Source organism: Pristis pectinata, chromosome 13 (assembly GCF_009764475.1).
Source record: "Pristis pectinata isolate sPriPec2 chromosome 13, sPriPec2.1.pri, whole genome shotgun sequence".
In the NCBI taxonomy this organism is placed as follows: domain Eukaryota; kingdom Metazoa; phylum Chordata; class Chondrichthyes; order Rhinopristiformes; family Pristidae; genus Pristis; species Pristis pectinata.
The window spans coordinates 9,336,165-9,624,522 of NC_067417.1; the positions used below are offsets into that span (position 1 = coordinate 9,336,165).

At 43.7% G+C, this 288,358-nt stretch overlaps 2 protein-coding genes across 2 annotated transcripts in view; both read left to right on the forward strand.

The window, feature by feature from the left end:
* The first annotated feature begins 59,327 nt into the window (after positions 1 to 59,327).
* Positions 59,328 to 207,019, forward strand: LOC127577312 (synaptic vesicle membrane protein VAT-1 homolog-like). The gene is made up of 9 exons (XM_052028417.1): positions 59,328 to 59,654; positions 79,784 to 79,913; positions 86,935 to 87,150; positions 119,349 to 119,491; positions 120,424 to 120,527; positions 120,666 to 120,721; positions 128,359 to 128,553; positions 195,531 to 195,614; positions 206,232 to 207,019. The coding sequence occupies exons 1-9, from the start codon at positions 59,446 to 59,448 to the stop codon at positions 206,328 to 206,330; spliced, it is 1,236 nt and encodes a 411-aa protein (XP_051884377.1). The 5' UTR covers positions 59,328 to 59,445; the 3' UTR covers positions 206,331 to 207,019.
* Positions 207,020 to 286,528: 79,509 nt separating this feature from the next.
* The window catches only part of clec3a (C-type lectin domain family 3, member A), an 11,341-nt gene continuing 9,511 nt past the window's right edge, over positions 286,529 to 288,358 (forward strand). The window contains exon 1 of the mRNA XM_052028505.1: positions 286,529 to 286,732. Coding sequence (XP_051884465.1) covers positions 286,633 to 286,732 — 100 coding nt within the window. The 5' untranslated portion in view covers positions 286,529 to 286,632. The remainder of the gene's footprint in view (positions 286,733 to 288,358) is intronic.

Genomic DNA, 288,358 nt, shown 5'->3' on the forward strand with positions numbered 1-288,358 from the left:
TGTCTGTGAGTTAGAATGGCTTCAACAAAATAATGCATCAGATGGAAAATTTACCCAAGTAGCTGGTTTCCAAGGAAAATCATTCATCAAACGAGTTGCCCAGAGTACATTGCAGCAGTATGATTGCATCTTATAAGTAACCTTATTATACATTTGTGGGCTTCATATGTGTGGGAAGCATGTGTCTGAGTAAGCATCAGTATGAAAGAGCGGTATTTTTACAGCTCTAGCAACACTTTTTTTGATATTACTTCATTGTACAGTACATAGATTCTCCCTTTTTTGCATGTAATGTATTCTCCAGCATTGAATGCACTCAGTCTGTTTCCCAGAGTTGCGGAATCAAGAACTAGAGGACATAGGTTTAGAGTGAGAGGGAAGAGATTTAATAGGAACCTGAGGGTCAACTTTTTCACTCACTGGGTGGTCCGTATCTGGAATGAGCTGCCAGAGCAAGTGATTGAGGCAGGTACATTAACAACATTTAAAAGGCACTTGGACAGGTACATGGATAGGAAGGGTTTAGAGGGATATGGGCCAAATGTGGGCTAATGGGACTAGTTTAGGTGAAGGGTCTCGGCCCGAAACATCGACTGTTTATATCCCTCCCTGGATGCTGCCTGACCTGCTGAGCTCCTCCAGCATTTTTGTATTGCTCCAGATTCCAGCATCTGTGGAATTTTTTGTGTCTTAGTTTAGGTGGGTGTCTTGATCAGCATGGAACAGTTGGGCCAAAGGGCCTGTTTCCATGCTGTATGACGATATTTCATTGTCTCCCTCAGAGACCTTTGGTGCTCGCTCCGTGTCCTCTCCAGCCTCTCCTCCTTGGCACCCACAACTGACATCTGATTGCCTTGGGGACTATGTCTTGGGAACTATGTCTTTAGGACCTTGCACTCTCCTTTGACTTCTGCACAGCTGTAATAGGGCTGCTCCCATCAAGAACTACATAAGTCGCTCACTTAGGTGTTTAGGTGGTGATGCTGCCAACAGCAATATTTAAATGCACCAGAGATGGTTAAATCTAACTTCAGTTAAAGCTTATTTGACTCAGGATCAGCACTGCATTGTATCAGCAGTGTATTATTCCACTGTTTATACACTGCAATGATGGTGGGCAACTTATATTTGATACATAGAAGAAAAGGGTGAATGTATTGAAGTTGGCTGGGTAATGCCCTGATTTCCCCAGGTGCTCAACTATCATACGACACAGTTGGAGGACATTGAGTCCACAATGCCTGTGCCAGCCCCTTTGAAAGGCCCGCCCAATTACTTCTTCCGTCCTTTCCTCACGGCCCTGCAGATCTTTTTTTTTCCCTTTCAAATATACATTTGAAAGTCACTTTGAATCTGCTTCTGCCACTCTTTCAGGCCGTGCGTTACAGATCAAAGACATTGCTGCCTACAAAGAAAAGTTCACCCCTCCAGCTTTTGCTGACTAGCTCCAAAATATCCCCAGGTTACCACCTGTCCAGTCTAACCACTCTTATCAGAACCTTTCACTATTCCGAACACTGTTCTCAAAGTTGAGTTTATTGTCATATGCACAAGTACATGTGTGCACAGGTGCAATGAGAAACTCACCTGCAGCAGCATCACAGACACAGAGCATCATATAAGCAGCATTCACAAGAAAAACATAAACATAAATTATACACAATTTTTAGATGTAGATATTTATTACTCACATGTACATCGAAACACAGTGAAGTGCATCTTTTTGCGTTACTAATCTCCACTCGAAAGACAGTGAGGTGAGTTCGTACTAAATTCCAGTTCACAGGTGGGAATTCCGTCACCTCTGCATTGGGAAAACCAAACACAAATTGAATAATCGCTTTGTGGAGCACCTCCACTTAATCCAGAAGACTGATCCTGAGCTTCCAGTAGCCTGTTGTTTAATTCTTTGCCCCATTCCCTCCCAGACCTCTACCCTTGGCCTCAATGCACTGTGTAATGAATTGACATGTACGAACGGTATGCAAGACAAATTCTTCACTGTGCCTCGGTACAAGTGACAATAAACCAAAATCCACACTATTCCAATGAAGCACACGAGAGACCTGAGAAACAGTACTCTGTTTTACAATCTTCTGGACTCAAAATGGAGCTCAATAATTTTAGATTGCAACAGCTAGTCCCATTTTATCAGACTGCAGCTAGTTGGTAATAATTATATACCTTCCACTCAAACCTCCTTCTGATTTACCTGCAGTTTTGAACGCTATCACCACCACTTTTGCCTGTAGTCATTTATCTCTCTTGCCTGCCATCTGATCACACACCTTCCATTTTGTTTTATACTGCCCTTCCCACTTTTCAAACCTTGACTTGCTCAGAACCTTGTAATGTCTTTTTTCCAGTTCATATGATGTTTACAATCTGAAACATGAATTCAGTTTTTCCTTCAACCTCGACCTACGTTACAGATATTTTTTCATCTTATTTCACCACCTAATGAATCCGTACTTGTAGGAATAGTTGGCTTTGCAAATGCATTGCCTTGTTTATTGCAATGAAAAATAGCTGAACTTGTTTAAATTCCAAAGGGTCGGCCATTCAATCTTCTGGAGGAACTCAAGAGGCTTGAGCAGCATCTGTGGGAGGAAAGGAATTGTCAACGTTTCGGGGCATGTTTGTTGTTTCAGGTTCCAGCATCTGCAGTCTCTTTGTGTCAGCCATTCAATCTTATTAAATTCACTTCAGAAGCAGGTTTCAAGATAAGTCAAGGAAGCAGCATGGATTCTTACCTGCACCTAAGTGGATGGACAGAGAGAAGAAAAGAATTACCACATAGATCTGTAGCTTCCCTTGGGCAATAGCTTACAATCAGTAAAACCTACTCCATCTGAAAGAGTATTCTGTCAACAACTGAGAAGCAATGCATTTTAAATACCAAGAATACATTGCTCAGTACATTGTTTTTAAATCTTCAGAGTACTTCTATAATGTAGAGATATCCCTCATGGTTTTCTCGTGCTTTGCTATATTGAAATCCACTGAGGGGTGTGACAGCAGTAAAATTGGCAGTGTTCAGCCTGGTAATTGTGGCTCCAACTGTTTTTATGGTCTTGAGATGTTGTCACTGGTACAGAACCTCTTGGAAGTGCTGTAACAAAAGCATTGCAATTACTAAATTGCTGGTTGCTCTGTGAATTTCTTGCGCTCAAATGTGCATTAAGTACTCCACACATATTTTGCACAGAAATCTGTGTGGTGTGGAGTACTTAATACACATGAATAGAATTTGATGAAATGTCTTTTCTTTAAAACCAGAACACAAAATACCCACTACTCAGCAGGTCAGGTAGTATCTGTTACAAGAAAAACAGGTTGATGCCCATTCCTGATATGAAATATTACCTATCACAAAATCCACCCGACCTGCTGAGTGAACATAGAACAGTGCAGCACAGGAACAGGCCCTTCGGCCCACGATGACACAAGAAATTCTGCAGATGCTAGAATCTGGAGCAATGCACAAAGAGTGCTGGAGGAACTCAGCAGGTCAGGCAGCATCCATGGAGGGAAATAAACAGTCGACGTTTTGGGCCGAGACCCTTCATCAGGACTGGAAAGGAAGAAGGCAGAAGCCAGAATAAGAAGGTTGGGGGAGGGGGAGGAGTACACGCAGGCAGCTGATAGGCAAGTCCACGTGGCTGTGGAGTGCCGAACTAATTAAACTGGTGATTAAATGCATAACTAAACTAATTGCTTCTGCCCACACCATGTCCATATCCCTCCATTCTCTGCACATTCATGTGCCTATCTAAGAGCCTCTTAAATGCCTTTATTGTATCTGCCTCCACCACCACCCCTGGCAGCACATTCTGGGCACCTACCACTCACTCTGTGTTTAAAGAAAAACAACTTGCCCCATACACCTCCGCTGAACTTACCTCCTCTCACCTTAAATGAATGCCCTCTAGTATTTGATATTTTGACCCTGGGAAAAAGATATCGGCTGTCTAGCTATGCCTCTCATAATCTTATAAACTTCTATCAGGTCTCCCCTCAGCCTTCGTCGCTCCAGAGAAAACAACCCAAGTTTGTCCAACCTCTCCTTATAGCACATGCCCTCTAATCCAGGCAGGCAGCATCCTGGTGAACCTCTTCTGCACCCTCTCCAAAGCCTCCACATCCTTCCTATAATGGGGCAACCAGAATTCAATGCAGTACTCCAGATGTGGCCTAACTAGAGTTTTATAAAGCTGCAACGTCCTCAATCTCTGCTTAGCAGCTGACTGAAAGTCTGGAACTTGCTTGGTTCTCATCCCCATCAGCAGCTTTACTATATCTTGAGAATCTTAGAAGACATCTAAACTGTTTTCGACACTGAAATCTACATATTTATAACTTGTTTTTTTTCTGTGTCTCCTCAAAACACAGATCAATTTTGTTGTATACCAGATTTGACTGTACATGTCACACTGAAAATTTGGTCTTGGCTGTAACTTCTGGTGTGCTTATTCAAATAATGCATGGTACAAGTGACTCTCCTTCATTTGTTCAGTCTGATTAGGTCATCCCTGAGTGTGCTGAGACAGTATGTATGGTTGTATGATACACACTGACACTATATGCGGTTGTATCTCACCACAGCTACAGAGAGGGTTAGCATGAAGTCCTCAGCCGTGGACTTCACAAGGACATTGCCGGGACTTTCACAAGGATGTTACCAGGACTGGAAGGAAAGACTGGATAGGCTGGGGCTCTTTTCCCTGCAGTGTAGGAGGCTGAGGGGGTGACCTTCTAGAGGTTTATAAAATCATGAGGGGCATAGATAAGGTGGATGATCACAGTCCTTTACCCAGTGTAGGGGAGTCTAATTCTAAAGGACATGGGTTTGAGGTGAGAGGGGAAGGATTTAAAAGGGATCCGAGGGGCAACTTTTTTACACAGTGGGTGGTGGGTATGTGGAACAAGCTGCCAGAGGAGGTGGTACAGATGGGCACAATTACAATGTTTAAGCATTTAAACATTTGGACAGGTACATGGATACTAATGGTTTAGAGGGACATGGGCCAAGGCAGGCAAACGGAACTAGCTCAGATAGACAACTTGGTCGGCGTGGACACGTTGGACCAAAGGGCCTGTTGCCGTGCTGTCTAACTATGACTCTATGGAAATTACATTGCAATCCCATCATATATCATAAGGGCCATTTCCATGGTAGTTTCAAAGATGAGCGCGGTGGTGACTTTCCTTTTCTCAATATTACCCAATGGTAAAAACTCCACTAATGCAGCATCCTTGGGACTAGTGGCACCCACTGGCAGATTTTCTGGACTACTGGATGTTACTCCTATTAACACCCCAACCCACTTTTAAGTTACTTGCTTAGACAGTAGAATAATAATTTTTTAAGTGATCCAGGTGAGTTTAAGGAGAGTGCAGGACACAAAATCCATTGAGCTTAAAAGGAGCGTGTGAACAGGTTTTAAAAGAACAGAGTTTTGCAAGGAACTGCAGACAGTTGTGGACACAGCTCAGAACATCACAGAAATCAGCCTCCCCTCCATGGATTCTTTCTCCACTTCTCACTGCCTCGGGAGTAAAGCAGACAGCACAATCAAAGATCCCACCCACCCTGGACGTTCTCTCTTCTCCGCCCTTCCATCTGGCAGAACATACAAAAACCTGAAAGCATGTACCACCAGGCTCTAGGACAGCTTCTATTCCACTGTTATTGAATGGTTTCCTAGTACGATAAGATGGACTCTTGACTTCACAATCTACCTCGCTGTGACCTTGCACCTTACTGTCTACCTGCACTACACGTTCTCTGTAACTGTAACACTTTATTCTGCATTCGGTTATTGTCTTTTGCCTTGTACTACCTCAATGCACTGTTGTAATGAATTGATCTGTATGGACGGTATGCAAGACAAGTTTTTCACTGTACCTCAGTACATGTGACAATAGTAAACCAATTTACCAATTAAACGGAATGCTGGAAAGATAAACTCACTGGAGCCCTATTCCCATTTTTTATAAACTCACTGGGGGACCCATTCCCACTCTCCTTATAAACTCACTGGGGCCCTAAGGAACACAGTGAGTCGGATGTTGAATCCTCGGGATTTCTGAACAACCAGATAGTGGATTATCAGAGTTTTACTGCACAGATTATCTTTCATTAGCTGATAAGTAACTTGTGTAGATTTCAGTATTGAAAACAATTTAGATGTCTTTTAAAATTGAGGGGGATGAGAACCAAACAAGTTCCAGATTTTTAATGATGTTCACGGGATTGGACGGCTTGAGTTATAAGAAGGGCCTGGATAGGCTGGGGCTTTTTTTCCCTGGACTGCTATGTGTGGGATCTTGCTGCACACTTCAGCTGCTGCATTTCCTCCACTGCAATGGGGACTGCTCTTCAAAAGTACTTCAATGGCTGTAAAGCCCTGAGGAGAGTTGTAAAAGAACGAAAGGTGCAAGATAAATTCAATTCTTTCTTTCTTTGGCCACACAGGTTTATGCCCAGTATGTGTGTGTGTGCCACATGAACCTGGCCTGTCTCATCTCACACAGTCAGCCAAATCTTCAGTTCCTTTCTCCCTCAGCTATTCGCCTGAAATACTTCACTGCTGTTCACCTCAACTGCTCTATAAAGTAGTGATTCACATTAGAACATAGAACTTAGAACAGAACAGCACAGGAACAGGCCCTTTGGCCCACAAGGTTGTGCTGAACTAATTCCTCCAATCACCGTAAAATGATGCCCCGTCATGTTAGCCATTGTTGCCCTGGGAAAAAGTCTCTGACTGTCCACCTCGATCTATGCCTCTTATCATCTTGTGCACCTCTATCAAGTCACCTCTCATCCTCCTTCTCTCCAAAGAGAAAAGCCCTAGCTCGTTCAACCTATCCTCATGAGACAATAAGTCTAAATATGAAACAGTTGACTTATCTAAATGCAATGCTCCAGGTGTGGCCTAACCAGAGTTTTATAAAGCTGCAACATAGCTTCCTGACTCTTGCATTTCTCTGTACTTTAACTGCTGCAATGAGTGACAGCTGACCAAATTAAAATGATGGTCAGAAAATAGATAAGATCTCTTTATTAGTCACATGTACATTGAAACACACAGTGAAATGCATCTTTTGCGTAGAGTGTTCTGGGGGCAGCCCACAAGTGTTACCACACTTCCGGCGCCAACATAGCATGCCCACAACTTCCTAACCCATACGTCTTTGGAATGTGGGAGGAAACCGGAGCACCTGGAGGAAACCCACGCAGACGCAAGGAGAACGTACAAACTCCGTACAGACAGTGGCCGGAATTGAAACCTGGTCACTGGTGCTGTAATAACGTTAACAGTTATCTGAAAATAATTCCCTCAGCAACTGAAATAGAGATATATACCTGATACAGAGGTACAACATTATGGAGGGCATAGGTGGGGTATATAGAAGGAAACTTTTTCCCATAACAGAGGTGTCTAAAACTAGAGGGTATGGGTTTAGGGTAAGGAGTAAGAGGTTTAGAGTGAATCTGAGGGGGAAAAAAGTTCCCCAGAGGGTGATTGGTATCTGGAATGCACTGCCTGAGTGACTGGTGGAGGAGGCAGAGACTCTCACAACATCTAGATGACCACTTGAAAGTCAAAGTCAAAGTTGAGTTTATTGAGTATGCACACATATTCACAGATGCAATGAAAAACGTACTTGCAGCAGCATCACAGGAACATAGCATTAGAGACACAACCTTCACAAGAAAAACACAAATTGAATATAAATTGAACACAGGGCAGGCACGGTAGTGTAGCGGTTAGCATAATGTTATTACAGCGCCAGTAACCCGGGTTCAATTCCGGCCACTGTCTGCAAGGAGTTTGTACGTTCTCTCCGTGTCTGCATGGGTTTCCTCCAGGTGCTCCGGTTTCCTCCCACATTACAAAGACGTACAGGTTAGGAAGTTGTGGGCATGCTATGTTGGCGCTGGAAGTGTGGTAACACTTGTGGGCTGCCCCCAGAACACTCTACGCAAAAGGTGCATTTCACTGTGTGTTTCAATGTACATGTGACTAATAAAAGATATTTTATCTAAATTATACAAAATTATGCAAAAAAGAATACAATTAAAAAAAAAGTCCATTGTAGTGCAAAGTGGTCGTAGTGTTGTTATACTGAGATAGTGATCAGGGTTGTGCAGGTTGGTTCAAAAAACGAAGAGTTGAAGGGAAGTAGCTGTTCTTGAACCTGGTGGTGTGGGACTTCAGGCTTCTGTACCTCCTGCCCGATGGTAGCTGCAAGAAGATGGCATGGCCTGGATGGTGGGGATCTTTGATTGTAGATGTTGCCTTCTTGAGACAGCACCTCATGTAGGTAATACCAGTGGTGGGGAGGGATGTGCCAGTGATGTATTGGGCTGAGTCCACTACTCTCTGCAGCTTCTTACATTCCTGTCCATTTGAATTGCCGTCCCAGACCATGATGCAACCAGTCAGGATACTTTCAACAGTACATCTGTAGAAGTTTGTTAGAGTGTTTGGTAACATGCTGAACCTCCTTAACCTTCTGAGAAAATAAAGAGTTAGGGAAAGTATTAGGGAATTAGGAAAGAGAACTGAATGCTGGTCTTAACTGTTCACATCCTTAAATAAATAAAGAAAACTTCAAAAGTATTTCATTTACAATGATCTGCTAAAGCTCCTGAACCTTCTAAGAAAGTAAAGGCACTACATGCCTTACTTGGTGGCATTGAAGGTTATGGGCTGTGTTGGAGATGGGATTAATATGGGTGGTTGGTGGTCAGCATGGACTGTTTCTGTGCTGAATGACTATCAGTAAATCTCAAGATATAATCCTAAATTCAGAGCTAGGTAAAAGGAAAGGAAGACTTGGAGGGGCCACGTACCAAACCATTCATCATCCAAAAAAGAACTATGAAACATGAGACTGTGGACATTTCAGCCAATAATATTCAGGACGTGTGCTTATGCCCAGCCAAACCCATCAAGTGTATGATCCTGGTGTAGTTGTTCGATCTCTGCTCTTCAGAGACCCCTTCTGGCTTCTATTGTCTCTCCACACATCAAAATTCCTTCTTCCCTGGGCCCATTCCAGTTAATATCTGCACCCTCTTCAAGGCCTTGACATCCTTAATCTGTGGTGCCTAAAAATGGGCACAATCCTCCAGCAATTCACACAGTAATTTAAATGTTTGGCATAATCGCCTTGCTTCTGTACGTTATGCCTTGCAGGATCCTGTCTGCTTACTTTAAAACAGCCTTCTCAATATTTTTTCAGCTGAAGTTAATAAAGTTAATTAATCCTTTACCCTTTTTAAAATTGTGTCATTAAGCATTAAAGAGAGCTGTTCAGGGTTATGGAGGCTCAGTCACTGAGTGGATTTAGATGCAGAAGAGTTTTACCAGGACGCTGCCCGGATAAGAGGGCATGTGCTATAAGGAGAGGTTGGACAAACTTTGGTTGTTTTCTCTGGAGCGACGAAGGCTGAGGGGAGACCTGATAGAGGTTTATAAAATTATGAGATAGAGTAGACAGCTGGTATCTTTTTCGCAGTGTTGGAATGTCTAATACATGCATTTAAGGAGAGAGGGGGAAAGTTCAAAGGAGATGCGCGGGGCAAGTTTTTTACACAGAGTGGGGGGTGCACTGCCAGGGGTGGAGGTAGAGGAAGATACGACAGGGGCATTTAAGAGGCTTTTAGATAGGTGCAAGAATATGCAGAGAATGGAGGGATCTGGACCATGTGCAGGCAGAAGGGATTAGGTGTCATTAGCTTAATTAGCTTGGCACAACATTGTGGGCTGAAGGGCCTGTTCCTGTGCTGTACTGCTCTACGTTGTATAATTTTTATTATATTCATTCAAGGGATGTGGGATTTACAGGCATTCAATTGCCCGTCCCTAGTTGCCCTTGAGAAGGTGGTGGTGAGCTGCCTTCTTGAACCACTGAAGTCCTTGAGGTGTGGGTGTACCCACACTGCTGTTAGGGAGGGAGTTCCAGGGCTGTGGCCCAGTGACGGTGAAGGAACGGCGATAGATTTCCAAGTCAGGATGGTGTGTGGCTTGGAGGGAAACTTCCAGGGGGTGGTGTTCCCCATGCTTTTCCTGCCCTTGTCCTTCCAGCTGGTAGAGGTCTTGAGGTTGGAAGGTGCTGTCTAAGGAGTTTGGGTCAGTTGCTGCAGTACATCCTGTAGATGGTACAAACTGCTGCTTACTGTGCGTCAGTGGTGGAGTGAGTGAATGGTTGTGGATGGGGTGCCTCTCAAGTGAGCTGCTATGTCCTGTATGGTGTCGAGATAAATAAAAGCATAGAAAGTAGGAACAGGATCAGCCTGCTCACCATTCAAGGCCGACATGGCTGATCATCTGCTTCAGTTCCCTGTTCCTGCCTTCTCTCCACATTGAGAAATATTTCTTCAAGATCCATTCGTTGATGTTTTATTTGGATTTGGAAGGAACGAAGGGATGTTGAGTCAGTGCAGGCCAGTGGCACTGAGGTAAAAGCTCAGCTAGACTCTTAATGAATGGTGGAGCAGACATGCGGCTAGTTCTTTTGTTTCAAAGATGTTCCAAGGAATAAAGGACTTGAGATTTGCTGAGGCAGATCAAGGGAGGAGCGTAAGAGAGAGTGGAAATAAAGGGTCAAGGTCTAGTGTGAAAATAAAATGGAAATTGTTGGGATTCAGACTGGTTTTGTGTTGTCAACCTTTTTGAAGGTTCAGTTTGTAATTTTCCTTTACCACGCAGAGTATACGCTCCTGTGGAATAAATTATATTCATAATTTAAATCCCACACTGATGGAAAGCACCAGTTTGTGCTCAATTGATGTTCACCAGATCTGAAGATTAGAAATCTATTTGTTTGGGAAGCTGATTAAAATGCCAACATGTCGTAAATCCTGTTTGGAATGTTTTAGTTCATAGAATCAGAACAGTGGTGCTTCCACACTGAATGCTAAAGCAGTAACTCAGTAATCCATGAGCAATCACCTCCTCTTCACTGTTCCTTATTACATCTATCTTTCATTAACAACAACTGTAGTGTAAGGGTCCATAAGCAAAATGGAGTTGTCAGTTAAAAGTATCCAGGCTCAGGTTGTAGAAGTAAGTAAGTCATGAGGCCCTGAATCCTGTCACCCATGAGGCCTTGAAGTATGCAGCTGCAAGGACGTTAAAGTCAAAGTCAAAGTCAAGATTATTGTCAAAGGCACAAGTACATGTATACACAGGTGCATTGAAAAACTTGCAGCAGCATCACAGTCACATAGCATCTGTTACGAACCAGCAACAAAAGAAACACTCCGAGTCATGTGATAAGTGTTAAAAACTATTAATAATTGCTTATGATAATAAGAAAAATAAAAGTAAAGATGTTAGAATGTTAGAAGTAAAAATGTTAAACCTTGAACATTTGCCCCAAAACTAAACTCATCGTGTGTGTGTGTGGCAAAGTCCTAAACACCAAGTCCAGGAATGGTTCTTAGAGTTCAGTTCAGCAAGCCATAAGGTGAAACATGAGCAAAGGCTTCTGCAACAACTACCGTTGTCTGAAGATAAGACGTAGATGTAGAGAACATAGAGAGTAATTACGAAATCCAAATGTTCCACGATGGAACCCAAACGACACCTCAGTGTTTACTTGGTAGTGACTTCCTCACCCCGAAAAGCATCCGAATCGTGGCCGTCCACACAAATACCTCTTTCCCTCCACAGGTTAACAACCAAGTGAACTCCACCGGATTACTCCAAATAATCCATACGAGAATTGTAGTGACAGACACAGTTATTGTTTCTCATCCATCAATAGAGAAAACTAGCAGGCTGGTGTCTCTCTCTCTCTCTCTTTCTCTCTTTCTCTCTCTGACTGACTTCTTCAACCACGTCATTCCGTCCTTTATCTTCTGTTGACGTAAGCACGCACACACACACACACACACACACACACACACACACACACACACACACACACACACACACACACCACTATACTCTAAAAGGGACATTCACCAATAGTAACCTAGTCTGTAACACATCAGATACAGAACATTCACAAGATAAGCAGAAATTAGACATAAATTACACAAAGATTATACACGAAAGAACAATTAGAACAAAAAAGACCAAGTCAATCGTAGTGCAAGGTGATCATAGTTTTGCTATACTGAGGTAGTGATTAGGGTTATGCAAGAACTGAATGGTTGTAGGGAAGTAACTGTTCTTGAACCTGGTGGTGTGGGACTTCAGGCTTCTGTACCTCCTGTCCGATGGTAGCTGCGAGAAGATGGCATAGCCCGGACGGTGGGGATCTTTGATGATAGATCTTGCCTTCTTGAGGCAGCACCTCCTGTAGATACTCCTGATGGTGGGGAGGGATGTGCCCATGATGTATTGAGCTGCAGCTTCTTGTGTTCCTGCATATTCGAATTGCTGTACCAGCCCGTGATGCAGCCAGTCAGTACATCGGTTGAAGTTTTTTAGCGTGTTCAGTGACATCCTGAACCTCCTCTATCTTCTAAGCAAGTAAAGACGCTGGCGTGCCTTCCTTGTGATTGCGTCTATGTGCTGGGCCCAGGACAGGTCATCTGATATGTTAACGCCCAGGAATTTAAAGCTGCTGACTCTCTCTACCGCCAATCCTCCAATGTAGACTGGTGCATGTTCACCCTCCTTCCCCCTCCTGAAGTCAACAATCAGCTCTTTAGTTTTACTGACGTTGAGGTTGTTATTACCACACCACTCAACCAGGTGTCCTACCTCACTCCATTATGGGGGCTTCACAGTTGGTAGTTAGCAAGACATAGCAGTGAGATAAACTGAACTTGTTTTCCTGAAGGATTCACTGGGACTAGCACAGCCATTCTGTGGGATAAGTAATTCTATCTTTTGTTAGGGAGGAAGGTAGTTTGACATGTACCTGACAGTTGTTTGTAAGATGAGGGCAGAAGGGCGGACTTTTAGCAATGTAAGTGTAACCTGCTTGTGAGCTCATTGGATTTCTTCTTGGACCAGGATCAGTGCCAGGACCTCCGAGTTCTCCGAGCCAGCCGTTGATCATCACTATAGTGACCCCAGCAGGCAGAAGAGCATGAGACTCATTGCTTTATTAATATTCTTAGTGACTTATTGATTTATAAATCCCTTTCTGTGCTTCACTATATCTTAATAAATTTAGTACTTTGTAACCTCATACTGTTGAAGTGTTCTTTCTCCATCATCGATCCGAATCCTTGAAACAGTTCAGGCCCTTTGGCCCACAATGTTGTGCCGACATTTTATCCTGCTCTAATATTGATCTAACCCTTCCCTCCCACATAGCCCCCCATTTCTCTATCATTCATTTGTCTATCTAAGAGTCTCTTAAATTTATCTGCCCCCACAACCTCTGCTGGCAGTGCGTTCCACGCACCCACCACTCTCTGTGTAAAAACCTTACCCCTGACATCCCCCTTATACCTTCCTCCCATCACCTTAAAATTATGCCCCCTTTTGTTAGCCATTGTCGCTCTGGGAAAAAGTCTCTGACTGTCCACTCGATTCATGCCTCTTATCATCTTGTACACCTCTATCAAGTCACCGCTCATCTTCCTTCTCTCCAAAAAGAAAAGCCCTAGCTCAAAATGCAGATGCTATTTCCCAATTCAGTCTCAATATGGATATATTTGCCAGTATATATTGATACAGCAAATGTCTTTGCTTCTCTCTGGGTCCTGAGAGGCAGGTTGTGATGCAGTTTCCATTACATACTGTTAGAACAAGCTAAAGAATTTAAAGCAAGATTATGTCAGTGGGAAGGGGTTTGATTAGAAGAGGTAAATTAGAAATGATGAAAACTGCATCATTTAAATGACTGGGTGTGGGAAAGATGCTTCCTCTGGCTGTGGGCTTTGGAACCAGAAGTCACAGCCTCGGGTTACAGGACAAGAGATGAGGAGAAATATCTTTCCCCAGAAACCTATGGAATTCTCCACCACAGAAGGCAGTGGAACCCAAGATACTGAGTATATTTAAGGAGGAGGTAGATAGATTACTACCTACAAAAGGCATCAAGACATATGGGAAGAGTACAGCATTGTGATGGAGGATTATAATTAATGGTAGAATGGCCTACCCTTCTATGTTTGTGGCTTCTTGCCGGTTGTGAATTTTCTGCTCCTCAAAACCCACAATTCAGCGACCACGAGGAAAAAGTTTCATCCAGAAAGATCATGTTGCCCTTGCCATTTGAACACCCCCAACTGTGTTTTAAATGGTTCCATTGTTCATTTCTACTGGTCTGATTGGAAGTTTAATTGTTTGATTAAGTTTTCTGAATGACACACACATTTGTTCCTTCTTGCCTTCACATACATGCAGATACATGTATTCCCATGCTGTGGTGACACAAGTGTATTCTGACTCACCACACAATAATCTGGAGGAACTCAGTGTGGTCAGGCAGCATCTATGGAGGGAAACGGACAGTTGATGTTTCGGGTTGAGACCCTTCATCTGGACTGGTCTTATGCGGGCTGATACACTCAAGGGCTGGTGGGCCGCTCCTTATTAAAAAATCTGAATTTAAAAAATGCAATTAATGGCAAAGCGATAGACACCCTCCACTCCTTGTTTTTATTTATTTTTATTTGCTGTTGTTTATTTTGTCATTGTATTGTTCAATCATGGAAGGCATTGTCCTTAAAGAATTCCAGCATGGGTTAGTGTGCTTTAAGTGCCAGGGCCGATTTCTCATCCCAGTGGGTAACTTGGATGAACAATATGATAAATCTCCTTCACACCGTGTCCACACAGATGCAGGGCTACACTACTTTTGTTCTGCCTTAATCACACGTTAGCTGCAACATCAGAGGAATGTCCTGACCAGCCAATTTAGAGGACATTCAGAGAAGCCACTCAGATAAGTGTTCTCACCAACTAATTCAAGACGAATTGACTAAGAACTTGCTCAAAGAGGTAGCTTTTAAAAATGACAACACTGGAAATCACACTGAGAGAAAGATGGGTGTGGGGAGGGAATTCCAGAATGTAGATAACTAGATACATCCACTATCATAAACACTATACACACTTGTACACACTAACATACACATTTAAATGCTATACATACGTATATAGACACCAATGGACACCTTGACACACAAGATAGCACACATATGTACATGGACACACAAACATACATACACATGCTATAGGGAGAGGTTGGCTATAAGGAGAGGTTGGACAAACTTGGGTTGTTTTCTCTGGAGTGTCAGAGGCTTAGGGGAAACCTGATAGAGGGTCATAAGATTATGAGAGGCACATATAGGGTGGACAGTCAGAATCTTTGGAGACACATAAGACCAGTCCAGATGAAGGTTCTCAACCCGAAACTGTCCACTTCCCTCCATTGATGCTGCCTAGCCCACTGAGTTCCTCCAGATTATTGTGTGTTGAATCAGAATTTTTTCCAAGGGTAGAGATGTCAGGTTTAGAGGACATGCATTTAAGATGAGAGGGGAAAGATTAAAGATAATGCGTGGGGCAAGTTTTTTTACACAGAGAGTGGTAGATGCCTGGAACAGGCTGCCAGGGGAGTGGTGGAAGCAGATACGAGAGTGGCATTTAAAGGCTGTTAGATAGACACATGAATATTCAGGGAATGGTGAGATATGGATCATGTGTAGGCAGAAGAAAATTAGTTTAATTCGGCATCGTGTTCGGCACAGACGTTGTGTGCTGAAGGGCCTGTTTCTGTGCTGTACTGTTCTATACTCTATGTTCTATGTTATATGTTCTATATCGGAATACATGCAAATATACACACATACTCACCTTTGCAGATGCTCATACAATACACACAGACAAAGGAGTGTAGAATCCCTCACATATGCACAGAAAACAACAGATTTAACCTCTCACAGTGAATGCTGTAGTAACTTGGTCAAGAACACAGTGATTAGTCATAATCATATTTCTAAAACGAGTTAATCAAATTAATTCATGACATGATGATGAAGTCCATGCCATGCTTGAGTGGAGAGCTGAATCATCCAGCTAATCTTTGATACAAGGGTGGGTTCTGGAAATGAAAATGCTTGTGGTCTTTGGTTTGTATTCTCCCCCAGATCTGTGTCAGTTCAGTAAGACGTGTTGTTTTGCAGTGCAGACATGAGACCACCTTCAGAAATCCAGTTAATTGGCCACACAATTTAGTGGAATGCCTGAGTGACAATGTGGCCTCCTCTACACTGAAGAAACCAAACGCAGATGGGGTGATCGCTTTGCAGAGCACCAGTACTTAGTCTGCAGGAGTCACCCTGAGCTTCCTGTTCCCTCCATTTTAATTCACCATTCCACTCTGGCCTTTCCGGCAGGTACAATTGCAACGTTAAAGGACATTTAGGCAGGTACATGGATAGGAAAGGTTTAGAGGGATATGAGCCAAATGCAGGCAAACGGGACAAGCTGAGGTAGGAAATCTGGTTAGCATGGATGAGTTGGGCTGAAGGGTCTGTTTCTGTGTTGTATAACCATCTGGGAGCCTGCAGAGTTCAATATCGAATTTTCCAACATTCGATAACTTGGTCTGTTTTACCGTTTGTGTGAGAACTGGCCATTTTGCCCGTCATACTGGTTTCCCTTTCCTTTTTTTTGTATAGTCAGACAATGCAACCTTACACAGAATTTATAACATTGGCAACATTATTGTAACTGCCCATTATTTCACCCTGTCGGAGAAATTCCCTCTGTTCCTACCAAACCTTCTTTCCCACCTACACTTAACTTGTTTCTCTCTTCCTCAGTTCCGATGAAAAGGTCCCAGACCCAAAACATTAACTGGAGACACAAGAGACTACGGATGCTGGAATCTGGAGCAAAAACAAACTGCTGGAGGAACTCAGCGGGTCCAGACCCAGATGAAGTGTCCCGATGAAGGGTCTCGGCCTAAGATGTTGACTGTCCATTTCCCTCCGCAGATGCTGCCTGACCCGTTGAGTTCCTCCAGCAGTTTGTTCTTTTTGCTCCAAAACATTAGCTATTTCTCTTTCTATAGAGGCTGCCTGACCTGCTGAGGTTTTCTGGCATTTTCTGCTTTTAGTGCATTGATATAGCACCCTTTTCAAAGTTAGGAAATCAGAAAGCACATCATTGTAAATGAAATACTTTTGAAGCTTTCTTTATTTAAGGATGTGGGCAGCACTGTCAACACTGGCATTCAATTCTCATTCCTAATTCTCATGAAAAGGGGCTGCTTATGGACCACCTCCTGATGCCATTGGGCGAGGACTTAAATCCAAAAAGATGGAACCACAATACGTTTGCATGTCAAGGTTATGTGCAACTGGAACTTGATTGGAGCAGCATTCCCAATAATGTGTAGAAAATTGTCACATCAACAGCACAAGTTAAAGAATATGGTTTGCAAGCTTTCTATTTCATACCAGTATAAAGGTAAAATATGATAGTGTTCTCTGAGGAGGTGATCAGACAGATTGATGAGGGTAGTGCAGTAGATGTGGTCTACATGGATTTTAGTAAGGCATTTAACAAGGTTCCACATGGTAGGCTTCTTCAGAAGGTCAGAGGGCATGGGATCCAGGGAAGCTTGCCCGTGTGGATTCAGAATTGGCTTGCCTGTAGAAAGCAGAGGGTTGTGGTGGAGGGAGTGCACAGCCGGTGCCTCTTTCCCAGGGCACCAATGTTCAGTATAAGAGGCCATGGCTTTAAATTAATGGGTGGGAAGTTCAAGGGAGATATCAGAGGAAGGTATTTTACCCAGAGAGTGGTTGGCGCATGAAATGTACTGCCTGGGGCGGTGGTGGAGGCAGGTACATTGGTCAAATTCAAGAGATTACTAGATAAACATATGGAGGAATTTAAAATAGAGGGATATGTGGGAGGAAGGGGTTAGGTAGTCTTAGGCGAGGTTTAAAGGTCGGCACAATATTGTGGGCCGAAGGGCTTGTATTGTGCTGTACCGTTCTATGTTCTATGATCAATGGTAAAGCACAAATTTCCTTCCAAGGTGTAGGATATGACAAGGTCTGTCAGTCTTGTCTTATACTATTTTGAGATGTAGCCTCCAGAGACAAGAAAATATATTGCTTCCCAGCGTGTGAGTTTAGCCCTGGGTATTCTCCAGAGCGATTTAACTCAAGCGCGTCAAAATGTTATTAAACAGCCTCAGAAGGTGTTGGGTCAAGTGAATGGCTGTCATCTCTCAGGAGTTTGTACGTTCTTCCCGTGTCTGCGTGGGTTTCCTCCGGGTGCTCCGGTTTCCCCCACATTCCAAAGACGTACGGGTTAGGAAGTTGTGGGCGTGCTATGTTGGCGCCAGAAGCGTGGCGACACTTGCGGGCTGCCCCCAGAACACTCTACGCAAAAGATGCATTTCACTGTGTGTTTCAATGTACATGTGACTAATAAAGATATCTTATCTTATCTTATCAAAACTTCCCACCTGCTCACTGTAATTGTGGGCATAGTTGTGCTTTGTTTACAATTCCGGACCAGCGACCCCAGAGGAAAGTGACTTGATGTTCTCCACGAGACTGGCTACAGGAAATGTGAAGATGGAAGTGTCACGACTGTGGAGGAGGCTTGACCCAGAAGCAGAGCAGCAGAGATGATTTAGCAGTGAAGGATGACTTTAATAATAGACTGCAAAATAACAAGCCACAAGGGACCCGAAACAGGAGAGAACAGAAACTAAACACCGCAGGCAACAAGGTAACCTTAGGCAGGGAGAGTAAGACTGCAGGTGATGAGTCTGGAATGAGCAGCAGGTAAATCCTAGTGGCTGGGTGGAGGCCGGGGGATGCCTCCATGTGTAGGCTGGGAGGTGTCCATGGGAGTAGGCCTGACAGGAAGCTGCTGGACTGGAGCGGACTCCCACCACCCCTGCCTTGCCTGTCTTCCACGTGACCCGTCCTGCATCACAAGACCAAGGCTTAAAGCCATTAACTTGTTAAGCCAGAAACAGTCCCTCAATTTGAGGATGATCTCCACCGTGGATCACTGAGGAACCCGAAAGCGACTCACCAATCTGACTGTGGGTTGTCCACAGAAATTGTAGATGTTTCCACGTGAGCCAGAATGACTGGGACTTATTTTTCTTCTGCATTCCCACTTTCCAGTTTTGAAATTAAGACACTTCTTTTTTCTGCTTGATCGAAGTTTTGGTGTCTTTTGGGGATGGACTACTGATTCTTTGCAAGCTCCTTCTGGCTTGCAAAGTCCCTGTCTGTTTTCTTGATGCATGCCAACAATGTGTCTTTGGAGCATTTCCTTTGACCACCATGGGACCTCTTGCTGTGAAAGAGGTAAGATTATAAATTTGGGCAGTGGGGTATAGGTCATCAGCACACTATGTCCATTCCAGTGAAGTTAATGGCTGAGGAACACTGCCTCATTGCTGCTGGCAATTGGTTTGGTGAGAGCACAGATGTGAGTGCAACAACTACCCGTACCAAATGATGGCCATTAAATGCCATCCTTCCTTCATTGACCATGTCCTTGTGAGGATGCATAATTGCCTGGAAATTTGCCCTAATTGGCAGCACTAAATGCATTGCATTGGATAGTGGCAGCATGTTGTACTTTGCCTTCTGATACTCAAACCACTGAAGCCCACGGACATTTTGGGGATAGAATATAACACACTGTTATTATAAAGTATGCTTAGCACTACCACTGGGGATGAATTTCTAGGCAAGTGAGCATCTAATCTGGGCTGGAAGTTGCTCTGGAATTATCTATTGACTCTGGAATGGAGTACTGACTCTGGAATGGACTACTGACTCTGGAGTGAATTACTGATTCTGGAATGAACTACTGACTCTGGACAGGACCACTGATTCTGGAATGGACCACTGACTCTGGAATGGACTACTGACTCTGGAATGGACTACTGATTCTGGAATGGACTACTGATTCTGGAATGGACTACTGATTCTGGAATGGACTACTGACTGGAATAGATCACTGACTCTGGATTGACTACTGACTGTGGATTGAATTACTGACTGTGGAATAGACTACTGATTCTGGAATAGACTACTGACTTTCTGGTCGCAGTTCCTAAGATAAGGTAAGATAAGATAAGGTATCTTTATTAGTCACACGTACATCGAAACACACAGTGAAATACATCTTTGCGTAGAGTGTTCTGGGGGCAGCCCGCAAGTGTCGCCACGCTTCCGGCGCTAATATATCATGCCCACAACTTCCTAACCCGTACGTCTTTGGAATGTGGGAGGAAACCGGAGCACCTGGAAGAAACCCACGCAGACACGGGTAGAACATACAAACTCCTTACAGACAGTGGCCGGAATTGAACCCGGGTTGCTGGTGCTGTAATAGCGTTACGCTTACCGCTACTCTACTCCGCCTGCCCTAGACTACTTTTGGAGTCTTGGATAACTATGCTCCCCACTTGGGCTCTGCCTCATGGTCTCGGTGGGTAGTACTCTCACTTCTGACTCTGAATCTTGTGGATTTGACTTCCACTACAGTCTGAAACAAAAAAACTTAGACTGATATTTCATGGCAGTGCTGAAGAGGGTTGAACTGTTGGAAGTAATGACTTTCAGATAAGACATTCACCCCAGATATTTATGGTTTATGTACACAAATTGGCTCATCTTTTGCCAGTTACCACAGTGATTATAGTTCAAAAATGAAGTGACAGTCGGTCATGAATGCATAAAACCAACCCCTTCTCATTGGTGTACTGATTCATGGCACTAACTGTGCTCTGCTGCCTTATCCGTGAGGCCACTATTCATCTGTGAGCTCCTGTGTTGCAGTGTATTGCTTTCTCCTGTACTAACATGCCACTGAAACGTGCACATTTCAGCAAGACTCACTGCATGGTGGTCAGATGCAGAAACCCTCTTATCTATAGCAATACGCAAAAAGTACTGGAGGAACTCAGCAGGTCAGGCAGCATCCATGGAGGGAAATAAACAGTCGACGTTTCGGGCTGAGACCCTTCATCAGGACTGGAAAGGAAGAGGGCAGAAGCCAGAATGAGAAGGTGGGGGGAGGGGGAGGAGTACACGCAAGCAGGGGACAGGTGAGTTCAGGTGAGTTCAGGTGATAGGCGAGTCCAGGTGAGAGGGGGAAGGTAGTGGGTGGGGGAGGAGTAGAAGATGTAATAAGCTGAGAGGTGATAGGTAGAAGAGGCCGAGGGCTGAAGAAGAAGGAATCTGGTAGGAGGGGGCAGTGGACCCTGGAATAAAGGATGGGGGAGGGGAGGAGAGGAGATGGGCAGGTCATCAAGGTGGGGGAAGGGAACCATGGGAAAAAGGGAAGACAAAGGAGTGTGGGGGGGGGGGGGAGAAAAAGAGAGTGGGGGTTACCAGAAGTTAGAGAAATCGATATTAAGGCCATCAGGTTGGAGACTCCCAAGGTGGAACATGAGGTGTTGCTCTTCCAACCTGCGCCTGGCCTCAACGTAGCAGTAGAGGAGGCCGTGGACAGATATGTCAGTATGAGGGTGGGATGTGGAATTGAAGTGGGTGGCCACCGGGAGGTCCTGGCTGTTGCAGTGGATGGAGCGAAGGTTATCTATTTGCCTCTTATCTATATGTCTCCTTGCTCTGCCTCAGTCAAGATCAATTAGTAAGCACCAGTAATTTTACCTGCGACCCCACACACTTTACTAGAATTTCGGATACAACATCATTAACATAATGAAAGTTAGTTTACGGATTACTTGGTACTCGTTAATAGGTATACTTGAAGTAGTCAGTGCATGAAAATATTAACTTTGTAATGGTCAAGATATAGGGAGGAAATTCATTGTATAAAGTTCTGGTCACCCATTACAGGAAGGATGTGGAGGCTTTAGAAAAGGTACAAAGGTTTACCAGGATGCCGCCTGGATTTGAGGGTATGACCTAGAAGGAGAGGTTGGACAAATTTGGGTTATTTTCTCTGGAGTGGCAGAGGCCGAGGGGAGACCTGATAGAAGTTTATAAAATGATGAGAGGCAGAGATAGACCGTCAGAATCTTTCTCCCAGGGTAGAAATGTCAAATACTAGAGGACGTGCATTTTCAGGTGAGAGGGGGGAAAGTTTAAAGGAGATGTGCAGGGCAAGTTTTTTACACAGAGAGTGGTGGGTGCCTGGAACGGGCTGCCAGGAATGGTGGTGGAAACAGATACAATCGTGGCATTTAAGAGTCTGTTAGACAGGACTCATGTATGTGCAGGCAGAAGAGATTCAGTTTAATTTGGCATCATGTCCAGCACAGACATTGTGGGCTGGAAGGCCTGTTCCTGTGCTGTACTGTTCAATGTTCATGTTCTAACAAAAAAAGGAAGAACAAAATGATTAAGATGACATTCTATAATTTAATAGCTTCAACTGAAGGTTTTTGGGAAAGCTCCCATGTACCTGGGTAAGACCAGGATACATCCTCCCAGAGAAATGGAATGAGCATACCATGCTAGTTGGGATCCAGATAAAGGAAAGGGGCACACTAGCATCAAGATCCTTTACCCTGATCAGACAGTGGAGTCAATTAAATTGGTGCCAACAGTGTGTATTTATTTGTAACATTTGTCTAAACAGTATGTACCATGACTACTTGAGCAAAGCCAGAGATGAGAAAGGGTTACAGTGACATTACCTAAACAAGGAACAGTTGGTTGGGGTGCCTGTGCATTTGTGATTAGTTCATTAATGAGCTGAGATAATTAGAATAATAATGGACAGGGAGTACTTGCCAACCCCTAGAAATAACATATTTAATTTTGTGCGCAAAAGGTAATGCACCATTTTGTGCTTGTTGCTGTATTTATTATTACCAGTTATACTGTTCACTCTGTGAGCTTCACGCGAACAAAGAATTTCATTGCACCCTGGTGTATATGACAATAATCTAATCTGAATCTGAATCTGAATCTAAAAATCAGAGAGCTAACTGAAAGCTCTTTGAGGAGAACCCTTGATGTTAGCCTTGCCCTTAATGCTTTGATTAAGAAAAAGATTGAGAAGATTGCTGCCATCCACAGCCAAAACCGAGACCTCTTGGTGTTTACTGTTTAACGAACCAATCCATCGTGAGGAAATCATGATAGTTGTTCAGTGTCATACATCTGTTTTATGTTATTATTTTGCGATAATTACTGTCATTTCCTTATGGATCAATAAAACTGTTCTACTCCTAGATCCTTTGGGTAACTGTGCTGTCAGGAATATTAAAATCTTATACCTGCCACATGGAGGCATAGAGAGAAAAGGCACAGAAAGAGACCATTCTGCCCACCAAGTCCAGATCAATCACCCGCTACCCATTTACACTAATCATACATTAATCCCATTTTATTCTCCCCACATTCTAATCAACTCCCCACAGATTGTACCACTCACATACACTAGAAGGAAGCCATTCAGCCCATTGGGTCTGTGCTGGCTCTCATCAGAGAAATCCCATCGGTCCCATTTCCCGTTTTATTTCTCTCCCGCATTCCCGTCAACTCCCTCTGTCTCTCCTGCCATCCGCTTACACTAAGGTTAATTTACAGTGGCATTAATCTACAGCGTGTCATTGGGATGTAGAAGGAAACCAGAGCACCCAGGAGAAACCCACACAATCACAGGGAGGAGGTGTAAACTCCACCCAGGCAGCTTCCAAGGTCAGGACTGAGACAGTAGCACGATCTGCTGTGCCACTGTGTCACACTTTCATACAGCAGACGACACCAAATCTGGTCCAAAGAAGTTTTAGGGGTGACGTTATAGTGGTTTATAAAATCATGAGGGGCAGAGAACAGAATAACAGCATAGTTCCCTGAAAGTGACAGGTGGAAAAGGTGGTGAAGAAGGCATTTGGCATGTTTGCCTTCATCACTCATGGCATTAAGTGCAAGAGTTGGCCATCGTGTGACAGAACATAGAACATTACAGCACAGTACAGGCCCTTCAGCCCACGATGTTGTGCCGACATTTTATCCTGCTCTAAGATCTATCTAACCCTTCCGTCGCACGTAGCCCTCCATTTCTCTATCATTCATGTGTCTATCTAAGAGTCTTTTAAATGTCCCAATGTATCTGCCATGTCTCACCAACAAGAGGTTGGTGAGACTGGTCCTGGAATATTTTTGTGCATTTCTGGTCATCATATGATGTGATTAAGCTAGGGAGGTTGCGGAAAAAGATGACAAGGATGTTGCAGGGACTGCTTCTCCCTGGAGCGTAAGAGGCTGAGGGGTGACCTCATAGAGGTATATAAAATCACGAGGGGCATAGATAGGGTGAATGGTCACAGTACAAGATGATAAGAGGCATAGATTCGAGTGGATAGTCAGAGACTTTTCCCAGCTCGACAATGGCTAACACGAGGGGACATAATTTTAAGGTGATTGGAGGGAGGTATAAGGGGGATGTCAGTGGCAAGTTTCTTACACAGACAGTGGTGGGTGTGTGGAACGCACTGTCTGCAGAGGTTGTGGGGGCAGATATATTAGGGACATTTAAGAGACTCTTAGATAGGCACATGAGTGATAGAGAAATGGAGGGCTATGTGGGAGGGAAGGGTTAGATAGATCTTAGAGCAGGATAAAATGTCGGCACAACATCGTGGGCTGAAGGGCCTGTACTGTGCTGTAATGTTTCTATGTTCTGTTTTTCCGAGGGAGTCTTAAACTAGAGGGTATAGTAGTTTTTAAAGTGAGAGGGGAAAGATTTAAAGGGGACCTGAGGGGTAACTTTTTCACACAGAGAGTCGTGGGTACATGGAACAATCTGCCAGAGGCAGTGGTAGAGGCGGGTACAATTACAATGTTTAAAAGACATTTGGACAGGTACATGGATAGGAAAGGTTTAGATGGATATGGGCCAAATGCAGGCAAATGAGCTTGGGTAGGCAACATGGTCAGCATGAATGAGTTGGGCCAAAAGACATGTTTCTGTGCTGTATAACTCTATGACTCCCCAATGTCATGAATGAATTGGAGGAGGAATAAATACAGAGGTTTGGGGGAGAAATAGCTAGAATTTAGAGTCAAGGCTGTGGGAAGTTTGCCCTCAAGTGTTGAGGAGAAAGGGAATTTGGGAACACCGAGAGGACAGAACTGGAGGAGAGTTTCTGCCGGGTTGTGAGCCTTGGAGAAGTTGCAGAGATAGGAAGGGCTGGGAATATGGGCGAGTGAGAACCTCTGTTGAACAAACAAATCAATTATTGGAAATGTGTCCCATCTTTGCAGAAGATGAAATATGCTCATAAAGAAAAATAGAAGCGGCTAAATCTTCTCAACAGAAGCTCAATTCCAGCCGAAGTTAGAAATTGCTGCCATAAACATAGTTGCTTGTCCATAGACTTTCCAATATCTTGAACACTGAAACTAAAAGGAAATGCAATTTATCTTTTCGATGTGCATTGAAATACAACATTGTACTAAGTAATGCCTTTGAACAATTTACTTTCATCAGAGCAGCATTTTTATGAAAGATTTATTTATGTCTTTGGTGGTTAAATTATATTGGGTGCATTAACAGCCAGCGATTTAGGGTAACAATGCGAACCATTATTTGTAGCTTATTGTTAAAGTCAATGGTGCCCTACATTATCAAAATGAGAGTAGGTAGAGAGAGCCTTGGCTCACACTAGGGAGCAGCTTAGTTCTTGCAGGTGTCTGGTTTAAGCTCCCTTCTTGGAGGGGAGTGAAGTAAGATTATAAAAGTCATGATTCTCCCTATCTGTCAATGCCAAGATGACAGAAATATAATGAGCCAAGGAATAACATTGAAAATCTCTGCGGATTTAACTGCTACTTTTACCTCAACATTAGGTGTGAGAGATTCTTTGAAAAGTGACTTAATTTCTTTGGAAAGATATTCTTTTTGCTGGTACGTAATTTTGTCATTAGTGAGTTATCTATTTATGTTGTATGTGGTGTTAGAGTGCATTATTTTTTCTTCTGTTGATCGGTACAATAAGCATTATCACCTCAAGCATTATTCAAGCATAAACATCAAGCATTATTACTGACAGAATAAATACAGTGGATTCTCACTGAAAGCCACAAGTACTGCATGGAACATACTGCAGAGAGACAGTTAGTTCACCATAACAGGTCAATGCTGGTTTACAAAATACTTTAAAGCATTAAGGAGATTAAACAGGAATGCACAAAGAAACTCTTTCATCTGGCGGTGGAAAATGGAATGAGGGAACATAATGAGGTTTTCTATGTTTCTATAATCAAACTTAGTGGTAGGTGATTCGCAGTTAAAATCAGGAAGCAGTTCCTCACACAAAACAGAGGAGAGATATCTCTTCCAAAAGCCAATTGATGTTGTTAGGAGGGTGGGTGAGGGGTTGGGTATGTGGGGTGTGGGAGGTGTGAGGGCAGTTGAAGTTGAGGTTCATTGGGTTTTGTTAGGTGATGATAAACCAAGTGAGCAAAATGGAGTTTAGGTGTCAGTCAACTATGATCGAACTGAAAAGGGGGAAACAGCTGAGAGGCTGATTGGTTGGTCTCTACTTGCTCCCATGATTAGAAATGTGGGTGGTACTTTGTTGCAATGGAAGGAATTTTTTTGTGATATTAAGGGTGAGACATTTATTTTGAGGGAACTTCAGTTAGTGTCTATCGATGTCCGATCTCATGGGAATACAAAGAAGGAGACTTACTTAGCTTCTAATGCATGTTTATCACGTTGGAGGGTTTTTGATGTTTTGAGGGTTTTGCAGCAGATGTGTTTCTAAGAGATCAGAACAAAATGTGGTTTTGTATTTCAGTGACCGTTAAACCACAAGCAAATACATAAGAGTAGAGGTGTCCAGCATGAGATAAGGTGGCTTTAGTGTAATTTAGTTTTCCTATTCGACTTGTGCTCTGCTTTCAGTGTTTTACATTCAATATTATAACTGAAAGGAGAACAGAGTACACTTAGTACTTGCTATCCACCGCCTACCATTGAAACAGCTGGACGCAATCTCCCTGGCCCAACACTCATCTCTGGAGCATCTAGACAGTAAAGACACCCACAATAGGCGATTGTTGATTGACTACAGCTTCACCTTCAATACTATAATTCCAAGCAAGCTCACCATCAAACTCAGAGACCTGGGACTCAACACCTCCTTCTGCAACTGGAACCTTGACTTCCTGACCAACAGACCACAATCAGTAAGGATAGGCAGCAACACCTCCTGCAGGATTATTCTCAACACTGGTGCCCCACAAGGCTGCGTCCTCAGTCCCCTACTCTGCTCTCTATACACTCATGGCTGTGTGGACAGATTCTGCTCCAAATTCATCTACAAGTTTACAGATGATACCACCGTAGTAGGCCTTATCTCAAATAAAAATGAGTCAAAGTACAGGAAGGAGACAGAAAGCTTAGTGACATGGTGTCATGACAACAACCTTTCCCTCAATGTCAGCAAAACAAAAGAGCTGGTCATTGACTTCAGGAAAAGGGGCAGTGTACATGCACCTGTCTACATCAATGGTGCTGAGGTCAAGAGGGTTGAGAGCTTCAAGTTCCTAGGAGTGAACATCACCAATAGCCTGTCCTGGTCCAACCACGTAGATGCCACGGCCAAGAAAGCTCACCGGTGCCTCTACTTCCTCAGGAGGCTAAAGAAATTTGGCATGTCCCCTTTGACACTCACCAACTTTTATCGATGCAGCACAGAAAGTATCCTATCTAGATGCATCACAGCTTGTTACGGCAACTGCTCTGCCCGGGACTGCAAGAAACTGCAGAGAGTCGTGGACACAGCTCAGCACATCACGGAAACCAGCCTCCCCTCCATGGACTCTGTCTACACTTCTCGCTGCCTCAGTAAAGCAGCCAACATAATCAAAGACCCCACCCACTCTGGATGTTCTCTCTTCTCCCCCCTCCCATCAGGCTGAAGAAACAAAAGCCTGAAAGCGTGTACCACCAGGCTCAAGGACAGCTTCTATCCCGCTGTGAAAAGACTATTGAACGGTTCCCTTATACGATGAGATAGACTCTTGACCTCACAGTCTACTTCATTATGACTTTGCACCTTATTGTCTACCTGCACTGCACTTTATCTGTAGCTGTGACACTTTGCATTCTGTATTGTTTTACCCAGTACTATCTCAATGCACTGTGTAATAAATTGATCTGTACGAACGGTATGCAAGACAAGTTTTTCACTGTACCTCAGTACAAGTGACATAATAAACAAATTCCAATTCCATTTCCTATCCACATATCTGCATTCTCATGAGGTTGGTCCCAGGTTCCATTTTAAATTTTTTTCTCGCAAATATATCTATATACATGTACACATTGAGGAATCAATTATTTCTTATATAAGTACAATAGTCAGTTTTCAGGCTACTTGTGTCAAGTGGCTCCCTACTGAGCACTGTCCTAATAATAGAGTGGTCTTTGCCTGCACTGCTGCCCCTTGTGATTTCAAAACCAATCACTGCTTGTAACCTTTAATGGAAGTAGTTTGTTAGCCAATGCATTTCCTTTCAGGAGCAACAAACAATCTGCTGGAGGAACTCAGTGGGTCGAGCAGCATCTGTGGGAGGAAAGGAATTGTCGACGTTTCGGGTCAAAACCCTGCATCAGGACTGAGAGTGGAGGGGGGAGATGGCCAGTAGAAAGAGGAGGGGGGGGAGTGGTGTGATAGGAGCCCTAGACGATTGGTGGACTGAGGAGGGGTGTTGGATGAGAGGCAGGTAGTGCCAGGTAGGGGAAGTGAGCCGGGGTGGAGTTGGACGTCTTTCCTTCTAGGTACTTAAACATTAAAATATGTTGATTAAACCGTTAATTGTTTTGGAACATTGTTGGGCATATTTATGTTTATCTGGGGGAGTTATTGGACATTGGGGGGGGGCTTTAGCGGTGCTTGTGTTTTATTTATTATCTGTAGTAAGTCTGTGCCCTTATACATTGCAGATGAGGACTTAAAGTATTAGCTAACAAGTTCACCATCCGGAACATGCCTTCTTCTCATTACCACCATGAGGGAGAAGGTACAGGAGCCTGAAGACCCACACTCAATGTTTCAGGAACAGCTTCTTCCCCTCTGCCATCAGATTTCTGAACGGTCCACGAACCCATGAACTCTACCTCATTATTCCTCTTTTGCACAATTTTATTTATTTATTTTTTGGTAACTTATAGTAATTTTTACGTCTTACACTGTACTGCTGCCACAAGACAACAAATTTCATGACATACGTCAGTGATAGTAAACCTGATTCTGATTCTGAAGTTAAGTTCTAGTTCAGAGACTTGCAAAGTTTTGTTTAATTTGCTGTGTTACGGACAGATTCAGCAGGCATTTATAGTTCGACCACAAGTCTTGGGTACACTGGAGACAGTCTGATAATTCCCCCATCAATCACACACAGATCAGATCTCTGTAGGAAAACAGGACTGATTTTCTGCACACAAATTGTACCATACAACTACCTTCCACCAGCGTTTTTTTGCAGGGCAAATAGTTCTGCAATAAGTGTGATATATTTACCATAGTTTCTGTCTCGAGTTTGCAGATTGCTTATTGTGAGTTTGGATCTTGGGTTTGGAAATTCTGCTTTAGTCCATGAGTAAGTGGAGTGGGCATGCTATGTTGGCACTGGAAGCGTGGCGACACTTGCAGGCTGCCCCCAGCACACTCTACACAAAAGATGCTTTTCACTGTGTGTTTTGATGTACATGTGACTAATAAAGAAATCTTATCTTATTTTTCTTCTGTGTGTGAATTGAAACAAGTCCATCATAACTCCAGCACAACATCATGATGTAGGCACAGTAGTGTAGTGGTTAGTGTAACGCTTTACAGCGCCAGCGACCCAGGTACAATTCTGGCTGCTGTCTGTAAGGAGTTTGTACATTCTCCCCGTGTCTGCATGGGATTCCTCCGGGTGCTCCGGTTTCCTCCCACATTTGAAAGACATACGGGTTAGGAAGTTGTGGGCATGCTATGTTGGCGCCGGAAACATGGCGACACTTGCAGGCTTCCCCCAGAACACCACGCAAAAGATGCATTTCACTGTGTGTTTCCATGTACATGTGACTAATAAGGACTTATCTTATCTTACGATAAAATATAACACGTTGTCATTCTGGAGATGGTGAAGCTCTTTACTTTGCATTCATAAAGGGAGAGAATGTGAGTTCCGGCACTTTGCAGTGGCGTTAAAGTAGTATCTTCCCATTCCTTTTTGTATATCTTCCCTGTAAAATAAGAAATAGATGCAGGAGTCCGAATGACAAAGCAAAGGCGTTAGCGGTACTGCACACACAGACCATGTATGCCTAGGGAGATTCATTAGTCACTGATCAGCCCAATGCAATAAGTATCTACCCTTATTGACCTCCTGTCATCAAAAGCACAATGGATCCATTTAGCTCCCTCCTTATCTTCACTGGGATGATCCATTCGCTGCCGCATTAATGTATTTGTACCTTGCAATTCATCAGGCCTTTGTCCAGAAACATTTTAGTTCTCTGCTGTCTGTGACTCACAGAACATAGCCCACAGGGACTTTCAACGGGCAAAATAATGTGCCAATTACACACGGTAATCCTGACCTAATTTGGGTTGCGTTTAGAATCCGGTTGCAAACTCTTCCATCAATCTGCTATCAAGACAGGAACAAGGGAAAATGGAGTTGAGAGGGATGATTGGCTGTGACCTTGCTGAGTAGTGTGAGGGGCAGAATGGCCTACCCATAGAAAAACACCATCACAGAATCATTGTAGCATAGGTGTTGGCCATTGGGCCCATTAGATCCATGCAAGCTCCTTGTAAACTAACTCAGTCCCATTCCCCTGCTCTTTAAACCCAACGGATTATTCTCCCTCATGTGTTGGTCCAATGTCTTCTTAAAAACTCTGATTGACTCTATTTCCATCCCCGTTACAGATCATGGAGACACAAGAGACTGCAGATGCTGGAATCTGGAGCAACAAACTATCTGCTGGAGGAACTCAGTGGGTCGAGCAGCATCTGTGGAGGGAAAGGAACTGTTGAAGTTTCAGGTCGAAACCCTGCGTGAGGACAATCTCATCCTCCTACACCTGGCTTCACTGTCCCACCCAATGTAACCAGGCTCAAGGACAGCTTCTACCCCACTGTGATAAGACTATTGAACGGTTCCCTTATACGATGAGATGGACTCTGACCTCACCATCTACCTTGTTGTGACCTTGCACCTTATTGCACTGCACTTTCTCTGTAGCTGTGACACTTTACTCTGTACTGTTATTGTTTTTACCTGTACTACATCAATGCACTCTGTACTGACTCGATGTAACTGCCCTGTGTAATGAATTGACCTGTACGATCGGTTTGTAAGACAAGCTTTTCACTGTACCTCGGTACAAGTGACAATAATAAACCAATACCAATACCAATAGTTACTTGTAATTTTGGTAGGATTGGTTCAAGAGAAATATGGACTTGTGTAAATTACCCTAATCATTGAACATTCACATGAGATTTCATAACATACACTTGGTATTGGTATTGGTTTATTATTGCTACTTGGACCGAGGGACAGTGAAAAACTTGTCTTGCATACCGATCGTACAGATCAATTCATTACACAGTGCAGATGCATTGAGTTAGTACAGAGTGCATTGAGGTAGTACAGGTAAAAAACAGTAACAGAGTACAGAGAAAAGTGTTACAGCTACAGGGAAGGGCATTGCAGTAGACAGTAAAGTGCATGGTCAAACAAAGTAGATTGCAAGGTCAAAAGTCCATCTCATCATATAAGGGAACCGTTCAATAGTCTTATCACCATGGGATAGAAGCTGTCCTTGAGCCTGGTGGTATGTGCCCTCAGCCTCCTGTATCTTCTGCCTGATGGGAGAGGAGAGAAGAGAGAATGACCTGGGTGGGCGGGGTCTTTGATTATGCTGGCTGCTTCGCCGAGGCAGCGAGAGGTATAGACAGAGTCCATGGAGGACTTGAAATCAACCAGTTTAACATTTCATTCAGAGCGGAGATTATAAGAAGCATAGATAGAATAGATGAGCAGAATCTTTTTCCCATGGTACGGGTTTCAATATTAAAAGGGCAGAGGTTTAAGGTGAGAAGAAGGATTTTTAAAGGGGATTTGAGGAGAAAGTTTCTTTACACAGAGAGTGATAGATATCTGGAACGTGCTGCCAGAGGAGGTGGGGGAATCAGATATAATTACTATGCTTAAGAGGCATTTTGAAAAGCATGTCAATGGGGAAGGCATAGAAGGATGTGGTGATGTAGATGGGCAAAATAGCCAGCATGGACCTGATGGGCTGAAGAGCCCATTTCTGTGCTGTACGACTCTCTGACTTGCAGGGCAGTATTCCCTCAGTATCACACTGGAGCATCTGCCTCTTTCATGCACTGGGAATAAAGCTTCAATCTGTGACCTAATGAATGAGTCATTAACTGAGTCAAACTAGCCCTACAGCACTGTGGCATTGTGATGTGGTCCCTGGAACTGCTAATTAGCTGGAGAATGAAGAAAATTTGCAGTCATCGGGATTAAGTATTTTACAGTTCAAGTATAATCTTCTCCATCACAAATTAGAACCGTGTGTTCAACTAATTACAAGTATATCTTCCAGATTAATAAACCCCTTGAAATAACTCCCTGACAGTCGTAGAGCTAAAAGTATAGGAAGCGAGGCAGTTTCCAGATTCCATTATTGGATGCCAATTATTAAATTTGTCAGACAGTTGTTCCATCAGCCAAACATGATGTTACTTACTCATTGTGACACAAAGGAGAACATTCGGCCCATTGGGTCTCTGTCAGCTCCCAGAAGAACAACCCAATCAAGACCATCCCCCTCCTTATTTCCTGTTAACATTCTCTCACACACAAATACCCATCAACTCCCCTTTTGCCACTTAGGAATAACTTACAGTAGCCAACTTAGTTACCGTCAGAGTAAAAACAGAAAATGCTGCAAATGCTCAGCAGGTCAGGCCGCATCTGTGCGAAGAGAAACAATTTCATTCGATTTTCACAAGATTTTAGGTTTGCTACCATCACGTCTTTAGGATGTGGGATAAAATCAGATCACCCAGCAGAAATCCACAAAGTCACAGAGAGAACGTGCAAACTCAATTAAAGACTATTGAATGGTCTCCTAGTATGATAAGATGGACTCTTGACCTCACAGTCTATCTTGTTATGGCCTTGCACCTTATTGGTATTGGTATTGGTCTATTATTGTCACTTGTACAAGGGTACAGTGAAAAACTTGTCTTGCATACCGTTCGTACAGATTGATTCATTACACAGTGCAGATACATTGAGTTAGTGCAGAGGATATTGAAGTAGTACAGGTAAAAAACAGTAACAGTGTACAGAGTAGTGTCACAGCTACAGGGAAGTGCATTGCAGGTAGACAATAAGGTTCAAGGTCACAACAAGGTAGATTGTGAGGTCAGGGTCCATCTCATCGTATAAGGGAATTGTTCAATAGTCATCACAGTGGGATAGAAGCTGCCCTTGAGCCTGGTGGTATGTGCCCTTATTGTCTGCCTGCACTACACTTTGGTAAATTGGTTTATTATTATTTCATTTACTGAGGTACAGTGAAAAACTTTGTTTTGCATGCCACCCATACAGATCATTTCACCACATGTACATTAAGGTAGTACAAGGAAAAACAATAACAGAATGCAGAATAAAGTGTTACAGACCAAGTGCAGTGCAGGCAGACAATAAAGTGCAAGGGCCATCTTAGAGTCATAGGATTTAGATTTGAAAGAGTAGTATGATGAGAATAGAAGTGATGAATAGACCTACAGAGAGCAGCTTGCAATGAGCTGCCACGCTCCAGCACCATTGATCTCCCATTAATGTTAACGAAAGTTATAGGAAACAAACCACTTGTCACCATTTTGAATGTGGATTGCTGCCTTTCTCTGTGACTGTAACACTTTATTCAGCATTCTGTTATTGTCTTCCCTTGTACTACCTCAATGCACTGTTGTAATGAAATGATCTGTATAGATGGCATGCAAAACAAAGTTTTTCACTGTACCTTGGTACATGTGACAATAATAAAACAACTTACCAAACGGGGCGATCTGCATCTCTCCATCGCCAGTCACTTCATCTCCTCCTCCCACACTGTCAGTCCTCGGCCTCCTCCACTGCCAGGAGAATTCCAAGCGCAAACTGGAAGAACAGCACCTCAATTTCCGTCTATGTTGGCACTGGAAGCGTGGCGACGCTTGTGGGCTGCCCCCAGAACACTACGCAAAAGATTCATTTCACTGTGTGTTTCGATGTACATGTGACTAATAAAGATATCTTTGATCAGCACGGACAGGTTTGGCTGAAGGGCCTGTTTCCTGTATAACTCTATGACTCAAAGAAAATCTGAGAGTATGAAAAATGAGGACAACCAGCTTCTGACAGTTGTTGTGGCCACAGTTTTCATGTGACTGGGCAAACTTCAGAGTTTCAGAAATATGCAGTGTCAGAGAGTTTGTTAATACCACTGATAAAATTCACTTAAAGGTGGACGGGACTGAACGCTTACCTTTTTTAAAGGTGTTTTCTGGGCATCTTATGGGAAAGAACCACAACTTCATCTGTTCCATCAACCCCGATGTGAACCTCAACGCTGTTTCTATGGATATAACACTGGAGGACCACAGCTTCTGGGAAAACGGGCAAATTGGACAGCAATTGAATTCCTGCAAAGGTTATGCAAGTTGAGTCAATACTGACTGGAGTTTGGAGACGTGAAAAATATTGAAACATACAGATCCTAAGAGGCCTTTGCATCGGATGTTGGGGAGCCTCGAGGGATAGGGCACCATCTCAGAATAAGAGGGTTACTATTTAATTCAGAGATGAGGTGAAATTTCTTTTCTCAGAGGGTCTTGAGTCTTTGGAATTCTCTACCTTAGAAAACTCTGGAGGCTGGATCCCTGAACATATCAGGACTGACAGGAACAGTTTTTTGGTATGTGTCCCGTCCCAGACATTCTCTCTTCTCCCCTCTCCCATCGGGCAGAAGATACAAAAGCTTGAAAGCGCGTACCACCGGGCTCATGGACAGCTTCTATCCTGCCGTAATCAGACTTTTGAACGGGCCTCTCATACGCTAAAGATGAATTCTTGATCTCCCAATCTACCTCCCCTTGCACTTTACTTGTTTACCTGCTCTGCAGTTTCTCTGTAGCAGTCACACTATATTCTGCATTCTAATTTTCTTTTTACCACCTCAATGTACTTATGTATGGCCTGACCTGGCTGGATGGTGTGCGAAACAAAGTTTTTCACTGCATCTTGGTACAAGTGACAATAATAAACCAATACCAATACCTATGTAGGGGAGTCAGGGGCTGTGAGAACAAGCAGGCAGGTGGAGCTAAGGCTGAGATCCAAACACCTCATGAGCTGATTGAATGGTGAAGTGGGCTTGTGGACTTACACTGCCTCCCCTACTCAATTGTTTTGGTTAACTTTATATATGTGGGCTCTGAAGCTGTTTCCATTTTATTGACTGTAAGTACCTGAATTCAATGCACCTCAAAATGTGGGCCAATATTTGGTAAAGAAGGCATATGGCACACTTGCCTTTGTTAGTCGAGACACTGAGTTCAAGAGTCAGGTAGATATGTTGGCACTTTATAAAACTCCAGTTTGGTCACATCTGGAGCAATGCATTCGGTTCTGGTCACCCCATTACAGGAAGAATGTGGAGGCTTTGGAGAGGGTGCAGAAGAAGCTTTACCAGGATGCTGCCTGGATGAGAGGGCATGAGTAATGAGGAGAGGTTGGACAAACTTGGGTTGTTTTCTCTGGAGCGGCAGAAGCTGAGGCGAGACCTGGTCGAAGATTATAAAATTATGAGAGGCATAGATAGGGTAGACAGCTGGTCTCTTTTCTTAGGGTCGAAATGCTTAATACTCGAGGGCATGCATTTCAGAGGTTCTCAGATAGGGTTAGATGCACATGAATATGCAGACAATGGAGGGACATGGACCACGTGCAGGCAGAAGGGATTAGTTTAATTAGGTGCCATCAGTTTAATTAGTTGGCACAAATTTGTGGGCAAAGGGCCTGTTCCTGTACTGTACTAGAACATAGAACAGTACAGCACAGGACAGGCCCTTCGGCCCACGATTTTGTGCCGACCTATATAAACTTACTCCACGATCAATCTGACCCTTCCCTCCTACACAGCCCATAACCATTTTTCTTACATCCATGTGCCTATCTAAGAGTCTTTTAAATGTCCCTCTTGTTATCAGCCTCTACCACCACCCCTGGCAGTGCCTTCCAGGCACCCACCACTCTCTGTGTAAAAAACCGGCCTCTGTCATTTCCCCTAAACTTTCCTCCACTCACCCTAAACTGATGTCCTCTGGTATTGGCCACTGCCACCCTGGAAAAAAGGTGCTGGCTGTCCACTCTGTCTATGCCTCTCATAATCTTATACACCCCTATCAAGTCGCCTCTCATCCTCCATCACTGCAAAGAGAAAAGCCACTGGTCTATGTTTTATTAACGTTTTTCAGAACGTTATTTTTTGTGCCTTTATGCATGTAGGAAGTATTGACATACAAAGAAAGTAAATTATCTGTGATTTTTGATGAAGAGAAAATGCCCACTTTCTACTGGTTTGCTTGCAGTGTGATTAACTTTAGCACCAGATCAAAACAGTGCTCAACAGCACAAGGCAGCTTCTTGGCAGAAGTGAGAGACAATGAGACAGTGAAAAAAATCAAGGAATACAAAGGCTGAAACACAACCCAGATTATTCATCAGAATGATCGTGGTTCATACTGTGAAACTCGTGAATAATTCCCCCTCTCTTGACACGTCTGCCTTGTTGAACAGCGCCTTGGAATGAATCCTTATGGATGAGCCGACCCTTTTAAATTACAATAATTATTTGGTTCTTAAGTATATAATGTTACCTCAGAGGGGCTCTTACGAACCAATGATTATTGTCATTCTCAATGATAATATTGGCTATGTTATAGCAGATACTGCTTAAATACAGTGCTGCTAGCGTGTTTGATTTTATACTGAATGCTTGGAAAGTAGGATAACAGCATTTTGGCTGTGAATGAACAGAGATTGTTTAACTAGTAATACAAAGGTAATATTGTTATTTGTTTTTGGGATATGGAGTTGGCTAGCAAGGCCAGTATTTATTACTTACTGTTTGATATGACAATGTTGCCAGGATTTGAGGGCCTGAGTTATAGAGAGAGGTTGGGCAGGCTATGATTTTATTCCTTGGAATGTGAGAGACTGAGGGGTGATCTGATAGAGGTGTATAAAATCATGAGGGGCATAGATAGGGTGAATGCACACAGTCTTTTTTGCAGGGAAAGGGAACCAAAAACTAAAGGGCACTGGTTGATGGTGAGAGGGGAAAGATTTAAAATGGATTTGAGGGGCAGCTTCTTCACGCAGAGGGTGGTGCGTATATAGAACGAGTTGCCAAAGGAAGTGGCTGGGGCAGGTACATTAACAACATTTAAAAGACATTTGGACATGTACAGGGTTAGGGAAGGTTTCGAGGGATATGGGCCAAATACGGGGAAATGCGACTATCTTAGGTCCACCTAGGACAGCAGGAACAAGTTGGGCCGATGGCCTGTTTCTGTGCTGTATTACTCTATGATTCTGTACCCTGGAGAAAGTGGTAGTAAGCTTCCCTTTAACTTGCTGAAGCCTACACAGTGAAGGTGCTCCGTGATACTGTTGGTTGGAAGTTCAAGGAATTTAGCCAAGCAACAAAGAGGGAATGGCAATATACATTCACAATGCAACTCATATGAAGCTCTCATCCCTTTAAGTTACCCTCATCTTTGTTAGTACTAGATGTTGTATGTTTGGCTCTGGAAGCCTTAATGAATTGCTGCATTACATCTTGTCAGCAGAACACACTGCAGACACGTGTTGGAGAGAGTGGATCTTAAGATGATGCTTAGACTGCTCATGAAATGGACGGTTTTAGACTGGACGGTTCCGAATGTTACTGCAGCTGCACTCACCTGGACATGTGGAGAGTTTTCCAGCACGAGATCTCCTGATGACTGGCTTTGGGATCTTAGAGCCACTCACCACAGTACACGCAGCCTCTAACAGGAGTAATATAAGTTGGTTCAGGTGAGTTAGCTTGTATCCGAGGTAGATAATAGGAAACATATCCTTGTAACAGAGATAGTTAAGAGTAGAGGGCTTTGCTTGAGGGTAAAGTGTAAGAGGTTTAGAGAGGATCTGAGGAAGAAGTTTTTCACCCACAGGGTGGTTGGAACTCACTGCGTGAGGGGATGGTGGAGGCAGGAACTCTCATTATATTTAAGAAGTATCTAGATGAGCACTTGAATTGCCAAGGCATTGAATGCTACAGATCAAGTGCTGGTAAGAAGAATTATTATAGGTAGGCACATGATAAGATAAGGTAAGATTTCTTTATTAGTCACATGTATATCAAAGCACACAGTGAAATGCATCTTTTGCATAAAGTGTACTGGGGGCAGCCCGCAAGTGTCGCCACGCTTCTGGCGCCAACATAGCATGCCCACAACTTCCTAACCCGTAAGTCTTTGGAATGTGGGAGGAAACCGGGGAACCCGGAGGAAACCCATGCAGATACGGGGAGAACATACAAACTCCTTACAGATAGCGGCGGGAATTGAACCTGGGTTGCTGGCACTGTAATAGCGTTACGCTAACCGCTATACTACCGTGCCTGCCCAAAAGTCCTGCTGGCTAGGGCTATAATGCCTCCAGCTGGTCTTGCCACTGACTGTTTTCTGTGCTGCATGGCTTTATGACTCTCACTCTAGGATAGTCCTGGCTATAAATGATTAATCAACCCTATTTTTTTGATGTAGGAAAAAGGAAATGATTTGTCCAATACACTTCAATTCTTATTCTTTTTATATTTTACAGATTTACTGAGCATGAACCTTATAAACGAAGAATAAGAATATAAAATAATACAGCATAGGAACAGACCCTTTGGCCCATCATGTGTGCACTGACCACGATGCCAATGTATTCTAATCCCATCTGCCCGCACATGATCCATGTCCCTCTATTCCCTGCCTGTTCACGTGCCTGTCTATATGCCTCTTAAGTGTTGCTGTCGTATCTGCTTCCACCACCACCCCTGGCAACTTGTTCCAGGCACCCACCACTCTGTGTAAAAAACTTGCCTCGCACATCTCCTTTAAACTTTCCTTCTTATCTACCTTATCTATGGCTCTTATAATTTCATACATTCTATCATGCCACCCCTCAGCCTCTGACACTCCAGAGAAAACAATCCAAGATTGTCCAACCTCTCCTTATAGCTAGTACTCTCTAAACCAGGCAGCATCCTGCTGAACCTCCTCGGCACCAGCTCCAAAGCCTCCACATCCTTCCTGTAAAGCAGCGACCAGAACTGCACAAAATACTCCAAATGTGACCGAAACAAAGTTTTATAAAGCTGGCAAAATAATGTATTCTACGATGACAATGCCCAGCACTTTCATGATAATTGGATTTTCTACTTGAATACTCGTGAGAATCTGATAAGCAAAACATGGTTTTCTTTCAACTCAAATTTCCGATGGGAATCACTGTAGCTAATTAGAAATCCAATAACTATAGGGAATCAAATGAGTATAAAAAATTCAGTGTGTGCAAATATGTTCTGTAAGGGAATAAACACTGTACGGGATATTGAATTGTTATCGAACTTCCCTAAATTTGACAATTGGTGCCTTGATCAGGTTGGCAGGAGGAATTGGTTCCATTTGTAGTTGCCCCCAAAACATAGAACATAGAACATAGAACAGTACAGCACAATACAGGCCCTTCGGCCCATAATGTTGTGCTGACCTTTAAACCTCGCCTGACTATTTAACCCCTTCCTCCCACATGTCCCTCTATTTTAAATTCCTCCATATGTTTATCTAGCAATCTCTTGAATTTGACCAATGCATCTGCCTCCACCACCACCCCAGGCAGCGCATTCCATGTCCCAACCACTCTCTGGGTAAAAAACCTTCCTCTGATATCGCCCTTGAACTTCCCACCCATTACTTTAATGCCATGCCCTCTTGTATTAAACATTGGTGCGCTGGGAAAGAGGCGCTGGATGTCCACTCTACAAATGGCCAATGAGTGTCAATGCAATATTGAACCAAAGGGTCACCACAACCAATTGCTGCAGCAATACCGGAGGCTCTGTGGCACAGCCAGTAGCATTGCTGCCTCACAGCTTCAAACCCGGTTCAATCCTGACCTCCAGTGCTGTCTGTGTTGAGTTTGTACCTTTTCCCTGTGACTGCATGGGTTTCCCCTGGGGGGCTGTAGTTTCCACCAACATCCCAAAGGCGTGATTATTGGCTACTGTAAATTGTCTCTCAAGTGCGGATGAGTGGTAGAACCCGGGTAGTTGATGGGAATGGAGAAAGAATAAAACGGGATTACTTTAAACAAGTGCTGTAAAGTTAGCATGGACTCAGTGGGGCAAAGGGCCTGTTTCCATGCTGTATGACTCTAAGAATCTCTGTCTTCTCTTCCCCACCCACTTAAGCCCATTAGAATTAGACATAACTGGCTCTCAGCATTCACCTAAGGAAGTGGCAGAATTTTCCTTTAGATCCTAATAAAAACCACCAAAGTATCCTTGGCAATTAGTGCAAATAAGGACAACCAGCACCAATGAAAGAGAACTAATGAGTGATGGAGGATTTTGGCTTCCTAGTGTAGACCACTCTCTGGTACATTGCCCCGGTGCTTATTCTCCACTTGGTGAAGAGGAGCTTCTTCTGCGAGCAAGAAGATGAGAAGTAGGGTCAGGAATAGATCACCCCCCGTCCTGAGACTGTTTGACCATTCAGTAAGATTTTTTTCAACCTCACTTTCCTGCCCATTCCTGTACCCCATGATTTCCCTGGTCCCCACAAACCTATCAATCTCAATCTCAGATATTTTCAGTGGCTGAGCATCATTAAAACTCTCTAATCTTTCCCTTGCCCCAATATAGAGCCAACAATGAGTTGCTGACCAGATCGTTGGGAACGGTATCCCAGAACCCAGTGGTAGTCTGTGGTAGTCTAAATGGGTTCACAGCTTGTGGGTTAAGAATGGGAAAAGACATCAGCCAAGAATGCTCTCTGTAAAGGGTTTGTATGTTCTCTCCATGACTGCGTGGGTTTCCTCTGGTTGCTCCGGTTTCCTCCCACATTTGAAAGACGTACGTGTCAGTAGATTAACATGGGTGTAATTGGGCAGCACGGGCTCATTGGGCCAGAAAGGCCTGTTACCAGGCTGTATAAATAAAGTTTTAACTGCCGTCCGGTTACTCCTGCTGAGAATTTCATACTCCTGCTGAGAATTTCATACTCCGGGATTGGGCCAGATTCGACATCCCCTCTGATGGGATCATTTGTGCCCATTTCTGTACCATAGCACACACCTGTGAACAACTGTTCTCCAACCTGGAAAATATGGAGAAAATTGAGTTAAGATTAATCAGTTAATTGCTTCATTCAAAAGTGCAACACAAGTATAGAAGTAAATAGGTGTACAACATTGAATTAAAAGATGTCTTCCCAAGTATATTCCAGATTTCAGTGACTTTCCATTGCACAGGTGTAAACAAATTCCATTTTGCTTTTGTTGAGGTCACTGTTATTCATTTTCAGTATCTGGACATCACTAGCAAGGCCAGCATTTATTGTCCAACCCTAATTGCCCTTAAGAAGGAGTTCATTTGCCTTCTTGAAATGCTGCAGTCTCTCTGGTGTACTTGGCAGGGAGTTCCAGGATTTAGACCCAGCGATGATGAAATGGTATGTCTAGTTCACTTTCCTTTTTTAGCTGTTCCTTTAGACCCACCTCTTTGACTAAACATTTGTTCATTTCCCCCCATGTGGCTTGGCTTCATGTACAGTTAATGCTCTGGTCAAGCATTTGGGGGCATTTTGTCTTGTCAAGGCCTCACTATTACAAAGCAAAGAACAAGATGCTGGAGGAACTCCACGGGTCAGGCAATGGACAGTCAATGTTTCAGGAAGAGACCCTTCATCTGGACTGAAAGATAGAGGGGAGATGGCCAGTATAAAAAGGTGAAGGGGAAGGGGCGGGGCAAGAGCTGGCAAGTGATAGGTGGATCCAGGTGAGGACGGGGTGATAGGCAGATGGAGGAGGGATGAGTGGATATAGCGACAGAAGCTGGGAGGTGATGGGTGGAGGCAACAAAGGGCTGCAGATGTTGGAATCTGATGGGGGAGGAAGGTGGAGCATGGAACCAAATAAAGGAGGTAGGGTGGGCAGAGGGGAACAGTGGGGGAGGAGGACCAGTGGATGATTATCATTACGTTTTTGCTGTTGTTATCTCAAAAGAGCAAACTGAGGTCTCATTCCTGTATCATCTGAAGAGGGATCTTATCCAAGCAGCAGCACAGTGGCACTACTAATAGAGCCACTGCCTCACAGCTCAAGAGACCCAGGTTCAATCTTGCCCTCAGGTGCTGTCTGTGTGGAGTTTGTACAATCTCCTTGTGACTGCATGGATTTGATAAGATACCTTTATTAGTCACATGTACATCGAAACACACAGTGAAATACATCTTTTGCGCAGAGTGTTCTGGGGACAGCCCGCAAGTGTCGCCACGCTTCTGGCGCCAACTTCCCACATGCCCACAACTTCCTAACCCATACGTCTTTGGAATGTGGGAGGGAACCGGAGCACCCAGAGGAAACCCACACAGACACGGGGAGAACGTACAAACTTCTTACAGACAGTGGCCCGAATTGAACCCGGTTCGCTGGCGCTGTAAAGCGTTACACTAACCACTTAACTACCGTGCCTGCTCCAGAAGCTCCAGTTTCTTTCCACACCCCAAAAACGCTGTGAGGTTGTTTGGCCAGGTGGACATCATCTGCTTCTGGAAGGTCATCAACTCGGTGAAAGACGCCCTTTGGTCTGCCCAAAATTTGTTGGTCTCCCAGCACTGCGAGATGTCCGTAGAGGAATGCTGCCAACTCGCACATTCCAGGCTGCAGGAGTACCTGCTGAGGGACGCACTGAAGCTGGGTGCAGCCAACGCAAGGGCTCGGTGGGGAAGGACTAGAGTTTAGGGTTCTTCTGCCATTGGAGAGGGAATAGTGGAGTCAGGTGAGAAAGCCCCTTAAATATTGTAAATACAGGATTGGGGTAGCACCCCGAGGGAGCCACACGAGTGGCATCGGTGCTGTGGTTTTTATATAAGAAGGTAACATTAATGATTGATCCGTACACAAATGTAAAGGTTTGCACTGTTTTATTGTTATATATAGTTTGTTTTTTTATGATGAATAAAGTTTATTTTGGAATTAAAAAAAGTATTTGGCTACCGTAAGTTGCCCCTAGTGTGTAGGTGAGTGGTGGAAACTTGGGGGGGGGGGGGGGGTGGGTGAAGTTGGTGAGAATGTGGGGAGAATAAAAATAGGATTAGTGTAAATGGACGGTTGATGGTCAGTGTGGGCTTCGTGGGCCAAAGGGCCTGTTTCTGTGCTGATTCACTCTTTAACTCTTAGATTATTCAATTACACAAAGAAAGATTTAGGATTCTTTATGAGCACACTGCCTTGTCCAGCAATTATATCAGTGTAAACCCCTGGTAAACATAGTAGATTTGAAGGAATGGCTTTGATTTTGGTCTGATACCTCAAATGGTTCAGCAGGATGTAGGACAAATCAGAGGGGAACCTGCAGGTGGTTGTGTTCCTATTCACCCAATGCCCTTGTCCTTCTAGGCGGTGGAGGACGTGGGTTTGGGGGGGGGGGGGGGGGGGGTGCGGACAGGATAGTCTCGACAAGTACTTGCAGCACCCACGGCAGTCACTGTGCGCCAGTGGTTGAAGGAATGAATGTTTAATACAGCAGTCTTACTTTAAAAAATGGATGATAAAGAGCCAGTGAAAGGCTGACATTTAATTTCGAGTATCAAATCATAGCCATAAAAAATGGTGTAACCCACTTTCAGGTTGTCCAAACCTTGAGAAAAATAACAATCTAATTTATTGCTCTGATGTGTCCTGGTGTAGAGTTACAAGAGTGTTTAGTCGATAAATCCTGATGCGGATAAATTAAGAATGGGATTGGGCAGGTGGTGAGCAAGGTCTCATCACTGTTATAACTATCACAACAAGTCGAGGCATTTTTGTCAACACCTCTGAGACTGTGAACTTTGCCCTCAAGAGGATCAAAAGTGCTTGTGAACACCACTACTTTCTGTGATATATAAGTTATGTTAATTTAATTTTATGTTTACTTGTTTGTCCTTGTCATGTACTGTGCTGCTGCTGCAGAAACCTAATTTTCATGGCACTTATACCCTGTGTAAGTATGCCTGTGACAACAGTAAGCTTGAACTTGAACTAATTCACACACCATCTTGATGTGAGTCTATGTTGCCTTCCTTTATAGTCACTGGGTCAGAATTCTTCAATTTCCGACCCAATTGCACTGCTGGAGTGCCATTACTCATGGAATGTAGTCGCTCAAGAAAACAACTCAGATAAGATAAGATAAGATAAGATATCTTTATTAATCACATGTACATCTAAATATACAGTGAAATGCATCTTTTGCGTAGAGTGTTCTGGGGGCAGCCCGCAAGTGTCACCACATTTCCGGCGCCAACATAGCATGCCCACAACTTCCTAACCCATACTTCTTTGGAATGTGGGAGGAAACCGGAGCACCTGGAGGAAACCCACGCAGACACGGGGAGAATGTACAAACTCCTTACAGACAGCGGCCGGGATTGAACCCGGGTCACTGGTGCTGTAAAGCATCACCTTGTTCTCAAGTACAGCCATGGCTGGGTAATTAAATGTCAGCCTCATCAATTCCCTCAGCAATAAATGCCTTCTTTAAATTGCGCCAATAAGATCATCCACCTTCACCTGAGGGAACAGGCACATCCTTGCTTTGACACTTCATTTGAGGAACCTCCAACATTACCACACTTCCTCACAACTCCATTGGAATGTCAGCTGAGCTTTGAGGCTCAGGACTCCGGAGTAGGACTTGAACCCACAACCTTCTGACTCAGAAGCTTTCCATCAGCTGCAATTGCCACACAAGGACAGTGGGAGAGGTTTAGTGATCTCCTGATTTGTCATTACAAGCCATCCCGGGGTTATGAACACCCAACTTACGGACACTCTTCCATACGAACGAGCTCCCATAATATTATTAAATTCAAAAGTCTGACATACACACATACAGTACATACATTCCTATGAATGGCAGAACAAGGTTCCTCAGAACAATGGCAGGCACGGTAGTGTAGCTGTTAGCATAACGTTATTACAGTGCCAGCGACCCGGGTTCAATTCCGGCCGCTGTCTGTAAGGAGTTTGTACGTTCTCCCCATGTCTGCGTGGGTTTCCTCCAAGTGCTCTGGTTTCCTCCCACATTCCAAAGACGTACGGGTTAGGAAGTTATGGGCATGCTATGTTGGTGCCGGAAACGTGGCGACACTTGTGGGCTGCCCCCAGAACACTCTACGCAAAAGATATATTTCACTGTGTGTTTTGATGTACATGTGACTAATAAAATATCTTATCTTTCTCTCTCCTTTTTTAATAGTTGTTCTTTCTTATTAGTCTTATGTGCTTTTGATGCGATTCAGTACAACACTGCAGAGGTGTGGTTACCATATCGAGTGATTTTTGTGTATTTTCTGACTTATGGACCAAATCGTCTGTAAAAATGGAACCCGTTCATTACCCAGTGATGGTCTGTGCTCACCACAGAAACTTGAGTTCTGCAAGACGGTTTGATATTTTATCATTATGGTGAGAAATTTGAGCCATTTGTGAAATACTTACATTTAACCTTAATACTTTGTTGCTGAATCTATGTGAAATGCAATTCCAAGTGATGTGGCTGCTTTGGGTGGTTTCATCAAAGCAGTCGGCTTTGCACAGTAGATTAAAATTGCTTGAAGTATGTTTGGGGCCACTACAAGACATTACTTGGGTTTCGCGTTGTGTAGTAATTCAGATGTTTAAATTCAGTTACTGGAGCCTGAGATTGCACAAGAACGTTTGGCTGGCATTGTTGAGTGACAAGTGTCTCAGACACACATTTAAATCAATTACGGCCAGCATCTGACATAGAGTAACAAAGACTACAACTCCTCTAAACTGCACAACCTCTGTGATCACTAAGCTAAAAAAAAATTCAGTCGAATGATTGAAAATTAATTGGGGAGTGAAATGAATCTTTGGAGAAGTAATAGTTTTTTCTTAGCGCGACACTTGATTTTCTTTATATTGATGTCAACAGAAAAGAAAATCACTTGGTTTCACTGAAGGTCATTTTAATCCTTATAGATTCTACATTGCAGGTATGAATGATGATTATAACGTCCTTCCTAACCTCCATTTATCTATCCGTCTGTGTATTCAACCACCACTCTTTATCTCCAATGATCTGCCTACTTATTCATCCACTTAACTTTCCTCTATTTTTATCGGACTGTTGCCTACTTCTTTTACAGCTTGTCAGCTGTGATTACGTTACTGGCACTCATTCATCTGTCTCAGAGGTTTCTGGGTTCGCTCCAGAGATGTGTGGTTTGTTCGGTTAATTGGCCCCTGTAAATTACCCCAGTATGTAGCCAAGTGGTGGACTCTGGGAATATAGAGGGAATAGGTTACAGGGAAAATTAGTGGGGGAATGGGATTAGTCTGTGAGCTGGCATAAACTTGGTGGGCTGAATGGCCTCCTCCTGTCATCAGGAAATGTGGAAATAGACAAAATGTGACCACAAGGGCAGGTCAGAGGCTGGACCAATGACTCACTCCTTGACTTCGCAAAGCTTTCCCACCATCCACGAGGCACAGCCAGCAGTGCGTCAAAATACTTCCTGCTTACCTCAATGAGTACAGCTCTAATATCGCTCACGAAATTCGACACCATCCAGGACAAAGCAGCCCATTAAATTGACACCTCATCTGTTGCCCTAAACATTCATTCCCCCCACCACTGGCACCCATTTGCAGTCAATGTGTACCATTTACAAAATGTAATGCACTTACTAAGGCTCCTTTGACCCCACCTTCCAAACCCATGACCTCTGTCACCTAGAAGATCAAAAACAGCATGGCAAACACCAAAACCTCAAGTCGCTTCTTGTGAAACTTCTTGTTCATGCTCTTGTGAAACATCAACAGTGTCTCTCTCCACAGATGCTGCCTGACCTGCTGAGTTTTTCTGGCATCTTTTGTTTTAACAATAAGCCTGTGATTGGTAGAATTTAGAACAATAATGGAAAGCAAACCTGACAGGAATATATAACATTATGGGGCCATAGATAGGGTAGATAGAGTTTTTCCCCAAATACTAGAGGGCATAAGAGGGGATGTCAGGGGTAAGTTTTTTTTACACAGAGAGTGGTGGGTGTGTGGAATGCACTGCTGGCAGAGGTTGTGGGGGGAGATACATTAGGGACATTTAAGAGACTCTTAGATAGACACATGAATGATAGAGAAATGGGGGGCTATGTAGGAGGGAAGGGTTAGATAGATCTTAGGGCAGGATGAAATGTCAGCACAACATTGTGGGCTGAAGGGCCTGTACTGTGCTGTAGTGTTCTATGTTCTATGTTCTATAACTTTCAGGTGAGAGGGGCAAAGTTTAAAGGGAATGTGCGAGGCAAGTTTTTCAACACAGAGAGGGGTAGGTTCCTGGAAGGTGCTGCCAATGGAAGTGATTAAAGGAGATACAATAGCATTGTTTAAGAGGCATATGAATAGGGAATGGAGGGACATAGACGACATGGGGACAGATGAGATTAGTTAGATTGGCATCATGGTCAGTGCAGACATGGTGGGCCGAAGGGCCTGTTCCTGTGCTGTACTGTTCCATGTTCTATGTTCAAATTGGGTGAGAATGTAGGCTTTGAGGCTTAAGATCAGTGGTGATATTTATTGAACAGCAGAGCAAGCTCGATGGGCTGAATGGACTATTCCTGCAGCAACAAAACAAACTACTGGAAGAACTCAGTGGGTCAAGCAGCATCTATGCAGGCAAAGGGATGGTTAATGTTTTGGTCGAGGCCCCGGTCCCAGCATCTGCAGTCTCTAGTGTCTCCGCGCCACTCCAGCCCATGTTTCTTATCTTCAAATGGAAGTGAATAAAAGGAAAAATCTAACTATAAGGTCACATGGTTTGAAAGCTCTTTGTGTTGCTCATAGCTTGATGGTCTTTCAAACTAACAAGGGAAAGGGAATGATTTGATTTGCCAGACTCCTGAGCGTTAGTCACTAGGAGACAGGCATCTGCGCTTACGTTCAGGATCATCTCTAAATCATCGAAGACAGAGTAAAAAAATCAGCAGGCTACCAGACGGAGGAGTCTTATTTATGAAGCAGTTTAGCATTAGAAGTTGTCTGTAAAATCCCACAAATGCAAAGTGTTAGTTACCACAAAAATAAAAGTGTCAAAATACATAACATTTTTATTTCAAATTATTTATGTCTTTATAAAAAAATTGATATAGTGTATAGATATATTTGTAAAACACATTGTTTACCCATGATTAATTAAACAACTTGAGCTATTTCATCTTCTAAATGGCATACTGTGTAAAATAATCCAAAGGCATTGATATCCTGACAAATCAATTTGTGCGCTTGGAGATGTGAAAGGTGCCATCATTTAAACTGGCAAGACATTTGACGAGACATAATATCGCTGATGCTTGCTTCAGGATTTCAGGCACCTGAGGGAAAACACACGAGAGATAATTTCACACCCCGCCTGTGGAAAATCAAATCAAAAGATCGTTGATTCCAATAACTCAAGCCATATGAATTATCTTTTGTGGTATACTTTATAACTGACCCATGGCTCCGGGGTACCATGGAAACACACATACGTGGCAGCATAAAAATATCAGTTACTAGAGGCTGCTGCTAGGCACAACATCTAATTGCACATTTGCTTTCCTTCCTTATTTTAGATTTTCCATTCTTTTCAAAAAAGATTGACTATTTTCTCAATCCTAATCTTTTTCTTTGCATTCTCATTTACGTGGAAATTGGTTTAAAGCTTTAAAGGTTACTGGATGAAAATATTTAAGTTGGACAAAACTGGAATCTAAGCATAGAGTAAGGCCCTTTATCCCATTGTTCCATGTTGGTCAAAAGTCTCAAACATTCATGAAAGGAATTTGAAATCTTGTAATTATGATTAATATTCCAGTCTTCTGAATTACTAGCCCAGTTTAATAACTGTTGCATTGTCATATCAGAGCCCCGTAATGCATTCATTATAGATAAAAATGAACTGTCCTCATTAATGGATGATAAATCAAATAAATCAAAAACATCATGAAGCTTAAAGTGAAGTCATTACTTGGAGAGAGATATACCAGAGCATTACACAGAGCAAACCAGCTAGCCAGCCAGAATGGAAATCCGCAGTGTGGGATGTGATTGCCTCCGGATAGGGAATAATTTGCCAGGTTTTATTTTTCCTTGGCAGTGACTGCAGCTTTCTTTCTCTTGTGCTTTCATCTCTGCCAAGATTGGTATTGGTATTGGTTTATTATTGTCACTTGTACTGAGGTACAGTGAAAAACTTGTCTTGCATACCGATCGTACAGATCAATTCATTACACAGTGCAGTTACATTGAGTTAGTACAGAGTGCATTGACGTAGTACAGGTAAAAACAATAACAGCACAGAGTAAAGTGTCACAACTACAGAGAAAGTGCAGTGCAATAAGGTGCAAGGTCACAACAAGGTAGATCATGAGGTCAGAGTCCATCTCATCGTATAAGGGAACCATTTGATAGTCTTATCACAGTGGGGTAGAAGCTGTCCTTAAGTCTGGTGGTACGTGCCCTCGGGCTCCTGTATCTTCTACCCGATGGAAGAGGAGAGAAGAAAGAATGATCCGGGTAGGTGGGGTCTTTGATTATGCTGGCTGCTTCACCAAGGCAGCGAGAGGTAAAGACAGAGTGCAAGGAGGGGAGGCTGGTGTCTGTGATGCACTGGGCTGTGTCCACAACTCTCTGCAGTTTCTTGCGGTCCTGGGCAGAGCAGTTGCCGTACCAAGCCATGATGCATCCAGATAGGATGTTTTCTCTGGTGCATTGATAAAAGTCGGTGAGAGTCAAAGGGGACAAATTGAATTTCTTTAGCCTCCTGAGGAAGTAGAGGCACTGAGTAGATCAAGCCTGGATGGAGAGAGTTGTTACAAAGTGCTTACAGCACAGAAACAGGCCACTCAGTCCAATGGATCCATGCTGGTGCATATGGCCCTCCTCACAGATCCAGGATGTGGAAACAAGAGGAAGTCTTTCATCTCTTCTTGCCTGTTCTGCCATTCAGTGAGATGTGAATAGTGGTCTAACTCCATGTACCCACCTTTGGCTGATATCATAGAGTCATACAGCATGGAAACGAACCCAACTGGTCCACGCTGACCAAGGTTACTATCTGGGTTAGTCCTATTTGTCTGCGTTTGGCCCACGTCCCAGAAACCTTTCCTATCCATATAGGTGTTCAAGAACCCTTTAAATGTACCCACCTTAACTACTTCCTCTGGCAGCTCATTCCATATATGGACAACTCTCTGGGTGAAAAAGTTGCCTCTCAGGTTCCCATTAAATCTCTCCCCTCTCACCTTAAACCTATGCTCTCTAGTTCTTGATTTCCCAACCGTGGGAAAAAGACTGCACGCATTTACCCTATCTCTGTCCCAAATAATTTTATACAACTCTATAAGATCACCCCTCATTCTGCTACGCTCCAATAAAAAAGGTCCCAATCTGCTCAACTTCTCCCTATGACTTCCCTTAATTCCTGGCAATGTTCTTGTCAATCTCCTCTGCACTCTTTCCAGCTTAATGGCATCTTCCCTACAGCAGGGTGAGCAAAGTGAACACAGTGTTCCAAATGCAACTTCAGCAATGTCTTGTACATCAGTTAATCTAAAAAAATCATTGGTCTCAGATATAAAATTAAAAGATATCATGGCAACAAGATTAGAAGCAGGGATGTTTACTGATGAGGTGCACAATATTCAATTCCATTGACAGCTCCTCAGGAAATGGAGCAACCCGAGCCTGCATGAAGCAAGATTTAGAATTCAGGCAATGGTGTGTAACTGGCAAGTAATATTCATGCTGCAAAGTGCCAGGCAATAACCATCTCCAACAAGAGTGAGTGTAACCAACTATCCTTAACATTCAAATGGCATTACTATCATGGAGTCTCCCATCATTAATTTCCTGGGGAACACCATTGACCAAATACTGAACTCGACCAGCAGCAAAAATGCCGTGGCTACAAGAGCATTTTGGAGGTTGGATATCCTGCAGTAAATGACTGTCGTCCCAAAGCCTTTCCACCATCTTCAAAGCACATCAGGATGTGAAGAAATACTCTCCACTTGCTTGGGTGGGTGCAGTACCAACAACTTTCAAGAAACTTGACACCAAACAGGACAAAGCAGCCTGCTTGCTTGGCGTCCATCCACCACCCCAAGTATACATCCTCTCTACCACTGGCGCACACAGTGGCTGCAGTATGTACCACGTACAATATGCACTGTGGTTCCTTGCATAGGCTTCTCTGACACTACCTCCCAAACCTGTGACCTCCACCTCCAAGGAGGACAAGGGCAGCATGTGAATGCCCTGATCTGTGGATTCCATATCAAGTCAACCACCATCCTGATTTGGAAATGTATCACCACTGGGTCTAAATCCTGGAACTCCCTGCCCAACAGACCAGTGGAAGTATTTTCAACAGAAGGACTGCAGCAGTTCAAGAAGGTGGCTCATCTCAATTTCTCAGGGGCAATTAGGGATGGACAATAAATGCTGGCCCTACCGGTGATGCTTAGATCTTGGCAAATCAATCATCAAAAGTTAAAAAAGGTGCCATTTGCAGGAGAATTCCACAGTTTTTCAATTATTAATTGTAGAAAATTCCCACACCCTCCCCTTTCCCACACCAACCTGTCTCTCCTTGGCCTCCCCCACTACCAGAGTGAGGCCAAACGCAAAATTTGCTCCAGATCTCTTTCCGTTCTTCCAAAATTCAAAGAATATAGGGCTGGTTCACTCAGTCTCAGCTCAGATGGCAAAACCATCATTGGTATTGGTATTGGTATTGGTTTATTATTGTCACTTGTGCTGAGGTACAGTGAAAAACTTGTCTTGCGTACCCATCGTACAGGTCAATTCATTACACAGTGCAGTTACATTGGGTTAGTACAGAGTGCATTGATGTAACCAATCGAGTGAATCTTCCCAGTACTCCCTCGATTGCAAGTATATCTTTCTGTAGGGAGACCAACACCAAAGCCCTGTTTAATTACTGTTAGATATCTTAACTCTTGCTTTGAAATCTTATAATAATAAAGGCCAAAATACCATTTACCTTCTTAATCACTTCCTGCACCTGCAAATTGGCCTTCAGTGACATATGTAACAAGGACACCAAGGTCCCTTTGAACATGAAGATTATCTCTCACCATTTAAAAAGTAATCTGCTTTTCTGTTTTGCGCCAAAGTGAGTGACCACATAGACGCCATGGCCAAGAAAGCTCACCAGTGCCTCCACCTCCTCAGGAGGCTAAAGAAATTTGGCATGCCTCCTTTAACACTCACCAACTTTTATTGATGTACCATAGAAAGCATCCTATCTGGATGCATCACAGCTTTGCAACTGCTCTGCCCGGGACTGCAAGAAACTGCAGAGATTTGTGGACACGGCCCAACACATCATGGAAACCAGCCTCCCCTCCATGGACTCTTGTCTATACCTCTCACTGCCTTGGTGAAGTAGCCAGCATAATCAAAGACCCCACCTACCCGGGTCATTCTCTCTTCTCTCCTCTCCCATCAGGCAGAAGATACAAGAGCCTGAGTGCACATACCACCAGGCTAAAGGACAGCTTCTATCCCACTGTGATAAGACTATTGAATGGTTCCCTTAAACGATGAGATGCACTCTTGACTTCACAATCTACCTTATTATGACCTTGAACCTTATTGTCTACCTACACTGCACTTCTTCTGTAACTGTGACACTTTACTATGTACTCTGATATTGTTTTTACCCTGTACTACCTCAATGTACTGTGTAATGAATTGATCTGTACGATCGGTACGCAAGACAAGTTTTTCACTGTACCTCGGTACAAGTGACAATAATAAACCAATACCAATATTACCCTTGAGGTCCTGCTTTTCAGCTTCCTACCTAGCTCCCTACATTCCCTCCTCAGGACCTCATCTCTTTTCCTACCTATGTCATTGGTACCAATATGTACCACAACCTCTGGCTGTTCACCCTCCCCTTTCAGAATGCTGTGGACCTGATCTGAGACGTCCCAGACCCTGGCACCTGGGAGGCATCATACCATCCGGGAGTCTCTTTCAAGTCACAGAATCTCCTGTCTGCCCCCCCTTACTATTCCCCTATCGCTACCGCTCTCCTCTTCTCCCTCCTTCCCTTCTGCACCACACGACCTGGTTCAATGCCAGAGACCTGGTCACTGCAGCTTTCCCCTGGTAGGTCGTCCTCCCCAACAGTATCCAAAGCGGTATACCAATTATTGAGGGGAACGGCCACAGGGGTACTCTGCACTACCTGCCTATTCTCCATCCTTCTCCTGACAGTCACCCAGCTACCTGCCTCCTGAAGCTTCGGAGTGACTGCCTTGTCTCCCTGCAGCTCTTGTCTATGTACTCCTCAGTATCCCGTAGGAGCCGAAGGTCAACCAGCTGCAGCTCCAGTTCCCTAACACAGTCTGTAAGGAGCTGCAGCTGGATGCACCTCGTGCAGATGTAGTTATCAGGGAGACTGGAGCTCTCCCAGAACTCTCACATCTCACAAGATGAACACACCACTGACCCTGGAGCCAATCTAACTACTCTCGCCTGGCACTAAAGGAAAAGTCAAAGAAAGAAAGAAAGAAACTTACGAGAGACTCACCTTAGCCTCCGCCTCCTCCTGCCGAAGCCTCTTGAGCCAAAGCCTCAATCACCCCACTCTAATGCTGGTCCACTCACACAATGCTCACTCCCACAATGGCCGCTCTGCTTATACCTACCTTTCTTTTATCGGCTGCTGTTAATTAGCCAATCAACTATTAACAATTTGCAAACATGCCCAAACTGCATTTTATGTCACATTTTATGTTGAAGGCAGTTGGTGTGACATGACAACATGCACTTGCTGGTGAGGAAAGACCACTGAATAATTAAAATGTTCATGCAAACCCAATGCAGAGGAATAAATGAGAAGCATCACAATTTCAATAATCTGATCTAAACATAATACAGATTTAACTGAACAAAAATATCAATCTATAATTGTGTAATTTATTTTATATTTATCTCTGAAATGTGTTTCAAAGAATATTAATTCCTCAGTTTCTCTTCCCCAATTCCCGGAGGCCCCTGTATCACCCTCATTCCGGCACCTTTACCAAGGAGCATTGTGAGTGCTCAGACGACCGATATCTGATTGCAACAGGCCCTGCAGCTAAATCTGGCTCTCCCATTGTTGTCATTAACATGATGCATGGGTTGATGATTCACATTCAGGAGTAGAAGCCTTGGCACAATTGTGCTTCCTAAATCCTTGGATCCCTAGTCAATGCGAATGTTCCTGTTGCCTGTACTCAGTAAACACAGCACTGAACCAGAATATCCAAGCCCAGTACATGGCCTACTTCCAAAATTCACCTCTCCTGAAATAAATTTATATATCTGATTAGAATTCTGTACAACACTTTACTTCCAATTTGCTTTCATCCATTCAGAGACTTGCCTGTTTGGTCAAACCTGGAGTTGATGGCTCAGTTTCAAAGTGTTTTCTCCCTGTGTGAAACAGCGCCAAATTTTGTTTGATTTCCCACCTATCAAACAACTTAGGGATGTTTTATTACATTAAAGGAATGTATCACAGATTTTTGGGTGAGTTTAAATTTATGGGGTCTGGTCAAAAGGCCAGACAGGAGGGTATAGGAACAGGCAAATCTGGACGTAACAAAGGCAGTTGAGATTTCAGCAGCAGGGGAAGGACTTGGCACAATTCTGGAGGAATTTCAACAGAGAGGGTGAGGAAGAGTGTGTAGGAAACTTAAGAGTAAATAAAATAAAAGATCAAAGAATCTAAAAAGATGCAGGTGTCAGACCTGTGGCCCATTAGTCTTATCACAGTGAACGGTTCCCTTATACGTTGAGATGGACTCTTGACCTCACAATCTACCTCGTTGTGACCCTGCACCTTATTGTCTACCTGCAATGCACTTCCCCGTAGCTGTGACACTTTGTTATTGTTTTTTTACCTGTACTACCTCAATGCACTCTGCACTATCTCAATGTATCTGCACTGTCTAATGAGTTGATCTGTACGATTGGTATGCAAGACAAGTTTTTCACTGTACCTCAGGCAAGTGACAATAATAAACCAACACCAATACCAATACCAAGCTTGATCAGCTATGATCAGATTGAATGGCGGGGCATTCTTGAGGGGCCAGGTGGCCTGCTCCTGCTCCTGGTTTCTAGTGTTCATATGTGTCTTTCTGTGACAGGAGAATGAATAAAGTGTCTTGTTGCAGGGAGTCAACAGGAAGTCAATTGTCTCACACTGTAGAGCAAATGTTTAGTGTCAGCTCTGTCTCAGTTGTTGCATTTTATATTCAGAGTCAGAACTGTGTGGTTTCAAATCCCAGTCCAGAGATTTGCATGTAGATATCTCATCTGCCCTACACTGAAGGGGTGCTATGTTGTTGGTGATACTTTCTTTCAGATGTGTTGAATGGAGGCTCTGCCTGCTCACTCAGAAGATACCAGACCACTATTTCAAAGAAAAGAAGAGTTATTTTTTACTGATGTCAAGGTCAATATTTGTCCTTTAATCAACATTATTATAAAGACGACTCGGTCATTATAAGATTGTTCTTTGTGGGAACTTGGTGTATACAAGTTTCCTTTGATAACTTTATTCACTGTGGAGTTCTCTGGGATGAGCTGAACCTGTTGAAAGCATTATGTAAATGCAAGGCTTCCTTTCAAACGATTGATTAAATTTAGGACTGTTGAGAGTGAGCTAGGCTTCTTGCCAGTTCAAAGTGGGCATGTTGATGTTCATGGAATATATGGCATTTCATCCCAGAAGGTCCAAAATCACCGGAGGCTCCACTTCCTCAAACCCTGTTCCCCTGGGCCTTATTGAACATCCCCTCAAATGAATCCATTCTATCCAAATGTTTCACACATTTCCAACTCTATGAGATGAAGACCTCCCCCCTGAATTCTTTACTGGATTTATATCAGCTACTTCGTGTTTATTATTAATCACTTTACGTTTATGACTTTTAGTTCTGGATGCCCCTACAAGTGGAAGGATATTCTTGACATCCACTCAAGACTATTTGCAGCCTTAGTAATTTCTGTCAGGTCTTCTTAGTCCAGAGCAACCCAAGCCCTGTGGGGCATGGCTGCGTGTGTTGGGTTTGGGTCAGGTCAGCTGTATATTGTGCTAAAACATTCAGGTTGGGTTGGATTGGTTTGGGTCATGCTGTATCAGCCTAGCTCTGCACTTCCATCACATCAAGGTAATGTGCATTGTTTAACAGTATGGGTCCTCTGTTCCTGATCAATAACAATGAATGTCCTGCATGGCAAATTGTTTTATTTTGCTCTTCTGCAAATGTCTCCAGGTTCGGTTGCATCTGGTCAGGCCAGATATAAAAAAGATCTTAAGTCTTTGGACTTTGGTCATGGTTTGATTGGCCATGATTGGGTTTGGATCGGTGGTGATCGGATCAAGTTGATTTGGATTGGCTGGGGTTGGGTTGGGTTCAGGTTGGCATTTCGTGTGTGGTGCTCCAGATTCCAGCATCTGCAGAATCTCTTGTGTCTCTGGCATGCATTTATACATGGAGTTTTGTAACCTCATGATAGCTCACAGCTCTTTAAGTGTCAGTGGAATACCCTTGAAGTGTAGTTACTATGTAACAGAAAGGTCCCATGAACATGAATATCATAATGACTTGATAATTTACTTTATTGATGTTGTTTGGGGGATAAACATTGACATGAAACTTGGGGAAACTGCAATGATCACTGATGTCATACTGTGAGATCTTTTATACTTCCAAGATTGAAATCTCATCTGAAAGGTGGCATCTTTGAGAGTATATCAATCACTCAGTGCTGCAGTGGGAAGACTAGTCAAAGGTATGTACAGGACTGACACTGGATCCCAGTTTCGTGGCGGTGAGGCAAGAGTGTGTGAACACTAAGCTATCAGGGTTCGATTTTCAATTTGGATTTATTTAGCACTTTAACCGGCAAAACAAGAAAAAAAATCACAAGGTGGTTTGTGGGAGTATTATCAAACATAAAATTCTGTGTAAAGCTAGCTAAGTAGATAATCATAAGCTTGGTCAAAGAGGTGGGTTTTAATGAATGTGCTATACAAAGGGAGCATCCTATATGTTTATCGCCAGTGTGTGTTCTTGCAGAGAGAAAGAGAGGGGGGGGGAAGAGAGAGGGAGAGAGAGAGGGAGAGAGAGAGAGGGGGAGAGGGGGGGGGAAGAGAGAGGGAGAGAGAGAGGGAGAGAGAGAGAGGGGGAGAGGGAGAGCAAGAGAGGGGGAGAGAGAGAGGGGGAGAGAGGGGGAGAGAGAGAGAGAGAGAGAGAGAGAGAGAGAGAGTTAGGGAGTCTTTTCATTTCAACTCCTAGAAATTACAGCGTAGTTTTCTTAATTTGTTTTTCAGGCTGTGGTTATTGCTGGCAAGGCCATCTCTAATTGCCCTTTGAAGTTGGTCATGAGTTCCCTCTATGGAACTGTTGAAGTCCTTCGGGTGCTGTTGGTGAGGAAGGTACAGGATTTAGTTAATGAAGGAATGGTGACAATTTTCCAGTCCAGGACGGTGTATGATTTGCAGGGGAATCTGCAGGCGGTGGTGTTCCCACCCCACATTACAGTAGAGGATACAGGTTTGGGAGTAGCCTGGGCGAGTAACAGCTGTGCATTCCGAAGATGGTCCACACTACAGTCACTGTGCGCTGGTGGCGGAGGGGTGGTGGAGAGGGTGCCAATCAAGTGCGATGTTTGTCCCGGATAGCGTTGAAGCTTTAGTTATCCAGGCAAATAGTGAGTATTCAAGTCAAGTTTATCGCCATGTGCACAAGTACGGTGAGGTACAGGTAGAATGAAAAACTTGCTTGAACACCATCACAGGCACGTAGGTACAGACAACACACATAATATAAATTATACATAACTTATGCAGAAAATTAAATCATACAGTGAAACAAAAGACTGTGCAAAAGCAAGACCTTAGTACGAGAAATAACAGACACAACTGAAAAGTCCACAGTAGTGCAAGAAGTGGTCCGTAGTGTTCCGTTGCTGAGGTGGGGTTAGTGTTGTGCGGGTCGGTTCAAGAACCTGATGGTTGAAGGGAAGTAGCTGTTCCTGAACCTGGTGGTGTGGGACTTCAGGCTTCTGTACCTCCTGCCCGACGGTAGCAATGAGAAGAGGGCATGACCTGGATGGTGGGGATCTTTGATGATAGATGCCACCTTCTTGAGGCAGCACCTCCTGTAGATGCTGTCAATGGTGGGGAGGGCTGTGCCCATGATGGACTGGGCTGTGCTCACCACTCTCTGCAGCCTCTTGCAGTCCTGTGCATTGGAACTGCCATGTCAAACCAATATGCAACCAGTCAGGATACTTTCAACAGTGCACCTGTGGAAGTTAGAGTGTTTGGTGACATGCGGAATCTCTTTAAACTTCTAAGGAAGTAGATGCACTGACATGCCTTCTTTGTGATTGCATCTATGTGCTCCATGGTTGTGCCTTATAATTAGTGTATAGTCGTTCAAGTTCAAGTCTCAAAGTAAAAGTCGAGTTTATTGTCACATGCACAAGTACATGTGTGCACAGGTGCAATGAAAAACTTACTTGCAGCAGCATCACAGGCACAGAGCATCAGATAAGCAGCATTCACAAGAAAAACATAAATTAAACTTAAATTGTCAAGTTCACGTTTATTGTCATGGGTATACATACCCAGGGTATGAATGCCATGAAAATTAGCTTTTTGCAGCAGCACAGTACATTACAAAGATAAATTACATAAATTTTACACAATTTATACGTCAACATGACAATAGAACGACATTAGTGCAAATTGAGAGGATAGCCAGCCTCTTGCCACAGCTGATTTGTAGCTGGCCCACTTTATGTTGAATTATGATTCTCTGCTGCAATTCTGCGCTGTATAAAGATCACTTCTCACAACGACAGCAGAAGCTGCTGATCGCGTGTTATATCCCCCGCATTACGACCGATCTGCCTGCCTGCGCCAGCGCTGGATTTCAATCGAAGCCCAAGTTCAGGGTGGACTCACACCGTCTGCAGCAGAGACACAGACAGCAGCCTTCCCACCCCGCCCTCCACCCCTTGTGTTCTGGGCAATCTTCGCCACTCTGCTTATGGCTAACGAAGGGCTGGATAAGAGCGAGGAGACGGAGCACATGATTGAGAAGGATGCGAGCAAAGAGCGGGGCAGCGGGCTGGGAGACACTAAGGAGATCCGAGCCGTTATCCTGGCCGGCTTCGGGGGGCTGAACAAGCTGAGGGTGGCCAGGAAAGCGATGCCCGAACCTCAGGAGGGAGAGCTGAAGATCCGAGTCAAGGCCTGGTTAAGTAGCAGCTGCACTGTGTGTGTGTGTGTGTGTGCGCGCTCAGTGACAGCGTCCTGAACCGTTAGCATCTCGACATTTACACAGGGAGCATCCAATCCATTCACCATCAAACTGCACTCATACAAAGAGAACATCCAATTCGCTTACCGTCACAGAGAACGACCTATACATTGACCATGAGTCTGCGTTTATACATTTATCATGAGTCTGCACTTTTGCAAAGGGAACATCCTATACATTGACCACCAGTGTGTTCTTGCAGACAGCATGTTTCCTATACATTTACCATCTGTGATGATAGACAGCAACACTTTACACATTCACAATCTACCTGCATTCTACATCTCAAGGTTGTGTTTGCTTACAGACAGGCAGCATCTTAGACTTATTTCATAAAATCCACTGTAAAATTTTAGCCTCATATATATTTGTTACTGATATACTGTGTACTTGTCTCCATTCAGTCGCAATTACATCCAGTCTGTACCTATACCTGTTCATCAATCTACAGCACATTCTTGTAGATATCCAGAATGTGATATATTTCACATCTATATACTATTTGTGCATATGTATTCAGCAACATGTGCGTTTGCTTACGTGCTACATTATAGACTGTGCGATTGCTATACCGACCCTGTTAAGTGAAATAACAGGCTCTGTATATAAGAATTCTGCGTATAAGAACAAAACAGTTATTTAATTAGTTGTAAAACATTTTGCAGAGCGATTGTACTTTTAGTTGATATGATGCTGTTGAATGTTCATTTCTATAAACATAAATGCAAAGCTTAGATCCGTGTTAATATAAGTGATTCATTCGCTCTAATTGTATGTTTGTCACTTCCTTTATCAATTTTCTTGCTGTGTTTCTCTTGTTCTTTTGTGCTGTTTCTTAAACAAAATATACTGAGTCCTTGTTAACTGATGGAGTGATCAATTCAGATCCCAATCAGTGCACTGCCCTGTTTCAAACCCTGCAAGAGAGCCATCAGCAACCCCCTGGCCCGGATAAGACACCACACGATCAATAGATTCATTGCTGACTGGAAGGGAGGCTTTTTCACTTGGGGGTTGGGGGGGCGGTGCGGTGAGGAGGAAGGAAATCAGACAGGAAATTATTTGTGTTAATACACTTGGTGGCTTTACAGTGTTAAATTGTATTAAGAATTATTTCTGACAAGCAAGATTTGCGCTTTTGTATTGAGCGTTGCCAGTTAATTTAATTGAAATTCGGCTGCAGTTATGTTTTTTAAGCTTAGGGTAAGCTGTTGAAATTGTTTCAGAACAAATAATGGAAAAGGGGAAGGGAGAGGGAGGGAATGGTGCATGAGTTTGCAGTTTAGGATTAAACACAAGTTAAAGTGACAGGTGACTGTGTGAAACAGTTCTGTGTGTGAAAACATGGTGTGGTTTCGGGGGTTAAAGGAAAAAAAAATTGTGGTTTGCTAAGAGCGTGTGTGTGTTGATGTCAGTGTGCATGAGTGCGTTTGATTCTGTGTCTGTATGTGTCTGTTTATTTGTCACGTGTGTGCGTGTGTCTGGATTTATGTGTTCCCTTCATACTCCAAACATAATCAAGGCAGTACTGAGGAAGATCTGCATTGCCAGAGATCCCTTCATTGGAATGAGACATTGAAAGAGCAGACAGGTCTCAGCTCAACGGGATCATAAGATATAGGAGCAGAATTAGGCCACTCAGCCCATCGAGTCTGCTCCACCATTCAATCGTGGCTGATTTTTTACAACCCAATTCTCCTGCCTTCTCCCATAACTCTTAAACCCCTTTTACCAATCAAGAGCCTGTCAGTCTTTGCCTTAAATACACCCAATGATTTAGCCTCCACAGCTGCCTGTGGCAACGAATTCCACAGATTCACCATCCTCTGGCTGAAGAAATTCCTCCTCATCTCAGTTCTAAAGGGAAGTCCCTTTATTCTGAGGCTGTGCCCTTGGATCCTGGACTCTCCTACCGATGGAAACATCCTCTCCGTGTCCACTCTATACAGGCCTTACAGTAAAAGGGATGTAAAATAGATTGGTAACAGGGTTAAGAGTTATGGAGATAAGGCGGGAGAATGGGGTTGAAAAAAAATCAGCCATGATTGAATGGTGGAGCAGACTTGATGGGCCAAATGGCCTAATTCTGCTCCTATATCTTATGGTCTTAAGAGACTCCATGACACTATTCTGAAAATGAGAAGGATTTTATCTCCAGTGTCCTGGCCAGAATTTATCTTCCAATTAACATAATCAAAGTGTGTTTGTGCTGTCGTATGTGTAGTTAAACTGGGGCCTTTGCTGCTCATTTAGGTGAAAGAAAGTAATTTTTTTTGAAGACAGAGAGAGAAGTCCTCTCAGCATCTTGGCCAGTATTTATCCTGTGACCAAAATTAAATCAGATGATCTGACGTTCTTGCATGGCAGTTTGTGGGATCTTGCTGTACGTGAACAGGTTGTCAAGTCTCCTGCAACAGTGCACACAGTGCAAAGCTGGCCATTGGTATTGGTATTGGTTTATTATTGTCACTTGTACCGAGGTACAGTGAGAAGCTTGTCTTACAAACCGATCGTACGGGTCAATTCATTACACAGTGCAGTTACATTGAGTTAGTACAAGGTGCATTGATGTAGTACAGGTAAAACAGTAACAGTACAGAGTAAAGTGTCACAGCTACAGAGAAAGTGCAGTGCAATAAGGTGCAAGGTCACAACAAGGCAGATCGTGAGGTCATTGTCCATCTGATTGTATCAGGGAACCGTTCAATAGTCTTACCACAGTGGGGTAGAAGCTGTCCTTAAGTCTGGTGGAACGTGCCCTCAGGCACCTGTATCTTCTACCTGATGGAAGAGGAGAGAAGAGAGAATGTCTCGGGTGGGTGGGGTCTTTGATTATGCTGGCTGCTACACCAAGACAATGAGAGGTAAAGACAATGAGAGTCCAAGGAGGGGAGGCTGGTGTCCGTGATGCGCTGGGCTGTGTCCACAACTCTCTGCAGCTTCTTGCAGTCCTGGGCAGAGCAGTTGCCATACCAAGCCGTGATACATCCAGATAGGATACGTTCTATGGTGCATCGGTAAAAGTTGGTGAGAGTCAAAGGGGACAAACCAAATTTCTTTAGCCTCCTGAGGAAGTAGAGGCGCTGGTGAGCTTTCTTGGCCATGGCATCTACATGATTTGACCAGGACAGGCTGTTGGTGATGTTCACACCCAGGAACTTGAAGTTCTCAACCCTCTTGACCTCAGCACCATTGATGTAGACAGGTGCATGTACACTGCCCCCTTTCCTGAAGTCAATGACCAGCTCTTTTGTTGACATTGAGGGAAAGGTTATTGTCACGACACCATTCCACTAAGCTCTCTATCTCCTTCCTGTACTCCGACTCATCGCTGTTTGAGATACGGCCTACAACATTGGCACAATACTTAACTAAATCTGCTCCTTAAACTGCTATTAATCCAGCAATTAAAAGAAATATACTGAGCATGAGATTGATCAAGAGCATAGTATTGATGCTGGAAATCTGAAATATACACAAAAACTACAGGTAGTGGTCATGTATAGGCCAAACAGTGTCTGTGGAGGAACTTGAACAGTAAGGTGCACAAGGTGTAACTAAAACAGATGACTAAAAGCCTAGTCAAGTTGGTAAGCTTTCAGTGGGTTCTCAAAGGAACATAGTGGGGCAGAGAGGTTCAGGGAAGAACTCCAGAGCTTGGGGCAATGGTAGCTGAAGACACGGCCACCAGTACTTAAGCAATGAACATTGGGAGTGAGCGAGAGACCAGGATTGGAGGAGTGCAGAGATCTCGAAGGCTTACACTGGAGAAGATTGCCGAGATAGAGCGGCAAGACCATTGAAAGAGGAGAATTTTTAATTTGGTATGTCCTTCGATTGGGAGTCAGCAAACACAGGGATGATGAATGAACTAGATTGCTGCAAGTTAGGGTACGGGCAACCAAGTTTTGGATGTCCTCAAGAATATACAACATACATGATGGATGACTAGCGGGAAGAACTTTGGGATCACTAAGTCAAGAGATGAGAAGGCATGGTGAAGGGTCTCAGTAACAGTAGGGATAAATTTCAATCAACTATATCTAATAATTCTAGGAATTTGGAAAAGATTAGAGTCACAGATTGTTACAACGTTTAACGTATCATTTGACCCATGAATTCTGGCTAATGGTTTGCTCCAGTCCAACTCCCCTGTTCCCTCCCCTTATTTAATATTCCCCTCCTGTAAGCAACTATCTAATTCCTTCTAAATGAAATTTATCGCTACCCCTTCAGCAACAGCTTGCAGCAGGGAATTGCACATTTTAACCAACCACTGCGCTGCTTCCAATCTCTCTTTAATTCTTTTTGTAATTATCTTAAATCTCTGTCATTTCTGTACCATTTTCCTGACCAGTTGAATCGATTTACTGCTACTGACCCAGTCACAACCTTTCATATGTTTGGACATCTCTATCAAGTTTTTGCTTAACGTTCTCAACGCTAATGTGAAAAGAAATCTTTTTCTTTCCAACTGTAACATGGTGACACATTATATTGAATCAAAGGTGTGCCTTTTCTAGTGTTTTTTAGTCCTTGCTGTGGTCAATTAGCCCAAGGGCAGGGGTGGGAAAATAACATTGCTGATCTCGTGGGGACATAATTATTAACCATATTTTTCTAATTTCCCTATTTTTCATTAAAGCAAGAATACTTTTACATTTTGAATAGCACTGCAATCAGTTTGACAAATGCTTGTTTAAAGATAACAAGTAATGGACTCTATTTTGTTGGCTTCTGTGTTGATGCAAGCCTAGAGTGACAGCTGTAATAATGAGCCTGCATCATTCATGACTGTACAATGTGTGTTCAGAACTGACTGTAGGTTGGAGGCACACATTGTGTAAGATCTCAAGATCAAGACAGGAATAAGAGGCTATTGAGCCTATTCAAACATTCAGTTAAGACCATCAGTTAAGAATTAGGCCATTCGGCCCATCAAGTCTGCTCCACCATTCAATCATGGCTGCTTTTTTTTTCAACCCCACTCTCCCGTCTTCTCCCTGTAACCCTTAACCCCCTTACCGGTCAAGAACCTATCAAATTCTGCCTTAAATACACCCAGCGACTAGGCCTCCACAGCTGTCTGTGGCAACGAATTCCACAGGTTCACCACCCTCTGGCTGAAGAAATTCCTCCTCATCTCAGTTTTAAAGGGAAATCCCTTTATTCTGAGGCTGTGCCCCCAGATCCTCGACTCGCCTACTAATGGAAACATCCTCTCCACGTCCACTCTATCTAGGCCTTTCAGTATCCAGTAGGTTTCAATGAGATCACCCGTTGAGTTAGGAGATATGAGATTCCCAGTGAGATAGAACATGATAAGTCCATCTCTATTTACTAGCCTTTATTCCATATGCCTTGGCACCTTTAATAAAAATCTTTCTCAGTCTTGAAAGCTTCAGTTGATCAGTCACTTGGTGACTTTTTGAGGAAGATATTTCCTGACTTCTACAAGCTTTTGCATAAACCTTCCTTATTTCAGTCCTGACTGAAATTTTAAGATTTTGCCTGCTATAATTTTGGAATTTATTCTGTGGACTCATTGGATCAGGATTAGGACCAGGCCAGTTATCTCCTCCAGATCGCTCTGTTCAACCGTAGCAGCTTAAACCTGAATTTCCTTCATTTCTGTATTCTTTAGCACAGGTTAACCAACAAAAATCCATCAGCAAAAAACAAACTGCTGGAGGAATTCAGCAGGTTGAGCAGCAAAGGGACAGTCGACATTTTGCGTCATGACCTTGCATCAGGGCTGAGAGTGTAGAGGGAAGATAGCCAGTATAAAGAGGTGAGGGGAAGGGGTGAGGCAGGGGCTGGTAGGTGACAGGTGGATCCAGGAGAGGTGGGAGATGACGGGCAGATGGAGCCAGGTGTCTTCAAAAGTCCATTGGTTTGACATCTGGAATGTCTAGTTGAACTCCAGTGTCAGCTTGATTTTGGGAGAGGTAATTCCTGGTTTTCCTGCTCAACAATAAGCTGCACATTGGCATTTGCCAGTCTTAACATCGCAGAGTCCTAGCTTGGCACTGTACCAGCGAGAGAGAACAGGAAGAAGCTTCCATTTGTCCAGTATGAAGGTGGGAGGAAACAAAATGAAAGACTTGTATGTATATGTTGTATCCCATGATCATCTCAATGGAGGTGTGAAGTGTGACCACTCTTGTGCAGGCACGGTAGTGTAACGGTTAGCGTAACACTTTACAGCTCCAGCGACCTGGGTTCAATTCTGTCTATAAGGAGTTTGTACGTTCTCCCTGTGTCTGCGTGGGTTTCCTCCGGGTGCTCCGGTTTCCTCCCACATTTCAAAGATGTAGGGGTTAGGAAGTTGTGGGCACGCTATGTTGGCGGTGGAAGCATAGTGACACTTGCGGGCTGCCCCCAGAACACTCTACGCAAAAGATGCATTTCACTGTGTTTTAATGTACATGTGACAAATAAAGGTACCTTATCTATCTTATCTAATGTAGCAGGCTCCCAAGAAAACAATGAGATAAGGAGCAGATATTCTGTTTTGATGGTGTTGACTGTGAGATAAATGCTGGCTAGGACATTGGAACAGCAAATGCTGGAAATACTCATCAGGTCAGGCTGCATCTGTGGGAAGAGAAAAAGAGATAATGTTTCAGCTTGAAGCTCCTTTGCCAGGTCTGTTTCTCCTCCCACAGACGTGGCCTACTCTGCTAAGTATTTCTAGCATTTTCTGCTTTTATTTTAGATTTCTGTCATCTGCAGTTTTTTTGATTGTTTTCACTGGGGAAAACTCACTTGTTTTGCTTTGATTTGGGGTAATGCAATCTTCAGCATCCACCTGTGAAGCTACAGATCAACAATTCATCCAAACCTCTGACAGTGCAGCTTTCTCTCAGTACTGCACTGCATTGACAGTCTATTTCTGTGGTCAAATATCTGTAAAGGTATCGGTGTTGGCTTATTATTGTCACACGTACCGAGATATGGTGAACAGCTTGTTTGCGTACCATCCAAACAGAGTACATCAAGGTAGTAAAAAGAAAAGGGCAGCGTGGTAGCATAGCGGTTAGCGTAACACTATTGCAGCGCCAGCGATCGGGGTTCAATTCCTGCCGCTGTCTGTGAGGAGTTTGTACGTTCTCCCCGTGTCTGCGTGGGTTTTCTCCGAGTGCCCCGGTTTCCTCCCACGTTCCAAAGATGTGCGGGTTAGTAGGTTAACATGGGTGTAATTGGGTTGGTTGGGCCGGAAGGGCCTGTTACCGTGCTGTATAAATAAAAAAAAAGAAAAAAAACAGAATGCAGAATACGGTGTTGCAGTTACAGAGAAAGTGCTGTGCAGGTAGACAAATAAAGTGCAAGGGCCACAACGAGGTAGCTTGGGAGATCAGGAGTTCACCTTTTAGCAGATGAGAGACCTCAGACCTATACCATTTGAGTGGTATGAAAGGAGTCACAGATGTCACACTGTGGAGACACAAAACACTGCAGATGTTGGATGGAGCAGATAATCTGTTTTGGTGGTGTTGACTGAGAGATAAATCCTGGCTTGGTCACTGGGGGAAAATCTCAAATTAAAAACAGAAAATGCTGGAAATACTCAGCAGGTCAGGCTGCATCTGTGGGAAGAGTAACAGAGCTAATGTTTCGGGTTGAAGCTCCTTCATCAGCCCCGTTTCTCCTCCCACATCGATGTGGCCTATCCTGCTAAACATCTGCACCCCTGCAGCGTCTGCCATCTTCTGTGTCCCCATTTTACGACTCCACTGTGAAGTCCCTTCAAGGTAGGCTGAACTGTGCAGAGGTTTTCCTCCTCTCTTGCTGCCCCAGACGTCACGTTGTGTCTGACGTCATACTGAGAAAATGCTGTTTGGCCTCAAGAGGAGGGACTTGCCTGAAAACAATAAAGGGTAGAAAAAGAATCTAGAGATGATAAGAAACTGCAAATGCTGGAATTCTGCACTGCGAGCAGAACATACTGGAAAGACCCATTAGACCACTCAGCTTTGGAGAAGACGCAAGCCAGTATAATGTACTGTCTACACCAGCAATATCAACCTCTTTGGGAGGTTGAGGATTTCATCGCTCTGGCTGGGATCATCTGCTCAGCTAATCAGCTTGTACTGCCTCCTCCTCTCCTCCCAGTGACTCATTCGCCGCTTTACATAATTAAGCCCCAATTTCGTCTGTTTTTTTTGCAAATTTTCAGCTCTCTTCTCCCAGCTTATCATGGAATAAGAACACAGAACAGTCCAGCACTGGACAGGCCATTCGGCCCACGATGTTGTGCCGATCTTGATGCCAATTTATACTAAATGTCCTCCTCCTGTAATCATTCATATCCTTCCCTTCATATTCATGGTTCTATCTAAAAGCCTCTTAAACTCCACCAAAGTGCCTGCTTCTGCTACTACCCCTGGTAACCCACTCCAGGCACCTACCACTCTTTGCGTAAAAAAAAAACTTGGCCCTCACGTCGCCTTTAAACTCCCCACCCCCCAACCTGAAAAGCATGTCCTCTGGTGTTTGACATTTCTATCCTGGGGAAAAGATTCTGACTATGTCTACCCTGCCTATGCCTCTCATAGTTTTAAAAACCTCCATCAGAATAAAGAGGAGGCACTTCAGCCCTGTGAACCTGTAGTGAGGTTCATTTGGATCAAGGCTGATCCATACGCTAACTCAACATGGCTGCAATGGTTGCTTGTCCTTGATGCCCATGTGTTAGGCTGCTTCCTTTGGTCTCATCACTGGTTCCTAAACAAACTCAGCAGCAAAAATGGAGTAAATTTGGAGCATGAGGATCCAATGTATGTTGGAGTGTAATCTCTGTGAAAGTGGCTCCGTGGTATGAATGGGTCATCATTGATCTTACAAGTTAACATTTCTTTTTACCGTAACTTAGAGTCATACAGCGTGGAAGCAGGCCCTTCGGCCCACTAAGTCTATGCCAACCATCAAGCACCCATTGCTAATCCTTTATTTTTCCCATTTTCTTTTCCCCATATTCCCACGACTTCCCCAGCTTCCAACACTCACCTCCACACCAGAGGCAACTTATAGTGGCCAATTAACCAACCGACCTGCACACCTTTGGGATGTGAGAGGAAACCAAAGGACCTGGAGGAAGCCCTATTAAATCACAGGGAGAACGTGCAAACTCCACACAGACAGCGGTGGAGGTCAGGATTGAACCTGGGATCGCTGGAGCTGTGAGGCAACGGCTCTTCAGCCATGCCACTGTACCATGGCTTGCTCAATATTTTCTGTTTTCGTTTCAGTTTCTTTACCCTAACCACTCCATTAGAACCGTTTTTGGTGATTTGCTGAGCAAATCCCTCCGGCAGAGACCTCGCCTGGATTCAGTGCATCCCGATGATGTTCTTGGCTCCTTCCTCGGATTCTGCTGTAGTCAGGATCTCCATACCCAACCTCCTCCCCCCACCCCCCACTCCCCACCCCCCATGCCCAACTACTTCCTTCTGAAGTGCTCGACCCCTTCTACCACAGCTCCAGATGGAGCTTTCCTTGGGCACATTGGGGCCACCAAACTCAGGCTTGCCGCCTCCAATCTGCACCCACTCCACAATCCCTCCTCCTTCACCTCACCTTGGTCTGAGAGCCATCAACTAATCGGGCCTCACTGAAGAAATCAAAGGAGGAGGAGGCCATTTGGCCCCTAGTGCCTGCTGTGCCATTCAGTAACATCATGGATGATTTTTTTTACCTTAATATCGCTTTCCTGCACTAATGTCGTAAAAGTGTATTGAGCTGAATATCATCTGCGGCAGTTCCTTAGTATCAAGGATGACCTGCTTCCAGTCTGGTTTGTGGGCTCTGAGGTGGCCAGTGAGGCCAATGTAGGAACTACAGACTCTTCCACGGATGGGGCAGGTGGTTGCCTCCAGAGGGGGTTAGTGAGTAGTTTGTGAAGTGGAGCTGCTCTCCTTCCGTTGCTTATGAAGGGTTTCTCTGTGCTCCTGATGCCTTCTCCACTTTGGTCAGGGATCACGGAATCCCAGGAGTTAGTGGGGAATGTTGCACTTCCTCAAGGAAGTTTTGAGCACATCCTTGAATCTTTATCCTGGCCATCTTTTCATCTTCTTCCACGACAGAGTTGGGAAATTGAGTGTTTTGTGAGCCTGGTGTCAGGCAAGTGAACAACATGACCTGTCCAGCGTAAATGACTGAGGGTAACTAATATCTTAGTACTGGATACATTGGCCTGGGGAAGGATGCTGACAGTGTTTCATAAAACTCTTCTCTCTTCTCCCCTCTCCTATCGGGCAGAAGATACAAAAGCCAGAAAGCACGTACCACCAGACTCAAGGACAGCTTCTATCCCGCTGTTGTAAGACTATTGAATGGTTCCCTAGTACGATACGATGGACTCTTGACCTCACAATCTACCTCGTTATGACCTTGCACCTTATTGTCTCCTTGCACTGCACTTTCTCTGTAGCTGTGACACTCTAATTCTGCATTCTGTATTGTTTTACCTTGTACTACTTCAGTGCAGCGTGTAATGAATTGTTCTGTAAAGAATGGTATGCAAGTGTACAAGTGACAATAATAAACCAATCCCAATTCCAACATAGAACAGTACCAGGCAGGAACAGGTCCTTTGGTTCACGCTGTCTGCACTGACCATCATGCCAAATTAAGCTAAACCTATCTGCCTGCATGTGGTCTGTGTCCCTCCATTCACTGCATGTTCAAGTGCCTGTCTAAATGCCTCTTAAACACCAGTATCATGTCTGCTTCCACCTCCCCTTGGAAACACTTTCCAGGCACCTACCGCTCTCTGTGTGAAAATATTTACCTTGCACATCTCCTCAAAGGTCTTCTCAAAATCTAAAAGCACCATATTTACTGGTTTACCCTGATCTTTTCTACCAGTTACAACCTCTAAAGGATTTGTCAGATGTAATTTTGCTTCCACAAGTTCATGTTGACTCTCCTAGATCGTTAAGTGTTGGTTATTATTATCACCTTCTTAAAAGTTCCAACATTTTCTCAGCCACTAATGTCAGGTTAACCATTTGGTGGTTTCCTGTTTTTTTCTCTCTCTCTCTTCTCCCTTCAGTAATGGTTTACACTTGCTATCTTCCAGTCTGTAGGAACTGCTCTAGAATCTTTGGAATTTGGAAGATGATAGCCCAGATATCCACCAGCTCTGAAGCCAGCTCTTTCAAGTCCATGGGACGCAGTTTATTAGGCCCTGGGGTTTTGACTACTTTCAGTCCCATTAATTTCTCCAGTGCTAATTTCATTCATTTCCTCATTGTCTACAGAACTTTTGTTCTCCACTACTTCTGGTGTCGTCTCCAATGACACAGTATACTTAGTTTCTCTCCCATTTCCTTTTCTACTATATAATTTCTGCAGTGTTCGTCTGTAAGGGACCCACATTAACAAATCTTTTCCTTGTCATGTATCTGCACAAACTTTTACCGTCTGCCTTCATGTTTCTCAATAGATTACCCTTGCGTTCTATTTTCCAATGCTCTGTCAATTTCTTGTTATACCTTTGCTGAATTCTGAATTTTTTCCAACCTAATCTTTTTGACAACATTATAAGCTTTTTCCTTTGATCCAATGCTGTCTCTTGTTAGCCACCTCTAGATTATGTGTCCTGTCCCTAAACTTTTCTCCCCTTCCTCAAAAGATCCACTTTGGAAGGAAAAATAGATCAGATTCTTATTTAAATGGTGAAAGATTGCAGCATGCTGTTGTGCAGAGGGACTTGGGAGTGCTTGTGTATGAATCGCAAAAGGTTGGTTTGCAGGTGCAACAGGTTATCAAGAAGGCAAATGGAAAGTTGGCTTTCATTGCTAGAGGGGTTGAATTTAAGAGCTGGGAGGTTATGCTGCAACTGTACAGAGCACTGGTGAGGCCACACCCGGAGTACTGTGTACGGTTCTAGTCTTCTTACTTGAGGAAAGATCTCCTGGCTTTGGAGGCGGTGCAAAGGAGGTTCACCAGGTTGATTCCGGAGATTAGGGGGTTAGCCTATGAGGGAGTTAGCCTATGAGGAGAGATTGAGTCCCCTGGGACTATACTTGCTGGAATTCAGAAGAATGAGAGGGGATCTTATAGAAACATATAAAATTATGAAAAGGACAGATAAGATTGAGGTGGGAAGGTTGTTTCCACTGGTAGGTGAGACTAGAACTAGGGGACATAGCCTCAAGATTCGGGGGAATAGATTTAGGATGGAGATGAGGAGGAACTGCTTTTCCCAGAGAGTGGTGTATCTGTGGAATTCTCTGCCCGGGGAAGCAGTAGAGGCTACCTCATTAAATATATTTAAGACACAGTTGGATGGATTTTTTCGTGGTAGGGGAAAGGGCAGGTAGATGGAGTTGAGTCCATGGCCAGATCAGTCATGATCTTATTGAATGGCGGAGCAGGCTCGACGGGCCAGATGGCCTCCTCCTGCTCCTATTTTTTATGTTCTTATTTCTTATATCCTATTACTATGTGCTTGCCTTCATCGCCTTCCTGCAACCTCTTCCCCAGCTCAACACAGTGACCTCAGTGATGGCAATGTTAGATTACTCTGATCACTGATGTTGATGCATAGGTTGCCAAATTTCACTGCCACCAAGAGGCCTATACTGGAAATGTCAACCATTCTTTTTAACAGCTGCTATTGGTCCAGTACATCCAGCATTCTGCATTTCAGTTCCTGCATTAGGACCAGATGTTAATGTTCTATTTTAATAAATTTTAATCCTTCTAACTGGAGCTGAGCAGAAGTGATTCATTAAAAAAAATGCACGTGTTGAGAATCAAGAGGTAATAACCATTCGTGATTCACATCATTACTTTACAAATTAGATTCCTTACATTGCTAAGCATAGAACATAGAACACTGCAGCACAGTACAGGCCCTTTGGCCCACAATGTTGTGCCGACATTTTATCCTGCTCTAAGATCTATCTAACCCTTCCCTCCCACATACCCCCCTATTTTTCTATCATTAATGTGTCTGTCTAAGAGTCTCTTAAATGTCCCTAATGCATCTGCCCCCACAACCTCTGCCAGCAGTGCGTTCCACGCACCCACCACTCTCTGTGTAAAAAAAATTTAACCCTGACATCCCCCTCATACCTTCCTCCAATCACCTTAAAATTATGTCCCCTCGTGTTAGCCATTGTCCCCCTGGGCAAAAGTCCCTGACTATCCACTTGATCTATGCCTCTTATCATCTTGTCCACCTCCATCAAGTCCCCTCTCATCCTCCTTCTCTCCAAAGAGAAAAGCCCTAGCTCACTCAACCTATCCTCATAAGACATGCTCTCCAATCCAGGCAACATCCTGGTAAATCTCCTCTGCACTAGGACATTTTAACTTTACATCAACTGTTACTCGGCATGATACCAGGTAAGGAATGGAAGCCAGTTTTGCAGGGTCTAAAGAAAGTATTGTGAACTGTTGTGCTTTTTGTAGCAATGTAAATTCATGGTGGCTTCGCCATTAGTAGACTTGAAACCAACATATTGGTTACCTTTTCATTGGGATGTTCAGTGTGAAAATATCCTCAGGACGGTCAATCCATTAAATTCTGTGCTTGTTGATGTGAGACTTGAAGGTGTGGGAGAATCAAATAAATCCTTGAGTGAACGCAACAGATTCTTATAGGGAGTCTGGAGCTCTGGGTTAAGATGATGCACTGAATATAAGATGATGCATTTTGGCATTGGAAAGGAAGAACCAGGCAGGGTCTTGGTGCTAGATTCAGTAACTTGGTCTATGAGTCTGGTATCTACTGTATTGTTGAATGCTGGAATTTTAGGGTGAAGGAACATTTATTACCTCAGAGGGGTGTGAATCTTTGAATTCTTCATCATTGAGTATATTCAAGACTAGGTTCAATGGATTTATTTTCATTTATTTGATTATTAGTATCTTGGCCTTGTTGGCAAGACTGGCATTTCTTGTTATTGAGAAGGTGAGAGTGAGGAACCTTCTGATGAAGGTGCTCCTAAAGCACTGTGGGGTAGGGAGATTTTTTTTGTTCATTCAAGGGATGTGGTCTTCGTAGGCTGAGCCAGCATTTAATTGCCCATCCCTAATTACCCCTTGAGAAGGTGGTGGTGAGCTGCCTTCTTGAAGTGCAGCAGTCCTTGTGTGGGTGTACCCACAAAACTATTTGGGAGGGGGTTGCAGGATTAAGACCCATTGACCATGAAGGACCAGTGATATCTTTCTGAATCAGGGTGGAGTGTGACCTGAAAAGGATCTTGTAGTTAGTGGTGTTCCTATGCGCTCATTGCCCTTGTCTTTCTTGGTGGTCGAGGTCAAAGGTTTGGGAGTTGCTGCTGGAATTTTGAGCACTGTAGGAACTGAAGAATTATGGGATATGCTAGAAGATGGAGATGAGGTAGATGTTTAATCATGATATTGAACAGAAGTTTGAGGGGCCTTGTGACTATTTCTACTTCAGCGTGACTCATTGATGGGACCCGGAAGGGAAGATCTGTCACCGGAAACCAGGATTCATTCCACTTGATTTCAAGACATCTTACATCCAGGTCAATGTGGGTGGTAGTCTCAGCTTCACAAACATGGAGTGGCTCATTTCAGTGACCCTTGAATTCAACAATGTCAGCACCCAAATGGGAGATTTGAGGATTGGCTGTGTGCTTAATTGCTTTGTGCTTTGAGAAAATAGATTGTGTTCCTGGACAGAGACCGTATCCCATGTCACGCACCCCAGAACATGAATTATGTGCATTCCTCTGTCATTTTTAACAGAGTCTCAAAATGGTGATGGGATTTGGCATTTGTGTGTTGATCAAACTTGGAAGCACTTGACTTCAACTTCCTTTAATGCTTCCCAATGTGGTCCTTATATCTGAATGGACCACTCAATAACAGTGCCCAATTCTGAAATAAAAACAGAAAATGCTGGAAATGCTCAGCAGGTTAGGTAGCATCTGTGGAGAGAGAGAGAGGGGAAGTACCAGTGGATCTCACCGGGTGCAGGGCTTGCTCTGGGTCTCCTCTTTTCTTCTGTTGGAGAAAATGTATTGGCCTATTGGACAGTCAGAGACTTTTTCCCAGGGTGAAAATGGCTAACACAAGGGGACGTAATTTTAAGGTGATTGGAGGAAGGTATAAGGGGGACGTCAGAGGTAAGTTTTTTTACACAGAGAGTGGTGGGTGCGTGGAATGCACTGCCGGCAGAGGCTGTGGGGGCAGATACGTTAGGGACTTTTAAGAGACTCTTAGATAGCCCTCCATTTCTCCATCATTCACGTGGCTATGTGGGAGGGAAGGGTTAGATAGATCTTAGAGCAAGTTAAAATGTCGGCACAACATTGTGGGCCGAAGGGCCTGTACTGTGCTGTAATGTTCTATGTTCTATTTTCTGCAATCATTAGCAGATTCCTGATCCATTCCACACTCAGACAAAGTGAAGCACTATTTTCTCTGAGAACACCATACTGTTATGTGGTCTTGTAAGTCCTGTATTTTCACACTGCACCTACTCTGTACTTACCCATTTCCTTGCTAAAGGTCACAGTCCACTATCTCTCCAATCTCACACGGTCATAGCATGGAACCAGACCCTTTGACCCATTACGTTAATGCTGACCATCAAGCACCCATCTCCTCCACCTCTCTGCTCCATCTTGTGGCATTTTGGCTCTGGCTACCGCATTCCATTCATCCCTTGCTCTTTCTCTTAGTGATGACAGTACATTCAGCCTTTAGCAACTTGTAATGTGTTCTTTTTTCTCCAAATGCTGTTTTACAGGAACATCAAAACCAGTAATGGGACATTTTGGTCCTTTTAATCATGAAGCTTTCTTAATTTAACAATCTTGAAAAAATTAAGTGCATCCCTGGCTTCTTGAGGGATAGAGGCCCAGATTCCCATGATCCCTTGTGGAAAAAGGTCCTTGCCCTAAGAAGGCCTGGCTCGAGTTATAAGATTGCGCCCCCTTTTCTTGGATTTCCCTGCAGAGGAAATATTTTTCAATATCTTTTGTGCCAACTCCCTCAGCCTCTTTCTGCACCTTTGAAGACTACTTCAATGCTTTCTCGTTTGACCATTAGACGTCAGTATTCCAGTCACAGAATAAATCTACTTTACTGTGGAGAAAGAAGCCATCTGGCCCATCCATGTCCATTCTCCTAGCATGTTGTCTGTTGCAGTTCTTCCTTGACGCTGTCTTTCGATGCATGATGTTGTTTGCATTGATGGACCTTGTGAAAATAAGCTAGAAAAGGACTTTATAGAACAAAACCATGCAGATGGTATGTTTAATTCATATCTTCAATAATTAGGGAAAGGAAGTTCCCATTGTAGCTACCCAGAGCAGCACAGTGTTACAGCTAAAAGAGTTGCTGCCTCAACTGGGACTTTTTTCCCTGGAGTGTAGGAGGCTGAGAGTTGACCATATAGAAGTATATAAAATCATGAGGGGTGTGGACAAAGTGAGTGGTCATAGTCTTTTTCCCAGGATAGGGGAGTCTAAAACTAGAGGGCATCGGTTTAGGGTGAGAGGGAAAAGATTTAAAGGGGACTGGAGGGGAAACTTTTTCACACAGAGGGCCGTGGGTATATGGAATGAGCTGCCAGTGGAAGCTGTAGCGGCAGGTATAGTCAAAAGACATTTAGACATGTTAGTGGATGGAAAAGATTCAGAGGAATATGGGCCAAATGCAAGCGAATAGGACTGGCTCTGGTAGGCAACTTGGTTGGCATGGATGAGTTGGGCCGAAGGGCCTGTTTCCATGCTGTATATAACTCTGTGACTCAACTTGGGTTCAATCTGACCTCGACTGTTATCGGTGTGGAGTTTGCATGTTCTCCATATGACTCTGTAGGTTTCCTCCGGGTGCTCCGGTTTCCTCCCTCATCCCAAGATGTGCACATTAGTAGGTTATTTGGCCACTGCCAGTTGTTCCCAGTGTGTAAGTGAGTGGTAGAATCTGGGGGTGGGGGGGCGATGATGGAGTTGAATGAAATGTGGGGAGAATAAAATGGGATTAGTGTGGACAAATGCATGCTTGATGGTCAACACACACCAGATGGTCTGAAAGGCATGTTTCTGTACTGTATGACTCTATGCTGTATTATTAATGACTAGTCAGGTAAAACAGTTGAGGTTGTGGCAGGAAAGCAACCATAATTGCAGTATCTTTTCTGAAGATGTAACCTGTTCCTTGTCTCCATTTTAAATGAACAGGCGAAATGTCTGCTCTCTAGTGTGTTGGCAACATCAAACAGCCAGGGACACACAGCAACTTTCATTTCTATTTATACCACAGAGTTAGCTCAGAGAAGATGGTGGTTATGTCCAACCAAATTATATGGCAGAGGGTCTAACTGAATGGGTTTGTCTGAAATTGTCAGGAGAAGTTAGTGTCAGTGATATTATTTTAGAGAGGTTTAATATACTTGAACCAAATGCCCATATCATATTGTAAAGCAGTGGATTGACAGGTCTGGTCAAGTGAGAAGGATTTGCTTCGAGCTAGTTCGCCATTGGCTAGAGCTTATTCCCAGGCCCCTGCCAACTACTTGTCAATCTCAAAATAATGGCAAATATTGGTCAAAGTAATACCTTCACATTACCTTTATTTTCCTTATTTGAGTGTAGCAAATGAAAGAAAATTGTAAGTTTCAACCAAGGAATGCTTTAGACTTTCCTTATTTCAGGTAATCCAGTGGGTCAAGGGGAAGAGCCAGAAAAACCTGCCTATGCTACACATGGCAAAGTTTTCCAAGACCTTCCCTGCTCCCAGTACAGTTTTCGAAGGGTTGACCAGTTTAAGGAAAGTTGCTGGATGTATCTACATAATTATCTTATAAGTCAGCCACCACGTGCAAGAAAATTTTAACCATATCTTAGCAAACCTATGAAGGGTCTCGGCCTGAAACGTCGACTGTTTATTTCCCTCCATGGATGCTGCCTGACCTGCTGAGTTCCTCCAGCACTTTGTGTGTATTGCTCCAGATTCCAGCATCTGCAGAATTTATTGTGTCTCCGTCTTAACCAACCTAATAGTTTACATAATTATACCTTGAGATATCTTTTTTTCTTGCATATTCAGGGGTTCAATGAATAAATGCAATGCACGTTATGGACACAGTGTAAGAAAATCCTGGTGTGAAAGACAGAACAAGGTGTGAAAGTTTGCACTGTCCCCTTGGTTGGAGAGAGGCTGAGAATAATTGGATCAAAATGTGCAGACTTAATTTGTTTCTCATTTCAAAGCTGTACATTCTGTCCTCTGTTTGCTAATTCTGTTATGAATTTCAAGCCTATATTTGCATTGGAAATGATCCATGTAAATTTGTAATGCTGTGATTGTATCCTCCTTACCAACCATGCTGTTCTGGGTGTAATCCCAACAAACAAATTTAGTTGGAAACAGTTGACAAGTGTGAATAAATTGAACTTATATTGACGTTTTGTACACATCTTTATTATTTCAGATACCTTTAACTTTAAATGTCTCCCCATTTAAAAGCATTAAAGCAAAGGCTTTACCCAAAGTGTCTATCTTGTGCTACATTTTCCGGCCCCCAATTGGAAAGCAACTTCATTGGTTGATATGATTATCTGTCAAATAATCTTAATCAGTTGTGATATTTGTTGGAGCTAATGATTAGGTGTATAAAATCATGAGGGGCAAGGATACAGTAAATGCACTCAGTCTTTTTTCACAGGGTTGAGGAACCAAGAACTAGAGAGCATAGGTTTAAGGTGAGAGGGGAAAGAATTAATAGGAACCTGAGGGGCAACTTTTTTTTCACAGTACATATGTGGAATGAGTTTTCAGAGGAAGTGGTTGAGGCAGGTACAATAACAACTTAAAAGACAGGGAAATGGATTGGAAAGGTTTGAAAGGTTATTGGCCAAATGCTGGCAAATGGGACTAGCTTGGATGGGCACCTTGGTTGGCATGGACTAGTTGGGCTGAAGAGCTTGTTTCCGTGCTGTGTGACTCTCAGCAGTGAGACCAAGGGGTACAAGTACGTAGTTCCCTGAAAGTGGCTACACAGGTAGAGAAGGTGTTGAAGAAGGCATATGGCATGCCTGCCTTCATCAGCCGAGGCACTGTGTGGAGGAGTTGGGACGTCATGTTACTGTTGCGCTGATGGTTGGTTAGGCCACAGCTGGAGAATCGTATGCAGTTCTGGTTGCCACACCATGGGATGGATGTTGTTAAGTGAGGGAGGGTGCAGAAGAGATCCACAGGAATATTGCCTGGACTGGAATGCTTGAGTTGTAAGGAGACACTGGATAGGTTGGGACTGTTTTTCCTGGAGTGAAGGAGGCTGAGGGGTGACCTTATAGAGGCTTATAAAATTCTGAAAGGCATAGATAGGGCCTCAACTATGGCAGGGAATTCCAGAGGTTTACCGCTTCTGGGTGAAGAAATTTGTACTGATCTCATACCCTGAATCCTTAGGTTGTGATCCCATTCTCTGGATTTCCCCACCACCAGAAACATCTTTCCATCATCTAGTCTACTTCCAGTAACTGCTTTCTTTTCTCTTTCCCCTCTCGTCCTGATCTACCTGGCCCTGATCACCATTTCTTTCTCCCCTCCCTACCCTCTCCATCTGTCTGCAGCTCCCTGCATAATTTAAATCTTTAGTGCTAGCATCATTCTAGTGAATCTGTGGTGTCTCCTCCAAGAACAATACATCCTTCCTGAATTGGTTTGGCCAGAGTTCTATACAGCCATAAGTTCAGCCTGTTTGTATTCAGCTCCCTTGAGGTGAGGGCTAACTTTCCATTAGCGTTTTAAATTGCTTTTGGTACCTGCACATTAGCTTCTAGTGATTTCTGCGTCATTCAGTTAATTTGTTCAGTATCTCAACATTCAGAAAGTACTCTGATCTGTTTTCCCATGCATTGAACTCCATTCGTCTATTTCCCCCAACTGCCATCTATCAACGTCCCTTTGAAACTTCCTTCTTCAGTCGACACTATTTACTAATGTGGTGCCATCAGAAAACTTGGACAAATGCCTGTCTATTCCTTCATCCAATTGCTTAATAAACAAAACTCCGATTTTCAAAGTTGCCTCTATTCTAAATTGACCATTTATTTCTTTTCAGTGGCTTGAACTTCATTGACTTGATGGTTCGCCAAGGCAATATAGACAATCCACCAAAGACTCCTCTGGTTCCTGGCTTTGAATGCTCTGGCATTGTGGAGGGGTTGGGAGACGGTGCAAAAGGCTTTGAGGTTGGTATAGCACTTTATTCAGTGTTACTGTTGTTGAAGTTTGGATCTGCTTTCTCAAATTCCCAAATGCTCTCCCATCTCTACATAAACATATCATTCATCATTCCATTTTTATCTCTAGCATTCTCTCCACAGTATCTCAACATCCGGCAATTCCTTTATTCCCTCGTTCTTGCCTTTCTCTTTTGGGATTTAGACAAGCCTGATGTCTATCCAGCCATTTCTTTTTGAGTTAATTCATGTACTCTCCCATGCTTTGCAAATTAGTTGCTCTGCGTTGTGGACCCCAATGCTTCATCGTCATTTCGTGATGCAACAATGACTGTCTCCAGTGGAGCCACCAAGAATAATGTTGTGACCAACAAGATACTGAATGTCCGAAAATGGTGACCGAGACAGTGGCTGCAAAGGATTTAGTTTTTGGGATGTATTTGAATTACCAAAAAAGGCATTGTAATCCAAACCTTTCTGCCTCTGACATGTCCCAGAATTTCAGCTTGGTCACTAAAAATGGTAAAGTATCCCAAAAAGACTGTAGAAAATACAAGAAGGTAGTCTGATACAATGTTCTGCAACCAATTGGATTATCCATTGTGTAGTCTAAGACCAAAAAGAAACTGCAGATGCTGCAAGCTTGAAATAAAAACAGAGAATGCTGGAAGTACTCAGCAAGTCAGTAATCTAAAACATTAACTCAGTTCCTCACTCCACAGATGCTGCCTGACCAACTGAGTGCTTAGAGCATTTTCTGTTTCTATCTGCTGTGTAATCTTTGGTCAAACTTATAACCCAGATCTCATTTCCAACAAAGCCGACTAGTATATATTTGGAGAAAAGAGAGGACTCCAGGGCATTCCAGACTGATCAATGTAAACAGGTGCATTTCTGAGAGCATTTTGAAGCACTTCCAGTCACAATACAAGCTTCAGGTCAAGCAAGGCCAATACCAAATGCCTTGCCCCTTGTTGTCCTTATTGAACTGCCAATGAACCTCAGCAGCCCGCTTGTGTGGTGTTCACAACACAGGGCTGACCTCATTGGTGTGAGTGACCAGTCTTCACATGTGCTGGTGATCTCGGCCTGAAACTCGTATCCCCAAACTTCACTGGGTTGCTCTGGGATGGGAAAAAAAATTTGTCAAAATTAGTTGTAGCTCCTGAGTCCTCAGTCAATGTTGACAGAGGTCCGTACTCTGACATACACTTGCTCATGTACCACTGTAGTTAGTTGCGGATTTAAGAACTGAAAACGATGGGGCCAGCAAGAGTTGGCTGAACTGATGGTTTGTTGACGCTGTAATGTTAGCTTTGGATGCAAAAGTATCCCTTACTCCCTCTAACATCAACCTCCGTGGGAAAATATCTTGTACAGAGGATTGATGTAGCTCCTTGTGGAACTCCATTTTCTGGTAATTTACCTGTAGATCAGTGTTCCATTCACTCACCGAGCTGAGGATTTGTTGGCTATGTTGGTCCATGGATTTAATGCATTCCTGTACCAATCCGGTGTTAGTGAAATGGACGTGAGAATGGAGCTGTGAGTTTACACGTAATGTTTCATTGACGTACCTGTCGATGAAGGGGGAGGACTAATGTTTCTTGGCATCTATATGTTGAGTTACTGTTTCAATAACTGGCAGCTTAACGCTTTTAAGAATTAAGACACTATAGTTTGAGCATTTGGGACTTCCCTTGTATGTGATGCATGCTTCTGGAAAGTGTTATGGTCATGAGCTGTAATTCTTCTAATATGAGAGCCCAGTAGCATCACCCCACCCTCACCCAAACCAAATAAAGGCTAAGTGAGGATCTTAAGTTAAATTGTGGTCAGATATTAAAACAAAAAGGGAGTTATCAACTTTTGTTGAAAAATCATTCCGTGACCCCAGCTCACATGGAGACCAATTTTTCCACTGAAGTGTATTAAGCCCTCCAGTTGAGGTAACTTTCCAACTTCTCACCTTCCTCCAGGTGCTTCAGGTATTTTTCAACCTTTAGCGCAGAGTCCCCCTGCCGACCACACCTAAACCTCTCATTGCCCCCTCCCACACGCCATCAGATGAGCTGACTCTCCCCATTCACTCTCCACCCCCACCTTTCTCTGTTCTTCTTCTCATTCCCTCTTCTTTATTAAGATGAGATTTCTTTATTAGTCACACGTACATCGAAACACACAGTGAAATGCAACTTTTTTGCATGAGTGTTCTGGGGGCAGCCCGCGAGTGTCGCCACGCTTCTGGCGCCAACATAGCACGCCCACAACTTCCTAACCCGTACGCCTTTGGAATGTGGGAGGAAACCGGAGCACCCGGAGGAAACCCACGCAGACACGGGGAGAACGTACAAACTCCTTACAGACAGCGGCCGGAATTGAACCCGGGTCGCTGGTGCTGTAATAGCGTTACGCTAACCGCTAAAGCCTTTTACACCTTCATACCCTGCCATGAAGAAATATCTCAAAGCCAAATTTGACATTCGCTCACAGCTCCCAACAGAAAAGCAAATCCATATGAAGGGTCTTGATCTGAAACATCATACTTTGCTCTTTGCCCTTTGTCTTCTCTTTTGCCCTTATAATCCTCTCTTTTGTCCTTCCAGCTACTGAGCCCCACTCTGCCCCTTCACCTGACACTTCCTTCGCTGTTTTACCCACTCTCTCCCACCTTCCCCCTTCTTCACATCGGTACTTAAGATAAGATTTCTTTATTAGTCACATGTACATCGAAACACACAGTGAAATGCCTCTTTTATGTAGTGTTCGGGGGGCAGCCCACAAGGGTCACCACGCTTCCGGCGCCGACATAGCATGCCCACAACTTCCTAACCCGTACGTCTTTTTTTGGAATGTGGGAGGAAACTGGAGCACTTGGAGGAAACCCACACAGACACGGAGAATGTACAAACTTCTTACAGACAGTGGCGGGAATTGAACCCGAGTCGCTGGGGCTGGAAAGCGTTATGTCAACTGCTACACTACCGTGCCTGGCCTCTCCTTCACCTGCCTGTAATCATTCTCTTGCCACCTTCCGCTGGCCCCGGTGCACCTGGTGTCCCCAGGTGGCTGGAATCTGGAGTCACCGTGTAGCTGGCATTTTGCATTAGCCGCCCCATGCCACAGAGCATCAATTTGTATAGTTCACACAACATTAAGTACCTAACAAGCTTTCCACGTATGGGAATATTGTCAAATCAATATCTAATTCTCCTTAGAATGTCACAGAACAAAGCACAGCACAAGAACAGGTACTTCAGCCCACGATGTCTCTGCAGACCATGATCCCAATTTAAACTAATCCCACCTGCCTGCACACGATCCCTATCTCTCTATTCCCTGCCTGTTCATGTGCCTTTCTAAATACCTCTTATACTTTGTTATTGTTGATGCTTCCACCACCAACCCTGGCAACACATTCCAGGTACCGACCACTCTCTGTGTAAAAAAAATACTTAGCCCGCACATCTCCTTTAAACTTTCCCCCTCCCACCTTAAATCTATACCCTGTGTGCTTGTCAAACACAAAACCTATGTGTTTGACATTTCCACCCTGGGAAAACTTCTCTGACTATCTGCCCGATCTATGCTTGTCATTTTATATACTTCTGTCAATCGCCTCTCGGTCTTTGATGCTCCAGAGAAAACAATCCAAGTTTGTCCAACTTCTCCTTACAGCTAATACTCTCTAATCCAGGCAACGTCCTGGTGAACCTCTTCTGCACCCCATTACACATCCTTCCTGTAATGGGGCGACCAGAACTGCACACAATACTCCAGAGCTGGCCTAACCAAAGTTTTATAAAGCTGACAAAATAATGTATTCTCCAATGACAATACCCAGGACTTTCACAATAATCAAGTGACTTGCTAATTTTTATAATCAATGCTCTGACCAATGAAGGCAAGCATACCTTATGCCTTCTTTACCACTTTCACAGAGCTATGGACTTGTTTAACATTCTGGAACTTGCCTCCAGAAGAAGTGGTGGAATCAGATACAATCATTAAGTTTATTGACGTTTAGAAACTTAAATAGGCCGGGCATAGAAGGAATCGGACCTAATGCGGGCAAATGGGATTTGTGTAGATGGGCAAAACGGTCAGCATGGACATGATGGGCTGAAGGGCCCATTTTTGTGCTGTAAGTCTCTGACTCTGCGACTCACTTCAATAAGCAGTTTAGTCATGCAAATATTTATATGAAATTGTAGGCTAATAACCCCTTAGTGGTAGGCAAGCAACAAGAATGTGCATCGATAGGGTGTAGTACAACATTCTAAGGCCCTTCACAGACTGTAGTTAGACAATCAATGTGTCACTGAACCAATCGGGCAATAAAACTAAAATTAAAAACATGAAGATGTGCAATCAGTGAGAGCTGTTATTACGATCCGATAATAGTTTCCTTCTTGCACTGTTCCATACAATTGCTCAGAAGCCTTGATGACAGGCCCACAGCCTCCATGGAAGCCTTTGTTCCCCTCTCCTGGCTGAAGTTTTATTGAAGTTGGGAGGAGCTGGGTTATCAGCATCAGGGAATAGTTTGGAATGATTTTAAGGAAGGAATCTTCTGGGTTCTATCCCGTGTGTGTTGATCTTGGCCTCCTGAAGTCTAGCATTAGGATTGGCCTCCTCATTGGCTGGATGAGAGGGCATCAGCCACAAACGATGGTCTTTCCCAGTGACCGCTTCAGCCATTATACATGGACATGGACACCAGGTACAGAGGATAAGTCTGTGATCTGCTGTGTTGCCTTACCTGGTGGAATAGCCTGTCGTCACTCCACTCACTGCCTTAAGTGAGGTATGGCCACTGGGACAAGATATCGAATGGGACTAAAGAATTCCAGGAAATTGTTGGAATTTCCCGTCTTTTGACTAACATATTTTCTCAATGACTACATAAAGGCAACTTCGATGTAACAAAGTATTTTAAGGAGCAAAAACTAAACTGCTAGAGGAATTCAGCGGGTCATACTACCTGACCTGCTGAGTTTCTCCAGCAGTTTGTTTCTGGCTCCAGATTACAGCATCTGCAGTCTCTTGTGTCTCCAAAATACTTTAAGGACTGATACCAAATTTGTCCCCACTATGAAGTGTTAGGATGGATAACCGTACAATGACTAAAAGAACATAACCAAGGTAGATTTTCAGGAAATTTGTTTCACTGTTCAGTATGGTCTACACTACAGCAACTCTGCCAAAGTAACTCATTCGATTAGTTGTGGTTTCTGATAACAAGGTTCAGAATCCAAATAGGATTTATTATCACTGACATATGATGTGAAATTTGTTCTTTTGCTGCAGCAGTATACAGTGCAAAGACATAAAAATTACTAAACGTTACAAAATAAATAAGTAGTGCAAAAAAAAAAGGAATAATGAGGTTCGTGGACCGTTCAGAAATCTGATGGTGCAGGGGAAGAAGCTGTTCTTAAATCATTGAGTGTGAGTCTTCGGGCTCCTGTATCTCCTCGCCAATGGTAGTAACGAGAAGAGGGCATGTCCCGGATGGTGAGGGTCCTTAGTGATGGATGCCGCCTTCTTGAGGCACCGCCTCTTGAAGATGTCCTTGGTGGCGGGGAGGGTTGTGCCCGTGATGGAACTGGCTGAGTCTACAACCCTCTGCAACCTCTTGTGGGCCTGTGCATTGGAGCGTTCATACCAGGCAGTGGTGCACCCAGTCAGAAAGCTCTCCACCGCACACCTATAGAAATTTGTAAGCGTCTTTGGTGACATACCAAATCTCCTCAAACTCCTAATGAAGTAGAGCCGCTGGCATGCCTTCTTCGTGATTTCATCAATGTATTAAGCCCAGGATAGATCCTCTGAGATGTTGATGCCCAGGAACTTGAAGCTGCTCACCCTTTCCACCGCTGACATACCAAAACTCCTCAAACTTGAATCAATTGCTTCAGCTTGAATCAATAACTTTGTGAGGTGGTTGCTTTGACTCAGTGGTAACGTTGCCTCTGTGACAAAAATCCATATGTTCCCTATTGAGATTTGAGCACAAAATCTGGGCTGACGCAAGGCTGCCGCAGTCTCTGATTTTTGATGAGACTTTAAATATCTCCACTCTCATGTAACAGGTGGTACTTGAGAAGGATAGTGCTGTCCTCCTTGATGTCTTGAGCATTACTACAATCAGGGAGGAGGTACAGGAGCCTGAAGACCCACACTCAATGCTTCAGGAACAGCTTCTTCCCCTCCACCATTGGATTTCTGAATGGTCCATGAACCCATGAACACTACCTCGTTACTCCCCTTTTATTGCACTGTTTATTTATTTTTGTAATTTATAGTAATTTTATGTCTTTGCACTGTACCGCCACCGCAGAACAACAAATTTCACGACATATCAGTCAGTGATAATAACTCTGCTTCTGATTATTTCTCTTTCCGCCTGCGTCCAATCACAGTTCATTTGATCATTATCTCTTTGCTGCTTGTGCGAATATCCTATGTGCAATTTGATTGCCACATTTCCTACTTTACAACTTAATTGGGCTGAATAGTGGTTGAGAAAATTATAGATTCATAGAGTTATACAGCATGGAAACAGGCCCTTCGGTCCAACTCGTCCATGCCAACGAAGATTCTTGTCAACTCTAATCCCATTCACCTGCATTTGGCCCATATCCCTCTAAACCCTTCCCATCCGTGTACCTGTCCAAATTTCTTTTAAACGTTGCAATTGTACCTGCCTCTACTGGCAGCTCGTTCCATATACCCTCTACCCTCTGTGTGAACAACGTGCCCCTCAGATCTCTTTAGAGGTTCTATCTTAAAAGGTGCTGTATAAAATGGGTGTTTCTGTGTTGCCGTATATCATTGCCAATCCTTGTGCTCACTGAGGGTGGAATGTTGCGTCAGTAGGAGTCGGTGGAAACGAAAGGTAAATGTTTGAGGAGTGCGAGTAAGTGTGAAGAGATGCGGGCACGCTTGCGGTTCCATTGGAGGGTAACAGAGGTCTCGTGTTGCTGTCAGCTCTCCTGGTTGTTAACTCTTTTTCCCCTGTTTTCAGATCGGAGACAGGGTCATGGCCTTTGTCAATTACAGTGCCTGGGGCGAGGTGGTCTGCACTCCGATGGAGTTTGTCTTCAAGATCCCGGACGACATGGGGTTTGCGGAGGCAGCAGCCTTCCCCATGAACTTTGTGACTGCCTACATGATGTTGTTTGAGGTGGCGAACCTTCGGCAAGGAATGTCGGTGCTGGTGCATTCAGCTGGTGGAGGAGTGGTAATTATTTTCTATTTTATTTGCGCTCTTATCCCATTTGTGCTGCCATTCAATCCCTCGCTGTCTATGGTTCTGACTTGGCTTAGTAGTGTAAAATAGGATCAATCAATACAAATGCCCATTGTACTCCATTTGCAAATATCACTTCCGTCGCCCCAAATGTAGTGAACATCAGGAGGTAAGTGTATCTGGGAACTGCATTAAACCAAAAAGCCAGAAGCACTCCTGCAGAATCAAAACTGATTGGTGGGTACCGCGAGAGTATCTCCACATCTTGATTCTGGTCCCACAGAGAGTTGGAGTCACACAGCACAGAAACAGACCCTTTGACCAAACATGTCTGTGCCAACTGTTGCTCCCATTGACACATCCCACTTACCTGCATTTGCAGAAAGTGGCTGGAATATGGACGCACAACCTGAGGAGGTGGTGGAGGCAGAGACTCTCACAACACTTAAGAAGCATCTGGACAAGCACTTGAATGGAAAGCGACGGACCTGATGTCAAGGTCGGGTTTATTGTCCTATGCACAAGTACCTGTATGCACAGGTGCAGTGTGTCCATATGCCGACCATAAATTACATCACAGTTAATCCCTACATCCAGAGCAACCCTGGTGGGATAGCATCATGGTTTTGGTGGACTATAATGTAATGGCAGTAGGTCATGATAAAAGCTTAAGCTGAGGATTTGAGAATAAATATGAAGATGATGATGCCTACCTTGCTGAGAATTTCAAATATTTGTTTTTATTAGTATTTTGCTTTTTGTTTTTAAACCTTGGAGTTCAGATATCATTTGGACAACAGCATTTAATGCATCCTTCCAGAAATCTTGTACTTTTTTTTAGCCTTGTGAGCCTGTTACCTCAGTATAGAAACACTGACCACTTTGCACTACAATGGATTTTTTGTCATTCTGATGGTGTTCTTTCTTGTATAATTTTGTAAAATTTATGTTTAATTTGTGGTTTCCTTGTGAATTTTGTGTCTCTGATGCCATGTGCCTGTGATGCTGCTGCAAGTAAGTTTTTCATTTCACCTGTGCACACATGTACTTGTGCATAAGACAATAAACTGACTTTGACATCAGGTCCGTCGCTTTCCATTCAAGTGCTTGTCCAAATGCTTCTTAAACGTTGTGAGAGTCTCTGCCTCCACCACCCCCTCAGGTTGTGCATCCATATTCCAACCACTCTCCGTACCAGAAGTCAATAAGTCTAAACATGGCAGGACTCGTAGCAGTATGGAGGAACAGAGGGATCTTGGGCTCCACATCCCTCAAGGTTGCCGCGCAGGTCGATAGAGTTGTTAAGAAGGCGTATGGAGGGTTGGCCTTCACCGGTTGGGGTATTGAGTTCAAAAGCCACGAGGTGATGTTGCAGCTCTATAGAACTCAGGTTAGACCACACTTGGAGTATTGTGTTCAGTTCTGGTCACCTCATTATAGGAAGGATGTGGAAGCTTTAGAGAGGGTGCAGAGGAGATTTACCAGGATGCTGCCTGGATTGGAGAGCATGTCTTATGAGGATAGGGTTGAGTGAGTTCGGGCTATTCTCTTCGGAGAGAAGGAGGATGAGAGGTGACTTGATAGAGGTGTACAAGATGATAAGAGGCATAGATCGAGTGGACAGTCAGAGACTTTTTCCCAGGGTGACAATGGCTAACACGAGGGGGCATAATTTTAAGGTGATTGGAGAAAGATATAAGGGGGATGTCAGAAGTAAATTTTTTACACAGAAAGTGGTGGGTGTGTGGATCACACTGCCAGCAGAGGTTGTGGGGGCATTTCAGAGACTCTTAGATAGCCACATGAATGATAGAGAAATGGGAGGGAAGGGATAATATTTAGGAGGGAAGGGTTAGGTAGATATTAGAGCAGGATAAAATGTCGGCACAACATTGTGGGCCAAAGGGCCTGTGCTGTGCTGTAGTGTTCTGTGTTCTATGGTAAGTTGTTGAGCAGTGCATTGCATTTGATCTCTGAACTTGTCTTCCACCGAGGAAAATGACTTTCAGTGCTAGTTGCTGTGCGGCAGGTTATGTGTATCAAGAAATAATCCTCTCATGCATTCCTCCACCATGTTTATCTGTGCCATCTTTATAATGGATAGAAAACTGTGTGCAATGTAAATCACCAACAAGTTTTCTGAGTGTATGGAACTCTTTACTGGGAGAGCTAAAGGATGGTTGTTAACTCAAAGATGATTCCAGGGATGAAGACTTTCAATAATATTGGAGAGACTGGGAAAACTGGAATTGTACTCCTTAGAGCAGAGAAGCTTGATGGCTCATTAAATAAACATGTTTAAAACTGGAAGAGTATTTATATTTGCTCTTCTTATGACAAACTGTTTCCAGTGACAGCAGATAACTGGCAAAAGAACCTGAGGGGGAGATGAGAATTCTTTTTCCCTGCGGTGTGTTGATGTGGTCTGTATAGACTGGTGGAAACAGAGTTTAATATCAAAAGGGAATTGGACAAATGCTTGAATAGAAGATATTTGCAGATATTGGGAGAAAGAGCAGGGCCTGTGTGACCAGTTCGATAAGTCCTTCAAAGATCCAGGAGAAGCAAGATGGCTTGAATGGTTTCTTAAAATGCAAGAATCTAGTGCCTAGAAATGCATCTACAGTACACAGCAGTATGTTGCACTTTGCCTTAAATTATGTCCCAAAGGAGTCAATGGAATTGAAGTTAGCTGAATTTCAGAGGCAGACTGCACTGCACTTTGTACTCTCCAACAGAACCAAGCTGAATTGAAATACCATGAAGATATTTTATTCTTCAGATCATGCATTTAAAAATATGCAGCGTGAGAGGTTTGAATTTAAATTGGTAAATTGGTTTATTATTGTCACATGTACCAAGATACAGTGGAATAACTTTGTTTTGCATGCTATCCATACAGATCATTTCATTACAACAGTGCATTGAGGTAGTTCAAGGGAAAACAACAACAGAATGCAGTGTTACAGTTGTAGAGAAAGTACAATGCAGTCAGATAATAAGGTGCAAGGCCATAACAAGGTAGATTGTGAGGTCAAGATGCCTTGATCTTTCCTCGCTGCTGGTTTTGAAGCTCCAAACAGGTCACCTTACTATAGGAAGGATGTCGAGGCTTTAGAGAGGGTGCTGAGGAGGTTTACTAGGATGCTGCCTGGATTAGAGGGCATGTGCTATCAGGAGAGGCTGGACAAACTTGGGCTCTTTTCTCTGGAGCGATGGAGGCTGAGGCGAGATCTGTTGGAAGTGTATAAAATTATGAGGGGCATAGATAGGGTGGACAAGCAATATCTTTTTCCCATTACTGAGCGATCCAATACCAGAGGGCATGCATTTAAGGTGAGAGGGGGTAGGTTCAGAACAGACATGAGGGTTACGTTTTTTACTGAGAGAGTGGTGGATGCCTGGAATGCGTTGCCTGATAGGGTGGTGGAGGCAAATTCATTGGGGGCTTTTAAGAGGGGCTTGGATGGGCACATGAATGAGAGGAAAATGGAGGGATATGGGCGTTCTGTAGGCAGGAGGGATTAGCTATGTCGGCACAACATTGTAGGCCGAAGGGCCTGTTCTGTGCTGTACTGTTCTTTGTTCTATGTTCAAACTGAAGGTGGGGGGGATGGTATTAGTTCCTGGGCTGCTGTCATCCACAAGCAGTAAACTGACAGCTGCACAGAAAAGAGAACTGATAAAAGAAATGGAAACACCATATAGAATCACTTGAGTCTTCCACTGTGTGATTGACACATGAAGAGTGTTGTATTCTGTGTTTGGTGTTGCTCATCAGTCTGTGGTGTATAATACTGCCATTGCATGCTGATGTCCAACATTAAAATTACTTAAGCAGAAAAGGTGACCAATAGATGAAAAGAAAATCTCTGTTCATCAACCCATATCCCTTTGGTTCTATTTAATATTGATGGAGATAGATTTTCATCACAAACACAGACATTTCATGAGCAGGGGTTTACCTTTGACTTGCGTTTCCATTCTTGTTCCCAGCTTGGTCTCTGTATCATCCTATGTAAGTAACTCAGTTAAATCCCTTCTGGTTCACTTGGGTCCTCTGGGGAAGTAACCAACCCTGTTTGATCTGCTTGGAACACCAGTTCCACTCAAGTGTCATCGACTCTAAATTGCTGATTGAAATGCCCTAGCAACCCACTCAGTGTCAAGTAACGACAAGCCTTGTGAGCAACACCCACACTCTGAGAATGAATAATAATTTATTTTTAAGAAAAGACATGACAGAATAAAACATCTTTGCCTCCTTGTAGCCAGGCACTGACTTCTTTTATTTACTGGGTGATTGAGTGAGAGGCAGACGATACAACACGTACCGTCTGCTGACTGGCCGGGAGGAAGCTGTGCATGGTTTGGGATTGTGCCGAGGTTGACTTTGTTGACTTTGCTTTGTGTCCATCATTGTAAAGATCAATGACTTTGGATGGACGCCAGAAGCAGAAGATCACTTTTCACCCTCATTTATGATAATAGATGTTGGTGAGGCCCAACTGAAGTATTCAGTCTTGATCACCCTGCTGTAGGAAAAATGCCATTAAGCTGGAAAGAGTACAGAAAAGAATTACGAGAAAAAAAACTACTCTCTCTACACACACGACTGTGTGGCTAAGCACGGCTCAAATGCCACCTTCAAATTTACCGACAACAATACTCTTATTGGAGGAATCACAGGTGGCGATGAGACAGCTTACCCAAGCGAGATAGGTCACCTGGTTGAGTGGTGCTGCAACAACAACCTCTCGCTCAACGTCGGCAAAACTAAAGAGCTGATTGTTGACTTCAGGAAGGGGAAGGGGGGGGTGAACATGCGCCAGTCTACATTGGGGGATTGGCGGTAGAGAGAGTGAGCGGTTTTAAATTCCTGGGCGTTAACATATTGGATGATCTGTCCTGGGCCCAGCATATAGATGCAATCATAATGAAAGTGCAACAGTGTCTTTACTTTCTTGGGTGGTTAAGGAGGTTTGACTTCTCACCGAACACTCTAACAACTTCTACAGATATAGTGTTGAATGTATCCTGACTGGTTGCATCATGGCCTGGTACGGCAATTCAAATGCACAGGAATGTAAGAAGCTGCAGAGAGTAGTGGACTCTGCCCAAAACATCACAGGAACATCCCTCCCCGCCATCGGTAGTATCCAGAGGAGGTGCTGCCTCACAAAGATAACATCTATCATCAAAGATCCCCACCATCCAGGCCACGCCATCTTCTCACAGCTACCATCAGGCAGGAGCTACAGAAGCCTGAAGTCCCACACCACTAGGTTCAAGAACAGCTACTTCCCTTCAACCATTTGGTTCTTGAACCAACTTGCACAACCCTAATCACTACAGTTTAGCAACACTGTGATCACTTTGCACTAAAATTGACTTTATTTTTGTTCTAATTGTGTTCTTTGTCAAAATTGTGCATTATTTATGTTTTTCTTGTGAATGCTGCTTATGATGCCCTATGCCTGTGATGCTGCTGCAAGTAAGTTTTTCATTGCACCTGTGCTCACATGTACTTGTGCATATGACAATAATCTTGACTGACTTTGAGGATGTTGCCGGGACTTAAGGGACTGAGTTATAGGGAGAGATTGGGCAGGCTAGGACTTTATTCCTTGGAGTGTAGGAGACTGAGAGGTGACCTTATAGAGGTGTATAAGATCATGAGGGGTATAGATAGGGTGACTGCGCACAGGGTTGGGGAATCAAGAAATAGAGGGCATAGGTTTAAGGCGAGAGGGGAGAGATTTAATAGGAACCTGGGAGGCAACTTTTTCCACACGGGTTGGTACGTATATGGAATGAGCTGCCAGAGGCAGTGGCTGAGACAGGTACAAAAACAACATTTAAAATACATTTGGACAGGTATATGGATAGGAAAAACACTCTGATGCTGGAGGAACTCAGCAGGCCGGGCAGCATCCGTGGAGAAAAGCAGGTGGTCATACGAGAGAAACAAAGGACTGCAGATGCTGGAATCTAGATGAAAAACACTATGAAGCTGGAGGTTTAGAGGGATTGGGATCAAAAGCAGGTAAATGGGACTAGCTTAGATGGGCATCTTGGTCAGTATGGACAAGTTGTGCCTAGGGGCCTGTTTCCGTGCTGTGACTCTGTGACTATATATGGGGCAAGAACCCACTTAATCTGAGGAAGGATTGTTTGGTGCAGCATTGAGACAAAGCACAACTTTTGCCAAGCTGCTTGTTTGAAGGAAGACCCAAACCACAAAGCTCAAACCCAAACCTGCTGCATGATTTGCTCAGATCTGTATGTGACAGGCAACTTCTACAATTGAAAGGACAGCTTCACGTCTCCATCCTCAACTACCGGGATGATCCTTTGAAATCGTCAGATCAGTCTGGGATTTTTGAGTGGTCTCGAGGCTTTCAAAAATCCTCAGTTAATTTGTCTGAAGCTACCAAACCCGTTAGCTGGACAGATGATGCCTTACTCGGTAACAGCATAAAATGAAGACATAATAGATAACTGTAATATCGTTAAGCTAGGTCATTAATTGTTCATAGCCAAGATTTAATGCCTGGCACTCGTTGCTCATGAGAAGGTGCTGGTGACAGGCTTTATTGAACGACTGCAGTCTGTAGGCAGTCCCCAGGTTGGGACAGGGTTCTCTTCCTGAGAACTGCTCGTAATCTGAACTGTTTGCAAATCGAAAATGAACAACAGCAGTGCATAGGAGCAGATCACAGGAACGGCCGTGACACGCGCGGGAAGAGCAGCTGCCAGCCGGCCTCACTGACTCAGTGAGTGAGCGAGTGGGTCTGCTCAGTGCTCTCAGCTCTGCTTGGCTCCACCCAGCACCACCCCCCCCCCCCCCCCCGATTGTTGCGATTCGAGGGGGGTGGGGAGGGGAGGGAAGGCGCACGGAAATGCCCCATTCCCACCCAGCAGAAGACACCTGCAGCCCCGCAGCAGCTGGCAAATCCATCCCACCGGTCTCCCAAAAGCTGGCTCGTATGTGTGGGATGTCCATAAGTCGGGCATTTGTAACCTGGGGAGCACCTGTATGTGGTGAAAGTGCCCTCACAGTGCGTAATGTTTCAGTACAACTGAATGGTTTCTACCATCACTTCAGAGGGCAATTAAGAGTCAACCACAGTACCATGGCTCTGGGGTCACATGTAGGCCAGTGTTACGGACTCAGTGAAAGTCCCTTTAAGATAGAGAGTGTGTGTGTATGTGTATGTGGGGCGTGCTTACGTCAATAGAAGATAAAGGACGTAATGACGTTGTTGAAGAAGTTAGAAGGAGAGAGAGAGAGAGAAGGGAGAGAGACACCAACCTGCTAGTTTTCTCTATCGATGGATGAGAAACAATAACTGTGTCTGCCACTGAAATCCATGTATGGAAGTTGGAAGTAAACCGGTGGAGTTCACTTTGTTGCTGACCTGTAGAAGGAAACAGGTATTTGTATGTGGACGACCACGATTCGGATGCTTTTCGGGGTGAGGAAGTCACTACCGAGTAAACACTGGAGTGTCGTTTGGGTTCCATCGTGGAACATTTGGATTTCGTATTTACTCTCTCTATGTTTCTCTACGTCTACGTCTTATCTTCAGACAACGGTGGTTGTTGAAGAAGCCCTTGCTCACGTTTCACCTTATGGCTTGCGGAACTGAACTTTAAGAACCATTCCGGAACTGGGAGTTTTGGACTTTGCCACACACACACACACACGAAGAGTTTAGTTTTGGGGTTAACGTTCAAGGTTTAACATTTTTGAATTCTAACATACTAACATTTTTACTTTTATTTTACGTATTATCATAAGTAGTAATTAATAAAATAGTTCTTAACACTGAATCATGCTCAGTGTATTTCTTTTGTTGCTGGTTCGTGACAGCCAGAAGGGATAAACATTTCCTTCCCTAAAGGATATAAGATAAGGCATGTACATCGAAACACACAGTGAAATGCATCTTTTGCATAGAGCGTTCTGGGGGCAGCCCGCAAGTGTCGCCATGCTTCCAGTGCCAACATAGCATGCCCACAACTTCCTAACCCGTACGTCTTTGGAATGTGGGAGGAAACCGGAGCACCCGGAGGAAACCCACGCAGACACGGGGAGAACGTACAAACTCCTTACAGACAGCGGCCGGAATTGAACCCGAGTCGCTGGCGCTGTAAAGTGTTACGCTAACCGCTACACTGCCGTGCCTGCCTGTCAGTGAACTAGATGAGATTTTCCAACCATCTGGTTCTTGGTCACCACAATCATACTAGTTTGTTATCCAATGTATGTTTATTTAATTGAAATTAAATTTTACAGTTGCTATGAAGGAGTTTAAGGCCTCTAGCTGAGGTCAAGAGGTCAAAAGATCATGTGACCATGTATAAAGATAGAGTTATACAGCACAGAAACAGGCCCTTCGGCCCAACTCGTCCATGCCGACCAAGGTGTCTTCCTCAGCTGGTTCCACTTGCCTGCATTTGGCCCATTTCCCTCAAAACGTTTCTTGTCCATGTACCTGTCCAAGTGTCTTAAGTGTTGAAATTGTACCCGCCTCTACCACCTTCTCTGGCAGCTTGTTCCATATACCCACCACCCTCTGAGAAAGGGTATCAGAACTCTAAATTAGGATCCCACTAGCTTGAGCGGCCTGAGTAGCTGCCTGTTCTAATCATGCCTGAGCTCTGGCAGTAGCATGATATGGGTGATCTGTCTCCAAGTGTTCAGATAGCTGAACACTTAGCCTGACCACCACATTATTGGAACGACAGCTGAAATTATACCCCTGTCCTTATCTGCCAGAGGATCAAAATTCCATCTGCAGCGCCAGATATGACTCAGCCAGTGGGAATACTCTGAGCCTGGAGGTTGTGGGTTCGAACCCCTCTCCAGAAACTGAAACCATCTAATGCTTTCTCAGCAATGCACTTGAGGGGGAGCCGTTATTTGACCAGGCTCCATCTGTCCTGTCAGGTAGATGCAAAAGACTTGAGGGGTCCTTTTAAGATGAGATTTCTTTATTAGTCACATGTACGTCGAAACACACAGTGAAATGCACCTTTGATGTGAGCAGGGGACTTTTTCCCCAGTGTCCTGGCCAACATTTATCTCCTAACTGGCATTATTAAACAAGAGTAATTGCCTCAAAATTCATACTTGGTGGTGTTAAATCCTGTAAATGATCGGGTCAGCACAATGTGCAATGTTTGCAAAAAATCGGAATCAGGTTTATTATCGCTGACATATGTTGTGAAATTTGTTGTTTTGTGGCAGCAAGACATAAAGACATGAAAAAATTACCATAAGTTACAAAAATAAATAAACAATGCAAAAGAGGAATAGCGAGGTGGTGTTCATGGGTTCATGGACCGTTCAGAAATCTGATGGCGGAGGGGAAGAAGCTGTTCCTGAAACGTTGAGTGTGGTCACTGGAGTTAAAATTTGGAGGGACAGAACCACACTTTGATGCTGCTACCTCACAGGACTGTTACGACATAAAAGGAGACCATTCAGCCATGACTGCCGGTCAACAAAGAGCCACCCAGCTTGATCCCACTGTCCAGCACAGGATGTATAGCTCTCCAGGTTACATTGAGTGCAACTGACTAGAGATGAATTTTTGGTCAAGAATTTAGTTAGATTGTTCCCTACATTACAACGGTGGCTAGACTTCAGAAGTATTCTCTTGACTGTTAAGCACTTTGGGATATCCTGAAAAGGATTTGATGGTTGCTGTATAAATGCAAAGGATTTCAGTTATTCTTGGGATCTTTCTGTGCATAATTTGGCTGCCACATTTCCTGCAACATTAGAGCAGCTAATTTGGCAGTAAAACTATTTGGGACATCTTGAGATTTTGAAGGTCATTGTACAAATTCCTTAATGAATTAAAGTTCATGCATAAATGTGTGCAACTTTAATTTGTAATTAAAAAAAAATATAAAATGCTGGAAACACTCAGCCAGTCAGATGGCTTTTGTGAAAAGAGAAACAGAGTTAATGCTTCAGGTTGAAAACTCTTTGTCAGACCTGGGAAAGGCAGACGATAAGTTAGGCAGAGGGTGTGTTGGGGAGGGGTGGACAGGACAAAGAGAATATTGCAGAGGCCTGGGTTGCCGTGGTGATAAGCTATTGATGAAACCATCTGGTTGATAGGTCAGGGAGAGAGAACACATATAAAGGGGCATACAAACATTGTGAAATGCAGAGCTGTAAGAAATGCCTAACTGGACAGGGTTTCGACCCGAAACACCGACAATTCCTTTCCTATCACGGATGCAGCTCCACCCGCTGAGTTCCTCCAGCAGATTGCTTCCAGCATCTGCAGTCTCTTGTGTCTCCAGGTTATGCTCTTAGACGTTCTGATGGATGACCTGCAGCACAGCTGCCCAGTTCTGACACGGACTTTTGTTACTGTCAGACTCCCTGGTAACTCTGTCCCCTTGATTGCTTTCAGCTAATGTATTGGTATTGGTTTATTATTGTCACTTGTACGGAGGTACAGTGAAAAACTTGTCTTGCACACCGATCGTACAGGTCAATTCATTACACAGTGCAGTGACATTGAGTCAGTACAGAGTGCATTGAGGTAGTACAGGTAAAAACAATAACAGTACAGAGTAAAGTGTCACAGCTACAGAGGAAGTGAGGTGCAGGTAGACAATAAGGTGCAAGGGCACAACAAGGTAGATTGTGAGGCCAAGAGTCCATTTCATCGTATAAGAGAACCGTTCAATAGTCTTATCACCGTGAGATAGGAGCTGTCCTTGGTGGTATGTGCCCTCAGGCTACTGTATCTTCTGCTTGAAGGGAGAAGAGAGAAGAGAGAATGACCCGGGTGGGTGGGGTCTTTGATTATGCTGGCTGCTTCACCAAGGCAGCGAGAGGTAAAGACAGAGTCCATGGAGAGGAGGCTGACTTCCGTGATGCGCTGGGCTGCGTCCACAACTGTCTGCAGTTTCTTGCGGTCCTGGGCAGATCAGTTGTCATACCAAGCCGTGATGCATCCAGGTAGGATGCTTTCTATGGTGCATCCATAAAAGTTGGTGAGAGTCAAAGGGGACATACCGAATTTCTTTAGCCTTCTGAGGAAGTAGAGGTGCTAGTGAGCTTTCTTGGCCGTGGTGTCTACGTGATTTGACCAGGACAGTCTATTGGTGATGTTCACTCCTAGGAGCTTGAAGCTCTCAACCCTCTCGACCTCAGTACTTTTGATGTAGACAGGTGCATGTAGCAATAGTGGTGCATTAGTTGACAATGTCCCTGCACTAGAGAAAGGTGAATCAGGTAAGGATGACTATCTAATCACCACTGCTGGCTGATATGCATTCCGGCTGCTAACTTCCCTGGATCATATACGATCAAATGTTTTTCCATTTACCTCGAGTGTCTCAGTACTCCAGATAAACAGATCATTGTGAGCAACCCTTGAAAATTGTTCAAAAACTGTGTGCACTTCTTGAAATGGAAGCAGGTTGAAATCCCTTTGTGAAGACATTTGTTATGTGTACACTGACTTTAGAATGATCAAGGACAAATTCTGTGGCAAACTCTCTGCAAGTGGGCACAGATTGAAGATATTACTTTGTCGTAACTGACTGGTTTTCCATCATGCAATGAAATGAGACAGTTTTGCAAAAATTGTTCTCAGAATTTGTTCTGGAGGTAGAAGTATTGAAGAGGTGTGAGCAGATTTACAAGCATGGTCCCAGAAATGCAAGTTAAGGAAACTGCAGATGTTGGAAATGCTCAGCAGGCGGGCAGTATTTGTAGAAAAAGAAACAGAGTTAATGTTTCAGGTCTAAGATCCTGAGTCAGAACAAAAGGTCTCAGATCTCAAGCGTAGACCCAGAAACACAAGGTTGTAGGATGATTTGGCAACATCTGTTTTCTCTGGAAGTATCCAACATAGGTCCTTAAAGGTTTTGGTAGCCAGTTGCTGAAATGGAATAGAAGATGCTGGAAATGTTCAGCAGGTCAGGGAGCAGCTGTGGAGAGAGAAACCATTTCTAGTCTCTGATCTTTTGAGAAGCCGAACTTCTTCAAAATGGGTATTTCTGAAAGAGAAGCTGCAGTGAATCAAACAATACTCCCAAGCAAAAAAAAACTGCAGATGCTGAACACTTTGAATAAAAGCAAAAAATGCTGGAAGCAGTCAACACTTTGAATAAAAACAAAAAAGAGGGATGTGGAGAGATTTAGAGAGAAGCAGAGGTGGTGTTTCTGGTGATCGACCTTTTGTGGGGTTTCCATTGGCGGGGCAGAGTAAAACAAGCAGCTATCAATAAAAAGAGAGGTACAGAGAATTCCAATAGAGATTTCAGGGGTGGGGGAGAGGAACCTCTAGACCCTTGAGTGTGCTGAGAAGGTGGAACTTACTCTCTGAGGGTGAACCACACAGATGCATTTGAACAGACTCTTGATAAGCATTTGAAGAAGTAATGGAATGAGTGACGGACATATAGTTCTACAAGATGGGACAAGATCTTCATGCAGCACAAGCTGTGGTCTGGTTGGGTTAAACAGTCTTCCTTAAGCTGTATATTTTTTGATGGAGGAACTCTGGGGAAAAATTACAATCACCAGATAAATGGTACTGAGCAAACTGTTGGAGCTCAGGCTGATGAGCTGTGAGCTGATGGACTTCATCCGAAGGTCATAGAAGATGAAGCTTGTGAAGCACTTGATTTGTTGGTTTTAATTTTTGAAAATACCAGAGGTTTGGAGAAGGTCCCATTAAAATTGGAAAACAGCAACTACTTTATTCAAAAAGCTAGTTAGAAAGCAGGAAGCTGCAGCCCAAGTAGTTTAACATTCGTCAGAAGAAGTAAAATATTTGAAGCTATTACAGGTGTTCATTACAAAAGATAAGGTGCCCAGGCAAAGTCATGGTTTTGTAAAAGAGGAAGTCGCGTTTGACTGGTTGGCAAGAGCTATCGAGTGGTTCACCACAGGGATCAGTGCTGGGGTCACAGTTATTTACGGTTTATATAAATAACCTTGAATGAAGGCATCAGAAGTACAGTTGCTGAGGTAGGTAATGATACAAAGATGGGTAGAAAAGTACATAGTGAAGTCAAGTCAAGTTTATTGTCATTTGCACAAGTACAGTGAGGTACAGGTACAATGAAAAACTTGCTTGCAGCAGCATCACAGGCACGTAGTGATTTTATAAACCTCTAAGGTCACTCCTCAACTGCATATGCTCCAGGGATAAAAGTCCCAACCTATCCAGTCTCTCCTTATAACACAAGCCCTCCAGTCCTGGTAACATCCTTGTGAATCTCTTCTGCACCCTTTCCAGTTTAATGACATCCTTCCTGTAGCTGGGCATCCAGAAACACACACAACACTCCAAGCATGGTACGACTGGGTCATTAGGATCAGGAATAATTTACCAGCGCGAACTGTTGAAGCATGGTCAAATTACATTGAATCCACATCTCAGAAACAGGTCCTTTGGCCCGACTGGTTGATATTGACATTTGTACATAGAACGTAGAACATTACAGCACAGTACAGGCCCTTCGGCCCATGATGTTGTGCCGACATTTTATCCTGCTCTAATATCTTTCTAACCCTTCCCTCCCACATAGCCCTCCATTTCTCTATCATTCATGTGTCTATCTAAGAGTCTTAAATGTCCCTAATGTATCTGCCCCCACAACCTCTGCCGGCAGTGCGTTCCACGCATCCACCACTCTCTGTGTAAAAAACTTACCCCTGACATCCCCCTTATACCTTCCTCCAATCACCTTATATTTATGCCCCTATATTTGTACTTCACAGGGACCTCCTCCCACTTTTATTCATCCCACAGGTCTTCCATCCCTCTCTCCCTCATTTCTCCTTCCTAATCCAGGTTGCCCTTAAGTGTGCCTATGCTTTTTCCAATAACTGTTGCTTGTGGCAGCAGTTATTAATAAGAAAGTTTCTCCTGTACTTTCTACTGGATTTATCTTATTGGGAGAGATTTGTCCTACTTGTACTCATCTCCACACGCTCACTTCCATCAGCTTCAATTGAATTCGAACGAGGTTTGTGAGTACAAGGACTGGCTGATGTTGTTGTACACACTTTGCTCAAGTGCCTAAAGTTAAGTTTCACTCCATCTATTTCTAAGCCAGGGTAATGGTGTCATACGACTGGGATTTGGAAAGGTATTTGTACTGAAAAAAAATGAAGAAGATCTGAGGAAAGGTGGAGGAAGTATGTTTAGAAGGAGCCCCCACAAAAATTGGTGGAATTGTGGATAGTGCAGAAGGTTGTGAAAGGTTACAGCAGGATATAGATCAGTTGCAGATATGGGCAGGGAAATGGCAGATGGAGTTTAACCTGAGCAAATGTGAGGTGTTGCACTTTAGGAGGTCAAATGCAAGAGGAAAGTATACAGTTAATAGCAGGATCCTTAGGAGCACTGATGTATAGAAGGATCTTGGAGTCCAAGTCCATAGCTCCTTGAAGGTGGCAACATAAATAGCTAGGGTGCTAAAGAAGGCACGTGGCATACATGCCTTTGTCGGTTGGGGTATTGAGTGTAAGAGTCAGGAAGTCATGTTGCAGCTGTATAAAACTTTGGTTCGGCCTCATTTGACGTATTGTGTTCAGTTTTGGTTGCCGCGTTACAGGAAGGATGTGGAGGCTTTGGAGAGGGTGTAGAAGAAGTTCACCAGGATAAGATAAGATATCTTTGTTAGTCACATGTACATCGAAACACACAGTGAAATGCATCTTTTGCACAGAGTGTTCTGGGGGGCAGCCCGCAAGTGTTGCCACACTTCCGGCGCCAACATAGATGCTGCCTGGATTAGAGAGTATTGCTATAGGGACAGGTTGGACAAACTCGGGTCGTTTTTTCTGGAGCATTAAGAGGCTGAGGGGAGACCTGATAGAAGTTTATAGAATTATGAGAGGCACAGATAGAATAGACAGTCTTTTTCCCAAGATAGAAACGTCAAATCCTAAAAGACATTGCTTGAAGGTGAGAGGGAGAAAGTTTAAAGGAGATGTGTGGGGTAAGTTTTTTTTACACAGAGTGCGGTGTGTGCCTGGAACATGCTGCCAGGGGTGGTGGTGGAAGCAGAGACGATGGTGGCATTTAAGAGGAATTTAGACAGGCACATGAACATACAGGGAACGGAGGGATCTGGATTGTGTGCAGGCAGGTAGGCTTAGTTTAATTTGGCATCACGGTCAGCACTGGTTATGGGCCAAAGGGCTTGTTCCTATGCTGTACTGTTCTATGTTCTGTGTTTAGGCATTGGAGGGGCAGTGATTTATTTCCAAGTCAGGATTTTCTTGTCTAATCCTAAATGAACACAGTTGCCTCAAAATTTCTGTATTGAAACAAGTCACCTCCAGCTTTCAGTTGGAGATGCCAATCTGATTTCAAAACTCTGTTGCAGGATCCTTCCCGGGATGAATACTGCAGGAGAAAGGAAGTAAGGAGTGCTGGTGATCCCAGTTATTGGGGATCTCTGATGTAGTGTGAGCTCAGTCACAGAAAATTCCTATGAATGTGAGGCAGAGAAAGGATAACCACATCCTGTGGCTATGTGAGACTGATGCAGGCAGCTGATCCTAAAGCATGAGTGCACCAAGTGATCATGTCGTCAAGTGCTTTTTTGTGGTCAATCCTTCATGGTTATTTAAAGTTGTGGTTGGGCCCTTGTTCTCCTGGTGTCTTTGTTTGTAGCTTGCTTTTCATCCGACCTGTCAAAGCCAGCTGCTTCCCGGGCTTAATTTTCCTCCGCTCTGGTTCGACTGCTCTTTGTTTCACTGCCTCCTCATTCTTCTGCAGCATGTGGGCTTTGCTGGCAAGAGTGGCACTTAGTACCCAAGCTTGCTTGCCACAGGTGAAGGTGGAGGGATCTGCTGCCCTGAACCACAGAAACCCTGTGCCACAATGCCTCCACAAGTAGTCGGTTTCAAGGAACATCTTAAAGAAAGAGTGGAGTTTATTGTCATGTGCACAAGTACGATGAGGTAGGGTACAATGAAAAACTTGCTTGCTGCAGCATCACAGGCACGTAGGTACAGACAACACACACGGAATATCAATTATACATAAAATAATACTGTGCAGTGAAAAAAATGACTGTACAAAAACAAGGTCTTAGTACAAAAAAAGACAGACACAATCGAAGACCATGGAGGAACAGGTACCTGTTGAGTGGGGATTTTCAGGGTTTAGACCCAACATTGATGAAGGAATGCCAATTATATTTCTGTTTCCCTCTCTGTCTGCTTCATCATTACTGTGGCTCTCAGTAGCTGAGCTTCAACATGCCCTAATTAACTGAGAACACAGTGTTGTTTGCCACCTGCAAAGCTTTCATGCCAGGAAGCATCTTGTAATGGGGAATTGAAATCATATCGACGTCTTAATGGATATTTCTAATTGTAGGCTCTTGTGTGGAACTTAGGGGAAACTTGTTTATGCACCGTAATGTTGAGCCATACTCCATTAGTGTAGGACAGATACATCACATATGAGCCAATACCCCTCTTCTCTTTATACCGACTATCTCCCCTCTCCACTCTCAGTCCTGATGCAGGGTTTCGACCTGAAGCATCAACAATTCCTTTCCCCCCCCCACTGATGCTGCTCGACCCGCTGAGTTCCTCCAGCAGATTGTTTGTTGCTCCAGACTCTAGTCTCTTGGGTCTCCACATCATGTATGCTAATGAGTGCTGCCTCAGAGTTTTACCGCTCTCTTCTGTTAAGATATTCCTTAAAACCTACCAGCCCAAGGTCATTTTCTGTGTTTGAGTGATTGTCACTGACTATTCAGTGTGAGGGTTCTCAAGAGTCAAGTCCAGTCCACATCTGACATCCCTACACATGTACATTCAGGACAGTGTTGTGTAATTAGTTTATTATTGTCACGTACTGAGATACAGTGAAAAACTTTGTTGTGCATGCCATCCAGACAGATAATTTCAGACATAAGTACATCGAGATAGTACAAGGGGGAATGCAATAACAGAATGCAGACTATAGCTTTACAGATTAAGTGCAGTGCAGGTAGACAAGTCAGGTGCAAGGGTCATGACGAGGTAGACTGTGAGATCAAGAGTTCACCTTTATCACGAAAGAGGTCCATTCAAGAGGTTAGGAAGTTGTGGGCATGCTATGCTGGCGCCGGAAGCGTGGCAACACTTGCGGGCTGCCCCCAGAACGCTCTGCGCAAAAGATGCATTTCACTGTGTGTTTCGATGTACATGTGACTTATAAAGATAAAGTTAGAATCCGTCCTTGAGCCTGGTGGTGCGTGATTTCAAACTTTTGTATCTTCTGCCCGATGGAAGGGGGGAGAAGAGAGAATGTCTGGGGTGTGAGGGGTCTTTGATTATGTTGGCTGCCTTCCCAAACAGAAACAACGGGGGGATAAATTCATGCTTGATCACCAGCACTACATGTGTGCAAAGAACCTTGGCCCCTGGTTGCACAGATGCACAAATGTCTCACCCACCGAACATATCTCATTTGCCCCAATCAGGCTTCTTCCCCTTCTCATCACTCTGAGAACCATTGCAGTTCTTGGCTTCTGGTCACCTATCCTGTTGTCTATTTGTGAAGTTCAACATCAGATTTTGTCTGAGGTTTTGCTACATTATAGGTGTTCTGCAAAAGCAATCTGCTGCCCCGTTAGGTACATAGAACATAGAACATTACCGCACAGTACAGGCCCTTCAGCCCACAATGTTGTGCCGACATTTTATCCTGCTCTAATATCTATCTAACCCTTCCCTCCCACATAGCCCTCCATTTCCCTATCATTCATGTGTCTGTCTAAGGGCCTCTTAAATGTCCCTAATGTATCTGCCCCCACAACCTCTGCCGGCAGTGCGATCCACGCACCCACCACTCTCTGTGTAAAAAAACTTACCCCTGACATCCCCCTTATATCTTCCTCCAGTCACCTTAAAATTATGCCCCCACATTTTAGCCATTGTTGCCCTGGGAAAAAGTCTCTGACTGTCCACTCGATCTATGCCTCTTATCATCTTGTACACCTCTATCAAGTCACCTCTCATCCTCCTTCTCTCCAAAGAGAAAAGCCCCAGCTCACTCAACCTATCTTCATAAGACATGCCCTCCAGTCCAGGCAGCATCCAGGTAAATCTTCTCTGCACCCTCTCTAAAGCTTCCACATCCTTCCTATAATGAGGCGACCATAACTGAACACAATACTCCAAGTGTGGTCTAACCAGAGTTCTGTAGAGCTGCAACATTACCTCATGGCTCTTGAACTCAATCCCCCGACTAATGAAGGCCAACACACAGGATGGTAATGGGATGATGCTAACTGGGAACACCAGAGCATTGTATGCCAAGGAGGTTGCAGAGATCGGAGAGATCAGTTCCATGAGAAGACACACTTCTGTTTCACCTGCTTGGGGACTAAGTAACATCCATGACAGAACTCCATGAGGTTAGTAGATGAAAATAAACTCCAAACCACTGCTGTACCAAGCGGCTTGTGGGAGCCAAGGGGGAGCCTCAGGTGACCCTGTTTGAGGTTGAAGGGAGTTTAGCGAGCGCGACAGTATAGATCAAGACAGAGAGAGCAAGTTAATGTTTTAGGTCACTGACCATTGAAAAGCTGAATAAAAGGCTCTGATTGGCTGGTTTATTGAGATTAATTTGGATTAAAAATACTTAAAAATTGAAAATAAATTCTAAATCCTTAAAGAATGCAATAAATGATAATAAATCTCAGTGTCTCCAAATGTTCCAGGAGGTAAGAATTCAGGAGCTTGATAACCTCATTAAATTTCATCTCCGAAGCCAGGCAGCTCCAGCCTTGTGTCACGTCAGACATTTTATTATTCATTGCACGTCTGAATAGTCTGCTGGAAGTAGACATCCTCGCCTTGAATGCCCTGAGATCCAAAGAATGTAATTTTTCAATTTAATTTTGTTCTGCTGTGCTAGACAGAGGGTGTGAGTGAGAGAGAGAGAGAGAGGGAGGGAGAGAGAGAGAGAGAGAGAGAGAGAGAGAGAGAAAGAGATACAGATATAGAAGCAAGAAAATAAGCTGGGAGACGACAAGAAATGGGACAAAGAACAAAGAATGCCAAGTGACGCTGGGAGTGATCTTAGAAATAGGAGGCAGGGGATGAGATAGATGTGCCTGGGATGAGCTAGTGGGAGCTGCAATGTGTGATGATTACGGTTCCTGAAGGAGACCAGTGAAACAGAAATACAAGTACATCTGGAAGCTATGCTTACATTGCCTTTGTGGGCTGAATGGCCTTGAGCCCTCACTCTGTGCAATGCAAGTTGAGACACGTCATTGATAAAGTCAGTTATGCAAAGAGGTGTGTATGATGCAGGGAAATCATGATGGCGCACTGATATTAGAAGAAAAGCATTGCCTTCACAATTAAATTGCCTGCTGCAGAAACCCCATGGGCATTCTGCTTTGTAAAAACAGAATTGATGAAATGATTCATCCCGTGTTTCTGGATTTGATCCACCTTCTCTTTCATCAGCTTCATTTTCAGTCTGTGCAGTCTCTCTCTGCAGCTGCGGCTGTTGAATCCACTTGCAAATGAGAACCAAAACTCCTTGATTGTGTCTGGTACACCCGGACAGAAACTGCTTTGAAAGTCGCTCACTGAAACCCGCCAGACTTTTCTCTCTACCACCCACTTTTGCTTCTGCTTCTATTCCAGACCACCTCATATTTAATTGCTCAACTTTTTGTTCCCCTTCAGATTGAGTCAAAATAGAATTGCAGAACCATTTGGCCCATCATTTACCTGCTGGTACCTCACACAAAGGATGCATCTGATGCATTGCTTGGGGTGATTGTTTTCCTTACATTCATTTATTTTTTTGGGGGACTTGAGTGTCACTTGCAAAGCCATCATTTAGAGACATTTCCTTAAACACCTTTGAGGATGGGGTGGTGAACCTCTTTGGAACCCCTACACCATTAAATCAGCTGCTACAAAATCCCGTGGGCATTCCTCCTTGGAAAGAAAAAACTAATAATCCCATGTCTCTGGGTTTGATTCTCGTCCTCTTTCACTGGTTTCATTTTCAGGTTGTGTACTGCTCCCTCCATGACGTCAGGAGGGAGTTCCAGGATTTTGATGATCCCAGTGCCATCCTCCAGAGCTGGGGTCTCCTGGGGATTGGGTAGCCGATTCGGTATTGCTGCAGTGAGCATGAGCAGGAATGCCCGCGAGATGACGGAATGCCCCTACCAGCCCACCTCGCAACCGGTCGATGTACGAGCTGCTGGCTTTGAATGGGTGCAGCGACTGCATGTGGGCACGTGGCTCTCCGTGCACACACGTCTTTCAGTGTGTGGTGACCTGGTGCTTGCTCCAAAGCACCTGAAAGCCAAGGAATTACATTGCCAGAAACGTTGGGTTTCCACTGCGTGAAGTCATCACATTAGTCATACTTCAATGGAAGTATTTAGTTGACTAATTATCCCACTGCAAAAATAATTTGCAATGGGATAATTAGATCGTCAGCTAAATACTTCCATTGAAGATTTTAGTGAAGTGCTGGTGCTGAGAAGAAGGGAGGTGCAGTAGTGTAAGTATGATGTGCCACCTTTCCTTGTGATGCATTGCAGTATAACTTGCTGCACTATATCTTACTGCAGTGCACCTCATTACAATATAACTTATTCCAGTGTACCTCATTACAGTGCAACCCATTGCAGTTTTACCAATTATGATATAACACATTGTAGTGTAGCTCATTGCAGTACAACCCATTGCAGTGGAACCCATTGCAGAGTATTTCTTTGCTGTATCCCTCATTATAATATAACATATTGCAGTGGAATTCATTATTTACCACTGATTACTGAATTTAAATTGGGTATGAACTAGTCGCAGAAGTAGAACTGAATGCAAAGTTTCAAGTGCAGTCTTCTGGCAGTTTGGCTTCATTTGTTGGTGCCACGTGAGCACAGGGTCTTCAGTTGCTGGTGGTACACCCACCTGCACATTTGTCCCATTGAAACAGAGGGAGCTGAGTGAGTGAACATGAGCACAGCCAAGGCTGGTACTGGAGTGTGAATGGGAAAAGTCACCATTTAGAAGTACCTGGATGAGTCTTTGACTGTAACCTGCAAGGATGTGAACTAACAGCTGGGAAGTGGCAGTAAACCAATACAGGCACGGTAGTGTAGCGGTTAGTGTAATGCTATTACAGCGCCAGCAACCCGGGTTCAGTTCTGGCTGCTGTCTGTAAGGAGTCTGTACGTTCTCCCCGCGTCTGCGTGGGTTTCCTCCGGGTGCTCCGGTTTCCTCCCACATTCCAAAGACGTATGGGTTAGGAAGTTGTGGGCATGCTATGTTGGCGCCGGAAGTGTGGCGATACTTGCGGGCTGTCCCCAGAACACTCTACGCAAAAGGTGTATTTGACTGTGTTTCAGTGTACATGTGACTATTAAAGAAATCTTATCACTTTGACCTGAATGGACACAATTGCCTGGATGGCCTCTTCTATGCTGTAAATTTCAATGGTTCTGTATCTCCTCCACTGTCCTCACCTTTTGAGATCCATTGAATGTCATTGGTTACAAGAGCCATCAGGAGGGAATCAGGAACCTGGGACTCGGGGAATAGGTTAGCACATTTAAGACTGAGATTGAACACTTTCTCTCTGAGGATCATGAACCCCTGGTACTTGCTCCCCAGAGAACGGTAGAGACTGAATTCATTGAATAAGAGAAGGGTTGTGGGGAACAGGTAGGAAAGTGGATCTAAGGCCAAGATCAGATCAGCCACAGAGACACAAGAGACTGCAGAGGCTGGAATCTGGAACAACAAACAATCTACTGGAGGAACTCAGCAGGTCGAGCAGCAACTGTGGAGAGAAATGGACAGTTGACTTTTCAGGTTGAGGCCCTTTGTCTGGACAGTTGCAATGTAATTCATTTGCAGTGTGTCTCTGTGCTATGCCCCTCATTGTCTAGATGAAGGGTCTCGACCTGAAACGTCAACCGTCCATTTCCCTTCCCAGATGCTGCCTGACCTGCTGAGTTTCTCCACCATCTTGCTTGTTTCGTCAGATCAGTCATGTTGTGATGTGTAGTGTCTTGCCTTTTGATTGTTTCCAGGATGATTGCTCATTTTTTGAGGTTAAGTCCATACTTACGTGGGTTTGATTCCCTCCTATTTTCTTGTAGACACTAGTTATATGACTGTGCAAATGATGGCACAACCTGCAACTTTTCCAGCATCTTTAATGAAATGCAGCAGATGGGAATCCCTGCAAACAGTTCAGCAGGTACACTAAATGGATGCCTTCGGGAAAGTGACCAAGAAGCAGGATGTATTATTCATTCCACTTTCAACATGGCCTCAGCTCCACTTTCCAGCTTTTCTGTATAACCCTTGCCAAAAGTCTAAATATCTGCCTATCTCGGTTTTAAATATTTAAAATTATTTTATTAAACATTTAATGATTTGGTCTCCACAGTTCTCTGGGATACGGAATTCCAGATGTTCATAACCCTTTGGGAAATTAAATTCTTCCTCATCCCCATCTTATCCTTAGTTCTAGGATCCCTAACGGATGAAATATCTCTTGGCAGTCATTCTGTCAAGGCTGCTCAGAATCTTAGAGACACAAGAGACCGTAGATGCTGGAATCTGGAGCAACAAACAATCTGCTGGAGGAACTCAGCGGGTCGAACAGCGTCTGTGGGGGGGAAAGGAATTGTTGGCATTTCAGGTCGAAACTCTGCATCAGGTCCTGTCCCCCCCCCCCCCCCCACAGATGCTGCTCGACCCACTGAGTTCCTCCAGCAGATTGTTCATTCCCTCAGAATCTTATATGATAAAGATGACCCCTTGTCCTCTTAACAAAAGTGATCAGAGGCCAAACCTGCCTAATCTTTCCTCATAAGGCAACCCCCTTTCATCCCAGGAATCAAACCACCTCCAATACAAATGTATCCTTCTTTAATTAAGGAGTCACAGTACCTAGAGTGGTCTCACCAACTGCTGTACTGTTGTGGCAAGTTTTCAATTGATGGAACATGCAAAATGTTTTTCAAAGATAACTGGTTGTCTACTTGCAATTTTTTAATGTTTCTGCCTGGAGGTCCATAAAGATCCTTTATTGAGATGGTTATTTCCCAAAAAGTAAGCAATGCTTTGAAATAATGGAATTTCTACTGTGTATTATTTCATCCTGGAGTCTATCTGTCTGTGTACAGGATAACTGAAGTCTACACAATCTCTAAATTAGGATTGGGCAAGTAGTTCTTGGTATTAAAGCTCCTGAACATTATTTTAAAAATAGCTTCTCTCCTGTTATATTAGAATGTTTGAAAATTTCCAACTGAATGAGTGCTAATTTGCTTTGACATGTCAGTAAACAGAACTTGATGTTAGCTGGAGTTACATCAGCCAGCTGAATTGTATTGATATCTTGGTGGAAAACCTGGTGGAAGTGAGAACAGTTGCTTCATTCTCCATTGACACTGCCCAGGCTGCTGGGCATTTCCTACAGCTCTGATCTGCATTTAATATACAGGAGCCTGAGGGCACGTACCACCAGGCTCAAGGACAGCTTCTATCCCACAGTGATGAGACTATTGAACGATTCCCTTATCCGATGAGGTGGACTCTTGACCTCACAATCTACCTTGTTTGACCTTGCACCTTATTGTCTACCTGCAATGCATTTCCCTGTAGCTGTGACACTTTACTCTGTATTCTGTTGTTGTTTTTACCCTGTACTACCTCAGTGCACTGTGTAATGAATTGATCTGTATGAACGGTATGCAAGACAAGTTTTTTACTGTACCTCGGTACGAGTGACAATAATAAACCAATACCGATACTGTTTCAAAGCTTTTACATTTTTTCTCTTTATTTAACTGCCTTCATTAGTCTATCAACCAGATAACGTGACAGTCCTGGCCCCACCCTATCCGTCGTCGTGGCTATCCCTTGAGGTCGAGGATGATGGTCTTCGTTCCGTTGATCTATTTATGGGCTCTCAAGTGGCTTATGAGTCCAACCTTGGCTCTGAAAGTTCTTCCGCATTCAGGACAGGTAGTTCCAGATGGCAGATTGGGCTTTGGTCGTTGCTGCCTCTCTTTCCATTTTTTTCTCTTTTCCTCTAATTCTGCACATCTGTTGGCTTCGAAAGTTGCTGTTCCTTCTTGGATGATGGTTTGCCAGAGTTTCCTGTCCTTGGCATTGGTTTCCCAATTGTTGATGTCGATGTTACATTTCTTCATGTTGGCTTTTAAGACGTCTTTGAATCTCTTCTGTTGTCCGCCTCTTTTACATTTGCCTACTTTAAGCTGGGAGTAGAAGATTTGTTTCGGCAGTCGTTCGTCTTTCATCCGAACAACATGACCGCTCCATCTTAGTTGGTTCTTGATAACGTAGGCTTCAATGCTTGTTGTTTTTGCTTCATTTTGCATGCTGATGTTGGTTCTTCTATCTTCCCAGCTGATATTTAAGATATTTCGAAGACAGCGTTGATGGAACTTTTCAAGTGCCTTCAGATGTTGTCGGTATGTTGTCCAAGTTTCTGATGCATACAGGAGCATTGGGATCACCACTGCTTTGTACACTAACATTTTAGTGTCTGTTCGGATGTCACGATCATGATCACAGAAGTTCTCTTTGACCTAAACATTGCTCCCCACTCTCTCTGAAACTTAAAATTGACTTGTTTTCTCTCTTTCCTAGTTCTGATGAAGAGTCTTCAACTGAAGCATCAACTATTTCTCTTTCTGTCTGACCTACTGAATATTTCCTGCAATTTCTGTTTTTACATCAGGTTTCCAACATCTGCAGTTCTTTGATTTCCATTTACTGTTAGTACAGTTGGCATGCTGTTGCAGTACTTGTGCATTGAATTCTCAGCCACCGCAGGAAGGTGCACAGGGCAGGGTGAACAGGGAAAGTAGCTGGGTATCGCCTAAGCAATAAGATTAAATGAATTAGAAATAATCTTGCACAAGGGCTGATGAGGAAGAACTTAGAACAGTACAGCACAGGAACAGGTCCTTTGGTCCACAATGTTGTGGTGAACTAATGAAGCTGATGACATCCAATCCCTTCTGTCTGCACATGGTCTATATCCCTCCATTAGTAATTGGTTTATTATTGTCACATGTACCAAGATACAGTGAAAAGCTTTGCTTTGCATGTCATCTAGACAGATTATTCCAACATTAAGTACATTGGGATCAGGTTTATTGCCACTGATGTTAGATGGCATGAAATTTGTTGTTTTGCGACAGCAGTACAGTGCAAAGGTATAAAATTACTATAAGTTATAAAATAAGTAAATAGTGCAAAAAAAAGGAATAACGAGGTAGTGTTCATGGGTTCATGGACCGTTCAGAAATCTGATGACGGAGGGGAAGAAGCTGTTCCTAAATTGTGGGTCTTCAGGCTCCTGTACCTCCTCCCCGTTGGTAGTAACAAGAGGAGGGCGTGTTCCAGATGGTGTGAGTCCTTACTGGTGGCTGCCGCCGTCTTGAGGTATCGCCTCTTGAAGATGTCCTTGATGGTGGGGAGGGTTGTGCCTGTGATGGAGCTGGCTGAGTCTACAACCCTCTACAATCCGTTGCCTAAGAGTTGCTTAGAATGGGTGAATTCAATAACATTTGAAGATGGGAATAAAAAGAGGTAAACCATCTTTAGATAAAGAGGAAGAAAGGATCTGGAAAACAATTTTATTTTACTTTAAATTTTATATTTTCAAAATTTGAAGAAATGAGACTTAACACTTCTGAATGTTAATTTTCCATGCAATTAATTAACGCTTATCACAAGGTGACAATTGAAGTTGAGGGGATGGGTATCCTGCAGTGAGTGATTCACCACCTGGCACTAGAAGTCTTTTCCACCATCTACCAGGCTCAAGTGAGGAGTGAGATGGAATACTCTCCACCTTGCCTGGATGAGGTGTAGTTTCAACAACATTCGGGAAACTCAGCACCATCCTGGAGCAAGCCTGTTTGATTGACACCCATCCGCCACCGTATGTTAATTTCCCCCAACAAAGATGTACAAGATACATTCCAGTTACCCGACCAGGTTACTTCATCAGCGCCTCCCAAACCCATGACCTTCGCCATCAAGATGGACAAAGTCAACATGTGTATGAGAACATCTCTACATGGAGGTCCACCTCCAAGTCATGCACCATCCTGATTTTAAAAAGATGTTATCATTTCTTCAGCATTGTTGGGTCTAAGTCCTGGAATACCCCACCCTGTAGAGCTGTGGGAGCACCTTCATTAGAAAGAATGCAACAGTTCAAGGAGGTGCCTCATCACCACCCTCTCGAGGGGCAATTGGGTATGGGCAGTAAGACCATAGACCATAAGATATAGGAGCAGAATTAGGCCATTCAACCCATCGAGTCTGCTCCACCATTCAATCATGGCTGATATTTTTTCAATCCCACTCTCCCACCTTCTCCCTGTAACCCTTAACCCCCTTACCGATCAAGACCATATCAATCTCTAACTTAAGTACACTCAATGACTTGGCCTCCACAGCCCTCTGTGGCAATGAATTCCACAGATTCACCACCCTCTGGCTGAAGGAATTCCTCCTCATCTCAGTTTTAAAGGGACGTCCCTTTATTCTGAGGCTGTGCCCTCGGAATCTACTCTCCCACTATTAGAAATGTCCTCTCCATGTCCACTCTATCCAAACCTTTCAGTACCCAGTAGATTTCAATGAGATCCCTCCTCATCCTTCTGAAATGTCCTCTCCTCATCCTTCTGAAGTGTTGGCCTTCCTCTTGAAGCCGACATCCCCCAAATGAATGAAATATGATTAAAGAGTTACTAATTTTGCCAGCCCCAAATGTGGTGATAGGATTAATTTTTTCAACAACTGCACATCATTCACTGCATTGCAAGGGTGAGCCAGATGGAAAGATGTTCTTAGTGCAGTGAAGTGGTTCGAGTCAGACACCGTTGTTGGGTATCTATATTTTAACTGCATTCTGCCCCTTATGGGACAATTCAATTGAATAAATATGATTAGCCATACCATTAATTATAATGGCATGTTCTACAGAAGCCTGCAGACCAGGTGAACCAGGGAGAAACCAGAGAGTAGGGTTACTGTCCATCTGACTACTGCTGACTTCAGCTAGAGAGGGCACAGAAAAGATTCACAACAATGTTACTGGGACTGGAGGGCTCGAGTTGACTGGATAGGTTGGGACTGTTTTCCCTGAAGTGAAGGAGGCTGAGAGTTGACCTCATAGAGGGCTTATAAAATCATGAGGGGCAGAGATAAGGTGAATGGTCAGAGTCTTTTCCCTGGGGTAGGGGAGTCTGAAACTAGGGGGCATGGGGTTAAGGTGAGAGGGGAAAGATTTAAAGGGGACCTGAGGGGCAAGTCTTCACACAGGATTGTGGTGGGTATATTGAATGAGCTGCCAGAGGAAGTGGTACAATTACAACATTTAAAGAAACAGTTGGACAGGTACGTGGATAGGAAGGGTTTAGAGGCGTGTGGGCCAAAAGCAGGCTAATGGGACGAGCTCAGGAAGGCATCTTGGTCAGCATGGACGAGACGGATGGAAAGACCTGCTTCTGTGCTGTATGACTCTGTGACACACGGAGTGGGAAAGGATGCAGTATATTTTGGGTGGACTTTGGACTTTGATGGGAGTACTGGTGAGCTCCAATTACAATAACTTCCACTGGACACGGGAGATTGAGGGATCTGGATGTCCTAGTGCATGACTCACAGAAGGCTAGTATGCAGGTACAGCAAGTAATTAGGAAAGCTAACAGTGTAGTCATTTATTGTGAGGGGATTTGAATTCAAAAGAAGAGAGGTTATACTTTAGTTACATAGGGCATTGATGGCATGGCATATGGATTACTGTGTACAATATTGGTCTCCTTATTTAAGGAAGGATCTTAATGCATTGCAAGTACTTCAGAGAGGGTTTACTAGAGGAGAGGTTATGGAAGAACAGAGGGATCTTGGGGTCCAAGTCCATAGATCCCTCAAAGTTGCCATGCAAGTTGATAGGGTGGTTAAGAAGGCGTATGGTGTGCTGGCCTTCATTAGTGGAGGGATTGAGTTCAAGAGCTGCGGGATAATGTTGAGGCTCTATAAAACTCTGGTCAGACCACACTTAGAGTATTGTGTTCAGTTGTGGTCAGCTCATTATAAGAAGGGTGTGGAAGCTTTAGAGAGGGTGCAGAGGACATTTACCAGGATGCTGCTTGGATTAGAGAACATGTCTTATGAAGATAGGTTGAGAGAGATAGGGATTTTCCCATTGGAGCGACAGAGGATGAAGGGTGACTTGATAGGGGTGTATAAGATTATGAGAGGCATAGATAGAGTGGACAGCCAGCACCTTTTTCCCAGGGCGGCAATGGCCAATACATCAGTCATCAGTTTAATGTCAGAGGAGGAAAGTTTAGGGGAGATGTCAGAGGTAGATTTTTTACACAGAGAGTGGTGGGTGCATGGAACACCCTGCTGAGGGTGGTGGTAGAGGCTGATACAACATGAATATTTAAAAGACTCTTAGATAGACACATGGATGTAAGATAAATGGAGGGTTATGGGCTGTGTAGGGGGGAAGGGTTAGATTGGTCATGGAGTAGTATTTATTTAGGTCGGCACAACATTGTGGGCCAAAGGGCCCGTCCTGTGCTGTCCTGTTCTATGTTCTATGTCCTAGACTAAAATCTGGCTTCCCTTATGAGGAAGGGTTGGACGGACTAGTATTGTATCTGGCGAAGGGTCTTGACAGGTTGGAGGCGGAGAGGATGTTTCCTTTTGTGGGAAGATCTTAAAAATAACATGTCAGCCACTTCAGACAGAGGTGAGGTGAATTTATTTCTCTGAGAGGGTGAGATTCTTTGGAACTCTCTTCCTCAAAAGGCAGTGGAAGCATAATTTTTGAATATTATTAAGGTTGAGGTATTTAGATACTTCATAAAGGGGTGAAAGGGGACCTCAGGTAGACAAGAATGTAAGGTTGATGTTAAAGCTATGATATTAGTAAATGGCACAGCAGCAGACATAAGTGGTCAAGTGGCCTATTCTTGCTGCTAATTTTTTATGACCCTGGGAACTTCTAAGCAAGGCACTGTTCTTTATTCAGGTTCAATAACAAAGCACACCAGTATATGATGCTTGCACTGTGTTGCAACAGAGAAGCAGGTGAAGCAATGGGAATATAAGAAATGGGAGAAGGAGAATCCTCTGGAGCTTATTGAGGCAGTTCCTCCATTCAATAAGTTCGTGGCTAAACCGGTACATCCTCCACTTTATAGAATGCTGGGAAAGAGGCTGTCCAGCCCATTGAATCGTCACTGCCTGAAAAATCGCGTCCAGCTTAACCCCAGCATTTGGTCCATAACCTTGCAGTTGTACCTCCTGCCCCATCTGAGGGAGTGTGTGGTTCACACATTGACCTCATCGGTCACTTCCACACCAACAAAACTGGAGTGGAAGCAAGAAATCCTGAGGGACTGGCTAAGAAGGACAACTCACCTGATTAAAGAGTGAGGAAGTTTTCTTCCTCCACATCCACTTGAGTTCTAAACCACCTGCGTCTTGTTGATGACAAAATATTCCTCACTTCACTTTTAATCCTCCACCGGTTATTTTAAATTCTTGTTCCTGGCTCCTCTGTTAAGAGAAAGCAGTAGTTTCTACCCATTTTATCTCCGGCCCTGGGAACTTTATTCATGGATGTCCTGTCAACATGTCCGTGGTTTCCTTAGTTTCCGATATTTTGTCAGCTTCAGTCTCGATTGGAGGAGGAGAAGAGTAGGAGGAGGCTCCTGGGTGACCGAGCGCCCTGGTTCTTTGCCGTAGACAATGTGACTCAGTGTAACACTGGACCTCAACCGCAATGGAAAATAAACACACGAGCTGGTTCTTTCCGCTCCGAGCATCAACGTGTTGATGCTTCATTCTACAAACTGGAACCATTCCATTTGCTTTTGCTTTGAAGTGTATGTGAGGTTCTGCAAAAACAGAGTTTGACCTTCTCAAGAATTCGACCATTTTCTACACATGAAAATACTTGGTTGTGGTCATATTTGAACAATAAAGAATATTCAGAATAAAATGAATAAGTTGAGGAATCGGAAGTTAAAGCAAGAAAGGAGAAGTTGCAAATGAATGATAGACCAGTTACATGTGAAGGATGACAGACTTGTTAATGTTTTGAATGAGAAACACATGTCATCACAGTGTATTTTGTTGTATGAGGCACAGAAAGGTGTAGTGTGACTTTTATTTGCACTGTGTGAAAATTTTGTTGGTGAACTGATATTGTGTGTCCAAAGTTGGGGCTTGGTGATCCATGGTGTAGCTGTGTTGGAACAAGCCATTTGGGCGTGTTAAACATGAAGTCCCAGCTTTATTGCAAGCAGTGCTCAGGCCCCAGTGCTCAGCAGAACGTGGCAGTGTCAGTCCCTTGGATAAAGCATGCATTGGCCCATGCGTGCTGCATGTTTAACAGGCTTTTCCCAGCACTGAATTTCTAGGCGTGGCCTTCTTTCAAAGACGCAGTAAGTGGACCCCAGCGATGTTAACATTAGCGTGCACTATAGTGGTGTAGCCATCCAGGTAGGAAACAGAACATTATGAGAACATAGAACAGTATAGCACAGGAACAGGCCCTTCGGCCCACGATGTCTGTGCTGAACATAATGCCACATTAAACCAATCCTTTCTCCCTGCACATGATCCACATCCCTCCATTCCCTGCACACTCATATGTCTATCTAAAAGCCTTTTGATCACCACTATCCTATCTGCTTCCACAACCGACTCTGACAGCCCGTTCCAGGCAGCTGCCACTCTCTGTATGTAAAAAACTTGCCCCGCACATCTCCTTTAAACTTTCCCCCTCACACCTCAAAGCTATGCCCTCTAGTATTCGACATTTGTACCAGATAATCTGGGGAAGAAATTTGTGCTCACCAGCACTGAATGATCGTGTGATTCTTGGCACTCTGTTCTGCACACTCTATTCCACTGCTGTCAGCAGAGCTGAATGTGGAGACCTCAGTGCAACTTTCAGACAATCCGTTCCTATGTGGTTAGACTCAGTGAGTAAAGGGGTTTCACTCTGATTTTAGAGTCATAAAGTCATAAATACTGAATGGAAACAGATCCTTTGGCCCAATGTCCATGTCAAACTTGGTGCCCCCCAAGCTAGTCCCATTTGCCTGCATTTGGACCATATCCCTCTAAACCCCTGCTATCTATGTACTTATCCAAATGTCTTTTGAATGTTGTTCATTCCACCTTCTGCATCCAGAAGTTACCTGTCTGGTCACCTTTAAATGTTTCACTTCTCACTTTAAACCTGTGCCCTCTAGTTATTAGTTCCTCTTCCCTGGGAAAAAGACTATATGCATTCAGGAACTCAGCAGACCAGGCAGCATCCGTGGAGAAAAGCAGGCGGTCAACGTTTTGGGTCGGTCTTTTCTCTACCTGCTTTTCTCCACGGATGCCACCTGGCCTGCTGAGTTCCTGCAATGTCATTGTGTTTTTCATCTAGATTCCAGCATCTGCAGTCCTTTATTTCTCTGTGTACATTCACACTATCTATACACCTCATGATTTTATACACCTCTATGAGGTCACCCCTCAGCCTCCTACATTCCAGGGAATAAAGTCCTATCCTGCCCAACCTTTCCTTATAGCTCAGGCCCTCAAGTCTTGGCAGCATCCTTGCAAATCTTCTCTGCAATCTTTCCAGTTTAATGATGCCTTTCCTATAACAGGGCGACCAAAACTGTACACAATACTCCAAATGCGGTCTCACCAGTGCCTTGTGCAGCTCCTGCAGCTTGTGACAGATTGGCCAAAGCTCCTGACACTGCCCTGCTCTTCCATATGGTTGAAGCCATGAAGACTTTTGCTATACATCTGAGAGAGCAGATGGGACTTAGTTTAGAGTCTCCTCTGAAGGATGCCACTTCTAACGGCATCCTGCACCCTCGCTGGAACATGGGATCATTCAGATCTTGTGCTCAGACCTCCAAAGGGGACACTAATGCACGTTCCACTGAGGTCACTGGGCACAGCTGTTGGCACATGCCCGTCGAGTACCCGACGTTTAGCTAGCAACTAGTTCTGAGACTGTAAGAGTGGTTTGGACAGTGTCTGCTCACTTTGCTTTCCAGCCACTGGCAGATAACCCGATTAAAGCATGATCTGATTGTTCTTGCTGCAGGGTCAAGCTGTAGCACAGCTGTGCTCCACCATTCCAGATGTGACGGTGTTTGGAACAGCCTCCTCTTTCAAGCATGAAGCCATCAAGGACACCATCACTCATTTCATTGACAGGAACGCTGATTATGTGCAGGATGTAAAAAGGTAAGGCAGCTCAAGTGAAGGAATTCTCAACACCATCACCCAACCAAGGCTGGAGCTATTGAGAAGGGCTTTTTGTTCAGCTTGTGGGTAAACGGTTTGGCACTGAATGGATTGTGGCTGTACTTCCTGTCCTTAACTAGAATCCCACTTGGAGTTGTAATGAAGTAGCTCCAGTTTGGTAGGGGAACAATCGAGGCTTTACGTACCTGACAACAACCCAGAGAGAGGTCATCTCATCCACCAGAGGCTGTATCAGATGCTGCTTTATTCATTCGTGGCCAATGCTTGCTGCCCTACCCCAATTGCCCTCAGATTGAGTGGCTTCCTGGGGCTATTCAGAAGGAAGTTTAAAGTCATTGGTGCCATATAAAGTCTGGGTGATAGGGTCATCGAGAGACACAGCACAGGTAAAGTCCTTCACCCACCTAGTCTGATGAGCATCAAGAAGCAATTTTTATGCCAAACCTGCCCATTTTATTTTCCCAACATAATGAGGGCTGCTTTCCTTACCAATGGGACATGAGTGAACCAATGAGTCTATATGACAATCCAATAGCTTCAGGGTTACTGTTATTGAAACCACTGTTCTTTAAAAATCATTCAAGTTCAAGTTTATTGTCTTTGGCATACATACACAGGGTGTAAATCCCATGAAAATTAGCCTCTTGCAGCAGCAGCACAGTCCATTACAAACATGGCAAACATAAGTTAACATGAATTAACATAAATTATACATAACTTTCACGTGTTCACAAATAAGCAACAGAATAGACATAACGACACCAATGCAAGTTGAGAGGGAGAAAAGGAAATATAGTCTGAGGCAGCTAGACAAATAAGGTGCAAGAGCCATGACGAGGTAGATGGGGGGATCAAGAGTTCATCTTTTAAGAAATGCCTTGGAGTAAGATCCATCTTTGGTTCATCTTCAGGATCTCCCCTGATGGAGTGGATATTGTCCTGGATTGCTTATGTGGCGAAAACACTGGCAAGGGGCTTGGCCTCTTGAAACCACTGGGAACTTACATCTTGTATGGTAAGTTCCACCATTCCAAAAGCCTCGGCATGTTCGAGAACCACAAAATTAAACATTGAACAGTTTGTGCCATTTCATTAATGTTAACTACTGTTTGAGCATTGCAAGCATCACAACAGTGTATTCACCAACTTCTAGGCTCATCAAATATGGTTACCGGGGAGACTAAAAGCTTCTTCAGCTTTGCAAAATCAGTAAGTAAAAAGAAAATCACAGAGTAAGTTGGATATTAGCTTGCTGTGCATCACGTGTATTTGTCTGTGTGGTGTGTTGCTTTGTGTCACTGCATTTATAATTTGTGGCTTGTATTTTGGCAGTTTGATCGCAATAGATGAACACATATCTAAATACCCCTGCAACATTTTCTTATTCCACTGTGCTGTGAAGTGTGGCATTTGACCTTGGGAAGGTGCTGTCCTTGCAACAAAGATTACTGTTCGGTGGATGACTCCACAACGGTTTAGATTGGGCCTGGAACACTGAGAGATACTGGGGGACTCCTATCTCTTGCCATTAGCTCATTAGATACATACTGTAACTCTGAAAACTTCTGCAAACGTTACAGTAACAAAATAATCATAGTACTGAGCACGGCCTATAGTATATAACACAGAAGAAGAAATAGGAGCACGAGCAGGTCACTTGGTCCTTTGGTGCTTCTCCACTATTCAATAAGATCATGGCTTTTCTTTTTTGGCTCAGCTCCATTTTCCTGTATTGACCCATATCCCCTCATCCTCTTAAGATCTAAATACCTATTGATGTCAGTCTTGAATAGATTCAGTGACTAAGCCTCCATGGCCCAGTTGAGTGCAGCATTCCAAAGGCTCACTACACTTCAGGTGAAGAAATTTCATCTCTGTCCTGAGTGGTCGACCCTTTATTTTGAGACTGGTTTTAGACATCACTGCTATCAACTCTGCATCTACCCTGTTGTAATCTTAACTCCAAATAAATGGAATAATAACTAAATTTATAAATGAAATAGTTTACTTTGAGGTGGTCCCAATATGATTTCAATTCTTTCTTTCCCTATGGAGACACAAGAGAGTGTCGATGCTGGAATCTGGAGCAACAAACAATCTGCTGGAGGAACTCAGTGGGTCGAGCAGCATCTGTGGGAGGATGGGGGTGGGAAGGAGTCCTGATGCACGGTTTTGACCTGAAATGTTGACAATTCCTTTCCCCTGACAGATGCTGCTTGACCCATTTAGTTCCTCCAGCAGATTCTTGGTTGCGCTTTCTTTTCCTATCTTGTTATCATTTTTATTTTAACTTTATTCACTGTTTTCTTCAAAACATTAACTTACTCTAATCTGATTGCCCTTCCTGTATCCCCTCACCTCCATTCTGGAAGTGAGAAAGGTTTCTTTCTGTAATAGCAGTTGACTGGCTGAGAACTGACTGAAAAGTCCATCCCTAATTGTCCCGTAAGCATGGAGGCAGTTAAGAATTGACCATGTTTTTGGGTCCTGGGTCACATGTAGGCCAGACCAGAAAAAGAAGGCAGATTTCCTTGCAAAAAACAAACTGCTGGAGGAACTCAGCAGCTCAGGCAGCACGTTTTGGGTCGAGACCCTTCATCTGGACTGGAAGAAAGAGGGGGGATAGCCGGTATAAAGAGGTGAGGGGAAGGGGTGTGGCAGGGGCTGGCAGGTGATGGGTGGATCCAGGTGAAGAGAGGCGACAGGCAGATGGAGGAGGGGAGAGTGGGAGTAGTAGATCGGGACGAGAGAGAACATTTCAGGTAACCTGCTCCCTCTCTGCCCCTTTCCTCTCTCGTCCTGATCTACCCAGTTCCTCGTACACACGCCCCACTCCCTCCCAACCCCCCCATCACTGTCTCTTTCCCCTCCTCTACCCACCCCATCTGCCCATCACCCACACACTCCCCCCCCACCGTCCCCCTCTGCCCACCCCACCTCCTTTATTTGGTTTCCACGCTCTACCTTCCTCTCTTATCAGATTCCATCATCCGCGGCCTCTTGTTGCCTCCACCCATCACCTCCCAGCCTCTGTTGCAATCTCCACCCTCCCCTCATCCATCTTCCTATCACCCGTCCTCACCTGCATCCACCTATCGCCTGCCAGCCCTTGCCTCACCCCTTCCCCTTCACCTTTTCATACTGGCCATCTCCCCTCTATCATTCAGTCCAGATGAAGGATCTTGACCCGAAATATGGACTGTCCATTTCCCTCCACAGATGCTGCCCGACCTGCTGACTTCCTCCAGCAGTTTATTTTTTGCTACAGGTTTCAGCATCTGCGGTCTCTTGTATCCCCCTCTGGGTTTTTATCAAGCTGCTTTGTGGTTACTGTGACCAGTTTTTTTTTAAATGCCACTTTTACTTAATTACTTGAATTTGAATTCCTTGGCTGCCACAGAGAGATTCAAGCACAAGTTTCTCCATTGCTGGTCTAGAAATCTTGCTGTTAGTCTGGTAATCTAACCCCTATACCACAGCATATCCCTTGATTCCATCATTTCTGTCTGTTCCTTTCACTTCCAAGTACATGTCGTGCTTTCCCTTAAACACATGAATGCTGCCCACTCCAAGCACCCAACATTGTGGAGGCTTCCAAATTACTGATGGAATGGAGCAGCAAACAATCTGCTGGAGGAGCTCAGCGGGTCGAGCAGCATCTGTGGGAGAAGAGGAATTGTTGACATCTTGGGTCGAAACTTTGAATCAGGACCCAAAATGTCAACAATTCCTCTTTTCGCACAGATGCTGCTCGACACGCTGAGTTCCTCCAGCAGATTGTTTCTTGCTGCAGATTCCAGCATCTGCAGTCTCTTCTGACTGTACTGAGGGAATGGGATGCTTTGTAAACTGGCACAGATTTGATAGGTTGAATTGCTTCCTTCCTTGCCATAACGAAATATGGAAATGTATTGGATTGTGCAATAACATTTCTCCTGAGTCTGTAGTTATGGGTGACTGTTTCATACTGATGACCCCTAGTTTTAAACGACGCACATGGAAATCTACCCTTTCTCTCATCTCTTCGAAAGAGCCTCAGACTATTCTGTTCATTCTGATAGTTGTAACATTTACAATCTAAGAGTAACTTCATTCGATTATGTTTTTGATTCACTGTACTGACTTGCTCTGGGCGTGCCGTAGATTAAGGCTGAGACAAAGGGTAACCAGGTCGTTCTTCGATGTGTGAAGAGCTGTTATAAACCTGGAGTGAGTGTTCTGCCTGCCTGCTTCAGCCCTCTTGTAAATTCACCCACAGTATTAGAGGTGCTTGCCCAATTTTAGAAGCCACATCCAATGAGCTGGGATGATGCTGGATGCACAGGGGACCGTAATAACATTGTGCTTCAAGTGCAGTGGAATAACAAAATATTATTCATTGGCTTTCATTGCTACGTTCACAGGTTACAGGAGTTTGTAGCATTTGTGTGGGGAAGTATCAGAGCAAGTAAAAATCCTTTATTTAGCTCTCTGTTTGGCCCGTTTTGAATTGTACTGTGCAGAGCTTTACCGGCACAAAGCATCTGTAACAAGAGAGCAAATGATAGAAGTCATCAGTAAAGAAGGAAACAGAGCAACTGTTTTAGGTCGATGACTGTTTGTGGAGGGGCAGAGAGATGGAACAAGAAGGTCCATGTTGCAGTGGAGACCAGGGAGAGTCTGAATGGTACAGTTGGTGCTGGTGTGTGCTGACGGGTACAGACCAGTGAATGACAAAAGGTATGTGTAGGGGAACCGAACATTAGAGGAGCCAAGTATGACTTAAAGTTACCAGGAAAAAGTAAATGAATGCTGGAAATGCGTGAATCAAAGCGGAGATGGCTGACTATCTGAAACAGTTGAGTTTGATGGCCTGTCAGGTGCTGTTCTTCGAGTCTTGTTGCAACGTGGGAGACCAGAGACAGAGAGGTCGGAATGGGGATGGGTTGGAGAATTCAAATACCAAGCTCTTGTATCGGTTCTGTTCTGCAACAGCCAGCCTCATTTGGTGGAATTCTTGGGGGTGGGGGTTAGTGTTGGGGCTGTAGATGGATCACGGATCCCCGAAGCGGGTTAACAAGGAGGCTGGAGTTTTAAGAAGTATAAGCTGGGGAACTTCCGTCTGTGGCAGCCCCCACCATGCTCACACTTCATGTGTTATATATGAACCCTGCCAACCCTCTCAGCTGGATATAAATGACGCTTGCAGGTGCGGATGTGAAGCAGAGGGCAGTTATTCCGGGAGCCCTGGCCAGTCCTTCATCCAATGCCTAAAGACAGGGAGGAACCCCCTTTGGTTACTGATACCAACCATGTGCAAGGGAATTATCCACACGTTCGACCCTGTTGCCTCCAATGAAGAAGACTGTGCAAAGCTGAATGTAACTGCTGGCCATATTCGCCCAACCACAATCAAGTTTCAGTGCTCCGTGTTAAATCATTTGAGTCCCGTATTCCTGAATGAGAGGCGTAGCCTTTCAGAGAGGCAGTCAGACCCCACCCCAACACCACCCTCCCTTGGAGTGCATTGGTGGGAGGAGGATGTATGTTTGTTGAATCCACATTCTGCTTAACCAGGAATGGGGGAATATTAGGAACTGGCAAGAATTCAGACAAATAAAATCCTTGCCATAATTTAAAGCTCCTGGAGGAATTCATTTGCCCCTTGCATTTGAATGTTCAATTACTTAACCACTGCTCCTGTGAAATGGGAGAAGCTGGGATTGTTCCTGTAACAATGGAAGGGCGAAGGGGAGATTAAATACAGGTGGTTAAAATAATGAAGTGAGGGAACCTATTGCAAGGGACACAGGTTGAGGAGATTTAGTACAAGACAGGAAATGAAGAGAATGTAATTACTTGGTGCGTTATCTGGAGTTCTTGACCTCAAAAGGGGCAGGGAGCAAACTCTGTCATGATTTTCAAAAGGGAATTGGATGAATGAAAAGGGAAAATAGTGGGGTTGCAGAGATGAATGGGTTAGCCATGGGATTAGATGGGCTGAACAGTCTCCTTTCATGTTGCATTGCAATTGCAATTGTGACGTAGGGTTTTGTCAACCAGAAACAAGAGCTTTATTCTGTTCTGATACATCCTCTGCTTGTGGGTTGCATCTTGCAGCTCAGCACTGAGCAAGTAGCTGCATGTATTCATGTGATGTGAAAGATTCCTGATCAGTGAATGAGCACCTTGTACAGCGACGCATTGAGGGTTATGTCCTAGGGAAGTTAACGGAGGATTCTGGATCACGAGCAACACCTTCCATTGCTACTGCACTCGTACCTGTGTGATTCCCTTCACCACATCACGGTACTTGTACTGTCCAAGAAACAAAGTATAGGATGATCCAGAAAAGAGAGAAAGAGAAAGACAGATACAGAAAAAAGAAAATAGTAAAGAGCAACAGAAAATATGATAGGGTAATAGAGTAATACAGCACGGAAACAGATAAGATATGGTAAGATCCTTATTAGGATCAAAACACACAGTGAAATGCATCTTTTGCGTAGAGTGTTCTGGGGGCAGCCCGCAAGTGTCGCCACGCTTCCGGCGCCAACATAGCATGTCCACAACTTCCTAACCCATACGTCTTTGGAATGTGGGAGGAAACCAGAGCACTCAGAGGAAACCCACGCAGACATGAGGATAATGTACAAACTCCTTACAGACAGCGGCGGGAATTGAACCTGGGTCTCTGGCGCTGTAATAGTGTTACGCTAACCGCTACACTACCATGATTGCCCTTCGGCTCAATTCGTCCGTGCCGGCCTAGGTGCCTATCTAAGCTAGTCCCACTTGCCCACGTTTGGCCCATATCCCTTGAAACTTTTCCTATCCGTGTACGGGCAGGCATGGTAGTGTAGCGGTTAGTGTAACGCTATTACAGTGCCAGCGACCTGGGTTCAATTCCGGCTGCTGTTTGTAGGGAGTTTGTACATTCTCCCTGTGTCTGCGTGGGTTTCCTCCAGGTGCTCCGGTTTCCTCCCACATCCCAAAGACGTATGGGTTAGGAAGTTGCGGGCATGCTATGTTGGCGCCGGAAGCGCGGCGACACTTGCGGGCTGCCCCCAGAACACTTGACACAAAAAAAAGATGCATTTCGCTTTGTGTTTCAATGTACATGTGACTAATAAATCTATCTGTCTATCTGGTAATTGTACCTAACTCCATCACTTCCACTGGCAGTTCATTCCAGACACCCGCCATGCAAAATCTGACCCTCAGATCTCTTTAAAATTTGTCCCCCCCCCACCCCCCATCCTTAAACCTATGCTCTCTAGTTTTAGACACCCTTACCATGGGGAATAGACCATGAGTACCTCCCATATCTATACCTCTCATGATTTTATAAACCTCTATAAGGTCACCCCTCAGCCTCGTTTGCTCCAAGGAAAACAGTCCCAGCCTATCTCATCTCTCCTGATAACTCAAGCCCTCCAGTCCCAGCAACATCCTTGTGAATCTTTTCTGGTCCCTCTCTTGCTTAATTACGTTCTTCCTATAGTGTAGTAACATGATGTCCCAACTCTTGTACTCAATGCTATGGCCAGTGAAGGCAAGCATGCCACGTACCTTCACCACCCTGTCTACCTGTGTTGCCACTTTCAGGGAACCATGTACTTGTACCCCTTGGTCTCTCTGTTCAACAACACTCCCCGGGCCTTGCCATTCACTGTTTACGTCTGCTGTGGTTTAACTTTCAAAAATGTATCACTTTGTACTTGTCTGAGTTAAATTCTATCTGCCATGTCTTTGCCCACTTTCCCAGTTGATTAATATCCCACTGTAACCTTAGAAAAAAGAGAAATAAATTAACTAACTAACTAACGTTTATACATCATTTTTTACCAGCTCACAGTGCTTTAGATCTAATGAAATATTTTTGAATTGCAGTTACTGTTGTAACACAGGAAGTACTGCACAACAAGCAACCACAAGCTGCAATGCAGTTACTGTGGACATTGAAACATGTTGGCAGGAATAGTTTGCCAAAAATATGGAAACAGGAAGTGAGATTCAGTGTACAGGAAGTAAGTGTAATTGCCATTTTATAAAATACCTTATGATAAATTTAGCTGTTTCTTAGGTGGGGCAAACATCAAACTTGCAATTACATGGAAGTTAAAAAATCTTGATGATAAATTGAGCAGAAAAAAGATGCTGCTGGGAAGAGGTAGATCAGGAGAGGGGGAGGTCATGTGGAGAAGAAGCACCAAGATAGAATAGATGGGCTGAGTGTTCTGTTTCTGTGCTGTGCATTCCATGGGCATAGTAGGTTCAATACTGATTTTGTTCAATGTCCTGACTGTAATACAGTCCACGATAATACATGTCATATATAGGGAATTGCCTCATTTCCTTCCGAGGAAGATTCAAACCCACAACCTCAGCTCAGTGTTGAGGCTCGGCTTGTCGTGATCATGTTATCCACTGCTTGTTTTATTTAGACAATTAAGCTGGATTATTGCCATGTTTTGACATGCAGACATATTGCCACACTCATTACATCATAGCCACGTTATACCTGGAAGTCACTAAATCTGTGTTGTCGCTTATATGTTAAATCATAGCTGTGTTATACCTGTAAAAATTAAGTCATAGCTGTGTCCTAGCCTAATCATTTAGTTGTAGCTATAGTATACCTGTATCTCATTAAGTTGTCAAGGTGTTATATCCATGACATTTAACTAGTGGGTATGTTATTTTCAGAAACTCATAGCTGTATCGTAGCTGTGCTCATTAAGTCTTAGAACTGTTGTACCTGTATCTCATTAGACCATATCGTATCAGTAATTCACAAAATCCATGCAGAGCCAGGCATATGGCTTCAAAACGGATATAACGAGAGTGAAATCTTCCCTTTCCAGTGGTGGCAGGTGGAAAAGGTGAACCCCATAAAGCTCTATGAAGAGAACAAAGTCATTGCTGGATTTTCTTTGCTTAACCTTCTCTTCAAACAAAACCGAGGGGCCAAGGTGAAGGCAGTGATGGATAAGCTGATATCACTGTACAACCAGAAGAAGATCAGACCCTTAGTCGACTCGTTATGGGCTCTGGAAGAGGTAAGACCATTGTTTTAGTTACAGCACATCCAGAGTTGTTGTGGAGAATTATAAATCATCGCTACATTAAATCTCATTTGCTGATGTCAATTTGGCATCTTAAGGCTTGGCTTGGGGTTTTGGCTAGCCAGAACAGTTTATCTAAAACTAGCCAGTTTTGGTCTGTGTGGACATATCTGTCTCTCAGCCAGGGGATTCCTTGTGACTTCCTGTGGGCTCCACATGGCTTTCCAAACTTTATCAGGGTTGAAATTGAGCACCTGGATCCAGAGGACTTGTGTGACTCTGGAGGGAACATTGGTGAGATCCTGGTGAACAGGGAGGTGTTCATCTTCCTCACTTTGTGACAGAGAGTTGCAGTGTCGTGGTGAATGGTGCAGGGGTGGTTTGCCAACATGAGCAGCTGGAGAATCAGGTGTATTTACGAAATATTACAAGAGTGAGTTGTATATTGGTTGTGGCTGCATTTTGCCATTACTAATGCCAAGTTACTGACTGTGAAAGAGCCAGTGCTGATGTCCACACCACTGAAGCAGATGCTTCCCAACCTATGCTTGCTGGTTCCTTGCACATGTCAATATTGTCTTCATCTTGCTGGCTCCTTCTTTAGGTTTTGCATCATAGAACATAGAACACAGCACAGTACAGGCCCTTTGGCCCATGATGTTGTGTCAACATTTTATCCTGCTCTAAGATCTATCTAACCCTTCCCTCCCACATAGCCCTCCATTTATCTGTCATTCATGTAGCTATCTAAGAGTCTCTTAAATGTTCTTAATGTATTTGCCGGGGTAGTGCGTTCTACGCACCCACCACTCTCTGTGTAAAAAAAACTTGCCTCTGACATCCTCCTTATAACTTGCTCCAATCACCTTAAAATTATGCCCCCTTGTGTTAGTTATTTTCGCCCTGGGAAAAAGTCTGAATGTCCACTCGATCTCTGCCTTTTTATTATCTTGTACACCTCTATCAAGTCATCTCTCGTCCTCCTTCTCTCCAAAGAGAAAAGCCCTAGCTCACTCAACCTATCCTCATAAGGCATGCTCTCCAATCCAGGCAGCATCCTGGTAAATCTCCTCTGCACCCTCTCTAAAACTTCCACATCCTTCCTGTAATGAGGTGACTCTGAGATAAATTGGGATGGAGTTATGTCTCACATTATTCAAATGCAAGGCTGCAAATATTTCACTCTCCATACCTTGAGAATTGCTTGCCAGTTGGTGTGAAGTAAGTCATTAGTCAGAGAAATATGAAGCAAACAATTTAACACCATTCATCAAACTGAAGGCAACAAAATTGGATAAAAACAGGTGATAAAAAGATGTTTAACTCCTTTTGAATATGTTGATGTTCATAAAGCCTTGTCAAGATCCTCGGCGAAGATTTGAGACAGAACTGAAATCTAACAGCCAGAGTTCTGGACCATTGATCCATGGACATGAATTTCAATCCCACAAAGGCAATTTAATGAATTTCAATTCAAATAATTAAATAAAATAAATATTGTATCAGCTATGGGACCTGATCTGGCTGTGGGGAACTTCAGTACCATCAGTGTGTTTGGTTCTTTTTTGCCTTCACAGTTTGGGATAATTGATAAACATAAATCCTGGCATTGGTCAAAACATTCACATCCAATGAATGAATAAATATAAAATAAGCTTGTGGAATCTCAGGTGAATGTATTAATTGGATCAATATTTCAGGGAAAGATAAAAAGGTTGTTATAATTAGGATCTATGCTTGAGCTGAGGGCAACGTCAACTAATGGATTCCCACTGGACCAGATCTGGGAGTTTAGGCATTTACAAAGTTTTTCAGTGACTTTGACTGATGACCTGTAAATTATCTTTCTGCATTGAGTAGGTTCTATTGAAGATATGAATATTCGATATGTGCTTGTGCCAATACCAAGCTGTCATCCAGGGATTTACACAGATAAGGCTCTTGCCTCTCATTGTTGATTAAGGCAATGCTTGCTTAACAAACCATGATCATTAGTGAAGTTAAGGATTAGCCAGAGACTTTTGTGCTTCCAAGTCAGGTGTAACCTCCCCATATTGGCGTTGGGCATTAGGGACTGTCTGTTTCAGGACCCTGTGGGAAATAAGATGCCTGTGCATGAGCAGTTTCTGCCTCCATATCAGGGATCTGCCTGGGCCTTCTGGAGAAGAGTGCATCACAACTGGGTCATTACTAATGCTGGAGGAAGCTCAGCTGTGTGAAGGCTGAGGGCCAGGAGAAAAAGCCAACAGAGAGTTGGAGGAGGGTATAGGGATTGCATATCATGACAAGATCATGGCACAATCTGCATGAAGGACTCTGATTGATTCAGAATCAATGGAAAGTGTTCAACCTGGAGTGACTGCACTCCAGAACATAGAACATAGAACAGTACAGCACAGGAACAGGCCCTTCGGCCCATAGTGTTGTGCCGAGCTAATTAAACTAGTAATTAAACGCCTAACTAAACTACTCCCTTCTGCCCCCACAATGTCCATATCCCTCCATTCTCTGCACATTCCCTGGCAGACACGGTAGTGTAGCGGTTAGCGTAACGCTATTACAGTGCCAGCGGCCCAGGTTCAATTCCGGCTGCTGTCTGTAAGGAGTTTGTATGTTCTCCCCGTGTCTGCGTGGGTTTCCTCTGGGTGCTCTAGTTTCCTCTCACATTCCAAAGACGTACAGCTTAGGAAGTTATGGGCATGCTATGTTGGCGCCGGAAGTGTGGCGACACTTGCAGGCTGCCCCCAGAACACTCTATGCAAAAGACGTATTTCACTGTGTGTTTTGATGTACATGTGACTAATAAAGATATCTTATCTCATCTTATCTTACATTCATGTGCCTATCTAAGAACCTCTTAAATCTGCCATCATATCTGCCTCCACCACCACCACCACCCCTGGCAGCACATTCCAGGCACCCACCGCCCTCTGTGTAAAAAAAATTGCCCCACGCATCTCCTCTGAACTTTTCTCCTCTCGCCTTAAATGTGCAGCCTCTAGTATTAGACATTTTGACCCTGGGCAAAAGATACCTGCTGTCTACTCCATCTATGCCCCTCTTAATCTTATAAAAGTCCATCATATCTCCCCTCAGTCTCTGTCACTCCAGAGAAAACAACAGAAGATTCAGTTGAAGATTAAAAGTGCGGTCTGTCAGATTGGATCAGGAGAGGATTGGGAATGTAAGTTGCTAGTCTTTAATTCTCTCCTCCCCTTCCAATGGTTTTGACAGGCAGGGTGTTGACAAGGGAACCTCTGTTTCCCCTTCCCTTGAAGCCCATAGTTAACTATTCCCCCCCACAACCTCAGGCAACCACACACTCTGATGAAAGATCACACCACGATGAAGGCCATTGACCCAAAATGTTTCATCTTTTCATTTTCTCTCTCTCCCAATTCTGATGAAGGGTCTTTGACCTGAAAAGTTAACTCTCCACAGATGCTGCCTGGAGATACAAGAGACCGCAGATGCTTCCTGACCTGAGCATTTGCAGCATTCAGGTTTTTATCTTAGATTTCCTCTATCTGCAGCGTTTTGTTTATTAGTACACTCCGGCTATCAGGATTCAAACATTCTCCCTCCATTTTGTCTTCCTATCTGCATTAAGAATTCTGTGGTAGTGCTTCAAATGAAAGTTCAGGAGCTCTCTTTGTCCCCTCTGTACACTGGCCAGTGTTTGCTTTTCAGCCAACGTCTCCAAAACAGGTCTTCATTTCTGTTTGTGGGAGCTTGCTTTGTGTAAATTGACTGCCTTGTTTCCCACAGTGTACCAGTGGATTATACTTGAAATCGTCTTTAGTCACGAAGTTGTACAGTAAAGAAACAGGCCATTCCATCTGCAATGTCCATGCTGACCTTTGTGCCCGGTGACATTGATCCCAGTTGCCTGCATTAGGACTGTATCCTTCATTTAAAGTACATTGGGATCCTGAAAGGGAGGTAAAAGGAGCTATCAAAATGCAGGTCCTTTTTGTTGTCTTATTCGGGAAGGGGAAGGAATAAAAAAACAATGTTTCATTGTCTCAGTTATAAGTGATGTAGGCGTTTGTCTCTTGCACATTATACTCTGTGCTTGGCCTGAACAGGCCAGGTTGGGTAAAACTAGTTATGGCTCACAGAGCAGCACAATTGTTCGGTCTCCTTACCGAACTAAGGATGTACTTGCCATAGAGGGACTGCAGCGAAGATTCATTAGACTGGTTCCAGGGATGGCGTGCTTGCCAAGTGAGAAGAGATTGAGCAGACTGGGACTGCATTCTTTAGTGTTTAGAGAAATTAGAGATCTCCTTAAAACTTATAAAACCCCTGAAGAGTTTGACAGGCTGGATGCAGGGGAGGAGGTTTCCCCTGACTGAGTTGGGAATAAAAGGTAGAATATTTAGGACTGAGATGAGGAGACATTTCTTCAGTCAGAAGATGGTGAACCTTTGGAATCCCCTACCCTGGATGGAGATGCAGACTCAGTCATTGAGTTCATTCAGAGAGTGATGGATTTCTAGACATTAAGGACATGAAGGGATATGGGAATGCTCCTGAGAAAATGGCACTGAGGTAGAAGATCAGCCATGATCTTGATGAATGGTTGAGCAGGCTCAAAGGGCTGGATGGCCTATTCATATTTCTCATGTTATGACATTGGAAAACCATTCAGCCCATTGAGTCGATCCCATCAATCTTATTCCCCACTTATTTCCCAGTCAGTTATGGTGAAGCAACGACGATGTATTTCCAAGTCAGGATGGTGTGTGGCTTGGAGGGCAACTTCCAAGGGGTGGTGTTCCCCGTGCTTTTGCTGCCCTTGTCCTTCTAGTTGGAAGAGGTGGTGGGTCTGGAAGATGCTGTCTAAGGAGTCTTGGTGATTTTCTGCTACTGTGCATCAGTGGTGGAGTGACTGAGTGGTTGTGGAGGGGGTGCCTATCTAGCGGAGTGCTATGTCCCATATGGTGTCGAGCTTCTTGAGTGTTGTTGAAGCTGCACTCGTCCAGGCAAGTGGAGGGTGCTCCATCGCACTCCTGACTTGTGGATGGTGAACAGTCTTTGAGGAGTTAGGATATGAGTTCTTATGTTGTGGTGTCCATAAGGCGGGCATTCCTAACCCAGGGATGGCCTGTATTTATGTAGTATCTCAATGCAGTTTGAATTAAATATAAACCAAGTTTATTGATGCAGAAAAGCAGGGGTGGGGGGGGGGAGGTTGAGGAGAGAATAAAAGAGAAGTTCTATAATGGGGTACAAGGCAGGAGCAATTAAATGGTTGACCACTTTCATATGGAACAACCTGCAATTGCTTTTATCGTATTGAGACGACTTGGAGCATTGTGTGTTGACAGCAGCGATGCTCCCAGGCAGACACTGATGAGGAGACACATATCTGCTGTACATCTTCATAAATTGCGAGAAGATAAAGTTCGCAGCTGTCCTTTACTGGAATGTGGGGAGACAAGGGCAGGCAAGGAAGCCAGGACCGCAGGAGACATAATTCATGAATATTTAGCTTAGATATCAGAGTTCAGCGGTGGAGAAAAATTAAATCAATGATAGAGATCACTTGAACAAGGGCAGGAAAAGATGAAATTGCAAACAGGCTTTGTGATTAGATTGGCTCTCCACTTCTATTTTGCTCTGTCACATCAGTAGTACCCTCACTTTTGTTTAGATTTCTTCTCTGAAACCCTGGAATATTTTACAACATTTAAGATACCAAGTTGTTGTTGTTTGAGGGCGACTTGCCTTATGTAGGAAGTATTGCAGTATGACACCCCAGTGCAGTCTTGAGTGACCATAATTTAGGTGTATACCTTTAAGGGGCTATTAAAAGCTAATTGATGATGCTTAAATATACAGCTATCTAAATGCGTAGTTTTCAGATGTCTTATGTTAGTCTGTGACTGGTTCAGTCAAAGAAGAAACCTGCATTTCTACAGCGCCCCTTGTGACCTCGATGTGCTCCAGAACCTTTTGCAACCAGTGAAGCAGTCACTATTGTAAAGTGAGAAACACAACAGCAAATTTGTGCACAGCAAGCTCCCACAAATAGCACTGTGATAATGACCTGACAACGTGCCTTTCAATAACATTGATGGTGGGATAAACATTGGGCAGGACACTGGAAAAGATCTTCCAAGGACACTTTATAAAATAATGTCGGATCTCTTCCATCCCCCTGAGAAGGCACACGGTGATTTGATTTAATGTTTTGCATGAGGTGTGACACCTCGGACAGGCCAAAGTTTCCTCAATTTTGTACCGGAGCCTCCGCCTAAATTCTTATGCACCTCTCTGCACTGGGCCCTGACACCATAACTTGCTGGCTCAGAACCACAAGTGCTATCCACTAGCTCACAAGTATTTTTCTGTTCATTAGTTTGACTCCATTTATCCTTGGAACTGTTTGGGTGCTGCAGTGTCCTTTTGAGTTGAAATGAATGGTGACTGATTGAGGTGCTTGGTAACTGAGAGCAGGATGTCACCAACCCCAAGTAATGATGTGGCCCTTTAAGAAACCTATCTTTTGAAGGGAAGTGTGTGGCCCCTTTAAGAATCTCCTCTTTGAAAGGTAATTGGAACAAGACTGGACTGCTATCAGTTGGGATTGAGTGGCTTTGGGTCAGATGGTTGTGGTTTAAGTCACTTTCCAGAGGTTTTACAAAGTAGTACTCTGGGGTCAGATTATGGCTGTTCTGCATTTTCAGAGAGTTTACCTTTAAGATAAAACTTTAATCTGAGAGATTGTCTGCTCTCTAGGGTGGACTTAAAAGACCCCACAGTGCTATGTTGAAGAAGAGCAGGAGGGTTAGTGCCTTGGCCAACATTCACCCCTCAATCTACTTCACAAAGCACCTGGTTTTTGCTCATCATCACGTTGGTGTTTGTGGGAACTTGCTGCATTTCCTGCATTAATACAATGACTGCATTTCCAAAAGTACTTCACTGATTGACACCCTGAAAGGAATGTGGATGGTGTTACAGAAATGCAGCTCTGCCTGAGAGTGGTTAAAGGTTTCTCCAGCCATTTGGATGCGAAAGGGTGAAGGAAAGTCAGAAAGATTGGGAGCTGAAGAGTTTTCATGGAGAGATAAGGCATGGAGACAGACCTTCCACTTACTGACTCCATGCTCACCATTAACTGCTTGTTTTTACTCTAACCCTATCTTAACCCATCTTATTAGAGTGTGGAGATGTATGGCAAGAAATGAACCCTTCAGCCCATCTCCTTGCTAACCTTTTGGTCCATCTACACTAATCCCATTTGGCCGCATTAGGACCATATCCTTCTATGCTTTGCCTATTTAAGTGTCAGTCTGAAAGCCTCCTAACCACAGTGATTGTATCTGATTCCACCATCTCCCCTGGCAATGAGATGCAGATATCAACACTTGAAATAGATGTCGATTGAAGCTTTAAAAAGCGAGAGAGGCTTTTTTTTGCCAAAGATTTTGAACAGGAATGAATAAATGTGGTTAAGTCACATGCCAACCAATGTCTAATTGAATGGCTGGCTCAAGATAATGCACATAATATCAGTGGAAAGTCTTGCCTTTATCACAGAGCACTATTTTGACTAAATTATGGAGCTCTCATATCTTTAATTATGTGGCTTGCACACTGGTTAACACATGTTCATTCTCTTATCAGATGCTCAAAACTTGGACTAAATGTCACTTTGGCTCACTTGGGAGTTGTTTCCTGAGACAGAAGGCTGTGGGTTTAACTGTTTGGGTGTAAGGCAACATTATCATTAAGTTATGGGACTAGAATCCAGGAGCATGGGCCATTGATGCAGAGAGATGAGTTCAAATCCCACCCCAGTAGCTGGGGAATTTAAATTCAAGTAATTAAATAAATTTGAAGCAAAAGAACAAATATTAGAAATGGTTGTCATTAAAATCCCAACTCATTCATAAATGCCTTTAAGGGAAGGGTATCTGTCAATGCCCACATGTGACTCCAGGCTCTGCAATGTGGTTGACACTTAACTGCCAGTGGGCCCAGCTAGCTATTCAGTTCAAGGGCATTTGGGGTTGGACAATAAGAGCTGACTGAGTCAATAGGACCAACATCCTGCGAAATCTTTAAAAAAAAATGAGCACAGGGATCCAACTGCAGCTTCTGGGCAGTGCTGAGGGAGAGCAGCACTGTCAGACGACATTCTTTTCACGATGAGGCATCAACCTACGCACTGTAGTGAGTATATAAATAATCCCTCGGCCCTGTTTCACAGACGAGCAGGAACCAGATCTCCAGTGTTCTTCCCAATGTTAATCCTTATCTGGGGGTATCATGTTAATGTCTGTGGGAGCTTGCTGTGCATGAATTGACTGCCATGTTTCTTACATTTCAATTGTGACAACACCTGCAACATAACCAACATAGGGTGGAGATCACTTAGGTGATGTCCTGAGATGATAAAGAAATGAAAAACCTTTGTCAATTTCCTCAACTATTAAACTGAGGCCCCATCAACCCTCATTGGTAGATGCAGGCACTGTGTTGGAGGAGGTCAGAAAGGAATTACTCCCAGTGTTTGGGCTAGTGTCATTATCCAGTCAATAGTACCAACGTATCAAATTAATATGATGCAGTCCTGATGCAGGGTTTTGACCTGAAACATCGACAGTTTCTTTCCGCCCACAGATGGTGCATGACCCGTTGAGTTCCTCCAGCAGATTGTTTGTTGCTATCACATTATCTGTTCATTACCTCATTGTTGTTTGTGGAATCTTGCAAGGCACAATTTAGTTATTCAACTTCCAACACTTCAAAAAGTTGCGCAGTCCCTTGTGGTCAAGGATAATGTGCTTCTCCTTCAGTTCTGTGGGTTCTGACTGATGGGGGACCCACAGACTCTGCCACAGGTGAGGCAGGAGGTGTTTGAGGGCAGGTGGGGTGTGTTGTTTAGGATGTGCTTCTGGGCTGCTTTGTACTCCGATGCAAGGAGTTGAAGTTCCTGGTGCCATCCTGAATACTGCTTCTCCATTTTGAGCGATCATGGATCAGGGATACCCACACGTTGATGGGGATGTTGCACTTTTTTCAAAGAGGCTTTCAGAGTTGCCCTTAAGTCTTTTCCTCTGTCCTCCTGGCCCTCTCTTGCTGTGACAGAGCTCGGAATAAAGTGTCTGTTTAGGGAGATTGGTGTTGGATGTGTGAACGATATGGCCCATCGGAGTATAGTAAGGACCTCAATCCTGGGGATGTTGGCCTGGCAGAGTTGGCTGACATTGGCTTGCTTATTCTGCTAATGGATTTGGAAGACTTTACACAGCGGCTCAATGACTGAAGTGGGAGTGACCTCGGTACTGGAGTGGAGGTGAAGTAGGTTGAGTGGAGTTTCAGCTTTCCTGTAGATCAGCTTCACTCCAGAAGTGTTGGCAGCATTGCGTTGAGGAAGACTGGGAAATGAAATGGGGAGATGATGCAGCCTTGCTTGATGTCAGTCTGCACTGCCTCTGTAAACCCAAACGCCCGAGGCCCACCATACTGAAAGTCAAAACGGAAGGAAAACTATCAGGGTCATCACTTTGAAGAGCTCCTCCACCATGACTCTATCAATGGTATTTGGTATTGGTATTGGTTTATTATTGTCACTTGTACCGAGGTACAGTGAAAAACTTGTCTTGCAAACTGATCGTACAGGTCAATTCATTACATGGTGCAGATACATTGAGTTAGTACAGAGTGCATTGAGGTAGCACAGGGTAAAAACAATAACAGAATACAGAGTAAAGTGTCACAGCTACAGGGAAGTGCATTGCAGGTAGACAATAAGGTGCAAGGTCAAACAAAGTACATTGTGCGGTCATCTCATCATATGAAGGGAACCGTTCAATAGTCTTATCACCGTGGGATAGAAGCTGTCCTTGAGCCTGGTGGTATGTGCCCTCAGGCTCCTGTATCTTCTATGATGTGAGTGCCCTTGGCTCCATTTTGCTGCAAGCCACCTAACAGCCTCACTACCAAGCTCAGAATGGCAAGAAGTGGCAAAGGCCACACGCCAACTGAAAAGTGACAGTTCCTTGGGATCAGACACTGTCCTTGCTGAAGTTTTAAAACTTGGCAGAGAGAAATTTCAGTCACAAATTCATAACCTTGTCTCCCACATCTGGGAGGAGGAGGATGTACCGGTAATTACACCATAATTAAGACCGTCTTTAAGGAGACAAATCCAACAGTGATAACTACAGAGGAATCTCCCTGTTGTTTGCCACAGGGAAGGTCATTGCCAGAATCCTCCTTAACCACCATTGGCTGAAGAGCTGCTCAGCGAATCACAGTGTGGATAACAGAGGACATGATCTTCACCTTTTACCAACTTCAAGATGTGGCTTAAAGTATTTGCTTCTGTAGTTATCACAGTTGAATTTGTCTCCTTTCTTGAAGGTGGTCACGATTATGGTGTCCAAGATATGTGTGTAGCATCAACCAATTATATAAGGCCCTAATCAATCTTGGTCTCCATCAGCTGAGTGGATAATCCTTCTCAAAATTGGGCTCTGTCAGAAATTTGATTCCACTTACAAGTGTTGAATGATGCCACACCAATGGTGATTCTACCCAACAGGTCTGAAACAGACCCAATCTCCCAGCAGACCTCAGAATGTACTTCATCTGCTGCAAAGGGAGGAAAAGTGCTGTAGAAAAATGTTTTATTTTCTCTTGTGATTGGAAAGGCAGCAGAAAATGGTAGCTTGAAGTAGCTTGAATATGTGTCAACAAATGAGGCTATTCATTATTGCTAAAAGCATTTAGCCTTATGAGCTGTGTGCTTTAACATGAATTAGAATTGTACTGGGATTGAGATTTCTGCAGACCCTGCACAATTTAGGTCGACTGGCACATTTTTAAAATGACTGTCCATTGCAATATTCCAAATGAAGAGAAATAACTTAATTAAAAATGAGATTCCACACCGAAGTGATTTTGTTTACATGAAATCACTTACACTGGTGAAAGAGACAATTGATTGTCCCCTGTGCTTGAAGCAATAAGCAGGGACCAGTGGAATTGTGAGTTGTATTGGAGACTTCAAGAGACGTCAAGGATTTTAAACGTTTCAAGATGTGGGTCAGAATGCTCCAAGGTTCAAGTCCGCAATGATATTTGGCAAACTGATGTGTATTAACCATTTGAGAACTTGAACATTATCTATCCACTCTGCTAGTATGTATTAAAGGAATGAACATTCTCTGTTTCATTGTATTTAAGATAAGATTAGATAAAATTTCTTTATTAGTCACATGTACATCGAAACACACAGTGAAATGCAACTTTTGCACGGAGTGCTCTGGGGGCAGCCCGCAAGTGTCACCACGCTTCTGGCGCCAACATAGCATGTCCACAACTTCCTAACCCGTACGTCTTTGGAATGTGAGAGGAAACCGGAACACCCAGAGGAAACCCACGCAGACACGGGGAGAACGTACAAACTCCTTAAGACAGCGGCTGGAATTGAACCTAGGTCTCTGGCACTGTAACAGCGTTATGCTAACTACTACACTACCATATAGTCACTCTCCTCAAAGCTCTCATTGCTGATTGTAGTTACTGTTCATTATTTTCATAATTTTGCAACAGTGTATAATAACTAAGCTCCATCTCATATGCTGATGTCAGCCTGAGTTAATCATACCCCTCAGGAGGATGGTGATGGATTCAAGCTCCACTTAGGTCCTGAACATATAATCCAGGCTGATGCAGCAGTGGGGTTCTCAGGGAGTGCTGCACTATCAGAAGTGTTGTATATCTGATGTCTGCCTGTCCAGCTGGTGTGAAGAGATCCAACGTTACTGTATGAACAAGAGCAGGGAGTTCTTTGATCCAACATGGAGTTCAGAAGGATGAGAAGGGATCTCAAGGAAACCTACTGAATACTGAAAGGTCTGAGTAGAGTGGACATGGAGAGGATATTTCCCTTAGTAGGAGAGTCCAGGATCAGAAGGCACAGCCTCAGAATAAAGGGACGTTCCTTTAGAACTGAGATGAGGAGGAATTTCTTCAGCCAGAGGGTGGTGAATCTGTGGAATTCATTGCTACAGATGGCTGTGGAGGCCAAGTCATTGGGTATATTGAGAACATAGAACACTACAGCACAGTACAGGCCCTTCGGCCCATAATGTTGTGCCGACATTTTATCCTGCTCTAATATCTTTCTAACCCTTCCCTTCCACATAGCCCTCCATTTCTCTATCATTCATGTGGCTATCTAAGAGTCTCTTAAATGTCCCTAATGTATCTGCCACCACAACCTCTGCTGGCAGTGCGTTCCACACACCCACCACTCTCTGTGTAAAAAAACTTACCCTTGACATCCCCCTGATACCTTCCTCCAATCACCTTAAAATTATGTCCCCTTGTATTAGCCATAAGGCAGAGATTGATGGGTTCTTGATTGGTAAGGGGGTTAAGGGTTATGGGGAGAGGGCAGGAGAATGGGATTGAAAAGAAAATCAGCCATGATTGAATGGTGGAGTAGACTTGATGGGCCGAATGGCCTAATTCTGCTCCTTTATCTTATGGTCTTATGCTTCATGGAGTGAAACAACAGTTTCATGGAGTGCTGATTTAATGAGTGGTTTAACGTGTGTATGAGCTCAGTCTGTGAGTATCCAGGCAAAAGATCACACCCAGCCCCAGCCTAGCCCTGGGAATTTTATTCTGGTACCCCCCCCCCCACCCAAAGTGAAACCCTATCTTCTGGAACATTGATGGCTTTCAGTGGGGCTAGTCTTTTGAAAAGGGCTATTCTTGGCAACACTTTGATATTCTTTTTAAAATATCAAATCAGAGCATCAAATCCATCTGCTCAGGCAATGATTATTCTTAAGACTGAGATCAATAGATGTTTGAGAAGGGAGAATCAGGTGGGGAAGTGTAATTGTAGCTCAGAGTCTGCCATCATCTTATTGATGAGCAGAGCGGGTTCGAAGGGCTGTGTGTCCTACTCCTGCTCCAGTTTCTTATTAGAAACTTGAAATCTGAACAAGTTAATGGGCACACAGGTTTAAGCACTGAGTTACTCTGTTTTCTCTTGGCACAGATTGCCTGAATCAGTGTAACTGTTGCAAAAGATCGCAGGAATTCAAATCCTGTTCAGTACAACTGAAACATCCACGACACACATGCGACTACTTGTCACGCTCCTTAACAGCCAGTGAACAGAGGGAGAGTAGATCGTAGGTTCATAGAGTCATACTGCGCAGAAACAGGCCCTTCAACCCACCATGGCCATACCAACCATCAAGCACCCATCTGTACTCACCCATTTACCAGCACTTGGTCTCTCGTCTTCAGTGCTTTGGCAATTCAAGCATTTGTCCAGATACTTCTTAAATGTTGTGAGAGTACCCGTCTCCACCACCCCCTCAGGCAGTGCGTTCCACAGTCCAGCCATCCTCTGGGTGAAAAATTCCTCCCCAGATTCGCTCTGCACCTCCCTTATCCTAAACCTATGGCTTCTAGTTTTAGACACCTGTGCTGTGGGGAAAAGTTTCCTACTTTCTATCCTATCCATGCCCCTCATTATTTCTGTCGCTCTATCAGGTTGCCTTTAGCCTTCTCTGTTTCTAGGTAAATAAACCTAATTTATCCACTCATAACCAAAGTGCTCCATCCCAGGCAACATCCTGGTGAATCTCTGCTGGAACCTCTTCACATCCTTCCTGTGGTGTGGAGATCAGGACTGCATATAGCACTCCAACTGTAACCTAACCAATGTTTGATAAAGTTGTACCGGAACCCCTCCTGCTCTTATATTCTATGACCCGGTTAATGAGGGCAAGTATCCTTTACGTCTTCTTCACTACATCTACCAGTGCTGCCACCTTCAGGAATCCTTGGACTTGTACACCAGGGTCCTTCTATTCCTCAATACTCCCTTGGGCCCTTGTGGATGTTGCTTACTTTGGGAGGTAGTGGAGCTGCATGGGTCTACCCTTGGGCTCTTTTCTCCAGAAGAAAACGAACTCTGGATGTAAGATTTTGCAAGGTTGATCTGGAGATGTATCTACCTACAAGGAGTTTCCAAAACCATGAGTAATAACTATAAGACAGTCAGTAATACATCCAGGAAGGAGTTCAGAAGAAATTGCTTCATCCATGGATGGTGGGAATGTAGAACTCATCACCATGAGTAGAGGTTGAGGCATCAGGAAGACTAAGATTTCAGGGGAAACTTGGAAAGGACGTTGATGAGAAAATAACAGGAGGATACAGGGAGCAGTTCAGACGAGGAAGAGTATAAAGACCAGCAAAACCCAGTTGTGTTGAATAGCTGTCCCTTTACTGTAAAGTAGTATAGTGGCTAATCTGCTAGGTTTGTTTCCAGAAGGCAGGATCTGGACTTAATGTGTTCAAGTCCCAGCTGGGACACTTAAATTCAAGTAAATAAGGCAGGAATAAGGAACTAGGTGCAGTAAGGGTGACTGTGAAATGACTGCATTGTTATTAAAATCTCCAACACTTAAGTAATGTTCTTCATTTGAGGAATCTGTCATCTTTGCTGCCTTGGCTGACTCCCAGCAACGTGCTTGACTCTTAACTAGCCTCTGCAATGGCCCAGCAAGTCCTCAGTTCAAGGGTGTTGAAAGATGGTCAACATGTCAGCCTTGCGAATGACATGCAAAACTTGAAGATGAATGAAGAAGATAATTCCATATCACCAACATGACGATTACTACGAACAAGAAGGCCACCGTATTTCAGACTAACTCATGTGGTGCTAATAGAACTGCTGTCTCACAGTGCCAGTGATCTGGGTTCAATCCTGAGACCTGTGACCACGTGGGTTTCCTCTCTGGGTGCTCCAGTTTCTTCTCCCACATCCCAAAGGCATGCAGGTTGGTAAGTTAATTAGCCACCATAAATTCCACACCCCGCCCCCCAGTTTTTTCCCCCAGGCTGTCAGGCTCCTGAATACCCTGGAGGCAGTTTCAGACAAATGCCGCGTCAAAAGCCCTGGTTTGCACAACAGTGTATAAGAACTTTGGCTGCTGCTGAACATGTTTATACAATTAGTACAACACAATGAATTTTCTATTTTTCTTCATCCAACTCAGTTCTGCACTAACTCTGCACTAAATTTGTATTTTGTATATACCGTTCTTTGCACTATTTGTACTTGCACAATTTTTTTTCTGTGTTTATTGTATGTCTTCTGTTTTATGTATGTCCTCTGTTGCAAGAGTCTGGGGGAAACGACATTTCGTTCTGCCATGTGTTTTTATAGCATGGATGAATAACAATAAAGTAACTTGAACTTGAACTGTGTGTAGGTGTGTGGTAGAATTGGGGGAATTGTTGGGAATATGGAGAACATAAAATGGGAGCAGTGCAGGATTTGTGGAACTGGGTGCTTGATAGTCTGCTTGGACTCAGTGGGCTGAAGGGCCTGTTGGATGTTGCCTTGGCTGGAAAGTCAGCATAGTCAACAGTGGACTGCCACCATTATTGATGTGTGTTTGGAACTGTCGGTGCAGTGGAAATGTTACTTTGACAAATACAACAAAATAAATTTATGCAGTGAAGGATATTGGAGTTTAAATTTGTCTCTGGTTCTGGCACAGATTGGCGATGAATTGGACATCCTGTTTTACCCTCCACCAGCAGTTCTCTTCAAGCAAGATGTTATTTTTTTTATCTGCAGTATATGCCAATTGTGGAATTGTTATGGCACAGAAGGAGACTATTTGGCCCACTGAGTTCATGCTGGCTCTTGGCAGGATAACCCCATCAGCCCTGTTCCCTACTCTTTCGCAGTAGCCTCAAGTGCCTATCCAATTCCCTTTCAAAAGCCCTGCCTGATTCTATTTCCCCCCCTCCCCTGCAGGCACCGAGTTGCAGATCCTGATCCTCCTGAGAATAACAAAACAAAATCTCCCATGTATCTTTTGTCCAAACCGGGTGGTGAGGGGACTGGAAAGGGAGAAGGAAACTAGGTGGAGGGCTCGGAGGAGAGCACTGGTGGTGTGGGTTACCTCACACACATTTCCTCCATTTCCCGCATGTCTGCTCTTACTCACCTCACCCCACTCGCATGTTTCCTCTCCCCAGGTTTCATCTCCCTTTGTTCACCTTTCCCATCTTCTCCCACCACCTGGTTCCACCGAACCATCACCCCTTCCCCATCTGGTTCCACCAATCAACTACCAGCCCACCCCACCCCTTGCACTGCTGTGTACTGCCAATCCTTCCTCTTCCCTCTCAGTCCTGATCCAGGGTCTCGACCTAAAATGTCGACTTACACCTTTTGCCTCCACAGATGCTGATTGACCTGCTGAGTTCTTGCAGTGTTCTGTTTTGTTGTTCTAGATTACAGCATCTACAGTATCTTTTGCCTTTGTAACTTCTATATAGCCTGGAATTAATTTTGTTGTGGCTTAAATGTAAACTTGCAGACTTGGAGCTAAAAGATTTCCTTGCCTCAGTGAGCCAGCTGCTGGGCGGCTTGTAAGTGGGTTCTTGTATAAACTACCTGCTGTTTTCTCATCCCTTGCCCTCTGTACAGAGATTCTTGGCCTCCAAATGCAGCATCTCCCACGACTATGTTAATTAGTACAAGAGCTCAATATAATATTGAGTGCTCAGACCAAATAGCACTGAGAGAGCAGAGTGGTGAACCAAGTAACATAGATAGATCAGGCTAATTAATATGGAATGATATTGATAATCAGGAAGGTTTTGGAATTGTCTGCAGTTTGCACAGTAGTGTAGCAGTTAGCGTAACGCTATTACAGCGCCAGCGACCCGGGTTCAATTCTGGCCAGTGTCTGTAAGGAGTTTGTACGTTCTCCCCGTGTCTGCGTGGGTTTCCTCTGGGTGCTCCAGTTTCCTCCCACATTCCAAAGACGTACAGGTTAGGAAGTTGTGGGCATGCTATGTTGGCGCAGGAAGTGTGGTGACACTTGCGGGCTGCCCCCAGAACACCCTACGCAAAAGATGCATTTCATTGTGTGTATCAATGTACATGTGACTAATAAAGATATTTTATCTTATAACTTGAACGAGCCCCTCTGCCACCTCAGCTTGCTCAACCTGTCCCTGCAGGTTTCCCCCTCTTACACACAGGCTACTAATGCAGGGGACGGAGCTTGTTCTTTACCACTTCCTATGTCTCCATACCTGCCTGAATCATCATCTGACCCTCCTGTTCCTGAAACGTTAATTCTGCTTCTCTCTCCACAGATGTTGCCTGACCGGCTGAGTATTTCCAGCACTCTCAGTTTTTATGCCCCATGGTATGCATATCCCTGCTGTTATGTGGAATTACCTCGTAAATTATTTGGCCCAACCTGGTCTTTGCATTTGTTAATGCTCTGTTTGAGTTCCCCATCCCTCCACAGCCTTCCAGTGTTAGCTGTGGCTCAGTGGGCAGGTCCTCTCACCTTTCAGTCAGAAGTTTGTGGGTTCAAGTCCCAGTCGGTGACCTTGAGCACAGAATGGCTGACACAATGGGAATGAGGCTGAGTTGTTGTCTTTCAGGTGAGACATTAAACTGAGTCCTGTCTTTTCTCTCCAGTGGGAGCAAATGATTCCAAAACACTGTTTTAAAGAAAGGCTGTGAGTTACAAATACATGACGACAAGAAATACATGAAGAGGTGAGCCCTCACGACAGCTCCACCAACCAGCAACATCATGACTGATCTTTTACCTCAGTGTCACTTTCCTTTACTAACTCCATATGCCTTGATTTCCTCAGAATTCAAAAATCTTTTGATATCTGCCTTGGAGCTGCTGAACCCCCACAGCACTCACAGACTTACCAGCATCCGGGTGTAGACATTTCTACTCAAGTTTACCCTGAATGGCTGGCCCCCTATTTATAGATAGTGACCCCTCCAAACAGGGAAACATCGTCCCTGCAACCTGCCTGTGAAGCCCCATTAGAATCTTGTTGGTATTTTATCACTGGGATCCTATTCAATAATTATCCTTCAATTAACATGCCTGAAATAGATTATCTAAACAATATTTAGTAGCATGCTGAATAGAAATTAAATGCTAGGTATCAACAGCGACTACACTTCAAAGGCATTTCACACGCTACAAATTTCCCCAGGTCATCAAGAAAGGGAACTAAAAGAATGTGAAATGTTTTTTTTATTTCATTGGTATTGGTATTGGTTTATTATTGTCACTTGTGCCGAGGTACAGTGAAAAACTTGTCTTGCATACCGATCGTACAGGTCAATTCATTACGCAGTGCAGTTACATTGGGTTAGTACAGAGTGCATTGAGGTAGTACAGGTAAAAACAATAACAGTACAGAGTAAAGTGTCACAGCTACAGAGAAAGTGCAGTGCAATAAGGTGCAAGGTCACAACAAGGTAGATCGTGAGGTCAGAGTCCATCTCATTGTATAAGGGAACCGTTCAATAGTCTTATCACAGTGGGGTAGAAGCTGTCCTTAAGTCTGGTGGTACGTGCCCTCAGGCTGCTGTATCTTCTACCTGATGGAAGAGGAGAGAAGAGTGAATGACCCGGGTGGGTGGGGTCATCTTTCAACATAATCTACTTTTCAAATAAAAATGCAAGATGCCAGAAATACTCAGCAAGTCAGTCTGTATCTGTGGAGAGAGAAGCAGAGTTAATTTTTTAGATCAATGGCCATTCATTCAGTCCTGGTACAGGATCTCGACCCAAAACATCGACAGTTCCTTCCCCCCACAGATACTGCTCAACCCACTGAGTTCCTCCGCAGTTTGTTTTTTGCTCCAGGTTACAGCATCAGTGGTCTCTTGCGTCACCTTTCATCCTTCTTTTCCTTTCTGCCTCATAAGCAAAAGATTTCCAAAGTCTTTTAGCAATACTGTATGACATTAGAGATATGAAAGCAGCAACAAGGAGCGTACCGAGAAATGTAACTTATTTAAGTAGACCGCACCTGAATGATTTGATAATATAACATGGATCATAATTTGAACCCTGCAATGACTAACCTCTTTCAGGTATCCAAAAAGTTAGTGAATCATTCGTACTTTACCATGGGTGGAGATGCAATCCCAACATCTCAGTTGCATAACAAACTGCAAACCCGCAATATTCTGCTTGTCCTGAGATAAATGATTCCATAATGAGAGTTTCCAGAATTTAATTACTCCTTGGAACATGTCCAAGGAAGGTTTTGTGATGCAAGTCAAGCAGTTTTATGCGATTTTACCTCAGTACCGAAATATCTTTTATTTGTTCCAGTTGAATTCCAGTTCCTGACTGATCAGAGTGTGCCAAGAGTCAGGCAGTGAGTGTCGAACTGAAGTCAGGTGTAAGCTTGACAGGGTAATGTGGAGGGATTGAGGGCAGTGTTCCTTCCTGAAGGGAAGTTTGTGAATGGGTGTATTTTTGAGCACAAATCATCTGGCCTTAACGTTTCAATTTCATGGTGTTGGAGCACAAATGATCACTTCTAATGAATTCAGTTACACTATTTGCTGCAGTGGGATTTGAGGTCCAATTTCATAACTGCGAGTCTGTACTGAAACAATAATTGCAGCCACATCAGTAATTAAACCATTTATTTTAACAAAGCTAAATGTTCATTCTGCTCCCTTTGAAGGATTCCACAGCACTTAACAGAGTGCAGGGGACAACTTCCTGGCATTCTTGTTCATTCCTTAATCAACGCCAGAAATAGATGAATAGCTAACTATTTCTTTCTGCTTTGTGGGAGCTGGCACCTTCATTTCATTTTATTGGTGATGAAACACTTTGGGACATCTTGTCACCATGAAAGGCAGGTTCTTCCTCATATACATAGAGTCATACAGCATGGAAACAGGCCCTTCAGTAGAACTGGTCTATGCCGACCAAGATGCCCATCTAAGGTACTGGTATTGGTTTATTTTTGTCACTTGTATCGAGGTACAGTGAAAAACTTGTCTTGCCTACCGATCGTGCAGATCAATTCATTACACAGTGCATTGAGGTAGTACAGGGTAAAAATAATAACAGAATACACAGTAAAGTGTCACAGCTACAGAGAAGTGCATTGCAGGTAGACAATAAGGTGCAAGGGCACAACAAGGTAGATTGTGAGGCCAAGAGTCCATTTCATTGTATAAGGGAACCGTTCAATAGTCTTATCACCATGAGATAGGAGCTGTCCTTGGTTGTATGTGCCCTCAGGCTCCTGTATTTTCTACCTGATGGGAGAGGGGAGAAGGGAGAATGTCCGAGATTGGTGGGGTCTTTGATTATGCTGGTTGCTTCCCCAAGACAGTGAGTGGTATAGACAGAGTCCATGGTGGGGAGGCTGATTTCAGTGATGTGCTGGGCTGTGTCCACAACTCACTGTAGTTTCTTGCGGTCCCGGGCAGAGCAGTTTCCATACCAAGCCGCGATGCATCTAGAAAGGATGCTTTCTATGCTGCATTGATAAAAGTTAGTGAGTGTCAAAGAGGACATGCCGAATTTCTTTAGCCTCCTGAGGAAGTAGAAGCACGGGTGAGCTTTCTTGGCCATAGTGTCTACGTGGTTGGACCAGGACAGGCTATTGGTGATGTTCACTCCTAGGAGTTTGAAGCTTTCAACCCTCTCGACTTCAGCGCCATTGATGTAGACAGGTGCATGTACACCGTCCCCTTTCCTGAAGTCAATGGCCAGCTCTTTTGTTTTGCTGACATTGAGGTAGTCCCATTTGCCTACGTTTGGCCCATATCCTCTAAACCTTACATCTATGATAATTCGTTATGTTCTTTTGGGCTTCATTCTACATGCCTTTTAGCTAGATATTATTCACTGAATCAGACAATATTATTGATAACTTGGGTTATCATTGTGCGTGCTTGCTCTTTGAAAGACCTATCCAATTATTCCTAATCCATAGAACCATAGAAAACTACAGCACAGAAAACAGGCCATTTGGCCCTCCTAGTCTGTGCTGAAACATTATTCTGCTTGTCCCATTTACCTGCCCCCAGCCCATACCCCTCCAGACCTCTCTCGTCCATGTATCTATCCAATTTACTCTTAAAAGTTAAGAGCGAGCCCGCATTTACCACATCAGATGGCAGCCCATTCCACACTCCCACCACTCTTTGAGTGAAGAAGTTCCCTCTAATGTTCCCCCTAAACCTTTCCCCTTTCACCCTAAAGCCATGTCCTCTCGTACTTATCTCTCCTAATCTAGGTGGAAAGAGCCTACTTGCATTAACTCTGTCTATGCCTCTCATCATTTTGTAAACCTCTATCATAATCCATTGCTCTTTTCACATCCCATCTTGATTAGTTACATTTAGAAGGATACTGTTGAATCTGCTTCTGTTGTCCTTTCAGGTAGGGCATTGTCATAGCTTCAACAGTTTGCCAGATCACTTTGGTGTTTGTAGCACTCTCCTGGGTATAGATTGTCTGCTGCACTCATTTACTTGCCTTCAGTTACTGTCAGCAAAGATGATTGATTTCAGAGCTCAGACATAGAAGGTGGAGGATTACTTCATGCTGACCTCTGTCACCAAATACACAATGAAGCAATGTTCTTGGATTTGGGTCTGACCAGCAAGTGCCTGCTGTACAGATTCTGTCAATGTAGAGACTTTATTCACTGTAGAATTATTGCCTGCTGCTCCATGGAAAATTTAAGAGCAAAACCTTGTTTTATCATCTGTTGCTCGTGAGGATTTACACCCATCCCAGTGTCCCAGCACCCCCGAGGTTATGGGGCTGTGCCTCTCAGCAGGATATTTTCACTCCAGCATGGGCTCTGCAACTGGGACGCACAATGAGAACGGACCTTTTTGCAAAGTCATGGCCCCAAAGGACCTTACAACTAATGGATTACTTTGGGAATATAGCTGCTGTTATAAGGCAGGAAGCACTGCAACCAATTTGCACACAGCAAGCTCCCACAAATAGCACTTTGGTAATGAAAAGATAATCTGTTGCAGTGTTTGGCCAGGGTCGGAGAATGCCCTTTAAGGTTTTGCCATGGGCTTACTCTCGTTTATCTGAGAAGATGAACCTAGCTAGTCAATGCAAAGAGCAGCAGATGCCAGAAATACAAAGAGAAAAAATGCTCGATAACTTCCCCTCTGAAAGATGGCATGTTCGCTGCTTCAGAACTTCTTCAGTACTCTGCTGGCAAGTGAGTGCTCAAGTTTCTGCAGTGGGAGTTGAGCCCACAACCTTCTGATTCAGAGGCAAGAGTTTTCACACACTGACTCATAGAAACAGAGTGATGTCTTTCACTGAAGCACAAACAGAAGAGAAAATGCAGGATAAATTTATTTTTAAATTGTCTTGCTGTGAGATGTTGAGATAAGATGTATCTTTATTAGTCACATGTACATCGAAACACACAGTGAAATGCATCTTTTGCATAGAGTGTTCTGGGGGCAGCCTGCAAGTGTTGCCACACTTCCGGTGCCGACATAGTATGCCCACAGCTCCTAACCCATACGTCTTTGGAATGTGGGAGGAAACCGGAGCACCCGGAGGAAACCCACGCAGACACGGGGAGAACGTACAAACTCCTTACAGCGGTGGGAGTTGAGCCCGGATCGCTGGCGCTGTAATAAGGTTATGCTAACCACTACACTACCGTGCCTGCAGATGTTGAGCTGAGATGTCGTGCTGTTGTTCCTTCACTGGCTGAAATCAGCTCACATCAATGTATCAAGGATTTAGAAAGATCTGACAATCTGCTGGAGGAACCCAATGGGATGAGCAGCATCTGTGGGAAGAAAGGAATTGTCGACGTTTTGGGTCAAAACCTTGCATCAGGACAGATGCAGAGTTTCGACCCAAAATATCAACAGTTCCTTTCCCCCCGACAGATGCTGCTTGACCCGCTGAGTTCCTCCAGCAGATTGTTTGTTGCTCCAGATTCCGGCATCTGCGGTCTCTTGTGTCTCCTGAGGAAGATCTGAGGTTGTCTGAGGTTTGATCAACCTCAGACCTTTCTTGTGTTTCGCTTTATTGATAAAAATATATATATTTCGTACCTGTCTTTCTTTGCACTCTTTGTGCCACTAAATCAGTACATTCATTGTGCTATGAAACCATTGCGTACACTTACAAAGCAGCAACATCATTCATGTTTCCTCTTTGAACAATACACCCAGGAAGGGTTTGAAAGGCTGTTACGCAGAACCCAACCCCTCAGTGACCAATGATAGCACAACTTAGACTGTGGAAACAACAAACAATCTGCTGGAGGAACTCAGCGAGTCGAACAGCGTCTGTCGGGGGAAAGGAACAGGACGTGGCAGGGTTTTGACCAAAGATGTTGACAATTCCTTTCCCCCTCACAGATGCTGCTCGATCTGTTGATTGTCCAGCAGATTGTTTGTTGCTCCAGATTCCTGCACCTGCAGTCTCTTGTGTCTCCCTTGGACTGTGTTCCTTGCCCATAAAGCCTTTGCAATGACCTTTCTTGTCTCTACAACAAAGAGAAGACATGTATTTTAAGCATGTGTGGTAAACTGACTAAGGCAGAGCAGCTCCCCACTCCACACTGTTTGACTAATTTCTGCTCGCTCAAACAGGAACTAAACCACAGTGTCCATACAACAAGCAAACGACTCCTGCCTAATATCTCCCCAGTGTGGAGAGTTAAAATCTACCCTGCCCTCATGGAACTGCCTAGTGTGGGCTAATTAGTACATCTTACTTAAAGCCCTGTTGTTGCATGAAAAATCATGCAAATATGTTCTCAATTTGACATTGAAACATCCCCATGCAAAAGGTTTTAATGAGAGCAAGTACTTGTTAAGGTAATTAATTTGGAATAACACCAACGTCTATTAAGTGCAATGTAGCCGTGTTTTATTTCTTACAAGAGCATTTGTTTGTGGGATACAGGCAAAGCATTTATTGGTATCTGGCAAAAAGGAAGATAATTGTGCTTAACGGAGGTCTATTATCCCTGTTCTTGGAATTCACCACAGGAGTTCCTCAGGGTAGAATCCTCACCCAACCATCTTCAGCCTTTTCATCAATGACTTCCCTTCCACATAATGTCAGGTGGAGACATTTGCTGATGATCGCACAATTTTAAATTCCATTGGCAGCTCCTCAGCAAATGAAGCAGTCCATGAAAACAAGATAGCTTCATGAATTCTTAAATAAAGACACAGAAAATCCAAACAGAAACCAAACTGAAAAGATGGGTTGGTCTTGTCAGTGATTTTCAGAATCCATTTTTCTTTTCCTGAGTCAGATGGGGTTTAATGTCTCCCATGTAAATGAGAGCAGCAGAGGACAGGAGGTTTATCATTGAGTGCATTTGTATCTGCCAAATAAACAGTTGTATGTGCAGCAGATAGAAGGAGTCGACCTTGAGGTGTACGAGTCATAGTGTGTCGGATTGTGTTAATAGTTGGTTCATATTCTTACCATATATATTCCCCCATAATCCATACTTCCTTGTTTCTCACAGTACTAACCATTTGTATACCACGACCATAACATATGAGGAGTGTTTGATGGCTCTGGGCCTGTACTCGATGGAGTTCAGAAGGATGAAGGGGGGAATCTCATTGAAATGTACCCAATACTGAAAGGCCTGGATAGAGTGGACATGGAGAGGATGTTTCCATCAGTAGGAGAGTCTAGGATCTGAGGGCACAGCCTCAGAATGAGGGGATGACCCTTTAGAACGGAGATGAGGAGGAATTTCTTCAGCCAGAGGGTGGTGAATCTGTGGAATTTATTGCCACAGAGGGCTGTGGAGGCCAAGGCATTGGGTATATTTAAGGCAGAGATTGATAGGTTCTTGATTGGTAAGGGGGTTAACGGGAAAAGGCAAGAGAATATGGTTGGAAAACAATTGGCCATTGAATGGCGGAGCTGACTCGATGGGCCAAATGGCTTAATTCTGATCCTATATCTTATGGTATTACCACAGACATGAATAATAAAGGAATTGATCAACTAACTTAGAGTGATGAGAAGAAGGCCAGTCAGTCTTTGGGTCCATCCTCCCTCTAACAGAGCAAAGCCATCAGTCCCCCTTTATTTCCCTGTAACCTCTGCTCTCTCACATGCCCATCAACTCCCCTTTGACTCTTTTGCCACTTTATCCACATTAAGGGTAATTTCCAGCGGCCAGTTAACCCACGATGTGGAGCACCCAGGGAAACCCATGTAGTCACTGGTAGAACATGCAAACTCCTCACAGATAGCATCAATATCAATTGTGCAGAAAGCCCAGCCTAAGAAAGTGGAGCAGGGTTAGTGCATATGATGTCTTATTTCCATCATTCAGTGAGATCATGAATGCTCCTTCACCTCAAATCCATTCAGCTGCTCAATCTCCATATCCCCAGGTTCTCTTACTGTTCAAAAATCCATCAGTCTGTGCCTTCTGGGTTGGAGAAATCCTCAGATTCACAATCCTTTCAGTCAATAAATATCTCCACAACTGACTCCTAGATGTCCAATCCAGCCTATGATTGTTCTCCTGAGAATGTGCTCTAATTCCAAGTGAATGAGGCTAATCCATGTAGAGTGAACACACCACGTAAATTAGCCTCATTGATTTGGAGTTTAATTGTTAGCCTTGCCTTTAAAACGGAGTAATTGATCATGAAGTTGATGGTAATACTGATGTCTTCAGAATAATTAGTCTTCAGTCGATGTTTATGACCAAAATCAGTTAAGTAATGCTGATATTTAACATAGTGTTGAAATAATTGCTGAATTCTTTGCCTGAAAACACTGCATGAATCAAGTGTACAAGATGATAAGAAGCATAGATCGAGTGGACAGCCAGAGACTTTTTTCCAGGGCAGAAATGACTAACATGAGGGGGCATAATTTTAAGGTGATTGGAGGAAGGTACAGGGGGGATGTCAGAGGTAAGTTTTTTACAGTGAGAGTGGTGGGTGCATGGAACACACTGCCGGGGTGCTGGTAGAGACAGATACATTAGGGACATTTTAAGAGGCACATGGATGATAGAAAAATGGAGGGGTATGTGGGAGGGAATGGTCAGATTGATCTTAGAGTAGGCTAGAAGGTCAGCACAACATCATGGGCCAAAGGGCCTGTACTGTGTGGTAATGTTCTATGTTCTTAATCAAAAGTTGCTATGTTAACACAATCACATTCAATTGCTCGTTGATAGAGCGTTGAAGCAATTATAAGCTTCATAGCTTCTATACAAACTAGAATCACCAGTATTTTACACATTAACACGGTAATATTTAATGTTGGCTGTTGGTAACTATTCAAGTTTAATCTGCTTAATGTTGCATGTGGGTTCTACAGGTCAATGGAAGCATTGTGAAACGGGCAGGAAGAGAGCCACCCCACCCCCAACGCTCTCTAACATCCTCTCATAACCCTATCCCAAATACCTGCCTATGCCTTATCAAATACTCACCCACCCGAAACACCCACTTCCATCCCACTGCCACTCCAAGCACCCACCCACCCACCCACCCACCCATTCCCATGTCAACCACTCACTCCAGTCTCCAGGCTGACACCCACACCGATTCTCAGCTCTAATACCTGCCCGCTCTCTTTCCCCATCAAGCCTCAAATATCCACTCCCATTCCCATGTCAACCACCCACTCCAATCTCCAAGCCAACGTTCTTTCCCACCCTCATGCCAACACTCACCCCATCTCACCCGCGAAGCCATAAACTACAGAGTTTCTTCCATCCGGTTGTTCTGTTCTTGAACTTAAATCAATACTCAAAGACTCTGAAAACTTCCATTTGTGTAGCTCCTTATTCGCATACTCTGAATGTCCCAGTTGTTCTGCAGCCAATGAAGTTCTTGGGACATGTGCCTGGGAAGAAGGACTTGTCCTTTAAGGAAAGAATAAGCAAGATGAATCTCTTTTTTATGGAGTTTAGAAGATTGAAAGGTGACCTTTTAGAAGCATGCAAGATTCTGAGAGTGATTGATAAAGTAGATACAGACAAGATGTTTTCTTTGGGGGGGGCATTTACAACTAAGGGGGTTAGTCTCAGAATAAGGGTCACCTATTTAAGTCAGTGATGAGGGGGAGTTTCTTTCCTCAGAGGGTTGTTAATCTTGTGAATTCTCTGCAGCTGTACAGTCTGAGTCATTAAGTATGTTCACAGGCAGATATTTGGATGTATGGAAAATCATGGATTACAAGGACTGGGCAAGAAACTGAAGAGAAATCAGTTGTGATTTTACTGAATGGCAAAGCAGGCTGGAGGGTCTATATGGGCTTGTTCCTTTGCTATTTTTTTAAGCATAGCCATTATTGTAAAGTAAGAGTTATCCAGTGAGATATCATTCACTGCATGACAGAAGTAGAACGTGCAGCTTTGTCCTTTGATTGTGGACTAGTTTTACAGCCTAGCAACTCCAGACTAACTGGTATTAACATTTTTTTTATGGGCTGCATTCATTTATGAATGATAGAGAAATGGAGGGCTATGTGGGAGGGAAGGGTTAGATAGATATTAGAGCAGTTTAAAATGCCGGCACAATATCATGGGCCGAAGGGCCTGTACTGTGCTGTAATGTTCTATGTTCTACAACTTAACCTGAAGTCTGAAAGCTTAGACAAGGTGGCAAAGATTCAAGGCCATTTTGCTCAAGACATTACCTGTACTCAACACACTTCTCCAGAGAGACTTGGAGTGATAATTGTCGACCTCCAGCTCTCCACCTTGAGCATCAGACTACAGACCAGCTGTCTGACATGACCTCGAATCGGATATGTGTCTTCGTCCACCTCCCTTTCCTGGTTCTATCTACCCACTGCACACATAGTTCACCCACAGGCTTTCCCTCCACCACCCCCGCCCACCCCCCCCAATCTGCTTGTGGTTCTGTTGGCCATTCACCTCTCCCCCAATGGTTCCCATTCTCATTCTCCTTTACTTATCAGAGTCCAGCACTGGTAGCTCTTTGTGTTCCTGCTTCTCTCCCTCAAGAAGCTGACTCCAATCTTCACCCTCTCCTCATCCCACCACACGCCATCTGCCTCTTTTTTCTCTCTCTCTGTCTGCCTCCATCTATCATCCACCTACCACAGTATCCTTAACTCCACCCCCATCCCTCCCCTACCTGGCTTGACCTGCCCATCATTCTTCACCCCTTCTCAATCCATCAGTCACCTCAGACTCCTGTCTTACCACTCCCCCTGTCCTCTTTATACTGGCCATCTCCCCTCACAACTCTCAGTCCTGATGAAGGGTTTCAACCCAAAATGTCGACAATTCCTTCCCTCCCCCACAGATGGTTCTCGATCCGCTGAGTTCCTCCAGTAGGTAGTTTGTTGCTCCAGATTCCAGCTTCAGCAGTCTCTCGTGTGTCCAGCTGGATGTATGTGTTGGGTTTGGGCCAGGTTGGACCGTATCAGCCCAGCTTAGTAAAAGTTGTTTGGTATCTCCAATATGTTCTGTTTTTGTTTCAGATTTCCAGCACCTGCAGTTTTTTTAGCTTTTAGACCTCTTTACTCGGAGGACTCTTATTGGTTGGGCGGCGCGGTAGTGTAGCGGTTAGCATAACGCTATTACAGCGCCAGCGACCCGGGTTCAATTCCCGCCGCTGTCTGTAAGGAGTTTGTACGTTTGCCCCGTGTCTGCGTGGATTTCCCCTGGGTGCTCCGGTTTCCTCCCACATTCCAAAGACGTACAGGTTAGGAAGTTGTGGGCATGCAATGTTGGCGCCGGAAGCGTGGCGACACTTGCGGGCTGCCCCCAGCGCATTCTCAGTAATGCAAAAAGGTGCACTTCACTGTGTGTTTCAATGTACGTACATGTGACTAATAAATAAATATCTAATGTGGCACTCACTGTCACAAGCAGCAGTTGAGATGAACAGCTTCGCAGGAAAGAATATACATGAGGCAGGAAAGAATGGAATATACTGAAGTGGTAGGATGAAGCGAATGTACAGTATCGACCTTCTGGGCTGAAAGGCCTGTTGCTGCATTGTGAAGCTTTGTAATATACTGAATGCATGATTGGTTCTGCTGTACATATTGATTGAAAAGCACTCTAGCATACAGGGCTGTGATCCTAGATATTGTTTCCAGACCGGCAGGACTGATGAGATTATTCATGGCGGTTTGATCCAGTGCCCCCAACAATTGTCTTGATCCCTGACCTGTGTAACTTGTGTATCTCTGAAAATTAATCCCTTGTGAATTGAATCTGAACCCGCAGCAAAAATCATGGTTAACTGATCTTCATTTCATGTTAGTTAAAAGGTCCCAAACCTGCAAACTCCACCACCATGAAGGACAAGGGCAGTAGGCATTAGGGACCACCACCGTCTGCATATACCTCTCCAGGTTACACAGCATCCTGACTCAGTAATATATTGTCATTGCTTCACACTGCAGGGTCCAAATCTTGGAACACCCTGTCCAACAGCATTGTGAGGGTACTTACACTAGAAAGACAGCAGTGGGTCAAGAAGATGTCTCACCATCACTTCCTTAAGGGCAGTTATGGATGAGCATTGTATGCCAGCCTTGCCAACAATACCCACATCCTTTCAATGAATAAATTATGAAATATACATGAATATCACAGGAAGGATCCTTGAACTCAAACTTTACTGTATATCTTTATATTTTGCAGTTGTATAAGTCGTTTTGAGGCCATACTTGGAGGACTGTGTATGGTTTTGGTCACCCTATTATAGAAAAGATATGGAAAGAGCGCAGAGAAGATTTACGAGGATGTTTCCAGGACTAGAGGGCCTGAGTTATAGGGAGAGGTTGGCCAGGATGTGTCTTTATTCCTTGGAATGTAGGAGAACGATGGGTGACTTCAGTTGAAGTGTTTAAAATTATGAGAGGCATAGATAAGGTGGATGGTACCAATCTTTTCTGCAGAGTAGGGGAGTCCAAAACTACAGGGCACAGGTGTAGGGTGAGAGGGGAAGGATTTAAAAGGGACCTAAGGGGAAACTTTTTCATGCAGAGGGTGGTGAGTGTATGGAACGAGCTGCCAGAGGAAGTGGTTGAGGCAGGTACAATGGTATCATTTAAGAAACACTTGGATAGGCACACAGAAGGGTGGGGCTTGGAGAGATATGGACCGTGGTCGGCATGGAAGGGCCTGTATCTGTGCTGTATTGCTCTAACTCTTTGAGTCTTTCTGCAGATTCCTCCTGAGTTGCTGGGTGTTCCAGTATTTTCTGTTTTTATTTAAGAAAAATGCATGCATCGACCCAACTGATAGGGATCCCTTGGATAAAAGTCAACCTCTTTCTCACCACAGTGCTTGGATTGGGGGGGTTGAGCTTGTGCAACTTGTGTCAGTATGTTCTTTAGTTTTGCAGGAGAGTATTGGTATTGGTTAATTATTGTCACTTGTACTGAGGTACCGTGAAAAACTTGTCTTGCATACCGATCGTACAGATCAATTCATTACACAGTGCATTGAGGTAGTACAGGGTAAAAATGATAAAAGAATGCAGAGTAAAGTGTCACAGCTACAGGGAAGTGCATTGTAGGTAGACAACAAGGTACAAAGTGATAACAAGGTAGATTGTGAGGATAAGAGTCCATCTCATCATGTGAGGGAACTGTTCAATGGTCTTATCTGTGGGATAGAAGCTGTCCTTGAGCCTGGTGGTATGTGCCCTCAGGTTCCTGTATCTTCTGCCAGATGGGAGAGGAGAGAAGAGAGAATGACCCGGGTGGGTGTGGTCTTTGATTATGATGGCTGCTTCACCAAGGCAGTGAGAGGTATAGACAGAGTTCATGGAGGGGAGGCTGGTTTCTGTGATGTGCTGGGTTGTGTCCACATCTCTCTGCAGTTCCTTGCGGTCCTGCGCAGAGCAGTTGCCATACCAAGCCGTGATGCATCCAGATTGGATGCTTTCTATGGTGCATTGATAAAAGTCAGTAAGTGTCAAAGGGGGCATGCCAAATTTCTTTAGTCTCCTGAGGAAGTAGAGGCGCTGGTGAACTTTCTTGGCCATGCCGTCTATGTGGTTGGACCAGGACAGGCTATTGGTGACGTTCACTCCTAGGAACTTGAAACTCTCAACCCTCTTGACCTCAGCACCATTGATGTAGACAGGTGCATGTACACCACCCCCTTTCCTAAAGTCAATGACCAGCTCTTTTGTTTTTCTGACATTGAGGGAAAGGTTGTTGTCATGGCACCATGTAACTCAGCTCTCTATCTCCTTCCTGTACTCTGACTCATCGTTATTTGATATACGGCCTACTACAGTGGTATCATCTGCAAACTTGTAGATGGAGTTGGAGCAGAATCCGGCCACGCAGTCACGAGTATAGGGGGGTAGAGCAGAGGGCTGAGGACGCAGCCTTTTGGGGTGCAAATGTTGAGAATAATCGTGGTGGAGATGTTGCTGCCTATCCTTGCTGATCGTGGTCTGTTGGTCAAGGAAAGTAGTAAAAGGAAAGAGTAAAGGAGATCTGGTCTCTCCCCAGGACTCAACACACACTTTACAACTGATGTCCGTGGAGAATAATCAGGAAAGGGACCTTGCCTTCATTTCAGCACCAACAAACAATCTGCTGGAGGAACTCAGCAGGTCGAGCAGCGTCTGAAAGGAATTGTCAACACTTCAGGTCAAAACCCTGCATTGGGACCAAGAGTGGGGAAGGGAGATAGCTAGTATGAAGAGGAGAGGGGTTAGGAGTGGTGAACAGGGGCCAGAGATGATTGGTGGACTGAGGAGGGGTGAGTGAAGGATGACGGGCAGATCGAGCTAGATAGGGGAGGGTGAGGGCTGGAGTTGGGAGATAGGCAGGTGGATGATAGATGGAGGCAGACAAATTAAAGACAGAATCTTGGAGCCAGGAGGGAGGGTGAAGGCGGAGACCACTGTTGGAGGAAAATAAGCAGGAAAATGAAGGCTACCAGTGCTGGAATCTGATCAGTAAGGAAGGTATAATTGGAGTCACTGAGGGAGAGGTGAAAGCTAGATGGAACCGGGACCAGATAGAGGAAGGGGGGGAGAGCTGGTGGGTGACATGTGTGGGTAGTAGGTGGATGAAACTGGGGGGAGATGATGGGGGGAAGGCGCTAGAGGGGGTGGGGTGGGAAAGGAGGCAAAAATAGGGCAACCAGAGGAGGATCAGAAGGAGAGAGGGGGTGGGGGTGGGAACCGGAGGGGAGGGTTACCTGAAATTGGAAAATTCAGTGCTCAGACCATTGGGTTGGGGACTACCCAGGTGGAATATGAGATGCTCCTGGGTTTCGACCTGAAATTCCTTTCCCCTCACAAATGCTGCTTGTCACACTGAACTTCTCCTGCAGATTGTTGCTCCAGATTCTAGCATCTGCAATCTCTTGTGTCTACATTTCAGTACACCACCCCTCTTTTTTTTCTTCTCTCATCTCTCTTGCCTTAGAGCTCTTATACTCACACTGATATGTGAATAATGTCACCAAATATTTTCATTCCTTTAATCTTTTTAAGAAAGCCTTTTAACAATAGAGTTTCTGTTAGCCACTGCATTCGCATATTCTATTGGAGGCTGGAGAAGCCAGTCTAAAAATACTACTTTCAATGGGTTTGAGACGCTCACTAATAAAGCTTGTCCTAATATTAGCACTGATATGCGAATTATTAATAATAATATGCAAACTAGTTTTAATACCCCTGCTGACATTGAAACAAATATTAATGCTATGATTAGTAATAGTATTCAAGCTAGTTCTAATACTAGTACCACTACTAGTCCTAATACCCCTGCTGACATTGAAAAAAATATTAATGCTATTATTAGTAATAGTATTAAAGCTAGTTCTAATACTAGTACCACTACTAGTCCTAATACCACTGCTGACATTGATACAAATATTAATACCATTATTAGTAAAAACGCACAAACATACCTCGAAAGATGCACATCTCCCCAGACCTAAACTAGTTGGGGTTCAAAAGATGAGACTTGATCTCATTTAGACATCAGGTTTCTCAGGGGATTTGACTGGGGATCGACTGTGACCATTTTCCCCAATCAGGCAACCGGGAACAAAGTGGAGGGGAGGCATGTCGAAATGAGATGAGGAACAACTTCCTTCTGTGGATCTTTGGAATTCTCAGTTGTGGAGAGCTGTGACTGCCACATCGTTGATTACACTCAAGGCTAAGAGAGATAGATTCGTAGGTCCTGGAGAACAAATGAGGAAGTGGAATAGAGTCCAAAGGCCGAATCAATCGTGGTCTCGTTTAATGATGAGGTAGGGTCAAGGGAACAAATGGCCTACTCCGGCTCCTGTTTCTTATTTTCTGATGTATGATTTGGTTTTCAGTTAGAACTGGAATGTTCTCAACCTTTAGAAGATAAAATAATTCAATATTTTTGTGTGGGAGCATTTGTGAATCTCTTTGAGTTAAGTTTTCATCAATAATTAGGAAGGACAAGGCTTGACATAAACTGTCAGACATCTGCTAATGAGTATCATAGAGAATGAAGTGTTGACACCATTCTGGTATTGTAGTCTTTAATGTTTTATGTAAAAGAGGGATTGCATGAAAAAAAAGCATGAAAATATAAGTCAGTGTGCTGACTCACACAGAAGAGTCACACAGATAAATGATCATCGGTCAACTCTTATCACGTCTCTCTCTCTCTTGTCCTCTCTCTTGCTCGGTCTCTCTCTCTCCCCCTCTCTCTGTCTTTCTTTCTCTCTCTCTCTCGCATTCTAACCTTTCTTTATCCATGTTTCATTCCAGCAACTCTATATGACACAGTTGCCTGCACTCTTGTTTCTAAGTCATAAGTATGCAGATTCGGATTGTCACTATATGGATTTAATCACAATATGTAGATGCGGTGTAGTATGGAACCGGAGCACTGTCAGGTTACACTTTGAACCATCATTTGCTCTCACCAGTTGATGCAAAAGATCCATGGCATTGTTATAAGAAGACGGGGGGTTTTCTCCTTGATGTCAAGGCTGGTATTTATCCCTGAATCTCTAAAACAGATAATCTGCTTGATGTTACTCCCCTGATTGTGGGAGCTTGCTGTACAGTTGACTGCTGCTACTCCTAGCAGAGACTGCACTTCAAAAAAAATTATTTATTAACTCCAAAGCATTTTACAATGTTACAAGAGTATGAAAGTCTTTGACAATTGCTGCTGGCAACACTTAACAATTCTTTTCTCTGTATTGAAAATAAAACACAATGTTCCTGCTGCCACTTAACATCATCTCCTAGAGTCTGAAAACTTGGTGCCTGGCTGCCTTCGCTTCCACCAACAACCTTAGATTTTATTTTAAAAGAAACATATTTCCTTGTTGAACAAAATACAAGTGAACAATTGTTTTTCTCTGCAACTGATGACCCACTAATGAGATCTTTGGAGTGCACAGCTATTCTGAAAAAGACATTTCGTTAATAGAGAAAAATAGGCTTTATCCCACTTCAGTGAAACGAATTTCTCTCTTTAATTACTCGTCAATCGGTTGGCCTTGTTCCCGCTCATTCCAATCGATCTTCATCTTTCCTTTTACTCAAACCCATTGGTTTGCCCAGTTTAAAGTAAAGAATGAAAATTAAACAAAAGATTTGCATTTTACAACATCTTTCACAACCACAGGACATCTAAAAGTACTTTACAGTCAATGATGTACACTTAGATATGTAGTTAATGTTCTAATAGAGGAAACATGCTAACCAGAGTGTACACAGCAAGCTCCCACAAAAGCAATGTGACACCATCCATCATAACAGTAATAATGATTGAGGGATAGACAGGTGAGAACTGATAATAGTGCAATAGTCCCATGATAGCTTACACATTCAAACAACATAGATAGGCAGGACCTTGGTTTAAGGTCATTGATGAACAGCATTGTTGATGGTGCAGCATCTCGTAGTTATGGCATGGGAGTACCAGGTCAGATATCTGCACTCAGTGCTCTGGAGTTGGACTTGAACCTACAATCCTAAGACTGAGAGACTTGCCTTGCTGGCAACAAACACCCATGGATTTTACGGCTGTTGGAATCGACACAGGATGCACTAGTTATTCAGAGTGATCGAGTCATACAACAGGGAATCAGAACCTTCAGCCCACCAAGTCCAAGCCATCCATCGAGACGGGCATCTACACAGAGCTCTAGGGAACTCAGCAGGTCAGGCAGCAGCTGTGGAGGGAAATGCACAGTTGACGTTTCAGGTTGAGACCTTCATCTGGACTGAAAGATAGAGAGGAGATAGCCGGTATAAAATGGTGGAGGGAAGGGGTGGAGCAAGAGCTGGATCCAGGTAAGATAAGATAAGATTTCTTTATTAGTCACATATACATCGAAACACAGTGTAATACACCTTTTGCGTAGAGTGTTCTGGGGGCAGCCCGCAAGTGTCTCCACGCTTCTGGCGCCAACATAGCATGCCCACAGCTTCCTAACCCGTACGTCTTTGGAATGTGGGAGGCAATCGGAGCACCTGGAGGAAACCCACGCAGACACGGGTAGAACATACAAACTCCTTACAGACAGCGGCCGGAATTGAACCCGGGTTGTTGGCGCTGTAAGAGAGTTATGCTAACCGCTACAATACGTGAGAAGGCGGTGGGGGGGGGGGGGGTGATAGGCAAATGGGGGAGGGGAGAACGGGAATAGCCCCTGAAACTGGGAGGTGACAGGTGGAAGTGACAAAGGGCTGAAGATGACGGAATCTGTCAGGAGAGGAAGGTGGAGCGTGGAATAAAGGGAGGGAGGTGGGGAGGGGAACCAGCGGGAGGAGTGTGTGGGTGATGGGCAGACAGGGCAGGAGAGGGTGGGGAAGGGGATAGAGAAACAAAGCCCAGTGTTTTGTGTGTTGCTCCAGATTCCAGCATCTGTCTCTCCAGGACATGCATCTACAATAATTCCACTACATTCTCCCCACACTCCCATCAATGCCCCATCCACCTAAATCCGCCCCCCCCCCCAGATTCTACCTCTCACTAAGGGTGATTTACAATGGCCTATCAACTACTGACCTGAATGTCTTTGGGGTGCGGGTTTCCTCTGGGTGCTCCGATTTCCTCCCACATCTCAAAGACGTGGGTGAGCAGGTTAATTGGTCACTGTAAACTGCCATTAGTGTGTAGTTGATGGGAACGTGGTGAGAATAAATGGATTGATGTACTTGGGTGTCTGGTGCTGACATTGTGGGCTGAAGGGCCTGTTTCTGTGCTGTATGACCATGAGAAGGTTAGGTCAGACATTCATCTAACTCCAATGGTCAGGGAATGTAATAACATTTTATATTGAAAGTAACTCTTGACGTAAAGATGATCTTGACTATAAACAGTAGAACTAGGTGCAGGGCTGGGCCAGCTCCACCATTCAACATAATCACCATTGATCATGTGCCCCAAGTCTTCTCTCCCATCCAATGACGCTCCAAGAGTCCAAACAGTTCACGCTCTTAGATGGATGCAAAATGACTTTGACTGAGTCAGTTGGAGGTCATGTAATGAAATCTCTGGGAATACATTCATTTAAGATTGGCAATCCAATCTCCCATGGGAAAAGTCTAGTTTAAGAGGAAGTCCTCACCTCTAGGAGAGTGGATTGTCAATCCTGAGTGGATGTGTTCCTTCAGTACAAGAAGGAGAGAATTCCAAGGATTTACAAGACATACAGGTTAGGAAGTTGTGGGCATGCTATGTTGGCACCAGAAGCGTGGCGACACTTGCGGACTGCCTCCAGAACACTCTATGTAAAAGATGCATTTCACTGTGTGTTTCGATGTACTTGTGACTAATCTATCTTATGGTAAAAAAAAAACTCTCCTTTCATTTCTAAATGACTGAACCCTTTTCCCGACAAACGGTCTTTAGGTTCATGACTTTCCAACTAGAGGAAGTAACCTCTTGGCTTCCATCCTCTCTCTGCCCCTCAGAACATTGAATGTGTCAATGAGATCACCTTTCATTTTTGTAAAGATGAGTGACAATGGGTCAACTTCTCCTCAAACATACTTCAAGTCCCAGGTATTGGTTAAGTTATTCTTTACTGTTGAATCCAACTTGACTTACCAGTGAGATGATTATTTTTTTATTTATTCATCTTTTATTCAGGAGCAGGAGTTGCCAGCAAGACTAGTGTTTGTTGCTTGTCACGCTGAGCAGTCTCTGGTCCATGTAGAATTATATCTCCGAGAGCAAGCTGGTAAATTTGCCCATATTGTTCCTGTGCTACAGAAGGGGGCAAATACTTGGCCAGTGTTCACACAGTTATTCAGTGGCAGAGACAATATGTGTGGGCAACACCTGATCCTTGGTTGCGTTGCATAACATGAACGGTGCCCACATGGGAGAATCCATGGGAAAACTACCGTTTAAAAGGAAGCCATCACCTCTTGGAGACTGGGTTGCCCATCTTGATTGTATGTATTCCTGGAAATTTCCATAAGACCATAAGACATAAGAGCAGAATTAGACCATTCGGCCCATCGAGTCTGCTCTGCCATTCAATCATAGCTGATTTATATTTCCCTCTGTACCCCATTCTCCTGCCTTCTCCCTGTAACCTTTGACACCCTTACTAATCAAGAACCTATCGACCTCCGCTTTAAATATGCCAAATGACTTGCCTCCACAGCTGTCTGTGGCGATGAATTCCACAGATTCAGCACAAGAAATTCATCCTCATCTCTGTACTAAAGGGACGTCCTTTTATTCTGAGACTGTGCCCTCTGGTCCGAGACTCTGCGTCTACTGGAAACATCCTCTCCACGTCCACTCTATCCAGACCTTTCAATATTCGGTAGGTTTCAATGAGATCCCCCTCATCCTTCTAAACTCCAGTGAGTAAAGGCCCAGAGCCATCAAACACCCCTCATATGTTAACCCTATCATCCCTGGGATCATTCTCTTAGACCTCCTCTGGACCCTCTCCAATGTCAGCACATCCTTCCTTACATATGGGGCCCAAAACTGCTCACAATACTCCAAATGTGGTCTGACCAATGCCTTATAAAGCCTCAGCATTACACCCTTGCTTTTATGTTCTAATCCTCTTGAACTGAATGCTAACATTGCATTTGCCTTCCTTACTACCAACTCAACCTGTAATAGGGACATGCAGTGGCCTGAAAAGCTTGAGCATGTAGATATTAGAAAAGAGGTGGTGCTGAAACTTTTGGAAAGCATCAAGTTAGATAAGTCACCAGGACCGGACCGGATGTACCCCAGGTTGCTGTGGGAGGCGAGGGAGGAGATTGCGGAGCCTCTGACGATGATCTTTGCGTTGTCGATGGAGACGGGAGAGGTTCTGGAAGATTGGAGGGTTGCGGATGTTGTTCCCTTATTCAAGAAGGGGAGTAGGGATAGCCCAGGGAACTATAGACCAGTGAGTCTTACCTCAGTGGTTGGTAAACTGATGGAGAAGATCCTGAGAGGCAGGATTTATGAACATTTGGAGAGGTATAATATAATTAGGAATAATCAGCATGGCTTTGTCAAGGGCAGGTCCTGCCTTACGAGCCTGATTGAATTTTTTGAGGATGTGACTAAACACATCGATGAAGGGAGAGCAGTAGATGTCGTGTATATGGATTTCAGCAAGGCGTTTGATAAGGTACCCCATGCAAGACTTATGGAGAAGGTGAGGAGACATGGGATCCAAGGGGACATTGCAGTGTGAATCCAGAACTGGCTGACCCACAAAAGGCAAAGAGTGGTTGTTGAAGGGTCGTATTCTGCGTGGAGGTCGGTGACCAGTGGTGTACCTCAGGGGTCTGTACTGGGACCCTTACTCTTTGTGATTTTTATAAACGACCTGGATGAGGAAGTGGAGGGGTGGCTTAGTGAATTTGCGGATGACACGAAGGTTGGGGGTGTTGTGGATAGTTTGGAGGGCTGTCAGAGGTTACAGAGGGACATAGATAGGATGCAGAATTGGGCTGAGAAGTGGCAGATGCAGTTCAACCCAGATAAGTGTGAAGTGGTTCATTTTGGTAGGTCAAATATGTTGGCAGAATATAGTATCAATGGTAGGACTCCTGGCAGTGTGGAGGATCAGAGGTATCTTGGTGTCCTGAGTCCATAGGACACTAAAAGCGGCTGCGCAGGTTGACTCTGTGGTTAAGAAGGCATATGGTGTATTGTCCTTCATCAATTGGGGAATTGAATTTAGGAGTCGAGAGGTATTGTTGCAGCTATATAGGTCCCTGGTCAGACCTCACTTGGAGTATTTGCTCAGTTCTGGTCGCCTCACTACAGGAAAGATGTGGAAGCCATAGAGGGGGTACAGAGGATATTTACAAGGATGCTGCCTGGAATGCGGAGCATGCCTTATGAAAGTAGGTTGAGGGAACTCGGCCTTTTCTCCTTGGAGAGACAGAGGATGAGGGGGGACCTGGTAGAGGTGTATAAGATGATGAGAGGTATTGATCGGGTAGATAGTCAGAGGGTTTTCCCCAGGGCTGAAATGGTGGCCACAAGAGGACATAGGTTTAAGGTGCTGGGGAGTAGATACAGAGGAGATGTCAGGGGTAAGTTTTTTACTCAGAGAGTGGTGAGTGCATGGAATGGGCTGCCGGAAACGGTGGTGGAGGCAGATACGATAGGGTCTTTCAAGGGACTGTTAGATAGGTACATGGAGCTGAATAAAATAGAGGGCTCTGGGTAAGCCTAGTAATTTCTAGGGTAGGGACATGTTCGGCACAGCTTTGTGGGCTGAAGGGCCTGAATTGTGCTGTAGTTTTTCTATGTTTCTATGTTTCTAAGTTAACCTTTAGGGAATCCTGCACTAGGACTCCCAAGTCCCTTTGCACCTCTGATTTCTGAATTCTCTCCCCATTTAGAAAATAGTCTCCGCCTTTATTCCTTCTACCAAAGTACATGACCATACACTTCCCCACACTGTATTACTTCTGCCACTTCTTTGCCCATTCTCCCAACCTGTTTCGCTAAGGCCTCCCTGCTTCCTCAGCACTACCTGCCCTTCCACCTATCTTTGTATCATCTGCAAACTTGGCCACAAAACACGCAATTCCATCATCCAGACCATTAACGTACAATGTGACAAGTAGCAGACCCAACACCGACGTCTGCAGAACACCACTAGTCACCAGCAGCCAACCAGAAAAGGCCCCCAGAAAAGACCTCCAACTTCCATTACATGACCTCCAACTATCCCAACATTTTCCATTCCATCCCCAATATTTTCTGACTGATAGGATGTGCAGAAGAAAACCTAATGGGCTTTGGTGCCCATGAGCTTAGTCATTAGTTGCCAGAGAGTTGGCAATTCAATTGTAAATTAGTTTATTATTGTCACATGTATTGAGGTATAGTGAAAACTTTGTTTTGCATGCCATCCATAAAGATCATCTCATTACAGCAGTGCATTGAGGTAGTACAAGGGAGAAGCAATAACAGATTCAGAATAAAGTGTTACAGTTACAGAGAAAATGCAGTACAGGCAGACAACGAGGTCATAACGAGGTAGATTGTGAGGTCAGGAGTCCACTTTATCCAGGAGGACCATTCAGTAATCTCATAACAGTGGGATCGAAGCTGTCCTTGAGCCTGGTGTTACGTGGTTTCAGGCTTTTGCATCTTCTGCCCAGTGGGAGGGAGGGAGAAGAGAGAATGTCCGGGGTAGCTAGGGTCTTTGATTATGTTGGCTGCGAGAAGTGTAGACAGAGTCCATGGAGGGGAGGCTGGTTTCTGTGATGTGCTGAGCTTGCGGTCTTGGGCAGAGCAGTTGCCATACCAAGCCGTGATACATCTGGATAGGATGCTTTCTGTATAAAAATTGGTGAGGGTCAATGGGACATGCCAAATTTCTTTCTCCTCCCAAATCTCTTGGGAGATGAAGAGTACAATGGAGAGGAAATATGAATTAAGTGTTATATGTGTTGTATAACCTTGTGTCCCCCACCTCTCTCTGAATTGTGCACTGTGTAACATTCTGGGACGTAATAATTTAAGTTGAACTGACTTAATATAACATTGGTGACGTGGCACTCTTGGTCATCACGGGGTGCTCCAGCTCATTTAGAAGAAGGATACGATGCTCTTTTTGCAAATTAAGCGTCTCAGTGAGGCAGGAAGGTGACGTTAAGGCCAGCAATTTGATTAACCGCTTGAAAAGTGACACGGCATTTTCCCAGCACTACACAGGAGAGTCAATCCAGGCTTTTGTGCCCAAGAATCTGGGCTGGAATTGATGCCACTCTCTTCATTGAGTGTGCTATTGAATGAGTGACAGCTCTCACCACATCTGGTGGAGGCCGAGATGGATATCTATTGATCCTGCCACAGTCAATTCCTTCAGTGCAGGAGTGAAGAAAAATGTAAGAATATAATTTTTGCTGCTACTTTTTAATGATTGAGTTTCACCTCTTGCTTCCTCATCCAACAGCACAATATTGCGAAGCTCCTTTGACTAGCAAACTGCACTTAGGCCCATAGCGGATGTATTATCAGACAGAAATCACCAACATAAATTAGGGGGAAGGAGTGGAGGAGGGGCTGGGGTGGAATACTCACTGCTTGGTAAGGAAAGGATTTTAAATGAGGTGAAATAGGTGGAGAAGTATAGGGAAGGAATTCCAGTGTTCTGGAATTCGTCAAATTCTGTCTTGCACCTTATTTTTTAAAAAATTACTTTTACATTTTATTTGTGAGCTGATCACAAGTTGTGGGCCTATTTAAAAGCCCACCTCCACCATTTAATGCTCTTGTTTTGTATCCAGATGAGCTCGATGCATGAACATCAGTGACTCCATGACAACAGTTTCCATGACACCCAGGATTCTTCTTTCTCTCTAGGAAGTGGCCATTGTTCGCCTTTCTTGCACTAACCCATTGACTGCCTCTGTGGGCAAATCAACAATTCTTTCTCTGTATCTCACGGCGTGTGTGATGTTTTTTTGAAGCATTGAACAGAATTTACAGCACAAAATCAGGCAATTTAGCCTAGAAGGTGCACATGCCAGTCATGATCCTCCACCTTCATCTCAAATTAAAATGAGCATTTTAATGATCTTTTTCTCATTGCTGATTGATTGATTGAAACGGAGGAATGCCCGTGGTTTTGTTCCTTTACATTATGAGCCATCGCTGCACTCCCCTGCATGTGACACCCCTTAAACTTCACAGCTTGTTCTCGTCCCAGTTATCTCCCTCACCCTTCAACATGGTATCCAGGTGAACTCCAACCCTGTAACCCTTTGTTCCCTTGACTTTGGCCCTCTTGTATACCCCATGGCAGTATTATCGCATCACCGCTGGTAGCCAGACTTTTAGAATTCTAGCCTCCAGGCTTTGGACTTTTCACCTGAAGACTGTACAACTCTCTCTCCGCTTTTATATTGCTCCTTAAAACCAACCTCCCTGACTACCTTCTTCAGATTGGACACCTTAAGACTGTAAAATGTTAGCAGCACCACATAAATCCAAGTTATTGCTGGTGGTGTCTGCCAATACTTTTGCAATGGGAGTTTCTTCTAGGTCTGTAGTCAGATGCAATGCAAACCAACCTACCTGATCTTCCTCCGTAACAGGAGTGAACACCCACCCATCTGACACATCTTGTTCATCGATCTATCTGGGTACAAAGCAAGTAAGGGCAGAACATGGGATTGACACACCAAGAGGCCATTTGGCCTAACCAATCCTTGTTCACATTTATGTTCCATTCAAGCCTCCTCTTGCCTCATCTAAATCTACAACCCTCTGTTCACCTCCTCCCTCATATGTTATCCAGCCTCCCATTAAATGCATCTATAATATCCACCTCAACCATTTTCTGTTGTCATGTGTTCCACATTCTCAGCAGTCTTTGGGTAAAGAAGTTTCTGTTGAATTCCCTCTGAATTTTTTGGTAACTACCTTACATTGATAGCCTCTAGTGCTTTCCCTCACAAGTGGAAATATTCTCTCTTTATCCGTCTGTCAAAGACCTTCACCAATTTAAAGGATTGAAAATTTTAAAAATCTACAGATCCTAGAAATTTGAAATAAAAATTCTCTATCCCATTTCCATTCTGACACATCTGTTTGAGACTTTCTGTCAGGCCCAACATAAGCTTGAGGAACAGATTCTAATTTTCTGTCTGAGAATGTTGCAGCCTTCCGAATTTGATATCAAGTTCAACCGTTTCAGATAATTCACTCTTTCTCTTTATATCAGAACCAAACAGTTCTGCAGTAAAGTTATAATATTAACGGGCAGGCATTGTAGTGTAGTGGTTAGCATAACACTGTGGGTGCCGTGTCTGAAGCTTCCTCTTGTGTGGAGCTTGCATGCAGGCACGGTCGTGTAGCGGTTAGCGTAACTCTATTACATCGCCAGCGACCCGGGTTCAATTCCAGCTGCTGTCTGTAAGGAGTTTGTACGTTCTCCCCGTGTCTGCGTGGGTTTCCTCCCACATTCCAAAGACGTACGGATTAGGAAGTTATGTTGACGCCGGAAGCGTGGCAACACTTGTGAGCTACCCCAGAATACTCTATGCAAAGATGCATTTCACTGTGTGTTTCGATGTACATGTGACTAACCAAGATATCTTATCTCAGTAAAAAAATCTCTGTTTTGTTCTCTCTGCTGCTGTCCAGTTCCTTTTGGTTTCGGGTTTCAGCAACAGTTCTGACCTGCATTTCACAACTTTTTCATATTTCTCCCTAACTTCTCCCATTAATCTATTAACCAGACTGTTCCGGGTCATTATGGCAACACTGGCCTCACCCTCTCGGAAGTGTTCCCTTTGTCTTAACTATTCCTTCCTGACTCTCCTTGCAGCTTAAGACGAACTAACATCACCTTCTCAGTCCTGATAATGGGTCTTTGATCTGAAATATTAACTCTTTCTCCACAGCTGTTGCCTGACCTGCAGAGTGTTTCCATAACTTTGAAGCTCTCCATTGAGTCATCCCTCAGGTGTCCTTGCTCAAATCAAAAGAGACCCAACCTAATCTGTTCTTACTTTCCTGATATGGATACCCTCAGATTTCTGATATGATCATCGTAAATCTCTGTGTCCTCTCCCCTGCTTCTGTGTCCTTTCATAGAACGGTGTCCACAGGTTTTCTAATGGTTATCAATGTTTGATTTGTAAATTGGTTTCTTGTTGTCATATGTACTGAGGTACAGTGAAAAGTTTTGTTTTGCATGCCATCCATACAGATCATTTCATCCCATCAGTACATTGAGGTAGTACAAGGGAAAAGCAATAACGGATTGCAAAATATCGTGTTACAGTGACAAAGAAAGTGCAGTGCAGGCAGACAATAAGGTGCAAGGCTATGGTGAGGTAGATTATGAGGTTAAGAGTCCATCTTCAAGAGGTCCATTCAATAGACTTATAACTGTGGGATAGAATTTGAGACAGTTTGGCATAACTGCCTCACTTTTAATTAAGTTTATCCAGAAATAATCACTAACGCTAATTTGCTTTTTTAAACACTCTTACTTACCTGTGGGACAGCTTCTGGCGTTGATGGATTTGTACTCTGGGTGGCTCCTTGTTTCTCTACCCAACCTATAGGTAACCTGGCTCAACGAGACCTCAGAACAAGAAAAAATGAAGGGATCAAACTAACTGAAACTGATCTGCAGAAGCAGTGGGTCCTGAGACTTAAATTTCTTAAATTGAGGGGAGATCTGAGAGAAGTCTATAAGATTATGAAAGGCGTAGATAGTGTGGACAGCCAATATCTTTCTCCCAGGGTCAAAATGTCTGATACTAGAGGGCATGATGCATTTAAGATCAGAGGGGATAAGTTCAAAGGAGATGTGTGAGGCAAGTTTTTTACACAGAGAGTAGTGGGTGCCTGGAATGTGCTGCCAGGGGTGGTGGTGGAGGCAGATATGATAGGGGGATTTAAGAGGATCTTTGGCATGTGAATATTCAAAGAATGGAGGAATTTGGATTTGTGTAGATAGAAGGGACTAGTTTAGTAAGCTTTCAATTACTAGTTTTAAGATTTTTTAAGATTCTTTATTAATCACATGTACATCGAAACACACAGTGAAATGTATCTTTTGCGTAGAGTGTTCTGGGGGCAGCCCACAAGTGTCGCCACACTTCCAGCGCCAACATAGCATGCCCTCAACTTCGTAACTCGTACATCTTTGGAATGTGGAAGGAAATCGGATCACCCGGAGGAAACACACGCAGACACGGGGAGAACATACAAACTCCTTACAGAGCAGCCAGAATTGAACCCAGGTCGCTGGCGCTGTAATAGTGTTACGCTAACCGTGACACTACCGTGCCTGAGTTTAATTAATTAGTTTGGCTCAACATCATGGACCGAATGTCCTGTTCTTGTGCTATACTGTTCTCTGTTCTACATACAAGGGAATTGAGGGGCATGGGGAAGATGGTGTTGAGGCCATGGTTGGATCTTATAGAAAAGCAGTGCAGACTTGAGGAGTTGACTGGTCCAGTCCTGTTTCTGCTTCTTATGTTTTTACATTAACAGAGAGGTAGAGAAGGTGCAGGGAATTTTTTATCATTTTATTGAATTCATTTTCCACTGACTAATGAAATGCCTGGCTCTAATCATTTGCACACATTTGGTCTGTACTTAGAAAATAGCTTCTCTCGATCTACCCTGTCAGCTCCCTAAGTACCTCAATTAGCTTGCCACTTAATTATTTGCATTCAAAGGAACAGAAGTCTTCTATTCACATCCTCTGATTCAAGGCAACAGAATCATCAAGTCAGAAGCAGCAATGACATGCGTCATTCCAAGTATGCAATAGAGTGATTGATGTGTCAGGAATAATTGGCTGATATATTGCTGCCTGTAGGCACAGAACAGCAGCAGAGTGCAAAGGTTTGCTCATCTCTGCAACAAACAGACTTTTGTCAAGATTATTCGTGGAGGGGAACTCAAGTTAAAATCAAAATTTCCCAAAGGAAATGACTTGGAAATAATCGTCAGGAGAGGGATGAGGGAAGCCTAAGGCAAAGCAAATCCAAGGTTGCCATGGAATGGGTGGGTTGAGCAGGGACTGTCCACTACTGTGGCCTTTATTCTCAGGTTTAGAAGAATGAGGCAATCTTATTATGGCAACTGTTTTGCCCAGGACCGCAAGAAACTGCAAAGAGTTGTGGACACAGCTCAGTGCGTCACGGAAACCAGCCTCTCCTCCATGGACTCTGTCTATACCTCTTGCTGCCTTGGTGAAGCAGCCAACATAATCAAAGACCCCACCCACCCAGGTCATTTTCTCTTCTCCCCTCTCCCATCAGGCAGAAGATACAGGAGCCTGAGGGCACGTACCACCAGGCTCAAGGACAGCTTCTATCCCACTGTGTTAAGACTATTGAACAGTTCCTTTATACGTTGAGATGGACACTTGACCTCACAATGTACCTTGTTGTGACCTTGCACCTTATTGCCTACCTGCAATGCACTTCCCTGTAGCTGTGACACTTTACTCTGTACTCTGTTACTGTTTTTTTTTACCTGTACTACCTTAATGCACTCTGTACTAACTCAATGTATCTTCACTGTAATGAATTGATCTGTACAAACGGTATGCAAGACTAGTTTTTCACTGTACCTCGGTTCAAGTGACAATAATAAACCAATACCGATACCAATCATTGACATACAATTGGTAATTGGTTGATTATTGTCATATGTCCCGAGATACAGTGAAAAGCTCTGTTTTGCATGCCATCCATACAGATCATTTCACAAAATCAGTATTTGAGGTCATATAAGGGAAAAGCAATAACAGAATGCAGAATATAGTGTTAAAGTTACAGAGAAAGTGTAGTTCAGGCAGACAATAAGGTGCAAGGGCCACGATGAGGTAGATTGTGAGATCAAGAGTCCACCTCATCATACAAGAAGTCCATTCAATAGTCTTATGTCCTTGAGCCTGGTGGTACATGCTTTTAGGCTTTTGTAATTTCTGCCCGATGCGAGGGGGGAGAAGAGAGAATGCACACAATTTGTAGAGTGTTTGGCAGGATAGGTCAATTCCTTTGAACAGGCAGGCTGCAGTGGATGCCGTGATTTGTCTTTAAGCATCCAGACCGGGCCCAGTTAGTTCAGTGGAGGAACCAATTGTAATATTAACCTAAGGTCTCCTTGGGCAGGGTTGCTATGGTTTCCATATCTGCCCTAAGGAGGGGTTGGACCTGGCATCAGAAAGGAAGGACGATTGTCCTAGAGTTTTTTCTTTCTTTTGGTTTTCTCATGGGTGAAAAGAAAATAAGAAACTGGAACTGGAGACATTCAGTGAACTTAAGGCTATTCAGTTATAGTCATCGAGTCATGCAGCACAGAAACAGGCCCTTCGGCCCACTGAGTCCGTCCCGATCATCAAGCACCCTCTTATACTAATCCCATTTTATTCTTCCCACATACCCATCAATTCCAGCTGTTCCTCACCTACACACTGGGGACAATTTACTGCAGGAAATTAACTGACCAAACCGCTTGACTTTGTGATGTGGAAGGAAACTGAAACACCTGGGAAAACCCACGCCGTCACAGGGAGAACATGCAAACGGTACACAGACAGCACCAGAGGTTAGGATCAAACCCAGGTCGCTGGAGTTAACAGCTCTACTTGCTGTACCACTGTGCCACCCTAGTACTGTAAGTCAATTTAACTGCAGCAACAAACAGTTTGCTGGAAGAACTCAGCAGGTCAAGCAGCATCTGTGGGGGAGGAAAGAAATTATCGACGTTTTGGGTCAAAGCCCAGCATCAGTCCTTTCCCCCCACGGATGCTGTTCGACCCGCTGAGTTCCTCCAACAGACTGTTGTTGCTCCATGTTCCAGTTTGCAGTGTCTCGTGTCTCCACTTCAATCCACTTTATCATCATACCCCCTGATTCCCTTGAAAGATGAACATCTGTTAGACTCACTCTGAGATAAAGAACATAGAACACTACAGCACAGTACAGGCCCTTTGACCCACAATGCTGTGCCGACATCTTATCCTGCTCTAAGATCTATCTAACCCTTCCCTCCCACATAGCCCCCTATTTTTCTATCATTCATGTGTCTATCTAAGAGTCTCTTAAATGTTCCTAATGTATCTGACAGAATATAACATAGAAGAGAATGAAGGTCCTATGGTAGTCAGTCTCTGCTCAGCCCATCCATCCCAGGACAATCTTAAATCTACTATACCTTGGGGTTCCCATTCCCCTCTCCCAACCATCTACCAATTCCACTTTGAAATACATTACAAACTGTTTCTCCTGGACTTCAGGTCCAACGTCCTGCTGCCTGAAATGCCTTTCCTTGGTTAGGTCATTTTTATTTTGAGGTTGAGAATCTATGAACACAATAATTTTGCTCTCCAGTAATTCAAAATGGCCATTGTAACTGAGCAGCAGAATTTCAGCTTTGCAGTGGCTGTGATACAAAGTGCTTGAGAAGGACTGTAGTAATTGCTAAAATTACAGAGGAAGGTTACCTCTGTTGGTAGAAGTGTAATCATTAATTGGGTTCCTTTATTCCAGATTGTGCCACCGTACAGTCGGCACCCAGACAGCTTGGAACTAAATGCATTTACTCTCAAAATAGAATAGTCACAACAACCCAACCCCATCATTACCTCTCCCAGTAATCATACACTCAAAAGGCCGTAACCTTCCTGAAAAAGTGTTTGGCAAATATTGTTTAGGCCACCTAAAATAAACACTGGAGCAAATTTAGCAATGAGTGCAGTAGGCAATTTTGTTAGATAGAGGCCTAAGTGACAGGTGCATTGATATGTAATGTAATATCAGAAGAGTAGTGACTGCAGTTGCATGGTGAGGTAGCAAGGCATATCTCACTGACTGCACAACTGATAGGCCTACGTATGATGGGCCAGATCTTCCTGGGCACGATCTGCTGCTGTGTTGGCCTTGTCCTCCCGCAATGATCAGGCGGTACCCGCAGTCAGTAGAGCATCTGCCTCGCGGTGCTAGAGACCTGGGTTCGATCCTGACCTCGGGCGCTGTCTGTGTGGAGTTTGCACATTCCCCCTGTTACTACGGGCATTCCTGTTTTCTCTCATGTCTCAAAAGGTTAATTGTCCCCTGTAACTTGTCCCTGGTGTGAGGGTGAGTGGTAGAATCTGGGGGGGGGGGGGTGGTGAGAAAATGGGGAGGATAAAAAATGGGATCAATGTAAGTGAGTGGTTGATGTGCAGACCCAATGGGCTGAAGGGCCTGCTTCTGTGCTGTATCTCTCCTTCACTCTTTAGCTGGTCTGGATGCCAAGAGATGACCTCTCTAGCCTCCTTCACCCTCGAATCAGTGGTGACGTTTCAGCAGAACTCAGCCTCAAATGGTGTACTTCTAAGCCCTGCCCCCAGTCCACCCCGACAACAAGCCAGGGGTGGAGCTTTGCCTTCTGTGAAATCCTGTAATTGATTTTAACAATTTTTAAATGTCCCTGACATTTAGAGACAGAGGAAAGCTATTAAAATGAACTTCTTAAAAAGATTTCTTGACATCAATTAAAAGAATGTTAATTAAAATACTTTAAAATGATTCTAAATAATTAACATTACTAAAGTAAAATAAGTAATCCCTTATAATCCTTTATAAACCTTTATCCTTTCCTAATCCTTTATAAGATAAGATAAGATTTCTTTATTAGTCACATGTACATCGAAACACACAGTGAAATGCATCTTTTTGCATGGCGTGTTCAAGTGTCTCCACGCTTCCGGCGCCAACATAGCATGCCCACAACTTCCTAACCCGTACGTCTTTGGAATGTGGGAGGAAACCGGAGCACCCAGAGGAAACCCACGCAGACACGAGGAGAACATACAAACTCCTCACAGACAGTGGCCAGAATTGAACCCGGATTGCTGGTGCTGTAATAGCATTATGCTAACCGCTACACCACTGTGCCTGCCACTTTATGTTCTAACAGAAGACACCGAGAATCTCCATTGAAATGAATGGGGTCCCTGATACCTCACCAGGGATCTGGGAGGTGATTTCCCTGACATTATATTGGGAAATTGCAGCAAGACAGGGCCTCGCTTTTGGACTCCACTTGTGTTGGCATCTCTCTCTGAGTAAGTCTCAGGGTCACAGTGGGTCAGCTGAAGTTCTGGAGTTATGTTGGGATCTGGGCAGGAAGGTCCACCCCATTGCAAATGTTTAATGCACGGGAGGTGGGCATTACTGGCAAGGCCAGAAATTACTGCCCCTTCCTCATGGTCCTTGAGAAGGCTGAAGTGAACTGCGGCCTTGAACCTGTGCAGTGCGCTGGTGAAGGTTCCCCCACTGTGCTATAGGAGAGAAACTGCCAGCAGTGAGTCACAGTGAGGATGAAGAAACAGCGCATGACACAAATTCAACTTGAGGGTGATGATGTTCCCATTCAAGTGAATCATTCATGTTCCAAGATTTCTATCAACAACGTAATTAAGGCTTGCCAGATACCCTAGTTTAGAAACTCTACTGCACTTTAAAACCCAATGTGGAATAAGTCCTCCATTACGGAGTGTAGGTTTATGTTTGTTGAACCACAAGGTTTAATCTTGTTTATCTTCTTATGCTCTTAAAGGCTCCTTTTTGAGCCCAAGAGATTCCAAGTCACCATTAAACCACTGTTCCAATGCCAGTATGCGCATAGGAAGATCCGATAACCGGTGGTGTGATATAGTGATATACTTCCCGCCCCTCTTCCCCCACCTACCTATCATCGCCCTCTCACCTGTATTCACCTATCACCTGCCAGCTCGTGCTCCTCCCCCTCCCCCCACCCTTTTATTCTGGGTTCTGCCCTCTTCCTTTCCAATCCTGATGAAGGGACTCGGCCCGAAACGTGGACTGTCCATTTCCCTCCATAGATGCTTCCTGATCCGCTGAGTTCCTCCAGCATTTTTAGTGTGTTGCTTCAGATTTCCAGCATCTGCAGTCTCTCTTGTGTGATATACTTTTCTGGAGTGACTTTGGTTGCGGGGTAAATGTTGGACAGGACAATACCATATTTTCTTATGACTCAGAAGGAGGCCATTTGGCCCACAAAGTCCATGCTTGCTCTCAGAACAATTCCATTCCTTTACTAATTTCCCCAGTAACCAGTTCTCCCATATTCATATCAACTGCGCACAGATTCTACCCCACGCCTACACACCAGGGGCAACTAAAAGTGGTTAATTAACCGACCAAACCGCAAGTCCTTGGGATGTGGGAGGAAACTAGAACACCTGGAGGAAACCCGAGAATGTGAAAACTCCACAAAGACAGCACAGAATGTCAGGATTATACCTCAGTCACTGGTGCTGTGAGGCAGGAGCTCTGTTAGCCACTGTGTCACCCCTCCCTTTGAACTCTTCTGATCTCCTCTGCAATCACCTCTGCACCCTCTCCAGCACTATCACATCTTTCCTATAGTGTGGTGACCAAAACTGCACGCAGTGCTCCAGCTGAGGTCTGGCCAAGGTTTTATAATGTTGGAGCATAACCTCCCTGCTCTTGTATTCAATGTCCCAACTAATGAAGGCATGTATTCCATATACAACACACATAAAATGCTGGAGGAACTCAGCAGGTCAGGCAGCATCTATGGAGGGAAATAAACAGTTGACATTTCAGGTCAAGACCCTTCATCAGGACTGATTCTCGACCTGAAATGTCGACTGTTTATCTCCCTCCATAGATGCTGCCTGACCTGCTGAGCTCCTCCAGCATTTTGTAAGTGTAGCTCCAGATTCCAGCAACTGCAGAATTTCTTTTGTCTCCATATACCTTCTTAACCACGTTGTCTACCTGTATTGCCACATTCATGGATCTTTGGACTTGCATGCCAAGGTCCCTCTATGCCCTGTGTCACAAACCAGCAACAAAAGAAACACACTGAGCATGATTCAGTGTTAAAAACTATTTTATTAATCACTACTTATGATAATACGTAAAAGAAAAGTAAAAATGTTAGTATGTTAGAATTCAAAAAATGTTAAACCTCGAACGTTAACCCCAAAACTAAACTCTTCGTGTGTGTGTGTGACAAAGTCCAAAACTCCCAGTTCCTGAATGGTTCTTAAAGTTCAGTTCCGCAAGCCATAAGGTGAAATATGAGCAAGGGCTTCTTCAACAACCACCGTTGTCTGAAGATAAGATGTAGATGTAGAAAAACATAGAGAGAGTACATACGAAATCCAAATGTTCCACGATGGAACCCAAACGACACTTCAGTGTTTACTCGGTAGTGACTTCCTCACCCCGAAAAGCATCCGAACCGTGGTCGTCCACATACAAATACCTGTTTCCTTCTACAGGTCAGCAACAAAGTGAACTCCACCGGATTACTTCCAACTTTTCCATACATGGATTTCAGTGGTAAACACAGTTATTGTTTCTCATCCATCGATAGAGAAAACAAGCAGGCTGGTGTCTCTCTCCCTTCTCTCTCTCTCTTCTTCTTCTTCTGACCTCTTCAACAACGTCATTACGTCCTTTATCTTCTATTGACGTAAGCACGCCCCACACACACATACACACACACTCTCTATCTTAAAGGGACTTTCACTGAGTCCATAACACCTGGAAACTTGTGTTTCACTCGCTGTGTCCTAGCCTCATTCATGCTCCCACATTTATCAGGGTTAAACTTCACCTGCCACTTCTCAGCCCATTTCACTGACACATTGATCAGAATCAGATTTATTATCACTGACTTAGCTGGCGTGAAATTTGTTGATTTGCAGCAGCAGTACAGTGCAAAGACATAAAAATACAATAAATTACAAAAATAAATAAATAGTGTAAAGAAAAGGTATAACGAGGTAGTGTATCACTCTGCGTGTAAGACCGCTCACCACACTGTCAACAATTCCCCCAATCTTCGAGTCATCTGTGAACTTAGTGATCATGCCTCCTATATCTACATGCAATTCATTCACATATATAACAAACAGCAAGGGTTCCAGCACCGATCCCTGTAGAACACCACTAGTCACAGGCAGCCAAGCACAAAAACAACCCTCTACCATCACCTCTTTCTCTGATTGCCAAGCCAATCATGGATCCAATATGCCAACTTGCCCTGGATCCCATGAGCCCTAAACTTTTGGATCAGTCTCTCATCTGGGACCCTGTCGAAAGCCTGCAAATTTCCTTTGAAATTTAGCTTTCTCATGGGAGCAATCGCAACTGCTCCAAACATCAAATTCTTCCTGCCAAGACCCTTAGCTGCATAACAAGCAAACATGCAAAGCTGGCATTCAGTACGGTGCCAAGAACAGATTAATTTGCTGAATGTTTTTTATAGACCAGCAATTCTTTTATCTCTGCCTGAAGTGAATCACAGTGTTCAGATTTCAGTTGCCTACGTGCCCTGTGAAAGAATGTGGATTTATGAGGTTTGTCGCTGTTTACAGGATTAGTAAAATGGAAAAGCGGCTCCAGTGAATGAAATATCCACTTAGCATGCAGCCAAGCTAATTCTCACATTGTTTTCCAAGAAGCAATTAGATTGCAGGAGTAGTGTAATAATTCATCCGCCTCAAATAATAATACTCATAAGGCAGCCTGAGGTGGTCTTTCAAATGTCAGCTTCAAGTCAATTTGGCTTGAAATTGAAAAGTCCTGTGGGTAGGTGCTCTCAACGCAGGGTGCTGGTGGGTTGCATTCTTTCAGGGACCCTACGCTGGGTAGTTTGGCGGCTGTCGATGCCGGGTTCGCTTGCTACTGAACAGGCCTTGAATGAAGAAAGCCCGTTCCTCCAGGGCGGTACAGTGGTACAGCAGTAGAGCTGACAGCTTGGACGATCTGGGTTCAATCCTGACCTCCGACGCTATCTGTGTGGAGTTTGCATGTTCTCCCTCTGACCGCGTGGGTTTCCCCTGGGTGCTCCAGTTTTCTCCTGTAGGTTGGTGGGTTAATTGCCCACTGTAAATTGCCCCTAGTGAGTGCAGTGGTAGAATATAGGGATGGGGAGGGGAGGAGGGGGTGGAAGTTAATAGGAATATGGAGAAAATAAAAAGGGATTAGAGTAGGATCAGTGTGAATGTGTACTTGTCGGTTGGCATGGAATCAGTGGGCCAAAGGGCCTGTTTCTGACACTGTGATCTCCCACTCTTCACGACTGGGGAGGACACAAAGGTGGTCAGGGAAGTAAAAGGTGGTCTCTGCCAAGTGTGGGGGTGGGCGCGGGGGTGGGTGGTCAGGGGGACAAGGGCCCAGAGTGGGGTAGTTCGGGTCGGATGAAGGGATCAGGGCTGGGATCACTAAAGAGTCAGCGTCTTCCAATACATCCCTGATTTTCCATTAATTTTAATTAAAATTGTATCACAGAATGCACAATAAAATATCACAGTTTAAGCCATTTTCTAAATGAAAAATTTGCCTGTGTTGGAATGCTGTCCATTCAGAGAGAGTGGTAAATTGTTGGCGGTACGGTTTTCTATGGAACATGGAACAGTACAACACAGGAACAGGCCCTTTGGCCCACGCTGTCTGTGCTGAGCATGATGCCAATTTAAACTAATCCCTTCTGCCTGCATATGATCCATATCCTTCTATTCCCTGCATATTCATGTGTCAATCTAAAAGCCGATTGAACACCACTATTCAAAGTTTTTGGAAGGAAATTGATGTAAAATATTTGTTCGGGGAAGGTTAAAGATTCTTTGGTGCTCCTCCAAGAACAGGAGAAACTGAATGCTCCTCCCTCAGTTATAGAACATAGAACACTGCAGCACAGTACAGACCCTTCGGCCCACAATGTTGTACCGACATTTTATCCTGCTCTAAGATCTATCTAACCCTTCCCTCCCACATATCTCCCTATTTTTCTATCATTCATGTCTCTATCTAAGAGTCTCTTAAATGTCCCTAATGTATCTGCCCCCACAGCCTCTGCCGGCAGTGTGTTCCACACATCCACTATTCACTGTGTAAAAAAACTTACCCCTGACATCTCCCTTATACCTTCCTCCAATCACCTTAAAATTATGTCCTCTCATGTTAGCCATTGTCAGATTGGGAAAAAGTCTCTGACTGTCCACTCGATCTGTGCCTCTTATCATCTTGTACACCTCTATCAAGTCACCTCTCATCCTCCTCCTCTCCAAAGAGAAAAGCCCTAGCTCGCTCAACCTATCCTCATAAGACATGCTCTCCAATCCAGGCAGCATCCTGGTAAATCTCCTCTGCACCCTCTCTAAAGCTTCCACATCCTTCCTATAATAAGGTGACCAGAACTGAACACAATACTCCAAGTGTGGTCTGACCAGAGTTCTATAGAGCTGCAACATCACTTCGCGGCTCATTGAACTACATATAAGCCAGCAAATCCACCCTTGTTTATGAGAATATCTCCTCTGCACAAGGAAGTTTAACTCACCTCTGCAACTGTATATAGATCAATTACAGATGTGAGTGGGGAAGTGGCAGACTGATTTTAATCCAGGCAATTGTGAGATGTCGTAATTAAGGAGATCAAATGTAAAGGGGTAGTACACAGTTAATGGCAGGACCCTTAAGGCATTGGTGTACAGAAGGATCTTTAGGATCCAAATCCATAGCTCCATGAAAGTGTCTGCACAGATTGATAGGGTGGTAAAGAAGGCATATGGCAGGCTTGCCTTTATTAGTTGTAGCAATGAGTTCAAGAGTCAGGAAGTTACGTTGCAGCTTCATAAAACTCTGATTAGGCCACATCTGGAAAATTATAGAAAGGATGTGGAGGCTTTGGAGAGGGTGCAGAAGAGGTTTACCAGGATACTGCCTGGATTAGAGGGCATGTGCTATAAGGAGAGATTGGACAAACTTGGATTGTTTTCTCTGAAGCAGCAGAGGCTGAGGGGAAACCTGATAGAAGTTTATAGGATTATGAGAGGCATAGCTAAAGTAGATAGCTGGTATATTTTTCCCAGGGTCAAAATGTCTAGTACATCTGAGGTGAGAGGGGGTAAGTTCAAAGGAAATGTATGGGGCAAGTTTTTTCCACAGAGAGTGGTTGGCGCCTTGAACATGCAGCCAGGGGTGGTGATGGAGCCAAATACGATAGAGACATATAAGAGGCTCTTAGATAGGCACATGAATATGCAGAGAATGGAGGGATTAGTAGTAGTCAGAAGGGATTAGTTTAGTTAGGCATTTAATTACTAGTTTAATTAGTTTGGCACAACATTGTGGGTCGTAGGGTCTGTTCCTGTACTGTACTGTTCAAAGTTCTAACTACATTGAAAGGGTCATGAGATGGGATTGGAAGGTAAGTAATAGCCAGGCTTCAGGAGTTAGAAACAAAAACTGTAGACATGAGGAGAAGGAGATCCTCATGCAAAAGTTGCTTTTTCTTGGCAAAATGTGAAAGTGCCTTTTGTCAAACTTGATAGATATTTGGCACTCGTGGAGGAATTAATTAACTGCTGAGAACATTAACTCTCTGCCTCTCTTGTCACACTCCCTCATTTACATATCAAACTTGCTGCTTCCAATAATACTTTAACATCCAGAAACTTATGATTGTCATGTCCAGAAAATTCCCTAATTGTGAGTTAGGAACAGTAAGGCAATTGTTTAGGTTAATAAAGTATTGTTTTGTTTTTAGCACACAATGGATTCCACAACAGTTCGTCTAATTGGGAGTTGAGAGAAGCAAGTCCCTTGACCACACATTTGTCTGAAGCTGAGTTAATTGGATACTGTTTAAAGCCCGGTAATTAACAAATTCATTAGAGGTTATCCCTGCTTCATTTATTGCTGTCCTGCCAATCACCTTGCTCACTAATTAAACTGTGTCACTTGAATGTTAAATAGCTCATTATCAGCAAACACATCTACCAATATTAGAGGTTTTTAAAATAATAATGATTATCAAGAGGTACGACTCTTCAGCTTTCTCTTGTGACTTGCTGTGTTGACTGTCTACCTAACTGCATAGAGTCATACAGCATGGAAATGGGTCCTTTGGCCCAACTGGTCCATGCCAACCAAGATTCCCATCTGAGCTTGTCCCATTTGCCTGCGTTTAGCCCATATCCCTCTAAACCTTTCCTATCCATGTACCTGTCCAAGTACCTTTTAAATGTTGTTAATATACCTGCCTCAGCCACTTCCTCTGGCAGCTCATTCCATATATGGACCACACTGGGTGAAAAAAATTGCCCCTCAGGTTCCTATTAAATCTCTCCCCTCTCACCTTTTTCCTCTAGTTCTTGATTCCCCACACCTGGGAAAAAGACTGTGTGCATTCACCCTATCTATGCCCCTCATGATTTTATGCACCTCTTTAAGACCACCCCTCATTCTCCTACCCTCCTAGAAATAAAGTCCCAACCTGCTCAACCTCCCTCTATAACAGTCCCTTGAATCCTGGCAACATTCCTCGTAAATCTCCTCTGCACTCCTTCTAGCTTAATGGCATCTTTCCTAATGCAGGGTGACCAAAACTGAACACAATATTTCAAGTCCAACTACAGTTATAACAGAGTTGCTTATTTTGGTGTGAATATTGTGTCATTTTGGGACCACTTTGCTTTTTGATAAATATTAATGATCTAGTCTGAAGAACAGGGACGTCAGGTTTGTGAATGAAACAAAGATTGTGTATAAAATAAAAGAGAGGAGAATAAAAAAACAGTAGAAATGGACACAGGCCATATAGCCCTCGAGTAAGCTTCCCCTTTTGGGAAAATTATGGACAACCCATTTTCTTGCCCAACTTTCAAAGTCTATCAACCTATCATTCTTGAATATACTCTGGACCGAGTTTTGACACCCCTCAGCAGAGCTGTGACCCTCTGAGTGAAGAAATCATGAGACTTCACCTCTTTCAGATCCCTTCCAGGTGGTGCTGCCACTTTCTCCAACCCTCAATTCTTCTGTTATGTCACTTAAGCATTTCTTTTTGCACTAACTCAGTTTGCACTCCTATACTTTGCATTATGCCGTTGTGTTTGTCCTCGTTGCTGCCAGACGCAGGTTGGAGGAACAACACCTCATATTCCGCCTTGGGAGTCATCTGATGGCCCCAACGTCGATTTCTCTAACTTCCAGTAACCCTGCCCTTCCTTATTCTTCACCCTCCCCTTCTTTGTCTTCCCTTATTCCTGTGGCTCCCTTCCCCCACCTCGATGACCTGCCCATCTCCTCTCCTCCCCTCCTCCGTCCTTTATTCCATGGCCCACTGCCCCCTCCCACCAGATTCCTCCTCCTTCAGCCCTTTCGCTCTTGCACCTCTCATCTCTCAGCTTATTACATCTTCTCCCCCTGCCCCATCCACCACCTTCCCCCATCACCCGAACCCACCTATCACCTGAACTCACCTATCCCCTGCCTGCGTGTGCTCCTCCCCCTCCCCCTACCTTCTTATTCTGGCTTCTGCCCTCTTCCCTTCCAGTGCTGATGAAGGGTCTCGGCCCGAAACGTCAACAGTTTATTTCCCTCCATGGATGCTGCCTGACCTGCTGAGTTCCTCCAGCACTTTTTGTGTATTGTGCTGTATTTATTATCATGTACACTGAGATTCACATGAGCAAGGAATTTCATTACACCCTGGTGCATATGATGATAAACTAATCTGAATCATCTCCACCCAAATTGCCGACCTCTTTCCCTGAGACTCGTTCTAGAACCCTTGTTCTTGAACTCCACAGCTAGAGGAAGCAGCACCAACCCTGATAAAGTTTTCTCATTCTTCAAACATTAATTGGCCAGTTTTACTAATCCTTGCCTTGGAGTATATCCCAGGAATCAATCCAACTGCAGATGATGAGTGGACTAGTGGGGAAAACTCAACACATTGCAGGACAAAACATTTTTCAAAGACTTGAGATCTGGACATCACTAATGAGCCCAGCATTTATTGCCCCTCCATAGTTGTCCTTAGGAAGGTGATAATGTCACGTTCTTGAACCACTGCAGTCCTTCGAGTGAAGGTGCTCTCATAGTGCTGTTCGAGAGGATTTAGACCCAGTGACGATGAATGACCAGTCACCTATTTTCAAAGTCAAAGTGAAGTTTATTGTACATGTGTGCACAGGTGCAATGCAAAACTTACTTGCAGCAGGATCACAGGTACAGAACATCATATACACAAAACATTTACAACATAAATTAACAGCATAAATCAAACAAAATTATACAAGAAAGAACACAATTAGAACAAGAAAAAGAAAACAATGCCCATTGTAGTGCAACGTGTTATACTGAGGTAGTGATTAGGGTTTTACAGGTTGGTTCAAGAACCAAATGGTTGAAGGGAAGTAGCTGTTCTTGAACCAGTATTCTGGGCCGAATGGTGTGTGAATTGGATGGGAACCTGCAGGCGGTAGTTCTCCCTGCCGTCCTTGCTTTGGTCGATGTTTTTATGAGTTTGGGAGGTGCTACTTTGCTTATTAACCACTGTGCATTTTGTAACCAGTCCACAGCAAGGCCATGGTGTATCTGTGGTGGAGGCTGTGAATGTTTCTGGTAGTGAATGGGCTCCTGGTCAAGTGGGTTGCTTTGTCCTGGATGGTTTTGGGTTTCTTGAGGATTGTTGGATCTCCAGTCATTCAGGCAAATGGAGAGTACTCCATTACACTCCTGACCTGTGCCCTGTAGATGGTGGAAAGGGTCTTATGTGTCAGGAGACAAGTCACTCCCTGCAGCATACCTGGTCTCTGAATTGGTCTTGTAACCACAGTGGTAATGTGGCTGTTGCAGTTGTGTTTTAGTCAGTGGGGACCCCCAGGATACTGATGGTGGTGGATTAGACAAGTGTAGGTAGTTATAGAATCATAGATTCATGCAGTACGGAAGCAGACCCTTTGGCCCACCATGCCCATGCTGCCCCTTGTATCTATCTACACTAGTCCCAATTACTGCATTTGGTCCGTAGTCTTCTATACTCTGGCGATTCAAATAATTGTTCAGGTGTGTCTTAAGTTAAGGTATGTGTCTGTACTTCAAAGTCGAGTTTATTTTCACATGCACAAGTACATGTGTGCACAGGTGCAATGAAAAACTTACTTGCAGCAGCATCATAGGCACATAGCATGAGAGACACAACATTCACAAAAAAAACATAAATTAAACATAAATTATACACAATTTTTGTAAGAAAGAACAAAATTAGAACAAAAAAAACAAAGTCCATTTTAGTGCAAAGTGATCAAAGTGGTCATAGCGTTGCTAAACTGCAGTGATTAAGCTGGTTGGTTCAAGAACTGAATGGTTGAAGGGAAGTAGCTGTTCTTGAACCTGGTGGTGTGGGACTTCAGGCTTCTGTACCTCCTGCCTGATGGTAGCTGTGAGAAGATGGCATGGCTTGGATGGTGGGGATCTTTGATGATAGATGTTGCCTTCTTGAGGCAACACCTCCTGTAGGTACTACTGATGGTGGGGAGGGATGTGGCTGTGATGTATTGGGCAGAGTCCACTACTCTCTGCAGCTTCTTATGTTCCTGTGCATTCAAATTGCCGTACCAGACCATGATGCAACCAGTCAGGATACTTTCAGGCAACGCATTCCAGATTCCAACCAACCACTGTACATCAAATTCCCCTTAAATCCACACTAAACCTCTTAAGCCTCCCTCGTTCTGAATGGATGTGAAACTAGGGGTTCTCATGATGGAAGAGTGGGACCAGGCCAATATCTGGAAAGAAGTTCTGGCCAGAAAGCAAGGCTCAAACTATGTGGGTCTGAGGGTGGAACAGTATCATACCCATCTCTGTTGTACAGACTGTAATCTGGCATCCATCAACGATAGAACCTGTCCAATTGAAGCTGAAAATTTCAGTTTGCAGTTTAAGTTGATGAAAATTAAGAAGTCCAAACTTTTGAAAAATTGAATCTTTGACTACGCTGAGGGAGACCAGTCGAAAGTGATAACGGGTGCAATTTTAACCCAAACTGACAAGGAACCTACTGGATCATTGCTCGTTGCACGCTTCAGTGAGTGGAGGGTGATGTTGGACAACTAGTGAGACTAACGTTCAGTCTGATTCCGTGCACTTCCTGTCTGATACGTTAGGTTGGGGTTAAAGCAGCAATTCATGTACCACATGTACGGGCGATCAAGTGGACAAGATTGGACCATTTCACCCAAGCTTCTGAAGAGAATTTGCTGCCTCAAGGCACCGTGTTCTGAAATAATTAATTGTTTTATATTGTGTGAGCAGTAGAACATGCGGGGAATTAATGGGAAAGTGGGGAGAATAAAATAATAGGATTAAAGTAGGATTACTGTAAATGGGTGCTTGATGGTCAGCATGGACTCATTGTGCAGAAGGGCCTGTTTCCATGTTGTACTTCCCTCTGATTCTATGAGTGGCATTGGTCATCCAACAGTCTCAGTCTGATAATGCACAGTGCCCCTCGTTCCTCAGCGCCCAGTTAAGGTTTAAGTCCATGATATGGACCAATGCTGAAAAGACCACCCATCAATGAAAACTGACGAACATAGAATCAAAACATGCAACACAATGAGACCACTCGGCCCCTGTGCCTATGCTAACTATTTGATTAAGGTCTCAGTAACAACAGCAATGACTTGCATTTATATAGCCCCTCTAGCTCAGCAAAACTATCTGGGACATGCCCTCTTCTCGTTACTACCATCAGAGAGGAGGTACAGGTGTCTGAAGACCCAACTTCGGCAATTTAGGAACAGCTTCTTCCACTCCACCATTAGGTTTCTGAACGGTCCATGAACCCATGATTCCTACCTCATTATTCCTTTTTTGCACTATTTATTTATTTTGTAATTTATAGTAATTTTATGTCTTTGCACTGCACTGCTGCTGAAAAACAACAAATTTCATGACATATATGTCAGTGATAATAAACCTAATTCTGAATCTGATTCCGACCTCAAAAAAAGTAATACATATTAGGACAAGTGGTCAAAAGCTTGGTCAAGGAAGCGGGTTTTAAGAAAGGTCAGAAAGGAGCAGAAAGAAGGAAAGAGATAGAGAGCTTACAGGAGGGAATTCCAAATCTTAGCAGCTTGACAGCCATTGGAGTGTTCAAATTCAGGTGAGAGGTCAGAATTGAAGAAATGCAGAGATTATTCAGTATTTTAAGGATGGAGGATATTACGGTGGAAGGAGGAGGCAAGGCCATGGAGGAATTTGAAAACTAGAACAGGAATTTTTAGATCGAGGTTAGGACCCACCTTTCCGCAAAGGGAACAGTTTGACATTATAAACTAAAGTGTTCAGTTGCTTTCATAGATGGTAATAAAAGCAGGAAATGCAACAAAATACATTAGTATAAAACAGTTGTTATCATCCCTAAAATGACAGTGCGGTAGCTATTTAATGTACAATTGATTTTCTTTTACATAGCTACAAGGAGAAAGATATCATCAGGGCTTTGGACCTAATTGGATAGCTTGACCAAAGAGCTGGAGTAGATATGATGAGACAAGCTGTTTATTAATTCATGGGATGTGGGGGTGAATGGCTAGACTGGCATTTATTGTCCAACATTAACTGAAAAAGAAATTAAGATTCAGTCACTTTGCTCTGATGTCATATACAGGCCAAACTGGATGAGAGGGAGGACATTTCTTTGAAAGACATCAGTGAACCAGAGGGGTTTTTATGAAAATTCCCAGTCTCACAGTCATCAGTGCAGGCTCGAACTTTTAATACCAGATTTATTTAAAAACTTGAATTTAAATATGTGCTCAGATTCGAACAGATCTCCAGATCAATGGTCCAATCCTGTAACAATGATTGTGCTTTGAACTTTCATTCTGTGCTGTTTCTATAACCCTTTCAAAGCAGTAGTCACAGCAATAATGATGTTGAATAACCAACACTGTCCTTCAAAAGTTAGGACAAGTGGTCTCTGGGACTGTGCCAGTAGTTGAAGGGCTCTCCACTAAGTGTGCCAGTTACAGTGTTTCTTTGACAAAGAAACAACACAGATCGTGGCTTGCTTGCTGTTGGTACAGCTGAATTTTGGCAGAAAAAAAGAAAAAATGACAAGAAATTCCTATTCCATACTCAATATTGAATCAAAAATAAACTTCAGCTGGATTTATAAAGGACTGGATTTTATGCTCAGTGGCAAGGACCTAAACAAAGTGCTGTAGGATTTTCTGCCCCTCTACTATAACATGTCGGTTTAACCATGACATCACATGGGGCAGTGAAGGCTTGACTGACCCACTCAGAATACAGGCCATCCCTGCATTAAGAACACCCACTTAATGGACACCCTTACATATGAACGAGCTCCCATAATTTTATTAAATTCAGAAGTCCAAAGTATGCACATATATTCGTTCGTATGAATGGCAGAACTAGTTTCCTCTTTGTCTCTCCACTTTTAGTAATTGTTCTTTTTTGTCAGTTGTATGTGCTTTTGATGCCATTCAAAATCAAAAGTCAAAGTCGAGTTCATTGTCATATGCACAAGTACATGTGTGCACAGGTGCAATGAAAAACTTACCTGCAGCAGCATCACAGGCACAGAGCATCATATAGGCAGCATTCACAAAGAAAACATGAATTAATCATAAATTAAACACAATTTTTACAAGAAAGAACACAATTAGAAAAAAAATCAAAGTCCATTTTAGTGCAAAGTGATCAAATTGGTTATAGTGTTGCTAAACTGTAGTGATTAAGGTTGTGCCGGTTGGTTCAAGAACCAAATGGTTGAAGGGAAATAGCTGTTCTTGAACCTGGTGGTGTGGGACTTCAGACTTCTGTACCTCCTGCCCAATGGTAGCTGTGAGAAGATGTCACAGCCCGGATTCACTACATTACTGTGGAGGTATGTTTACCAAATCAAGTGATTTTTCCATATTTTCTGAGTTATGGACAGAATTAAATTACGGACATCTGTAAAGTGGAACCCGTTCATTATCCAGAGAAGGCCTATAATATGAAGACCCCCCCCCCCCCCCCCACCAACCCAGACTCAACCTCGACTGCACAGAGAGCTAAACTGTGTTTAAAACATTTAAACTTTTCTAAGAACCTAAGGAGGCCATCCAGCCCACTGTGCCTGCTCCACCATTCAGTGAGATCATGGCTGATCTTTTATTTCAGCACAACTTTAACCCCTTATCCTTTGAATCCCCTAATATCCAAAAGTCTAAAAAAAAATTTTAAAAATGGATACATTCTGTAAAATATTCCACCTCTTCTAAAAAATCATTTTATAAACTTTAAAAAGATCTTAAATTATGAAGTCATTGGAGGGATTCTAAGAATCTTGAAAAAAAAGTGCAGAGTTTTGTTATAGTAACAAGCCAATTAAAACATTTTTAAAACTATTGAAAGGAATATTAAACTCTTTTTAAAATCTACAAGCTATTTAAGATCTGCTGCCTGGATCTCTTAGGGAAATTCTTGGTGATCTTCTGCCTTAAAATCTTCTTCCACTGTGGGTGAAAACCCCTTCCATTATGCCATTTCTCAGATGCATTAAGTTGGAAGGACTGAACAATTGGCGAAGATTCACACTTCCTTGTTGTCTTCTGTGTTATTTGAACGTCTGAGTTTTCATGGGTGAAGATGAACTGAATTGCTGACAGCAACTTCAAGGAGGCTGAGTAGTAGAGCTTCTGCCTCACAGCTCCAATAATCCAGGTTCAATCCTGACCTCTTGGTGCTGCCTGCTTGGAGTTTGCATCTGTCCTTGTGACTGAGTGGGTTTCCTCCTGGATGCTCCAGTTTCTTCCCATATCCCCAAGACAGTGGGTTGGTAGATTAACTAGTCACTGTAAATTGTCCCATGTGTGTAGATGGGTGGTAGAATCTGGAGGGAGTTCAAGAGAATGTGGGGAGAATGAAATGGGATTTGTGTAAATGGGTGCTTGATATGTAGCATGAACTTGTTGGGCTAAAGGGTCTTGTTCTGTGCTGTATGACTCTCTGTGTCTCTAGGATTTCTCATCAGCTTTCTAACTGATCCATGAGAAAGATTGCTAAAAGTCTTTTAAAGCTAATAAGCTATTTAAAATCTGCTGCCTGAGCTCCCGGTGAACTTCTACTCAAACACCTGTCCTTGTGCAGAAAGATCCTTTGCGTTTCTAAAATTTTCAGGTGAGTTAACTTCAGATCTCCAAAATGCACGAAACTGATGTGAGGAATTGATGGAATAAAGGGAACAGTTCAGATGGCACATTTTTGTTAAAGAGGGGTGAAACAAAAAGGCAGCGTTTGAACCTCCTTCTCAAGGTTTGAAGACATGATGGCTTGATAGGTAAACAACCAAACTGGAATTGAGAATGGGTGTTTTCCAAAACGGGCACCCAATCTGTAGCGCAAATTCAAGCACCACCCGAAACTGAATCAGATCATTGTGACTCCTTAATATGCATACCTATCCAATGACAGTTGAAAATATCGGCTATGAACAACCCCAGCCTCTCCCCACTCTCAGCTACCATCTCCCCCAATCCCCTCAATAGTGGGTTGACAATTTAAATTGTCTTGAAAGTACTTATCTGGAAATAAAGACCTGCTTATCAGTACATTTCAGATTGCCATAATTTCTTGAGGAGCTCACACTTCCAAACAAGATCAACTGGAGCCCAGTAAATAGAATTCTTTACTGTTGTCTGTAGTAGAATCAGAACTGGGTTCACTATCACTAACATAAGTCGTGAAATTTGTTGCTTTATGGCAGCAGTACAGTGCAAGACATAAAGACATAAAAATTACTATATGTTACGAAAATAAATAAATAGTGCAAAAGAGGAATAACAAGGTAGTGTTCGTGGGTTCATGGACCTTCATAAATCTGATGGCGGAGGGGAAGAAAATGTTCCTGAAATACTGAGTGTGGGTCTTCAGGCTCCTGTACCTCCTCCCCAATGGTAGTAACAAGAAGAGGGCATGTCCCACATGGTGAGGGTCCTGAGTGATGGATGCTGCCTTCTTGAGGCACCGCCTCTTAAAGATGCCCTCGATAGTGGGGAGGGTTGTGCCCGTGATGGAGCTGGCTGAGTCTACAACCTTCTGCAGCCTTTTGCGATCCTGTGCATTGGAGCCTTCATACCAGGCTGTGATGCAACCAGTCAGAATACTCTCCACCGTACACCTAAAGAAATTTGCAAGAGTCTTTGGTGACGTACCAAATCTCCTCAAACTCCTAATGAAGCAGAGCCACTGGCGTGCCTTCTTCATGATTGCATCAATGTGTTGGGCCCAGTTCCTTGGTCTTGCTGTTGTTGTTGTGATACCACTCAACCAGCCGATCTACCTCATTCCTGTGCACTCTTTGAAAGTTGTGATAATCAAATCCACTGCAGTTAATGGAGCACAAATTGTTCACTGACTGAGACATTCCATTGCTCTGGGAGTGCCACATTGTCAGTGGTATCTAGTGGATAAAATATTAAACCATCCACACTCAGGTTGAGACTAGCACTCTTTTGAAAGGAAGGGGATTTCTTCCCAGCTTCCTGGAGTATACTGTATTTATCTCATAAATAGACTATCTCGTCATTATGATGTTGTTCGTGGGAGCTTGCTGTGCACAAATTGGCAACAAAGTTTTCTTCCTCAACAATGGGGACACTTTGAAAATATGTTTTACTTGTTAAGCACTTCGAGGAAAGCTGGGGTCAAAAATGAAGAAAGTAAAATTGGGTTTCTGTTGCGCAACCAACAACCTCAGCATGCCCCAAGATTCTGTCCAGCCAATGCGGTGCTTTTTGAACTGCATTACATAAGAAGCTCAGCAGATAGCACTTGCAAAGCCAGAACCCAAACATTAATTTATTCATGGTCATATTAACTGAAGGATAAATATTGGTCAGGACACCAGGAGAATTCCCCTGCTTTTCTTCAAAGTGGTACCTTGGAATGACTTATATCCATCTGAGAGAGCAGGCGGAGTCTTAATTTACAGTCTCCTTCCATTGACAGCATCTCAGACAGTGAAACGTTCCCTCATGGTTGCTGTGAAGTGAAAGGCTCTTTACGAGTGCATTGTGTGCATTTTTTACTGTATCTCAGTACATGTGACAATAATAAACCAATTCCAATTCTTACAAGTTGTTATAAAATAGTTTATTTGATAACTGGTATGGAAACTAAGTTTACCCGTGCATGGTGTAGTAGAATGTCAATTAGCTGGAGACGAGCTGATGGTAGGATTTGTTCCCTGAGGTACGATAACGAATGGAAGGTCTGAAGTTCCTAATGTTGGATTTAGGTTCTCTTGCTGACTCACAGATTCATCCACTGTTTGCAGGTGAAGGAGGCTATGCAGAGAATCCATGACAGAGGAAACATAGGAAAACTTATCCTGGATGTCGAGAAGACTCCAACACCACTGGTGAGTGATTCTCGACTCTAAACACTTCAAGTTAAAATGCCAACATTGTAATAGGCAACTGGAAAACCACTAAGCATGTCAGCAGTTAATTGTTGACTGAGTTAATTAATTCCGTTATACTGATAAAAATGAGTCTCATATTGTAAGCTTGTTAGAGAATGAAAGCATGGAAATTTGCATGGAAATATAACTCCTCAAAGCTTTTCCACCATGTACAAGGCAGAATTGAGAAGTGTGATGGAATACTCTTCCCTTGCATGGATAAGTACAGTGCCAACAACTCTCAAGATGTTTAACACTATTGACTTCATTACACTCCATACATAATCCTAAACGCTTATTCCCTTCCACCACCACCGCGTTGTTGCTGTAGTGTAAAACATCTACAAAATGCATTGCGGCTACTTGCCAAGATTACTCTGACAGCACCTCTCAAACCCATAACCTCGACCTCCTCAAAAGATAGAGGCAGTAGGCACAAGGGATTAGTACTGAGAGGTACCCCCATCAAAACTCACACCACCAGACGTGGGATTATATCATTGCTCCTCCTTCTTCAGTGCCAAGTCGAAATCCTGGCACCACCTACCCAACTGAATTATGGAAATTCCATCAGAAGAGCAATTAGAAATCAGCAATAACCGCTAGTCTCGGCAGTAGGACCTCCTCTCCTCCTCTGGACTTCTGGCTGCCCTTCCAGAAGTCTTTATCTGTATCATCTCATCCAATGAGTTCACAAGCTACAGAGAGAAGTGATGATGCATTGCAGTGTGCTGACCATTAATTAGTTCCATGGTAAAGTAATGAGGATCCATGTCTGCCTCACATTCTTTCTTAGAACATAGAACACTACAGCACAGTACAGGCCCTTTGGCCTACAATGTTGTGCTGACATTATATCCTGCTCTAAGATCTATCTAACCTTTCCCTCCCACATAGCCCCCTATTTTTCTATCATTCACATGTCTATCTAAGAGTCTCTTAAATGTCCCTAATGTATCTGTCCCCACAACCTCTGCTGGCAGTGCGTTCCATGCACCCACCACTCTCTGTGTAAAAAAACTTACCCCTGACATCCCCCTTATAGCTTCCTCCAATCACCTTAAAATTATGTCACCTCATGTTAGCCATTGTCGCCCTGGGAAAAAGTCTCTGACTGTCCACTCGATCTATGCCTCTTATCATCTTGTACACCTCCATCAAGTCACCTCTCATCCTTCTTCTCTCCATTACTGGCCATGATCTGGATCCAGACGTTTGAATCTGACCAGAGCGGCTCAGGTACTTTATAATCACTTAATTAAATAAACTGGAACCTATCAGTCCTTTCAGTATCAATAACAAAGACCATCCAGGCCATCAGGTTGTTGTAAGAAACCATAAGACCGCTCGATATAGGAGCACAATTGGGCCATTCAGCCCATCGAGTCTGCTCCACAATTCAACCAAGGCTGATTTTTTTTCCCAACCCCATTCTCCCACCTTCTCCCTGTAACCTTTAACCCTCTTACCAATCAAGAACATCAACCTCTACCTTAAATACACCAAATAACTTAGCCTCCACAGGCCTCTGTGACAACAAATACCACAGATTCACCACCCTCTGGCTGAAGAAATTCCTCCAACTGAAACCAACTGATTGATTGATGTTCTCCTCAGAAGGAACTATGCTCTCCTTAACTGGCCTAGTCCACGTGTGACTCCAGACACACAGCAAAGTGGGTGACTCTCAATCCCTCCAAAGTGACCCAGTTGGCCACTCAGCTTACCATATTTCCTTGCGACAGAGAAGGAAGCCATTTTGGCACATCAAGCATATGCCGGTTCACAGAGCAATTACATTCCCCATAGATTTTCCCTTCAATCTCTTCTCCCCACATTCCCCATCAACTCCCTCCAGGTTTTACCACTCACCTACAAACTTGGGACAACTTACAGTGGCCAGTTATCCCACCAACCCGCATGTATCTGGGATGTGGGAGGCACCCAGAGGAAACCTATGCAGTCACAGGGAGAACATGCAAACTCCACACAGACAGAACCAGACGTCAGAAATGAACTTGGATCTGGGCAGCAACTCTTACCAGCTGGGCTCATATTAAGGAGAATTGGGAATGGGCAAAAAATGCCAGTCTAGGATAACTGCATCCTGTGAATAACTAAATAGAAATGAAGTACGAGGTCCCAAGCTGGCAAATTTAATTTTGAATTAATCCTGCATGGTTTACTTTCTTTACAAAGTGCCATCTCCTATCACTCACAAGATTCATTTCACATAAGTTCAACTGGAGCCTCCAGCAATTTAAACCTTAATTCCCTCTCATTATCCATAAATTTATATTATTTTTGTAATAATAGCTATGATTTAAATGAACCTGAAATAACCAGAACTAAGGTGGTTTTATATCGTTAATATATATAATTAGAGCCTTTCCTCATGGTTGATTTAGTTGAAAAATTCCATTCATTTCACTGGAACGACTTGTATATCGCTTCTGTGTTGATGTTTGTTATGTTCTTGTTTGATCTATGGCTGTACAAGTCCTCACCCCCACAGAGAAAAGAAAACCATTCGAGCCGAAGTAGGAACCGGGTATTGATGGAAACAAGAAACTGAGAGGATTAGGGTGCAATCTTAGGAAGGGATATTGATGAAGAAGGGATCTTGGAGAGCTCACTGTCAAAGCATCACAACAGCAGCTAAATGAGATTATTTTGGATGTATGGTGCAGAAAAGGCCATTTACCCTGACCAGTCCACACCAACATGATACCCCACTTGACCATACTCATCTCAATCTGTTATTGTGATCCCCTGTTCCCTTCTCCTTCATGTGCTTGTTCAGTCTTCTCTCAAACATGTATGTCCTGTTTGCTTCAACTACTTCCTGCAGCAGCAGGTTTCACATCACACCACTCTTTGGTTAAAGAATTTACTTCTGCATTCACACTGTATATCTGGGTGAGTTTTTGTTTATTGATTGTCTCCAGTTATGGTCTTCCCCACAAGTGGAGGCATTTTCTCTGCATCCACTCCATCAAACCTTTAGAATTTGAAAGACTTCCATCAGATTTCCACTCAGACTTTCTTTAGATAAAGGGACGTAATCTGTTCATCTGTTCCTGATGCATGTACCATTACATTCCAGGTATCATCCCTAGAAGCCAGCAACAAACATTAGTCTTTTTCCGCTTTCATAAACGGGACAGAGGACTAAATACACAATGGTGTTAGGAATGGATTAACTGGTTAAGGGGAGAGCAAAGTGATTCAGTGAGTAATTGCACTAACTTGTGCCCCACAAAGTCTGGAAAGAAAGGAACCCATGTATATGGAGTCATGGATAAGGTATTAGCATGCAGAGAGGATTGGTTACCAATAGAAGGCAGAGAGTTGGGATAAATGGGTGTTTCTCTGGTTGGCAATCGGTGGTGAGCGGGGTGCCACAGGGGTCAGTGCTGGGCCCACAACTGTTCATGATATACATTAACTATTTGGAAGAGGGGACGGAGTGTAGCGTGTCTAAGTTTGCTGATGACATTAAATTGAGTGGAAAAGCAAATTGTGCAGAGGATGCGGAGAGTCTGCAGAGAGATATAGATAGATTAAATGAGTGGGCAAGTGTCTGGCAGATGGAGTACAATATTGGTAAAAGCAAGGTCATCCGCTTTGGAAGGAAAAATAGAAGATCAGATTATTATTTAAATGGTGAAAGATTGCAGCACGCTGTTGTGCAGAGGGACTTTGGAGTGCTTGTGCATAAATTGCAAAAGGTTGGGTTGCAGGTGCAACAGGGTATCAAGAAGGCAAATGGAAAGTTGGCCTTCATTGCTAGAGGGATTGAATTTAAGAGCAGGGAGGTTTTGCTACAACTGTACAGGGTACTGGTGAGGCCGCATCCGGAGCACTGCGTGCAGTTCTGATCTCCTTACTTGAGGAACAATATACTGGCTTTGGAGGTGGTGCAGAGGAGGTTCACCAGGTTGATTCCGGAGATGAGGGGGTTAGCCTACGAGGAGTGATTGAGTCTCCTGGGACAATACTCACTGGAATTCAGAGAATGAGAGGGGATCTTATAGAAACATATAAAGTTATGAAATAGATAAATAAGATAGAGGCAAGAAGGTTGTTTCCACTGGTAGGTGAGACTAGAACTAGGGGACGTAGCCTCAAGATTTGGGGGAATAGATTTAGGACAGAGATGAAGGGAAACTGCTTTTCCCAGAGAGTAGTGAATCTGTGGAATTCTCTGCCCAGGGAAGCAGTAGAGGCTACCTCATTAAATATATTTAAGACACAGTGAAATAGATTTTTTGCATAGTAGGGGAATTAAGGGTTACAGGGAAAAGGCAGGAAAGTGGAGCTGAGTCCACAGCCAGATCAGTCATGATCTTATTCAATGACGGAGCAGACTCGGCGGGCCAGAAGGCCGACTCCTGCTCCTATTTCTTATATTCTTATGTTTGTGTAACACCTTTCACCACCTCTGGATGTCTCAAAGAACTTATCAACTAATGGTGCTGTTTAGAGGTGTAGTTGCTGTTACATAGAACATGAAACAGTACAGCACAGGACGGGCCTATTGGCCCACGATGTTGTGCCAATCTATATAAACCTACTCCACGATCAGTCTAACCCTACCCTCCTGCACACCCCATAACCCTCCATTTTTCTTACATCAATGTGCCTGTCTTGTCTAAGAGTCTCTTAAATGTCCCTATTGTATCAGCCTCTACCACCACCCCTGCAGCGTTTACCAGGCACCCACCACTCTCTGTGTAAAAAACCTACCTCTGACACCTCCTCCACTCTCCTTAAATGGATGTCCTCTGGTATTGGCCATTGCATCCCTGGTGAAAAGGTGCTGGCTGTCCAGTTTACCTATGCCTCTCATAATCTTATACAATTCCATCAAGTATCTCTCATCCTACGTCGTTCCAAAGAGAAAAGCCTTAGCTCGCTCGACTTTTCTTCTCTAATTCAAGCAGCATCCTGGTAAATCTCCTCTTCACCCTCTCTAAAGCTTCTACATCCTTCCCCCAGTGAGGTGACCAGAACTGAACACAATACTCTAAGTGTGGTCTAATCAGAGATTTATAGAACTACAACATTACCACTCAGCTCTTGAACTCAGTCCCCCCACTAATGAAGGCCAGCAAACCATACACCTTCTTAACCACCCAATTAACTTGTGCAGCAACTTTGAGGGATCTATGGACTTGGACCCCAAGATCCCTCTGTTCCTCCACACTGCTAAGAATCCTGCCATTAACCTTGTACTCTGCTGTTGTCCTGTGGCTTGCATGATCCAAGCTCCCACAAATAGCAATGGGATAATAACGATTAGTCTGAATTTTTTTAGCAAAGAAACTGAAAGGAAAAATGTTGTTCAGGATCCTGAGGTGAACTCTTCCACTCTTCTTCCAAGAAATGTGTGGGAGTTTTTATAGAGAGGGTACACCAGCCTCGGTTTATTGTTTCATCCAAAGGACAACAGCTACTGACAGTGCAACACTCTCTCAGTGCACTAAATCCTGATTATTCATGAGGGATAAATCTCACAGATAACAAAAATTATGGATGCCACTTGGGCCCTCTCCTTTGTATGAAATACATTCCCCAAATAAACATGAGACTTAGAATATTCTAACAACATTAACATGCATTAATAAACACAATAAAACATATAAATATATGAATATTTTGACTTTTAAAGGACTTTTAAAGGGTAACTGTGGGTTAAGTTTTTTTTACAGAGAGTGGTTAATATTCTCCAGAGCAGGTGGTGAAATCAGATAGAATTACTAGGATTAAGAGTCATTTAGACAGACAATTAAACAGGCAAGGCATGCAAGGATACAGTTCTAATGATATATGTAAATGATTTGGATGAAAATGTAGGGGAACTGATTAGTAAGTTTGCAGACGAGTTGTGGATAATGAGGAAGGTCGTCAAAGGATTCAGCGGGATGTAGACCAGTTGGAAATGTGGGCAGAGAAATGGCAGATGGAGTTTAATCCAGACAAGTGTTTAGTGTTGCACTTTGAGAGGCCAAATTTAAGAGGAGAGTATACAGTAAATCGCAGGGCCCTTAGGAGCATTGATGTACAGAGGGATGAAAGTCCTTGAAAGTAGATAGGATGGTAAAGAAGGCATACAGCATACTGGCCTTCATCAGTCAGGGCACTGAGTATAAAAGCAGGAAGTCATGTTGCAGCTGTATAAAACTTTGGTCAGTCCACATTTAGAGTTCTGGTCAGTGCAATTTAGAAAGGAAGTGGAGGTTTTGGAGAGGGCACAGAAGAGATTCTCCAGGATGTTGTCTGGATGAGAGAGCATTAGGAGAGGTTGGACAAATTTGGATTATTTTCTCTGGAATGTCGGCAGCTGAGGTGCTGTCTGATAGAAATATATAAGATTACGAGAGGTGTAGTATGGGTAGATAGTCAGTCTTTATCCCAGGGTGGAAATATCAAATAGTAGAGAGCGTGGCTTTAAGGTGAGAGGTGGAAAATTCAAAGGAGATTTACGAGGAAAATTGTTTACACAGAGAGTGGTGGGTGCCTGGAATGTGCTGCCAGGGGTGGTGGTGGAAGCAGATACAATAGCAATGTTTAAGGGACTTTTAGGCAGGCACATAACCAAGCAGGGAAGTGAGGGATATATACCACATGCAGGCAGATGTGCATTTTAAATTGGCATCATGGTGGGAACAGAAATCATGGGCCAAAGGGCCTGTTCCTGTTCTATACTGTTCCATGTTCTATGTTCTGATACGGGCAAATGGGATTGGTGTAGAAGAGCAAAAAGATCAGCATGGTGGGTTGAAAGGGCCCTTTTTTGTGCTGTACAATTCTATGACTTTGATCCATATACATGTCCCTCCTCCCATCCACCAAAGGGCCCGTTCCTTGGACGTCCACTGCATCTAACACTTCATCTGGAGTATTGTGAGCAGTTTTGGGCCCCATATCTAAGGAAGGTTGTGCTGGCGTTGGAGACAGTCCAGAGGAGTTTTATGAGAACAATCCCAGGGGTGAAAGGGTTAACGCATGAGGAGTGTTGGATGCCTCTGGGCCTGTACTAGCAGGAGTTTAGAAGGATGAGGGGGGATCTCACTGAAACCTACCGAATATTGAAAGGCCTTGATAGAGTGGAAAGCTACCGAATATTGAAAGGCCTGGATACGTGGAGAGGATGTTTCCAGTAGTGGGAGAGTCCAGGACTAGAGGGCACAGCCTCAAAATAAAAGGACATCCCTTTAGAACAGAGATGAGGGGGAATTTCTTTAGCCGTAGGGTGGTGAATCTGTGGAATTCATTGCCACAGACAGCTGTGGAGGCCAAGTCAATCGGTGTATTTAAAGCAGAAATTAATAGGTTCTTGATTAGTAAGGGCTTTGTTTAATGGGAGAAGGCAGGAGAATGAGGCTGAGAGGGAATAATAAATCAACCATGATCGAATGGTGGCGCAGACTCGATGGGCCGAAAGGTCCAACCTTGCTCCTGTGTCTTATGGTCTTCATTTAGAAAGTGGACATCCTCATACTTGTTTCCATATAGATCAGTTTGCTGCCATTTTGCCCATTCATTCCATCTATTACTATCCCTTTGAACTTCATTGCTGCCATTGACACGCCCTACTGTGCCCTTTGTCTTTGTGTTGTCGGAAACTTGGCCTCGTGGCACAGTTTTTTGTTAACATTTCAGGGCAACAACCCCAAAGAACTAGGGAAAGGAAGTATTGAAATAGTGTGGCTAGCCACAGCAGCTTCAGTGTGGTAACCTGCCTGTATGGAAACTCAGTGTTTATAAAACTCTCTGGGACGTGGTGTTATAAATAGCTGAATCCATTTTATTGAGTGTGGCCTGACGAGATATCAGCACAGGGACTGGCATCTGTGATGTTCATTTGTTGGATGCTGACAGCAATTTATAGCACAATAAATGGAGAAGAGATTTTTATGATACGATAAATGGCAAAGCCATTTATTCTTCCAACGTGCATTTATATTGCACTTTTAAAACATCCCAAGGAGCTTCAAGTGAGTGTGATCAGACAGAACCTGTCATTGAGACTCGTGTAGATAACCAACAGCTTGGTTAAAGGCATAGGTTCATGAAGTAAGCATGAGGCACAAGTAAGATAAGATAAGATATGATATCTTTATTAGTCACATTACATCAGTATAATCAGCCATCCAACATTTGTCAGATATCAAGTGCTTAGTGAATGTCTCGAAATAAAAAAATCAACCAATTGATTCCCTTTGAGACTTTCCATTTGGAGGCTTTGCTGCCGTAGCAGTCAGATCATAAGATAAGATTTCTTTATTAGTCATATGTACATCGAAACACATAGTGAAATGAATCCTTTGCATAGAGTGTTCTGGGGGCAGCCCACAAGTGTCGCCACGCTTCCGGCGCCAACATAGCATGCCCACAACTTCCTAACCCGTACATCTTTGGAATGTTGGAGGAAACCGGAGCACCTGGAGGAAACCCACGCAGACACGGGGAGAACGTACAAACTCCTTACAGACAGCGGCCGGAATTGAACTCCGGCTCGCTGGCGCTGTAAAGCGTTACGCTAACCGAAGAATTAAAGAGGGAGTTCCAGAGCTCAGGGCATTGGCAGGTGAAGTCGGTACCTGATGGTAGTGGAGGGAGTGTAAGGGTGCAAATGGGGGAGTGTAGTGGGGCTGGAGGAGGTTAGAGGTTCAGGGAGGAGGGAGGTTACTTACTGCAATGTAATGTTTAACCCAAGATGTTGGATTGGAGAAAATCCATTGCCACAGATTGTTACGGAGAACATGCAATTTTGGGCATGCTTCGTAGTGCTTGTGCACATTTCCCAATAAAGTCCGGCGCATCGTGAGATTGGACCAGCTCTTCCTATCACCATTCACCATCTTACCTTTTCAACAAGATCTTGGTTGATCCTCTACCACAAGCCCACTTGATCCCCATATCCTCAATTTCACTGGATATCCCAAATATCTGTCGATCTCAAATATATTTTCAGAATAATAATCCGTGTCCATAGAGGCAGAAAATTCAAAACATTTACAGCTCTCTCGAACAAGCACCAAGATCCCAACACCCATTCTTCCTGTTTCTTAAGTTATGCTCTTTCCCAGTTAGGCAATGCATCAGGTTTTACATTCCTATCCTTGTTTTTAGATCCCTCCACAGACTCAACCATCCCTAACTCTGTCATCTCCTCCAGCCTCACAACCCTCCAATACCTTCTGTGCTTCTCCAGTTCTGCTATCTGGATCTCACTGAATTAGGTTACTCCATCGGTGGTGGCCACGCCTTCAAATCCGGGGACCCTCAGCTTTGAAACGCCTTCCCCAATCTTTATTTCTTTGACATGACTTAAAAGTTGCCTCTTCAACTAGGATTTGATCATTTCCCGTGATTTCTCTTTCTGTAGCTATCTGATTATTGTCCTTTCTTTGATAGCCCTTCTGTGCAGCACCTTGAGATGTTTGTTCTGTGGTTGAATGTGCTATGTAAATGCAAGTTGTTGTTAAATGAGAATGTTGAAATTTCAATAAATAGGCTCAGAATGGAAGCCCTTAACCAGCCTTTTAGACAGTGAACCAGAACAGAATTATTATGGTGCAAAAGGAGGCCATTCAGTCCATTGAGTGCATACTAGCCCCAAGTAAAGCAATCTGTTGAATCCAATTCCTTTAGACTTTTCCATAGTGCTGCAGGTCATTGTCCATCCGATTTCTTTTGAAAGCCCAATTAGCTCTGTTTTCACCACCTTAGATCATTACTACCCTCTGTGTAAAAAAAAACCAATTTTCCTCACATCTGTTTTGTACCTTTCTCTGACAATTTCAAATCTGTGCCCCTTGGAATCATCCGCTAATGCAGCTATGTGAAATAGGATCAGGAGTTAGCCATACCAGCCTTGGCCATTACCTTGGCCTCAGCTTCATTTTCCTGCCTGCTGCATTAACCCTTGGCTGCCCTTTAGACCATGAGAACCAAAAAATGTTGCAGATGTTAGAAATCTGAGACAAAACCAGAAAATGCTGGAAACACTCAGCAGGTCGGGCAGCATCTGTGGAGAAAGAAACATAGTTAACATTTCAGATTCTACTTTTATTCCCATTAGTCTGTCCCAGCCTTAGATATATTCAGTGACTGAATCTTCACAACACTGGAGGATAGAGAGTTCCAAAGGTTCACAGCACCATGGGAAGCAACTGGTCCTCATCTTTTCAAATACGTCCCCTTATCCCGAAACTTCCCCACCATCCCCCTCCCCACCACCACCCCCCAGGATTCTGAAGGGGAAAAATCCTCCCAAAGTTAAGTGGACAGCGTCACCTCCAGTTTAATATGTGAGCATGTACATTCCCAACTTCTCCCGAAGGGAGGAGGGTTTCGACCTGAAACGTCGACTGTCCACTTCCCTCCACAGATGCTGCCTGACCCGCTGAGTTCCTCCAGCAGTTTGCTATTTGCTCCAGATTCCAGCATCTGCAGTCCCTTGTGCCTCCAACCTCTCCCACCCACCCACTGTACAAGGAACCACTCCCACCACTCATCAGTACCGCACTGTGCATGGGACCAATCCCTTCTTCTTGCTTCCAGATGGCAAGTGACAGCACAGAGACAAGTGAAGCGGGCGAGGAGGAGGAAGATCACGAGGGAGACAATGGCAACAAGGAGCGCATGCCCTTCATCCAATAACTGGCAGACCGAGGTGACCGGTGGAGGGCCATGATCAACCCCGACACGTTTAATTTCTTTTCAGTTTGTCGCTGGAGGAAGGAATGATTTGAGGAGGTGTCCCTGATGCGCAAGTGAACAAATGCTGTTGTACTGTGCTTATTTGTGTTCGTCTGCAATCAGCCAAGCTACAAGCTGTTTGAATCATAGTGATCTGAACTACTAAAGTGCCATATTCTTTCCAGTGCAGTATTGATGACCAACATTCTATGTTAAGATCCTTTGAACAAGAAATCCATAGTGTTATGTTTCTCCTTGTTTTAAAGTGGGAACTGTCCTTTCTTTGTGAATTTATTCCAGTCTTAATTGCGTCCCCATATTTCACTTAAATACCTTTTTTCTTTTCTCTCTCTTAGTTTCTTGTGCATGATTCTGTTAACCTGTTGGTGCCTGTAATTATTCCAATATACACTGACCAGCAACCGTTCAGTAAGTCAGCATTAAATATTCCAGACATGCATCTTTTACCAGTACAAGTGACAGGAACTGCTTCTCAACTTGCTTTACTGAGGAAAAGGAAACCGTGTAGACCTATTTATCAGCTCCAGAGCCTAACTAATGTGAATGGAGATCTCAATTAGTTCATTTGTTGCATTTGTTGCATTAGTGCTTTTGTTATATTGTGCCTATCAAACATTGTTTACATAAAAATTACAAAAAAATAAAAAAAATAATTAGCAATTGAATATTAGTCAAGCGACTACTTGGTTTTCCACAAAGGGGATTTAAATGACTGCACAAGTGACAAGTGATGCCATAGCTATTCTTATATCTCCTCTGTCTTACCTTCAGGGCCTGAGTGTTCTTTCCAGGGAGAAACAGTGGTTTAGTTGTACTTCCTTCAGTGTAATATACTGTGCTCGCTACTCATCACGTGATCTCCTCCACACAAAGAATGCTAAATGCAATCCATCAAAGCTGGTTCTGAACTTCCAATCACCTGCCTCTTAAATTCTCCAACCCATTCCTACTCCGACTTGTATGTCTCTCATAACGCACAGGGAAAGTACACGGTTAATGGCAGGACCCTTTTTAGCGTCGACGAACAGAGTGATCTTGCGGTCCAAGTCCATAGCTCCTTGAAAGTGGCTGCACAAGTTGATAAGGCGGTAAAGAAGGCGTGTGGCATGCTTGCCTTTATTAGATGAAGTATTGATTTCAAGAGTCAGGAAGTTATGTTGCAGCTTTATAAAACACTGGTTAGATCGCATCTGGAGTATTGCATTCAGTTCTGGTCGCCCCATTACAGGAAGGATGTGGAGGCTTTGGAGAGGGTGAAGAAGAGGTTTACCAGGATGCTGCCTGGATTACAGGGTATGTGCTAGAAGAGGAGGTTGGACAAACTTAGGTTGTTTCCTCTGGAATGGCAGAGGCTGAGGGGAGACCTAATAGAAGTTCATGAGATTATGAAGGGCATAGATAGAGAAACAGCCAGTATCTTTTTCCCAGGGTCGAAATCTCTAATACTAGAGAGCATGCATTTGAGGTAAGAGGGGTTAAGTTCAAGGGCAGGTTTTTTACACAGAGAGTGATGGGTGCCTGGAATCCACTGCCAGGGGTGGCGGTGGAGGCAAATACGATAGAGGCATCTAAGAGGCTCTTAGGTAGGCACATGAATTTGCAGAAAATGGAGGGATATGGACAATGTGTAGGCAGAAGGGACTAGGCTTTTAATAACTAGTATAATTAGTTCAGCACAACATCGTAGGCTGAAGGGTGTGTTTCTGTGCTGTACTGTTCTGTTCTATGTTCTCCCATCTTCTGCTTCCTCTACTGTTCCAATAAAGCTTAAACTGAGCTCAAGGAACAGCAAGAGGCACAGCTAGACAGCATTATGGTGCAATTAGTAGAGCCACTATCTCACTACGCCAGTGACCTGGCTTCGATCCTGACCTTGGATGCTGTCTGTGTGGAGCCTGCACATCCTCTCTGGGTATACCCCTTCCTTTCCACATCTCAAAGATGTGCAAGTCGATAGATTAATTGACCGGTGTAAATTGCCCCTGGTGTGTGTAAGGGATTGGTAGAATCTGGGGGGAGTTGATGGGAATGTGGTGAGAATAAAAGATGTGATCAATTTAGGATTAATGTGGATGGGTGCTTGATGGTCAGCACATATGACTGTACAAATGCACCTCATCTTCTGACCTGGCACAATACAACCTTCCAGCCTCAACACTGAATTCAATAATGTCAGGTAATCAGCATTTCTGGTATTTTTATTTCAGATTACTCACAAGATTTTCTGCTGGCAATTTCCGATAATGACTGTGTGCTTCCTACTTACAACTTCTCCGAACTGGAATTTTGTTTCTTTCCCTCTCCAATTATCTCCCTCTCAGTTTGCATGATCACCCCTCTTGTCATTGCTTCCCATCCCTGTGCATTCCCTTTTGTTTTTGCCTCTGTTCCTTCATTTCTCTGCATCTTAAAACCTGTTCATCTCTAACTTCCAGCAGTCCCGATGACAGATTATCAATCTGACACCTGACCTCCACTTCTCTCTCCTCAGATTCAACCTGAGTTACTGGCATTTTCTAGGCTTTTTCCCCCATGCTCTCTTCATCTTTGCTGCCTCCTTACACTCCTGAGACCTCTTGCACATCCACAATTCTCCTTTTGTTGCCATGTTCTGGAATTTCTTCCCTGAAGCTCTCCATCTCTCCTTGTCTAACATGCTGCTTAAAAATCCTGCCCAAATCTGAAGTCACCAAACCTTAAGTCTCCAAGTCAAGTCAAATCAGGGTCAAAGTCGAGGTTATTGTCATTTGCACAAGCACATATATGCACAATATTGTCATACAAGTACGGTGAGGTACAAGTACAATGAAAAACTGGCAGCAGCATCACAGGCACGCAGAACATAAATTATACAAGACATTAGATTGTGCAAAACGAGACCTTAGTGCAAAAAAAACTCAATCAGACACAAGTCAATGGTAGGGCAAGTGGTTGCATTGCTGGGGTAGGATTAGGGTTGTGCAGGTCAGTTCAAGAACCTGATGAATGTGGGAAAGTAGCTGTTCCTGAACCTGGTGGTGTGGCTCACTGTCACGTTCTGTGACTCACACTATGGTATGTTTGGCCATGTTGGAAGGAATAAATAAATTAATATTTTGGGTACAGGATGCCCTTGAGAAGGTAGTGGTGAGCTGTCCTTCTGAACAATTGGAGTGCAATGGAATGTATTTCCACTGATACTTGTCGCAGATGTTTGGCACAGCACATTGGCTTGCTGAACCACTTCAAGGAGGTGGTGAAGAGTCAGCGACATTTCTGTGAATCCGGAGCCACATGTAGTCTGGTCCAGGTAGAGACTGCTGTTTTCTTTCCTGGAAGGTTGCTTGTGAACGAGATGGTTTTAATATCACAAACCTATTTTATCGTTCTCACAAACATTGATAACAGCTTTTTAACTCCAAATTAGTTAATTACCAGAATTCAAATAACTGTGGCATTATTTGAATTCGAGTCACCAGATCATCAGCTCAGTCCTATGGATTACAACACCACTAGCATCACTATGTTACTATTCCTTTGTGGTTTTTAAGGAAGACTAATCCTAATGGCTCCACAACATGACACGGGCTATTTTCTTATTCAGAACATTGCAGCGCTGTGAGAGTGACTGGCATACTGATTTTAATGTTACTCTTGCTCCAAGCTTCCCCTTGACGTCTTCTAGCATCTGTGACCTTCAATAATGGAACAAAAATTTCCATTTAAGCTCAGCACTGCAAGGGAATGATCGATTTATTGTCTCTACACATCAAGCATACAGCAATACATTTATCTAACACCTTCGACATAGTAAAAGTGCTTCAAACTGCTTTAAAAAATCGTTAACAAGCCTTAGAAAATGGCAGAGAGCTACATAAGTAGATGATACAACAGATGAGCGAAGACTTGGTCAGAAAGTTAGGTTTTTCAGGACTGTCTTAAAGGAGGGAAGAGAAGTTTTGGAATTCCAGAGACCAAAACCGGCAGTCAAAGACTAATTCACAGAAACTAAAACCAGGAATCTACAAGCTGCCTCACAATGGGGGTGAGGTCATTGGAAGGATTTCAAAACAATAATGAACATTTAAAAAATGAAGGCACAGCCTTCATTGGAGCCAGTGTAGGGCACCAAACACAGAGGTGACAGGAACATGGTGTAAGTTAGGAGATAAATACAAGAGCTTTAGATGGCTTCAGATTTACTGGAAGTAAAGCGAGGGAGACTAGGCAGGAGTGCATCAGAATAGGGAAGAGCAGGGATAACAGAGGCATTGAGGAGAGATCATCAGTAAATGAAGTGGGGCAGAGCAGAAACATTGATGAGGGGCGGTCTTAGAGGTGAAACTCTGAAACTCGGCTCTGGGTCACCAAGGCTGTGGTTCCGTTTCAGATTGTTTTCAGGGAAAAGGATGCAAATGGCTTCTAAGGGATAAAGTTTGGGGCCAGGACTGAAGAGAATGGCTTCAGTCTTTCCAAATTAAAATGTGGAGGAAGTTTGTTCTTACTCAGTCCTGGGTTGGTTTTGGTTTATTATTATTGTCACTTGACCCGAGGTACAGTGAAAAACTTGTCGTACAGATCAATTCATTACACAGTGCAGTTTGTCAGTCAAACACTGATAACATGGAGACAGTGGAGGGATCAAGGTCACAGTGAGATGAAGTTGGGGATCAGCACTGTAGGTGAAAGCTGACACTGTTTGCTTGAATGATGTCGTGGGGAAAATGCAGATGAGAAACAGGAGGGAAACGAACGTCATCCTTGGGAAACACCGGATTCCCCAAGTGGGAAGAGGAGAGACTAGTGGCGGCTCCCTGCCACTGACCGGGTAGATCGGAATAAAACCAACCAAGTGCAGTGCCGGACAACTGGAAGGCTGTGGAGAAGGTAGGAGTGTTTCACGTGTTGGAGACTGCAGACAGATCAAGGACAGGGATTGCTACCTTAACACTATCTTAACCAGCTGGGGTACCATCCATTCCTGAGAGCTGTTTGTAACCCAAACTGTCTGTAAGTCAGAAATTAGCAAAAGCACTGTGTGGGAGAGGATCACAGGAAAATGCCTACAGCCCTGCAGCAGCCAGAAACTCCATCCCCATCCATCCTGCCGGTCTCCCAAACCCTCATTCGTATGTAGAGGGTGTCCATAAACCAGGTGTTTATAACCTGGGGAGGACCTGTATTGACTTTGATCGGTCCTGATAATACAGGTTAACACACGCAGTTCTTGGTAAAGTGGGCTTTGATTTAAGATAAGATAAGATTTCTTTATTAGTCACAAATACATTGAAACACACAGTGAAATGCGTCTTTTGCATAGAGTGATCTGGGAGCAGCCTACAAGTGTCACCATGCTTCCGGCGCCAACATGGCATGCCCACAACTTCCTAACCCATACGTCTTTGGAACCGGAGCACCCGGAGGAAACCCACGCAGACACGGGGAGAACGTACAACCTCCTTACAGACAGTGGCCGGAATTGAACCCAGGTCGCTGGTGCTGTAAGGCGTTATGCTAACCGCTACACTACCGTGCCTGCATGCAAACTCCACACAGGAGGAAGCTTCAGACATGGCACCCACAGTGAACAGGTGAGTGAGTGAGTGAGAGATGGAGTGAATGTCACAATGACCACAGTAAAGGACAGAGAGAGGTGACGAACCAAGCAGAACGGCAAATGCTTCTGGACAGGAGAGAGAGAGACTGAAGAGACACAGAAGGTACAGGTCAATAAGGGAGGAGGGTAAGTGCTGTGGTCATAGAAATGGAGGAGAAGAAAAAACAGTTGTGGATAAGGAAAACCTGATTATTCCTAGGAAAGAAAGTAAAGGTGGTTGAACGGTGAATGTCCAAAATACTAAAAGAGGAAACAACAGAGTCATCATCACACAGCACAGTAAGAGGCCCTTCAGCCCATCATGTCCATGCAGACCTTTTCATCCATCTACACTGATCCTATTTTCCTGCATTCTAGCCATATCGTTCTATGCCTTATCTATTCAAGTGTCTGTCTAAATGTCTCTTATTATAGTCATTGTATCTGATTCCACCCCCTTCCCTGGCAGTGAAATCCAGATGTCAACCACTGCCTGCATAAAAAAACCTTCCCCTCATATCCCTTTTAAAACTCCTTCCTCTCACCTTAAACCTTTGCCTTTTTGTTACCCCTACAGCAGGAAAAAGATTCTATCTACCTTATCTATGCACTCTTATAATGTTAGATACCCCTATCAGGTCGCCCCTCAGCCTCCTTCGCTCCAGGGACAGCAAGCCCAGCCTGTCCAATCTCTCCCCAATCCAGGCAAGATCCTGGTTAATCCCCTCTGCACCCTCTCCAGTGCAATCACATCCTTCCCATAGCATAGCGACCAGAACTGCACACAGTACTCCAAGTGCAGCCCAACATGTGTTTTGTAAAGTTGCATCATAACATCCCAACTTTTCTATTCTATGTCCCCACCTATGAAGGCAAACAAACCATATGACTTCTTCAACATCTTATTCACCTGTGTTGCTACTTTTAGGGAACCATGGACCTGAATCCCATGGCCCCTCTGTTCATCAGTGTGCCTTAGTGCCTCACCATTTACTGTACATGTTCTACCCCTTTTTGACATCCCAATGTTCAGGATTAAATCCCATCTGCCAACTCTCCACCCACCTTCCCATCCGATCTACATTCTGCTGCAGCCTTCCTTGCTATCCACAACACTACTAACTTTTGCATCATCCACAAACATACTAACCAAACCTCCTACATGTACATCCAAGTCATCAATATATATCACAAACAACAATGGTCCCAACACCGATCCCTGTGACACATCACTGGTCACAAACTTCCAATGAGAAAAGCATCTGTTCACTATTACCTTCCGCCTCCTATCACCAGACCAATTTTGGATCCAATAAGCCTGCTCACCTCGGACCCTTTGTGTCTTAACCTTCTGGACCAGCCTATCATGTGGGTCCTTGTCAAATGCCTTACTACAGTCCATATAGACAAATGTCCTGCTTTCATCAATCTTCTTAGTTCCCTCTTCAATAAACTCAACCAAATTAGCATGACAGCATTTCCCCTGCAGAAAGCCATGCTGACTATCTCTGATCAGCCCCTGCCTTTCAAAATGCACATAATTCTTATCTCTTAGAATTTTCTCCAGTAATCTCCACACCGTTGACATAAGGCTCACCAGCCTGTGATTATCTGGCTTATCCCTGCTGCCCTTCTGAAATAATGGAACAACATTTGCTCTCTTCCACTCTTCTGGCACCTTACCTGTGGCTAATGAAGATGCAAAAAATCTCTGTCAGGGTCTCAGCTACCTCCTTCCTTGCTTCCCATAGCAAGCTGGGATAGATCTCATCCAGTCTGGGGAATTATGAACTTTCATGCATTTTTGTGACATCTCACACCTCTTTTTTAATACTGACCTGCTCCAGATTATCCACATGCCCTCCCTGAGCTCACTATCTTCCTTGTCCTTCTCCTTGGTGAATAAGATAAGACAAGATATCTTTATTAGTCACATGTACATTGAAACACAGTGAAATGCATCTTTTGCGTAGAGTGTTCTGGGGGCAGCCCGCAAGTGTCGCCACGCTTCCGGTGCCAACATAGCATGCCCACAACTTCCTAACCCGTACCTCTTTGGAATGTGGGAGGAAACCGGAGCACCCAGAGGAAACCCACGCAGACGCGGGGAGAACGTACAAACTCCTTACAGACAGTGGCCGGAATTGAACCCGGCTCGCTGACGCTGTAAAGCGTTACGCTGAGAAGTATTCATTTAGGACGTTGCCCAAATCTCCTGGCTCGACACATAGATTCCACTTTGGTCCTGAAGGAACCTTTCCCTAGCTACCCTCTCGCTCCTGATAAACTTATGTAATGTCTTGGGATTCTCCTGAATCTTACTTGCCAAAGATATTTTATGGCCCCTTTTTGCCCTTGGAATTTTTTTCTTAAGTTCTCTCCTACACACTCCATATTCCTCAAGAAATTCCCATGATACCTGTTGTCCACATTTGCTATATGCTCCCTTTTTCTCCTGATCAAACCTTCCATATCTTTTTTCATTAAGGTTGCCTAATCCTGTCACCTTTGTCTCTCACCCCTACCAGAACATGCTGGCCCTGAAATCTTCCTAACTCTCTTTTAAAGACTCCCACTTGTCAGTTGTCATTTTACCCACAAGCATCTCCTCCCAATCTACTTTTGCCAGTCGTCTCTTACACTTTTGAAATGAGCCTTCCACCATTCAAGACCTCAATTGGAGGACCAACCTCATTCCCTTCCATAACTACCTTAAAACTTATAAAATGATGGTCACTGTTCCCAAAGTGTTCCCCCACCAACACTTCTACCATCTGACCAATTCCACTTCCTGAGATAACTTCAAGTAATGCCCAGTACTGCTCAGAAGCGGAAAAGACAGCTGGAGAATGAGAAAGATGTCTTGTATGCTCTGGAATGGAAAGATTGTTTGAAACAAACACTGGGCAAGAGGACAGATGAGTGAACTATGAGATTACAGATTGTTCGAAACAACGGAAGAGCTAAGTATTGACAACAAGCACTCATATCGAAGTTTTTTTTGGTAGCTCTTAACACCAATGATATAAAGTGTAAAAAACACTGTGTCACATGAAAGAATACTCAGACATGGAAAAGTTTTATCACAGGGGTAGGTGTGAAGGAACACCTTAAATGAGAAAAAAAAGAGGATTATTAGGTGGAGGCTTTGGGATATAACTCCAGTGTGAAGCATCTTGGAACCTATGCATGTGGCAGGAGCTACGGAGCTGAAGATGTGTGTTTAAGAGAGAGAGAGCGTGTGTGTGTGTGTGTGTGTGTGTGTGTGTGTTTGTCTACTGTGTGTGTTTGAATATGCATGTGCGTGTATGAGTCTACATTGTGTGTGTGAGTATGTGGAAGTCTGTGTGTGTGTGTGTGTGTGTGTGTGTGTGTGAGTCAACTGTGTTTATCTGAGTCTACTGTGTTTGTGTGAATCTACTCTGTGTGTGTATGTGAGTCTACTGTGTGTGTTTGAATATGCATGTGCGTGTATGAGTCTACATTGTGTGTGTGAGTATGTGCAAGTCTGTGTGTGTGTGTGTGTGTGTGTGTGAGTCAACTGTGTTTATCTGAGTCTACTGTGTTTGTGTGAATCTACTCTGTGTGTGTATGTGAGTCTACTGTGTGTGTGCGCACGCATGTGAGTCCACATTGTGTGTGTGTGTGTATGTGTGTGCTTGTGTGTGTGTGTGCTTGAGTGTGCGAGTCTACTCTGTGTGTGTGTGTGTGTGTGTGTGTGTGTGTGTGTGTGTGTGTGTGCATGAGTCTATTCTGTGTGTGTGTATGTGTGTATGTGAGTCCACTGTGTGCATGTGTGCACACGCATGTGAGCACACTGTGTGTGTCTACTCTGTGTGTGTGTGTTTGTGCATGCATGTGAGTTCACATTGTGTGTGTTTGTGTGTGTGTATCTGAATGCATTGTAACGGTTGAAGGAGATTACAGAGAAAGAAAGAGGCAAGCCAAGGAAAGATTTAACAACGAGGAAAGGAATTTTAAAATCAAGTCAGGCTAGTGCAATTCTCAAGTGACAGGAGAACACATCTTACTTTATAATATTGTGTGCTTGAATGCAAGTTCATTTCTCAATTTATAATGAAGGCAATATCCCTGAAGAATCGAAATGAACAAGTATCAACAGATTCAACTCCTTCAGAGGAACAGTTAGTCCTAACGACACCAAGAATAAAGAGAGAAAAATGATTAGAATGGAAATTACCAGTCTCTAAGATGTACTTTTATTAGCTCTGCTGTACTCAACTCGAACATTTGCAAAATCAATTCAGAATGCCAACATTTAGCTATGGTTACTACTGCAAAATGTAGGCTGGTAATATTCAGGCTACAGTCAGGGTATCGGACAGGTTTGGACACAGTGTTATAAATCAACTAATCGTGAGAAAAGTTCAATCAAATGTCACAAGGATGATATCCAATTTCAGATCCTTGAGCTGGAGACAGGTTAACCCAGTACACATTAAAAGACAACATATCCGATGGTTATAATTTATTACTTGCAAAATGTAACCATGAGAATAAGCAATTAACATTCTGGCTCAGAAGCTGTGGTGTGTTACTTATCCGTATGTTACTCCAGTCCTTTATTGCTGGCTTAATTTCAACATCTGTCATCTGGAATTAATCATGAAAAGGACCAATAATACAAAAAGAAGTACAGTCTTGTGTATTTATCTGTGTGAACATATTTCATACAATAGAAACGTGACGTATATCTTACCACTTATGAATATGGTAGCATAGAGTTTACGTCATTGAGCCAGGAATGCAGAGACCAAGATCAATGGTTTTCAGTTCAAAGCTCATGATGCAACTAGGGACTTTTAGTTTAAAGTAAAATATGGAATTCAAAAAAAAACAGTTTCAGGAATGCAGACCATGATTTATTTTCAAAAAGCATTTGATTCTAGTATGTTTCTTCGTGGAAGAAATCAATCATCCTTACTTTACCCATACCTGGTCCCACACCAATGTGGTTGTCTACTGACTGCCCTCAAAGATGTCCTAGTTCACTCGTCGGTTCAAGGGGAAATTAGGTCTGATGGCAATGGCCACATCCAGTGAGTGAATGAAAAGGGAAATTCGGGGACACTCAAGAAGTTGGGGACTTCGGGAGAAGATACACCATTCCTCATTGAGGGGTCAGCGGTGGAAAGGATTAGCAGCTTCAAGTTCTCTGCACATTCACGTGCCTATCTAAGAGCTTCTTAATCGTATTTGCCTCCACTACCACCCCTGACAGTGCTTTCCAGGCACCCACCACCCTCTGTGTAAAAAAACTTGCCCCGCACATCTCCTTTGAGAATACCCCTCACACCTTAAAGCTGTGCCCTCTAGTATTTGATATTTCAACCCTGGCTGTCTATGCTATCTATGCTTCTCATAATCTTACAAACTTCTATCAGGTCTCCCCTCAGCCTCTGCCGCTCCAGAGAAAACAACCCAAGTTTGTCCAACCTCTCCTTATAACACATGCCGTCTAATCCAGGCACCATCCTGGTAAATTGAGGTCCAAAATCAAGGTCACCTGAGCAATCAAGCTGCAGTATTAAGAAGATGGTTTTATTTCTGTACACTTGGAGGCTGAGTTCCGAGACATTGTCAACTCATTCACTGAAGTGGAGAGAGGATGGGCTTTACACACAACATCCACAAGACAAACAGTCTCTGTACCAGTCTACACTCCGCTGCACCACACTGCATTCCAACAACAAAATTCAAATGAGGCCCTGGTAAACATGGACTCACTGAACAATCTCACAAACTTCGACAGATGTACTGTTGAAAGTATCCTGACTGGCTGCATCATGGCAATTCAAATGCGCAGGAACGTAAGAAGCTGCAGAGAGTAGTGGACTCTGCCCAATATATCATGGACGCTGCCTCAGAAAGGCAACATCCATCATCAAAGATCCCCACCATCTGGGTCATGCAATCTTCTCACAGCTATCATCAAGTAGGAGGTACAGAAGCCTGAAGTCCCACACCACCAGGTTCAAGAACAGTTACTTCCCTTCAACCATTCGGTTCTTGAACCAACCGGCACAGCCCTAATCATTGCCTCAGTATAGCTACACTATGACCACTTCATACACTGCAATTGACTTTGGTTTTTGTTTATTCTAATTGTGTTCTTTCTTGCAAAAATTGTGTATAATTTATGTTTAATTTATGCTTTTCTTGTGAATGCTGCTTATATGATGCTATGTGCCTGTGATGCTGCTGTAAGTAAGTTTTTCATTGCACCGGTATATACATGTACTTGTGCATGTGACAATAAACTCAACTTTGATTGTGCAGGCAGAAGGGGTTAGCTTGGTGTTTAATTACGAGTTTAATTAGTTCGGCACAGACATTGTGTGTCGAAGGGCCTGTTCCTGTGCTGTACTGTTCTGTGTTCTATGTTCTGGAGTGTAGTCACTCCAGGTTGAACAGTTTCCATTGATTCTGTCGATTAGCTCCAATCATGCAGGAAATTTGTTTTAGACAAGGTGCAACCCTGAAGTGAGAAAGACTGAGGAAGTGTTGGGGCTGTGATGCAGTCTTGTTTGATACTGGTCTTCACTGAGGTGGGTTCTGTTGCAGACCAATTGTTAGTACTGTGACGAAAAACACGATGATGCTGGAGGAACTCAGCAGGCCAGGCAGCATCCGTGGAGAAAAGCAGGTGGTCAACGTTTCGGGTCAGGACCCTTCCTTAGGACTGAAGACAGGAAAAGGGGAAGCCCAATATATAGGAAGGAAAAGTAGAGCAGTGATAGGTGGACAAAAGAGGGGAGACGGGGTGGGTACAAGGTGGTGATAGGTAGATGCAGGTAAGAGATAGTGATAGACAGGTGGGGGGGAGGAGGGGGGAGCAGATTCAATGGGGGACGGGTAAAAAGTAAGAATAGAGAGGAATAAAAAAGGGCTAGGAAAGGGAAGAAGAAAAGAAGCATGTTGGGGGGGGGAGGGGTTGTGGGTAAGGGGGGGGGGGGCGGAATTACCTGAAGTGGGAGAATTCAATATTCATGCCGTTAGGCTGCAAGGTTCCAAGACGGAACTGTGGTTTGCATTTTGTTGCAGAGTAAGCCAAAGATGGAGATGAACTTCTGTGGCCAGCTGAATTTTGTGGAGAATGTTCCACAGACTGATGGAATCAAATGTTTTAATGAGATAAAAAAAGACCACGTACAGTGGTTGATGCTGTTCCCTGGAGTTGTCACAAGGTGAAGATTATACTCACTCTGCCTCTCGATGGAGGGAATCCACACTGCAAATTGATCTTCAGCCACTGGTAGACGGTGGTTCAGAAGGACACAGATGATCACTTCCCTGGGGGAGATGGCAGGGAGATGTTTCTTTGGTTACACAGTCAAACATATCTCCTCTCTTGAAGATCATCACATCTCTGAGGTCCCCTGGCATATCCTCCTCTTCCCAGATGTAGACGATGTGGATTCGTGACTGAGGTTTTTCGCTGCTGGGTTTCAGGATTAAATGGAGTACCTTGAGCTCCTGAGGCATTTATTGTCCACTTTCAGTTGCCTAAGAAGGGGGTAGGGGACAGGTAAGTGAATTGCCTCCTTAAACCGATGTCAGAACTTCATGCAACTGAATGTCCTTGCACAGTTATCCATTCAGGATCAACCCTGAGGCAGGGTCTCCACCCAAAATGTTGATCATTCCCCTGCCTGCACAGATGTGCTTGATCCTCTGAGTTCCTCACATATAGGTAGGTTGGAGTTTTCTTGCTCATTAAGAACATTAGTGATTCAGATAGGTTTTAGCAACCATTTGACAAAATCCTAGTTACTTTTTACTGACACCAGCTTTTTATTTTCAGACTTTTCAAACTGATCTCAAATTTTTAGTCTTCAGTGTGTGGGACATTACTCATGGTCCCTGGATTACTAAACCAGTACTGCAACCTCAATGCCCAAAAGGGACTAGAAATCTATATTTAAGTTAGAAGAACTTTAAATAATAGCTTGAATCGCTGAAGCTGCAATGTAAGATGACGTCAATGGATAGAAATTAGATAAGAGGTAAGATATTCATCCTTTGTTGGTTACACTAGATGTGCAAAGGAATAACAGTTGTACATTGAACTTGCCTTCTGAAAGTTAGTTCAATTGACTTCAATGGAACTAAATTTCAAAAGTGAAGTTCAAAGTTACTGCATGCAGTTGTCACTGCATTACGTTTGATGTGTATAGCAGAGGATTAATTTTCTAAAAAAAAAGCAGGGTAGTTTAAAACAACATTTTTTTTCTACTTATGATTGAGAAATCTAATTAAAGATATGACAAAGTCATCTGTCAGGAAGTAGAGAATCTGGGACTGAATGTATGGGAGAGAGACAGAGAGACCTGGCAGAACAGTTTACAGTTTTATAGTGGTGATGGTGCTGAAGTTAAGTTAATGGAATGGTATTCCAGAGAGCTGAGTTCAGATTCCCCTATTACTCCCATAGAAATTAAATTTGGATTAAAAATCTGGTATTTAAAAAAAAACTACAAACCACAAACTGATCACTAAATACCTCTAGTTCATTAATGTCCTTGCCCAGGTATCTGTTAAGGATTGACACTGATGCAGGGTCTTGACCCAAAACGTCGACCATCCCTCTGCCTCCACAGATGCTGCCTGACCCGTTGAGTTCCTCCCGCGTTTATGTGTTGCTCCATATTCCAGCATCTGCAGTCTCCCTTGTGTCTCCAGGGATCAACCTTTTTGTGCTATGCGACTGGACTCACATATAGGTAGGTTGGAGTGTTCTTGCCCATGGAGAACACTAGTGGTTCAGATAGGTTTTAGTGACAATTTGATAGATTCCTAGTTATTTTTTACTGACACCAGAGGAGAGGAGGTCTGCCCTCCTAGTTTGGTCTGTTTTGGATCCATACCTTCCAATGCTGTTCACCACACAGTTGTACGATAACTGCTACAGAGAAACAAATAAACTGAGTGAGTGTCTGGCGTTGCCCTAGGCACTGAATTCTGACAAGGCAAGGCCTCTCCCAACCCAAATGACCTTGCAAATTCCTCCTAACTAATAGCAGGGATGGTTTTCTGAAGTGGAGACCTATCCTCACAAACATGACAGACTCTTCTGTTGGAATCCCTGGGTAGATCTTGAAACACCCAGGGTATAGAAGGATGCAGGCAGAGTACTGGGAAATGGGATTAGTATAGAGAGGTACTTGATGGCCAGTTCTGTGCTGTGTGACTCTTTGATTCGTTGTCTTTATGGAACCAGTTGTGCAGCAGTCAAGAAAAAGGAATAGGAAAAAGTCAAATGACAAACCTTGAATCATGTTTCAGAAAAGCAAAAGAGTTGGACAGTTGGAGAGGTGTGGCTGCCCTGCCTTTGAAAATAATGACAGATGTAATAGAAACAGAAAATGATTGGTATTGGTATTGGTTTATTATTGTCATTTGTACCGAGGTACGGTGAAAAACTTGTCTTGCATACCGTTCAGACAGATCAATTCATTACATAGTGCATTGAGGTAGTACAGGGTAAAAACAGCAACAGAATACAGAGTAAAGCGTCACCGCTACAGGGAAGTGCATTGCAGTTAGACAATAAGGTGCAAGATCGTAATAATGTAGATTGTGAAGTCAAGAGTCCATCTCATCGTACAAGGGAACTGTTCAATAGTCTTATCACAGTGGGATAGAAGCTGTCCTTGAGCCTGGTGGTATGTGCCCTCAGGCTCCTGTATCTTTTGCCTGATGGGAGAGTGTAGAAGAGAGAATGACCTGGGTGGGTGGGGTCTTTGATTATGCTGGCTGCTTCACCAAGGCAGCGAGAGGTATAGACAGAGTCCATGGAGTGGAGGCTGGTTTCCGTGACGTGCTGGGCTGTGTCCACAACTCTCTGCAGTTTCTTGCAGTCCCAGGCAGAGCAGTTGCCGTACCAAGCCGTGATACATCCAGATGGGATGCTTTCTGTGGTACATCGATAAAAGTTGGTGAGTGTCAAAGGCCAAATTTCTTTAGCCTCCTGAGGAAGTAGAGGCACTGGTGAGCTTTCTTGGCCATGACGTCGACGTGATTGGTCCAAGACAGGCTATTGGTGATGTTCACTCCTTGGAACTTGAAGCTCTCAGTCCTGTCGACCTCAGCACCATTGATGTAGACAGGTACATGTACACCGCCCCCTTTCCTGAAGTCAATGACCAACTCTTTTGGTGACATTGAGGGAAAAGTTGTCATGACATCATGTCACTAAGCTATCTCCTTCCTGTACTCTGACTCATTGTTATTTGAGATACGGCTAACTGCAGTGGTATCACCTGCAAACTTGTAGATGGAGTTAGAGCAGAATCTGGCCACGCAGTCATGAGTACATAGGGAGTAGAGTAGAGGGCTGAGGACACAGCCTTGTGGGGCACCAGTGTTGAGAATAATCGTGCTGGAGGTGCTGCTGCCTGTCCTCACTGATAGCGGTCTGTTGGTCAGAAAGAGCAATTAAAGATCTTTAACCTATGAGTTGATGAATTGAATGCTGAGAAATGACATGAGTTGAAATAACCTTCTCATTGAGTCATACAGCATGGAAACAGGCCCTTCGGCCCACCTCATCCATGCCGACTGTGTCGCCAGTGAGCTAGTCACATCTGCTCACATTTGGCACATAGCCCTCTAAACCTCTCCTATCCATGTACTTATGTAGATGGCTTTTAATTGTTGCTAACGTGCCCGGCTCAATCACTATTTCTGGCAGCTCATTCCAAATACGCACCACCCTTTGCTTGAAGAAGCTACCCCTGATGTCCCTTTTAAATCTCTCTCCTCTGATCTTAAATCTATGCCCTCTTGTTTGTAGCGCCTCCTCCCTGGAAAAAAAGACTACGTGTTTTCACCTTGTCTGTGCCCCTCATGATCTTATATACCTCTATCAGGTCACCACTCAATCTCCTATGTTCCAGGGAGTAAAGTCCTCGTCTACGCAACCTTTCCTTGTAAATCAGGCCCCCAAGTCTGGGCAACATTTTGGCCTCTGTGGACATAATTGGCCAAATAAGTTTCCTTGAATGTGGGGTTGCTTTCATTAATAGCAAACCAAGTCTGATATACATAGACAAGTGAGTGAACAATCAATAGGAAAGATTATATACAACTACAACAGAAAACCAGAGAGGAGAAAACTAAGTTGGATGGTTTGGGGGCAAGGTGAGGATATGGTTGAAAAACTGGGGAGATATGGATCAAGAAAGTCTGCTCTTGAATTGTCTTCAAGAGCAGGCTGTGATCTATTGTAGTGCCAGAAGGTAGTTCAGTTAATTTTAGTGCTGAGGGATGTTCAATTCATCATGAAAAAGATCAAAGTGTGTCACAGAGCATCAATGCCGTAATGCTAAGAATTTGTTCAGGATATTTAGGTCGTTGGAGTTGATCAGATTGAGTTATTGCAGTTATCCACCTTGGCAAAGAGAAGTGAAAAATAAGAGCAGTGAACATAGAAGAGGGAGAAGATCTACAGGCAATGGGATAAGACCAGGGATATGGGATTAGTTGGTTGGGTCTACTGAAGAGTGGACACTTGTGCAATCACCTTCTCTATGTTACTTCAATTCAGGATTCTGTAATTAATAATGGCAATGTAAGGCTGGGACAATGAATAGGTCAAACTCAGTGAGCAGGGAGGTCCACTCTGGGCATTAAACTTCCAAAAAAGTCCTTCATTGATTGCTTAAATGTCTCACTATAATCATGTGTCCATTGTTAGTTTGTTATCATACCTAATTCTGTATTATAGGGTCAGCCATCCAGCAGAGCTTTCTTCACTCAGAGAGTTGTGAGTCTCTGGGATCCTCTGACCCAGAGGACAGGTGTTGCTCAGCCGCTGAGTGTGTTCAAGATTGAGATCCATGGGTGGACACCAAGAGATTCATGGATCAAGTGGGGAAAGTATTGGCCACCATTGTACAGACCAGGGTCAAACCCCCATGGCTGATTCCAGCTCCTGTTTCATATGAATGGAGTCAAAGGGATGGTCGATATTTCACGTCGAGACCTTGGCATCAGGACTGAGAGTGAGAGCCAGTATAAAGAGCAGAAACATCAATTATCGCTTTGTCCCCACTAATGCTACTTGAACCACTGGGCTCCAGCAGTTTGTTCTTGCTCCAGATTCCAGCATCTGCGATATCTTGTGTCTGTGGGGGGCACAGTAGTGTAGCGGTTAGCGTAACACTTTACAGCACCAGCGACCTGGATTCAATTCCAGACGCTGTCTGCAAGGAGTTTGTATGTTCTCCCCGTGTCTGCATGGGTTTCCTCCGGGTGCTCTGGTTTCCTCCCACATTCCAAAGACGTACAGGTTAGGAAGTTGTGGGCGTGCTATGTTGGTGCCGGAAGCGTGGCGACACTTGCGGGCTGCTCCCAGAACACTCTATGCAAAAGATGCATTTCACTGTGTGTTTCGATGTACATGTGACTAATAAAGAAATCTTATCTTATCTTATGATCTGACTGCTACTGCAACAAAGCCTCCAAATGGAAAGTCTCAAAGGGAATCAATTGGTTGTTTTTTTTTATTTCAAGACATTCACTAAGCACATGACATCTGGCAAATGTTGGATGGCTGATTATACTGATGTAATCAGGGACGAAGTTGGGCAAATGTTGGAGAGGTTGCTTCAATAACACGGTCTTTCATTAACTATCGGAGCTCTGCGGGACACAAAAACAAGTTCAAAAACTGAACTGCCTCTTGTTCTTGCATTCTCAGAGTTATTTACTCAGACATTTAGAAGAGTTTGGCTATCACGTCACAAATTTGGTTGAACTGCTGAAATGGCTCCATCGTCACATGGAGAAGTTAAGTTGAACTGCATCTCTCTGTTGTTACGGACTCAGTGAAAGTCCCTTTAAGATAGAGAGTGTGTGTGTATGTGTGTGTGGGGCGTGCTTACATCAATAGAAGATAAAGGACGTAATGACGTTGTTGAAGAAGTTAGAAGAAGGAGAGAGAGAGAGAGAGAGAGAAGGGAGAGAGACACCAGCCTGCTAGTTTTCTCTATAGATGGATGAGAAACAATAACTGTGTCTGCCACTGAAATCCATGTATGGAAGTTGGAAGTAATCCGGTGGAGTTCACTTTGTTGCTGACCTGTAGAAGGAAACAGGTATTTGTGTGGACGACCACGATTCGGATGCTTTTCGGGGTGAGGAAGTCACTACCGAGTAAACACTGGAGTGTCGTTTGGGTTCCATCGTGGAACATTTGGATTTCATACGTACTCTCTCTCTGTTTTTCTACATCTACGTCTTATCTTCTGACAACGGTGGTTGTTGAAGAAGCCCTTGCTCATGTTTCACCTTATGGCTTGCGGAACTGAACTTTAAGAACCATTCCGGAACTGGGAGTTTTGGACTTTGCCACACACACACACGAAGAGTTTAGTTTTGGGGTTAACGTTCGAGGTTTAACATTTTTGAATTCTAACATACTAACATTTTTACTTTTATTTTACGTATTATCATAAGTAGTGATTAATAAAATAGTTTTTAACACTGAATCATGCTCAGTGTGTTTCTTTTGTTGCTGGTTCGTGACACTGTAATGTAAGAAGAATCAACAAAAGACGTCTTTGAGTGAGGATTTGCACAGTTAGATGGTGTATTAGTCCTTCAGATCAGTAGAAGTGTTCATAGAGTCACAGATTCATACAGCATGGAGAATGGTCCTTTCATACAGCATGGAGACAGGTCTTTTGAGTTTGCACCAGCCCTCAAGCACATTTTTACACTGATTCTACACTAATCTCATTTTATTCTCCCCACATTCCCATCAACTCTCTCCAGATTCTCCCACTAACCTACACCCCAGGGGCAATTTACAGTGGCCAATCAACCGAGCAACCCACACGTCTTTTTAATGTGGAGGGAATCCTGAGAAGCTGGAGGAGAACGTGCAAACTCCACACCGACAGGACCAGAACTCAGGATTGAGCGTGGGCTGCTGGAGCTGTGAGGCAGCATTTCTGTTAGACCAGTTTCGTTCACTGTTAGTGTTGAGGATAGTACTGTGCACAGGAACACATCTTTGCACTGTGGATTTCATTTGAACTATATTGGTTCTGAGTCTAACCTAACACGTATGTCAGTGAGTCAGTGTCAGCTCCCAGCTTCTGACACCATTCCCACTCACCTGGATCCACCTATCACCTCCCAGCTCTTGCTCCACCCCTCCCCTCCACCTTTTTGAACTGGCTATCTCCCCTATATCTTTCAGTCCAAGATGAAGGGTTTCAACCCAAAATGTTGACTGTCCATTTCCCTCCATGGATGGTGCCTGACCAACTGAGTTCCTCCAGCGCTTTGTATGTTGCTCCAGATTCCAGCATCTGTAGTCCCTTGTGTCTCCATATGTCAATGAGATCATTCATGAACAGTTCCTCCTGCTTGTGTTTTTAATGTGGATGGACAGTAATGGTAAAAAAATTGGTAATATTGGTAAAATTGGTTTATTATTGTCATGTACTGAGATACAGTGAAGAACGACATTTTGCATGCCACCCATACAGACCATTTCATCACATCAGTACATCGAGGTAGTACAAGGGAAAAGCAATAACAGAATGCAGAATAAAGTGTTACAGTTACAGAGAAAGTGCAGTGCAGGCAGACAATAAGGTGCAAGGCCATAACGAGGTAGATTGCGAGGTCAAGAGTCAATCTTATCGTACTAGGGGACCGTTCAATAATCTTATAACATCAGGATAGAAGCTGTCCTTGAGCCTGGTGGTAGGTGCTTTCAGGCTTTTGTATCTTCTGCCCGATGGGAGAGAGGAGAAGAGAGAATGTCCAGGGTGGGTGGGGTCTTTGACTGTGTCGGCTGCTTTACCGAGGCAGCAAGAAGTGTAGACGGAGTCCATGGAGGGGACACTGGTTTCCGTGATGTGCTGTCTTGTGATATTTGATAATGTCACACAGAATACCTCCTGTTTCCTGAGGGTAAGGCTGTGCACTGGTGTACAATCCTGTCGAACTGGGGAGTAAGTGGTATAACCGAGCCAGATCATTTAATATTGCAGAAGAGCAAGATGAGGCACAAGGAGTCTGCAAGGCTCTCTGGAGGAGGGTCCTCAGCAGACCTTGAGGGGGATCGGAGTATGAGAAGCTCCTGCACTCACAGATTGGGGATTATGCAGCAGCTGTTCTTCTTGTACGGGCTTGTCATTAATCATCCGACTTGTCTAATGTCCTGTCTCTTCTGTGATAAATGCATGGATCGTGCCAGCAAGCCCGAACACATATTGACATGCAATTTTCAGCAATCACTTCTGTTGAGAGAGCGAAGACTGCAAAGATGAGAGGGATCCCTGTTTACATGCAGTTCCAGGCCGAAAGAGCAAACTGGGTGAATCAGCACATTAGCAGGAGCAGTGCTATTGGTCCTGCAGATGTTCTCTTCACCTTACCAGTGTCCTTCCATCTCTGGGTAATGTGCTGTGAGTGAGTGATGGGCCTTGGAGGTCTTATTTGACCAGATGGCAGGCTCTCCTTACAAACAAAGCTCCTTTCTTGCTCATGCACCGCATGTCTGCCACGCCCTATTAGCTACCATTGTTCCTGCAGACAGCAATAACCGTGGAAAAATTGCCCCTAACAAAAGCAAATGCTCCGAGACAATTATTGGACAGAAGTCAGCAGAAAGTTGCACAAAGCAACATTGGGACAGTTGACCAAAGGAGCCACTTACGGGGCAACACGTACAAGTAGCTGCTGTCTCACAACTCCAGTGAGACGGGTTCAAGTCCAACCTCCGGCGCTGTCTGTGTGGAGTTTGCACATGCCCCCTGTGACCATGTGGGTTTCCCCAAAGTGTTCCATTTCCTCCCACATCCCAAAGACCATGAGGGATTGGAAAGTTAATTGGCTACTGTAAATCGCCCCTAATGAGTGAGTGAGTGCTGGAAAATTGGGAGAGTTGATGGGAATGTGGGTAGAATAAAAGTAGGATTAGTGTAGGATTAGAGTAAATGGGTGAAAAACACGATGATGCTGGAGGAACTCAGCAGGCCAGGCAGCATCTGTGGAGAAAAGCAGGCGGCCAACGTTTCGGGTCGGGACCCTTCAGAACTGTCCTGAAGAAGGGTCCTGACCCAAAACGTTGACCGCCTGCTTTTCTCCACAGATGCTGCCTGGCCTGCTGAGTTCCTCCAGCATCATTGTGTTTTCATCTTGATTCCGGCATCTGCAATCCTTTGTTTCTCTGGAGTGAATGGGTGATTGACAGCAGGCATGGACTCAGTAGGCAGAAGGACCTGTTTTTGAGCTGCAGGACCGTATTAAAATGCAGCAGGGAGAGAGGGAGGGAGAGAGAGAGAGAGAGAGAGAAAGAGAGAAAGAGAGAGAGAGAGATGGAGAGACTGAGAGGGTTAGCATTCGAATTCCAGATCTTAGGACCTTGCCAACATGGCTGCTTATATTGGAGCACAAAAATCAAGGAAAGAATAGGAAACTAAAGAGTTCTAGGGTTGGAGGCAACTACAGAGTAGCCAGCTGGGATTTGAGAACAAGGATGAGAATTTACATTTCTGAAGCAGGAGTCAGTGGACACAAGCACATTGGTGTGAATTAGTGGAAGGCGGGACAGGAATTGGCTCCTGAACCAGTAGATTATGGGTTCAAGTCCATTTTAGGAGCTTGTCTGATGAACCTCAGCTGATACTTTCTGTGTGTTCATCATCACATCGAGTGTGATGATGAACTGTGGCCGTGCCTGTTCTGCCAGGTGGATGTTGGAACACAGGTGCCACTAAGCAATAGGGCTGTTGCTGGTGACCTGTTGTTATCTGACTCTTGCAAGACCAAGTGTAGATGAGGCGACTGTTTTACAGAGCATCAGCACTCTGTCCGCAATGACCATCATAAGATAAGATATCTTTATTAGTCACATGTACATTGGAACACACAGTGAAATGCATCTTTTGCGTAGAGTGTTCTGGGGGCAGCCCGCAAGTGTCGCTACGCTTCTGGCGCCAACATAGCACGCCCACAACTTCCTAACCCGTACGTCTTTGGATTGTGGGAGGAAAACCGGAGCACCCGGAGGAAACCCACCCAGACACGGGGAGAACGTACAAGCTCCTCACAGACAGTGGCTGGAATTGAACCCAGGTTGCTGACACTGTAAAAGCATCACGCTAACCACTACACTACTGTGCCTTCTCTAGAGGTGTGATTGCATTGGCTGGGAATCGAACCCGGGCCTCCTGGGTGGCAGGCGAGAATTCTACCACTGAGCACCAGTGCAAGTGGTGCTTCTTGAGCTTTCTGTTGCATGTCGTTTCAATTTCCCTTCCCATTCCCACACCTACCTGTCTTTTTTCGGCCTTCTCCACTGTCAGGGTGAGGCCAAATGCAAACGAGAAGAGCAGCACCTCATATTCCACTCAGGTAGCCTACAACCCAATGGTATAAACATTGAATTTTCCATTTTCAGGTAACCCACCCCTCCTGTGTTCCATTCCCACTCTCACCAGGTTCCCTCCCCCTTTGTTCACTTTTTCTATCCCTCCCCCCACCGCCCCGCACCTGACTTCACCTGCCAATCATTCCCCACCTCATCTGGTTCCACCTATCACCTACCAGCTCCTGTCCTATCCCGCCCCTACACTTCTCTATGTTGTCCATCTTCCCCCCACCCAGCCCTAATGCAGGTCTAACCAAAAACATCAACACATCCCTTTTGCCTCCACAGATGCTGCTTGACCCACTGAGTTCTTTGAGCTGTTTATTTCTTGCTTGCAAAACGGATTGGTTTTCTAGTCGTTATTGCATTGCTGCAATGTAGCTTATGGGAGCTTGCTGTGCATGTATTGGCTGCCATGTTTCCTATATCACAATAGCAACAAAATTCAAGACGTACCTCTTTGGCTTAAAAGTATTTTGGACATCCCGATCCAGTGAAAGACACAGCAGAAATGCAAGATTTATGTTTTTCTCCTTCAGCAGGATTGGGAAGCTACATCAGTACACTGGGCAAAATAAAAACAAACTACATCCTATTCTCAGCCACAATTTTGTGGAACGTGAGTGACTTGTTCCCATGGGATCAATAAGGTTAAAATCAGCAGTTGTGTAGTCCTGGTGGGAAGCTGATATTAAAGGCAATGTGGGTTAACAATAAAATCTGACACCGTATCACGATCTCCCGGACTGCTTTCCATCTGAGTGTGACTCACCACAGGGAGCACAGGACTGATGAACGTACACTGCAGTGCACCAGCATTTGATTATGTAATTTGTCGTGCATTCCTTTGCCCTGAATATGCAATTGAAACTGGGGAACCTTGTGGTCTTCTTGTAACAATCCCTAGCCTTGCATTTCAGAACAAGCCCCTGAGAAAACTATGTTGAAATGCTGGCACTCATTTCCAAGTATCGAACAGAAATGCAGCACTGCGTGGCTTTTAACCCATTGCTCCTAGCTTCTTGATTGTATGAAATTGATTGGAAAGTTTTCTTTATCTCTGCAAAAATGAGAAAATGTACATTACTACTTCCTACGCTGCTTTATCATAAACGAGGATTTTTCAGAAGTCAAAAGAAGTAATTTCAGTACAGATATGAAAGTAATCAATCATCGTTGGTGGTCCTGTCTTCTGTGCCTCCAAACCAGATTTATTTATATGTGAAGTGTGATAGTCAAGATGAGGAGATTATTAGTTGGAAATAAGGTGAGGTACTCAGGGGGTCCAGGATATGGGAGCTGCCATTAAGGTTCTAGACATAGAACCATTCATTAAGATGCAGTCAGCAAGGTTAAGTCTGACAGATTTGGATGGGAAATTTATTATGCTTGTAGTGCCTTGCTGCATATGATTATTTGGGGTGAGAATTTAATAACATAATTTAAAGGGAAATCTAATCTATATCAAAAAGAAGTCATCTGAAAGATATGAACTGATGAAGTGGAAAACAACAGTAGATACGATATGTTAAACTTTCAGCACAAGCAGAATGGGTTGAATAGATTCCATCCCTCCCTCCATTACTGAGACTTTGTGGAGCCTATAAGCTGGAAGCGATCTGGTGACTCTTCAATGGCAGAAATTGTTTTGCCCTTCACGAGCAAAAGTATCTACAGGAGGCAATGCCTCAAGAAGGCAACATCTATCATCAAAGATCCCCACCATCCAGGCCATGCCATCTTTTTGCAGCTACCATCAGGAAGGAGGTACAGAAGCCCGAAGTCCCACACCACCAGATTCAAGAACATTCGGTTCTTGAACCAACCAGCACAACCCTAATCATTGCAGTTTAGCAACACTATGACCACTCTGATCATTTTGCACTCAAGTGGACTTTGTTCTTTTGTTGTTCTGAGTGCGTTTTTTTCTCTGGTAAAATTTGTGTTTAATTTAAGTTTTTTCCTGTGAATGCTGCTTATCTGATGCTGTGTGCCTGCGATGCTGCTGCAAGTAAGCTTTTCATTGCACCTGTGCACACCTATAACAATAAACTTGACTTTGACTTTAACATTGAGGCAACTTGGTAAACCGTCTGCATGTGACTCAGAGGAATGAACGCACAGGACAGGATTCCCTTGTCAGGAAAGGTTCTTCTCTTCTTCCTCACCCCTTTGCTCCTCCTTCCTCCTCTCCCCCTCTTCCCTTCCTTCCTTCCTCCTTACTGTACTTCCTCTCTTACTTTCTCCCTCACTTATTTACATACGTCTTCCCCTCATCTCATTCCCCAAAGCTGTTTTGGGAACATTGGCCCTTTCGCTGGCAGGCTCAATGCTACTGCTGTACCCAGTGGATGGGGATGGTGGGAAAGGCAGTCGGAACGAGTGCCAGTGGCCATGAGGTGGATAGTTCTGCTGTGGCCCTTCTGGAAAGGCTGGAGAGTGCCCTGACATTAATATTATTAAAGGGCTTAATCAGGTGGTTGTCAAGTGGACATTGCCATGTTGAGGCAACCAAACCACACTTGGAGCACCGAATGCAGTTGGTGATATTAAGGGAGCTGCAGGTTTAGTCTCTGTCTCACCTGAAAGGACTGTTTGGGTCCCTGGATGGAGGTGGTGTAGGGGTAGGTGTGGCAGTGGAAAGTTCCCAGGGTGGGAGCGGGATGGGTGGGGTGGAACTAGGGAGTCACAGAGAGAGCGGTCCCTGCGAAAGGCAGAAAGGAGTGGGGAGGGGAAGATGTGCTTGGTGGTGGGGTCCCGTTGGAGGTGGCTGAAGTGGTGGAGAATGATGTGTTGGATACATAGGCTGGTAGGATGAAATGTGAGGACAAGGGGGACCCTATCCCTGTTGGGTCTGGGAGGGGTGGGGTTGAGAGCAGAGGTGTGGGAAATGGCAGAGGTATGGGTGTGAGCAATTCTGTGATCCCCCAGGTACCAAGGCAATTGACTCTACAGTATGCAGCAATTGCGATCGTGTTGTCAGAAGACAAGTGAGTGGTAGCATTCAGCATGTGGAAGAGAAAAATACCTGTTGGCATTGAACACATCTGTGTGCCGTGAAAAGGAAACGAGTTTGTGCAGCAATATTACTGCTCAAGTGGCCTCTGTCAGCAACTTGTCACCGAGTAATTAGACTCATCATTCATTTGCATGTAAATGCAAATCATGTTATACCTGAGGACTGAAGATTGGCTGTGACAGATATGTTAACACTTTAGAAGGTATGTATCAACTCAGGATAGGTTGAAGACAGTAAATTTTGTTTGGAGTACACTGCGGCAAATGTAATTAATTTTTCCCTTTCCATTACCAATAGCAATTTACAACCGTCGGAAATCAGGAGTAGGAACTTGCCCCTTTAAGCTTGCTCGAGCAATTCTATGGTCTGCTTCTGCTTCTTATGTTTGTATGAAATAAAATCAGAAAACAATCTTGGTAGAGCTAAACAGAAGTGGCATTTCAGGTCGACGAGCTTTCATTAATCCGCCTGCCCTTCTGAGTTTTTCTAACTTTTTCTATTTTTAGTTTGAATTTTCTTTATCCACTGTATTTCCCTTCTGAATATCTTTTAATCGTGGAAATCCTAAGGATATTTACTGTCCATTTCTAGTTGCTTTCAAGAAGAATTGAATGTCTCACTGAATGGAAACAGAATCATAATGGGGCTGGTTGTTCAAACCCCAGTCGGGCAGCTACGAGAATTTAAACAAGGTTCACTAAACAGATGAGGAATAAATCAGAATATGCTGGAAATGCTCAGCAGGTCAGACAGCATCTGTGGGGAGACAAGCAGAGTTACCATTTCAAATTGGTGATCTTTCATCCTCATTGTTTCAGATTTCCACATCAACTGTATTTGGCTTTTATGTAAACTTGGAGTTTTATTTTGCTTGAAAAGCTAGTAATGGTGACCATGAAACTATTATTTGGTCATGCAAGTTCAATTGTTTCACAACTGTCCCAGAAAGAAGCAAAGCAGGCATCCTTATCTGTTCTAGTTTATACGTGACTCTAGACCTGCACTTCTTCACTGAATGAGACCACAGTTAAATTTGCTAAAAGTTTGTTCATTTATTGCATTTACAGATGTGTCTGTATCAAGTAGTAAATTGGTAAATTGGTTTATTATTGTCACGTGTACCAAGGTACAGTGAAAAATGTTGTTTTGCACGCCATCCGTATAGATCATTTCATTCACGACAGTGCATTGAGGTTGTACAAGGGAAAAACAATAACTGAATGCAGGATAAAGTGTTACAGTTGCAGAGGAAGTGCAGCGCAGGCAGACAATAAGGTGCAAGGACATGACGAGGTAGATTGTAAGGTCAAAAGTCCATCTCATCGTACTTGGGCATCATTCAATGGTTTTATAATAGTGGAATAGAAGCTGTCCTTGAACCTGGTAGTACGTGCTTTCAGGCTTTTGTATTTTCTCCCTGATGGGAAATACAAAAGCCTGAAAACACATACAACTAGGCTCAAGGTGTCAAAGCAGGTCTCTTTATCTGTTCTAGCTTATATGTGACTCTAGACCTGCACGCCTTCACTGAATGAGACCACGGTGAAGTCGGTTGAAAGTTTGTTCACTTATTGAAGTGACAGATGTGTCTGTATTAAGTGGCAATGCTGACCACTGATTTACAAGTTGTAACTACTCTTCTACCTTTGGCGAAGTGCGCTGATAACACCTGTCCTCAGAACCTTCAGAATTATTGTTGATCTCTGCATTAGCTTCAACATTTATAATGCACTTTGATGAGTTCTGATGCACTGGCTTTGATAAATGGCAAACTTCACTGAAATGGTTGAGTTTTCCACACGACTGACACTGTTTCCCCTTAGCAAGACATCCCACTTTGTGTGATAAGCTGCCAACACAGCAATAGCAGTGTTTTCAGTTCTGCGTATCTGGTTGATACCTGTGATTGTCCTTTGTTAATAGTCTTGAGCAAAAAGTTCTGCCCTGGCGTTTATTTTCTCCTCCGATCCTATTTGCAGCAGCATCTTGCTGTCTTTCTACATCAACTGTTTTATTTTCTGGAAGTGACAGTGATCTTGCCGACTCAAGCAGCTTGGGCAGTTTGGTACAAGGGCTTTCTGCTAAAGTTGCTTTGATATGCATTCTTTTTCCACGTATTCATCCCAAGATCTGTAAACTCACATGTTGCCTCAGTAGTTGTCTCAGATGCCGTGCAATTGCTTCTTGCCCTATGCAACACAAACATAATTGCTTCATCCACCACATTCTGTTGTGGAGTGAGATTGGCATTCAGTGCAGTTTTTACTCCAATGCAGTTAGCAATTGTGGGATATAATGAATCAGAATCAGAATCAGGTTTATTATCACTGACGTATGCCGTGAAATTTGTTGTTTTGCGGTAGCAGTACAGTGCAAGACATAAAGACATAAAATTACTGCAAATTACAAAAATAAATAAGAAGTGTGAAAGAGGAATAACGAGGCAGTGTTCATGGGTTCATGGACCATCCAGAAATCTGATGGCGGAGGGGAAGAAACTGTTCCTGAAATGTTGAGTGTGGGTCTTCAGGCTCCTGTACCTCCTTCCCAATGGTAGTAATGTGAAGAGGACACATCCCGGATGGTGAGGGTCCTTAGTGATGGATGCCACCTTCTTGAGGCACCACGTCTTGAAGATGTCCTCAGTGGCGGGGAGGGTTGTGCCTGTGATGGAGCTGGCTGAGTCTAACACCCTCTGCAGCCTCTTGCAATCGTGCGCATTGGAGGCTCCACAAATCACTTGTAATTTTTTACCACTATTTTCTCTCATATCATCTGTGATTCCAAATCCCGTCATTGCCTCTACAAACCAGCAGAGCCGTTTCTCCCAGAAAATAGAACTGAGGAATGCTCAGAATACAAGTGTACAAACTCATGAGGGGTATAGATAGGGCGAATGCACATTATCTTTTTTCCCCAGGGAAGGGAAGAACGAGAGGGCGTAGGTCTAAAGTGAGAGGTGAAAGATTGAACAGGGACCTGAGGGGCAATCTCTTCATGCAGAGGGTGGTGCGTGTATGGAACAAACTGTCAGAGGAAGTGGTCGAGGCAGGTACAACAATGACATTTAAAAGACATTTGGATAACTACATGGATAGGAGGGATTTAGAGGGACATGGACCAAAAGCAGGCAAATGGGACCAGTTTGGTGGGCACCATTATCAGCATGGATGAGTTGGGCCAAAGGGCCTGTAATCCATGTTTTATTACTCTATGACACTGTAATTAGGCAGGCACGGTAGCATAGTGGTTAGCATAATGCTTTACAGTGCCAGCGACCTGGGTTCAAATCCAGCCACTGTCTGTAAGGAGTTTGTACGTTCTCCCCGTGTCTGCGTGGGTTTCCTCCGGGTGCTCCGGTTTCCTCCCACATTCCAAAGACGTACAGGTTAGGAAGTTGTGGGCATGCTATGTTGGCGCCAGAAGCATGGCGACGCTTGCGGGCTGCTCCCAGAACACTCTACGCAAAAGATGCATTTCACTGTGTGTTTCGATGTACATGTGACTAATAAAGATATCTTATCTTATCTTACCTTAATTAACATTAGGTTAGACACAGCCTTTGCCATCTTCACAGAGTCCAAATCTACTAACTTAACTGTTTATTTGAACACACACTTTCAATGTTGCACAGATTGGGTTTAATTAGATAAATCGTGAAAAATTATTGTCTCTTCAACACCTGCGGGATTAAATGGAAGTCTGACTCAGTCACAGCTGCAAAAAATCCTACAGGCCAGGCCAATAATCGACAGCAGAAGTTTATTCCGGGTGGAGCTCTCATACATTATTCCCAGGGATAAGGTTCTTGTGAATTATCAGCACATTTTGTCTCAATTCTTTATGCAAAATTAGTGTTTGCTCATGAAGTGGTAGACCTGTTACACTTGCTTTTGAAACATGGTCCCAGCATGATATGAGAGCTGGTTCATGAAGCAACAGTAATGGTGAGCTGGTGACTTGGTGCAGAGTTTGACTCTGAATGTCAATGATGCATTCACTGAATGGCGACAAAGCTAAATATTACCCAGAGATTAACAGATAGGATTTCTTGTTCATGATTTCATAACTTCCCACTCACCCCCTGGAGTATGGACCAGGATACCACTCGACATATTTTATGGAGAGGTTGGGCAGGCTAGGACTTTATCCCTTGGAGCGTAGGAGACTGAGAGGTGATCTTAAAGAGGTGTATAAAATCATGAGGGGCATAGATAGGGTGAATGCACTCAGTCTTTTTCCCAGGGTTGGGGAGTCAAGAACTAGAGGACATAGGTTTAAGGTGAGAGGGGAGAGATTTAATAAGGATTTGAGGGGCAACTTTCTTACACAAAGGGTGGTATGTATGTGGGAAGTGGTTGAGGCAGGTATAATACAACTTTTAAAAGACAGTTGGACAGGTACATGGATAGGAAAGGTTTAGAAGGCTAAATGCCGGCAAATGGGACTAGCTTGGATGGAGCACTTTGGTCAGCATGGGCCAATTGGGCTGAAGGGTCTGTTTCCATGCCTTATGACTCTATGATATCAACCAATGCTAACTCTTTGACAGAGTTCTCCAATTAGTCACACACTCTTGCTCTTTTCCCATTGCCCATATCCTTTTCAATTATTTATCCAATTCCCTTTTGAAAGTTACCACTGAATCGCCTTCCAGTATCCCATCAGACAGTGCATTCCAGATCACAATAGTCAAGTTGTGCAAAGGAAGCTCCCTGAGGAATTAAACCATGGGGAAAAGTCGCCTGCTCCAAGATAGTGCCATATAATTTTTTACATTCAGTTCAGTTTTCGGGTCAAGACCCTTCATCTGGACTGAGGGGTCTTGACCTGAACCGTCGACTGTCCATTTCCCTCTACAGATGCTGCCTGACCTGCTGAGTTTCTCCAATGTTTTGTGTGTTGCTCCAGATTCCAGCAAACTCATAGCCTTCTGATTCAAAGGGAGGTATACAACTCAGTGAGCTACAGATGACAGGAATTGATTTCATACTAACCACGTCCTTTAAATTTAAGAATAAAGCTTGTCTGTTATGTGCATTCTGTCATGAAAATACTAAGAGAATGTTCTGTTGTTTTGAACCACAAATCCACAAATGATGAATCTTTTATTTATTGAAATGTCGTCACTGACCTTTGTCACTGAGTTTTGACACATCTCATCGATATCCAACGGCTACAGCTGCCATGGAAACTGCCTTCTGAAATAAGCATTCGATTAAAATTTACAGTTTAGCAGGATCCCTGCAGGTTAATCATAATTTGTTTTTCATTTTAGAGAAAGACAATAAGCAATTTGTTTAACTTGTTGTGGATTAACATTTGGGTTTGCCAAACCTCTTTTAGATTTACAAATGGCAAAAAAAAACAATTTTAAGGTTTGCAAACTGAGTGAAAATCTTTGTTCTATTTCAGCTTTCTCCAAGCCAAACTCTCCCATTTGGTTATTGTGGATCATAGCTCATTGAATCACACAACATGGAAACCGCCTCGTCCACTCAAAGCCCATGCTCGCCATCAAGCACCCATTTTTACAATAATCCTGCCCCAAACCATTTAGAGTCATATGTCAGAAAGTAATATAGCATGGAAACAGGCCCTTCTGCCCAACTCATTCATGCTGACCATGGTGCCAGTCCCACTTGCCTGCATTGGCTCATATTCCCCCAAACCCTTTCTATCCATGCACTTATCCAAACATCTTTTGAGTGTTGTTGTTGTAACTGCCTCAACCACTTTCTCTGGCAGCTCATTCCACATACGCACCACCCTCTGTGTGAAGAAGTTTGCCCTCAGGTCGCTTTTAAATTTTTCACCTCTCACCTTAAACCTGTGCCTTCTAATTTTTAGTTCCCTTTCCCTGGGAAAAAGACTATGTGCGTTCACCCTACCTATACCACTCATGATTTATACACCTCTATAAGGTCACCCCTTAGTCTCCAACATTCCAAGGAATGAAGTCCTAGCCTGCCCAACATCTCCCTTTGACTCAATCTCTTTATTCTCCATGCTTTTGGACCAACTCCCCCCCCCCCCCAAATCCTACGACTCACCTACACACCAAGGGCAATTCACAATGGCCAGTTATCTGACCAAACCACACACCTTTGGTGACTGGAGCACTTGGGCAAACACATGCAGTCACAGGGAGACGCAAGAGATTCTGCAGACGCTGGAATCTGGAGCAACACACACAAACTGCTAGAGGAACTCAGCAGGTCAAGCAGCATCTAAGCCACAGGGAGAGTGGATCAAATCCACGTCACTGGAGCTATGAGGCAGCAACTCTACTGGCTGTACCACTGTGCTGTCCAATCTATTGTGAGTCCTAGTTGGCCTGACCAGCTGCACAGTGGCACAGCTAGTGGAGCCACTGCCTCACAGTGTTGGAGACCTGGGTTCAGTTCTGACCTCCAGTGCTGTGTGGAGTTTGCGGGCTTTCCCTGTGACCGCGTGGGTTTCCTCGAGTGCTCCAGTTTCCTCCTACATCCCAAAGACGTGTGGGTCGGTAGGTTGATTGGCTGCTGTAAGTTGCAGGTGAGAGGTAGAAGGGGGGAATGTGTGGAGAATAAAAATTGGGGTTGATGTAGGATGAGCATAAATGGGTGTCTGAGTGTCTGCACAGATTTGGTGGGCTAAGGGCCAATTTTCATGCTGTATCTCTCTATCACCATTTCTGACCATTACTCCAAACAGCTGCTGAAATAGGATTGAGCCAGATTCTGCTGATGGCTTTCTGTGGCTGATCCATGAAAAACCACTGGCACAGAAGTTGGGAATGTCTTGAGGATGCTCTGTCTGTGGAGTGACCATTGAGTACAGAACCCCCTGTAACTTCCTGTTCTGAGGGCCTGGATGCACTTCTTCTTTTGCTCCTCAGCTCATGCCAGCAATGATTGGCTGATCTGTAGCAGCCCCACTCATTTAAAAGGGATCTCTGATCTTCAATAAAAAGTCACGTTTTGCTTTGTTTTTATTTTATTTCAATTAATATAAATATTTTAATTAATGTACACCTGGAAACTCATAGAACATACATAGAACACTACAGCACAGTACAGGTCCTTTGGCCCACAATGTTGTGCCGACATTTTATCCTGCTCTAAGATCTATCTAACCCTTCCCTCCCACATAGCCCCATTTCTCTATCATTCATGTGTCTGTCTTCGAGTCTCTTAAATGTCCCTAATGTATCTGCCCCCACAACCTCTGTAGGCAGTGGGTTCCACGCACCCACCACTCTTTGTGTAAAAAACTTACCCCTGACATCCCCTTATACCTTCCTCCAATCACCTTAAAATTAGGTCCCCTCGTGTTAGCCATTGTCGCACTGGGAAAAAGTCTCTGACTGTCCACTCAATCTATGCCTCTTCTCATCTTGTACACCTTTATCAAGTCACCTCTCATCCTCCTTCTCTCCAAAGAGAAAAGATTTTTAAGATAAGATTTCTTTATTAGTCACATGTACATTGAAACACACAGTGAAATGCATCTTTTGCGTAGAGTGTTCTGGGGGCAGCCCGCAAGTATCGCCACGCTTCCAGTGCCAACATAGCATGCCCACAACTTCCTAACCCGTACGCCTTTGGAATGTGGGAGGAAACCGGAGCACCCGGAGGAAACCCATGCAGACATGGAAAGAACATACAAACTCCTTACAGACAGCAGCCGGAATTGAACCCAGGTCGCTGGCGCTATAAAGCGTTATGCTAACCGCTACACTACCAAGCCCTAGCTCACTCAACCTCAGACTGAATAGTTCTTGGTGTGAGTTATAGAGATGAGCTCAGGATGACCTCAAATTTTTGGGGATTAGAACAAGGGATACTGGTCAGGGGTGTATCGGAGCAGTCAAGTCTAGAGGTAACAAAGGAGGTTTGATACAAAGCAAACACTAAATTGGTAAATTGGTTTATTGTTGTCACTGTACTGAGGTACAGCGAAAAACTTTGTTTTGCATGCCATCCATACAGATTATTTCATCACAACAGTGCATTGAGGTAATACAAGGCAAAGCAATAACAGAATGCAGAATAAAGTGTTACAGTTACAGAGAAAGTGCAGTGCAGGCAGACAATAAGGTGCAAGGCCATAACGAGGTAGATTGTGAGGTCAAGAGTGCATCTTATCGTACAAGGGGACCATTCAATAGTCCCAACGGTGGGATAGAAGCTGTCCTTGAGCCTGGTGGTAGGTGCTTTCAGGCTTTTGTATCTTCTGCCCAATGGGAGATGGGAGAAGGGAGAATGACCCTGGTGTGTGGGGTCTTTGATTATGCTGGCTGCTTCACCATGGCAGCAAGAAGTGTAGACAGATTCCATGGAGGGGAGGCCAGTTTCCGTGATGTACTGACCTATATCTACAACTTTCTGCAGTTTCTTGCAGTCACGAGCAGAACAGTAGCCATACCAAGCCATGATGCATCTGGATAAGATGCTTTCTATGGAGCTATACTAACAGAGTTCAAGGACTCCTCTGTACTTTTCCCAGAGAAGTCGCTGTCAGTCACCCATACAAACAACACTGTTCCTTCAACAGTGCATCTGAGAAAGGTGTCAACTGGAGCAAGTAAGTGAAGACAGGTAGAGACAGGATGTGTCAGAATAAACAATTCAATATTGAGTCAGGTTTGAAGGTGAAGTAAAAAGAAAGGAAGATTAAATTGAAAAAGGAGCCAAGAAGTTTAAGATGTGCACCTAAACACAATAGTTAGATGCTGAAGGAATGAGGTTGTATATTTATTATCAATTTTCAGGATGGTGAACACAAATTGGTTCATTGTTTAGGAGGATATTTGCATTGGAGTAGGCATATTCACTTATTTTGGTTCTTATCCTTCAAACTCTATTCCCTAAGCTCCGAAATTCCCACCCTAAACAGCTCTGCCTCTTTCGTCCTTTAAGACTCCTTGTAAAATTTACCCCTCTGACCAAGCTGTTGGACATCTGCTCTGTGTCAAATGTACCTCTGTGTCAAATTTTGATGATGCACCTATCTGGCACATCAGGATGTATTACCCCCTTAAAGGTGCTTTATAAGTGCACGTTCTTGCTGTTATGTGTGAGAGATCAGTCTCTAAGAATCTTCTCCAATAATTTGCCACCACTGAAGTAAGACTCACTGGTCTGTAATTCCCAGGGTTATCCCTACTCCCTTTCTTGAACAAAGGAACAACATTTGCCACCCTTCAATCATCTGGCACTGTTCCCATCCCCCTGCCAAACTAGTTTAAACCCTCCCCAACAGTTCTAGCAAACCTGCCCGCAAGAATATTGGTCCCCCTCCAGTTCAGGTGTAACCCATCCCTTTTGTACAGGTCGTACCTTCCCTAGAAGAGATCCCAATGATCCACAAATCTAAAACCCTGCCCCCTGCACCAGCTCCTCAGCTACGCATTCATCTGCCAAATCATCCTATTCTTACCCTCACTGGCGCATGACACAGGCAGCAATCCAGAGATTACCTCCCTTGAGGTCCCGCTTTTCAGCTTCCTACCTAGCACCTTATATTCCCTCTTCAGGACCTCATCCCTTTTCTACTTATGTCATTGGTACCAATATGTACCACGGCTTCTGGCTGTTCACCCTCCCCCTTCAGAATGCTGTGGAACCGCTTTGGGACATCCCTGACCCTGGCACCCAGGAGGCAACATACCATCTGCCCTGTGTCAAATGTACCTCTGTGTCAAATTTTGATGGTGCACCTATGGGACATGGGACTCTCTTTCACGCCCACAGAATCACCTGTCTGCGCCCCTTACTATTGCAAAATATATCTCTTTATCATATCAAATCTGTTTGGAATCCAGGAACAAAGCTAAGACAAAAGTGTAGGCGATGCCCTCATGTGGTGGGATCTGGAGGAGCACAGCAGAATTTTAGTTTTTGCATCCTGTCATATCCACTTTGTTGCCTGAATTTTAGACAGATGCACTCTGCTGCCCATCGTTGTATTCACATTTCGCGTCTGCATCAAGCAAGTCCTTAAACACTTAACAAGAAGCTCGGGACTCCCAAGGATAGGTTGAATTCCAGCCTTCCCCTCCAGTTAATTGTCAGCCTCAGGCAACCCATTCTGTGTTGTTAGATTCTTCCTGCTGTCCAACCGTACAGTACGGGCTTCCTCAGGTTTCCCGGACCTTCTGCTTTATCCCTCTCTTCATTTGTAGAACTATTTAATATCCTCAAGCCATGTCCTTCCCAAAGAGGTACTAATTTAATTTACAAAGCATGCTTAAAGAAAAAGTTTCCTGCAAAGCTTATCAATTACAAACTCTCCATGCACAGTATTGATGTGAATATTGCACAATCTTATCAGAAGTTAAAACACACAACCAAGTTATAAAAGTTTGACAGCACAAAATAGAGGCCATTCACTCCAAATTGTCCAAACCAGTGTTTCTGCACCACATAGATAAGTTAAGATATCTTTCTTAGTCACATGTACATTGGAACACACAGTGAAATGCATCTTTTGTGTAGAGTGTTCTGGGGGCAGCCCGCAAGTGTTGCCACGCTTCCGGTGCCAACATAATATGTCCACAGTTTCCTCACCCTCACATCTTTAGAATGTGGGAGGAAACCACAGCACCCGGAGGAAACCCACGCAGACACGGGGAGAACGTACAAGCTCCTTACAGACAGCAGCCGGAATTGAAGCCAGGTTGCTGGCACTGTAATAGCATAACGCTAACCGCTACACTGCCCCGTATAAACCTCCTCCCACATAAACCCACATAAACCTCCTCCCTGCCCACTTCATCTCACCCCACCTGTTTATCCTTCATTCCTTCCTCTCTTATGCACTCAAAACAAAAACGGAAAATGCTGGAAATACTCAACAGGTCAGGCAGTATCCATGGAGAGAGAAACACGGTTCAATATTCAAGTTGCTTCGCAGGTATGTTTTCTTAAATGTTCTTTGTTTCACCTACTCCAAGTTGTATAATTTTCTCATTCCATTCATCCTCTAGTTTAAAACATCTGAAAGAAGAGAGATTTGTGTTTATTTAGAAACATACTTGCACTTATTTCGAACCCTTCATGTCTCTTTAAGAGCATTAAAGTTGATGAAGTACATTTGAAGTGTCATCATTGCTGTGCTGTGGAGTATCTCTAATGATGCATTTGCACCAAAACAGCTTCACAACGAAGTTAAACATTGCAAATTGGATGAGATTGTCCAAACTGACTCATGAAGTGAAGCAGATTTTAACTTCCTCCACAAGGCTGCATTTGCATCTGATTGCAGCGTCAGTGTGAAATGCGCCCACTTTGCACCATGCTAAAACTGCAAGTATAAGTACTTTCTTAAGGTTTTTAAATCAAATGAAAGTAAAACTGTTCAACTGTTGGTAAGGTATTTCTCTGTATTTTGATGTGTATTTTTTGTCTGTCATCTTTTATAGTATTTTAATTTTTTAAATAGGTTTTGCATGTTTTTGAGTGTCAAACATTCACAAATACACCATTTTACTGCACTTTCTCTGTACACATTATTCTGCGTTCTGTATTGTTTTCCCTTGTACTACCTCAATGCACTATTGTAATGAAACAATCTGTATGAATGGTGTGCAAGACAAGTTTTTCACTGTATCTTGGTACATGTGACAATAATAAACCAATTTACCAACCACAGTGACAGCTTGTTCCCTGGTTAGCCTGTGGGAGCCTCGACAGCTGTCAAAGCCATTTTGGGAGTGCAGCTAGCCAGTTGTACCAAGATGGGGTGAGCTTTGTCTCACTAACCTGGGCCACCTTGCTTGGATGACAGTGCCCAAGACCACTGTGGAAGAAAGAGAGGGGTGAGTGACTGGTGTCTGGTCACTTGGAGGAAAATCTGCTCTGTTCTCTTATGCTCCTCAGCTTGGCTCAGTTGGGAGAACGTTTACTTCAGAATTGGATGTTGGTGGGCTTAGTCCCTCAGTCGAGGCCTTGATATGCACGACCTGCCATGTTGGATCACCGGGAGCCCAGTGCCTAAAATTGGTGTTAGTTCCAATGCATTTGCAAATCAGAGACTCTTTGAGGCTCCCTTTCAAAACCAGTATCTTATATGGTCAAAAAACATAGGACATAGCAGAGAAGAGTACAGCACAGCAACAGGCCCTTCGGCCCATGATGTTGTACTGAATTAATTAAGCCATATCCCTCCATCACAATCACATGCCTATCTAAGAGCTTCTTAAATGCCTCTATCATATCTGCCTCCACCACCACCACCCCAGGCAGCGCATTCCAGGTACCCACCACTCTGTGTAAAAAACCTGAGGCACACATTTCCTTTGAACTTTCCCCCTCTCTCCTTAAATTCTTGCCTTCTAGTATTGGACATTTAGACTCTAGGAGAAAGATATCAGCTGTCAACTCTATCTATGTCTCTCATAATTTTATAAATGTCTATCTGGCCTCCCCTCAACCTTTCATGCTCCAGAGAAAACAACCCAAGTTTGTTCAACCTCTCCTTACAGCACATGCCCTCTAATCCAGGCAACATCCTGGTGAACCTCTTCTGCACCCTCTCCAAAGCCTCCACATCCTTCCTGTAATGGGACAACTAGAATTGATAAGATAAGATATCCTTATTAGTCACACGTACAAACGTACAAACACACAGTGGAATGCAATACTCCAGATTGAACCTAAGTAGAGTTTTATAAAGCTGCAACATAACTTCCTGACACTGGAACTCAGTGCCTCGACTAATAAAGGCAAGCATGCCTTATGCCTTCTTTACCATCCTATCAACTTTTCAGGTACCAATGGGCCTTCAAAGGGGCTGATGAAGTCTGTAACCCAATAGGTAAGCTGTACGTATCTCACTTAACTTACTATGAGGATGGAACTATGGTGCTGTAGTAGGTGCTGCCGTCTCACAGTTCCAAGAACCCAGATTTGATCTTGCTGGTGCTGTCTGTGTTGAGTTCTCCTTATGACTCTCTATGACCTTCTCCTGGATGCTCTAGTTTCCTCCCACATCCCAACGGGATGCTAGCGGATTAACCTGTCATGGTTCTGAGTGCTGGCCCTCAATTCGGCCCCATTGATGGTGCCTTGTTGTGCAGCACGTGGATTCCATGCACTACTAATTACATAATAACACACATCTGAGTTCCATCAGGAGACTAGTATAAGAACCGTGGTTTCACTAGCACTGGTTGCCAGAGTATTGGTCAATCTTTGGGTATACTTTGTCTCCCAGCTGCTTAGAGTTGGCAACTCTAGAGCAGTCCCAGTTTCGCTGTTTTTCCTAGGATGTCCTGTTTCTGTGTCGAAACTCCGTCTCAGAGCCCTGAGGCAAGATTCCTCCTGGTTAGTGCCTGCATTCGGTTCCGAGGAAGCATCCTGACCCCAGTCTCGTCCCAGTGTTCTGCACTTGGGTTCTCCGTGATCTTGCTCTTCGTTTGACACTGTGACATAACTGGATACTTTAACTTACCCTTTGGTAGTTAAGTGGCAAAAGAATCAATAGGGAGTTGATGGGCATATGAGAGAGAATAAATTGTAAGACACAAGATAATAAGTAGAGGGGGATTGGGACTGATGGGATTGGAGCTAGTGTTGACCCCTTGGGCAATACGGCCTTCTTCCAAAGTTGTAATATGTGATAGGCAAGGAGGAGGTCACGACCCTCCCACCTGACTCCACATTAAAGCCAGGACCCTCTGCTATGTTGACTGTTCTCCCTCCCTGTTGACAGCTTCACATTCCAACTACCCCTGAGAATGTGTATAAGGTATAATGAAAGGTTAGGATAGTAAAAGATTGTGAGCTCTGAAAAGAGAATTTAAGGGTACATCACTATGGCTGTAATAGACTGCTTGAAATAGCTGTGCTTCGCTTTGTGATGCCTTGCTTCAGGGATTTTGCTTGCTTCAGCTAGTTTTCTTCAGCCTTGAGATATGATTATACAGTACAATCAGTTCTTGTCTCAGCAAGTCTGCAGACTTGACTCTTGCTCCACTAAACTGACCCTGAGCCCACCATGAGAAACCTTATGTATACAAAGATAATTGGTGGAACAAGATGGTCTGAAAAGATTAAGGAACTATAGCTTTTGTAGAAATAGTAACCTTTTTAAGTAAATTCCTTTGTAACCAATCACAATGTAGAAAATAAGGGCCCTGCTGCCTGACTAATGCATGATCATTCCTTGTACGGTAATTGTTTGTACCTCTGAAAAAGTATAAGAATGTATGTAGATCAAAGTATCTCAAAAGACCACTGTTCTCGTTCAATCTCATTACTTGATCTGAGGAGAGAGCACCAAGCCAGGCACCTACGTCCCGGACCGGGTGGTCTCTGAGATACATCGATCTACATACATTCTTATACTTTTTCAGAGGTGCAAACAATTACCATACAAGGAATGATCATGCATTAGTCAGGCAGCATGGCACTTATTTTCTACATCGTGATTGGTTACAAAGGAATTTACTTAAAAAGGTTACTATTTCTACAAAAGCTATAGTTCCTTAATCTTTTCAGACCATCTTGTTCCACCAATTATCTTTGTATACATAAGGTTTCTCATGGTGGGCTCAGGGTCAGTTTAGTGGAGCAAGAGTCAAGTCTGCAGACTTGCTGAGACAAGAACTGATTGTACTGTATAATCATATCTCAAGGCTGAAGAAAACTAGCTGAAGCAAGCAAAATCCCTGAAGCAAGGCATCACAAAGTGAAGCACAGCTATTTCAAGCAGTCTATTACAGCCATAGTGATGTACCCTTAAATTCTCTTTTCAGGGCTCACAATCTTTTACTCTCCTAACCTTTCATTATACCTTATACACATTCTCACCCCTAAGATGCAACATCTTCCCTTTGTGGAGTTGACCAATGGATTTACACAAGGCAGCAGAAGTGATTGCAGAGCAGGCGGGCTACCCAGTTTTATGCTGAGGGAAAAGATCCCGCAGAGAAGACTCTTGCCTTAGAATGTAGAACAGTAGAGCACAGGAACAGGCCCTTCGAGCCACAATGTTGTACTGATATAATTAAACTAATGACATCTAGTCCCTTCTGCCTGCACATGGTCCATATGCCTCCATTCTCTGCACGTTCACGTGCCTGTCTAAGAGCCTCTTAAATGCCTTTATCATATCTGCCTCCACCACCACCCCTGACAGCACATTCCAGGCACCCACCACTCTCTGTGTAAAAGAACCTGCCCTGCACATCTTCTTTGAACATTTCCCTTCTCACCTTAAATGCATACTCTCTAGTATTAGACATTTCGACCCTGGGAGAAAGATATTGGCTGTCTATCTGTGCCTCTCATAATTTTATTAGCTTGTATCAGGTCACCCCTTAGCCTCTGCCACTCCAGAGAAAACAACCCTAGTTTGTCCAATCTCTCCTTATAGCACCTGCCCTCTAATCCTGGCAGCATCTTGGTAAAGCTCTTCAGCACCCTCTCCAAAGCCTCCACATCCTTGCTGTAATGGGGCAACCAGAATTGAGTACAATACTCTAGATGCGGCCTAACCAGAGTTCTATAAAGCTGCAACGTAACTTCCTGACTAATAAAGGCAAGCATGCCATTAAGATAAGATAAGTTATCTTTATTAGTCACATGTACATCTAAACACACAGTGAAATGCATCTTTTGCATAGAGTGTTCTGGGGGCAGCCCGTAAGTGTCGCCATGCTTCTGGCGCCAACGTAGCATGCCCACAACTTCCTAACCTGTATGTCTTTGGAATGTGGGAGGAAACCGGAGCACCCGGAGGAAACCCTCACAGACACGGGGAGAATGTACAAACTCCTTACAGACAGCAGCCGGAATTGAACCCGGGTCACTGGCGCTGTAATAGCGTTACGCTAACCGCTACACTGCCGTCCTTGCTGTTGAATGCGCTTTCATACGCATTGTCTACCATTCACTGCCTGGACTACACCTAATGTCTAAAGTGAGATATGACAGAACAGGCCATAGACAGAAAATGAAGACTGTTATGGATCTGTGTCTTCAGAAATAAGATACGGTTCGGGTACATTTTAAGGCATTTAAAGAGTTTTACAGCCCATGAATTACTTTTGATCTGTAGTTACGTAAGAAAGGAAAGGAATTTGAACCAACATTTCTGTTGTTGCACAGAATTAGCACCAAAGCACAAGCCACTGAATGAAAGCAGATTGGGCTTAGGTGGAATTTATAACGGAATCCAATGCATTAATAAAAATAATTAAAAACACCTGTGAGACAGAGAGATACAGTTAAATCCTAAGGAACAGAGACCTGGTTTGTCAAGGGCTGTTGTTCTTGGACCAGGAACTGATCTGCAAAAATAGCTCTCCTTGCACTTTGGGGCACAGAGGCAGGTTAAATAATTCGACAAATTGAGCAGGATGAACAGAAAACTGACCAGGCTCCAAGGAAAATAGTCGACCAAAGCAATGATCTGTTACATCTGAAAATACAGGGCTGTCTCTCCCAAACACATTGGACAGCATCCCCATTGTTCTGAGCCTGACATAACCCAAACAAGTTAGGATAATGGAGGAAATGGTCGTATATTAATGAGGAGCTTCAATATTGAACTGTTATGTTTGGATCACGAAATCTGGGCACAGGGAGTGACTTGGACAAGTTACAGTACACACAGAGTGCTGGAAGGCTGTAAAGATGAAGCATCCATTCATGCGAAGCTGGTTGTTCTACTCAAGCAATATTAGCTGCCAAATGGTCCAGATCCCTGCAGGTTTGAGCAACAGTTTGTCAAACAGGCAGATGGTAACTCTCTGGTCTGCAAAGTCTCCCCTCCAGTCACCACACCCACACCAGCCAAGAATGATATTGCTACCCACATACTTTGCTGGCTTGCATCCAATCCCCAGTATTAATAGGAGTGGCACGTTGCTGCAGCAGGTAGTGCTGCTGCCTCCAGCGACCCAGGTTCGATCCTGACCCCGGGTACTCTCTGCGTGGAGTTTGCCTGTTACTGCATGGGTTTCCTTCAGGTGCTCCAGTTTCCTCCCATATTTTGAATGTACAGTCTTTTTCCTAGGGAATGGGAATCAAAAACCATGGGGCATAAGGTAAGAGGGGAAAGATCTAGAAGGGATCTGAGGGGAAACTTCTTCACACAGAGGGTGGTATTTATGTGGAACGAGCTGCCAGAGGAAGCGTTTGAACAGGTATAAGAACAACATTTAAAGGGCAATTGGACAGTTACATGGATTGGAAGGGTTTAGAGGGATATGGGACAAAGGCGGGCAAATGGGATGAGCCTAGATGGGCATCTTGGCTGGCATGAATGAGTTGGGCTGAAAGGCCTTTTCCATGTTGTATTACTCTGTGCCTCTGTGACATCCCAAAGGCATGCTGGCTGGAAGGTTAATTGCCAACTGTAAGTTACCCTTCGTATAAGTGGATGGCAGGAGAATCAGGTGTGTTAATGGGCATGTGAGAGAGAATAGATTACGTGGAAATAAGTGGGGGAATGGGACTGATAGGAGTGACCCTGAATGGATTTGATGGGCTGAATAGACTCCTTTTATTTGTTAGAAAATATGAGGAAGCCCATGGACTTATGAGCATCCAGTGCAGGCCAACACACCCAGTACAGTGCTGAGGGAGTGGTGCACTGAACAAAAAATGCCTCCCTTTCGGATGAGATCTTATACTGAGACTTTCCTTGCCCATTTGGTGGAGGTGTAAGATCCACAGCATTACCACATAGAAAAGTAATCAAATTCTCCCCATAATTAGCCTGGGACCAACAGTACTGAAAATAGAAATGAAACCAAAAAATGCTGGAGACACTCAACAGATCAGGCAACATGAGTGGAGAGAGAAAGAGAATAAATGATAGAAGTGAAGCAAGTTTCAAAATACAGAGAGATGGGAGTGGGAGAGGGGAAAAGTGGCAGATCTGTAAAAGGGAGGAGAGATTGAATGACACATTTTATTCTGCATTCTATTATTGTTTGTAACACTATATTCTGCATTCCGTTAATGTTTTTCCTTTTGTGCTACCTCGCTGTTTTGTACTTATGTTTGGAATGATCTGTCTGGGTGGCATGCAAAGCTTTTCACTGTGCCTCGGTACATGTAACAATAATAAACCAACTACAGCGGGGATGGTACCAACCAAAAGAGGGTGTGAAACAAAATCAGTGAATGGCAGAAGGGGGTCTGGGGGAGAAGAGGAATAAAACCTGGAATCACCAAAAGGAAAAAGAATGATTACTGTGAAATCTGAAGGATGAACCTGCCAATTTCTTGAAATTGTTCAATTCAATTTCCCTGAAAGGCGACTGATATTAGGTTAGAGTAGGATTCGTGTGAATGGGTGCTTGATTGTTGACATGAACTCATGGGCCAAAGGGCCTGTCTTCATGCTTTGTGAGTGTTTAATTATCTGAAATAGTCACTCAATAATTTCAATTACTCCGAAGTGAGAAGGCTGTGGGTTTAGGCTCAGGCATTGCAACGTAGGCTGATGCTTCTAGTGCAGAATCAGGTTCCACCTTTCCCAAACCAGGCTTGGCTCATTTGAGTGGAAGTAAAAGGTAGTAATCTCTTCTGCCTGTACATGATCCGTATCCCTCCATTCTCTGCATGTTCATGTGTCTATCTAACAGCCTCTTAAATGCCACTATTGTATCTGCTTTCACCACTATTGCTGGCAGCCTGTTCCAGGCATCCACCACTCTCTGTGTAAAACATCTTGTCCTGCACCTCTCCTTTAAACTTTTGCCTTTTCACCTTAAGTGCATGTCCTCTGGTATTTGACATTTCTCTCCTGAGAAAAAGATCCTATCTATGCTTCTCAGTGTTTTATAAACTTCCATCAGGTCTCCTCTCAGCCTCCACCGCTCCAGAGAAAACAACCCAAGTTTGTCAAACGTCTCTTTATAGTTCATACCCTCTAAACCAGGCAGCATCCTGGTAAAGCTCTTCTGCACCCTCTCCAAAGTTTCCACATCCTTTCTGTAATGGGGTGACTAGAACTGCACACAATACTCCAAGTGCATCCTAACCAAAGTTCTGTATAGACACTACATGACTTCCTGACTCTTATACTCAGTGCCCCAACCAATGAAGGTAAGTATGCCAGACATCTCCTTTACCACCCTTTACTACCCTATCTATGTGCATGGCCACCTTCAGTGAGCTATGGTCTTGGGTCCAGTCCAGATGAAGAGTCTCGACCTGAAACGTTGACTGTCCATTTCCCTCTAGGGATACTGCCTGACCCACTGAGTTCCTCCAGCAGTTTTTTTGTTGCTCTAGATTCCAGCATCTGCAGTCTTTTGTGTCTATAGAACTCTGGTTAGGCCACATTTAGAGTATTGCATGCAATTCTGGTCACCTCACTATAGGAAGGATGTCGAGGCTTGAGAGAGGGTGCAGAGGAGGTTTACTAGGATGCTGCCTGGATTAGAGGGCATGTGCTATCAGGAGAGGTTGGACAAACTTGGGCTCTTCTCTGGAGCGGCGGGGGCTGAGGGGTGATCTGTTGGAAGCGTATAAAATTATGAGGGGCATAGATAGGGTGGACAAGCAATATCTTTTTCCCATTATTGAGAGATCCAATACCAGAGGGCATGCATTTAAAGTGAGAGGGGGTAGGTTCAGAACAGACATGAGGGGTACGTTTTTTACTCAGGGAGTGGTGAATGCCTGGAATACATTGCCTGATAGGTTGGTGGAAGCAAATTCATTGGGGGCTTTTAAGAGGGGCTTGGATGAGCACATGAATGAGAGGAAAATGGAGGGATATGGACATTTAGTAGGTAGGAGGGAATAGCTATGTCAGCACAACATTGTGGACCAAAGGGCCTGTTCTGTGCTGTACTGTTCTTTGTTCTATGTTCTATGTTTTCTTCCTGTTCCGTCTTTCTTGATGCTATTTCTGTGGCAATACCACATGAGGTTATATGTGGGAAGTACCAGACCCACTTATGAAGCACTGCTACTTCTCCTACACCCCACCATGGGCAATTATTTTGACCACTGATGATTTACACTCACTGTACAAGAACCCATTAGACATTGAGTGCAATCAGCATTTTCACATTGGAAAAATTGAAGAAAACCTGTTTAAATCTTTTCAAAGCTATAGAAAGGACCAGATACATAACTCTTAAATTTGCTGTAAGGCCTTTCTTTGGTTCAATTTACTTGTTGGTAAAAGGCTGTTGATAGGATTCCTGACTGATGGATGTAGGTTGTGCTACTTGGCACTGCAAAGAGTCAACAGGAATGGCTGACACAGAGACTTAAATTCAGAAGCTAGTGGATTTCAATGACTTTATTTGGCAAGCTTGGCAGAGTCTGACTGGCAGCGGTGATTCACTGAGGTTGTTTGTCGTTTCACGAGTCCCAGTGACTCTCAAAGACCGCGGACAAAACCTGCTGTCCAAATGTTTGTTTTTGCTTAGTCTCAGAAGGTGAGCTGCACGGGAGAGATTGCAGAGTTACCGATCTGAACGAACTCTTCCATTTGGTCGCCACCGTCTGCAGAGGGCTCAGCCAAACTTGATGAGGTCGTGGCTGATCAACACAGATTGCAATAGCTGCAGTCAGCTAAATGCCAGCAGATCCTCTGTGCGATCCCGGCAGAGGAACTTGTGTTAATCCTCCAGTGCCCTACTAGAGGGGGTGCAGCACTGTCAAAGGTTAGACATTAGATTGAAACTGGGAACCTCAGATAAACTTCAAAGATCTTGTTCAACTTTATTGAAGCTGGGCAGCCATTCTTGTGATGCCTTGGCCAATATCCTACCTTCAACCAACTCCACAGTAATTGCTTGTTTAACTTAATGCTGATTATGGGGTCTTGCTGTTTTACCAGCTATTATGTTGAACTATAAAGTCACAGTAACTGCACCTTGAGCATAATTTATTGTCCATTATTCATTATGGGATTTCTGAGGCCATTGTCCTGTAATGTGGTGACCAGAATTTCCCACAATACTTGGCAGGCATAGTAGTGTAGTGGTTAGCATAACACTATTACGGCACCAGCGACCAGGGTTCAATTCCCACCGCTGTCTGTAAGGAGTTTGTATGTTCTCCCCGTGTCTGTGTGGGTTTTCTCTGGGTGTTCCAGTTTCCTCCCGCATTCCAAAGACGTACGGGGTAGGAAGTTGTGGGCATGCTATGTTAGCACCGGAAGCATGGTGACACTTGCGGGCTGCCCCCAGAACACTCTATGCAAAAGATGTATTTCACTGTGTGTTTTGATGTACATGTGACTAATAAAGATATCTTAAATGCAGTCTATTTGTAATAATATCAACAAAGTTCAGAGATTCCATGAATCCAATCCTTCTGAGACATTAAATGATAAATCTTAAATATTCAGAGCCAACATAATTTAAACCCTACCCCTTTGTGTTCTAAGCCCCCTTGGGATTAGGCAAGGCAGTGTAGCGGTTAGCATAATGCTATTATGGTGCCAGTGACCTGGGTTCAATTCCGGCCGCTGTCTTTAAGGAGTTTGTACGTTCTCCCCGTGTCTGCGTGGGTTTCCTCCGGGTGCTCTGGTTTCCCCCCACATTCCAAAGATGTACAGGTTAGCAAGTTGTGGGCATGCTACGTTGGCGCCGGAAGCGTGGCGACACTTGCAGGCTGCCCCCAGAACGCTCTATGCAAAAGATGCATTTCACTGTGTGTTTTGATGTACATGTGTCTAATGAAGAAATCTTATCTCATCTCATCTTAATAATGATTTGTACCTGTCAGTAGTTTTTAGTAATTTGGAGATTACAGAAGACTGCAGATGCTGGAATTTGGAGCAAAAACAAACTGCTGGAGGAACTCAGCGCGTCAGGCAGAATCTGTGGAGGGAAATGGATTGTTGATGGAATGGATCAAGATCCATCATCTGGTTCGGGTGAAGGGTCTCAACCCGATGCATAGACTGTTCATTTCCCTCTACAGAGGCTGCCTGACGCATTGAGTTCCTCTAGCAGTTTGTTTTTACCTTTCAGTAATTTCCTGTCTTGGGCTCTAAAGTCTTGCTACTCCTTCTTAACTTCTAAATTTTCACCCTTGTGTGGCAACCACTCAAGTACTTGTTAATTCCGGACAGTGTGACAAGAACATCCACTGCAATTCATAAAGTACCTGAGTGAATGGGGTAATCAGTAACAAAGGTTCTTTGTAGTTTTCAAGACCTTTCCAGCAATGAAAGAAAGTTTGTGTTTCTTTCTTTGAAGGAGTGTTCCTGTACTATATTTTTGCAAATTTGGGAGTTTTTTTCCAAAATAAATAACCTGTCTGTGCTGAGGCAACAACATGCAATGTCTCTTACACAAACACAGCTCACTTTTCCAAGATCAAAATAGGAATCAAAATCTGTTTTTCCACTAAGAATCTAGAAACTCCCTATGTGTTTCATAACAGCTAACTTTCCCATACATGGAACAGTCTTGCACATCCTATTATTTTAAATGGAACGTGGTTGTATGAATAACTTCACCAGTTGGTATTGGTATTGGTATTGGTTTATTATTGTCACTTGTACCGAGGTACAGTGAAAAACTTGTCTTGCATACCGATCGTACAGATCAATTCATTACACGGTGCAGTTACATAGAGTTAGTACAGAGTGCATTGATGTAGTACAGGTAAAAACAATAGCAGTACAGAGTAAAGTGTCACAGCTACAGAGAAAGTGCAGTGCAATAAGGTGCAAGGTCACAACAAGGTAGATCATGAGGTCAGAGTCCATCTCAGATACAGAAGGTGACTTCCCCACTGCTCCACGCTGCGCATAATCCCAGTCTCCACCACAGAGACAAGGAACAAGAAGCAGAGGCAGACAATGCCTATTTCTCCTCCTCAGTTATGTACTTGTCTCTAATATTGTACTTAGCCCTGGTATTGGGGAACTCAGAACCACTTGAGTCACTACTGTTCCATGCCTCTTGAACAGTAGTTGACTTTGTATTGACTTTAGAGACAGATTCTTCATTGCACATTACTTCAATAGCAATAGGAATATGTCTTGCTTTGATTACTTGAACTACACAGATGCTTCATTTCTGATATGAACTAAATACTTTTATGGCCTGCAGAATTGGACGATTTTGCTCAGCTCCCATTGTTGAGTCTCCTACTTGTTTATTGATCTGGTAACTGTAATTTTCTCACTCCATTGAAATAGCATTTCTATTTCCCTTTACTTCCTCTTCAAGCGCTATTCTGTCCTCTGAGTTAGGATGCAGCAAGTTCAATCACTGGAAGATCCATTGCCTCACAGTGCCAGAGACCTGGGTTCAATCCCAACCTTGGGTGCTGTTTGTGTGGAGTTTGCCTGTTCCCCCTGTGACCTTGTGGGTTTCCTCCAGGTGCTCCAGTTTCTTCCCACATTCCCAGGACATGCAGGTTGGTAGGTTAGTCGGCCGCTGTAATGTTGGCCTGGTCTCTGTGGGCTGAAGGGCCTGTTTCTGTATTCTATCTCTCTATGACATTTATAGATCTATGGCTTGCAAAGATGGTCAGACAGCAATAGCTCTGTCAGAGCAAAACCTGCAGCAGAGTGTGGAGTCATTAAACAAAAAGTTCGCCAATTGATGATTCATCCTTAAACTAGAGCAGCCTTAGAACATTTGCTTCTTTAAGCTTCTCTTAACACATCTCTTGGCTGCCACATTAGAGGCAAGATGATGTAAAGGAACCAAATGATGTTTAATGCTTTACATCTCATAAACTTCTTAAATTAAGGCAAAGTAAACTGTGGTCCATTGTTGACCCGCTTCCTGAATAAAATCCACCTCAACTCTTCAATAGCTGTCTTGGGAGACAGAGAAAGAATATTGCAACGATAATACAGCCTTGCTTGATACAAGTCTGCTCTGAGTTTGGAGCTGCTTTTTTTTAAATCACTGATTTCATGAAGCAGATGTAAAATAGAGGTGAACTTTTGTGCACAGCCAGATTTGAGAAAGATGTTCTTCAGTCCCACTTGATTAATGAATCAAAGGTTTTTGTGATGTTGTAAATGGTGTGTAATCATTGGCACAAGACAAGAAACAGAAGAGGAATCGCAAATGCCACGTCAGCCCAGAGAGAACAAACTTCTCCTAAGAAATAACGCAGAGGGAATCTGTCCAACATTACAACTAATGCAGATGACATGGTATTTACTAGGTGTGACATGTATACTGCGCTGTCAGACAAAAGGGGAACAAGGTCACTATCTCGACTGACGGAAAGTCAATAGATATGCAGATTGTCACAAAGGCAAACTGTTCCATCATGGGAATGACACATAAGACAAACAGTACAGTCATTTATCCTGAATTAAGGACAAGAGCAATCTTAAGGTTTATTCAGGAGAAGTTTTAAAGGTTTTGAGACGAATGGCAAATATATTGTCTGGTATGCTATGAAGGATTTAGTTACTCATTGATATGGCAGAATATGCTAAACTCTAGGTAACTTGAAAAATTGGTTTATTATTGTCACATGTACCAAAGTATAGTAAAAAAAACTTTGTTTTGCACGCCATCCATATAGATCATTTCATTACCACAGTGCATTGAGGTAGTACAAGAGAAAACAATAACAGCGGGATAGAAGCTGTCCTTGAGCCTGATGGTACGTGCTTTCAGGCTTTTGTATCAATAGGAGGAGAGAGAGGAGAGAATGTTTAGGGTGGGATGCGTCTTTGATTATGTTGGCTGCTTTACCGAGGCATTGAGAAGTGTAGACAGAGTGACTCTCTTGGGCAAGGATTGATTTGCAAAACTGAAAATCAGTTGAGTGGATGTTCTCAGCCTCTGCATAGAGATGCCAAAGTCATATTTGATGACACTGCTGTCCAAATGTGATGTCTTCAAAGATCAAAGTCAAAGTCGAGTTTATTGTCATATGCACAAGTTCATGTATCTCAGTACATGTGACAATAATAGGGTGATTAGTATTGTGCAGGTTGGTTCAAGAGCTGAATGGTTGAAGGGAAGTAACTGTTCTTGAGCCTGGTCATGTGGGACTTCAGGCTTCTGTACCTCCTGCCCGATGGTAGCTATGAGAAGATGGCATGGTCCGGATGGTGAGGATTTTTGATGGCGGATGTTGCCTTCTTGAGGCAGAGCTTCCTGTAGATACTACTGATGGTGTAGAGGGATGTACCATTGCAGATCAAGGATGTCTTTGCAATTAGGCAGGGCCTTGCTGATCCCAGACCTGGAAAATTGTGTGAAGTTTTGCCTCCTCATCTGAGAAAGGATATACTTGATATAGAGGGAATGTAGCAAAGATTCACCTGCCTGATGTCTGGGGTGGTTAGACTGTCTTCTGAGGAGAGATTGGGTCGATCAGTCTTGTATTCAGTAAGGTTACAAAGAATGCGAGGAGATCCCATTGCAATGTACAAAATTGTGATTGGGCTTGACAGACTGGATGCAAGGAGGATATTTCCCCTGTCCAGGATGTCAGAAGATGGGGTAGGATACTAGGATTGAGGTGAGAAGAAGTTTCTTCCCTCATATGGTGGTGAACCTGCAAAATTCAATACCACAGGAAGCTGTGGAGGTCAAATCACTAAAAATATTTAAGAAGAAGACAGATACATTTCTGGATGCAAAAAACGTCAAGGACTCTGGGAGAAAGCAGGAATATAATATTGAGATCGAGAAATCAGCCAGTATCTTATTGAGTAGCAGAAGAAGTTTGAAGGGCCGAATGGCCTGCTCCTACTCCTATTTTCTATGTTTCTATGAGTCATACTCAAGACTTTCTGTACCCAAATGTTCTTTCATGTCTTTGCCCACTTGTTTCTGAGTGCACAATTCAGAAACCCACTGAAGGTACAAGACCTTGAGTGTGGCATTGTAGTCACCCATAACTCCTCCCAGTTTCTGATTGAGTGTGCCATACTTACAGCTCTCTACTATCTCAAACAGTTGTGGGTTGAAGTAATTTTCCAGCTCTCTTTTCAGCCAAGATATCTGCTGCTGTTTGTGGAGTTGCTACCTTAGTTTGTGTACAATACATTTGGAAGCCAATTAACATTACTTCCTAAAGTTCCTTCACTGCGCATTTTAAGTACTATTGCCCACCCAGGAATATTAGTGATGATTAATAACATCTCCATTCTCTCAATAAAGGACATGAGGTGGACAATAGTGTCATCATTTTAATTCTTTTCCTGTGCATTCACTTTGACTTTCGGCTTGTTCCACTGTTTCCAGATGGACTCAGAATGACAACTGTTTTAATTTTGCTTTAAAAATCAATTGATGCACCTTTAAAAAAATGCTGCTGTTGTCAAGCAACTGAACATGGATCCCTGCTGTCTCTCTCCCCCTCTCCCTCTCTTTCTCTGTCCCTTTGATCTAATGTATGTGATCCATACAAAATTTGATTTATGGACACTCCAGATCTGGAATCTACAGCAGGAAGGAGCTTGCAGGGCCACCTGAAATAATCAGGAAGGAGGGAGTAAGTCTTTCAAAAGAGTAAGTCTTTTTCCCATTATTGAGCGATCCAACACCAGAGGGCATGCACTTAAGGTGAGAGGGGGGAGGATCAGAATAGACATGAGGGGTACGTTTTTTACTGAGAGAGTGGTGGATGCCTGGAATGTGTTGCCTGATAGGGTGGTGGAGGCAAATTCAATGGGGGCTTTTAAGAGGGGCTTGGATGGGCACATGAATGAGAGGAAAATGGAGGGTATGGGATTTCTGGAGGTAGAAGGGATTAGCTATGTCGGCACAACATTGTGGGCCAAAGGGCCTGTTCTGTGCTGTACTGTTCTATGTTCTATAAAAAGCAGCACAGACAGTTTGAGTAAAATTCTTCTATGCCATAAGATACTGTGGACTCCAACACACCGTCCAATAACTGAGCACAAGATCTGTCGCACAGGGTTACACGTCTACCTTCCACCAATCTCTGACTCAGTTCTGCGTCACTGATGAGATGCCTGACCTCTGAACTGTTTCCAAGCTTTTTGTGTTTTGTGCTTGAACTTAAATTCTCGTCATCTGCAAATGTGAAATCAGCTGCCAGATAAATGAATTTAGGACCTCACATTGAAGGTTTTCTGGCTTCAATCCCACACCCACATTAGTGAGAGTGGTAATTGCTAATTGGTTTATTATTGTCACGAGTACCGAGATACAGTGAAAAGCTTTTGCTTGCATGCCATCCAGACAGATCATTCCATACATAGGATATATAAGATATAGAACATCGAAAATTAGAGCATAGTACAGGCCCTTCAGCCCACAATGTTGTGCCAACATTTTATCCTGCTCTAAGATCTAACTAACCCTTCCCTCCCACGTTGCCCCCCATTTCTCTATCACTCATGTGTCTGTTTAAGAGTCTCTTAAATGTCCCTAATGTATCTGCCCCCACAACCTCTGCTGGCAGTGCGTTCCATGCACCCACCACTCTCTGTGTAAAAATCATACCTCTGACATCCCCCTTATACCTTCCTCCAATCACCTTAGAATTATACCCCCTTATAATAAAGAAATTATAAGATTTATTTATTAGTCATATGTACAACGAAAGAATCAGTGAAATGTACATCGAGATAGTACAAAAGGAAATCAATATCGTGGGCCGAAGGGCCTGTTTCTGTGCTCTACTGTTCTATGTTCTATTTTCTATGTACTAACAGAATGCAGAATATAGTGCTGCAGTAAGATGTAAGGACCATGATGAGGTAGATTGAGAGATTAAGTGTTCATCTTTCTGTGAACCTGTAGTTATATAAAGGAGCATTGAACAAAGTTTATCTTAATAGCTTGGAATATGAGAATCTCTCCTGGTGCCTTATGTTGACATAGCCAGTAAAGAAAGCAGCTTTGATTACTAAAACTCTGTTGGATTAAGTAGATTTACACGCTGTGTCTGCCATTAACTAAGAAATCTCTCTTCACTCTCAATCAGCCTGCACATTAACCAACCTGCCGATTGCATTTTGTTCATCTAAAGCTAATAGTGCAAGAGAGGAAAGGGAACCAGCTGTGACTTAATTGGTTATTTAACCTATGATCCTTCAGTGAAAATTGAGTTAAAGTTTTAGGGAGCACAACTGTTTCAGTGCTCACTGTATATGCCAGGAGCATAAATCACTTAAATGGGGACAGCATACATAATGATATATTTTGGCAGGAAAAGGAAGATAGATAATGTCGACTACATAGTTCTACATGGTGTGCGGAAATAAAAGGGAGGGTTTATATGGGCATCAAACAATCTGCTGGAGGAGCTCAGTGATTTGAGCAGCATCTGTGAGAGGAAAGGAACTATTAATGTTTCAGTACAGGAGAATTTGTAGCACATCATCTGCAGTTTCTTGTGTCTTGTGTATACAGACATAACTCTCTGGAAATGCATTGAGACAATGGTTGGTAAAGCATACGAGACCCTGGGCTTCTAAATAAAGACATTGAATACAAAGGAGGGAAGGTTATGTTTACAAAATACTGTTCCGGCTACAATTGGTATATTGGGTCCAATTCTTATCATCCACTGTAAGATGGATGTGAAATTCCCGGAGAAGGTGCAGATGAGATTCACGGGAATGATGCCAGGGCTGAGGGGTTTCAGCCACAAGGTTAACCTGGGGAAGTCTGAATGGTTCTTCTCAGTGCAAGGAAGGTTAAGAGAAGATTTGATAGAAGGGGACAAGTTTGTCATTGGTTTAAGTGGCATAAATATTCCTACTTATAGGTGTTTCAAGGACACAGGGGTGCAGATTCAAAGTAAAAATAGAAAATGTTGCAAATTGTCAGCAGTTCAGTGTCTATGAAAAGAGAAACAGTCAACATTTCAGATCCTGAACACTTCATCAAAACTGGGAAGAAGAGAAAACAAGTTAATTTTCAGTGGCAGACAAGGTAGGGGAAGGATGGGTAGAACAAAAGTAATATCTCTGATAGGGTGTGACCAAATGCTTTAAAGTGGACATTAGAAGCCCATTTTGGCTTCTTTGTGTTGGGCAAAATTATATGGGGGTTGTGAGGTTTTTACTCATTGGTTTTGATCTGGAACTCACTGTCTGGAGTACTAGTGATGATAATAATGATCCCAGGAATGAAAGGCTTAACATATGAAGAGCATTTGATGTCTCTGGGCCTGTACTCGATGGAGTTCAGAAGGATGAGGGGGGAATTGCATTGGAATAGCTGATACTGAAAGGTCTGGACAGATTGGATGTGGAGAGGACGTTTCCATCAGTGGGAGAGTCTAGAATAAAGCCTCAGAATAAAGGAACGTCCCTTTACAACTGAGATGAGGAGGAATTTCTTCAGCCAGAGGGTGGTGATTCTGTGGAATTCGTTGCTACAGAGGGCTGTGGAGGCCAAGTATTTCAGGCAGAGATCGATAAGTTCTTGATTGGTAAGGGGGTTAAGGGTTATGAGGAAAAGACAGGAGAATGGTGATGAAAAAAAAACATCCATGATTGAATGGCAGAGCAGATTCGATGGGCTCAAAGGCCTAATTCTGCTCCTATATCTTATGGACTTATAATGGAAAGCAGGAAAATAGTTTGCAGGGCTAAAAGGAAAAAGAGGGGAAATGGGACTGTGAGGGCCCTTTGAAGAGTTGGCATGGATTTAATGGGCCAAAGATCTTCTCCAGTATAGTAACAATTCTATAATTCTGTGATGTGAGAAGAGTTCTATTTCAAGGTGTATTATCGTTGTCCCCTTGTTATGAATAGTTAGTCACTTTACTTTCAGTAAGCTAGAGAGGGAGTGCAAAATATGTTGGAAGAAATAGTCAAGAATAATAAAACAGCTTCCTTCATTGAAAGACGATTGCATGCAAAGGGGTTAGTGATAGTGGTGCCACTACTGATCATTGTGGAACCGCGGCCTCTGGTTGATGTTACACAGGTGTCACTCAGTATAAAAACAATAGTTTCTCAGCACTGACATCTTAATCCACACAATGCCTTCCAAAACAAAAGGCAGGAACTGACATGAGTGTACTCCATGGAAGCTTCTGTACTGCTGAGACAGCTCGCACCCACTTGTTTCAAAAGGTCACTGCCTCCAGCAACAGAAAATATGAAGCTGCTCCCTGAATCCCAATCACTATTGATTAGGTCATTTAATGGGACATAGAAAAGTACAACACATGGACAGGCCCTTCGGCTCATGATGAGTGTGTCAACCATGATGCCAATCCAAGCTAATTCCATCTGCCTGCATCTGGTCCATATTTCTCTAGTCCCTGCTTGTTCATGTGTCTGTCTAAATGCCCCTTAAACGTTGTATGGTTTCTACTTCCACTGGCAGTGCGTTATAGGCTTTTACCACTCTCTGCACAAAAAACTTCCTTCGCACATCTCCTTTGAACTTTGCCCCTCTCACCTTAAACCTATGCCGCCTAGTGTTTGACATTTCCACCCTGGGAAAAGGACTCTGATTACCTTCCCTATCTATACCTCTCATAATTTTGTACACTTCTGTCAGATCGCCCCTCAGCCTCCGATGCTCCAGAGAAAACAATCCAATTTTGTCCACCCTCACCTTTCAGCTCTCTAATCCAGGCAGCATCCTGGTGAACATCTTCTGCACTCTCTCCAAAGCCTCCAGATCGGCAGGCACAGTAGCGTAGCGGTTAGCAAAGCGCTATTACAGCACCAGCGACCGGGTTCAATTCCCGCTGCTGTGTGTAAGGAGTTTGTACGTTCTCCTCGTATTTGCGTGGGTTTCCTCCTGGTGCTCCAGTTTCCTCCCACATTCCAAAGATGTGCGGGTTAGGAAGTTGTGGGCATGCTATGTGAAATATATATTTTGCGTAGAGTGTTGTGGGAGCAGCCCGCAAGTGTCACCAAGCTTCTGGCACCAACATAGCATGCCCACAACCTCCTAATCTGTACGTCTTTGGAATGCGGGAGGAAACCGGAGCACCCGGAGGAAACCCATACAGACACAGGGAGAACGTACAAACTCCTTACAGACAGTAGTCGGAATTGAACCCGGGTCACTGGCGCTGTAATAGCGTTACACTAACCGCTACACTACCGTGCCTGCCTTACCATACCATGTGGGGGAGATGACCTATCAGGGCACAGCAGCAGCAGCCAGGTCAGTGGCACTGTGGCCGGCTCTGTGGTTCAGCAGGGAAGGGTAAAGTCAGGCAGAGCAATAGTGATAGGAGACTCGATAGTTAGGGGGACAGACAGGAGATTCTGTGGCCACAAGAGAGACATCAGGATGGTGTTTTTCCTCCCAGGTGCTAGGGTTGAAGATGTCTCAGAGCGACTGCAGAATATTTCCTAGGGGGTAGAGTGAGCAGCCAGAGGTCATGGTGCACGTTGGCACCAATGATATAGGTAGAAAGGGGGAAGAGGTCCTTTGCAGTGAGTATAGGGAGTTAGGAAAGAGGCTGAAGAGCAGGACCTCCAAGGTAGTAATCTCTGGATTACTCTCGGTGCCATTTTTTAGTAAGGGTAGGAATAGGATGATAGAACAGATGAATGAGTGGCTGAGGAACTGGTGCAGTAAAGAGGGTTTCAGGTTCTTGGATCAATGGAACCTCTTCTGGGACAGGGGTGACCTGTACAAGAAGGACGGGTTGCACCTCAACCCGAGGGGAACTAATATCCTGGCCAGGAGGTTCGCTAGTGCTACTGGGGAGAGTTTAAACTTGTTTGGCAGGGGGATGGGAACCAGAGCACCGGGTCAGAAAGTGGAGGGATTGAGAGGAAGGTGGATGTCAGGGTCAGTAAAAACAGGCAGGAGGAGCAAAGTAATAGACCCGATGTGACGGACAGTTTGAAGTGTGTGTATTTGAATGCCAGGAGTATTATGGTTAAGGGTAATGAACTTAGAGCATGGATCAGTGCATAGAACTACAATGTTGTGGCCATAACAGAGACTTGGTTGAGAGAGGGACAGGAATGGGTGCTTAATGTTCCAGGGTTTCTATGTTTTAGAAAAGATAGAGAGGGAGGTAAAAGGGGGTGGGGGGGAGTTGCACTAATAATCAGGGACAATATCACAGCTGAAATCAGAGGGGACATAATGGAGGGCTCATCCACTGAATTATATGGGTAGAATTCAAAAGTAAGAAAGGTGCAATCACTCTGATGGGATTATACTACAGATCCTTCGATAGCCACCAGGATATTGAGGAACAGATATGTAGGCAGATTAGAGAAAGGTGTAAAACTAATACAGTTGTTGTCGTGGGGGACTTAAACTTCCCTCATACAAACTGGGACCTCCTTAGTGTAAGAGGTTTAGACAGGGCAGAATTTATTAGGTACATCCAGGAGGGTTTCTTAAATCAATATGTCGATAGTTCGACGAGAGGAGGGGCCATACTGGACCTGGTGTTGGGTAACAAGCCTGACCGGGTGACCAATCTTTCAGTGGGAGAACAGTTAGGGAACAGTGACCACAACTCCTTAAGATTTAAGATGGTTATAGATAAGGATAACTTGCAGGTGGGTATTAAATTGGGCAGGGCAATTTACAGGAGCATTAGGCAGGAACAATGGAGAATTAATTGGGAACAGTTGTTTTTGGGCAAGTCCACATCTGACATGTGGAGGGTGTTTAAAGATCGACAGCACAGAGTACAGGACAGACATATTCCAGTAAGAAGGAAGGACAAGGATGGCGTGATAAGAGAACCTTGGATGTCGAGAGAGGTGGTGAATTTAGTCAAGAAGAAAAAGGAAAAGTATGTAAAGCTTAGGAAGCGAGGATCAAATAGAGCACTTGAGGATTATAAAGAAGCCAGAAAGGAACTCAAGAAGGGAATTAAGAATGCCAGGAGGGGCCATGAAAAGTCCTTGGCAAGTGGGATTAAAGAGAATCCCAAGACATACTATACATACGTCAATAGCAAGAGGGTAATTAGGGACAGGGTAAGACCACTCAAGGATAAAGGAGGGAACATGTGTTTGGAAGCAGAGGAGGTGGGTGAGGTCCTTAATGGGTACTTTGCATCAGTATTTACCAAGGAGAAGGATGTGGAGGATGGGGAGATCAGTGTGGATCATACTAATATGATAGTGCATTTCGAGATAAAGGAGGAGGTAGTGTTGGGTCTCTTAAAGAGCATTAAGGTGGATAAGTCCCCAGGGCCTGATGGAATATACCCCAGGTTATTGAGAGAGGCAAGAGATGAGATTGCTGGGGCCTTGACCAATCTCTTCGTGTCCTCTCTAGCCACAGGCGAGGTCCCAGAGGACTGGCAAGTAGCTAAGGTTGTACCTTTATTCAAGAAGGGAAACAGGGATAATCCTGGTAACTATAGACCGGTGGGTCTCACGTCAGTGGTAGGGAAGTTATCGGAGAGGATTCTTAGAGATAGGATTTATGAGCATTTGGAAAAACATGGCCTAATTAGGGACAGTCAGCATGGCTTTGTGCAGGGCAAGTCGTGCCTCACTAACTTGATTGAGTTTTTTGACGAGGTGACGAAGATGATTGACGAAGGTAGAGCTGTTGTCTACATGGATTTTAGTAAGGCGTTTGACAAGGTCCCTCGTGGGAGGCTCACCCAGAAGATTAAGATGCATGGGATCCAAGGTGAATTGGCCATTTGGATTCAAAACTGGATTGCCAATAGAAGACAGAGGGTAGTGGTCGAGGGGACTTATTCTAGCTGGAGGTCTGTGACTAGAGGTGTTCCTCAGGAATCCGTACTGGGACCTCTGCTGTTTGTGATGTATATAAATGACCTGGATGAAAATGTACAATGCCGGGTTAGTAAGTTTGCAGATACGAAGATTGGTGGTGTTGTGGATAGCATAGAAGACTGCCAAAGGATACAGCGGGGTATAGATCAGTTGTAGATATGGGCGGAGAAATGGCAGATGGAGTGTTGCACCTTGGGAGATCAAATGTGAAGAGACAGTACACTGTTAATGGCAAGTCCCTTAACAGTACTGATGAGCAGCGGGATCTTGGGGTCCAAGTTCATAGCTCCCTGAAAGTGGCTACACAGCTTGATGGGGCAGTAAAGAAGGCATATGGCATGGTTGCCTTCAGTAGTCGAGGCATTGAGTTCAAGAGTCAGGAAGTTATGCTGCAGCTTTATAAAACTTTAGTTAGGCTGCATTTGGAGTATTGCATTCAGTTCTGGTCACCCCATTATAGGAAGGATGTGGATGCTTTGGAGAGTATGCAGAAGAGGATTACCAAGATGCTGCCTGGATTAGCGGGCATGTGCTATGAGGAGAGGTTGGACAAACTTGGGTTGTCCTCTCTGGAGTGGCGGACACTGAGGGAAGATCTGATGGAGGTTTATAAGATTATGAGAGGCATAGATAGAGTAGACAGCCAGTATCTTTTCCCCAGTGTTGAAATGTTTAATATCAGAAAGCATGCATTTAAGGTGATAGGGGATAAGTTCAAAGGAGATGTGTGGGGCAAGTTTTTTACACAGAGAGTGGTGAGTGCCTGGAATGCGCTGCCTGGGGTGGTGGTGGAGGCAAATACGTTAGGGGTGTTCAAGAGGCTCTAATGATAGGCACATGAATGTGAGGGAAATGTTAGGATATGGACATTGTGTAGGCAGAAGGGATTAGTTTTGTTGGGCATTTTATTACTAAAGTAATTGGTTCAGCACAACATTGTGGGCTGAAGGGCCTGTTCCTGTGTTGCATTGTTCTATGTTCTATGATTTGGAAAGGGAATAGAATACAGAATTATAGGGTACTTTAAGAGCTGAACTGTATCACACAAAATGGCCCTTAATTTTATCCAGACACTGAGTTGAGAGTTACTTCCTTCAGTAAAGGATATTCTACTTCCACTTATCTGCTCATGAAGCAGCAACACAAAAACCACAGAGGGATGAGGGATAACAGTCGTGTGGATAATTGGAAGTAACTGGAATAGATATCCTTAGAACAGGAAAGTCTAGGAGATTTGATGGAGGTATTTAAGATATTGTAGAAAGACTGAAAAAAGAGGATCAGCTTCCAATGGTTGAGGAGATGATAACCAAAATCATGGATTAGGGGATTGGCAAAAGAGCCAGTACATTGAACATAGAACAGTACAGCACAGGACAGGCCCTTCAGACCACGATGTTGTGCCAAACTAATTAAACCAATGACTCCTAAAGCCAGTAGCAATGAGAAAACACATGTTTATAAACTGTATGGTAAAACTTGGACTGCAATGCCTGTAAAGATTGCAGATCATTCAGTTGTAACCTTCAAAAGAGGGCTGGATAAAAATGTGAAGGGTGTAAATATTGCAGGGAAATGGGCAATGAATAGGTTTTGGTATTGGTATTGGTTTATTATTATTGTCACTTGCACCAAGGTACAGTGAAAAACTTGTATACTGATCGTACAGGTCAATTCATTACACAGTGCAGTTACATTGAGTTAGTACAGAGTGCATTGAGGTAGTACAGGTAAAAACAATAACAGTACAGAGTAAAGTGTCACAGCTGCAGAGGAAGTGCAGTGCAGATAGACAATAAGGTGAGGTCACAGCAAGGTAGATTGTGAAGTCAGAGTCCATCTCATTGTATAAGGGAACCGTTCAATAGTTTTATCACTGTGGGGTAGAAGCTGTCCTTGAGTCTGGTGGTACGTGCCCTCAGGCTCCTGTATCTTCTGCCTGATGGGAGGGGAGAGAAGAGAGAATGACCTGGGTGGGTGGGGTCTTTGATTATGTTGGCTGCTTCACCAAGGCAGCGAGAGGTAAAGACAGAGTCCAAGGAGGGGAGGCTGGTTTCCGTGATGTGCTGGGCTGTGTCCACAACTCTCTGCAGTTTCTTGTGGTCCTGGGCAGAGCAGTTGCTGTACCAAGCTGTGATGCATCCAGACAGGATGCTTTCTATGGTGCATTGATAAAAGTTGGTGAGTGTCAGTATTGGCCAAATGCCTCCTTCTGTGCTGTGTATGTGCATCATCTGTTCTGTGATTCAAATATATCACCAGCATTGCTGTCGACTGGGGACAATAGAGACTGCAGATGCTGGAATTTGGAGCAAAAAGCAAACCCTTGGAGGAACTCGGTGAGCCAGGCAGCATCTGTGGAGTTAAAGCGATAGTCGATATTTTGGTTCAAGACCCTGCATCAGGACCGAGAGTGTATAGTCAGTAAAAAGAAGCGAGAGGGTGGGGTGAGACATGATCTGGTAGGTTACAGGTGGAATGAGGTGAGGTGGGGGATAATAGGCAGATGGATTGCTATTGACTGTTATCTGATTGTGCAGCCTAACTTTGAAGTTATTATTTTAAGTCATCCAATTCTCTTCTCAATGTTCTCTCTTGACAGCTATGTCCTATTTTCCAGAAAAGGCATTAAGATCCAACACAATCTTGCCCTAACTCAAAGCAAGGCACCCAGCATTATCTCCTTATTCACTACTACTCCAAGCCAATTTGAGTGATCCCAAGCAGCACTTCAGCAGAGATCCATTACCTCACTCCTGACATTTACTCTGTCGTAAAGCTGAAATCTCATCTACTGTGTGATAAATTATTCAAATATTAGTTAGACAGAACATTAACTGAGCCAGTTGTAGGAATGAAGAGCAATTCTAATTTGCATTTTTGAATTCATAATGAAAACGAGACCATTGAATGTGCAAGCTCTGACTAAGAGTTTAGCTACGCAAAGACAAGGCATAAACACTGATCCCAAGAAACTGGCAAGTAGACAGATTGAACCATTACGGTTTCATGCATGATTATCTGTGCAGCTAACAGACAACCAAAGTGCACTCATGTTGTGCATTGATTTACAACTAAATGGATCACTGTGAACTCTCAAGGAATTATATGGCGTTTTATAGCACATAAGCACTCACCTGTCACCTACCAGCCCCTGTCTCACCCCTCCCTCTCAGTTCCTTATGCTGGCTATCTTCCCTCCACACTCTCGGGGTTGTTTGACTCAAAAGGTCTACACTGGTGTTTATGACACACACATATCACCTGCTACTGTCTTCGATCTCATCCTATTTCTACTTTTTTATCCTCCCTTCAGTTCCACAGCTTTTCCAATCCAACAGTAATATTTTCCACAATTACCCTATGTGTGAGCAAGTTGCACTTTCTGCCCGACTGTCTGGATGAAGTTTATCTCCTAATTTCCTCATTTAATTAATTGGTGGCTGTCTTGTATTTATGCTCTCTCATCCTGGATCCCTCATTACTGGGAACATAATGTCTATCATAATTTTAAAGATAGAAAGTGTCTGTGAAAGATAAACAAACGTAATTAATATTTCACAGTGATGACTTTCAAAAGAATAGACAAAGTTAGAGAATAAACAAGTTTTAAGCTGCAGCGTAGAAGAGGAAGGGAAGTGGGCAGATAATGTTATCAGTTTATGTTTCTCTCCTCCCTCCTGTGCCCCAGTTTCTCGCATCTTAAAACTTGATTTACCCCTATGTTTTCCCAGTTCTGATTAAAAGTCATTGACAACGTTGGTCGCTCTGATGATCAAGTGATGGATCATCATTCATACACCCAACACCAGACTCTTGAAATAGACACATAACTTTGAGCTTTGTCATAGGAAAAGATTACCAAGTGGACAGAGCACACTTAAAGCAGAGGACAGAGGTTTAAGGTGAGGAGTAAGAGGTTTGGACAGGGACTGAGGAAGATGTTTTTCACCTAGAAAGTGGTTGGAGTCTGGAACACACTGTGTGAGAAGATGGTGAAGGCAGGTACTCTCACAACATCTAAATAGGCACTAGAATCACCAAAGCATAATAGGCTGTGCACTAAGTGCTGGTAAATGGGATTAGTATGGTTGGGTACTTGATGTTTGGCATGGACATGGTGGGCTGAAGGGCCTGTGACTGTGCTGTATGACTCTACGACTCTACCACTGTAGTGATACCTGTGGGAGGCTAATGCCTGGCTCAGCGATGATACTGCCTATAAACTTGGTTTCTCTCTCCAAAGATGCTGCTTGACCTGCTGAGTACATTCAGATTTCCATCCTCTGCAGTATTTTGCTTGAGTTTACACATGAAACATTAATATTATAAAGTCCAGAAGCAAGGAAGATTTCCTGAAGACCTATGGTTGTTTTGAAGATTAAGTTAATTGATAAATATGGTCTGTGCAAATGTTCACCATGGTGGACTTCCCAACTATCGGTGGCTCACTGATCTGAATGCAGAGTCTGGGATGATGATGTGCTGTACTGTTGGAGGTCAAATTGATACTATGCCTGCTTTCTCAGTTAGCTGCAAGACAAGTTTTTCACTGTACAAGTGACAAGAATAAACCAATACCAATTCCAATATAAAGGATCTTGTAAAATTCTACAAGCTGCCCTGGTCAATATTTATCCCTCAATTAATATCACTTAAAATATATTACCTCATCATTTTATCATTGCCACTGTGGAGTTTTGCTGTACACAGATTGGCCAACATGTCCAATACATCACGATTGTAACCATGCTTTAATAGATCCTGAATAGAACACCTGCCCCTACACCACCTCCATCACCTCCATCCAGGGACCCAAATAGTCCTTTCAGGTGAGACAGAGACTCACCTGTATCTCCCTTAATATCACCTACTGCATTCGGTGCTCCAAGTGTGGCCTCCTCTACATTAGTGAGACCAAACGCAGACTAGGTGACTGTTTCGCAGAACACCTGCGCTCTGTCCGTATCTGCGATCTGCATCTCCCCGTTACCAGTCACTTCAACTCCCCCTCCCACACTATCACTGATATGTCAGTCCCCCTCTCTGTTTCTCTATAATAGATCTTTATTGGTGTAAATTTCATAGGGATATCCTGATGTAATGAGAAGTACTTTTTGAACATTCTTAAATTGATAATTAAGAACAAGGGAGGAAGAGAAATATGTTTTCATAAACGATGGTTCACTTGTGGAACAGGGTACTATTGAGATGAGAAACTATATTACTAAATATTTCTGGTGAAATACTGGTAATATGATAATATTTGGGATTAAGATATGCCAAAAAAAATCATGACAATTGGAAAATTGACCCTGTCCGTTATGTGTGACAGCTTCCACAGTGCATTAAAGCAAAAATTTAATTTTACAATTGGATGTTTGCAATGAATGGTTCTACAAACCCTTGTCTTTGGGTTCTTGATTTTATTGCAGTCATATCTATTTCCCAAGGAATTATAGCAATTTATTGGCTCACAGAGAAAAGTAGGAGCCATAAATAAAAACAAGGTAGTTAATTATCACTGAATTCAGGAGAAACGTCTTTACCCTGGTGACGTTACCCCGTGAAACTCAATTCCTTAGGGAGAAGAGAAACAGAGATGCAACCAAGCGGAAACTGGGAAAGGTGTGAGGGAGAAAAGAATAGCAGTATGGGATGATGGGATGAGATGGAGCATAAATACCAATCGTTTGTGCTGAATGGCTTCACTCTGCGTCGAATGCTTATATAATTAGTATTTCATATTTGTCCACTAATTTGCCAGTTTCCCTACATCTACTTCCAACAGAGCTCGAGAGCAGGTCATCTTCATTTTGGAAGCACCCCTGTTAGTCATGTAATCATCATTCATTGTTGCTGTTATTTCCCTGTCTTCCCAGACAACTCCCTTTGACATAATCTTTCTTCCTCATTCTCCTCCTATCTTAAGAGTGGCAGAACATAGCTGAGAATGACGGTGGACTGGTTTATTCCACAAGGAGACAACCTGCAAGTCTCACTTGTTTTTTTCACTTACTCAGTTTTGGCAAAGCATTGCAGTTGGAATGAAAGGTCACTGTTGTTATGTTAAAGCATGTGGCTACGTAATGATGTTATTATTGTGATGTTACTTTACTCACTTTAAGAGCACCTTGTATCTCCCTTTCAAGATTACCATGTGTTTTTCTTTTCCAAGAATACAATGTATGGTTGAGAACATGTGTAGTGGATTGCAAGGTAATAAAGAAGATCTGTGGTAGAATTGGTGGTTCAGTGGTAGAATTCTCGCCTGCTACGCGGGAGACCCGGGTTCGATTCCCAGCCGACGCAATCACAGCTTTGTGGGCAGGTACGGTAGTGTAGCAGTTAACGTGACGCTATTACAGCACCAGCGACCCGGGTTTGATTCCGGCCACTGTCTGTAAGGAGTTTGTACGTTCTCCCCGTGTCTGCGTGGGTTTCCTCCAAGTGCTCTGGTTTCCTCCCACGTTCCAAAGATGTACGGGTTAGGAAGTTGTGGACATACTATGTTGGTGCCAGAAGCATGGCGACACTTGCGGACTGCCCCCCAGAATACTCTACGCAAAAGGTGCATTTCACTGTGTGTTTTGATGTACATGTGACCAATAAAGATATCTTATTTTATCAAGCAGCATAGAATCATAAGCTGTACAGCACAGAAACTTTGGCCCACCACATCTATGCCAACATTTTTGTCCATTGACACTAATCCCACTTTCCCGCATAAGGTCCGTTTCCTTCTACACCTTGCTTATTTAAGTGCCTGTCTAAATGGTGAACTCTGTTTTACAAAGCAGTAATGTGTGTGTTTAATCACAGTTTTAGGACCTGAGATCATCAGAATTTACAGCCACCAATACGATGCATTAATTGCAGTTCTTGCTTCCTTCTCAGCCTGACATACTTCTTTGATGATTTTTGATTTCAGATCTCCAGCAACTGCAGTATTTTACCTTCATGGGAAATGTCTAATCCCTCAGGTGCTGACCTTGTAGAACTTCTACTCTCCTTTCTGACTGGATTTCCATTTGCCTCATTCACGTTTTGTTCCAGAATCCGGAAGGATTTGGCGAGAATGTGGGGAGAATAAAAAAATGGCATTAATGTAGGATTAGTGTAAATGGGTGGTTGATGATCGGCATGGACTTGATGGGTTGAAGGGCCTGTTTCTGTGCTGTATCACTCTATGACTTTATCTTTTGATTGTGTATCCACTACATATTTGGCTTTTACAGCCACATTTCCCTTGGTTTCTATTCCTTTCTCATGTGATCACTCCTACCTTCCTCCCATATCATACCCATCCTTACCTTCCCTGTGTTTGTACTCATTTTATCTGAAACATTTTCTAATTCAGTTGAGGAATCTCCATCCTGAAATGTTAGCTCTCTTTACTTCTCACTGAGCACACCTGACTGTAGCTGGTGAGTGTCAGATTAGCAGAATCATAAATCACGCAGTCCAGATGAAGGGTCTTGACCTGAAATGTCGACTGTCCATTTCCCTCCACAGATGTTGCCTGAGCCACTAAGTTCCTCCAGCATCTTGTTTTGTTGCTCAGAAATCACACAGGTGTGCTAGATTTTCCTGTGGAAGAGAATTCATGGAATCTATGGAAGGAATTGATTGTGGACTTCAGGAAGTGGAAGTCGGGAGAACACACACCAGTCCTCATTGAGGGGTCAGCGGTGGAAAGGGTGAGCAGCTTCAAGTTCCTGGGCATCAACATCTCAGAGGATCTATCCTTGATATATTGATGTAATCACGAAGGCGGCATGCCAGTGGCTCTACTTTGTTAGGAGTTTGAGGAGATTTGGTACGTCACCAAAGACTCTTGCAAATTTCTACAGATGTACAGTGGAGAGCATTCTGACTAGTAGCATCACAAGCCTGGTACAGAGGCTCCAATGCACAGGATCACAAGAAGCTGCAGAGGGTTATAGACTCAGTCAGCTCCATCACAGGCACAAGCCTCCCCACCCTTGAGGATATCTTCAAGAGGTGGTGCCTCAAGAAGGCGACATCCATCACTAAGGACCCTCACCATCTGGAACATACTCTCTTCTTGTTACTACCATCAGCAAGGAGGTATAGGAGCCTTATGAACCACATTCAAAGATTTAGGAACAGCTTCTTCCTGTCTGCCATCAGATTTCTGAACGGTCCATGAACCCATGAATACCTCCTCGTTATTCCTTTGTTTGCACTATTTATTTATTTCGTAATTTATAGTAATTTTATGTCTTTGCACTGTACTGCTGCCGCAAAACAACAAATTTCACGACATATCAGTCAGATTAGGAAGATGTGGGCATGCTACGTTGGCGCCGGAAGTGTGGCAACACTTGCGGTCTGCCCCCAGAACACTCTACGCAAAAAGATGTATTTCACTGTGTGCTTCAATGTACATGTGACGAATAAAGATCTCATCTTATCTTATCTCATCTTATCTCATCTCATCTTATCTCATCTTATCTTAAAAAATCTGAATCAGATTTTGATTCTGATTCTGATCCCTGACTGAAGTCCACTCTCCCCAACCCTGGTGTCGGAAACATTGAACAACATGCAAGCAAGGTTGGTTCTGGCCAAATTGGGATAAATCAATTTAGCAAAAGCTATAGCAAAGATTTGACATGTCTGTGATAAATTAGTGATAGAATCACAGTATCATTTTGGATCAGGAAGAAGCCATTCCGCCCATTGACTCCATTTCAGGTCTTTATAGAATAATCCACTCATTTTCATTGCTCCACTCTTTTCCTATAGCTCTACGTTCTTTTTCCTCAAGCGTCTATCCACTTCACTAAACTGGAACCACACTGGGAGTTCAATTTTCCAGTGTGCAATCAAAGATACTCATTTTGGAACCTTTAATTTTTCCAAGGCACTGTAAATAAAGCAGAGAGCAGCACAGTGGTACAGGTGATTGAGCTATTGCCTCACAGAGACTCAGGTGCAATCCTAACCTCACATGCTGTCTGTGTGGAGTTTGCCCTTTCTCCCCATGACTGTGTGGGTTTCCTCCCACAGCCCAAGGACATGCTGGTTGGTAGATTAATTTGCCACTGTAAATTGCCCAAGTGCCTATGAGTGGTATGATCTGGGGGGAGTTGATGGGATTCTGGGGAGAATAGGTGAAAGGGAAAATGGGGAAACGAGGTTGCTCCATAAGCTATAAAGACCACAGGCTGAATGATCTCCTGGGTTGTAAAGAAATATGGAAATATGGAAAACAAATTGTGGAAGTGAGGTTAAAATGAAATTTGTTTTCAGGAACGGAGTCAGCTGCCAAAGTGATGAGTAGACCAGCAATAAATTCTCTGCTACTGTCAATGATCCAAAGGCCTTGCTTCAAGCTAGAAAGCCATTCATATAAACACTTCAACCAAGGTTTCTGAGTGAATCAATCAGTCCTCAGGATTGGCTACTGTCCAAAGACAGGAGAGATGGGATTACATCAGCAGAACAAAATTAAGTAAATAGACAATAAATTAATACCATAAATCTGCATTATAAAAAGCTAATCTTGTTAAAGATGGTCATGAAACTATTGGATTGTTGTAAATAACCTTTTGGTTGAATAATTTCCTGCAGGAGAAAAGAATTGTTATCCTTAATTACTTTGGGCTGTATCTGACTCCAGACCATGCCTATGTGGTCTGGAGTCAGATTTTTAACTGGCCTCTGAATACCCCAACAAGTCTCTCAGTTCGGAGGTATTTGGGGATGTGCAGCGATTACCTTGTCAAGGATGTTCACATCCCATAAATAAACAAAGTGAAAGGACAAAATAAATGGGACCACTTCAGAAGAGTAGAAAATCCATGGAAGGGCCCATTCTTCTTGTTACTGCCATCGGGGAGGAGGTACAGGAGCCTAAAGACCCACAGTCAGTGATTTAGGAACAGCTTCTTCCCCTCCGCCATCAGATTTCTGAACAGTCCATGAACCCCTCAGTACTATTCCTATTTTTCTGCCCTGTTTATTTACTTTGTAATTTATAGTAATTTTATGTCTTTGCACTGCACTGCAAAACAACAAATTTCATGATATATAAGTCAGTGATAATAAACCTGATTCTGATTCTGTGATTCATTCATGCAAAGTCTTTCATCAAGTCCTGTGGTTAAATCAAAAGCTGAAGGAACTCAGCAGGTCAGGCAGCATCTGTGGAGGGAAATGGACAGACAATGATTTGGGTTGAGATGAAGGGTCGACTGTCCATTTCCCTCCACAGATGCTGCTCAACCCACTAAGTTCTTTCAGCTTGTGTGTTGCTCCAGATTCCAGCATCTGCAGTCTCTTGTATCTCCTGTGGGTAAATCACTTGATTGAAAACTGATGAGGAATTGACATCTATCCTTAATTATATGCCTGATGCACAATGTAGCAATATAGTAATGTGCACAGTCAAAGCTGCTGCTGAAATTTGATTCCATCAAAGTCTGCAGAATCAAATCTCAGAAGTGAGGGGTACATTCTTTTACTGAGAGAGTGGTGGATGCCTGGAATGCATTGCCTGATAGGGTGGTGGAGGCAAACTCATTGAGGGATTTTAAGGGGGGCTCGGATAGGCACATGAATGAGAAGAAAATAGAGGCATATGGGCATTCTGTAGGTAGGAGGGAATAGCTGTGTCAGCACAACATTGTGGGTCAAAGGGCCTGTTCTGTGCTGTACTGTTCTATGTTCTATGTCTAAGTAGAATTCACACTTCCCTATCTATATCCTGTAGTGATGAACAGTCTTTGACATAAAGTTTTAACTCTGTTTCACTTTCCACAGATGCTGCCTGACCTGCTGAGTGTTTTTATTCCTATATCGTATGCTTAGCACATGCACTGGAAGGAGAATTTCTATACAGGCTATGTCTTTGATACCCTGCTATCTGATATGTTCTTTCTTTCTTTCACCCCAATTTACTTAACTGTACCATACAGAGTAAAATACATCACTCATTTTGGAGACACAGGAGATTCTGCAGCTGCTGGAAGCTGGAGCAACACACACAAAATGCTGGAGGAACTCAGCATGTCAGGCAGCATCTATGGAGGGAAATAAACAGTCAACATCCTGATGAAGGGTCTCGGCCCAAAACGTCAACTGTTCATTTCCCTTTATAGATGCTGCCTGACCTGCTGAGTTCCTCCAGCATCTTGTGTGTATCATTCATATTTTCTCATATTCACTTGATACAGTTTCCAACCCATCCAGCTCAGAGATATTAATGAGATATCAAAAGAGGTAAATATTCTGGATTATGTTGTCAGATGAGGAAATTAGGGAAGGAGGAGGATTGGAAATATTGATGAAAGATACTCAATATAGTGATGGGAAGGAGATTCAATGTGAGTGAGCTGGAACAATAGCACACAATTAAGGAATAGTGGAGGATGCAAGACTTTGGTAGGAGTTGTCTACAGGCCTCTCAGTGAAGGAGATGTAATGATGAGACACACAATTACACAGGTCACAGTGTTACGGATTAAGTTACTATTGGTGAATGTCCCTTTAAGACACAGCACAGTAGTGTGTGTGTGTGGCGTCATTATGACAACAGGAGATAACGATGTGATGACGTTTTGGAGCAGTCAGTCAGAGAAAAGAGAGAGAGAGGGAGATGGGCTGAAGGAGATGGCCATTATATGGAGAAGATTTTGTTATGTACCAACAACAAAAGAAACACACCGAGTCATGTATAAGTGTTAGAAACTGTTTTATTAATAACTATCTCTCTTTTTCTCTGACTCTGACTGCTCCAACACGTCATCACGTTGTTATCTCCTGTTGTTGTAATCATGCCCCCCCACACACACAAACACACACACACACACACACACACACACACACACACACACACACACACACACACACACACACACACACACACACACACACACACTACTGTGCTATGTCTTAAAGGGACATTCACCAATAGTAACTTAATCCGTAACAACAGAAACACACAGCAAAACAATAGAAGAATATCAGGAGATTTTAAGTTTATCCAAATCAGGCAAGTAAAGCACTTGATTGGTATTGGTGTTGGTTTATTATTGTCACTTGTACCTCGATAAGGTTCTGCACAAGAGCTTGTAGCAAAGGTAATTGGATGCAGCCTTTTTATTCAGTTTGCAAAGTAGTTGGTAGCTTGGGTTAATAGGATGTGATGAGTGGTGTTGCCAGGAAATGTGAGCTCATCTAATTTGGATCCAAGAAGGACAAATTCGAATGTTTTCTCCGTGGTGAGGGACTAAGGAAGGAGGAGCGAATTGATTTTGATGTGTACATGCCACTGTATGTTAGAAGGCAAGTGCAAACTGTAATCAAAAAAACCCTCATGGAATCTTGGCTGGCAACTTAAGGAGCCTGGAATAAAAAAGTGGAATCGGCTATCGAGCACGGATCTCCCTGCCGGAAATCACACGTAAGGCCTGGCTGGGTACGGATGGCAGATTTCCTTCCCTGAAGGACAATAGTAAACTGGATGGGTTTTCTGTAAGATAAACCAAACTGGTAGATTCATGATTCATGTTATTGAGAGTAGAGTTTTAACATAAAATCCAGATGTTATTTACCTAAATTTAAATTTCCCAGCTGTCTTGGTGGGATTTGAACTCACATCCCTGGATATAATGTACTGTGCTGCAAAAACCTAAGTTTCATGACATTTATACCCTGTGTATGACAACGATAAGCTTGAACTTGAACTTCAATTGCCCTACTGCACCGAGCCCTTGCTTCCCCTCTCAGGAAGGGCAGGCTCGGTGGTGTAGCGGTTAGTGTAACACTTTACAGCGCCAGTGACCCGGGTTCAATTCCAGCCATTCAAATTCCCGTTTGTACGTTCTCCCCGTGTCTGTGTGGGTTTCCTCCGGGTGCTCCGGTTTCCTCCCACATTCCAAAAAGATGTACGGGTTAGGAAGTTGTGGGCATGCTATGTTGGCGCCGGAAGCGTGGCGACACTGGCGGGCTGCCCCCAGAACAGTCTATGCAAAAGATGCATTTCACTGTGTGTCTCGATGTACATGTGACTAATAAAGATATCTTAATCTTAAGGAAGGCAGCAAAGATCATGTGGGAAATTTTGAGGAGTTTAAGAATTATCTTGGTGTCCTGATCAGTACTTATCAATGTTTCTCTCTGCCTATTATTACGTCATTGTGTGCAGGATCTTGCTGTGTACAAATTGGCTGCTACATTTCCTGCATTAGAACTGTTTAGAGTTTGGGATAACTTTATAAATGCAAATCTTTCTTTTATTTCTTTGGAAATTGTTGGAACAATGGATCTGCTTGATTGAGGACAAGTGGTAATCCTGGAGTTTACCAGCTCCCAGCTGGCCTGGCGTTGTAGTAAATAGAACCTTTAATTCCAGTTCCACTCCTGAATGGGTGAGTGAGAGGCTTTGTTTGAAGTCACAGATGGCAGCTGCTGAACTCATTGAAGTTAGATTCAACAAGGTGTGAGCAAAAGCAGCTGTGGCTAATTGTTCACCATTGAGAACATTCTTGAGGTTTAATCTGCTCTTAACATCATGATTGCCTGTTAAATCACTTTTAAATTTTTTTGACTTTTTATAGCACAGTGTCAAGTCTTTTACCTTTCAAATCTCCTTGGGAACTTGGTTTAAACAGCTAATCTTCCAGGTTACAAATTCATTGCCATTATAACTCCCTGCTTCGTCAGCTTGGTTTGCAGAGAATGGTGGGGTTATTAAAGAACAGGATCACAGAACCAGTGTATAAAGGAATCATTTACAGAAATAAAATACTTGCAACTTTGTTTCTAGCAGGCCATGATATAAAGGGGCTTCCTGTGCACAAAATGAAGGGCTATCCATGATGAAAACTTTTTATGTAATATTTGAGTTACATAACTTTCAATGAGTTTCTTTCTTCTCTAACCTTGCCTTTCTCTTCTGAAGTTGTGAGGCTGGATTTTCGTCAGAAATGCTCAGTTGCCCATATCATTCCCAGGTCAGTCCCCTCATCCCCTTGTGCTTGTTTATTGGTAATTGGTTTATTATTGTCACGTGTGCCAAGACTCAGTGAAAAGCTTTTGTTTTGCATGCCACCCAGACAGATCATTCCTTACATAACTACACGAGGTGGTATAAAGGAAAACTCCTCCCAGGTATAGCAATGGCTCACATCTAAAATTCTTAGCTCTATTTTCAAATCCTTCCATGACCTCGCCTCCTCCTATATTTTTAAACATTTCCAGTTTTACCGACTATTTCTACCACCCCACCATTATCTGCCGTCTTCAGTTGCCTAGACTTCAAGCCCTGGAATTCACCTTCTTAATACCTTTCACCTTGAGCTTTCACCTTCACCAGGCTCAAGGACAGCTTCTATCCTGCTGTTATAAGACAATTGAACGGACCCCTTCTACGATAAGATGGACTCTTGACCTCACAATCTACCTCATCATGGCCTTGCACCTTATTGTCTGCCTGCACTGCACTTTCTCTGCAACTGTAATACTTTATTCTGCATTCTGATGTTGTTTTTCCCTTGTACTACCTCAGTGTACTGATATGATGAAATGATCTGTATGGATGGCATGCAAAACAAAGTTGGTCACTGTACCTCGGTACGTGTGACAATAATAAATCACTTACCAATTACCTCATTGGAGAAGCACATTAAAACCTACCCAACTAACTATGCTTATGGTGACCTTCCCTAATATGTCCCTGTTTGCCTCAGTGACAAATTTTATTTCACCCTGTGATGGCTGGCAGACAAAATTCTTAAGGGGTAGGCACAGGGTCAAAGTTTCTCCGCTATTCAATATGATCTCGAAATCTCACAATCACAATCTACTTGTTATGACCTTGCATCTTATTGTCTACCTGCACTGCACGATCTCCGTAGCTGTTACACATTATTCTTCATTCTGTCATTGTTTTACCTTGTACGACCTCAATGAAATGACCCGTACGAACGGTACGCAAGACAAGTTTTTCACTGTACCTCGGTACATGTGACAATAATAAACCAACTCCAATTCCAATTTATGGCAGATCTACACTGGCCTCAGTTCCTCCTCTGTGCCAGATCCCCATAGTCCTCAACCTTTGATCTTCCAAAAATTTATTGACTACTTTTTAAAACTTTCTGATAACCCAGTCTCCACAATACTACGGGTAGAGAATTCCAGAGATTCACCACTGCTCTATGTTGCTCTTCATCCCATTGGTGGAGCTCATCCTTCCCCTGTCACAAAAGGTGAGGTATTAACATTGTGGCAAGGTCTTGGTAGGTACTTGGCTTAATATTGTAGCATGTTGAGGAAGGACCTATCCTGTGAAGGCTTGCAGTTACAGGTGTTTAATGTTATGACTTTCTCAATACAAGTCCTCTCTCATCCATCTTTAGGCCTTGATGCACAGCCTTTCTCAATACAAGTCCTCTCTCATCCATCTTTAGGCCTTGATGCACAGCCTTTCTTTGCAGGAAAACACACTTCCTCTGTTTGAGTTGATATGGTGCCTATAGAACCTCTGGAAAACCCCTCAAGTGCCCTTCCTTGGTTGCTGAGGCAATCTGTACAATGCCTTTATTACATAGACTGTGAAAAATACTGTACATTATTACTAGCTGCAAGATCCGAGGGACTGATATTATCCAGTAATTTTGTGCATGCACACAAGCCTCTTGCTCATCTTGTCCACACTGAGGTGGGAACTCAGTACTGATGCAGGGTTTCGACCTGAAACGTTGACAGTTCCTTTCCTCCCGCAGATGCTGCTCGACCCTCTGAGTTTCTCCAGCAGATTGTTTGTTGCTCCAGATTCAAGTATCTGCAGTCTCTTGTGTCTCCATATTTTCTGATGGGTTCTGACGAAAGGCCTTGGACCTCTATTTCTCTCTCTACAGATACTGCCTGGCCTGCTGAGTGTTCTCAGCACTTTCTATTTTTTTATTAATTCCAGCAGAATAATTCCTTCTTGGTCTTGACAGCTATTCTTGTCTCTCTGTGAGTTTGTAGTACATTTTGTTTATGTTCATGTTAACTGCAACAGAAATATAAACTGTTATACCATATATTGCTTATCTTGGCAGTTGCAGTTACGTGAGTATACAGTGAACCAGAAACATCAAATACTGTGAAAGTAAGTCCACAAACATGGACAAATGGTATTCGCTGGAAGAGGAAATGTTTGCCAAGGTGAAGAATGTTGTTGCTGTGGCAATTTTCATCTCCCAACCCATCACAAACACCCATTTCTTACATAGTACGCATCAGGCGATATCACGCAAACCCGTCCTTCACTTAAGCCTCTTCGTGTTTTTCTCTGCATCAAAATACGGATTTTTCCATTTCCATTTTCCATTTCCTCTATTGGCTTTCACTGTGGTTTCTTTGGGAGCGATTGGCAATTGAATGCCAACTTATGCATGGATTTTTACTGTAGTCTTGTGTTGAGTCTGTGGCTAGACTCAATCCACTTGGGATTCCAGGAGAGAGGAGGCTTTCATCCCAATGCTCTTGGCTGGACTCGAACCCAGCCTCCATGGTGAAAGGACACTGTGCTAACTCACGACATCACCCCATTCTCCTTGCTTGCTCCACTTTAGTTGCTGAAGTTGACACTACCTTCATTGTGTAGGTATCGTCTCCAAGTGTACCATGAGGAGCGCTGTTCCAGCAAGGTTATTATCCTAGTGGCTTTGAGACTAGTTGCTGGACTTCTTTTGAAACAACTAGCACCTCATCAGCAACAATTGCTCATAAAAACACACACACACACACACACACACACACACACACACACACACACACACACACACACACAAAGATGTGCATGCACACATGCGTGCACACACACAGATTGACAAAGATGTTAGTCTCAGTTATTTCTTGGATGGATATGTTTCTCCCGATGTCACCTTTCCTGATGAAGTTCCCATCTTGAACTGGTTGAAGTGGTTGGGGAGTGTTTAGCATCTGCACAGGTATACCAGACACAGTGAAGCCACAGATGGGTTGCACATGTTGCCTGAAGGACTGAGCTGTGTTTCCTTAGATATCCCAGCCAGCTCAAGTTACAAACGCACAGCAGCTCACTCTTCAGAGAGGTTCATCACAGACAAGAGAGGGGCAGACAGAACACACACACTGAACTGATTTAACCCATTTAGGATAATTACATAACTATCTTTGAGTTGTTATTGTTTGCTTATTTTGTGGCAGTGACAAAAAGTAAAAGCACATCAGCTTTTAATGGATGCTACTGCCATTTAGTCACTTTAACAGAACTCAAAGAATTTGGCGTCAGTGTGTTTTAATCGAGCTACTTGAATTCTTGAGGAGAAATTGTATCAGTGGCAGAGTGTTGCTAATGGGTAATTGGCAAAACAAGCTAAAGATGATACAAGGAACAAAAAAATGTTCACAGAACAAGTTGTGATCTGGTTCACATTGCCTGGAAGGGTGGTGAAAGTTAATCCAAAAAAAGGTCACAAAAAGTCATTGGAAAAGTACTGAGGAGAATGAGGTCCTGTGGTCCACCCAATCTTCCAGCAGAATCTACTGTTCACTACCTAGTGCTCTCCACTTGCTCCTAGATCTATAAGGATGTGTTGCAGAATGCACTTAGTCAAGGTGCAACTCATACCAAGGCTACAGTGTGATACCACCCCCACCAAACATCCTTCACACCCAAAGTGAGACGCAATAGAGTTCATGAGGATTTTTCATTTAATAGAAGTGCAATTGCTCAATAGATGATGTCATGTACAAATGTAATGTCTGCAAATATGTGCAATAGAATCGTACAGTTATACAGCACAGAAACAGGCCCTCCGGCACAACTGATCCATGCCAACCAAGATGCCAATCTACGCTAATCCCATTTTCTGGTGTTTGGCCCATATCCCGCTAAACCGTTCCTATGTACCTCACTCATTGTGTTCTGTTTATAGCATCTTCCCGTCAACAAATCTCCTGACGGCACAGCAGTGACGGACGTCCACCTGGAGTTCACCACAAGCTCCAAGGGAGAAAGAGAGCAAGGTAGCTCTATGTGTGTGTGTGTGTGTGCACGCATGCGTGCGCATCTTTGTCAGTCTGTGTTTGTGTGTATGTGCATGTGTGCGTGCACACATCTTTGTCAATCTGTGCATGTGCGTGTGTATATGTGCGTGTGAGCGTGCACACATCTTTGTCAATGTGTGCGTATGTGTATGTGCGTATGTGCGTGTGAACGTGCACACATCTTTGTCAATCTGTGGGTGTGTGCATACACCTTTGTCAGTCTGTGTGTGTGTGTGTGCATCTACGTGTGTGCGTGCACACATCCTTTGGACATACCTGTCCAAATGTCTTTTAAATGTTGTTAATGGACCTGCTTCTACCTCCTCCTCTAGCAGCTTGTTCCAAATACCCACCACCCTCTGTGAGGACACACTTGCCCCATAAATTCTCTTTAAGTCTTTCCCTTCTATCCTTAAACTTAAGCCCTCTTGTTTCAGACTCTCCCACCCTGGAAAATGACTCTGACTATCTCCCCTATCTGTGCCCTTTATAATTTCATTTACTTCTATCACGTCACCCCTCAGTCTCCTTCACTCCAGTGAAGACAGTCCCAGCCTATCCAATCTCTCCTTATTACACAAACCCTCCAGTCCAAATATTGGCATTGTTTGTTTACCAGAATTGTACAAACGTGATTCGCAGAATCTAATTGTAAATGTCTCAGTAAGGACTGAAACTTCAGCCTGGGTGAAGAATGAGTAAAAGAACAAAGAATCAAAATCAGGTTTATTATCACTGATGCATGTCGTGAAATTTGTTGTTTTGCGGCAGCAGTACAGTGCAGGACATAAAAATTTCTGTAAGTTACAAAAATAAATGAATCTTGTAAAAAAGAAATAATGAAGTAGTGTTCATGGGTTCATGGATAATTCAGAACTCTGACAGCACAGGGGAAGAAGCTGTTCCTGAAACGCTGAGTGTGGGTCTTCAGGCTCCTGTATCTCCTCAATGGTAGTAACGTGAAAAGGGCATGTCCCAGATGGTGAGGCGCCCTAATGATGGATGCCACCTTCTTGAGCCACCACCTCTTGAGGATGTCCTTGATGGCGGGTCGGTTGTGCCCATGATGGAGCTGGCTGAGTCTACAACCCTCTGCAGCCTCTTTGTGATCCTGCACCTTGGAGCCTCCATACCAGGCGGTGATGCAACCAGTCAGAATGCTCTCCACCGTACATCTGTAGAAATTTGCAAGAGTGTTTGGTGATGGTAGTGTAGCAGTTAGTGTAACGTTATTACAGTGCCAGCAACCCAGATTCAATTCTGGCCACTGTCTGTAAGGATTGTGTACATTCTCCCCGTGACTGTGTACGTTTCCTCCGGGTGCTCCGGTTTCCTCCCACATTCCAAAGACATACAGGTTAGGAAGTTGTGGGCATGCTATGTTAGCGCTGGCTGCCCCCAGAACACTCTACGCAAAAGATGTATTTCACTGTGTGTTTCGATGTACATGTGACTAATAAAGAAATCTTATCTTATCTTATACCAAATCTCTTCAAACTCCTAATGAAAGACTTTCACTTATGTTGAACCTTTCAGCTGGCAAGTGGATCCAGGTGAGGAGGGGTGATAGGCAGATGGAGGAGGGGGGCAGACTAGAAATGGCGACAGAGGCTAGGAGGTAAAGGAAAGATTCTATGCCTCTAAGACTTTATGTTATCCCCTTGTATCTTTTGCTCAGAATATTTACTCCCATATTCCCTGGTACTTGAACCACTTGTTAATGGAAATAGCTTGTTTGTATTCACTATCTTCAAACCAATCTTGTGCACCTCCACCAAATCTCCTCTCAACTCTTAACCTTTGTTTGTGTGTAAGAATTTTTTTTATATATAAAATGTCTCCCAATATCATTAGATGCTACAAACAGCTTTATGGCCAAGTGCATACTCTGTTTTTGTAACATGGTCGGGGTTGTAATGTAGAAACGCACCAATCAATTTGCACAATACTACATGATACCAGCCTGATATTAATGTTAGCTGAGGGCTAAGTATTGGAGAACTTCAATGCTCTTCTTTGAAGTAGAGCCTTTGGGTGTCAATGTACACCAGAGAGGGCAGGCGGAGATTTCAATTTAATGGTTCTTCCTCAGTAAGGCTTTGAGGTTTGTCAGCCTTGATTTGGTGGTCTGGAGAGGGTAACAAAACCCGCTGACCTACAGATGAAAAAGCTCCCTGAATCACAGCTGGCGATAACATTCCCCTTTTATTAAGCAAAGGTATCCAGCAGTTTACAAGACTCAGACAGGCAAATCACATGGAAAATAACTGAACACAAAGCAGTAAGTTCACAAAAGAGAAAAGATATATAAAAATATATTAAACACCCAGAAGGTGTACAGTTTAAAAAAAACACAAGGTAGTTCAATGCTGGATTAGACGAAGGGCTCAGCAGACTGAAGTGTGAAAGAACTGTGTTGATCTGAGACACTCCTACAACGTCACAACTTCCCTATAAATATAGGTTGTAGTGTGCAAACATTCAGTGCCTCCCAGGGCTGTCAGCTCTGCATCCTGGTCTAGATTCTTCTGCTGGCTTCTCTGGGAAGTTTCCCCACCTTCAGGATTGCTGTCTGGATATAGAGAATTTCACAATGGCAGGAGCAAAACTCTTCTGTTTTGCTTGTTTCTGTGTTGCAATGATGGGTATGGTCATAGCCCAGTCATCCAGATCCAAACCAAAAACCGGCAAAGGTAACCAAAGGCTCATTCTCCACTACTCTGTGTGTGTGTGTGTGTGTGTGTGTGTGTGTGTGTGTGTGTGTGTGTGTGTGTGTGTGTGTGTGTGTGTGTGTGTGTGTGTGTGTGTGTGTGTGTGTGTGTGTGTGCACTCGTAACATTCATGAAAAATTTAATGCATCTCTGATTATGCATGTGTGTCTGTGTCAGTGTGCAATATGCAGCGTGTGTCTGTATGTGTTTGTGTGAATGTATGCACGTGTAAGCACAAGTGGGAGTGCATGTAAATGCAGTTCTGTGGTGTGTACATGCACGTGTTTATGTGAACTGTGTTTATGCAGTGGGAGTGTAGTTGCTGATGGGTTAACATTAAAGCTACGAGGAGATAATAATCGTACTGCAACAGCACACATCATGAAATCCTCTGAGATGTCCCGTGTGTGTGTGTGTGTGTGTGTGTGTGTGTGTGTGTGCATGCACACACGCAGAGAGAAAGCTTTGTCTGTGAAAGAACTGCATGTAGATATGAAACCCACCTTACCATTCAAATGGAAAATATATAGGGGGTGAGGAAGAAGGAATCCTGAATTAGGAGTCATGAGAAGAATCTCCAAAGAATTGAAGATTCCCCTCAGATTGTGGAATGAAGTTTGTGCATCTCTGAGCAGAATGTGTTTGAACCTCGGCAGTATGGTTTGCCACCCAAGTCACCTTACTTTAGAATGGTTTCTCTTGACTCCACACTGCTGCAATGTTTTTCTAAGTCTGTGTAACCTGGAAATGTTCCTCAGCTTAAATGCGATGAGTGAACTGATGGAGCAAAGTTGAATTAATGTTGCTATTGCTACAGTATTCACATGGAATCAGCAAAGTGGTTTCATTTTTTCAGTCATTTTGAAACAGCTGACCTATTTATTCAGGTAGGGAAAAGGGATTCTTTCCTGTAAAGTTTCAGCTGAAAGGATCTAACCAGTAGCAGGAGAATGCGGGGACTGGATTTAAAACCTGCTTTATTCGCCGCCTAATTTTGTTCTTCTCCTGGAAATGATCAGTTTCTCACTCATTGGGTTAAAATGGTTCCTAAAATATATGCACAGAGTTTAAATTCTTACAGCTAACATTTGTCACCAATGTAATTAGCTTAGCACGTACTTGTAAAGACCGTGTGAAGGCATTGGGCCTACTAGTAAATGCTAATTACCAACCTCACTGTTAGATCTTGGCTGAACAGTGACAAAGTTCCCACTGTGACCTCACTTGATTTCTCTGCCTCTTAACACTCAGGCTTCTCTCTAATATCCTTGTGCAAGTTTGTCAAAAGTCTCTGACTTGCCTGCTGCTTTCAATAAAGAAAGTCAAGGAATGAAGACTTGCGTTTATATGGCATCTTTCTTCACCTCGGGACATTGTTTTCTTTTAATTGCTTCTTTATGGAGCTGAACTTGCACAATTTATTGAGTGTACAACCTTTAACAATGCAATCTCTTCCTTCAATTAGTGAATGTGGTTGCTTAAGTGTGAATAAAGAAGGTTGATTTTTACTGGGTTCTTCACATTTCCATAGTGCCATTACATTCAGGATAATCTGATGTGCCTTTCATTGAAGTATTTTTGAGGTGTAGTCATCAATCTAATGTGGAA

Coding starts and splice junctions, on each gene's coding strand:
- LOC127577312 (XM_052028417.1), top strand. CDS start 59,446: ATGGCTAACGAAGGGCTGGATAAGAGCGAGGAGACGGAGCACATGATT. Junction 128,554..195,530: donor CGTTATGGGCTCTGGAAGAG/GTAAGACCATTG, acceptor CACTGTTTGCAG/GTGAAGGAGGCTATGCAGAG. Junction 195,615..206,231: donor AGAAGACTCCAACACCACTG/GTGAGTGATTCT, acceptor TCTTGCTTCCAG/ATGGCAAGTGACAGCACAGA.